The 288,358-nt window shown below is 42.3% G+C and overlaps 2 protein-coding genes across 6 annotated transcripts; one reads left to right on the forward strand and one right to left on the reverse strand.

Annotated features, from left to right (window-relative positions):
• Positions 1-49,947: 49,947 nt before the first annotated feature.
• KIF18A (kinesin family member 18A) lies at positions 49,948-90,448 on the reverse strand. Of its 2 annotated transcripts, XM_081164229.1 has the most exons (17): positions 90,338-90,448; positions 87,466-87,853; positions 86,321-86,478; positions 85,455-85,559; positions 82,830-82,940; positions 81,468-81,665; positions 79,456-79,632; positions 78,521-78,595; positions 78,167-78,264; positions 73,241-73,403; positions 70,896-71,060; positions 69,323-69,444; positions 67,641-67,879; positions 57,412-57,889; positions 55,790-55,894; positions 53,269-53,378; positions 49,948-50,096 (listed from the first exon to the last, which is right to left on the reverse strand). In XM_081164229.1, the coding sequence occupies exons 2-17, from the start codon at positions 87,791-87,793 to the stop codon at positions 49,981-49,983; spliced, it is 2,748 nt and encodes a 915-aa protein (XP_081020355.1). In that variant the 5' UTR covers positions 87,794-87,853; positions 90,338-90,448; the 3' UTR covers positions 49,948-49,980. The 2 variants fall into 2 exon arrangements, 1 of the variants encoding a protein (XP_081020355.1); XR_014000928.1 differs by lacking the exons at positions 49,948-50,096; positions 90,338-90,448 and having other exon boundaries at positions 57,444-57,889; positions 87,466-87,856.
• Positions 89,830-194,064, forward strand: METTL15 (methyltransferase 15, mitochondrial 12S rRNA N4-cytidine). Of its 4 annotated transcripts, none has more exons than XM_081165524.1 (7): positions 89,830-89,928; positions 99,390-99,709; positions 99,951-100,034; positions 140,132-140,268; positions 172,842-173,033; positions 175,193-175,371; positions 192,160-193,018. In XM_081165524.1, the coding sequence occupies exons 2-7, from the start codon at positions 99,449-99,451 to the stop codon at positions 192,603-192,605; spliced, it is 1,299 nt and encodes a 432-aa protein (XP_081021650.1). In that variant the 5' UTR covers positions 89,830-89,928; positions 99,390-99,448; the 3' UTR covers positions 192,606-193,018. The 4 variants fall into 4 exon arrangements, with proteins under 4 accessions (XP_081021650.1, XP_081021648.1, XP_081021651.1 ...); XM_081165522.1 differs by lacking the exon at positions 89,830-89,928 and adding an exon at positions 92,541-92,672 and having other exon boundaries at positions 192,160-194,064; XM_081165523.1 differs by lacking the exon at positions 89,830-89,928 and adding an exon at positions 92,687-92,881.
• Positions 194,065-288,358: the final 94,294 nt, after the last annotated feature.

Here is a 288,358-nt window from a genome sequence, read left to right on the forward strand (position 1 = left end):
CACCCTGGGGTGCCTTGAATGATGGTCAGGGGTGCTGCAGGCAACACTGGTCTCTGTCCCTCTTCCCCCCTCCCCTCCTCTGATGCCCTGTTGCATCTCTGCCTCCCAAAGGCTTGCACACCTGCTTGTTGCAGTAGCCCTGGCTACAAGCTCCCCAGGTGAATGGTGCCTCTTAGGCTGGCTAAGGAGTGCCAGTTCGCAGGAGCTGAGGCAGCCTCAGAGTAAGCAAGCAAGTGGGCGAGGAAGCCCAGCCAGCCATTCTGCCAGCCTTTTCTGTTGGGAATGAATGGACAAGTGGGAGGCTGGGCAGGTAGGCACTGTGCTGGCCTTTATTTTACTTGCTGTGTTGCAATGCCTGTCTGGGAGCTGAGTGTCTGGCACCAAAGCAGAGCTTTCTGAGGCTCGGAGCGCATTTCCCCACAGGGGAACCACAGAAAGAATGCAGTTGGTCAAGGGAGCCATGGACTCAAAAAGGTTTAACGGTATTTCAGAAATCTGTATTTTTTATTTTCAAAAAATGTTTTGTATCTCTCTCTAAGCCACTAGTAAAGACCAAGTTGATTAAGTGGTGACCTAAGCAATGAGTGAACTCCCTACATAGCATCTTACTTTTACGAAGCATTGCATTTTATGTGACATGATTCGTGCTTCTACAGGATAAATCCATCCTTGAGGCTCACCCCATAAAGCAATCACTTAGCAACTTATGAATGGCTCTATCTCAGGGGTCTGCAACCTTTAAGACAAAAAGAGCCACTTGGACCCGTTTCCGAAGAAAAAAAAACTGGGAGCCGCAAAACTCGTCATTATAAAAATAAATTTTTTGTCACTTTTTATTATTATTTCTTTGTTTGACCCCTCAGAATTACTCCTCCTCATAGAAATGTTAAATTAACAAGTTACCTTTTGTGTGTGTGTGTGTGTGTGTGTGTGTGTGTGTGTTCTTCACTCCCCTTCAAAACAGTGACCAGCGTACATGCCCCCTTTCAATGCAGTGACCAGCGTACATCCCCCTTACAATATAACGGGCGGGCGGGAAGGTGACGTCGGGACGGTGCGTGACTAACGCACGCACTGCCCCCATGCGACGTCACAGCCAGTACAGCGCCCGCCACAGTGGGGAGTGTCGGGGCGCACAATGCGCCTCCTCCCCTCACTAGTATCCGCCCCGGAGCCGTGGCAAAGGTGTAAAAGAGCCACATGCGGCTCCGGAGCCGCGGGTTGCAGACCCCTGCTCTATCTGATGGGAAACCAGACTAGTGGATTCTAGCGTAGCTGTTTCCCTACTGAAACGAAACCAATTTTAAGTGAAAACAGTTACAGTACCTGGCATTTCCACCTCTGAGCTAGATTAGTGGAACAGTTTTGACAGCTTTGGTACTCAGCGTGGCTAAGCACACCAGCTTTATCAATTGACACAAGGGTTACAAGTGAATTAGTTCCCCACTCCTTCCAAAGATAAATCACCAGAAACACGGAGTGTGAAACCTCACCTTCCTACAAGCCTTGAGATTATGTGCCGTCCATGTTCTTATTTGGTGGTGAATTGACATTCCACTGGAGTCAAGTGATGAAAACTTAAGCAAGGCCAAAGGAAAAAGAGCAGGAAAGCCGACTGATTTCCCCACAGGCTCCCACTGGAGAAGTGAGAAAGTGGCCTGCTCCTTTTTTCAGCAGGCGGCAGAGATGACAATTACCGCAAGAGAGTCACAAGGATCAGGAAGCTGGTCAGTTGCGTTGGTGTGTTTATTTGATTCACCTAATCAATTTTGAATTATCTAGGTGTAAAAAAGCTCTGAAGATGTCCTCAAGCAAATTTTGTGCCTGGTTAGTGAATACAATCGGAGAAGGAGAGTGAACCTATGCAAGCTTGTGGCAAAATCAACTAGTTTGCCTTTGTGGTGATGCCAGAGGACTATTTTTGTGGTTATTAACTTATGTAACATAAATCTAACAAGAGTTGTGTGGAACTCAACAATCTCAATCCTTATTTTTTTTTACCTACAGGGGGCCCATTAAAAAGGAGGACAGATCCACACCATACGTTTAAAGCACATTCAGCACACATTCAAAGCATATTTACCCCTAAATAATCATGGGAACTTTAGTTTGTTAAGAGTGATGGGAAATGTAGCTCTGTGAAGGGCAGACTGCAGCTCCCAGGCTTCTTTAAATATACTTTACATGTACATTGGATATACTTTAAGCATGTGGTGTGGATCTACATAGATAAACCGTATCATAAATTCAGATTCACACATACCTCCTTACACAACATCCTATTCCCACAGTGGTACCTAGGGGAGCCCACTAGCAGGGCATAAACACAACAGCCCTCTCCCACTCATGATCCCCAGCAACTTGTATTCAGAGGTGTACTAGAGATACATGCAGCTTTCATGACTATTAGCCATTGTTTCTATGGATGTTCCTAATTGCCTTTGGAAGCCGACTGGGCTGGTGGTCATCATTACACCTTGTTGGAGTGGATCTTATATCTTTATTTATGTAATAAAATGTATACGCTGTTTGATTGTATTAAAGAAGAGGAAACCCTCAAAGTCAGGCATACCCAAACTCGCCCCCCCAGATGTTTTTGGACTACAGTTCCCATCATCCCTGACCACTGGTCCTGTTAGCTAGGGACGATGGGAGTTGTAGTCCCAAAACATCTGGAGGGCCGAGTTTGGGGATGCCTGCTCAAAGTGGTCTATAAAAAAGATAAAACAAGAAATCAAGAAACATTTAACATTTATCATGTGTAGGGGTTTTGTGTCAGCATCATGTGGATGAGTCCTCTATTTATACATTTATTTATTTTCGCTGGCATTTGTGAGAGAATGGAAAGTCCAGAACTTGGTTGGCTGTGTGAGCAGGGGTGGGGTGGGGTGGGGCAAATTAGCCATTTGCAATAGAACAAAATAGCAATGGAACTGTGAAAAAGATTCTATGAATTGAAAGTGGAGGTGCTATATGTACTTTTCTTGTTTCTTTCTTTCTTTCTTTGTTTATTACACCAGAAAATCTTTAATAAAAACTAATTTATAAAACCTATATCCTGTGTGAAAAAGTGCTTCTTTTTGTCTGCCCTGAACCTCCCAACATCCAGCTTCATTGGATGACCTCTGCTTCGAGTATTATGTAAAAATGTCTTCAAGAATTCAAATTATTATTATTTTTTTAAAAAAGAAAAGGAGCTGAGTGAAGGGATTTTGAGCAAAGCGGTGGTGAAGGACAACACACTTCATCTTTCCCCTGCCTATAGCTTCTCTACTTCAGATCACACTTTAGCATCTTTCTCTTATGTGAAGTGTCCCGCAATGAGGTTCCATCTTTAATGCTACTGAGGAGAAACCATATATGGACTGTATGTGTCTGTGTATGAGATGGAGCAAGAAATGGCAAGTGGTGATAGGACTAACCCTCCCCACCGGTTTTGCTTCCCCACTCAAAATCCCCTCCTTAATGCTTCTTTCCTTGTACAAAAATCAGCATCACCATCCAATTACACAGTTTTAGACACAGTTGCTCCCTGAAACAATGGTGGTACTGATTCGTCAGATAATTTTACTTCCCTAGTGGCCTCTACTGCAGTGTGGATGCTAAGTTCCCAACACCTGTAGCACAACTTGATAAGAAGTGCCTCTGACAATAACAACCTCTCAAAATATGAACATCTGTACAAGTTGTAACCCACCTGGACTCTCAGGAACCAATGCTACAGAAGGAATAGCAAGGTGAACCTGTATGCAGTTTCTCAGACCCTCCAAATTTCCCTATTTTCTAAGCACTGTCCTGGATTTACAGAAACTGTACAACTTTTCCTTAGGAGGTCCTTATTTTCATTGGAGAAATGTTAGAGGGCATGGTTTCTGCATATATATTATCAACTGGAGATTGTACATAAAGTATACAAGGAGTCACGATCGTGAATGTTTCAAAACGTTCCGCCTATATATTATCCGACAGTTATATAAACCATTTTGTGTGACTAAAGCTCCTAAGTGCACTTCACTCTGCATGTTTTAGTTTAGAAAAAAATATCGTTTCAATATATTGTTGAATCTGTCAAGCCAGGAATAGATTTCTATATGGCTTTTTTTTCATGCAATGAAGAGTTAACATCCAGAATGCAAACAGCCAGAAAGAAACATAATATAGAATACAGTGAAGGAAGCGACACTGGAGATTGTATCAAATGCACTTAAGAGAAGGTTAGATCAGAGGACCCATCATGTTCCACAGTGCTGAATGTTTAATAACGTGAGCCTGAAACTTTGAAAGCATGAAGCAATCACAGCAAGCATCTTCCGGAGGTCAAGTAGTCAATGTTTATGTCTTAGCTAGCTCTGGAGGGCTTTGGTCATCACTCTGCTCTTCAGGCCAAGGACCTGGTTTCTTGAGTCAATGACGTCTTTGAATTGTCCATTTTCTACAAACTAATGAGAAAACAGCGTTACAGATTCTCATTCTTTTTCTTTGGAAAATGGCTGGCACCTGTAGCTCTCATTAGCTATAGAAAGCCAACTTTGAATGTGACTCTCTGAAGCAAAGATTCTGTTGCACTTGTGAAGACACACACACATACCCATTTTAGAACCCTGGAAGAACCCCACTTCATACTTGCCAACCAAGTCACATCAATGACAGAGGGTGCAGCTAGCATACTCATCCCCATGCCTCTTTCCCAGGTAATTACTCTAACTGGCATCGGAACACCTATTATAATGCTGACAAGTGGGATCTGCAATAAAATATATTCCTGTTTAGAGTTCTAGCCACCCATGCCCTCTCCCAAGACACTCCATTCCATTACTCTCCAGCCAGGTTTGCATTCTGCCCCCCCCCACTGACCACAATAGTAATCATTCAGTGTCCACTGAACATGCTCACTTCTCACTGAGCTGTTTTTGGAGTTTTTCCAGCATTTAAGGTTTTTTACTAAAAAATTATTGTAGTTCTGCAAGCCTTGGAGCTCCCAATGGACTGTTATGTCTAGATGGTGCCATTTTGTTCACGGGCTCAGCCAAACCTACCTTTGCTGTGCATTTCTAGACCCAGGTTCTAGACCTATTGTTCATGTTTTCCAGGTCTGTGCCTGAGTGGTTCCCCTCCACCTTTTGGCCATTTCCCATGGATTGCCATATGCTTCAATTCAACAGTAAAATGCGGGTTTTCCTGGGGAAAGTGCCAGGCCAATAAACCCACATTCTCAGACCTGGAAAGCCCAGACCTGGGTCTAGAAAAAGGCAATGGACTTCGATGTGCAAATACCAAATGAGAAATGGATGTCTTTTTGGTCTGGGAGACCATTGAAATCAGTTTCTGCAAAAATAAGGGAAGCCTCATTAAACCTTCTGCATAGGTGGCATTATACACCAGTGAGGCTATCCTGAATATGTAAGGAAGTCAATCCCAATTGTTGGAGGGGATGCACAGTCAAAGGTACATATTTCCATATGTGGTGGTGGTGTGACATCATCAAACCCTTCTGGAATGCTGTCTTCAAATGAATAGATTTGATATACAGTCATGCATTGGAAGTCAAACGGAATTCATTCCGAAAGTCTGTTCGACTTCCAAAACATTCAGGAACTGAGGCGCGGCTTCCAATTGGCTGCAGCCAATCGGAAGCCGAGGAAGCTGTGACAGATGTTTGGGTTCCAAAGAACGTTTGCAAACCAGAACAATCAGGGAACCAAAACGTTCATCTCACAAGGCATTAGACTTCCGAGGTACAACTGTACAACAAAACAATTGAAACTTTCCCTGCACTAGCGCTACTTGGGCTTAGGATCTCATTTGCTCATGATTATCCTAAAAATGACCTCCTAGGCTTTCTATTGACTTCTGCCTGTATGGAGATAGCCAGATGTTGGAAAACCAGTGTTTGGCTGAACATTGATTCGTGGTATAACAGAGTATGGTCAACAGCATTGGCTGAGAAACTAACATGCCAGGTGAGAGTGGCAAAGGGCACACACAATCCATATTCCTTTTATAATGAATGGCAAATGTTTATTGAATACATAAATTGTTCAGACTGTGGCAGAAATCCACCCAGCACTCATAGGAAAATGTGGTGTGATCTTTTAGAATAATAAAATTAAACTTTAAGATGTGACATGATAAATGATTGTGGTAAAAGTCTGTAATTTTATCAGGAAAAGTTATTTGTTGTTTACTTGTGTAATAATTGTTTTCTCAAAATTTATCTTCTTTACCCTGAAAATAAATAAAAACTTTATTTAATTAATTTTTCAAAAGGAAATGTGGATGATCCCAAAATGTTTTTTCAAAAGGAATATTTGAAGATATGATGTGGTGATTAACAGTATGATCTGTGATCCAAGAAGTCCCTGGTTCAATTATTTCAGTAAGAATGGAGTTGGGCAAATTTGGTTCATTTTGTATTCCCTAATTTGAACTTCCTGAAACAATGCACAAACTGAAACACATCTATCTCTTGAAATTCATACTTTCCCAGCAAAAGCAATTTGCACAAAAAGGTGTATATTGTGGGGAAATGTGCGTAGAAATGCCTGTATTCGTGAAAAGAGCATACAGAAATGCATTATAATTAGGGAAAACTGCATGCATAAATGTATCTGTGAGGCAAGCTTGCATACAAATGTGTGTATATTGGGATGAAAGTGCATTAAAACAGTGAAGATTTTCCCTGGGGAATTTCTTTTACAAATTGCAAAGTGATGCAGAAATGTGGCAAACTCATTTTCATACTGTAAAAATGAGAAACCAGGAACCCCTGGAATTTCACACTGCTCAAAGTTCGGGGTAGCCTGCAACAATATACACATACTGAATCGTGCATTTGTAGTTGAGTGCCACAACATTAAATCAGCAATATGGCCATCTCTAAGGGATGACAACTCCTGGCAGACTGAAAATCATTTATTAAAGAATTAAAATACTTTTATTTGTCATGGCACTACCACATGTGCATTTTTGTTTATACAGTGAACCATTTACGTATCTGCAGACCGTTTTGGCAGGTAGCCTAAAGAGGGCCATACAAAATGTTGTTGGAGCGCCCTCTTTTTTGCATCCTTGTCATTTATCACTATCTGTGCACATGCTACATTATAGCACAATATACAGCACAATATAGCACAGCTTGCAGAACAAGGCCCCTATAGGTACCCTTGCAGGTGCTGGAAAAAAACTGGCATAAAAAATCAATGGCACCCCTTTTCTTCCTTCTACCCACACATGGGGCTCCTGTGCATACAGGTTACGCACAAGTCAATGCTTTCAGTGCGAAGCCTGGCAGAAGAGAGACGTGTGTATATTGGAGGCAGATGTGGACTTTCCATTGAAAGGAATGGCTGATATGTTACAACATTCAGAGCTCTGGGCTCTGGGTGACTCTAAAACTACAACGAATCCAGAATGCGGCAGCAAGACTGGTGACTGGGAGTGGCCGCTGGGGCCATATAACACCAGTCCTAAAGGATCTTCACTGGCTCCCAATATGTTTCCAAGCACAATTCAAAGTGTTGGTGTTAACCTTGAAAGCCCTACACAGCCTCGGCCCAGTATACCTGAAAGAGCATCTCCACTCCCATCGTTCAGCCCGGACACTGAGGTCCTCCTCTGAGGGTCTTCTGGTGGTTCCCTCACTGCGAGAAGCAAATTTACAGGGAACCAGGCAGAAGGCCTTCTTGGTAGTGGCACCTTCCCTTCAGGGGTCAAGGAGATAAAGAACTATATAACTTTTAGAAGACATCTGAAGGCAGCCCTGTATCGGGAAGTTTTTAATGTTAGATGTTTTCCTACATTTTATATATGCTGTAAGCCGACCAGAGTGGCTGCGGAAACCCAGTCACATGTGCAGGGTATAAATAATAACATTATTATTATTAAATTATTATTAGTCATGGAAAGAAGAAAGATGTGTCCACTCATCCCTATGCTGATCACTTCCCTGTGCCCAAGAAGAAGTTCGGGCATTATAGGGAGGAGAAAGGCAATGCAAAAAGAGCTGACCGGTAGCTAATGCAGTAGCATTTTCACAATGGTATTGCTTAATGTAACATGGGAGGGGTCGGGTGTGGAAGGATAAAAGAGTATTGACAAAGGCCATTTACTCCTGGTACCTGCAGTGTGGTTAAAGTGGCTACCCTGTGTGGCCTACATGGGACATATAGCTTTCATAAAGTTAAACAAAAACGAACATTTAAAGAAGTGTTGGGCACCCAGTTGCTGCCCAGAAACGGTGTCCATTCCTGCCCAGACACACACACACAGGAGTATCAAGCGGTGATAACGTAACCAGATCCATTGCCCTGGCATTGTCCCACTCTGCTTGTGGCACTGCAGGGAGGCGCTGAGCCAAAAGCTAAAATCAAGAGCGGGGACAAGAGCAGCTTTTGAGAAAAAGGAAACAAACAAAAAGGCTGTAAGGTAAAACTGATCATACAGGCAATGCTAGGCGAGTTGGGAACAGAAACACCCAAGAAAGAAAGCCAGAGGGAGGGAGGGAGGCAGAAAAGGCAACGGCGAAGCAGCTGCCATGAAGAAGGGGGGAAAGGAAGTTAAGGAAACAAGTAACTGGAGAGGTGCTGAATGCACAATGCCGGTGTGATGACAGGCAAAGTGGTATTGCTTACTGTCACCCTGGTGCAGATTGCAGACCTAACAAGCAACTGTATACAGGGAGTACATACGGCTTTGTTCAGTAATCTTTGCCTTTTGAGGGCCTTGAAGGGAAGGTGCTAAAATACCTCAACCTATCTGGCAATTGCTACTCAAAGGGACGAGCTCCAGATTATAAGAGTCACATTTTATTCGTTTTCCTCCCTCCCTTCCTGACATGAAATTGCTTGGGGATGTTCTCTCAGGAAACAAGGGAGTCTCAAAGGCTTCTGGTGTGGCCCAGTGAATGGAACATCATAGGTCCATCTGAGAGTCCTGGGTTCAAATCTCTGCCTCTTTGAATCTATCCCTCTGAGCTTCAGTCCCCAATTTGTAAAAGAGGAATTAATGCTGGGTGATGGGATTTTGCTGAGACTTTTGCAAATGGAAAGCAGTAATTAACTAGTGGTTGGTTGGCCTAGTTCTTACAGAGAAGAACCTGTATCTGAACTATACCACTTCTGATTGCAGGTGGGGTTCATGTGTATGAATATTACTCCATACAAAATATTACCACCAATAAGTTACATGTCAGGGATAAGGCTAACCTGAAACCCATCTCTTTGACATGCTGGGTTTTGTTTTTTGATATGGAGGAAACAGCAAGAGTTAGATCTCCTATTTGTTGGTTATTGGAGGGGTTCTCTGCTTGCTGGGCATGCAACAGATGCACATTCATCCAGCATCTCCAGTTGTAGTATGGGAGACAGAAGTAACAGAAAGCTCATCTCCCACCAGGCTTTCAATGTGTTTCCCCCTTTCTGCAGATTCCCTTAGTGATTTCCATCACCATGTTCCAGGAGTGTACTCCACTATAGAAAGCAAGCAGGAGGGATTGTGCAGAACCAATGGAATACCAAAGGAGTTAAAACTAATATTCAGCCAGTATAGTGCCCATTAAAGTAAGGAAGCTGATAGTCTCAATGGAAGTGGCTTAATAATAACAACACATATTTTTAGTAATTGAATGGTGCAGTGAAAAATATTTTGACAAAAAGATATATACATAACAAACAATAAACAATCAGTGTAGGGTGGTTTTTTTCCTTTCATTTCCCCCCTTCTATTTGATCAATTTATTGCATAATATTTATATCCTATAAGCAGTGTTTGTGTTCTGGACACTGGGTTGCAACAATCCAAAATAAAACCAAATAAAAATGTGATAGACATTTACTAAGAATCTGGAAGTAGTAGAAAGAAAGAAAGAAAGAAAGAAAGAAAGAAAGAAAGAAAGAAAGAAAGAAAGAAAGAAAGAAAGAAAGAAAACCCATACACATAGCTTGGTTTTCATCGTCTAAAAATCAGCTACACAATAAAATCGAATTCTAGCCTACATTGTATGTTCTTAGGGTCATAAAAACCTCACTGAGGCATCATAGGATTGTTCAACAAAGAGAAAATATGTTGGAAATGAGGATGGACACAAAGCACCAAATTCAAAGCTGAAGAAAGGAATCTGAGTTACATTATGATTGACTTGCTGTCTGGAAAATTTAATGTGGAAAACTGCTCCAGTGTTAAAAGATACTGTGATGTGGGAAATTTTCTGAAATTTCTACAAGTTATAACATTAAATTTCAGCACAAAATGTTAGGGGGCAAATTTCATTTTGGTCCAACAAGATCAATTGACAGCGTGTGATGTTCTTTCACTTGCAATCATGTGGAGTATAATAAGGTACCTACAGGTTCAGAGTTTGGGTCTCTGTCTCATTAGGACAGTTTACAGGTGGAGAGAACAGCTGGCCTGAGCCTTGGTGCTCCACCATTGACACCCTTGACAGTGACAGAGATACTGCAGCTGGCCAGCCCAGATTATCAGGGGACTTGGAGAGCCAATAGAGATCCTGCTGACCTTCTATAGCAACTGTCCTAAGCTTGCCTTCTTATCTGAGTAACTCAGATAAGCAGCCACCTTATAGAATCTAATATTCTGCCCATATTAGTCCGTGGACCTTATCTCTCTGGTTCATCTGCTCTTTGCCTGCTTGCCCTCATCTCCACCACTATCTATAGTTTCCAGCATGTCTTGTTCTTGTGCCTAATCTCTTCTTTTGTGTCAAGCCCACTCCCCATGTTACTTGTCAGTTGCCTCTTCATGCCTTGCCATCCTTTCCTCACACATTGGTTCCTTAGCTCTCTCAGCCTTAGCCTGGCCCTTCCTTGTTTCTGTGATCCTGCCTGCTAACGTTGACATTGGACTAGCCCTTTTCAGACACCCTGTGAATTCCCTAACAATCCACCTGAAAAACTTGCAGCCAAAGTGTTCTTAAGACACCTCTACACTACAGTTCTGAACCCGCTCAAAACCTTTCTCAATACTGTGGATTTGATCCAGACCCATTATGGGTAGAACTCTTCATTAAGGAGTGGCCGCAGGTATTTTTCCTCCCCCCTGAAAAGCTGCTCCAGATAGTCAGCAGAGTGTGCAGTGGTGCTAGTCACTGTAGGGGGAAGGAGAAATTGGCAAGTCACCTCTTGCCTTCCTGCAGCAAGAAACTCCATTGTCCTTTTCAACTTGTGGGCTTCCCTTATACACCTGGCTGTAAGAACAGGATGCTGGCTGAAATTGGCCTTTGGCAATCTTCTTACCCCCAGTTATCTTCTCAAAATGACAATGTTCTCCAATCCTTGACTGGGGTCATGACAGTTTGCAACTGATGTGTAGACAGCCTATTTAAAAAGTACCCACCCCTATGCTTTCAGGGTCTATTTTCTACTATTTTTCATCATGAAAAATGCAAGTCATTTGGGAATAAAGGCCTATGTTTGCTCTGACCAAAGGAATATACTTCACCTCCTGGTTATTGACTGGGGAAATGACACTAAGCAAAAATCCCTTTCCCTAACAGACAAAGATGAGGAAAGAAGGGGAAAATACTGAATATAAAAAAATGAACTTTCCTGCTCTTGCGCTTGTTTCAAATATTCACACCAGAGAGCTTTAAGAACACCTTTGGAGGACCAACATTTAAAGAGAAGATCTCTTAATACCTTACCAAAGGCAACAAAAGGGTTAAACTTACTGTGTTGTTTGCAATATGCAAGAAAATAAATTTGCTTTGGAGTGCTAACTGCAAAAGAAATGAGATAGTGCCTATTTAGCTATCTGGATGGTATCAAATGGTAAGGTGTAGTAACTGGCAATCAATACCTGTAATTTGATGAGTGTGTAACTGTATCTTCCAGTCTGAATCTGATCAATTTTTTTCAATGTAGTTTAGTGGATTTTTTTCAACCCAAAGCAAAGTTTTCATGTCTGTACGAGTACAATGGATTAACCAGCTAATCAATAGAAAAGCATGCCACAGTTAATGAGTTTAGGCAGTGCAATTTGGAAAGAAATGAAGACTTTGAAAACATTTAAGTAACAGCTGAACAGCTCCAGATTGTTCCTTGTTTGCTGGTTTTTTACACACTAGTTCCTGTCACCAAAAGGCAACTGAAAGCAATATGGAGACAGGGAAACTGTGGCCCTGCAGATGTTGGTGGACTGCAACTCCCATCATGCCTAGCCATTGGTCAACTGGCTGGGCTGATAGGAATTTGAGTCCAACAGTCTCCAGAGGACCACAGGTGGCCCATCCATGGGAGAGACAGCTGGAGAACACAGAATTGCTATGAAATAGTAACACTACTTGCAACTTCATATATCCACCCAGCAGAGGACCACCTCTGCATGACAGAATATCAGGTTTCTTGTGCAGTTAATGCAGGGCCAGCCACCTATGAGGCAGATTGAGGCAGCTGCCTCGGGTGGTGGAATCCCAAGGGACAGTACCCGCACAGGCACCCCTGCCACCGCCACCAGAGAAGCAAAGAGAAGCAGCTGTGGCTTCCAGGTTCCAGTGAGATCTCACAGAGTTCAGCATGGTTCTTTCTTTCTTTCTTTCTTTCTCTCTCTCTCTCTCTCTCTCTCTCTCTCTCTCTCTCTCTGTCTGTCTTTCTTGATACAACACTCACATTTGTATAGCAGGCTACATCCCAACCAAGCAAGTGGTTTCTACATAAACACCCTTCTCCATCCTCTAACTAAGCAAGCCAGAGGCATTACCACTGTTCAAGCATCCAGTACAGCCAGGCATAAGCATTCAAGAAGGGCTAGTAGTACTAAAAAGATAAAGGTAAATGACCCCTAGATGGTTAAGTCCAGTCAAAGGCGACTATGGGGTTGCGGCGCTCATCTCGCTTTCAGGCCGTGGGAGCCGGTGTTTGTCCACAGACAGCTTTCTGGGTCATGTGAGGAGCATGACTAAACCGCTTCTGGTGCAATGGAACACCGTGACGGAAACCAGAGCGCACAGAAATGCCATTTGCCTTCCTGCCACAGTGGTACCTATTTATCTACTTGCACTGACATGCTTTCAAACTGTTAGGTTGACAGGAGCTGGGACCAAGCAATGGGAGCTCACCCCGTTGTGGGGATTCGAACTGCCCACCTTCTGATCAGCAAGCCCAAGAAGCTCAGTGGTTTAGACCACAGCACCACCTGCGTCCCTGCCATGTATGACTTCATGAAGGAAAAGGGCACTATTGCTTACCAGTCAGTATTATTATTATTAAAATAAATTTCTACACTGCCCTTCTTTCTAAGATCACAGGGTGGTTTACAATACAAAACCACAAAAGTACATACCATAATAACAAACAATAGTTATCTACACCCAGTATCATGTGCAGCATCCCTGTGATCCAGTTGCTGTGGAACACAAATGAGGGCGTGTTATTCTGCTCTGGTCAGACCTCACCTGGAGTATTGTGTCCAGTTCTGGGCACCACAATTCAAGAAGGACACTGACAAACTGGAACGTGTCCAGAGGAGGGCAACCAAAATGGTCAAAGGCCTGGAAACGATGCCTTATGAGGAACGGCTGAGGGAGCTGGGCATGTTTAGCCTGGAGAAGAGGAGGTTAAGGGGTGATATGATAGCCATGTTCAAATATATAAAAGGATGTCACATAGAGGAGGGAGAAAGGTTGTTTTCTGCTGCTCCAGAGAAGCGGACACGGAGCAATGGATCCAAACTACAAGAAAGAAGATTCCACCTAAACATTAGGAAGAACTTCCTGACAGTAAGAGTTGTTTGACAGTGGAATTTGCTGCCAAGGAGTGTGGTGGAGTCTCCTTCTTTGGAGGTCTTTAAGCAGAGGCTTGACAACCATATGTCAGGAGTGCTCTGATGGTGTTTCCTGCTTGGCAGGGGGTTGGACTCGATGGCCCTTGTGGTCTCTTCCAACTCTATGATTCTATTCTATGATTCTATTGCATTCATATCTGGCTTGTGGGCTTTCCATAGACATCTGGTTGGCCACTCTTCAGTCTGATCAAAGAGGCTCATGTTCATATGCTTTTTTTACCATGAACAGAGGAATCTGACAGCCTCCATATGTTTCAGCTGCCAAATACAATTATTTGCAGCAGATTTTTTTTTCTTTTTAAAAATCATGCATTACGGTATGCACACATTCTAAAATTCTAATGTGTTTCGTACAATAAAATTGCTGTCTAACATGTAGCAATTGGCTTTGTTTTAATGTTGAATGCTGATGAATATTGGTATTTAAATAAATCTAGAATATAGCCATAATTTATGGCATGACCCTTAAATTGCAAATGAAAGCATTTGCAACAATTACCTTTATATTGCATTATAGAAAAAGGAAAAAAAGGAAAACCCAAGGTGATGGCATGATGCCTAGTAGACTAAAAACCACATTCCTTTCAATTACCATATATGTCCTTTCCAGAACAAAATCAATACAAATAATTCACCTCAGGCTAATAAGTTGCTTAATTTAGATGATCATTTATGCTATAATGAGAAAACCATTCGCAGTAAAATCTTTTACATTTCTCAACATTTACTTGCTCTGGGCCAGGCAGTCTTGACCTCTGAATCTTGACATTGCATGCATTATACCTCCCTTGCTAAATCCCTTATTAGCACTGAAATACATGGTGGTTTCCCCTCTCTCTCGAGAACTGTTCTGATGTTACATTTGATGGTTGTAGAACAGAGGAAACTACCTCGTACCGAGTCAGATCATAGGCCTATCTAACTCAGCATTATCTATTGGGGTAGCCAATGGGATGTGCTTCAGACGGATGCTGATAAATTACAACTTCCATCATCCCTCTTCATTTGCCATGTTGGTTAGGGCTGATTTGAAGGTCACCATATTGGATACCTTTCATCTACAGACTGGAAGCGGATCTCCACCTTTTCAGGCAGGAGTGTTTCCCCACCCTATCTCAAGACACTGGCGACCTTCTGCATGAAAAACAGGTGCTCTGCCATTCATCAATGGCCTTTCCACATGTTCTAAACATCATGGGTACAATACCTAGATATGAGAATTGATGCACCAATGGTCCAGAGCACGATATCCTCAGCTATCCCACAATCCTCAAGCAAGCCACATCTTCAGTCTCCAGCACTTTGTATTTCATATGGAAATAACCACCCTGGCTTACGCTAAAGGATAGCTGTAAGGCTTACCAGGGCAATGTAAGACATGCTTTGAGGACTCAAGAGGCTTCTATTACTACTAAGCATTAATTTTGTTAATTAATACATTTCTGAATAGTTGAAAGTGAATAAAGTACTTCTCTGCTCGCAGATCTTATGCTTTCACATGAACATTCTGACATGACATGAGTAGCAGGGTTTTGTTTTGGTTTCGCTTTTTACTAGAAGAGGGCTCGTCCACACTTGCTTGCCGCTGGTCTCAGGGGATTTCCCCTTTCCCTAAATTGTTGTTTGCTGTGACTGTGCACTAAAGAGATGTTTTCTTGGGGTGGGGTGGGGGCATGAGACAATAAGTGTGGGCGAGCCCAGATTTAAGGTTTCTGCCTTTTGTCTTCAGCAATTACAACTACCATCAACTCAGATGATCGGCATTAGTTCAGGTACCAGCCACGATGGCTACGTTCTGTCTCCACAGTCAGAGGCAGTAACGCTTCTGAATACTAGTTGTAGGAAATCACAGGAGGAAAGAGTGATAGCAGCATAGCTAGCCGCTCAGGTGCCTGGTGCGGCATGCATGTCCTGCAGTTGGGGGCGGGGGGAGTCGCTCATGGGGGTGGGGTGCACTGCGTGGAGCCTCTCTGGCGCCTCCCCCTCAGCTGTAGGGCAGCAGAGGGAGAGGCGGTGAGCAGACGCAAGCCCCATGCTGCCATTTCACGCAACGCAGAGCCTGCAGGCACCCAAGCCACCATGTCACTCCCAGGAGAGACGCATGGCTCAGGCACGCTGCAGGCCCCACAGTAAGTGCCGGCCCCTGCAGTGTGGCGCCCAGTGCCAGCCGCATTCCATTGTGTTTGTTGACTGAACTAAACAGTTTCGTGAGCCCATTTGAAAACACACACACGCACCCTCATTTGTTTGTCATTTTGTCACACACACACCCTCAGTGATGACACCCAGGACGGCCTACACCCCCGCACCCCCTTCCTCCATGCTTGAGAGTTTCTGTAGGCATCTGGGTGGTCACTGTGAGAACAGAATGCTGGACTAAATGGGCCATTGGCTTGATCCAGCAGGCTTGTCTTATGTTCTTAGGAATCATATATATATATATATATATATATATATATATATATATATATATACACACACACACACACACACACACACACACACACACACAGTGGGTGGTATTCAACTAAGTTTTACCCAGAGTAGACCCATTAAAATAAATTGGTCTAACTTAGAGCCATGTTCACTCTGAGAAAAAAAACTTAGTTGAATATCACCCAATGTAGATCTTTGAAAAGCACGTCTGCCTTAACTGTATAATTTGTTTGGAAGTATGCCAGGCTCAGTTATATTTTTTTGAGGTTCCCCCCCCAACTGTACTTTTTCACAGTATTTTTTAGAATAAGAATGTTTCTGAGAACTCAGGTGCTGTGAATGTGAAAATACATAATTGGTGATTAAAATGTGGTTAAGGATTTCTGGGAAAAGCTACTTATTGGTCAGCAAGTGCAGATCCACACTGCAACTTTTATTTTATTTATGCTTTCTTTATACTACCTACCTAGGGCCTTACTTCTAAGTAGATATTAACTTGCTTCCTGGCAATGCTGCAGGTGTTTTCCCTCATCCCAATTCCAAACGTTCAGTACAGCTGACTTTATGAGCCTTCCTCTTGTGTCACCTCGAACTAGGACATTTAGATGCTTGTAATTCAGTCGCTGCACTGTGGGTCCCAAAGACTGTGAAAAAGAGTCACAAGAACATCTGCTCTGTGGGTTAGGTGAGCTTTCAGATTCACAGGGGGCTCTTCTTCCGTTCTAGAAAAGCTGAGGCAAATTTCAAAGCAGTATCATGTTTAATGCATTTGTTATGGCGCTGAAGACTTAAACATGGTGGAACCTCAGTGCTTCTATAGTAAGAACTGATTTACAGAAGATGCAGGAATAAGGTACAAAGGACGTGGATGTGGTACAAGGCAACAGGAAAAAGTCTTGTGAGTCTTGTGCCACCTTTTTAGAGCCACTGATTTAGAGAGCAGTCATAATGCTGGCATCTGGTCAGTTGAAGAGTCAGAGTTTCCTGTGAGAGCAGATTGATTGTTAAACCACACTGGGAACTGTCACTCTGTGAGGGCACTAGGGGTCTCCTAACAACTTTCAGCACCCATAACAGTTCCCAGTACTCTTTGGAAGAAATCATGACTGAACAAAGATGGTGCCTCTCTCTCTCCCCCATTCTGTTGTCTTGTCCATTATTAAAATTTAGGTTGCAAAACCCTTGAGATGGGGATATATCTTTGTTAAGTATATTGTTAAGGACCTTGATGGCTCTTTGGGTGGAAACCATTGTTGCCCTAGTGGATTTCCATCCATACAATAGGACTTCTGCTTCCTCTACTGCTCCCTACTGCACTCCCCTGCCTTGCATATCCCCAATATCTTCTTCAGAGGGTGACTGCCGTGGGAAAGAGAGAGAGAAAAAGCCCAATTGCATGAGCAGAAGTCTGTTTTGCTTGTGCATGGGTAGCATTGGATACAACCCTATAACACTGTCATCATTATAATTTCAGTAAATAAATTTCATCAGTAAATAGGTGTTAAGCAACGAGCATAGCTGTGACGATTCCTTTTGATTTGTTTCATTGTCTTTCAAGGCATTGAACTATTAGAATTAAAGCAGCCCTCTTCAAACCGCTTTGAATAACCTTACTTAGGTCAAATGCACTACTTGGAAGTAAATTGTTTCATTCCTCTGTTTTCTTCCCCTCTGACAAGTATAATAGCAGAGTCATGCAAAACATTCCATGTACAAGATAAGCAGCAATTTATATTTAAATAAATAATACAAACCACTACAGTAGTTCTTAGTGCCCTGATATTTAATTAAATTGAACAACCTGGGACTTCTACAGCATTAACAAGCCATTAATCACAAACACAGCATACATGCTGATTAGTATACGTATTATTTATGCAAATGCATTCAGCAGGAGAGAAGCCCTCGAAACAACGAGGTAATCTTAATTACTAGCATATTTGTAACTGGATGAATGTATTTAAGAAGAATGCTCCCTTTAAAACACACACACACACACACACACAAAAATACCACATACATAAAAGATGCCAGGCAAGGAGATTCCAGGTTGGCTTAATTCCATGATGCAGTCAGTCGGGTCCTTCTACTTTTCACCCTGAAATGGAAAACAGCAAGCCGTCAGGATTTGTAGATGAATATGATAATAAGAACTGTCTTCTGATTAAATAAATTTTACGTCATCAATCACTTGCCTTTTACCCAATTAATCATTTCAATTTGAATACATCTGCATCTCACCAAAATCTAACTAGAAGTGCAATTTTGGTTATAATTCAATAAATAAAGGTAACTTAATTTTAGGCCCCTTTTAACCTTTTTCTAGTCCCCCAATAGAACCAAAATTGTCTTATAAATAAGCACTAGCTCTCAGCTTCACCAATTAATCAACTCAAGCTTTGTGTTGATAAATCTATCATCTAAACTGATTAAAATGTGAAGCCCTAACAAATAAGACAATTATGAATTATGAACCTGCTGTTATGGAAAAGCCATTACTGAGTGATGATTATCTCTAATTCTATATCACACCCCCCATCTGTTGATGGGGGAGAGATTTTGCTCCCCATATTGGACTTTATGATGGTCAGTTACTGCATCTTTTCCACTTCATGCCTTCCTTCCGGATGGTCTTAAACTGGAAACCTTGTCGGATGCATTTGCTATAGCACACTTTCCAACATTTCACAGATGGAAACAAGCAATACCCAAATCAAGAATTACTGATTGGGCCAACCTGAGCACCCTGAAATTACACATTGCTATTCATTTGGTTACATATACTGTATGCTTGTCATCTGTAATACATTAATTGTAAAGCTAAGAGGGTGTAGAATCATTTGTTGAAAGATATACCAGGAAAAGAAAATTGTCCTCCAATATTAACTGTTCAAAACCTACCTCTGCAGCTGCAGTAAATAAAACAACAGGCTTTGCACTGTGTAATGCCTTTGTGTTGTAGCATGAAGCCGCATGGTTCAGAATATAGGGAGCTGCTTTATGCCGAATCAGGCTATTGATCCATTTAAGTCAATATTGTCCACACTGGCTGGCAGCAGCTCTCCAAGATTTCAGATATGAGTCTATCTAGAGATGCCAGCAATTGAATCTGGGACCTTCTGTATGCAAAGTCCATGCCGTATGATCAAGCATCGACCCTTCAGTGCTGAGTGCTGATGCCACAGAAAAACCATGCATCCATTCCCCAACCATTATGACTGAACACTCTAGCAGCTCATGACAAGAAAGGACCCCAAAAGGGACAAAATAGGGATCAGGCAGAAGTATGAGCAAATAAGGACTGTACCCATATCCTGCAGTATGCTTTCTCCTGTCAGCAGTGCTGTGGTCTTAGAGAAGCAAATGCAAGCAAGCTGTACCAATGTACACACAAACATTCCCATACAAAATCAGGGGCTTCAGTTCCTTTGCATCAATTATTGCTGGAAGTTATACATTTATCACATTTTTTAAAAAAATCTCGCAAGACCCTAAAACCCAGAAAAGTTGTAAGCTTTTTGTTGTTCCAAGGGAAGAAAAATAAAGTGGGGAAGTTTTGGATAAAAGCATTACTGTTTTTCTATAATCATTCACAAAAGCTAGTCATTCAGTAATGCATTATTCCAAATGTCCAACATCAGCGATAGCAATCTTTCAGGACTTAGGAATTGAGATAGAAGAAAACCTAATTACCATACTGTTTAGCAGGAAATGGTAGGGCTAAGAAGTTCAGACTGCAGTCCTAAACATATGTACCTTGGAGCAAATCTCATAATATTCAATGAAACTTATTCCTAAGTAGACACACTAAGAATTGTGCTTTAAGCATCTGCTACATTTCTGCTATCTTTAAAAAAAATTATAATAAAACTTTCCGTTATAGCTGCTTTTTTTTACAGGTAGAAAGGAATAATCCAAACTAGTAGTTTATTTATAATTTTAATGTGATTTACTATATAACTTCAGTGCAATCTTATTCCAAATAATTAAAATCAGCTGGATATTGTGACTTAATTTCATCTATATGTGTGTTTGTGTATAAATTTTTTGATCATTGCAGGATAATGTCAAGATGACTCACTTTGAAAGTACACAGAAAGTAAGAGGAATCACACAACCCTAATGCCATTGTAAGTGTGAAATGAAAAATACACCGAAAAGTCATTGAGAAGGTGAGGAAGTGAAGGAAGTGAATCATTTGATTTTTTTTTGGGGGGGGGAGTTATATTTGGTTCCTCTTAGCCTGATTTTATGACATCTTTCTATCTATATATCAATGAAGACTTCAGCCCAATTTATTTCTTCTGTTGTTCAAGGAACTGTGACTAAGGCCTAATGAGCTATTGTGAAGCAGCATGAATCTTCATCTTGCCCTCAGGTCACAATTAAACAAATGTTATGAAAACACCATTAATTGGAAGCAAATCAAGCACATCTCATTGCACATGTATGAAGGGAGGCTTTTTAAAACTCTCTGACGACAATTGGTAACGGATGTCGGTTTCCAAAACTGATGGAAGAAAACACCCCTTCACTCTCCTGGGTCAACTACCAAGGCTACTTGAAGTTGTGTTGAAGGTCCAGTGAGGATGTCTTACTAGCTTCTGCAGACCATAGTTTGGAAACTCAGATCCAGCTTCACATGGACTTCCTTTCCCTCCCTCTTCTCCCATCCAGAGCAATTTCCCCATCCCCTTCCCAACGCTAACCATAATTTCTTGCTGCATGTCCATTATCATTATTTCAAAAACTAGAGCTTGTAATCATGGTTTGAAGTTGGTTTGCAAATTATGGCTATAAGAGAACCACTTGGAATAATGCACATGTAAGAACAAACCATGGTCTATCAAAGCCAGTCGTAAGACATTTGCTTCCCTGAGGCAGGAGAGCAAATGCCAACCACCCACTCTCCTCAGTCAAGGTGCTTAGTACCAAAGGCTTATCAAGTTATTTTGGCATCTGAGACAGAAAATCTCACAGACGTCTTTCCTTGGGTTATAATAAATTAAACAATTGGCAATTTCCTTTCTTTTCCATGAGGCCCCCAAATCAGTTGCCCAAAGTAACTGACTTACGCTGCCTAGTGGTCCGGCAGACCCTGCCAGTTATTGCCAAGATGGGAAGAGAAATTTGTTATTTGTTTCATGCCCTGGGACCTTATGATGAAGGGTGGGTAAGAAATCAAATACATAGCAAGAACATTGCTTCAGAGAGGCAGCAGTGTGTTCCTATAGCCGACTCCAAATTTGGAAATGATGGTTTTCTAGAAGCCAGTGTCATAACTGCACTGGGCCGTTCAATTATTTGGGTTAGAGAACTGCAGGTTGTTGAGACTCCTGCACGATGATTTTTGCCATGTCCTACACTTACTCTTAAGTCTGATCCAGAATGGTGATGCTTATGTACATGATTTTATGTGCTGTCCCTTATTACAACTGTGGGGCCCATATGGCTGTGAAGAAAAACTTGTAAAATGAAAGGACAGTCTTGGGGAGAAATCAGAACTGCTGGGTATTCAGTAGCCAGTGCTTCTGTGTGCTCAGTAGGTCCTTGACCTTCTTGGTGGCTAGTAGAAGTAGATGTATGAATGGGACGGCCACCTCCCAGTCACCCAGGGTCCTGTGCTGTACGAGGGAGGGGAGTTCCTGTTGCACACAGAGTGCGCCCTTCCCCCTGGAGGGACTTACTGCCCCCAGACAAGAGGTTAATTATTTGCACAAAGCTGCCCCTTATCAGCCAGTCTCCAAATTCCCCTGAGGTCTCCCTGCAGCCTCTTAAGGTAGTGTGATGCCATATTTTAACTTCTAGCGTGAGGTCAGAAAAAATAATGTTTTGAAGAAAAGGATATGCAATGCCAAAGTTACAGAAAACCAGTATATTCCCTTTGGAGCAAGCTGAAGCATATTAAAATGCCATCCACTTTCTCTGGACTAAACAGTCCCTCAACTTGCCTGCCTCTCAGAAGACTCTTACTCTCAAGTAGCAGCATTTTGCTTGCCTATTTTCCTAGGGTTGCCATATTTCAAAACGCCAAAAAAGGGAATTTTTTGATTGACTTGTCTTAGATCCAGGGCAAAGCAGCACCTTTGGGAAATTCCCCCCAGACATCAATCCCGCCTTTGAAATCCCGGTAATGTCCGGGAAAATCCAAACGCATGGCAGCCCTAATTTTCCAGGTTTGTAAAGCTGGAAATTGACTTTGAAATGAAATTCACTTTGAATTTCCTGCCTCATTGCTGTCTACTCGTTCACATAGATTCCCCTATTCTAGCGCATGTGTCAGGGGTTCAGGAGCAGAGGCACAGGAAAGGGAGGAAACAGAGAGCAAGGGGGAGGAATCCGAAGGAAATATGAGCGATGACAGCGGCCCGAGATCTCCGAGTCTTTCCAGTGAATCGGAAGATTCACAGAAAGGGGCGCCAGTGGTCAGAACAAGGGGGGCGCCTAGGGGGACACACCAGGAAGAAGGGACCAGAGGAGACTCAGAGAGCAGCAGTTGGAAATCGGGACCAGCTTCCCCACCAGAGCACAGTAGGGGGGAGGGGTCACAGGCATCGGGAGCTGGCGGCTCGCCGCAAGCGGGAAGGCAGGAGTTAGGATTGGCCACACCTCCATCGGGGAGCGAGGAAACGGTCAAGAGGAAGGTCGAAGGCTGCGCGCGCACGCCAAGTTCAAATGCACAGGAAGGCGGCACAGTAAGCAGTCCGGATAGGGAGCCAGGTCCTAAAGCCCGCCGCAAAGAGGGAGCAGAGTCCGGGGGGTCGGCGTCAGAAGAGTCCAGGAAGGAAGAGATCACGGGGGGTAGAGGGACCCAGAGGAGGAGGGAAAGACGGAAGAGGCGGAGTAAGGCTAGAGTATTAAGTTGGTGTACAGGAGGCGGAGACTCAGACGGAGCTTCGCCGGTCTAGCTTCTAAGACATAGAGCTGCACGCTGCGGCTTGAAAATGGAACTTGTAACTCAATAAAGACTTTTGTACAGTAATACCGGCTAGCGTGGTCCTCTGTGAGCTGGGACCTGGAAGCAGCTCTGACAGTAAGCTCCGTCTCCAGTTGCACCAAAAGCCTCACAGCGTGAGTGGACGCAGCGAGGGGTGAAGATTGGTGCTTTGCGAGCTCACGAAAGTCGGACGAGATGAATACTGAACAGCAGATAGCAGCCCTGCAAAATGCAGTGTCACATCTAAACACTGAGATACTCGCATCCAGGAAGAGGGAAGAAGAAGCGGCCGCCGCCTACAAGGATCTCCAAGTCAGGTTGGAAGTGCTTACAAAGCAGGGGCAACCGGGACCCAAATCGGAGGGAATTGGGCTGGGGAGAAGAGGAGGCAGCCTGGTATCTCATTTCGATGGGAATTTACAGCAGTACCCCAACTTCCGAGCAGATGTGCAGTTTGCGCTGCAACTGCTGGACAAAGACTTTAGAGATGAGCAAGAGAAGGTGGGGTTTATTCTATCCCATTTGCATGGGGACGCTAAAGCATGGCTGCGCAATCTGTGGAGAGACAAGATCCGGCACTCCGAAGTGCGGATGCCTTCATTAAAGCGATGGATTCGTGTTTTGTATCAAATATAGACGTTGATATCGCCAGAAAAGAGATACATGGGCTGAAACAAGGGAGGGCCAGTGTAAGGCAGTATCATTCCCGCTTTTTTGCACTGGTCAGTGCACTGGAATGGGACAAAGATTCAGCTCCAGTCAGAGACCTTTTCTGGGAAGGTTTGAACAGTGCAGTAAAGGACGAAATTGCGAGGGGGGAGAGACCCCGGAGCACTCAGGAGATCGTTCAGAGGGCGCTGACGATTGGGGTGCGGCTAGAAGACCGTCCGTGGAGCAGGGACGAAGGGCGTGGAGGACGCGAGGCGGCAAGAGCACCTTCCTTCTTTCCCAGGGATGCAGCGCGTGCGCACTCCACGCCTCCGCCAGGAGGAGGAGGGGAACCTATGGAGGTTGGAGGTGCCAGGGCTCAATCAGCAACCAGAGCCCTAGCACCGGGAGCAGTCAAAGCGAAGCCTCCTAGAGGGAACAGGAAGTGCTACCTCTGTGACAGTCCTCAGCACATGGCGAAAGAGTGTCCCCAGAGGCTCTACAAGCACACTGCAGCCTCAGCGACGGTAACAGAAGCAACTCAGCAGAGAGAACCACAGCAGGGAAATGACGGAGTCTGGCTGGAAACAGAGGCACTGGGGCCCAGCCAGACGAGTCAGTGAAGCAGTCCCCAGAGCTTTTGCAGCCCACAGACCCCCTCCCGCCCAAACCAGAATTCCAGCTCACCGCATCGCTCCAGCTACCCAATGGACTTACAATGGAAGTGCCAATTACCATTGACTCTGGTAGCAACGCGGACTTTATAGGACAGGATTTCATCGAGCAGCACAATATAACGCTACTGCCAGCCACGCTGCCCCTGAAGGTTGTCACGGTGGATGGCAGGGAATTGCTAGGGGGGCAGGTGGTGCAGCAAACGCCACCGATGGTGATGCAAATTGGCAATCACAGAGAAGTCATCAGCTTTAATGTCACCCAGCTGTCGGACACGCCTATAGTATTGGGCATGAGTTGGCTGGACAGGCACAGTCCAACGTTGGCTTGGTACCAGCGGCAACTAACCTTCGGCTCCTCTTACTGTGCAGAACACTGCATCCTGTCCAGACCGGAGGGGGAAGAAGAGGGCGCACAGCTGCAATTGGGCACGCTGCAAGCAGTCCCCCGCAAGTACGCAGAATTTTTGGAAGTTTTCTGAGAGAAGGAGGCGGACAAGCTGCCTCCCCACAGGCCCTATGACTGCAAGATTGACCTCCTGCCAGGGGCGACGCTGCCGACAGGGAAACTGTATTCCATGTCTGAAGATGAGATGCAGGAACTCAGGGAGTTCATAGATCATAATTTGGAGCGCGGATTCATCCGGGAGTCCAAGGCAGTGGGGGGCAGTCCCGTATTCTTTGTGAGGAAGAAGGACACGCCCCAGAAAAGACTTGTGGTGGACTATCGGATTTTGAACTCAAAAACCAAGCCCACGGCTTTCCCCATGCCCAAAATCGACGACCTCCTCGCGACGGTGCGCAAGGGACGCGTGTTCACCAAGTTGGATCTGCGAGGGGCGTACAACCTTATTCGCATACGGGAGGGCGACGAGTGGAAGACGGCCATGTTCACGCCCCTGGGCACCTACGAATACAGAGTTATGCCATTTGGATTACAAAATGGTTCCCACTGTTTTCAAGCTTTCATGCATCATGTGTTAGCGGGGCTCCTCTACAAGAAGTGTGTCTGCTTTCTGGACGACATCCTGATATTTTCAGAATCTCAGGAGGTTCACGACAGTGACGTCAAGGAAGTTCTGCAAAGGCTACGGGAGCATAGACTGTACGCCAAGCTGGAGAAGTGCCAGTTCGACGTGACGGAGGTGGATTTCCTGGGCTACAAATTGTCGGACAAGGGGCTCGCCATGGACAGCGCCAAGGTTCGCGCAGTGTTGGACTGGAAGAGCCCGCGCAGCCGGAAGGAGGTCCAGCGGTTTATCGGTTTTGCCAACTTCTATCGCAAGTTCATCAAAGGGTTCGCGATGCAGACGGCGGCCATTACCGACACGCTCAGCTCCAAGAAGAAGAAATTCATCTGGACGGAGCAGGCGGAGCAGTCCTTTCGGAAACTCAAGCGTCTCTTCGCGTCCGAAGAGCAGCTACTGCATGCAAACCGATGAGGGTTGAAACAGACGCCTCAGACAGAGCCGTGGGAGCAGTCCTGTTGCAGCAAGACCCGCATGGGGATTGGAGGCCGTGCGCCTTCTACTCCAGGAAGCTCAGCAAGTCGGAGCAGAACTACGCCATCTGGGACAGGGAGTTGCTTGCCATTCATGCAGCATTCAAGGCGTGGAGGCACTTCCTGATCGGAGCCAAACACCCAGTGCAGGTCCGCACGGACCATAAGAATCTGGAGTACTGGCGCACGGCGAAGTTCCTGAACCAGAGGCACATACGTTGGGCGGAGTTCTTTGCGGATTTCGACTTCAGGATAGAGTACGTCCCGGGTGACAACAACGTCATGGCGGATGCGCTGTCCAGGAAGCTGCAATACCTCGAGGAGGCGACACCAGCGGCGGCCAAGCACATTTTCGCACCAGAAGCGTGGGCATGTGCTTCGGCAACCGTAGACCTGGATGCTGTACGTAGCGCGCTGCAGGAAGACTCCTTCGCACGAGCGAAGATGGAGGAGTTGCACAGAGGCACGGCGAAGGGCGACGAGTTCCAGATACGAGAGGGGTTGCTCATCCGCAAAGGGGCCCTCTACGTGCCGGGAGACGACCTCCGCGCCAAGGTACTGCAGCAGTTGCACGACGCACCCACAGCCGGGCACTTTGGCACAGAAAAGACGATAGAATTAGTCGCCAGAGACTTCTGGTGGCCCAAGATCCGGGGGGAGGTAGCGGATTACGTCGCGAGGTGCGACACCTGCCAGAGGGCTAAGCCAGTGCATAAACCGCCGGCGGGACTGCTGGAACCGCTACAAACTCCGCTCGAACCGTGGGAGAGGGTGGCCCTGGACTTTGTCACGGATCTGCCCAGCTCGAGGGGCAAGACAGCAGTGCTAGTGGTGGTGGACTTGTTAACCAAAATGGCACATTTCATTCCGTGTGCGAAGGTGGCCATGGCGGAACAGACCGCCAAACTGTTCATAGATCACGTGTTCAAGGTTCACGGGCTGCCTCGGTCTATACTGTCCGACCGGGGGCGACAGTTCATCTCGAACTTCTGGCAGAAGCTGATGGGCATCCTGAACGTCAAGATCAACCTAGCGTCGGCGAGACACCCGCAGACCAACGGACAAGCGGAGCGGGTCAATGCCATCATGCAGCAGTACCTGAGATGTTACGCAAATCAACAGCCTGCAACGTGGGTGGACTACCTGCCACTCGCCGAGTTCGCTTACAACAACACGAAGCACGTGTCCACCGGGGTGACGCCGTTCTTCGCCAACAATGGGAGGCATCCCAGAACCTTCCCGGGACTAGAGAGAGTGGGGGAGGGGGAGCCACAGGCAGCGGACGCTTTCGCGTCAGAGTTGCAGGAGGTCCACGACCAGCTTCGAAGGCAGTTGGAGCTAGCTAAGCACGCATACAAACTGCAGGCTGACAGACACAGGAGGGTTGGGGAAGAAATACAGGTGGGGGACTGGGTTTGGTTGGCAGCCCAGGCAGTGCCGGCCAGATCGTTAGCGAAAAAGAAGCTCGGACATAAGCAGCTGGGGCCCTACCAAGTCGAGGCACAGGTCAATCCGGTGGCTTTCCGGCTGACGCTTCCGGAGGGATCCAGGATGCATCCGGTATTCCATAGATCAGTGCTCACTCCCTACAAGGCACCTCACAGGTTTCAAGAGCAGGGGACGGCACCGAGCCCGCTCAGGGAAAGGACCACGCAGGGGGGGTCGCCAGAGGGGGAGCCCATCAACGAGGTCACAGAGATTTTAGACTCTAGATGGGGGGAAGAGGGAGTAGAATACCTTCTCGCCAGAGAGGGCACCCCAGCCAGTGCCAACAGCTGGGTGCCGGGCTACGCTTTGGAAGAACCTCTGCTCAAAGACGAGTTTCATGCCCCTTTCCCACACAGACCCATGCCAGCCGAGTTTTTCGGCGACTGGCTTTTCACACCCACGCTTTCCGCCAGCACGTTCCGGGGGTTTGACTCGGACGAGGAGCCGACACTGGGCACACGCTCCCCGGAGGGGTCACCCTCGGGATCTGCCTCAGAACCCTCGTATTGGTGGGATGATCGACCAGAGGAGCAGTGGCGCAGGAAGTGGCTGGAGGGTCCCGGGCGAGGAACGCCTCCAGGAGGGACCGATGACGAGACGGACATGGACGTGTTCGGGGAGGACCTTGGGTTCGAGCACGGCGGCACGGAGATGGAAGCAGAGGAGATCGACGTCGGCGAGTGCAGGGAAGAAGAGCTGGACTTGTCCAGTTGGATGGACGCCACGGGAAACGAACTGTATCCGGCACTTACCCCCGTAACAACGGAGCACCCAACACCCACGCCTGGAGGAGGGGAGGGGGGAAGGGGGGGCTTCGAGGGGGGGATGGATGTCAGGGGTTCAGGAGCAGAGGCACAGGAAAGGGAGGAAACAGAGAGCGAGGGGGAGGAATCCGAAGGAAATATGAGCGATGACAGCGGCCCGAGATCTCCGAGTCTTTCCAGTGAATCGGAAGATTCACAGAAAGGGGCGCCAGTGGTCAGAACAAGGGGGGCGCCTAGGGGGACACACCAGGAAGAAGGGACCAGAGGAGACTCAGAGAGCAGCAGTTGGAAATCGGGACCAGCTTCCCCACCAGAGCACAGTAGGGGGGAGGGGTCGCAGGCATCGGGAGCTGGCGGCTCGCCGCAAGCGGGAAGGCAGGAGTTAGGATTGGCCACACCTCCATCGGGGAGCGAGGAAACGGTCAAGAGGAAGGTCGAAGGCTGCGCGCGCGCGCCAAGTTCAAATGCACAGGAAGGCGGCACAGTAAGCAGTCCGGATAGGGAGCCAGGTCCTAAAGCCCACCGCAAAGAGGGAGCAGAGTCCGGGGGGTCGGCGTCAGAAGAGTCCAGGAAGGAAGAGACCACGGGGGGTAGAGGGACCCAGAGGAGGAGGGAAAGACGGAAGAGGTGGAGTAAGGCTAGAGTATTAAGTTGGTGTACAGGAGGCGGAGACTCAGACGGAGCTTCGCCGGTCTAGCTTCTAAGACGTAGAGCTGCACGCTGCGGCTTGAAAATGGAACTTGTAACTCAATAAAGACTTTTGTACAGTAATACCGGCTAGCGTGGTCCTCTGTGAGCTGGGACCTGGAAGCAGCTCTGACAGCATGCTCCTCCCATTGGGTTACAAGGAAGTTTGGCGCTTTCTAACTTTCCTGCCCTCCAACAGAAATGTGCCACGTGGGTTAATGGAGTTTTACTACCTTGATATTTGAGCCTCCGGGAATTTGCTAGGTCTCCAAGTGAAGGCTGTAATGGACAAACAATGGACAAACAAGATAGACATGTGAAAGACAGGAAAAGATATGGATGCCTCTAAGATATGCAACAGTCCACACAAGCAGCACAGGACAACAAGGTCCAATTCCTTCACAATAAGAAATATATAAACACAAAAATACACAATGTTGTTAAAAGGATATGGAACTTTGCTTATACTGCTATGGAGTATGCACTCATGCATAGGATTTGGAGTTCGCTTCCAAATTATGGACTGAAATAATAAGTGTACTTTCATAGTAAACTTAATAGCCTCCTTTAGTTTGCTTTGGTCTCTTATACCACACAGCTGAATCTGGGCAGGGGAGAGTCTACTATAAAAGCAGTGATGTAATTTTGCAGGGTTGTTTTCTAAAGAAATCTAATTGCATATAATTAAACTGATTGCATGAAATAGCTCGTGATTTTATGGAACAGTTAAACAAACCTGTGAAAACAGCAGTTATAAAGTGAACTCACAAAACCTAACACAATATGTAGTGAAAGACAAAAGTGTATAAACATATCAGGTAGAATTCAACAGTGCACTATCACAAAGGTTCTGTCTGCACAATAATTACAGCTTGCCAGATGGAACGCCGGTCTGGGAGTTCATCCCTCAGCCAATTTCAAGGCAAGAGGAGAGCCTGAGGGAGGGGGAGGGGAGGGGAGGGGAGAAAACCCCATTGCACAAGCAGAAACCTATGTGCAAGGCTTCTCGTGATGGAGTCTGTTAGGTGAATTGTGCCCATCATCTCAAATTTTCCACCACCCTCCAACAAACTGTAGATGCTGTTTGGCGGCACCTAGGGTTGTAGAGGGGTAAATGTAAGTCATTAGTAGTAGTAGTAGTAGTAGTAGTAGTAGTAGTAGTAGTAGTAGTAGCAGCAGCAGTATATATTTGTATGGTGACCTTCATCCAAAGATCATTAAATGAGAACACATGATACATACTAAAACAAACAAACCAATAACCCTACTTCCACAAACACATTTAAAAGGCCATAGAATGTTAATCAGCCCAAGGTCTCTCTGGTTGAAGAGAAATGTTTTCACCTGGCACCTAAAGATATATAATGAAGGTTCCAGGCAAGCCTCTCTGGGCAGCATATTCCACAAACCGAGAGCCACTGCAGAAAAGGCCCATTCTTGTGTTGCCACCCTCTGGACTTCTCATGGAGGAGACACAGGAATAAGGGCCTCAGAGGATGATTGCAGGTTCCAGGTCAGTTCATATGGGGAGAGGCAGTCTTTGAAGTATTGAAGTCCTGAGCCATTTAAGGCTTTATAGGTCAAAACCAGTGCTTTGAATTGGGCCCAAAACTATTAGCACCCAATGCAGCCGGAATCGGTGCAATATGCACAAACTGTCTTGCCCTAGTGAGCAACCTGGCTACTGAATTCTACACCAGCTGAAGTCAAATTGTCTTCAGAGGCAGCCCAACATATAACACTTTGCAGGTTCCAGAGCCTCCCATTACATTCTGGCCCAAAGGAAGTGGTAGAACCAACAGCATCCCACTGTGACATGTTTTGAAGCATTTTGAGGATAAAATTACTTCCACTGGGATCCTGACTCCACTGTTACAGCAGATGTCTCTCAAGGGGTGTCCAAAGCACAGTCTAGTCCTCTTGTGTTGGATGAATTTAAAATACTTTAAATGATGAATAGAAAATCTTGAAATAAATGTAAATGATCAAAAAGCAGCACCAACTTGAATGATGGCAACCAGGGAAAGCTTTTGTATATTAAAGCTCTTCATCAGCAGAAAGAAAACAAGGAAGTTACTAGACTGATTTTCTTGAGTTAGATGTTCCAAAGGTGAGAGCAAGGCGAAAAGCGGTTTTATCTTGCATTTCAATCAGTTTCATAAGATGGTAACATGAACATTAAGTACAGGTTGTTTCAAATCAGGCTGAGAAGAAATGGTCATCCTACTCCCAAAGCAAGGTAGTGTGAATTGGCTTTTTGATATTGTGAAACTGTCCTAGAAATCCATCAACTTTGCAACCTGGACCTGCAATCCTGTATACACTTATCTAGGGAGTAACCCTTACTGAACTCAATAGGACTAAATTTCTGAATACACATGCTGTGAATTGTAATGGATAAGTATTCCTAGCATGAAAAAGGATGGAAAATAGTCATAACAAACTATTCCTATAATTTAAACATTTGGAGTTTATATCAGAAAGGAAATCTTGTATTCTCCCACCACTTTTTCTTTAAACAACAGCACAGGAGGCATCAAGGAACATCAGTCCAGATAGTTCATCTATGGAAGGGTGTCTGCGTAAAATAGACCTGGGATACAAGTGCAGGGAAGGTGCAGAGATGCTGGGATGCTTTATTCCCCAGAAGCCTGGGTAACACAGAGCTGCCATAAGCCTAGGTCTGCCTGTGTTACCAGGGAAACTAGCATACAGTCAATGGAAGTCAAGCAAGAGGAATGTTGAGCCCCAGAAGGTGAGAGTGGTCCACAAACAAGAGAGAATCCTGCTGCCTTCATACAGCCAATGGAGATGGACCAATTGCCCCACACCTTCTTCCAGGGGAACCTTCATCTAATTCTAGCAGTCAACCCCTGGCATATGATGAGTCAAGCAATATGCAGGCTGTGTTACATTCTCTAGACATGAAAAACCAATCAAACTACATGGATGGTATTCAGGAAACTGAGAGTGGAACCAGACATCAAGTAGGGCTTCTCTTCTTTCCTGCCCTGAAAATAGGATTCTCAGGATTGAGGGACACAGAGTCTATAATGACATGGAACTGGGTGTAGGGGAGTTGGAGCCAGGGAGGGAGGTAATCAGGAGCTCCCTTGCATGAATGGAGATGCCTTCGATTCATAAAGGAGGTTCACTTGTTCACTGTCAACGAGAATGGAAGGCTAGTGGAAATTACCATTTTGCTCTCAGTGCTGACATTTCCCCACCGTCACTGTCTTTGTGCCTATCTATGGCAACTGCTCCCTTTCTGATGAAAGGGTTGGTCAATTTCTTTGTCACATGAAGAACCTACAGTTTTGAATACCACTAAGAGCCTCAACATCAGGTGAGTGGCTGAGTGTTTTAGGTTCAGGTTCTTCATGAACATGCCCAGCATTCACTGCAAGGTTGAGGTAGCCACCATGGACACAAGGGACCCATTTGTGTGCACTAGGTGTCACAAAAAAGGTTCATGTTAGCTACACCTTGGCACCACTGCAAAAGCTTCTGAACCCACTTCACCTCCTCTGAAAGTGCCTGACAATTGGTTGCGAGCATTTGCTCCCACTTATTTTTCTAAAGTGAATGTCCAAAGCCAATCAGCTTGCGACTGTTGATATTTAGTGATTTTGAATCAATTTTTTGGCATATAAAAGTGGCCTTAGTGGCCTTCAAGGATAAGATAGAAATCACTCTTGTTCTGAATAAACCTGAATCCCCATGGACTTTGGAAGTCTGCTTCATTATTCGGACAATTTTTTCATTATGAATATCTGTCTAGACATAGGAGAACAGTGCAGAACATTACTCATGGTCCAACAAATACTCTCTATGAAAGAAAAGGAAGTAAATAATAGAGACTTCACCTAACCTTTAAAAATGTGTGTGTGTGTGTGTGTGTGTGTGTGTGTGAGAGAGAGAGAGAGAGAGAGAGAGAGAGAAAGAGAGATTACAAAAATGGGGGAAATTCATAATGATTTCCAAGCAGGATAATCATCATTAAATACACACGCATCCCTTTCTGTACAGTAAGCTTTGCTTGTGTGTCTTTTTAATGAAGAAGGTAGATTTTAATTCTTCTAATTAGTTCATCATTACAACAATTGATTTTCAAAGCAGGAAGAATCAGAACTAGGTGCCTTATTAGAGCAGTCAGCCAATCTCTGTTCTCAATCTGCTGGTGAACAATAAGTAATAAATTAGAGATAATGGTATATCATAAGTGGGAAATCATTATTACCTTCTTCAAGTGGTAACATCAGTCACGTTCATGCTTTTAGCATTCATCCTGTGCATTCTACAGGAATTGCAGTGTTGTTTGCCAGTAAGCCCTGCTCATGCAAACATTACAGAAATATTTTATAGAAACTGTTGTCAATATTTCTCATGATTCCCACTTCCATTATGCATGATAACATGTCAGAATGTACACCATAGTTGCATGTCTCTTTCTGCATACAAAAACCCAGCAAACTGTGTGTGTGTGAGTGAGTGAGTGAGAGATTGGCTATGTATCTAAAAAATATTAGGGGAACATAGTTGTAGATCAAGCCTATCAAACTTGGGACCCTCTAAATTGGCCAGCTGCACCTGCTGAAATTCCCTCTTCTTCACAACCGTTAAGGGTGCAGGAGAACTTTGTGTACTTTTTGAGTTTTACTTGGCCACCCACCAGGTTAGTCAGGCATGTCATGCAATTAACAACCCTTCGACTTTTGCAGTTCAGAACAGGCAGTAGGAATGGGAAGCTAAATCAGCCTCTGGGAGCCTCCAGGAGGCTTAATGTGTGTAACATTAAGACTGAGTAGGCCCATCGTGGAGAATTTTTCTTAAGTTAAACCCCACCTGCTGTTCAGAGGAATGGATTATATCCTCATGACTAGTTTTCATGTCACTTGGGCTCACCCATTGTAAAAAGTTGACAGATTGGGCAAGCACGTCCAACACTTTAATCTACCATAATATGAAAACACTTTTTCCATAGTAGTATTTTAGCAACCTCACAGGAAAGGAGGGATAGAGAGTATATGGCCTTCCAGATGTTTTTGGACTCCAACTCCCATCAGCCCCAGCCAGCATGGCCAATGATGATGGGAGCAACACCTGGATGGTCACTGCTTCCCCCTCCCTGTAGTAAAGGGTCTCTGGATTAATTTTATTTGGCTTTGCTAGCCGGTTTAGCATGTTGCTTTCGGCTGTTCCTCTTCTGCACTTACAGTCCCTTGTCAGTGCTTTTCCAGATCTGAAGGAAAGTAATTCTTAAATGGTTTTCAGAGGAAATGAAAAAAGAATACACCATAAGTTTCTTATTGCTTTATGAATAAAAACACACACGGATATGCCCAAGGCAAAAACATCTGCTTAACTAGAGGGAAATATTTGGCAACGTTTCCCGTAATCACCCCTGATAATAATAGCTGGTAATATAGATACCTCCAGAGAACACAAGGATAAATCGGCAAGATCAAAGGGATACTTTAGTCATTAACTCTCCATTTCAATGACAGTGGCAATGAGAGAATAGCTTATCAGTGTAAAACAAAACATGGCTCCACCACAAAGTTATAGCAGCCAAGACTGCTGTTGGGGTGTGTGTTAATCATTTGCAGAAAGTATATGCTTTAGATGCACAGTTGTGAGTGCACAATGTGCATCAAGCATTAACAGGCCAACATAGTAAAAACCCATCCAACAGCAGAACCCTCTGTATGTTTACTCAAAATCAGTCTCACTGAATTGAATGGGGGTTATTCCCAGGTCATAGGGTATAGGACTGCAGCCTAAATGTTTCCTTAGGCATGATTTTTTTTTCTTTAGCAGAGGAGTGGTCAGTATGGCACCCATGGGCCCCATGTACTCATAGAGGCCTTCCCTGATGCTCAACAGTCTCCCTCTTCCTGCTGAAGCTAGGCTTGAAAGTAGCCACTAGAATAGGTTGTGGTGTATAATATCTAGGATATTACAGAAGTGCCATGAATGGAGAACACATGGAGCCAAGCAGCATAGCATACCCACTGCCCTACAAGATCTCCAGAGAGAAGGTGCATTCGGACATGGAGATTATTCTGCTAGTTTTCCTGGTTATAATGCTAGTGCTCCTGCCCTGAATTCCAATGTTCCTTTTACAATGTGTTACCTGTTGCATTGTGGAATGGTGGCTTTTGATCAATAGACCACCATGCCATGCTAACTTTCATTCACAACAGACAATTATGCCAGAATTTATGCCAGAATACTACCCCAAATTTCCTCATGTGAGCAGCAGTGGTGTGATCCATGAAAAGTGCCATGATTTGTTTTCTGTGTTAGTGGGGCAGCCGGGGGCAGTCTCAAATGATCCTAGCCTTCCACAGCTGACTTCAGCTTAGAATTTAGTTTTCTCTCAAAACTGCCATTTTTCTTTTGTTCCTTTCTAAACACACACACATGTCCAGCTAATTTGTATCCAGTCTGGATCATTTGACTGCAATTTCCTTAAAATGTGAAACTGACTGCTGACTCTTATGGAACTTTATGAAAATGTTGCCTCTTTCTTTGCTCCCCTGTCCAAGTTGGGCCTGGGGTTGGCATATCCATCACCTCACCCTAATATACCATTACTGCCAGTAACACCTGAAACAGGAAAGCAATGGAAGAAGGCTGGACAATTTGGCAAATTTTGCCAACAGCAGCCTCCAAACTGTGCTCGCACGAGAAGTGACCACAACATCTGGTCTTCTGATATGCTGCTCTTGTCAGTCTTTAGGACCTGCTTCCTGCTGAATGTCCATACAAGCAGTAAACATTTCACACATCTAACAGCTGATAAAGTGTGGGCTGGACAGCAGTAAACATGTCATTAATATAACAGCTGGTCACATGTGGACTGGGTGAGATAAGTGTTAGGTGGATTTGTAGCTGGTTGACTGACCCAACCCAAAGAGTGCTCACTAATGGTTCCTCGTCATCCTGGGGAAAAGTGACAAGGTGGGTGCCACAGGGTTCTGTCCTGGGACCATTGCTGTTCAATGCCTTTATAAATGACTTGGATGAAAGCATTGAGGGGATGCTCATCAAATTTGCAGATGACACCAAATTGGAGGGATAGCCAATGCCACAGAAGACAGAATTGGGATTCAATCCCTTAACAGATTGGAGAACTGGACAAAAACAAACAAAAATGAATTTCAATAGGGACATATGCAAAGTTCTACACTTAGGTAGGAAGAACTAGCTGCACAAATATAAGATGGAGGACACTTGGCTTGCCAGTCAAAAGGATCTGAGGTTCTTCATAGACCACAAGCTTAATATGAGTCAACAGTGTGACACAGCAGCAAAAAAAAGGGGGGGAAGGCTATGTGTGGCTGCATCAACAAAAGCATAGTGTCATGATCAAGGGAAGTCATAGTACCACCCTATTCTGTCAGACCACACCTGGAATACTGTGTCCAGTTCCGGGCACCACAATTTAAGGATATTTACAAGCTGGAATGTGCAGAGGAGGACAATCAAGATGAACAAAGATCTGGACACCAAGCCTTATGAGGAACAATTGAGGGAGATGGGTATGCTTAACCTGGAAAAGAGAAGACTGAGAGGAGATATGATAACCATCTTCAAATATCTAAAGGGTGTCACATGGAGGATGGAACGAGCTTGTTTTCTCCTGCTCAGAGGATAGAACCTGAACCAATGGCTTCAAGTTACAAGGAACAAGATTCTGACTAAACATCAGGAGGAACATTCTAATGCTAAGAGTTGTTTGACAGTGGAACAGAATCCCTTGGAAGGTTGTGGACTTTGCTTCCTGGGAGGTTTTTAAGCAGAGATTGGATGCCCATTTGTCATGGATGATCTACGTGAGATTTCTGCATTTGCTCAGGGTTCCTTCCATCTCTACAATTCTATGATGCCTTGATTCTAGGGCAGACATAGGCGAACTCCAGCCCTCCAGATGTTTGGGACTACAATTTCCATCATCCCTGACCACTGGTCCTGTTAGCTAGGGATTATGGGAGTTGCAGTCCCAAACATCTGGAGGACCGGAGTTTGCCTATGCCTGTTCTAGGGCCATAGTTACATTACTCAGAACAGGGCTTTACATGTCTAGTGTGTTTGTGCCTTATGAACAATGGATACTCCTGCTGTCACCATGGTTTCAGTAAGCAAGATTTTCCTGCTTATTCAAAGAATGATGATTGAAAAGTCCAGCACTGGATGTTTAGGCTGGAACTGTTAATTTCCCCTGGGCTGATTCATGCTACCAAACTGCCTTGTTGAGATCCCGTAACTGCTTCATCACTGCACACACTTAGCACACACTCATCAGCCAGGTGTTGGCCCCATCCCTAAGCAAAGTCAGGTGCCCGTCTCAGGTGATAGATTGGGAGTGCTATCACAGCAGCAAATTGTCAGCTTTGTGCCAGGTATGAACCTACATGAAGGTGAGGTTTCAAATACAAAGGGACAGAGAACATTCTGAGTGGACCCAAGAAGTTTGTATAGTAATGCATGTACAGTGGAACCTCGGGTTACATATACTTCAGGTTACAGACTCTGCTAACCCAGAAATAGTACCTCGGGTTAAGAGCTTTGCTTCAGGATGAGAACAGAAATCATGCAGCGGTGGCGCGGCGGCAGCAGGAGGCCCCATTAGCTAAAGTGGTGCTTCAGGTTAAGAACAGTTTCAGGTTAAGAACAGACCTCCAGAACAAATTAAGTTCTTAATCCAAGGTACCACTGTACAATATAATAAAATATAACCAAGCTTTCCTTTGCACAATGAAACAAGAGATTCAGTTTTCTTTCCTGTTTTGACATCCTTTCCCTTAAATACATATTATGCTTCTCACCTAAGTAAGGATTTATGTTTGGATTAAAAGAGTGGTTTATATTCCAGAAGGGTGCTTGTGCTTTCCCAGCCCAGGGGCATTTTTGGCTGTTCCTCCTTGGTAAACTGACTCCCCTGACATATTCCAAAGTGCTTTTGAAATTCTCCCAAAATTCCTCACAATTTGCAGCGCACCAAAGGAAGAAGGCTGTTTGCGGGTCACTGGGGGGAAAACACCCAAGTATTTAAACTGTCTCCCAGTTTCATGGACTAGTTTTCTTGGATCCTAGCCTTAAATTTCGGGTCATAGGATGGGAGCAGGATATGGATACTTTGTAACCTATTGTTAGTTTAGCCACCAGCTGTAGTTGACCATAAATGCAGGTGTTGTTTGTTTGTGTTAGGTTGATTACGGTACATTTCATTTGGTATGCCAAAAATAAAATAAAATCAAAATAGTTAAGGATAATACAATTTAAAATATATTGAACATGGGTGGTTAGTACCTTGATTTTATTTTTTTTTAATCACTTTGATCACTCAAGAGAAGTCATATTGATTTAGCTGCCTGGATAAAGAGGATGCTGTTGAAAAGCAATGAGTCAGAGGAAAAGCACAGAGGCTCTGTGTAAAGAACAGGTCTCAAGCTGGTTTGCCACAAGATGCAGAAGAGTTAAAAGGAGCAAAAAGGATTACCCTGCATTTTAAAGCAAAATAAGCACACTCCTCTCAAAGCCTGGGTTCGGCTGGAGTGAAGCAGGAGACAGAGATAAAAAGCTCTTCACTTGCAACAACAAGAAAATCGTGACATATTGACGAACACCCACCCTTGTCTCACCCAGGTTTGGCTGCAGCAGAGCGCTTTGCTCCTTGCATAATTGGCAGCAGAGTTGAGCTGAAAAACCATAGCGTGTTTGACATTTATTTGGTCGCCTTTGCCATTCTAAACAGTGGTGTAGCGTGGGTTGTCAGCACCCGGGGCAAGGCAAGTAATTTGCGCCCCCTAACCCGTGGATTTGCGCCCCCTAACCCGTGGATTTGCCCTAACCCCAGATGTTGCGCCCGGTGCGGCCGGCCCCCCCTGAACCCCCCACGCTACGCCACTGATTCTAAATCAAACATTGGAGGGAACATTACAAAAATTGGTGGAAAAACTGACTTTGGGAATAGCAACAGTCGGAAGAAGAATTGCAAGATGGTGCCTTAGTGGGAAAACCAGCATAGTTTGTAAAGGGTGCAGAGTGTTGTCAGGAAGCTGCTAATTCCCCTTACAGGACTACAATTCCAAGTGTTTCCTCTAAAGAGAGATTGGTCGTTAATCCACTCTGAGAATTGTAGCTCTGTGAGAATAGGGGTCTCCTAACAACTCTCTGCACCCATTCACAAACTACAGTTCCCAGAATTCTTTGGGGGAAGTCATGAGTGTTTAAAGGGGTATCAAATTGCTTTAAATGTATGGTGTGAATGTGGCCTTAATCACATACCACCAAATGATCACATGCAATTAATGATCAGAGAACCAGTGGATTGGATTTAGAGGCGTCTTTCCAGCAGTAGAAGTCACCATCCACAAGCATAAGGGCTTTCTATGGCTTAGCATAAGATAACTTTGTTTGCTGATGATACAAGTTGTTCAGGGTCATTAAAACAAAAGGTGCTTGTGAAGAGCTCCATAAGGACCTCTTCAAACTAAGTGAATGAGTGGTAAGATGGCAAAGGCAAGTCAGTGTAAACAAGTGTAAAGTCATACATGTCAGGGTATAAAACCACAACTTCACATATACTCTTATGGGGTCTAAACTGGCAGTGACCAACCAGGACCTTGGGGCTATAGTAGGTAGATCGATGAAGATGTATGGCAGCTGTGAAAAGAGCATATGATCTCATAACACTGTTATACAAGCTGATGGTGCAACCACATTCGGACTATTGTGTTCAGTTCTGGTTGATCATACATTTATCAGTATCAATAAAAACAGAACAGTACAGAAAAATGTTTTAATCCAGGATTCAATCCTGGATTATACCTGATATCGACCAAGTGTTTGGCAATTTTAATTCACCAAATGTGTGAAACAGATTGGATCTTTCCAGCAGGGTTCCCAATAGGCTAATACACAATAAATTTTATTTAACAAAAATTTGCTGCATGTTTTTCAATAACTGCTGTTTCCACCTCCTGAAATGCACATGGAAGGGTGTTCCAGAGAGTGGGTGCCACCACGAAGAAGGCTTATTTCCTAGATGTCAGAAGATGGCATTCCACACATAAACAATGGTGTAGTTTAATGCCCCATGTGCTCCGTACATCTAAAGCACTACTATACCACCTTAAATAGGCACAAGTTCCCCCAAAGAATTCTGGGAACTGTAGTTTGTAAAGGTGCTGAGGGTTGTTAGGAGACCCCCTATTCCCTTAGCAGAGCTACCATTCCCAGAGTGGGTATGGTGACTCTGTGAGTAGAATAGAGATGTTGTGACAAACCTCAGCACCCTCAACAAACTACAGTCCCCAGGATTCTTTGGGGAAACCATGGCTGTTTAAAGTGGTAGAATACTGCTTTTAATGTATTGTGCAGATGGGGCCTAGCTCTTAGCTGGCATCTATTAAAACCGAAAAAGCAAGTGGTAAAGAGAGGAAGAAGCCACTGAAAATATCCATCGAGAGAAGCAGGCTCATCAATAACATCAGTAGATATTAATGTTCAGCTAAATTACCTAGCAATATAGTTTAGTTGATTGATACCATAGCTGGAGACGAACATAACCAAAGCAGTGACAGAACCTCCCAAACAACCAATGGCTTATTTATTGATTGTAGCACAATGAAGTTTGTTGGTTTTTTTAAAGAACTATTTGTCTTTGCAACTTTTGGTTTTGCCACCCACCAAGGGCTCCCACACAGCTCGTTACATAACACCTAGACAGTATAAAGTAGGTACTGCTTATTTCTAAAGCGCATGAATCAAAATGCCAGCTCGAATCCCCACCTACAAACCCTGAGGGACAGTCACATCAGATGCTATGCTTCCTTAGGAAATGTAATCAGCAGGGAAGCACAGGGGCTGAGGAGAATGTTCATTTCCCTCTGTGAAAAGAACAAAGAGCTCCCACCACAAATGTTAGAAGTCCAGCAGAGGAAGGGGGGAAAAACTTTTTTTTAGTTTAATAGAAAAACAAGAGAACCACTTTACACCTCCTTCTCTACACAGCTATAGAAAACAGTACATTTTTGGAATGCATGGGAGAAGCTAGCCATCCTTTTGGCTGGAGGCTTCAGACTGAAGCACCTTAAGATTCAAGTTTCATGGAAGCAGGAAGGCAGAGATTCAAGGCAAGAGGTCTGTAGGCATAGATTCAGCAGAAAAGACTTTATTAAGTGAGATTCTCAAGGAGGAGTAAGGAATGCCAAATGTCTTGGGGGCTGCATCCCAAGGCTCAGCGGCGGGTGGAGCTGAAGGAATAAGTGTGCTGGGCCATCTATTTTCTCCCCCTCATCTCTCTCCCTCTCCCTTTCCACCAATCTCCCCCTGACTTGCAACAGTTGCACAAGTGGAAGCTTCTTTTGTAAGCCTAATTGCTCTCCCCCCCCCCTCTCTCTCTCTCTCTCTGTGTGTGTGTGTGTGTGTGTAAAGTGGGGCTGAGGAGGGGAGGGTGCAAGCTGAATGTTGGATGTGGTCCATTGGCTGGCACTTCTCCACCTCAGTTATAACAGCCTGGCATGTTTCCATTCTCCTGTTCTGGGTGTCCTGTGTCAGGCAGGAATGCTGAACAGCGGTAAGTACGGCAGCCACCATAAATCTGCTCCAACAAAGCTGGCTAATACTACCATGATAGATAACAGGCAGTCAATTTAACTTAAATAGACAATATTCATGCTACATTAACCTTAAAGTCTTCATAATTGTGGGGAAATTAAAGTCGAAGCAACCAATGTAATGGATATTTTCTCACGAAGCAGCATACTGCTGTGAAATAAAATGGATCATTTACCATTACAACCACATACATTCCCCATTAGATAGCCTACTGGGATATCCCGAAGGAGAGAGCCAATCTGTTTCGTACATTTGGTGAATTAAAATTGCCAGACACGGGGTAGTTATCAGACCGGGATTGTAAGCAGTTCCTTGCGTGACGGTGAGTGCGGCAAGCACTGCTGTCAATCCTCAGCCAGACAAATTAATCAGAGGCAGAGGAAGGGCTGGAGCAGAGAGGGCTGCATTTGATTTGAGTCCTCCTGGGCTTGTGCTTATGTAACCAAAACTGCATCACCCATGCATAAGCCATCTTGGTGTAACCCTGAGGTTTGCAGGTGTGGTCTGACCAAGACAGAATAGAGTGGTGCTATCACTTGCTGGATACTATACTATACTGGATACTTGCTGGATACTATACTGGATACTATGTTTTTGTTGGTGCAGCCTAGAATAGCATTCTCTCCTTTTTTGGTGCTGCCTCAGACGGTTGACTCATGCTAAGCTTGCGGTCTACTAAGACCCCTAGATTCTCTTTACGTGTACTACTGGCGAGCCAGGCGTCCCCCATCTTACGTTTGTTCAGCTGGTTATTCCTACCTAAGTGTTGAACCCGACATTTGTGTCTGTTGAAATTCATTTTGTTAGGTTTGGCCCAGTTCTCCAATATGTTAAAGTCAGTGCTTTTTTCCTAAAACAATGTTTAGGGATACTCTCATTTTGACTCAAGAAAACCACCATTTTATAGTTCAAATCAGGAAAATAAATACAGTAAATGGACAAAAGTACAAAGATTCACAAAATGTTAAGGGGTATGCGTACCCCTGCGTCCCCCCAGAAGAAAACCACTAATGAAGGTCATCTTGAATCCCAATTCTGTCTTCTGTGGCATTAGATGCCCCTCCCAGTTTCTTCCTCCTCTAGGGTGTGCCAGGAGTCGTTCTATACATTGTAGCTTCCACAGGCACCTTGGTGTGTTCTGAGGTTTGCAACTGCTGTCCTTGCTCCTCTGACCCAAAATTGGTGTCCAAAGTGAGGGAATCAATTTTGCAGTTCCATTGATACAGCATGGCTCCTGATGGTACCGTCTGTCATGTTTCTTCAGGAGTTCATCTCCTGCAATCCTCCCTAGGGACACCCCACCTGCATTGCTGTTCCAGGAAAGGCCACTCTGCTCCAACAAGAAATTCCTCATCTTGCCTAGTAGCTCCAAGTGTGGATAAGTGGGCTGCAAATTGCTGCACCTGCTCTTCCAGAAAGGCAACCAGCTTGCACTTCCTCCAGGTGTATTTTTGCACATTCTCATGCACCAAGACAAATGCGGCAAAGGTGTTGCAGCTCACTGCAGCAGCTCACTCACTGTCCATGTCTCTTGGTTCTACATATACCATGAGACGCTTTTCAGACTTCACTCTCAAAATGCCCTCACAAATGCCCCTGTCTACAAGCCCTGGTCACAAGCTCCCAAAGGCTGCATTCAGCTAAACAGAACTGCTGCTTACTGCTAACTCCTCCATCAACTTATAAAGGGTGCTGAAGGTTGTTATTATTATTATTTATTTAATTTATATACCACCCTATACCTGGAGGTCTCAGGGCGGTTCACAGAAAAGATCACAATATATAAAATAAAAACAATAACCCAATAGGTAAAGGTAAAGGGACCCCTGACCATTAAGTCCAGTCGCGGACAACACTGGGGTTTCAGCGCTCATCTCGCTTTACTGGCCGAGGGAGCTGGTGTTTGTCCGCTGACAGCTTCCGGGTCATGTGGCCAGCATGACTAAGCCACTTCTGGCGAACCAGAGCAGCGCACAGAAACACCATTTACCTTCCCACCGGAGCGGTACCTATTTATCTACTTGCACTTTGGCTTGCTTTCGAACTGCTAGGTGGGCAGGAGCTGGGACCGAGCAACGGGAGTTCATCCCATCACGGGGATTTGAACCGCTGACATTCCGATCAGCAAGCCCTAGGCTCAGTGGTTTAGACCACAGCACCACCCGCGTCCCTCATAACCCAATAACACCCCCCCCCAAAAGAGAGACATTTTAAAAGGGTATAGGTATAGGATGTCAGTCAGGTCAACCAAAGGCCTGGTTAAAAAGGAACATTTTTGCCTGGCACCTAAAGGTGTATAATGAAGGCACCAGGCGAACTTCCCTGGGGAGAGCATTCCATAGATGGGGAGCTACTGTAGAGAAGGTTCCTATTCTTCTCACAGAGCTACAAATCCAAGAGTGGTTAACAAACTAGTGACTTTTCTCATGAAAGTCATTGAGCCTTCATCTCACAAATGGCTTGAACTTAGTAAGAATTCTGTGTGAGAGATGCTAAGCAAGCTCCAGTCTGGAATTCCAGGAATTCTAATCTAGGACTTGCAGCTGAAGTTCAGAAGTCAAATATCTTTCAATAGTCAATGCAAATGCCAGATCTGCAAAGATCAGATTGGCTAACACACCAGCAACCCACACATTAGAACACTTTGCTGTACTTTCTTCTCACACAGCTAAGAAAGATGAGTCACTCATTACCTATGAATGTTCAGGTAGGTACGGCATTATAATCAAAACTACCTGAGACCAGCATAGGGCTATTTATTCTACCATCTCCAAAAGAAAAGAAGATTCCAAAAGAACATTAGAAGATTCCAGGTAATTGTCATACACTTCACATTTTGTCCCATGTAACCTTGGTACCTGCTGCTAAAAGTGATTAAGTGTATATGTGTCACAGTTGTTCACCTATGCAAATACATCTAACAAAAGACAGAAGCAAAGAGTCTATCTTTAGAATAAACTGAGCAAATATGCATAACTTCTGTAAACTAGGTATTTTGCAAAAGAGTGGTTTATGGTCAAGGGCAGTGAAATAGGAATGTGTTGGCTGCAAAGCCACTGAAAATAATCCTTTAGCTTGGAGAAAACCAAATGCTGCAGAGCATGGAAAGTATGTCCATAGATATATGCTGTGGACCTCAATACTCTTGCTTGCCAGTTGGTTGGAAGCCTTCTCCAGTCCCTGGCTGAGCTGCTGCCGACATCATGGAGTGTTCACAGCTATGAGGGGTATGTGAAGTGGTGCGATGTTTAAGGGTTTCTTCCTCCCAGGAGACCTTGACTACCCTGACGCCTGCATAACACCCACAGAGCCTCATTTGAATTTCTCCTTTTCGTCTTATTACCAGATGCAGACGCTTTAACACCAGCCAATTTCTTTAACATCAGCCAATTTCTCTCTCCATCCCGCTGTTTATTTTCTTTACCATGTGTCCTGATAAAGTGTCGAGATAACATTTTGGCCGACCTGATAAAGTTATTGTCCTAATATGATTTTGTGCACTGACCACTGTGCTCAGTAGACAATCATGACGCTTCCAGGTAGCATACCTCATGCAAAGAACTCAGCATCCTTCATTCCCGGTGGAAAAATTCCCCCCCAAATGGTTGCTGCTTCCAAATTTCCTTTTACATCCATGAACCATGGCCCTTCTTGGTAAACAAGCCTTTTGCACTAGTCAAACCTTTTCCTGATATTCTGAGGTCTGAAAAGTACTATTTATTAATTTAAAAACACATTTCTTCATAATTCAGTGCCAAGTTGCATTGCACACCTCACATCCATCCTTGCTCACACAGCCAAAAGTGTGTATTCTTTGTTTCCGCTATGCAGTTGCCTAATGAACTCAGAGATGACCTGTTAACATGCACAAATGTAAATCTGTGTACTATATTTTTTCCTCCTCCAAATGCTACTTTCTCTCTCTCTCTCTTTGTGAAGAGGAAGAAAAAGGACACTGGCATTAAAGTAAAGAATTCATTACATTTTTAACATTTCTGTATCAGCTAGTTCTTGGAACGTGCTGTAAAGCAGGCTGCCTTGTAAAGGTCCGTGAAATATATCAACAGCAAAAATGTGTTTACACTTTGTAAAAGCTTTTAAATCTTGCCATTGAAAGTGTGCAGCTTTAAATACAGATGTCAAACATTAAATAAGAGTCCATTTTTGTTTATTGCAGCAGTTATTGAGAACAGTCTTAATAGATCATACTTTCCCGGCTTACTTATGGTAGCTGGCTGTAAGGGGGCTTAGGAAGCACGTCTCTTAAATACATCAAAGTTTGTCATGTTTCCTTCAATAATGCTTCCTCTGTATCTAAGAGATCCTCCAGAACTTAAAATGCTTAATAAATTCCATTTAACTAATTGGTCACAAATGCCTTCTCTTGGTTATGAGCAGGGCTGCGGACATTCTGTGATTCTGAAACAATTCCGTGCTAGCATGGAACCAGCTGCAGAATAATCCTCAGAGAAGCTGAACTTTCATTTCGTTTTTAAAAGCAAGGCTCCAACCTTTATGGCTGCAAAGAGAGACCTGAAAATATTGAGGCAATGACTGCTGAAATCTGAGAAACTGGCCAGGATCACACACAGCTGCTTGCCCTTCGGAATCACCAATAAAAAACCCCGCAATCAATATATACAAATCTGTATAGTTTATTCAGGTTGTATAATTGAGTTTTCCTGTGGTTTGTCTTTGCAGGGGGTGAGGGGAGGGAACAGAGCTTCCAGATTAATGTTATTAAACAAAACTCAATATTTATATTAAAATAATGAAATGATTGTCACTTCTGAGAAATCTTATTCATATTCCGTTTTCAAGGATATTTTTCAATGAATAGTTTTCTAAAGCACCTGCTACTCCCTTTCCACAAAAGCATCTTGGTTTTTTGTCAATGGCATTCTTGCAACATTTGCTTTGAATTCTAACCCTCCTACTCCACCTTCGCAATGTTACTTCCCTTTACAATATTTCATTGAAGCTCTCTGAATGAAGTTAGTCACAAAGGAATAAGTTGTCTCTAATGACCTTGTGGCAAAAATAAAGTTGTTATTGTTGATGGGGGGAAATGCTTGCATAAGATTTGTGCTACATTGCCGAAACTGAGTCATCCTGCCTCCATGTCCATGTGGCATGCTCATCATGTACAATGACGAGAGCGCATAGGGGCTGAGATGTAGATGGAAACCACTTAAGTGTCCCCATTTTTGTATGCAATCAAAATGTCTCATCCTGTCAAATAACTATGCAAACACCTTTCCAACTAGTACTGTGCTCCCTTTTGCATATTAACTTTCAAGGCTGAACTTTTTCATTCTCATGCATGTCACAAGAACTGAATAATCTCTTTTGTATATAGAGATGTTTTCCACTAGTGAGAGTGACTTCGTTTTGCATGTGTACCATCATTCTCACAGATGTACTTTAAGCAGCTAGTTTTACAGCAATCAGGTGCATGGTTTGATTTGGGAATCTCCTACCATATTGGACTAAGCATTTTGCCCTGAAAAATGCTTAAACTAGTGCAATGTTTAAGAGATGAAATTTTATTTATAAGTGTAAATTGACATCATGTTTTCTGGTGAGCTTTGCTTTGAGGAGTCAGAAACTGCAGCCTAGTTGACATAAGTGTCAAGCCACTTGGTTCTGTGCTGCTTTGCTCTTCATTAGGACAGTTACAGTGTAATTGGGTATCTCCATGGATGCACTGATATGCCCATTTAACTTCTTCGTTTGTTAATAAGGTATCATTACCTACTGAGATATAAATAAGTGGGAAAATGGTGGCACTCTCCTTGATGTCAGGGTAAAGGCTGGAGCAAGATGTCAATCCACTTTGCTTCCTGAGTAGTGCATGCTACAACTGTGTTGAGAATTGTTTTCATTATTGAGCAATTCTTTGTAATGAAATAATATGCAGTTCTTTAACAGTTTGTGTATCCATCTTGTGCTCTCCAAGTGCCATATTCATACACGGCGAGGCTCCCCATCATATCCTCCACTCAGAAAAAGTGGGAACAGATTTGTCCTACCACTCACATACCAGGAGTATCACATATTTGTTTAACCCATGAAAAATGTAAAACATTTGAGTACCAAGATCAATCCTTTACTTTAGCAAAAACCATTCCACTTGGATCTGCAAGCAATTCCCCAGATTTTGCTCATGACTCTTAAGAAACTTATTAAGTTTTCTAAAGCCATCTTCAGGCATTATGAAAACAGAGTGAACACACAAGGAGGGAAGTGTTGGGATAAGCAATTTAGTCCCGTTCTTATTTTTGTCATCTTCTCATGGAAGGCAACCATTTAGCAGTGAGCCTCTTGAATCCACAAAGGCTCCATACCCATTTTGGAACCAGATTACTGCAATGCAAATATGTGGGGCTGTCCTTTCAGGCTGTCAGAATACTGCCACAAGGCTGCCAACAGGGACTAGGTGTTGCCATCACATCTCACCAGTGTTTTAAAAGCTGTGCTGTCTCCTGGTCTGTCACCAGGCTCAAATCAAAGTAGCAGTGTTTTCCTCGAAAGTCCTGCATGGCCTAGAACTAATGTATCTGAAGGGCTGCCCGAGTCCATATCAGCCTCCTTGTTAGTTAGGATAATCATCAAAGGTCATTCTGTCCCTCAAGCTCCGCGTATCTGAGGTGCAGTTGGAAGCAATGGCACGGCCTTCTGGTGGTACCCTGAACATGCTCTGTAGCTGCCTTGCCCAACACTCTTCTCTTTTTGATATCAGGCCCTTTAAAATAATCAGTCTTAATCTTATGCATATTTACAGCAGTGATGGGGAACGTGTGGTTTTTGCAGGGCCAAGGTGACACGGGCTGAGGGGAGATACAGCCCAACAACAACTGGAGGGCCGATTTCCCTACCCCTGATCTAGTCTGTCTTAATTTTTCTTTACTTATAGTTTTTATTTAAAGGAGTGGAAATGTATTAACCATGTTGGAACTTTGGGAAAAGAGGCAGACTTCAGCATAGTTGAAAGTTCTGTGCAGTACTCAGTACGAATTTTAGGAGTGGTTCTGTATAAATTTTGTTATTGTTGTTCACAAAGTTCTTGGCTGGAGGGCAATGTTACCCTTGCCACTGCCACCCCAAAAAAATACAGAAATAGATGATGGTGGAAAGGGGACAGATTCTGGAAAGTTTCTGGATCCTTTCTGCGGAGCTGGGCATTAACATGCTTCCATTAAAATCAAGGACTTTTTAATCCTCAGGAGCAGTATGCCACATATGTCATATCAACCTATGAGTAAAGCAAACTAATTGTAAGAGCCAGAGAGTTTCAAAGGGGGAACAGGTGTGTGACAAAGACTTTGGTTTTACAAAAAAAAATTTAATTCACAAGCAACACAAGAGTTAATCTAAGACACACAGATACAGACTAAAAATACAAGGACATTTTTACATTCAAGTTGTTAGAAGGTTTAGTTTCAAACACCAGTTTGAAAAAGGAAATGTTGCCATGTGCAGGAATTTCACTAAAAGAGCACCTAAAAAGCCAATGGTGGGAAACCTTTGTTCCTCCAGAAGCTGCTAAACTACAGCTTCCATCATCCCTAGGCCACTGACTATGCTGGCTGGGGCTGATGGGAGTTGGAGCCCAACAGGACTTGGAGGACCACAGGTATATTGGCTTATTAGGTAAATTTTTAAAAACTAAAGTACTTACATTCATTCCCTACGAGTCCCAATGAGTCATGAAATCCATGGATACATTCCACCCCTACTCCAAATTCAGCACAGGGAAGGTCATACAATATTCCTGAGTCCACTGCCTCCATACCAGGCACAAGCAAGCATTATATGCACTGTAATTAGCCAGCAATGCGAGGCAAAAGACATTAAGGCGCATCGCTTAAGATCCATTTTGAACCTTCCTTGCTGGAATACAGTAGAGCTGTTTCTTCAAAGGTCCACAGTATGTAAGGTGTTTGCACCCTGCATTGGGCAGGCATGCAGGGATGAGCGCTCAATGCCACCTGTCATTTATGAAGAGCTGCATTAGCAGGAAGAGGGGAATCTTGTAACATTTCTTTCTTAAACTTTATGCTGCTTCATGTACCAACTATGTACCAGCTAAACAGGCTATAGAGGAGCCCCACTCATCTTTCTGACTGTATTCTCACTGCAAGAGATTATTTCACTGAAATATGGCGAAGGGCAGAGATGTCAAAAGCAGCTATTTGTGAAGTACAATGCAGCTTCCAATAACATGTTAAGAGCGAGAGAAGGATGCACCAAAGCACAGATGTGAGCATTCGAAAAATACATGTTTGTAAAGTATAATGAATAACTACTACCACAGGTAAGTGAGAAACAGTGCAGAGAGCAGATGGAAAGTTCACCTTTCCTGTCTTGCTAATAAATTAAAATCTGTATAAAGCAAGGATTTATTTCAACGTAGGTAATTTAAAATGCTTTTTTGGATGTCTTGAGTTTCGTGTCTAAGGTTGCATTTTCCTTGCCGTTGCTTCTGACACGTTTTCTTAGCACTTCGTTTTGCTTCCAGCTTCTTGTTCTAGTTTCTATGGAACAAAAAATTAGCCACGTTAAAGAGAGACAGAGATACTACTGCTTTGATTATGTTTATTATCTCCCTAAATGTTAAGGTTAACATAACAGGGCAGACGTAGGACTACTATTGCTATATCATCATCGTTGCTATTGTTATTATTATTATTTAAATGACATTAACTATATGCTTGAACTGTTAGCATTTTTTAATACTGCTATAAATGCTGGCTGCATCTGATAAGTGTCTGAAAAATGCTGCTAACATAGCGTTTATTGTTTTACTTACTGTATTTTTGTTTTACTCCATAAGCCACTCAGAGAGCCGTGAATGGCTAATCAGTGTCTTAGACAAGCAATAACTTGTAGTACACTGTGGCTCAGAAAGTTTTCAAAACTTACCACACAGAACTAATATGAGGCTCAGCTCCACCTAATGAATTGTTCGGGTCACACCTTTCTCAGACTGAAGCATTAAGTTCGGATAAGGGATTTCTTATATCTGACATCAGCATCAAGCACCATAGTACTAAGGTTCAAAGAGAAGCGTTTGCTCAACAGTAAAAGGCAACAGAAGAGGCTGATTCCTGATCCTGGCACTGTGCTACTTTGCCTGTTCCCTTTGAAACCTGACATTTTAATCACTTGATGTCACATGACAGTCAAGTGGGAGACCCTGCCCACTTTTCAAAAACGGCTCCTGGCAAGTGGGCCAGTTCTGGATCTGTGCTCCCAGGCTGAAAGAGGTTCCCCACCCCTGCGCACAGAACAAGCCCAAGCATGTGCCTTGGAATATTGATAGGGTGGGTTTTTTTTTGTTTTTTTTAGATTCTAAGCATGTCTAATGCGCTCCCAGCTTCTAAATTAGGAATTCAATTGCATGATTCTTTAACAATACAATTACAGTAATTGATGCTGGTATCCTTTATTACCTAACATTTGGTACAAATAATTAACACGAAGATAGCATTGTGCAAAGTACTGATAACACTGTATTCGGCTTCTATTAGCTCCGGGGAACGCTACGTGCAGCACTTCAACAGCTGCATAACAGAAAGAGAACATTAATTTTGCCTGGAGGAAGGGTGGTTAAAAGGACAAGAGGTAGCAAAAAGGCAATTGTTTGGGGACCTCTAGAGTATGTGAGCCAGAGAGCTGAGATTGTCCAAATCAAGCTTTCATTGTAAATGCACAGATGCAATTGGAACCAGGATGGAGGCGCAAACGCAACCTGTTCTTCAGCAGTGGAGCCTGGGCAGTGGCATGCATAGCCCCACATCAGCAAAACTCATGATATCCTTGGCTAATTTAAAACTGGCTTCCCTGCCATAACCATGCTGTCCAGGGAAATGTCCTGCCTCTGCATTCCCCACCACACAAAAAGGTGTCTAAAGAAGTCACTCTTACTACTGGCAGGAGTGGCTGGGGCCGTGCACCGAAGCAATGATTCTCCAACATCAACTTGTTGGACATGTTGTGCAGATGCCTGCTTATCGTCTTCCAAAGCAACTACTCTAGTCCAAACTTAAAAATGGAAAGCGTAATGCTGGTGGTCAACAAAAGAAGTTGAAAGGCAAATTTTAAAAAATGTAGTATAAACACCAGCAATTGGGAAACACTGGCCTGTGAGCGTTCCAGTTGGAAAACAGCCTTTACCAAAGGTGTCACGGGCTTTGAAGACACTCAAACTCAGGACACAAGGGAGAAACGTGCTAAGAGGAAGGCACGCTTGGCAAATCTACACCATGATCAACTCCCACCCAGAAACCATTGTCTCCACTGTGGAAGGACGGGTGGATCCAGAATTGGCCTCCACACTCACTTACGGACTCATTGTCATGGAAGACAATCTTACTTAGCTACGAGTGATCTCTAAAGAAGAAGGTGCGTCCACCCACTCTTGACCTCACCAGCGCCCTACCCCGTGCCGGTAAGCTAGTGTGCCACCACTCAAAATAAAAAAAATCCTTCCAGTAGCACCTTAAAGACCAACTAAGTTAGTTCTTGGTATGAGCTTTCGTGTGCATGCACACTTCTTCAGATACACTGAAACAGAAGTTGCCAGATCCTTCTATATAGTGAGAAGGTGGGGAGGGGTATTACTCAGAAGGGTGGTGGGAATGGGAGATTGGCAGATAGCTGAGATGAGCCTGCTGACGACTCTTAACGACTGTAATAGGTCTTACAGGAAAAAGGTAATAGGTCTTACAGGAAAAAGGTCTTGCCTTTTCCTGTAAGACCTATTAAAGGTCTTGCCTTTTCCTGGAAGGAATTTTTTTATTTTGACTATGGAAGACCAACACGGCTACCTATCTGCAACTGTGCCACCACTGTCAGAGAGTGGCAGCATGGCACTGCCCCTCTGGCTCCTGCCTATCACTGCTCTGGATTCAAAAATATATGGGGCATGGCTATAATGGTTAGCACCAAAGAGGCGGAGACATCACAGAAAAGAGGTGGCGGAAGCTAGGAAAGAACCTGCCAGAAGGATCTTATGAGACACTGAAAAATTGTGGAAGGGTGTGGTGAAGAATTTGGCAGCTCCACCTTTTGCCACAACTATGATGGGAACTGCCCACAAGCCACTGCACGGTGAGGAAGACAACAAACAGCTCCAGGGTTTATGCTCTTCCAAACAGATGGATGAACTGCTAGAAAACATCCAGGCTGTTTAGTGTCACAGGCAGGGGTAGGTTAAAGTGGGAAGATGTACATACAGTCCTGAAGTAAGGGAGAATATGTAATTTTGAGAATACTGTCAATCCCCTTTGGGCTATTTGGCTCCTCTTTCCCTATACAGTTGACCCTCCGGATACAAACTTAATTGGTTCTGGGGGTCCCTACGTACCCTGAAAAGTCTGCATCTAGAGGCACCGCTTCTGCGCACAGAAGTACACACTTCCGGGTTTGCTGTGTTCGCAACCCAAAAGTTACGTTACCCGAAGGTAATGTAACCCAAGGGTCCACTGTATTAAAACATGGAATTGACTAAGTTTCTTAAGGAGTAACTTTTTCACTCAATTTAACTGAGTAGCTAAAATATATCGACCCAGCTGTACATCTAAATTACCACAGCAAAAGACTAAGAAAAATGGTAATTGTCGGCCCACAATCTTGGCCCTCCTCCATAGATACCTACAACTCAAGCTTGGATATAATCACCGAAAATTGTAATTTGATACTTACCTGTTGATTTAGGGATTCTTAGAGCTTTATAACTTAACATGCTGTCTTGTTTAATACGCTTTGCAGTTGTATGACCGTGCTGATTTGTAATGTCGCTGTTCGATACTGAACTGTAAGAAAAAGTTATAACAAGTTTGCTTTTAGCAGTGACCTTAAGCTGGTATGCTTAGTTTTCGGTTTTTGGAACACAACATCTAAAAGTATATTAGATCGAGGAACACGTGTGTGACTAATTTACTACAAGAAAGATTCACCACAGATACAGTTGTATGGATTTTGGTTATTTCTTCTCTTGGTCCTAAGAAAAACTGAACAAGTATGATTCAAATTATATTTCTGGTTTGTGTCTGTGCATTTGTTTCCCAGTGTGATGGAATAGGACTTTCAGCTATTCTGTGCTGGGCTTTTGGTTGTAAAACCTGAGTTGTAATAATGGTTGTGCTTTGCTTTAAAGCTCCTGTATAGGAAGGTCAATAGTTCGCAGGTAGGCTCAAAGAAAATAGGAAATGTTGCAAAAGATTAAGTAAAGGAAAAGAATAAGGGAAAATTTGATAAAATCAAGGAGTAGGATTTGCTGAAACGAATTTGGAAATTGGGATGCAGAAAGGGGAGGTATGGGGAAGTTGGTGAAATAAGGTTTAAGAAATAAGGATTCGAAATTATACATGTTTGTTTATGTGTTTGTTTGTTTTTATTGTGTAATGTTTGTGTTTATAAAAATTGTGAAAAACCACTAAAAATTTTATATTAAAAAAAACCCCAAAGAAAATAGGAAATGTTCCGCTCAGGAAGTTCTGCACAGGAGCATTGAAAATTCAGCGTAGGAACCTGGCAATTAAAGGGTAGTCAAAAACTAATCAGGAGTTTACTCCTGGGAGTCTATTCTCCTGATTCATTAAAGGTTTAGGAGAGGGGAAAGGATCAAGAAATGATGCTTAACCTTATAACTGCTGTTAAGATTGTTGCTGTTGTTGTTTAGTCGTGTCCGACTCTTCGTGACCCCATGGACCACGTAGTTTAAATGTGGGCATTGTACCTCCTGCAAATATGCTCTGCAGGTAAAAGAGTTTAACAACCAAGAAGGCTTTAAGTTCATTTTACAGGCATTTGCCACATGTGTTACTCCACGTGTAATTTACGTGATTTGATATCCCTGTGGGTTGTTCTATGTAGGTCATACTCTCAGACCTATCAAAGTAAGAATATCAGAACACCGATCTAGGATCAGGAACAATGTAATAGATGCTCCTTTATTGAAGCATTTCATTTCGATGAGAACTTGACATTTTTTGTAATTTGGACGTATTAAGGTCCTGTAGAACGAGCTAAAAAAAAATCCTTATGCAGAAAGAAACTAGGTTTAATTTCATATTCAATTCCTTACATCCCTCAGGTCTGAATACTGAAAGTGATTATAGGGTTTTTTTTGGTGAATTTGTGCTGTTTACATGTAGAACACCTGAGAATGGACTCAGTTTGTTTCACTTCTGTGGGCCAAGTGGTTTATTTTGAGTACTTAATTGTGCATCTGTGGATTGCCATTACTTTAGATCCAAATTGTTTACATTTATGTATGAGTTTGTATTAATGTTTACATGTATATCATCTGAACATGGATTAAGTTTAGTTTTACTTTTGCTGTGCCATATGGGTCACTTTAAGAAAGATATTTTGTATCTGGATTGCCAACACTTGTAACTCAATCAATTTTGTGCTTGTCCATATCTAATGACTATCTAATGCTTATTGGATGGATTTCCCCCAAATTGATTTTTGAACTTTGAATTTTATTGTTATTCATGTTTTTATACTGTATCATATGCTGCTTTTATGTTGTATTACAATTAAGTGTTTTAAATTTGTTGTTAGCCGCCCTGAGCCTGGTTTTCTGAACCGGGAAGGGTGGGGTATAAATAAAAAAATATTTATTTATTTATTTATTTATTTTTTATTATTATTATTATTATTATTATTATTATTATTATTATTATTATTATTATATTAGACAAATTTGAGACAAGGATCTTTAGACAAGAATGCAGTTAGGCCTGTGCAGCATTCCTTTCTAGCCATTGCTTCTTTCTTCCCATCCAATAAACACACAGATTTGGGGTGACTGCTGAGAAGGCCTGCAGAGGCCAGGTAGGGTCAGATTTGGCCCATGGCTTTCTGCCCCTGCATTAGATACATTAGTGGAAGAGAGACTGAAATGTCTACATTTTGGCCACGCGGTAATCTAAGAATATGTTCAATACAGCAGCTTCTCATGCTCAGCTGGCCCTTGGCTTGAGGAAACACTCTTTCTCCCATGTATGATCCTTTGCGTATCTAATGCTCCTCCTATAAATCATCACCATCTGCAGGCAGGGATATATGGGGTGGGGAGTCCAACAGAAGATCAAGTCATGAGGACTACTGGATTGGGGTAATGTTCCTGCCTCCTACTAAACCACAGCACTGACACACCAGCAACCCATTTCACAGATGGGGAAAAGAGCACTGAACCTGAAGCATGACTTACCTTAATAACTTCCTTTTCCTCTCAGCAGCAGATGTCATTGCCATATAAGATGGCTTATTATGTATGGGGTCTGGCTGCCTATTTAATGATGGAGCGACAGCAAGTCTGAAATAACAGCAAAGGGGGGAAAAGTAGTCGTGAGTATTTCTTTAAAACAAAAGCCACAAATTCTAAAAATAATCTTGCATTCCAAAAAAGTGTTGGTATTAAAACAAAATATGCAATGGAAGGATATTTTATTTGCACAGCTTTTAAAAATCCAGAAATTGCCAGTACGGACACTTGAATGTCTGTTTTCACTGGAGGATCTGTTCTGCAATACCTTCAATGGAAATACCCTGGTTTCACCTGGAATTGGGCCAGGATGAGAAATTTGCACAGGAATCAACAGTTCCGCACTGCTGGGTACCTGCAAAGGCCGATGCTCCAACAGGTGCCCTACTGCCAACTTCTGGAACCCTATGGCCTTGCTGCTCCTTGCTAATGCTGAACATTTTCTTACTGCAGTGCCCAGAAACACTGTGGGATCCACCCAGGGTCCACTCTAGTACAGTAACCTGATTAGCCAGCCAGGTGCTTCCAGGAAGCGCGCAAGCAGCACCTGAAGGCAACAGAACTCTTCTGTTAACATCCTTGCGTACAAGAAATGAAGATTTAGAGGCCTACTGCTGCTGAACCTACAGGCTCCATTTTGTCATCATGGTTTCTTTTTTTTTGAGACACATCTGTCATGGGTTTATCTCATCCCCTTTCAAAGCCATCAGTGCTAGTGGTGACCACCACATCTTATGAAAGTGAATTTCATCTTGTGCATTGGTCTGCACTTTTTACAGCTCTTCAAGGTCATTTTCAAAAAGAGGCTGCCAGTTGTACCTTTGATTTATTTAAAGGCATCCTAATACAGGCAGATGTATTTCAATCCTTAGCAACATTTCCCATTCCCACCACCATAAACAAGCCAACATTTTCAGAGCTGTTTAGAACAACCCCAAGATCTCTTTCCTGAGTACTTACCAGTTCAGAGAGACCACATCAATGAATACGTTGCCATGATTATTTTGTTTTGATTTTTTGCCCCAATATGATTTTGAAAATGAGCCTCACTTGCCATTTTGTTGCCCACCCACTTTGAAGAGATGCTTTTGGAGCAATCACAGCCTGCTTCGACTTTCACCAACCTGAATAATTTGGTGCTACCTGCAAGTCTGCCTACAATCCCTGACTCCAGTAGCACAGATCCCAAAATAGATCACTGGAGGAACCCAATGCTTCCTTCACTCCATTGTGAAAACTGCTCGGTATTCTACCCTTGCTTCTTCACTTGCCTTATTGTCGTGTTTCGCCAGACTTTGTGTTCATGGACTGCAGTCCATGAAAGAAAGGAAAAAGGGATCAGCAGGAGGAAACAGCAACACGATCTTTTGGACAAGGCCATACATAGTTTAACAATTCAGGCACGTCTTTCAGAGGCTTTAAATGCCACAGTTATCTGACATTAGAATGTGAAACAACTGAGGTCACACTAATTGTGCAAAAAGGAAAGAAAGCAGATAAACCAATATTAGGATTAAAGTGGCGAGGAAGGAGAGAGGATATTACACTTCCTCTTCCACAGAAAATACCTTTGTAAACTATTGTTGCTGCTGTCGGTCACCTGCAATTTGCTTTCAGATTCATTGGGAGGGAAGTCTGTACTGTCCATGTTGCTTTCATATAGAGTAACTGTCGAGTTCATGAGGCGCTCTGGAGTCACGACGCATATGTTATCCACATGGCTCTCCTGCTTTAATGGCTCCTGAGCCTGTGCAGTGCGACTGTTCATTTCTTGAAGGCCTGCTGCTGTATTTAACACTTGCTTTACCACAGTCTCAGTACGCAGGTTCTCCACAGGCTTCTGGCAGCCCTTGGGTGTATACAGAATGGGGTGGAATTCTTTGCTGATGGAATCCACCAGGTGATTAGGGCTTGGCCGACTGGATTGCTGAGGACTTTGCAGTGCCATGGGAGACTCCATCAATTTCCGCCTTATTCTTTTATTAGGAGGTACTCCGTATTCTGCCTCAAGTTCCACATGGGTCTTAACTTTCTCTGATGGCATACCTAGGTTGAAAACAGGCAAGAAGAATCACTTAGGCGTGTGTTCTAGGCTTTGCAGAGAAGAGTAAGAACAGTTCTGTAGAGCTGGATCTAAACCAAGGTAGCTGAGCTTAGGTTTCACTGAAATCAATGGGACAAGTTTGTAGTGACTTAACTTTTTTTTAATGTTTTAATGTAATTGTATTACTTTAAGTCACCTTGATCTTCCTTTGGATTCAAGTACAGTGGTACCTCGAGTTACAGACACTTCAGGTTACAGACTCCGGTAACCCAGAAATATTACCTCGGGTCAAGAACTTTGCTTCAGGATGAGAACAGAAATCGCGAGGCAGCAGCGGGAGGCCCCATTAGCTAAAGTGGTACCTCAGGTTAAGAACAGTTTCAGGTTAAGAACGGACCTCCAGATTGAATGAAGTTCTTAACCCAAGTTACCACTGTACCTTAGTCTGGATCATTTTAAGCCCTCTCCAAGCTTTCATTATTATTTTTTTGAAATTTGCATTTTATTTATTTGTTAACATTCTTATATTAGATCGGTAAACGTTGTCATATTACATTACAGGACTTACTATAATATAATTTCCTACATGTATACAAAAATTATATACAAATACCTATAAGTGCACCAGCAGCAGTGTGGGAGAGAAGGAAACAGGGAACTAATATAATAATTTATCAACACATAACTGTACAGTTGCTGAGGATAGCAGCTTATATGCCATAATTAAAAGCAGCTGAGCCAGTACAGAACCATTGTAATAATAGCTGATTGACAGAAAGTATCACACAGTGAAGGAGGCAAGGGCAGTGAGGAACAAGTAAGAAAACTTAAGAAGGAAGCATAAGAGACCACGGAAAATGGAAAGCGGATTATAGCCCTGGTGGTCTTAATTTCTTGCAGCTCATACACAATAGGCAATGGAAAGCAATACTCGTTTCTGTCAGATTGGTCTCCATGGATATCAGGCTATGTCTGATACAACATGAAAAAAACATCCTTAGAGTGCACTGGAACCCACAATGCATTTTCCAAAAAATATATGTAAAACACAGAATAGTGCTGGCATTGTACTCCCCCCTCCAATAACATAGTGCCATATGATATGATCCTGCCCCAAAGTAATGACATTTTGGTCAGAGGTAACCATAAATATGAGTTTGACCAAACTGCGGGAGGCAGTGGAAGACAGAAGTGCCTGGCGTGCTCTGGTCCATGGGGTCACGAAGAGTCGGACACGACTAAACAACAACAACAACAACAACAACCATAAATATGGTCTTAAACAGATTCCTGAGATGTAAAGATGTTAGCGTTTTGCTATATTATTTACTAGTCCTTTGGAACCAGAGAGAGGGAAAACATAACTGGCTAATGAAGGTACTCATGGTGGCCAAACACTTGACACTTCAGTATTGGAAGGAGAGATCTTCTTCCCGTATAGTACAAGGGATGGAAGACATGAGCCAACTAGCCACTTATGAGAAAGCGACTTTACCTAAGCAGAGGAAGGGTGGAAAATTATTAGATAGATGGACTCCCTACATGGATATATTTGCATAAATAACAAACATCTGGCAAGTTGGGATCTCCAACTGAAGCCCTTACCTCTCTACTGATACACAATTGTTTTATTATTATTCACTAGTACTGTATTTTCTTTGTACTTTGCTTCTTCCTTCTGTATGCAATATTTTAAACCTGCTTTCCCTTCCACACATAGGCTAAGCAGATGGAGGAAAAACTATGAAAGGGGCTTAAGAAATTTTATTACAGCATGTGACTTGACTTCCCCCCTCTGTTCTGCCTGCTAAAATAGTTAGAAACCAAAACACAGAGGTTTAGTACTGCCTTTAGAATGTAGTAGTAGTGCATTTAGCTTGCTTATCTGCATTAAACAAACACTTTGGATTTATTTCCAGGCAATGAGCTTAGCCTTTGTAAGACATTTATTCAAAATCTACCACTGCTTGATTTTGATAGAATAAATTCGGAAACCACATGTCATCAAGCCACTTCAAAAAAGGCATGTCACCCTAACTGACATGTTAAGTCCAAAACCAATGAAAGATGAACTACTGGGGTGGTGGTAGGGAGATCTTCAGCAATTTAGAAAGCATTGCACCACCATTTTAGATCATTCGCCAAAACAAGGTGCAACTAGACATAGCCATGATTCTAACCACAAGCTAAAGGTGTCTGGAAGGAAATATTTAGGGTTGGCTTACAAGTAGCAGATCATTAAGCTGAAAAATAGTACACAGGTCAGGAAAAAGGGTATCGGAACATCCTAGGTTTTGATGTAGAACATAAAAGGATAGCTATGTTTTACACTTATGATGGTGAAGGGTTGACATGCTCTGCATAGCAGTTGGACTAAGTGAGACCATCCCTGTGAATATGTAGTAGTTAACTGTTCAATCTCTGTTCTTGGTCCTACCCTCACAGGAAAATAACAAGACAATCCTACCTACACACTTGCTTCAAATTCAATGGCTCAGAGGCATTCTCTCTCTCCCCCGCCCTCTGGTTAAAAATTCAGATTGGTGTTTGGCTAGATACAATTCCAGTACTTCCTGGTTCATAAATTTTAGTCTGAAGTATTCCACATTGCATTTCTAGACAATAAACAAACTCTGTGTGCTCAAAATATTTATCTTCCAACATCCTATGGCCGAGAAACCCGATTATATGAATAGTGATGCAAGGCTCCAATCATAACATTTTGAATAGCCACTTTGCTGAATATCAACAATATGCTTTGCCCAGAGAATCCAATTATAATCTTTCAAACAGCTATCCATTAAACATTTTAGGCAACATTTTAAAATATTAATTTATGAGGCGTTGCTTTAGCTTATGCATCTGAAAGTATGTGTTTCGGGGAAAAGTAGTGGTTGGCGGACCGTTGGTCTGTGTTTATACATTACAGCACTGACGTTCCTCTTTCCAAAGAAGAAGAAGAAAAGTTTTGTTTACTGTAAGGCACTGGGTTTTTTCAAAATGTCCTAAGAGAAACTGGGAACGAAGTCTTGGGGGAGAGAAACATTTTGGTGAGAGTGCCAAGTTTTAGAAGCTTCTCCCAGTACTGAAACCACTTTTAAATTACCCGTAAATGTAAGCATTTAAACTGCAAACCAGATAGGCAGAGAACACAAAAAGTATTGCCAACATTAATAATTTGTTGAACTTCAACACAATGAGCCATATTTCATACTGCACTGCGAGCTCATTAATAAAAAGCTGGTTGCTGGGGTTCCATGAAGCACAAATGCGAGCCATTAGGAAAAAGGAAACCCCATATAGCTACTTAATGTCATCAGGAAAGAAATCCTTAGGAAAACAATCGTATCAAACAACTTGGGGCCAAAGTACCTCCTGATTCCTTATGCTCCACCTCAGTCACTGAGATCTTCCTGCCCCTGATGTGCCCCCTGGAACTCCTTGCCTGTAAAGATCAGGCAAGAGTCACCCCTGCCATATTTTAGAGGTCTTTTGAAAACAGTATTGTTCAGACGGGCCTTGAATGGAACATGAATGGATATTATTATGGATATTATAATGCTGTACACCAACTTGCTATTATTAGTTAATGAAAGTACTGTATATTTAAAAGAGTGATTGTCCTTGTTTATCCTGCCCTTAAAAGTGGCCAGCATGGGCAATGGTCACGGATAATGGGATATGTAGTTGAGCAACATTTGGAGTGCCACAGGCTGCCCAACCCTGGTTTACTGATATGAGGACAAGCTTAGGTGTGCCTCGAACCCTTCTCTTCCAGTGAAGTCGTGAAGAGGAGATGATCAGAGGTCGATGATCCTGGCTTCTTTGGACAAACCATAGTTAAAGCTCACTACTGCAAACCCCCTCCCCTACTTTCAACAAACTATGGTGTGCTGAAAATGGAGGCAAATGCTTGCAGCCATGCTGGAAAAACAAGCCCTCATATCCAGTCCCATAAATTAAGATAAATTGGATACAATACTTAAGGATTAATTTAGGATGTAAAATCGACCACATCCCCCCAACTTATTACCATGTGTGTTATGGGGAAAGCAAATACACCTTATATTAAAGCTGTGTTCCTTTGCACAGTTACCTAGAAGTAAGCCCTATGGCAAGCAGTGCAACTTACTTCTGAGTAAACTTTCACAGGTTTGAGCTGCACCTGCCAAAACATATTTTTGCCATGCTTTAGAATCGACATGAAAAACGGGAGTTGAACATGAAGGTATTCAAATGAATGATTTCTCTCCCTTTCAATTAAGAATTTTTGGACAGCCTTGGCTATGCCATGTCATGCCTCCAGAAATCTCTGCCGATAAAGGAACTCATTTATCAAGAAGCGAGTATACAAAGACAAGACTTAGCATGGTATCAAGTAATGTGAAAAGCGTGAGGGAAGTATTTAGCAAACATGAGTCACAGTCCACAAAAGTCGAGTTCATGTCAAAAAGACATTGATGAATGGGACAAGTTCTAATTGGGTTTGGGACAAAATAACAGGTTGGGATTTTTTTTATTCTTCCAGAACTCATGTTAAATACATGCATGAGAAGGTATTTCTGGAATCTGTGCTAAATTAAGTCTGCTCGGTTGTTCGGCTAAAGTGAAATCAAATATTAATGTATTCATTTCAATAAACATTTCTGGGCTTCCAGTGATTGATCCAATTACTCTACTAATCATAAATTTTGATTCTTTTAACAGCTTTCTGACTCATGGAATTCCGAGTTGCAAATGTTGCCTAGTGAATGAATTTTAGCTATTTAATATTCATGTGACCCCAACACGTTATTATGCCAAGCAATTTAAAGATATTCTGGAAGCAATAAATGCAATGTGGGTGTGTGGGAGCTACCAAAATCCCAGCTTGCATCCAAAAGAATGGCAACATTAGCGTGATGCTATTACTTAAGATGGAGAAAGGAAGGCAGTTGTAACAGGGCAGCTTGAATGGGAAGCAGCTCTCCAGTATGTATTGAAGTTTACAGGTGAGAGGATGAATGAGGATGCAATCCTGCATCTCAAGTCAATGTTTTGACTAACATGGGAATTCACAGCAATTAGCTCTTCCCAGTAATAAATTGGCTTTGCTTCTGGTCACTGGAGGAAGTAATGGGCACTTCCCCCTGCATTTAAACATGGACCCCACCCCCCTCTCTACTAATGCGCAGCTACGCTTAAAAGAAATGGGATATCTGAAACAAAGCCAGAAATACTGGCAAGTGCCTGGCTGTGAATGGAGCTCGCGTTCGCATCTCACACACAGAGAGAACACGGATCACGCCATCAATCAAAATCCTACTGCGCAAGCCTTAAGAATGCCACTCTTAACTTAGAGCTTGTGTTTTTACTTGACTGGTATAATAATTTATGTTGCACTTCAATGGCAGGAGTTAAAATATCACAGCTGCCTATGATTTTGCAGCCTGCTATAAACTGCAGCTAAAAGGTAAGCCCCTCACTCTTTTTTTGAGGCAACAGTCTATTTGAAATTAAAGTTGTTTCAAGAGCAAAGGGTGATGTTGTTATTCTGCTGCCAAGTCTCATTTCTTACTCTCATCCAAGTGCTACTGAAAGCATATAATAACAAGGCTTTGAAGTTGCCAAGTGAGGTAGAAAAGCCAAGAGTGATGGGTTCAATCAAACAGCAACCCCACCTTACTCTACCGGGAGAGAGAAATCTCTAACCAACCTTACAAGTTTTTGGAAGCGTGCTACCAAGTTAAGTTCTGGAACTGAAAACTGCTCAGAGATCTTTGTCATTAGTTTGCTATAAGTAGCCTATCACCAAAGCACATCTGTCTGTCTGTCTGTCTATCTATCTATCTATCTATCTACCTATCTATCTACCTATCTATCTATCTATCTATCTATCTATCTGTCTATAGCAAACACAGGGGCACTATAATTTGGGCATACACATCCCAAGAACTGAGTTTTGCAAAATATGGAGATTATTTTTTTTACCAGAAGAACCCTTAAACTGATTCCTTCACCAATACAGTGAGAAAACAGTTAGAACTATAGAGGGAAATGAATGGGATTTACTGCTAAAGCTCATCACCCTCAGCTTACTCTCATGTAAAATTTTTGAAATCTTGCTGACTTCCATTCTAGCAGCTTCTTTGTCTTTGGTCAATGATGATTAAGATTGCCTTGTCCCTTGATTGCTTTCTGTGCCAACTTTACATTGCTAGTTCTCACAATGCCCCACTCCTTTAAAGCACAACCGCTGCCTTTGCTCTTTTTCTGCTCCCGTCTTTAACTACCTTGACTAGAATATCAGAGAATCAACTTTCCTCTAACTTCTGATACCAGCCGACTCTTCTTTGTGTTTCTCACAGTCCATTTATAAAGCCCTGCCTACTCTTTCCCCAAGTTAAAATACTGTACTATACTATATTTCCATCATATGCAAACCAGAAATGTGGAGGTGTGACCTGAAACAAAGGACTGCTTTAGACTGGACAAATGTCTAAGCCTATTCATTATCTTTTTATGCATTGCTAGTGTGCTGAACAGATGCAAAACACCAATACAGTGGTACCTCAGGTTACAGATGCCTCAGGTTACAGACTCCGCTAACCCAGAAATAGTACCTCGGGTTAAGAACTTTGCTTCAGGATGAGAACAGAAATCACGCGGTGGTGGCACGGCGGCAGCAGGAGGCCTCATTAGCTAAAGTGGTACCTCAGTTTAAGAACAGACCTCCAGAATAAATTAAGTTCTTAAGCCGAGGTACCACTGTAAATATTACAAATATGCTGAGACGTAAGCTATCATCCACTGATAATTCATAGTAGACGGCATTATTGGTACTAGACAACACAGCTGGCATTGCTACACTTAATATCTAAAGGAAGATATTTAGGGAAAAAGCATTTCCAAACTACACTTTCCTAGTAATCAATCCACATTTAAGAGCGAAACAGTAAACTACATATGCTAGCAAGCTGGGCTCACACACACCCTTCCTGTTTAATTCCCAAGATGCCCATTATTTTATTAAAATTATACTGCATACATACTTCATCGTAAATGAAACATTATGATGACCAATTTATCCAAATATAGAGAATTTTGGAAAACCCTCTGAAATATTCCCACGGGAACATATATGTCTCTTAATTCAAAAATGGATTGGAAACCAAGAGTCTGGTGCCCCCAAAATGGAACAGCTTTACTGTTATGTTGACAAGTAAAGCCCATGCAATTATGCTGCAAGTAAAATATGGATTTTTAAATAAGGAATAATGACCACTGTGTAACAGGTGGCCAATGTTTTTTCAGCCTCTGTGCAAAACCCCATTTCCTGCCTAACATCTTGAATAGATTGCGTACCAAAATAAATAAATAAATAAAATCAATGAACCAAAAATGGCGCAATGGGATCTGTATGAATTGTCGTTTAAAAATTTCCTAGCTAAACATAAGTCAGGGCTTCCTAACAACATGGGAACTCCCTGCTCCCCATGACTTTTCTAAGGAATAATTTTCTGCTGCTGGTGATTTTTATGTGTTGGTTCTTTAAACAAAACATACAAATGTTCCATCCTAACTTAAAAGCACCATTTTGTTTATCCAAGTTTAGATGGTAAGAGCTCCAGAAGGCTTATAAAATATCCAGTGTTTCATGAAGTCTTGTTCTTAAGCATAGCTCTCCATAGCATATTTTGTTTCTGAAAATATTAGTATTTTGTTTAGGAGGGTTGGTTTCCAAATTTTCTGCCTCGAAGGAACCTTTCCCACCTCAATCTAACTGTTGAAGAGCACGTGTATTGTAGGTTGGAGGATCCAGAATGCACTACAGGCTCACATGGTGTAGTGACAAGATCTATTGGGCCTCGTCATTTCCTATGGAAGCTGAGGGTGCATTCAGACTAGGGAAGATCAGGAATGGAAGTCTTTCAGGGAAGTTTGCCAATACTGATCTTAAACCATAGGCTTGGGAAGACCAACAGCAATTCTCCCCCTTGTGTTTGCGCATAAATCAAATTATTTTCACTAGCGAGCTTGCAACTTTTCCCACAATTCCTATCTGCATCGCTGCTTGCTCTGAACTGTCTCTAGGGAAGGGAGCACCCAGGATGGAGAAGTTGTAGGGGTACAGTATATGCAGAAAATTACCGCATTAAGGAGGAGTCAGTACAAACATTAGTGCTCCCATTTCCAACAGAAAGCCACAGACAGGAAACAACGTTTGCTAAACCGATTGAAAGGTGCCTCACTTCATTTTATGACCAATAATACTGTTCATGGCATAAATTGGCCGGATCGTGCAAACGCCCAGACTATCTACCGATAAGGATACCTGCAAAAGATGAATGCACTGCAATAGGAAAAGTAGCACAAAGCTAACAAATGGCTTTAATCAGTTGATTATATTATTTCAATATTATTATATTATATCATTTGTCAGGTGTACAGTGGGCATTTTCCTTATCTTAACAAAACAGCCTGCCTCCCAAATGAAACATCACAAGCACTGTGGAAGAATTCAGAAAGGTTACAAAACAGGAAGGAAAAGGTCTTACTGTACACAGGTATCTCTAAACAATTATCTGGATCAAGGCTTATATCAACATTTTCTACTTTCTTCGGTGATCTGGAGAAAAGGTACATGCAGACTCATTTCAATGCCCACCCTAGAACTGATATTTTTGCAAGGCTGTAACTGCTACATTAGGAAGAGTTGAGTGATATAGGCAGATATTCCTGAGGGGATGACGCACACCATTTCCAAGAAAGGGCTTCTTTTGCTATCTTACACTTTAGCTGCTACACTAAAGTTAGGTTTAGTCACATTTGGCTGGATTCAGAATTCAGACGAGCAGAACTTGTAATAATTATTGGCAGGTCTTTTATCTGTAAGCTGTCTTGAGTCTCAACAGAGAAAAAGGTTGGGTATAAATAAATATATAATCTTCATAATAACCTTGTCCTATATTGAAAGATTTTTGGCAGAAGGTAACTGAAACCATCAACAGAACTGTATAGAACAACTTTACATTTACAGAGCAAAATATCCTCTTGAATTATTATATAACCAGCACATAGAACCTTACAAAAAGACAATGTGAGTGGACTCTCTGTGCCCTTACCACAAAAAGACTGATACTGATGAACTGGAAAAATAAAAATGCGGCACCCTTCTACGATTGGATTGAAGACTTATACAAGCTCGCAACATATGAACAACTTGCATATAAACACAGACTTGCCATGGACAAATTCAATGATATTTGGAATCCATTCTTACAAATACCGTAAACTGTAATAGGTTAAGATTTGGTGAAGTACAATAACAACCTTGTAAAATATAGTTTTGGGTCCCCCCCCCCCTTGTTTTCCCTCCTGCGCAGGCTCTGTTTCTCTTTTTGGTTTGCGTTCACCATGTCTGGTGCACATATAGTTAGGTACTTTTTGAACTTTCAATAAAAAGATCACCATCACCATCATTCTGTCTGCAAGGCACTCCTGCTAGAGAAAGTGTGTGGAGAGGCTGCTCTCCAGACCCCTTAAAAGCTGTTCTGGACAGTTCAGTGACCCTCCAAGGAATGGGAGTTGCAGGGGGTGAAGCTCTCCTTTCCCAGTCCCTTTCTCTAGCAGCTGGAGATTCCAGTATTTCAGTTCAAGTAAGGGGCATTCTGGATCCAACTCACTGTAAATCTACCATCAAATTTGACCTTTTTTTTCCTAAGGGAAGGTGCAACACCTTAAAAACAGAAAAAGAGACAATTGTCTACTTACGGCAAGGAGTATTCTGGTAACTCACAAGTTGTGGAAAGGCCATGATAGCAGACATCACTGGTGAATCATTTTGTTTTGTTTCTTTTTCAGTCATCTGGTCAGCCCAGACAACGGCTTTCTCTCTGTGAATCAGCTGCTCAAAAGCCTTGAAGTCATCCTCAACAGCACTGTTTGCTAACCCTGCTGTTTTCAAAGCTACGTACTGCTTTCTTATAACAGAAAGCAAAGCACTTAGTATTCTGTTAAAAAAGGAAAGTTTCACGGTAAATAAGCAACAAACATCTCAGAGATAGCACTGCATGCTGCTTTCATGTAAATTGTATTTAAGGAACATCATTTATATGCAGACATCCTACTTAGAAAGTATACACAAGCTTTTAAACGCCAGTTGCGCAGCAAGAGAAGACTATTGTCAGCAAGTCCTGTTTGAATTTTAACACTCTGACCATATTCCCAATAACCTAGTGTTTATATTTGTAGAGTTTCTTTCTGGGGTTAAATGTTGCAGAGTGCCTTCACAATTCTAGATTTGATTTTATGGTCATTAATCTTTAGGTGCCAACCTACATTTTCAGCAGGATTCCTATACCCTAAAATATTTGAGTTGATCCTTCTGCATTCTGGATTAATTGCGGTTTCAGAATGCGTCTGCCGAGACCATGTAACACCGGTCCTGAAAGACCTATATTGGCTCCCAATTGGCTTTCCAAGCACAATTTAAAGTGTTGGTGCTAACCCTTAAAGCAAATGAGAGATCTTGGTATAAGTCATCAACCAGGTCCTTCAAACCAGGTAGATAGTCAGACTAGAAATTTATCATCTCACTGTTAGGCACCACTAAGCAGCTGCCTACAAAGAACTCATTCATTGGTATCTATTCTTTAGGTTTCTCTAAGGGGAAAATTCCCAGGAAGGGAAACGCTATTAAGATCAGCTGTTTTAAAAGAGGGGTTAAAGGAGTTCCAAAGGGAGCCAGTAATCTGGCTTCTGTATTTTGGACCTGTTGAAGTACCAGTTGTCTTCAAGGACAGTCCCAAGCCCTTGGGCCAAGTCATTGTTTTGTGAGGGGGTGGAGGTGAAAACCCCCCATTTATAGTCAGCTGAAGAGAATGGCTGGGTTGGGTACCTGTGGTGCATGAGATATCCACCACTGGCATGTACCCCTGAATCACTGGCCAAGAGTGAATTTGGCCTTCAGGCCAGAAAAAAAGGTTAGCTACCCGCAGAATGAAACCAGGTACATTCTCCTGCCTACATCTTCCACACTGCAGGGCTGCCTTATTCCTGGTTCCAGAGGCAAGACAAGAGGCAAAGCTATGAAGTCACAGCAGTCTGCCTACAGACTACAATGGATGCCAAAATGGCACCCTCATGCTCTGGATTTGATTTGCTGCACACCTTCCAAAGAGATTGGCCACCACTGAGCTTAAAAGGTCAAAGTGTTCCTACTAAGATATTCTGAAAGAACTAGAGAGCAATCTGTTCAGCTTTTTGGAATAGGGCAGAAAAAGAAACATTGTCGTTGTCACTTTCAGACCTCTTGTTCAAAAGCAGTCCAACGAAAGTTTAATCAAATGTACCACAATTTTCGTGTAAAATTAGCCTATTTGTAGCCTTCACATACGTCAAAAGCTTTAAATAGGGAAGCTGTTCAAAATATGGCATTTCAAACGTCGACTTACTTTTCTGTCTGTTTATATTGCTGTTCTTGGAGGGATGCAAGAGTCCTCATGTATTCAGCCTGAGTTCGCAAATCCTTCACTTCCAACTTCAAATGGAAGTACTGCAGATCTCGGTTGAGCTCCTGGAAAAGGGAGCCATGTTGAAGCCAAGCTCATAGGCAGCCAACCCAGTAATGACAGGAATGCTACTACTTTGGAAAACAACAGTCCTACTTCTAGAGCGGAAGTCTTGCCAAGTGATGGGGAATACGTCAAGAGGGTGGCATACAATTGTGGCAACAGCCATTCCATTAACTAACTGTTGGCTTGGGCCAAGGGAAATCTTGTGCAATTTTTGCCTATCACACACTGATTTGTACTATCATGCTACTTCCCCTTGCGTTAACAATAGCTAACAATGCTTCTTGAATTAACGTTATACCTGTATATATTGAATCTCACTCAGAGCTGATAGCCGTCAATACAAATCAACCAAGGCACTTCAAGTTAAAACCAAACCGGAATGACCTAGGAGACCTCTTATTGAAGCCCCTTAAAGTCTGGGGCTGCTTGGGAAGCAAAGTATCAAACCCTGCCTGCATGCTGGTGCTTTGAAAGCTTCCAGGCTAGAGGAGGAGGGTGCAGGAACACCCCCCAAACCCCCCCCCCCCACAACTGAGGTAAAGTCCTTAAAAATGACCAGTGCCATATCTGGCACTAAACCTCAGTGACAGCGGGGGCATACTAGCATTCATCAAGCATGGCTCTCATCCTTGCGACTCCCAGTTATTATCACATTTTTACATGCTAATAACTTCCATTTTCAGCAGTGGCTAAGATGGATAAGGTATTATTTCAGCGGCAAAGGTTGCGGGAAGAATGCAGCAGACACCAGGTCAATTTTGTTTATAGGCTTGTTTGAAAAATGGAAGGCAGGTGCTTTGTTCGCTTCCTGGTTTTCTTCTTTTCTTTCATATGAAGACAGTATCTACTCTTACGCTACGTGAACAACAAGAAACGACAATAGTCTATTGTAGATACACTACTATTCCGGGAAGTACAGCAATTTGTTTGAGACTTTTTTTTAAAAAAAGGGGGGGTGGAATCAATCTATTTTCATTGAAAGCAGTGAAAAAACATGCACATTTAAAAGAGAAAATTGCAACAGAAAACATCTGTCTTCTACCACATTACAAAGCAGCTATCTGCAAATGGGAAAGCCTTACAGTTACAGTTAGCAAGAACTATTTTTAAGTAACTGAGGAAGGACACATGAAGCAAGAGGGTAAGTGACTTGGCCTGAAGGGGCAGCTCAAAACCAATTCCCTGCTCACCCTCACTGACCCATCATCTTCCTTCCTGGGTTTTGGTTTGGAGGGTGGAAAGTCCTCTCTCTATTTCACTTTTTTATACACGCACACAAATTTGCTTACTGCTACAGGGGAATAAAGAACAATCTCTCTCACTTGAACATCCAAAATATTTCCCAGGAGCCAAAGGGAACACGAGAACAGTACTACTGGATTAGGCCAGTGGCCCATCAAAGTCCAGCACCCTGTTCTCACAATGGCCAACCAGAGGCCAAGTAGCTCACCTGAGGAATCTGGCCATCTTGACCTAGGAGGCGCATTTCGTTTTCCACCCGGTGCAACCAATTAGTGTTGTCCTCTAAGCGTTTAGTCTCTTCCGCTTCCCTCTGCTCTATTTGCAAGCGCCGGGTTTTAAGTAATGCAAGCCGGTGGTCGTGCTTGTCAGTCGCCTGTAACAAAACAAACCTAAGTTTCAAACCAAAGGACAGAACCGGATACCATGGTGAACGACATACTACCAAAGCAACAGCGCAGCATCTCGCCCTTCCAGTAACACCTTGCAAAACAGAACACATGATGCAAGATTCTTCAGTTTCCTCAACTGTGCTGGAGTTCACAGGCTGTTGTCGTCAGCAAAGCCCAGTGTGATGCCATCTGTTTTAATTTTTGTGTGGTTTTAATTGTATTATAATTGTTGTAAACTACTTGTGAAACTGTGGCATGCAAATATTTTTATCAAAAAATAAACACACACATATTTTTTAAAAAACGTAAGGTTTTACCAGAGGGAAAGCTGACTGCTGTTGCAAGCCGTTCCCTCTCTGTATCAGCTAGTTCAGTCCATGCTCTCCCAAATCATAAGTAACAGAGTTGGTCCAAATAATTCATTTAGGGTTTTTTGCCTGAACCCAAAAGGAGTGGGGTGGGCGCTTGAATGTTCTGCATGTGAACCCAATATTTTTTCCAGTGTGATTTCTCAAGAATGCGGCCCCCAAATGCTCTTTGAACTCCCGAATTTAAGACATGGTTTTGACTATTAAGAGCAAGAAAGAAAAAGAAAAGAAAAAGCAGCCAGTATATGTACCCTGCATTTCAGCGTTTAAAATATTTCCTGCTTAGTTCAACAGAAGAAATTTATATTACCTTCCATTTCAGACAGCTATCACTATGCTCAATTGAAAGCAGATGTCTGAGAAAACCTAACACACAAAATTATTTTGCAACAGAACTTCAAAGATTGTCACTTACAGTTAACTGCTATGTGAGGGAAGTTTTATACATTTAAGTATTAGCCACTTGAGCCACATTATATGGGAGAGGCAATATATGAACAATGTATGATTAAAAAATCAGAAGTAAAAAGCCTATCTGTAAAATGCAGAGCCAGGAGTACAAAGTTCCTTCTTACACCACACAGAATAAAAACTGGCGGCTCAGGCGCAAGCCCTCTTTCCTGTCGTTCTTAAAGAAATGTCACAAAATGGAGTAACAGCTGAGGTGGTTTGGTATGTGTAGTGGCGGAAAGCAAAGTAAGAGTAGAGAAAAAACGCTATGAACAGCAAACCTCGAGGGGCAGAAAAAGTAATGCTGGGGAGACCCACTGAGAGGAAAGGGCACCCAAAAAGTAAACTGAAAGCCAGCAGATTTGAGCAGCAAGATTGCCAAAGGAATGGGGAAAAAGAGTTGACAAGAGAAGCAGAGACCAAGGAAAAAGTATGCAGACAAGTCAGAGGACATATCAAAGAGCTTTAACAACACAGTGTGAGGTAGAACTCCTATTACGCACTCAGGAGCGTAACCTAACTACAAAACTGGTAAGAACCAGTTAAGGAGGAACGTAACAGGTGAACGTTTAAAGTGAAAACTAACACCATACAAGGTGCAAGAAGAGTTCTAATAAATACAGTGAAGGTGGGTTGAACAAGTTGCATTTCAAGGACTGTGGTTGGATGAAGAGATGGTGAGGGGCTGGGGTGGCAGAAGGTGATTCAGTTAGAGGAGGGGCAGCTAAGATGATGTACACCTCGCCTATTTATAAAGCTCTGGTAGACTCTTTGAACTTGAGGATTTACTAAATTAAGTCAGAGCGATTGAGAATTTGGTATGAGCCTCTGCACTTGAATCCCCAAGGGAAATTTCCCGCACAGGTGGTGGGACGGGGCGGGGGGGGGAACCTGGACAGGAGGACAAGGTGAATTCTAATTAGAAACCATGTTAAGAGGATTCACACAAGCCCACATGCACCAAAAGCACATGAAAAGATGGTGTCAGCTAGTGCTGCTAATATGTGTGCTGGGGGCTGAATGCTTTATAGCTGTGTGAAGTAGCTCCACGTTCCTCTAAATGAATGTGCATAGTGCTGCTTCAAATGACTGCTGGCACTATGTATTGCCAGTGGAGAAGCTGGAGGTTAGCTTGTGCAACCTTGCAACACTCTTGTGCATGCTTTCAATAGGAGAGGGTTCAGGTGAACCCCCCAAAGATCTAACCCTTGTAATTCATTTCAAGAGGCTCTGAATAACTGCAGTAAGGAGACACACAGGATCAGAACCACGTTCTTTTCATTAGCCTAACAGCTTGGCATAAGCATGGCAGAAAGGACAGCAGAACCGTCATACTAATAGCTTACCCTCTCCATTCTCTCCGGAGCGCACATCATTTCAATTTGTTCATGGCAATTTTTTTGATAATGGGTTTTCAGGATGTTTTCTTTATGGCGCAGTTCCAGCTTCAGAAACTCTTGCCTGATTTCCTCTCGATTTGCGAACACGCACTTCAAAATTTCTCTAAACCTGCCCCAAACATTTATATAGAAAAAGGACCAAGTTACACAAAACACAGCTTCGTGGCAGCGTGTTACACTGTAGCAAATTGCAGCTTCAATTTAAAAACATTATGCTTAACAAAAGAGGTTAACATAGGAGTGGTACTTCAGATGTTTCTTTGTTTATAAAATGATTATGATGGTAATTATTTATTTATTAAATTTATACGGTGCTTTATCATAAAAATACCAAAGCGGTTTACAGAATAAAACCACAAAACATAAAACCATAGAATAAAAACATTAAAAAGTTAAAAAAAAATTAAATGTTGCTGGTCTACAGCTGCCATCATCCCTGACCATGGACTACGCTGGCTGAGGCTGATGGAAGTCCAGTAATATTTGCAGCAACCTACTGAGTATATAAGGGGCAAGGCAGTGTCTCAAATAACCTGTTCTTTCCTGCCATTTAAACATTTAGTGCAACATGGTGACATATTGATCAAAAAGCCACATTTCCATAACCCAACAGGTAAAAGGAAGGTTGGAATCCAGGACAGAAGTGCATTATAATCAGGGAAACTAATAAAATAATCCCCAGATCTGAATGAAACCCCCATGTTCCCATATTCTCTCATGTAAGTGTATCAAAAGGCTACGTGATTGGATTGACTAGCACAAACCCCTTTGTTTTGGTCTAGGCTTTGCACTGTGGGGGACCATGTCAGGTCCCATTAAGGTCCAGAACGCCACAATGGTACACCAGCAGTGAAAGTCTTCATGTAGCAGTGTGCTTTTCATTCAGACATTAATCTCAAGGACAGGAGCCATGAGATATCTGCTTAAACACTTGCCATGCCTTTACAATCTGAAGCAACAATCAGCTATTCATGCCATTCGACAGCTTAACCAAGGAGCTCAGATGGGACCACCTCTCTTTAATTGCTATCAAGTTTGATACAGTAAAAAAGGGATGCGGGTGGCGCTGTGGGTTAAACCACAGAACCTAGGGCTTGCTGATCAGAAGGTCAGCGGTTCAAATCCCCGCGATGGGGTGAGCTCCCGTTGCTCGGTCCCTGCTCCTGCCCACCTAGCAGTTCGAAAGCACGTCAAAGGGCAAGTAGATAAATAGGTACTGCTTCAGCAGGAAGGTAAACGGCATTTCCATGCGCTGCTCTGGTTCGCCAGGAGTGTCTTAGTCATGCTGGCCACATGACTCGGAAGCTGTACGCCGGCTCCCTCGGCCAGTAAAGCGAGATGAGCGCCACAACCCCAGAGTCGGCCACGACCGGACCTAATGGTCAGGGGTCCCTTTACCTTTAGATACAGTAAATTTTCAAATGGCTTACTAAGCGGCACCTGGTCAAAAAGGAGCGCCAGTGTGCAGAACACTGACTTTAGCGCATGTGAAAAAAAGGAATAGGCTAAAGGGGAAATGCTGTATTGACAAAGCAATGCTAGAGATTTTCTGGAAAGCTGTCTCCTGAAACATTGGTCATCAGCTGGTGGGCAGGTAGGTGGACAGAGCCTGCAGTAGCGCCATCTGCAAAGTTTTCTTGCAGGTTGCCCCTCCCCAAAAAGAATAATAGAATTGTAGAGTTGGAAGGGACCCCTGCGATAGCTGCTGCTCTAAAGGATCTAAAATGGCTCTGCCTCAAAGCATAAAAATGTTTTATCTTATAAATTCAGATTGTCAATACAGCTGTAAATTATTAGAACTTAGATTTCACGTGTTTCAACAGGCGTGCCTTTTTTGACAGCTTTTAGTAGCTTAAAAACCTCTTAACTGAGCATTAAAATGTGGGTTACCATGGGAAAGTTTGACTGTAAAAATCTGTAATGTAACAAACGGTGATTAGCACCTATGATTCTTCCCTGGGGATATCTGTCTATATATGGAGTTATAGCAGCTTTAGTTTATGTCAGAGATATAAAAGAGTAAAATTGCTTAATGTGTTTATTATACAGAAAAAGGTCATTAAAAAGTTGTCTCGCTATATACACAGTTCTGCAAAACATAATTTTCCAGATTATTTTTAACCAAGTAGGCAGCGATTCTCTCTTAACAGAAGATTCTTTGTTTAAACCCACCCCTGTAATAGTATTTTTGAATTCCTGTTTTTGAAATAAATGGTATTTCGAACCAAAACGGAGCTGCCGATAATCTGCTCTTAACACAAGATCTAGGGGCTCAAATTCTCGTGATTATCTTGATGTTACATGGAATATATCCCCACATTCTCAGTGGCTAGTGCTTGCTTCCCAGTTCCTGGAATCCTGATTTTGCCAGATTGGATAAGGACCCACTGTCCCAATCATGCACAAGTTACACAGCTGCACTTTTAACCCTTCCACTGCCTCTGTCGGTATTAGGTTATTTCACAGCAACAGGCAGCATTAGAACTTCAAAAGAGAGATTTTACTGGGCATAATTTTTCTCCTTATGCCTAACTGAATTTCTAGAGCTTAGACAGAAAATATAGCTGTAAACAGCAGTTATATTTATTTATTGAGAACATTAATATTGCCCATTTCGCTAAGAGAGCCCAAGATGGCTAAAACAACAGAAAAAAAGTTATAATACAAATGCTTAAAAAATACAAAAAGGGAAATGGTAAAAATAGAGTAAAAATGAAAGTATCCATTGAAAACCATTTCCAGCACAAAATTTAACAAATTTTGCCCCAGCATAAAAACACACTTGAAAAGCCTTTCTAAAAAAGGAAATTCAACAGCATGGCAAATAAAAGAAACCAGTAACAAGGAGGTAAGGTGAATGTTTCTTGAAAGGGGGTTCCAGAGCTTGGGTGCAGCAACTGAGAAGGTCCTATCCCTGGTTCTGACTAAACATAATTCTGGGGAGTACAGTCCTGACATGGGTTGTGGGTTCAAGTACCACGTTTGGCAAATTATTCCTGCATTGCAGAGGGTTGGACTAGTTGACCCTTGTGGTCATTTCCAACTCTACAATTCCCCGATTCTATGATGTAACTATGACACATGCTACCACGACCAGATCTTCAGTCTACAGGAACAAGTGCACCAACTTAAGCTGGGCAAAGGCATATCTGGCTACATCTAGCACCTGAGCATTCAAGGTTAAGGACAGGTACCCTTAAAACTAGGAACCTGCATTTTCAGGTGTTGAATCCTTATCCCAAGATAACATTAAAGGCAATACTATCAAGAACAATGGCTGTTTTATAGGCACAATAAGATAATCAAATGTTCCCTCCTTTGTTCATGGGAGTGGACCATATATGGGAGTTTGCTTATTGACCAGGTGTTAAACTCGACTTCCCTATAGATCCCCAGGAGCTTGTACATTAAATTTTGGCAAGGGAGGAGGCCACTGGATAACAATATGAAAGTGTGGACGAGCCTCTCTGTTGTAAGTAGTGACCAGGTGCATTATGGTACGTTGGCTGACAGGGTACCATTGACCAACTAAGGCTGACAAGAGAGAAGGTACAGTGGTGCCTCGCAAGACGAAATTAATTCGTTCCGCAAGTCTCTTCGTCTTGCGAGTTTTTCGTCTTGCGATGCACGGTTTCCCATAGGAATGCATTGAAAATCAATTAATGCGTTCCTAGGGAAACCGCCTTCAGACCAGTTCCTGGGACAGTCTGTCCCCGGACCTCTTCTGAAGGCTGGGGGGGGGGGGACCCAAGGGCTTTTCTTCCCACCCCCAGCATTTTAAAAAACCCCGGGACAGCGGAGGACTTCTCCGCTGTGCTGGCGATCTTAAAATGCTGGCGGGCGGCATTTTAAAATCGCCCGGGACAGCGGAGGACTTCTCCGCTGTCCGGGGCGATTTAAAAGCCCCTGGGAAGGCAGGCAGGGGGGACAAAGACTTTCGCCCCCCGCCCGTCTTCAGAAGGTGTTCCCGCCCCCCGCCCCGCTTCGGAGCAGCGTTCCGAAGCGGGGTGGCTGGGGCAGGTGTTCCCGCCCCCCCCCCGGCTTCGCAGCAGCGCTCCAGAGCCCGGCGGCTGGGGCAGGTGTTCCCGCCCCCCGTCCCGCTTCGGAGCAGCGTTCCGAAGCGGGGTGGCTGGGGCAGGTGTTCCCGCCCGGCTTCGCAGCAGCGCTCCGGAGCCCGGCTGCTGGGGCAGGTGTTCCCGCCCCCCCGCCCGGCTTCGCAGCAGCGCTCCGGAGCCCGGCTGCTGGGGCAGGTGTTCCCGCCCCCCCGCCCGGCTTCGCAGCAGCGCTCCGGACCCCGGCGACTGGGACAGGTGTTCCCGCCCCCCCGCCCGGCTTCGCAGCAGCGCTCTGGAGCCCGGCGACTGGGGCAGGTGTTCCCGCCCCCCCCGCCCCGCTTCGGAGCAGCGTTCCGAAGCGGTGCGGCTGGGGCAGGTGTTCCCCCGAGCGCTTCTAAAGGCAGGCGGCGGTGAGGGAATCCCTTGGACCCCCGCCGGACTTCAAAAGAGCTTCGGGAAGTCCGGCGGGGGTCCAAGGGATTCCCTCACCGCCGCCCGCATTTAAAAGCACTCTGGGCAAAGCAGCGAAGTGCGCTGCTTTCCCCGAGCGCTTCTAAATGCGCTGCGCTTCCCTGCTGTCCCAGAGATTTCCCTATGGGCTTTCGTCTTGCGAAGCAAGCCCATAGGGAAATTCGTTTTGTGAAGCGCCTCCAAAACGGAAAACCCTTTTGTCTAGCGGGTTTTCCGTCTTGCGAGGCGTTCGTCTTGCGGGGTACCACTGTATTAGAAGTATTTTGTCATCTTATACACACAAGTAGTTGTGGATCATGTCATAACTTTGTACAAGACAACACAGTAAGTAAGCATTTTTTTTTACCTTGAAATTTCCACCTGTTGTTGATCTGTGGCATGTCTGTCAGGAGAAGATGTTTTTTCCAACTCAAGGACTCGTAGTTTCTCTTTCAGCATTATGATCTAAAACAGGATGATAGTGTATTTGAAAGAAATGGGTGCATGTGCAGTTTGTATCTCATTCTTAGTATTCCATGAGTTTCTTTTTCAAAACTAATTTTTAAAGCCATACTAGTGATCTACATTACACCTAATATGACACAGAAACACCAGGTTTTCTGGAAATCTGGGTGCACAACAATTAATGCCTTCTTTTAATTATACTGTTATCCTTTATGTGTAACTAAAGCAACATTAACTATTCTAGTAATTGACATACCTCTTTCTTTTGTTCTTCACAAATCTTAACGTATTGGCTTATATGGCTATCCAAGCTTACTACATTGCTCTTCAGCTGTGAAGAGAAGACAAAGTTCAGTTTCATAAACATCAGAAGACAGTATATTCTTCCTTTGCTATGGAAAACATACCATACGATCATCATATCAAGCAACACAAACATCAGTCACAAAACCCCCTGATTAAATAAAGTTAACAAAAAGGTAATGGGATGGATACATCCTAAACATAATAAAAGTCATGGCTTGGATTCAGACTTCCACTCCACGATTATCACCAATCACTTTCCTCCTGCTGCTCCCACATTGTTCTGGAGTTTTCCCCAACCCTCCAGAACAGCTTTTCCCAGGGCCAGAGAGGAGAATGAATGGGTGACAATCACTACCTGCCGTTTTTCGCCAGTGCCAGATAAACTTTGCTTGGTTTAGCTGAGTTTCAACCCAATGGGCAGGATCCAAAGTTGTGGTCATCCCAGGGGGGAATTCCCCACTCCTTTCTGCAAATTACAACTCCCAGTATCCGCTCCCGCTCCCAGGATCTCCTTTATGTAAGGATACCCTTGAGAAAGGCCTAAGATATGCATTGAGAAGCTGCAGATGAAGAAGGAAAATACGGAAGGGAGAAGGGAAATTGGATGTAGGTCAAGTGTATCAAGGAATTGTTTTCCCCTTTGAAATAATGCCATGAAACAGAGGGAAGGGTAGATAAGAAAGTACAAGGAGCAAAGAAGGCAGTTGTGACACTGCTTGCACAAAAAGTGCTCAGTAAGATTGCCACAATATTTAAAAATATGAAGCAAAAAAAGAGAGAGGGCAATATCTTTTCCCTGTTGTCATTATCCACTCAATCAGAACAAACACCATTTTATAATTTGAAAGCAACAGCGCAGAACTTAAAAAGAAGAAGTTTACTTACAGAGGATTTGATGTCCTTGGCTCGATTGGCATATTTAAGAGTGTTATATGTGTCATCATAGAACAGAGAAGAAGGGCTAACAGCAGCTATAATTATCGTGCGACAATTTCCTCCTAGAGAATCCTTCAGTAAACGAGTAAGCTTGCTGTTCCGATAAGGAATGTGCTGGTTCTTCTTCTGGAAGAACAAAAAACACACACAACCCCACACAGAAGAGGGTGAGTGTTTAATGGAGTGCTGAGATGACTTACTATGAACAGCTGTTTCACAATGCACATAAATGACAGGAGATAAAAACCTTGAATTTCCTCCCCACTAGAAAGCCTCTTGCAACACCTAGCCAATCCCTTAACAAGTCCCTATGAGAGACAGGGTACCAGAGGTTAGCAACTTAGATTCTCCAATTCTTGCAAAGAAAGGAAGGATGGGTGCTACATTCTCTCCACCCGCAGATCCCTGTACATGCAAGGAGTCAGCAGTCTAGTGAAAACCCAGATTCCCTCCCAAATTCAGCAGCAGCAGCAGTTCTGTGTCCCCAGCACAATAAATCCTGAAGCTCAGCGTATGCCAAGCACTGTTTATAGATTTCTAGAGGAACCGCAAGAGGGGAACACAAAGGGAAACCTGCAGTAGATTCAACCCACATCCTATATTTAGTTACTTCTTTTAAGTGCTAGAAGTGATTTGATGGGCTTTGCTCAACCTGCTACTGCTATTCATCTCTACTTTAACCAGGGCAAATCCTGCATGGAAGTCCCTGCTGACCTAGGCTTCCTGCTCCAAACACCAAGAGAATCAGCTGGAACGCCTAGCAGCAGAGGAGTGGGTTGCTGCTGCTCACCTGGATAGAAAAAGCTTAAGGCATGGTTAATATGCAAACTAGGGATCAAATAGATTTTTATCTGTAGATCAGATTATTTATGTCACCTGAAAACAAAAGTTCATTTGAACCATCGCCAGTCCTGCTAGGCACCCTGACTTCGATCCCATTAACCCAAATTTCACCATATCGTAGTCTTTAGCAATAGGCTAGATTGTGAGGTGTTAAAATGCCTGACAGCAATGGCTGCCAAAGACCCAAGCTCCAAAATTCCCGTTACAATAAATGAATGGGTCACTGTAGTAAGTGAATTTTGATTTGTTGGGCCACCATACCAAAATGTTTGGGAACAACTACCGTATTGGCCTGAATATAAGATGCACCCAAATATAAGCCGCACCTTTAAAATTGGAAGGGGGGGGGGGAGAAAAAATATCTGAATATAAGCCGCTCCATTCCTTGCTGCTCCTGGCTGTATACTTGGGGGGGGGGGAGAGGGAGAGAGACTGCTGTGTTGCTGATGGCCTTTCCCCTTTCTTGCTCTCTCTCCCTTCCTGGCCTTGGAGAGGATGGGGGACTACGTGCAGGGCGGGGCGCTGCTTTGCCACACTCCTGGCTGCATACCATAAGGTTACAAATATAAGCTGTGCTTTAACTTTCACGGTTGGATTTGGGGGGAAAGTGCTGCTTATATTCAGGCCAATACGGCACTTCAGCACATTCCAAACTGCTTCACATACTCTATTTCATGGGTAGGTGAACTAAGGCCTGGGGACCGGATCCAGCCCAATTGCCTTCTCAATCTGGCCCACGGATAGTCCGGGAATCAGCATGTTTTTACATGAGCAGAATGTGTCCTTTTATTTAAAATGCATCTCTGGGTTATTTGTGGGGCATAGGAATTCATTCTTGCCCTCCCCCCAAATATAGTCCGGCCCCCCACAAGGTCTGAGGGACAGTGGACCGGCCCCCTGCTGAAAAAGTCTGCTGACCCCTGCTCTATTTTCTTGCATGCCTTACCATGCCACCATTCTTTTTGAGATTCATGAGTCACTTGTGACCTAAAAGGTATCCTAGCAACTTACATTTAAAGACATAAACATACTAGGCCATAGGGGGAAAAAATAATATAGAATATTAACCTTCTTATGCAACACAATCCCAGCTGGGGGAGAAGAAAATGGGTACCTACTTTTGGGTCTGCCAGAGCATTAATGATATTGCCAAGGGCTAGCAGTGAGCGATTAATATTTGCCCCTTCTCTAAAACGAGCTCCCTTGGTCTTGGTGGCACTGGCACGTTCTGAGCCTGCCAAGTCAATGAGGCACATTTTGGCAATACGGACATTTTGATTGATACATGCTGTCCTGTCTTGTTGTCTCAAATAGATCTGAAACAGAGGAGTACAGAACAAGGAAATGAGGAAAGAATCCAGAAAAAACAATCACCCTCCCATGCCTACAAGTTGGGCAATGAAGGGAAGGAAACATGCACAGACGTAAGCTTTTTGTAATGCAGACTTTCTGGCAGTCATGAAGAGAGTGCAAAATTGAATCGGACAAGGAAATTAAAAATGAAGATTAGATGCTCCTCCTTAGATGTGTTTCCCAAACTTGGGTCAACAGTTGTTTTTGGACTACAACTCCCATCACCCCTAGCTAGCGGGACAAGTGGTCAGGGATGATGGGAACTGTAGTCTAAAAAACAGCAGGAGACCCAGGTTTGGATTAACACACTTCAGAAAGGATTGTTTATTTTATATTCCCAACATTTTCATCCCACTTTCCACCCACAATTCTCAAAGTGCTGTATAAACAATGCAATAAAGGATACACAATCACAGCTGTCAACTTTTCCCTTTTCTTGTGAGGAATCCTATTTGGAATAAGGGAATTTCCCTTAAAAAAAGGGAAACCTTGACAGCTATGTACACAATGAAGCCACCAATCTGAAAGCTTGCTATTCCAACAACACTCTCTTTGGGATCTTAACACGTTTACTCAGAAATAAGTTTACCTGAACTCAGCAAGACTTAACTCTCCAGCAACTGTGCATAGGATTATACTTTTGGTTTGCAATCCCAGCCACATTTCCCTGGGACAAGCACCACTGAACTCAGCAGGACTTCTGTATAAACATGCATAGGCTCAGTCTGCTATATATACTAAGTCAGCTGCTTTAGTGGGAATCACTTTTTGATATATCTTTATGTATAAAAATAAATAACTGCACAGAAGCAGTTACGCATGAAAAAAAATATTGCCATTTATATGAGTGTGAAGCACATTTATTTCTCACAAGCAGCTATGACACCTCAATAGATTCCTCCTCTGAAGTTGAGTGACGGCAGAGACCATGAGAGCTTCCCTCCTGAATGCTATTTAGCACAAAGGATTTAATGCAGACAAGAGTGCGAGCTGGATCTCTCTTCCCAAGACCAAAGCTATTATAGCTGGTGTGCCATAGGCCGAGGATTCTTTCTCTCTCTCTTTTTAAACAAAGCTTCAAAGGTTATCTAAGATCCTCAGACACCTTATCTGCTGTATCATCTTACCTGAAAGACAGCATGGGACCGAGATGAGGAGGCATTCACATCAGTGGGATGCTGTGTTCTGTTTTTGTTTCCATAGTCCAATATTTGCAAGATCTCCATGGCAGACTTTGGCTACAAAAGGTGGAGGGGGGGGGAATAGTCAAATGAAACTAGTAAATCTTTTTGCTAGATTTTAATCTGGGAGTTTCATTGTCATGGGATTTCAGTCATAATGTTAACATCGTAGCTTTGGCTTTTGTTGCCATCTTGGTCCCAGAGGATGACACACACAAAGCAGGTAAGAAGATATCTTTTATCAAACCAGCTTCTGTAGGTGAGCATAAGCTTCAGCACCTGCCCAAAGAAGATTATGTTCAAGATTAACTTGTGCCTTAGTGTTGCCTCGAGAAGTTGGGTCAGCTAAAAGGCATCATTTTACTTATTCCAAAACCGCTAGCCGTCAGGTTGTGCTAGGCACATTCTTTGAGTAGGTGGTGATGCCACTGCAAAGTTCATCTTAAAGCCGATAGGAAGGGAAAGGCATTCACAATCACAGAATTAAATAAACCCAAATCAATTCATTGAGTAAGAGATCTCACAGTAAGACTTACATATTCATTAAAATTTAAAAAATAAGATACAATATCCAATAACTCTATTGGCAGATAGAAAAATGTGGTTATACCCTATTTGTTTCAGAAGGAACTGAATATTTATAAAGGAGCAGTCCTATGAAAATGGACTCGGACCATTAATAGCAATGTTTGTTATAGGGAATAGTCCTCACACAATCATTTCCAAGGGCTATCTTGGTTTGCTTTCTTGGCAGTCTGCTTCCATTTTCAGCCTTTCCAGAAAGCCTTCAAATATCTGATGTGAAGAGAAAATTATCCAGTAGGCTGAAGTACAAGCTGGGAAGGTGGAGGCAAACATGACTCCATTATCCTTGTTTGGGGCCAGCCACTTTGCGACCCTAACCCAAACAGATGAAAATAATCCTGGACTGGGTGAATGGAGGGGGGCGTGGGGAACCTGAGCTGGGGATGCGTTGAGGGTCACGAAGTGCACACATCCGTGGCCCCAATTCCCTCCAAAAGTCTCCCATACACCACAGGGAGGCAAAAATACAATTGCCCCTGCACCGTGGGATTCCAATTCAGAGCCACATGAGCAAGGCCATTGTAGACTGCCAAGCTTCAGGGCTTATCAAGAAGAGGACTACCCAGCTGGTCCCCAAGCTCAGCAGCTTCATGCTGATACACTTTTAGGGTTGGGGGATAGAATATTCTAATAGTCGCCCCCCCCCTTTTCTTTTTACAGGCTGTCAGCTAATTCTGCAGGGACCATATCGCTTCACTGTTTAGTTTGCTGCTGCTGACATTAAAGGCATTAAGCAGTAGTAGTACCACCCCCGTCAGCTTCTGATATTTTTGGCCCTTTGATAGCTGTACAAATGGAAACAATGGCATAGGTAGAAGATTGCCTGGAAGCAGGCTCTCCCCCCCCCCCCCCCGCTGCCAGCTTCCCTCCAAGCCTTGACCAAAGAAGCCAAGGTGCACTATGGGTGGCAACAGCAGAAACAGACATAACATAGAGGAGGAGGGGAAAGTGGGGAAATGATAAGGAAGAAATGAGATGACAGACTAGGAGAAATTAGGTGCATGTGTAGCAGATATAAAAAATTAAGAATATGAGTTAGGATACAACTGTGATGAAGAGGTTTTTGTGTTTGATCAAATGCTTCAGCCCCCAAGCCCCTTTACTCAAAAGAACTGTTTCAATTTTGACAGCGCAACTTTGAGATAAAGGGGTTGAAGATTGCTACCACGTTTGATTTAAACAGTTGTTTCATAGCAACTGCCTTCGCAAACAGGTCACTTAGAGAGGCCCGCTAGTATTTCAAGTGTCTTGATAAAGTAATGGTTTTGCACTGTGTTTTCTTCCCAGAAATAAAGCTTGTAAATCTTCACATCAAGATGGATAGGACTGAACAGATAGCATTCGTGTAAAGGACTTGATTTGTCCATAGTATATGAATCATGGCTTGGGAGGGCAGTCTGATCTGTTCTGCTTCTTTTGATAGAATAGTGCCTGTAGTGGGTTGAAATGACTCTGAAAACTTTTCAAGATATCCCAGTTAAAACCGATTTAGGGGAAAAAATTGGAATTTTGGAAACTAAGCTGCAGACAGGCACACTTATATATTGGGTCAAACTTCGTAACGCTGGCATGCATGTAATACTAAGCTATGGTTTAACATGATGTGGGCAAGACAAATTTGGTCAACAGGGAGAATCAATCAGAATATTGTGAAAGTAAAAACAAAACAAATAACCTTCTAACTCACACAAAGCCTTACAATATTGGGAGATTTAATGCAAATATTTCCCACGTTCCCCGTCTGCCAACTTTCTGGCAACTTAAAGAAAAACAACTTAGGTGACAAACTAGGTACCTCAAACTTACGATTTCCCTCTTAGGCGAAGCCTTAAAGACTCAAAAACTGCTTTGAGAATTTGTTATAGAATTTCAATTGCTTTGTGAGCTACTCTGAGAACTGTGTTATAGGATTGCCTGTAAACATTGCAAGCAGGCGAATAAATAAACAATTAATGAATAACATGGATAATATAAATATGTGCAAACCTGATGCATTGTTAACCCATGAACCAGCACTCCTTTTTGAGGGTCTTCTCGAACAGCCAGTGGTCCTGAACTTACAAGCAAATCATGTATCTTCTCATTGTAGACCTTGGGAGGGAAAGGCATTGGAAAAGGCAGATATTAAGATACACAAAGGTAAGCAGCTAATCATACAGAAGGTATCTGGATTTGGTAGGTGTAATCTCATTTTAGAAGATGAAAAATGCACCTATGCGAGATGGCATGCACTTCCAGATACGTTTTATCCCTAAGTTTTAAACTCAGTTAAGAGTCCTAATTTTCTGTCCAAATATCCAAATTGCCGTTTTAACTTTCCGGCACAAAGGAGGCAGAGTGACAATTTGACAGGAGGAAAGCACCAATACATTTGGAACTAGACAAGCAGAAAACTCTCAATTGTGCATGCTGTCATGAGACCTAATCCTAGGCTTGGCTACTGGGAAGTTATGTTGTATTCTGTTCTCTGGCAGCTGGGAGAAAAGCCCTTGGTTGGTTGGTTTGCTTGTTTGTTTCCTTTCTCGAATCCCAAGAAGCTCCCTGAGATCAGAGCGGGGGAGCAGTTTTAAATCCTCCAATATCAGGTCAGGGAGGAATTCAAAACACTTCCTTTCCAATTCTACTGGCTCCTCTGGTGCTGTAATGCCATGAGTCAGGAATACTGGTATGTACTCCTCAGAAACATGGGACTGCATCGTAGGAGAACATCTCTCATGCTGGCTGGAAGACAATGTTTGGCTGGAAGATAGACAATGTTTTCTCAGCCTCTGACTAAGCTGGTTTGGGTCCCTTTCACCCTATTCCTTATACAAAAGCAACTGTTATTGTGCAAAATTATTCCGCCTGCTTACCTCAAGGTAAGAAACGGCAATAGCGCAATGCTTCTCCTCTTTCATCCGCTCTATGGCATTGTACAGCTCCAACATGGTCCGGTACATCACTCCAGGGTCTTCCTGGGAGCCCAGCATCGTATGAGTCTTCCCAGCGCCAGTTGCGCCATAAGCAAGCACTAAATTGAAAGCAGGCGATCGCTTTTAGCAACTTTCAGCCATCTTCAGAAGGTTGTTTTACACAGTTTTTAGAAGTCTGATTGTGTTAGGGTTGATACCTTTGCTGCCAAGGGCTTCTTTGGAGGAAGGTGTGAGATACAAACAGCAAGATTGGGTGTAGGAAGGGGCACGTTTAATTAGTGAATCCATTAAGTAGCTCAACATTTGAAAACAGGAGAATCTGGCTTCACCTGATATATATATATTTGCTCATTTCGGGGGGGGGGGGAAGAATGAGGAAAGAGGAAGAAACATGGCAGCCCTTCAACCAAGGCGATCAACTTATCATTCGACTTGTGAGAAGGTGCAAGTGAAATATGGATGCAGAAAGCTGTACCACTGTGATAGCTAGCAACCACTCAGAAGCAGCAGTGTGACGAGGAGGATCAACAGAGCTGCCTTCTGATCACGGCTCTGCTGCTGATTATCTGAATGGGGCTGGGAGGACTGTATGCTTGCACTGAGAGGAGTGCCAGATTGGCAGCGGTGGTACCACCGGTGCAACCATGAACCCCTCCCCCAACATTGCGACTGTTCTGGTAAGCAGCAGCGCCACCAATGTTGGTCCGCTCCACCACACACACTGCTACTGCTCAGTACCAAAGCTAGAAGTAACCGTTAGAATCAGAACTAGCAGGAAGTAATGGCGAGGGAAACTATTCTTCATGCTCTTCACTACTGCAATATCTATATATTTTTATTTTTATTTTGCAAATGGGATGCAGGGGGTTTTGGCTATCATTTGTAGGGAGAGAGTTACTAGATGTGAAGCAAAGGACAAGAAACCAAACGTCCCCAACAGCTTGGAAAATAGCAACAGCAAAGTCTTAAAGCTTATAAATAGAATAGGGGGCAGAAGGACACCCCCGCCCCAGCTCAAATTAGAACTGACTGCTGATACAGGATTATTTCCATAACTAACAAAGGGAGAAATGCAGAAGAGTTACCTGTGCAATTATATCCATTTAAAAAACCATCCAGCATTGTCAGGGTAGTGTCTTCAAAGACCTCTAGCTGAGAAGAATGTTCGTCAAATACAGCATCAAACACAAATTTGAGGTCCTTGTTTTGCCTCTTGTTAAGATCACGGCATGGAACTTTTTTCCCATGAAAGAAACTGACTTCCTCCACTTTGGGATCAAAGACCAACATATGCTTATCGACAACTTGGAGCACTTTCCTGAAGTTGCCATCTCTCTCTTTCTGACTTTCTGGACGAACGCGGACCACTACCTTCACGTGATTGCAGACATCTTCTTGAACAGTAGTAGACATTACGAAAGGCAGTTATGGTGTCTGGGGAAGATTTGTCATATAAAGTAAATCCAGTTTCTTCTGCTGGTGGAAAAAATGAAAGCAGATTAAACAACAACACTTGCACTCCTATACTTGTTTACCTGGGAGTATACTTCTCTGAATGAGGTACGTTTCTCTTCTGACTTAATATGCATATAATTGTGCTGCTAAACCAAGGAAGCAAATGAATTTAGGTTAGGTTTAGGGTTGATAATTTGACTGGCCAAAAATGTAAACTGACCAGTTATATTTTTTAAGCAGTAATTTAAGAAAATGCAACAAGAAGTTTATGCAAATGACAAAAAAAAGCATGTGAGAAGACGCACTTCTCTATGGGTCCCACGTATATTGGGGTGTACAATTAAACCCACCAAAATGTAATTTTGTAAGTGCTATTTTTGGTTTTACAAGCAGCAGTTGATCTGCAAAGCTTATATGCAGTGTTTACACAAGCTTAGATGTAACTCAATATTCTCCTGCCATTTGTTTGCCTATGACTGGAGTCCAGTAAAATAGTCTGCTTTGTTTGTTCCAATTGTCCAGCTGACCACCACAGATCCCATGCAACTATTTTAGATATAGTAGAATTCTACCAAAATGGGTTTCCCAACTTAACGTGTGAAGAGTGCAAATACTCTTGTGTGGAGGGGGGGATGAGACTATGAAAGACTCACAAACTTAACAGAAATTAATATCTGCAAGTTTAACTCCTGAAGAAACAAAATGATTCAAAACACACTACAAACAATCATAGTCCAAAGAAACTCTCCTACCACATAGAGAAATTTCAATGTGCACACGTTCAGAATATGTATTTTCTAGACTGACATAAGATCTAGTTTAAGAACTTGGTTCTTTCTTTACTGTTAATAATGATCTATAAGACATGACTTGGTGCTTGCTCACACTGTCATTTTTCAGCTAGAATATTCATATGCATTAGGTTTCACTCATGCTATACAATAATTACTCTGTCAATGCCAACAGCAGTTAGTTAGAGGAATAAGGTCTGATAAACTCATTTGTCGAGAGGAAGTCCTTTGTATTCCACTTTGCTACTCCAAATGTTCCCATACAGCACAAGATAATAACCATGTTTGGTGTCATAAATACAGCCAATTGAATGTTAATGGATTCTAGAGTCTTGTAGCACCTTAGAAAATAATGAAGTGGATGCTAATCCACACAAAAAAACCCCATAATATATGTGGGAGGTTGCTTCTAGTCTGCCAGCGCTTTCTCTCACTATCATAAACCACTCTCAATAAAGTGAATACATTGGTACAAATAAGAACAGTGGTGCTCTATCTCTTCAAAACAAGACTTTACCCTGTAAGAAAAGTAATGGGAAATGGTCTGGTAAGTGTGGGGTAACTATCATGATAACCTAAGGGGCCTCACCTAGTTCTGTATCCTGTTCTCTGGGCGGCCAAGCAGATGCCTATGGGAAACCCAAAAGCAGGACATGAACCTAACAGCACTGTCCCACTTGTGATTCTCAGCAACTGGTACGCAGAGGCATACCACCTCCGATACTGGAGCTAGTGCATAGTCATCCTGGTTAGCAGACTTGCCTTCCATTAAATTTGTCTAAACCACTTTAAAAGTCATTCAGATTGCATATTACATTCGTGAATTCCACAACTTAACTATGGAGTTTTTCCTTTTGTCTCCTCTCTATATTCCTTCGTTAAGCTTCACCACATGGCCCTGGGTTCTAGAGTCATGACTCATTTCATGCAGTTTTCTACACCTCTCTCATATTTTTCCTAAACCTCAGACCCCATAGTTTCAAGCTTTCCTCATAGGAGAGTTGCTCCAGCCCCAGGGTCATTTTCAGTGCACCAAATTTGCAGAGATGATCTCAAGGGCTAAGACTCACAAAAGGGCAAACAAATCAGGACGCATGCTCAGCAACAGGTCATCTGGAGGCGACCGGTCTTGAAGGCGTTTACAAAACTCTTTACGCCGTTTCCATGGGATGCTATTGGTTCAATGTTGCCACCAGCCGCGCGGCATAGATATGCATTCACCAATGCTATCTTTCACAGCGTAGTCCTATAAATGTCAGCTTGGAAGCCGTGCCCACTGATTTCAACGGGACTTCATACCGAGTAAGTATGCAGAAGACCGTACCCCCACTCCCTAATAAATACGCCGGATCATAACCACATTCTAACTCGAAGCCAGCCAGAATTTCCATCCAACCGTGCGCAGGGGTGTAGACTTAAAAGGCAATTTGGGGCGGAGAACTTCCCGATCCATCTTAACTTTCTTTCGATACGGTACTATAAAGTCCCTGCAGGGACCTGGGCGAACGAATGGAATAAAGTCGCGCGGCTAATAAGCAGCGACCCTCTATGCGGTTCCGCTGCAAAAAGAAAGGCAAACACAAGAGCGCAAAACTCCGCCGGAAAGTGTAAGCAGCCATGGACCACCCTCGCCAATGCAGCGAGCTGATCGGGACCCTCTTTCAGCTGAACCGAGCTAGACACCCTAGTAGGCGTAAATGGAGATACTCACCCGGGCATTAGGGACCCTCCTTGCTGATCAGCAGCCCGCGCCGCTTCTTCGGGCGTCGCCACCGCCGCCGCCTCCACGCTCGCTCGCTAGCTTCAGCGAGCCACCAAATTCAAACCCAAGCAGCCTCTCGTTCCACGGCTTCTGATTGGTTGAGGGCCGCATAACGTCATAAGAGCCGCCACGCTTACGACGCGCCCTCGGATGTATTTTGGTCCAAAGGAGGATCCATCCCTCCGCCTTCAGCCGTCTCCTAAGCGAGGGCGTAATGCTGGGATTGTGGACGTTCTGCTCGGTTTGGTGGCGCGCATGGAAATAAGGGGGGCGGATATTGTCAGTGAGCGAATGAATGGAGGGCGGGACTCGCGCGAGCGGGTTGGAGGGGAGAGACGCGTATTCAAAGCAGGGGAAAGTCGGGGTTCGACTGTTTCTGTGCCGAACTGGGACGATAAGAAAGGGATAGTGTCTTTGCAGGAATTGATGAGCACAAACAAGCAGGGAGGTTGCATTTTGCAGGAATAAAGCAACAGCGAAAGTTCCGTGGAGCAGCATTTCGTCGTCCCAGTTCAAGTTTCGAATAGAAATAAGCTGTCGCGTAGTAGTCGGCGGTCATCTTAAGACATGAACTTGGCTTTAATTGGTTCAATCGCTGATTTTACAGCGCTATCCTAAACAGTTACGCAGTGACTCAAAAGTAAGCTCAATAGAAATGATTTCCCCCCACGCCGACGCGCGGTCAGGTTGTGCCTCTTCTAGCACAAGCGAGTGACTTGAATTTAAATTTTATTTCAGCCATGAGCTGAAATAGCTCTCAACGCCACAGAGCGTCTTTTTAGGTGCGCGAGCACTTGAGCCCAGCGCGCAAAGTTTCTGTGCAAGTCTTTAAAAGCGCACGTCCTTGAGGTTGTATGGCTGCAATTGCAGTGCGGAGTGAGGGGTAAATTGGACAGGAGACACCAACAGTTCGCTTGAAAGGTTTTTTTAACTAAAAAGCAAAACTAGGAGCCTGAGATTGGGAGTTAAGCTCAGGGAAGGGTTTAACTTTTTCCAGCTCAGCTGGCTGGAAACTGACACCACCCCCAGCTGCTTTTATGCGGGGCGGGCGATACTGTTTTAGACTAGAAAGACATACGCCAGCCTTTCTCAAACTGGTGCGCTGTGAGCTGGTTCGAGAAATGAGTTTTGCCACTGAAGCACTGAATGGGATCAAGAAAAGTGAACCTCGCGATTCCTTAGTTCGTTCCATAAATTGCAGTTACTCTGAGGAGTTGTGGGTGCTTGTTAAATGTGAAATGAGAAAACAGTAATTCACACGAGAGATTTGTTTGTAGCTGTGCTCGTGCGCGTAGCTGTACAAATACTGAATGAAAAACGAGCGCCCGTTCTGGGCGGGATGTTCTACTGGCAGATGTCAAGAGGAACCTGTGCGCCTTCGGGAAGATGCTTTTAAGATGTTCTTAAAATAGAGCATTTGATGAGAGTATCTGCTGGTGGCTTAAGGTTTGCGGATTGCAACAGATGTGTGTGGTAGAGAAGGACGTATGTTAATGCAAGCGGGTGAAGACGGAGCACCGCATATCCTATAGCAACTCCGTTGGGAAAACGGTCTCTGTTAGGATTATAGGGGCTGCGGGAGGTTATGTGGCGGCCAGCCTGATCGCAAACGGGTTACCTCTTACTACGTAACAAGACACGCATCGAAGTATTGTCGCACCGCAGCATCCCTTGGAACAAACCTGCCCCTTTATCCCTAATTGATGTCTCATAAAAAGATAGCCGCGGTTCTGCCGATGGCGTCTTAATTATTTTGCTTTGGGTCTGACAACCGTGTTGCAAAAAGCGGGGATGTCCACCGGGAGGAAAGGAAATACGGGACTTTGTGGAAAGAGGCAGGGAAAAGTCTGCGTAGAGATAATGGAGGGGGCGGTGGAAATCCCGCCAGTCTCGCTGGAGAACCTGCGCATCCCTGCAGTGCATTTGTTGAGTCAGCCCCGCCGCGTTCATCGAGGCCGATTCCGAATCCGTGCGCGCTGTGCACACGACCGCCGCCTTGCAACCGCCGAGCCCGCTTGAAATGAAGGCACTGCAGGCAGGCAATGATCGAGAGGGGGGCGGGTGCCCAGTCCCGTATTTGTGGGGGGTGGGGAGAAGGAAGTGGGTGGGATGGGAGAAGCCCTGCGTAGCCCTCTCACCGCGTTGCTGCAAAGGAGGAGCGGGCTCTGAGGGCGGAACTGAAACCCGCAGCGCCTTGTTGCAGGGAGGAAGCCTTTTGGCAGCGCTCCTGGCGCTGTAGGTTGTGCGAGGAGGAGCGTGGGGGGCAGCGGCCTCGTCGAGCGCTGTGAGTAGCACGGTTCCGCCGCAGAGCGAGTGTCCCCAGGCGCCGGGACGGGGGTGGAGAGGCGAGCTGCGAGGGAGGGGAAGGCTCGTGCTGTTCTCCGGATGCGCACACTTAGGAAGCCTTGTTTCCCCCCCCCCTTTCCTAGGTCCACAGTGGACCCCCACCTTCCGTGTCTCTCCCACCCACAAGGGAGCTCACCCGTTGCTAAGGTAATAGAGGTGGTGGTCAGACATTCCTCCTCGTCCCCACTCTCCCTCCACCTCTTGCAGTGAGTAACGTCGGACATGTACCCCCCTCCACGTGTAAGCGAATGACTCCTTGTCTGGAGCCTGCAAAGAGAGGTCGCGACATTAAACGCTCCTTTAAAAATAACGCGAGGTGTAGAAGAACGAATGATTGTGCCAACATGGCTCTTGAGGCGAGAATGAAGCACTCGCTCCCCCAGTTGCCCCCTGTTTGCGCTAGCTTTTTATGCATTGTGTGGCATTTCTTAAGTGTTAATACACACCGTTCTCAACTATGTGTGAGGTAAAGCAGGTTGTTGGTCCATCTTGAGTAGAATGAATATGAAAAAAAACATTTACACTGTGGGTTAAAAAAGGTTAACACAATCAACTCTTGTGACAAGTAGCGCAAACAACTAATAATTATTGAATAATTCCCATACACCCATACTTAAATATAACCCACTCCTAACCAGTTGAATACATGGTATGGTGCCAGTTAACATTTGCTAGTCAAATAGCAGATTGTGATAGTTCTCTCAGTCTGTCATTTCCTGTTGTTTTGAATTTATTTTTCCACTTATCTCTGATGTCTTGTCTGTCCACTTTCTTCTTTTTCTGTTCTGCCCCTTAAGTAAAACTCAGTTTTTCAAAACCCAAATTTTCCCACTTGCTGTTTTCAAACAATCTGTGTGCCCGACAAATCTCATTTCATTTTTTGATAGTTAGAAGCTTGGTGGATCAGAAGAATGCTGTAGACGTAGTGTATCTTGACTTCAGTAAGACTTTCGACAAAGTCTCCCATGGTATTGTGCAGAAGCTGGTAAAACGTAGGCTGTATGAGGTAACTGTTAGGTGGATTTGTAGTTGGTTGACCGAACCCAGAGAATGCTCATTAATGGTTCCTCGTCATCCTGCAAAAAAAGTGCTAAGTGGAGTTCTGCAGTGTTCTGTCCTGGGTCTGTTGTTGTTCAACATCTTTATAAATGACTTGGATGAAGGAATTGAGGACACGCTCATCAAATTTGCTGATGACACCAAACTGGTAGGGTTAGCCAATGCCACAGAAGACAAAATCAGGATTCAAGATGGCCATAATAGATTGGAGAACTGGGCCAAACCTAACAAAATGAATTTCACTAGGGACATATGTAAGGTTCTGCACTTAGGCAGGAAGAACCAGCTGTGCTAATAAAACATTGCCAGTAGTATATGTGAAAAGAATCTAGGAGTCTTAGTGGACCACGAGCTTAACAAGAGTCAACAGTGATGCAGCACCAAAAAACCCTAAGGCTATTCTAGGCTGCATCAACAGAAGTATCACAACCAGGGGTATTAATAGTACCACTTTATTATGCCTTGGTCAGACCACACCTAGAATTCTGTGTTCAATTCTGGGCGTCACAATTTAAGAAGGATATTGACAAGCTGGAACGTGTGCAGAGAGGGTGACCAAAATGATCAAGGGTCTGAAAACCAAGCCTTATAAGGAATTGTTGATGAAGTTGGATACGTTTACCCTGGTACAGAGGAGACTGCTTTCACTGTTTTCTCTGACAATAGGAGCTTGCATTACATACTACTACCCCCTTGTTGGATTCAGATCTGGTTCTGACTCAAGGTTAGCCACATTTCAGTGTTTATCCTCAAATAAAGTTCAGAACCATTGTTCAGTTAGAATTCAACCTGATGTCACTTTCATTTGGAGGGCTCTCACACTCCTTAATTGTTCATGCTCGCTATATTTGTCATCCTTGCTTCTGTGCTACTCTTTGATGCCAAGGACTTTTCCTCATTGGCTGCAGGTATAGACAAAGTGAACTAGTCCCCAAAGGATACTTTTATCAACCTGTGCTAGAGATTCTGTGCCAGGTCCTTCAAGTGTGTTATCTCTGCCTGCAGTGTTTTGTTAGCATCTCTTTTCTTCTGAGCTAAGTAGCCTACTGGTGATGAGCTTCCATTAGGGTATGCACACCTGATACTTCAGAGAGCAGGTTTGGAAAGCCTGGAAGCTGTTGATCAGGGGTCAGTAAGGTTTAGCTGGGCCTGACTGGTCTTGCGGAGATCCCTCTGTGGGCCGGATCACACGTGCATGGGAGCCTGCGATTTCCGTCGTCTGCGCAGACACAATTTCCGGTGCCACAGAAGCGAGTCCCTGCGCCGCGTCGGTTTAGGACAGCATGTGAGCGGGCAGCTCAGTTCAGGGGTGGCTCGTGGGCCGGTCAAACGACCTCCACAGGTCACTTCTGGCCCATGGGCCTTAGGTTGCTGACCCCTGCTGTAGATGATGCTTCCTGAGCATTTTCTGTATGCACCCTGGGCTCTCCAATGTTTGCATCCTGTTCTCAGACTCCTTGTCCAAAGGCATAATATAATTCTCCAATCTACATCTTCTTGCTATGTGCCCCACAATACTATATTTTCTCCAAATAGATGTGAGCTTGTGCTCTCCATCTCACTTCCTCCTTCAGCCTCTCACAGTACCCTGGTACATGACCAAACATACAAACACACAAGCAAGCTTCCAGACAGCTCAGAGAAACAACCAGCCTTAATCCTAAAGACATAAGCTGACTCTTCTAAATATTGGCAATCGGTGCAGTTGTTTGAGCAAAGGTGTAACATTCATATGGTTGGCTGCATCACTCAGCAACCCAACTTCTGCATTAACTACAGTTTCAAGACCTTTCTTAAGAGAAGCCTCACACAGAGTGCATAATAGCACAGCCCTATGATACGAATTTATCAACACAGATATTGTCCAATGAAGTAAAGCCAAGCTTTATGTGAGTTGATTTCGTCACTGCTGTTCTGTGGGATTCCAGCTTATTTGCATGTATTGTCAGAGTTATACTTCTGTAAGCCTCAAAACATTTTTTCAAGTGTAAAGACCTCTGTTCAAAAGGAAGGAACCTGCTGTATTCCAGTTATAATATACTGCCTGACCTCCAGCTTTTCCCAACTACAGTGGTCCCTCTGGTTACAAACTTAATTCGTTCTGGAGGTCCGTTCTTAAGCTGAAACCGTTCTTATCCTGAGGCGTGCTTTCACTAATGGGGCTTCCCGCTGTGCGCACACACCTCCTGTTTGCATCCTGGGGCAAAGTTCGCAACCAGGAGCAGCTACTTCCAGGTTAGCATAGCTCGTAACCTGAAGTGTTCGTAACCAGAAGCATTTGTAACCAGAGGTACCACTGCATATATTTTGATTCTAAGACTGCAGTCGTGTATACATACTTGAGAGTATGCTCTACTAAACTTAATGGAACTCATTTTGCCCTGCATTCTATGATCTCATAGCAGTCAGCATTGTATTGAATTGTGCTTCCAGATAGCAGGATAGCTGCTGAGGGGAAAATCCTTGCAGGCTGCAAAGAGGAAGGATACAAGAGATGCTATGAGGTCTGACACTGCTGTGACAAATGTATTGGAGAACTGGAAGGAAATTATTTCCTTGCACCTGCAGCAGAAATGTGGACAATCCACCCGTTTTCCCCAAGGCCTCTTCAGCAGTCACTGGGCTGTCATGCCATTCTCTTTTCAGCAGCCCTCTATTAGTGTGCCTGATCTCCATAGGTTCCTTGCTATTCCTGCACTTTTCTTGCTACCTCCTTATTTTAACATTTTCAACAGAGATTTGTTCTTTTTCCATTCAGCTTCTGTATTCTTGCACTCTCTTGTGTTCCCTTGAGGGTTTTACTGTTGGGGAAGCTGTAGACTGCAATCCAACAATTCAGTCAATTTAAGCCCATTATTTATTCTAATTGTTGATATACTGCCTTTAAAAATATTTCTCTCTAAGGTGGCTCACAGAATAAAAATAACAGAAACAGTAACAAAACCACCAAACAACATTGCAAAAGCAAAAAAAAGATACTCAGAAAAATCCTTGTACAATTAAAAAAAACCTTCCAAAGATTGCTTGTGATGAGAAAGAGTCGAAAGATGTAGCTGCCTAGGAAGGCAGTTGCACATTTGGAAGACCTTGCCAATGTAATCTTTACTAATTGGGGGGGGGGGAGCAGAAAGCAGAGGACTGCAGATGCTGATCTTAGGGCTCAGTTAGTTTAATATGGATGGACGTGGCCCTTCAGATAACCTGGTACTAGATCATTTAACGCTTTAGAGTTTGACACCAGCACTTTAAATTGAGTCTGGAAACAAATTGCAAACTGTTACTCATAATCCTCCTCCTACAAACATTTTGGCAGTCTCATTTTTCACCAGTTAGTTTCCAAACTGCGTTTAAAGGCAGCTTTGTGTAGACAGCATTATATAGTCCAGCCTAGATCTAATTAGTGCATGGATGACTGAGGCTAGCTGGGTTGTAGCTGGTGAACCATCTGAAGCTGGTAAAAGTGTTCATAGTTACTTATGTAACCTGGCCATTCAGTGATAATGTTGGATCCAGTAGGACTTTATACTTGATTCTTAAGAACATAAGAAGAGCCTGCTGGGTCTGGCCTACTCTATGAGAGTGTTAACTCCATCCAAAACAGATTGCATATCTATGTCCATATCCACAAAACTTCTAGTCACTGGATTTTCACCTGCATCTACACTAGAACTGTTCCTAGACACTGATTCAGGGTTTCCATAGTATCCCTGGGGTTGGCTGGTTGAAGCAAGAGATAAAGTTGAGTATTTTCAGTGTACTGAATGGATGATCTTTCCCAGTAGAATGATGTCAAAGTGAAATAACATGGATGACAATATAATCGGAAGGCATGGTATTGGACAGCAGTTGTCATGAGTCCCTTGGCGCTTTCAGTGTCAGACCTGGGGTGGCAGATTCTGGAGAAAGACATGGAGGGAGATGACGAATGGGAGGCTAATGTCGTGGCCCAGAAAAGTATCACAGCTGATTGTATTGAAAAACACAAGATAATCAATAGGATTGTGTTTCATCCTCCTGGTGCATGTCATTATCAGGGTGAACAAGGTGCTGAAATTAGGTTGAAACCAGTCTGGAATAATCAGCATCATCCTGAGTTGAGCTGCTACTACCCACTCTAAAACTTTTCCCCAAAGTGGCATGTTTTACAGTGGGCAGTATTGCTTAAATCCACCAGATTAGGATAGATTCCTCTGAGGCAAATATGCTTTAAAAAAACAAACAAAAACTGCAATTCAGAGGGCATTATTATTATTATTATTTATATACTGCCCTATACCTGGAGGTCTCAGGGCGGCATCTCATCATCTGAAGCATAGCCCCCTAATAAACCCATTTAAGATGTTGAATAGATCAGCAGGCCAGGTACAGTCATACCTTGGTTCTCGAACGCCTTGTGACTCAAACATTTTGGCTCCCAAATGCCACAAACCCAGAAGTGAGTGTTCTGGTTTGCGAATGTTCTTTGGAACCCAAAAGTCCGACACAGCTTCCACTTGAGTGCAGGAAGCTCCTGCAGCCAATCAGAAGCCATGGCTTTGTTTTCGAATGTCGAACGGACTTCCAGAATGGATTCCGTTCAAGAACGACTGTAGTAGGTTTCAAATGTTGAAGCAGACAGTTCATATTCTCAAGCTGCATAAAGACTCCCTTTTCTAAAAGAACATTCATGTATTGCTACCATGATGTACAGTGGTGCCCCGCAAGACGAATGCCTCGCAAGACGAAAAACTCGCTAGATGAAAGGGTTTTTCGGTTTTGCGTTGCTTCGCTAGACGAATTTCCCTATGGGCTTGCTTTTTTTTTAAAGCCACTTGAAGAGGCGCAGTTGTGACGGACCGTGCTTCGCAAGACGAAAAGCATCGCAAGACGAAAAGACTCGCGGAACGAATTCTTTTCGTCTTGCGAGGCACCACTGTAGATTGAGAACAAGAATGTACAATGAAATGTTCATGTAGTACACAGGCAATGCTATGAGATTGCAAACATAGGATATGCTCCATATTTTTCTCCATGATAATGTCTGCCTTCTAGTTATAAGCTTCATCCTGGAAAGGTATTAAATACTTAATAGTATTTTGCAGAGTAAATTCTTAGCTCATTTTTGCTAACACCAACTCTGAGATGGAATATAGACTAAGAGACAGTGATTTTCCCAGAGCAAGTCAATGAACTTCATGACTGAATCAGTCTGCGAAGCAGGGTTCTGTTATCCAAGCATCATGTTCTGGCTACTGCTCAATACTGACCCAATTATGCTTGAATCTTTTTGAACTAGGAGCAGTTTGGGTGTCCCCAATCTACACTGTGTTCAACGAGGCATATATGTCAATATGGTTTATATTTGAACAGTTGAATTTGTAACAGATGCTCAGGTTGTAAAGTTATGCTAGTGGAGTACTTGCAAGTACTAGAGTTGGCCAAATACAATAGCGTCATTAGTGGCATATGTTAAATAGCATCTTGCAACATTTACTGGCACTGAAATCTTTTTGTGCTGATTAGTAAAACAAATTACTATTGCTTTTATACAGTTCTTCTTTTAATACAAGCCATTTTAAAAATGTTAATTTTGATTTCTAATATGTTTCCCCCCCAGGTTGGGTTCTTTGTTTTATTATTTTTATACCCTGCCCTTCAATCAAACTTACCTGCAATATGCACCAGCTGCTGTATTTATGCAAGACCTGCAACCGATTTCCTTTTCACAGTTTAGTTAGATCAAGCCCAAATTGCTTAGGTACATGGGTAAAAACTATACACTCTTCATTAACCCGTAAATGTGAAACTGAAGAAAAATTGCATTTGCATGGTGATGAATACTTAAATGGCGGAGCAGACAATGAAGACTATCAACAACGGCATATACCAGTTATGGTTGAGGAAGTTGTTAATTTTTTAGCACCACGTAAAGGACAGGTAAGTTGAAATTTCTTTTCAAAGTAGATTGAATAATAATAAAGAATTGCAGGCTTTATTTTACAGCTAGAGTAAATTATAGATGAAATTGTTCTGTAATTTATGTCCTTGAAGATTCTCTATTGTACTGAACTGATTTGTGATTGACTTGAATGTATTTTGCTTACTACAACAATGTTGTTGTTGATAATGATGATGATCGTGATAAGATAATACAGTACTTCTCTACTTCTATATGAAGCTGACTGGAGGGAAGGCCACAGGATCTAGCGTGAGATGCAAGTTAAAAGTTGTCAGAAAGTCCAACATAGAAGTCATAGAAAGGGTGAGCAAGATCAATAGGAAAACATTTCCCATGTATATTTCAGAATAGAGATCTACCAGAGCTGTCAAAACTGTGTCCATCCCATATCCAGGTTGGAAACCAGATGGACAAAGATCAAGGAAGGATTTTTAAATCCAGGAATTCCTATAGCTGTTCAGCCACCACATGTTGCACAACTTTTTTTCCAAAAGAAATGTTGTATGTGAACTTAAACCTGGCCAGGCTATCTCCGTCTAAAGTTTTAAAAAGTGGGCAGATCATCACCTATTAGCACAGCAAGTTCTTTGGTGGATCTCACAGAACCCTATCTACATCCTTGAGGATGACCAGGGCATATTCCTTGAAGAACTTTTCAACAATTGATTCTGACACCTCCATATATAATGTCATCCAGTTTGGACTCCCCGCCCAGCATTCCAGGTTCTTATAAGATCCATAAGCCTTCAGCTGGCAAACGAGACAAAAAAGAAAAGTGTGAAAGGATTTCTGAAGAAAGAGGGAGCTTGCAGTGAAGCTGAACAAACTTTGTGTTGGTCTTTAATGAGGTAGATGTGGCATAGATGGGCTTCCAAAAGGCTTTTGAACATTAAACACACACACACACACACACACACACACACAGAAAAGTCCTGTGTTAATCTGTGTATTAACATACCATCTCTAACTATACACAGATAAGAAAATCTATTTCTTAAGACGTTCCCATATGAATTTTTTATTATTATTATTTTGTTTTATGTTGCATTTGATGCTGCAGGTTCCGTTGAGACTTCTGAGAGCTATGACAATTCAGAATTGTGCAGCTTGTTTATTGTTCTTAATAATTAAATCCTGAGCATGCCTGCTTATAAGAAAGTCTTGGGATGCGGGTGGCTGTGGTCTAAACCACTGAGCTTCTTGGGCTTGCCGATCAGAAGTTTGGTGGTTCGAATCCACACAGTGGTGGTGAGCTCTTGTTGCTCTGTCCCAGCTTCTGCCAACCTACCCATTCGAAATGATACTAGTGCAAATAGATAAGTAGGTACCGCTGCGGTGGAAAGTTAAATGGTATTTCCATGTGCCCTGGCATTCATCACAGTGTTCCGTTGCTCCAGAAGCAGTGTAATCGTGTTGGCCACATGACCCGCAAAGCTGTCTGTAGACAAACACCGCCTCCCTTGGCTTGAAAAGCGAGATGACTGCTGCACCCCGTTGTTGCCTCTGACTGGACTTAACCATCCAGGGGTCCTTTACCTTTACCTTTTTTTACCTATAAGAAAGTAATGTTCAGTGGTACTTACTCCCAGGTAAATGTGTATAGATTTCAGGCAAAGTCAACTGCAAGTTTCAGAGTGAAAACACGAATGATTAGAAATACTTGCACCATATGGCTTTTAAATAATAATAATAATAACAATACAGGATTTGGGTTAGAAAAAAATCATATTTGTTTTCACATTCACTGGTAAATGATACTGTAAGCCACAAAAGTGTGCTTCACAAAGATTTATGTGTTCCTGAAGCAAAATGTGAGGCTCCATTTGACATAGGATCATCAATGTTTTCTCCTTTAAACACCAAAACTGCAATTATTAAAAAATAGCCAATATTTTATACTTTGTGTTACTCTCTTGTCTGATACTGTCTGCAGAAATTGTGATTTTATTCATATATATATATATATATATATATGTGTGTGTGTGTGTGTATATATATATATATATATATAAATGTTAAGCTTAAAAGGATATGTGAATTTCTGGTCTGTCTAATCTGTAACTTCAAGCTTCAGCAGCCACTTTATCTACTCAGGATTCCCCTCTGGAAGAATTTTGTGGTCATTTTGTTCTATGGCTTCAGTCTCAGTGTTGGCTAGGGACGCTGCTACTTCAGAACTTTAAATGCTGTTTCATAACCATGAATGGCTGCCACTTATATGCTTCTGTAAATGATAGTATCTTCAAAGTACCTTTATTGCACACCAGTGGATTTTTGTTATGCCTCTTTAGAGTACAGCTATGCAGTTACGATGATGTAGAATGAAAGCAGGTACTACTTTTCTGTATTTTTGTTTATATCCTCTTATCTTAGGGGATGGCAAGTATTCTGATTCTGACATGGAGGGTAGTGTATGAGTGCCAGCCAAGTTTGTTGGGCAAAATATTGCACAAAGAGTTAATATTATTTGGCCAGTTTCTTCATTAAAGTTGAGGTCATAGGTCAGTAATCAAGGCCAAAACTTGCTTGCCTTATTATGGTTGCTTATAAAATGTAGGCCGCTTCTGTGATAGACAGAAACTACATTTTCCAATTCCTTCCATCTCTTGACCTACTCTAATGCAGTTTTAGCACATTGTTCCTTTTGCAGGCTTGACGGCACAAATTGTAACTATCTCATAGGTACTGAATATATTTGACAAAATATGTATCATAGCAGAAAATGAAGAAAGAGCATACTGGTTTGTTTGGGTGATGGGATCAGAGCTCTTTGAAATAGGTTTGAACTCTTTGCTCTTGCCTGTGGGAAAACTTTCACTTAATGTAAGGGATTGGATTTCCAGGCAAACTCTTAAGTATCTACCCATTGCTTTAGAACCCTTTCCTCCCAAATCCCTTTTGTGCAGTATTCTCTGAAGTACATTGTATGAATGAGTCACTCCCTTTTTAGTTCATTTTCTTCTCAATGGAACGCCTACTGCAGTAAGCCTGCTGAAACATACTTCCTGTAAAACTTGCTATATTAACTATTATTTTAGGGTATTTTTGTTCTAGTTCCCCAAAGGTTCTGTGCTAGTATGTACAGAGCTGTAGTGAATAATACAAAAGGTCAAATCAACACAACCTTTTTATAGGCATATCTGGTTGTGGAGCCAAAACCACCCATAATACTTCATACCTCGACTAGTGCCTGTCCCTCATCTTCTGTGATTTGGAGGGTCCTGTAGCTAAATGGCTGGAGGACATTTATTTTTCTTCTTGTTCTTTTTTCGTGTGCTTGCGATAACAGCCAGCAATGGGCAAAGCAAATAAGTGTGGGAGGGCTGCAAAATAATAGATGAAGTGTAGGCGTGCTGGAGCTGAGAAGGGACTGGCAGCATTGGTCTTAAAATGTACAGGCTGTACAATGAGATGCCCACATTGATGCCTCTTAACCATTGTTTATTTCAGCCTCCGTGTTGATGTTAAGTGTATCTAGTTTCTCTGGGAGCCGGGGGCCAAAATATTCATGGCACTAAATCACATGCAGCTTTTCCTGGACTTTTTTCCCCTCCTACAAAATGAAGCAGCAGTCCTCCATGGAAGAAGACCAGAGCTGGAGGCATCTTAAACCTTTCTCCTAATGGCTCTTTTTTTTGGCTAGAAATTGCTCCCGCTCCAGAACTGCTTTTCACTGTGCCAGAGAAAAAATGCAGGTAACTTCATACACCCCTTTGTGGGAAGGAAGGTAGATAGCTTACGAGAGAAGAATTCTTAGTATAAAAGGCTTCGGAGGAGAAAGGAAGCCTTTTCCCATAGGTCTTCCATGAACGTTGGTGCTGCATTTTGTAAAATAAAAAATGGTGAGGGGGAACTATGTGAAATCTGTTTTCGTAAAATTCTCTTGTGTCATAATTTTGAATTTAAGGTGCAATGGCTTGTGCAGAGTAGTGGGAGCAGCTGTCAATTTTAGGTCTTCTTGGCCATCTAAAACATTTATTTTGGTTGCTTTGCCATTGGTTGACCAACAGTTCACCATCATCAGGTTTCCTGAGAACTAAATCCCATTGAGTGTGATGGGGCTTGCTTCCAGATAAGCGTGCATAAATAAGATTGCAGCATGATATAATAAGCCATGCCATAATTGCTTTGTGATGTTACTGTTTCAGCTAAATATTAAAGACAACTTGGGTTGCAATCCTATACTCGCTTGGAGCTTGCTTTTGAGTAGACATGTATCAGATTGTGCTGTTGCTAACTCCTACAGGTTCTGCCTGAATTGAAGCGATTTGTATAGGTTATTTTAAAAAGTGCAAAGGCTGCCTCTGCTTAAACTACATATTGCAAGCCAGCAAATAAGGATGATTGGCCATAATTCAAAGATAAGCATTTTTAGTCCCATTGATTTCAGTGGGAGATAGTTGAGCAGATTTCTCTCTGAAATCTGGGACTTAAAGTGGGACTTTCTTGATACCACATTTAGGTATACATTCCATCCCTATGGTTCATGGCCTCACCATCCAGGCACATCATATTATCTGTTATGTATCTGTGAAGCTTGCATCTCAGCCTCCAAATAGGGGACAATATATGAGGATAAAATGTTAGATTATATTTCCTTACACCTTTTGGTCTCCTTAACTGAAGTATGAAGTTTTGATATGCTGTGCGGAAGTAGCTGCTTCTGCAAATAAAGCAGCAGGCTTAGGATATGCAGCCACATGAAGGAATTTTCAGGGATCATTTCAGTTTATCTTTTACTATAGCATATGTACACATGGTGATATGCTGGGATTTATTTGCTATACCTAGTGCTTCAGAAGCATAACTGCTCAATACAGTCCTTTTGTTATGAAGACATGAATGTAGTTGCAACATTTTATAGAATAAAATGTCTTGGCCCTGAACCTGTGATGTGCCTGCCAAGATTGGGTTGGTGGGCAGGCATCTACGGTAGCTTTAAGTGCGAAAACCAACGGTTGCATCTAGCAACTTAGCTTTCATGTGAATTGTTTCCTCCCTTGCTCTTGCCTACCAGGCAACGAGTTCAGCTTTTCTGATAGCACCAATAATCAGTGAGATAAAACAGGAGACTGGAAGGCTTCACAAATGCAATGGCCTGCACAGAGCCTTCTGCTGTTCTTGGTGTTCCTTGGAGTGTTGTGAATTTTTGCACAAATTAAAAGATAGCAGTACCATTGTTTTAGGGTGTTGGCTTTATTGCAAATGTGGTTCACCAAGTGTGTTCCCAAATACCAACAAGTGGCAAAAAAGCCTGATAAAATATTAAAATTATTCTTTGATGGATCTGTGCAGGTGTTCACTTACATTGCAGTGTGCAAAATGAGTTCAGAGTTTCAGCTTGATACACAGATGTTTTGAGCAGTTTGAGCTACGCAGATTCTGCTATAGCGTTTCATAACCTGTCTAGACTTTGTACTTGTACTTTGGTTCTCAGCAGTTAGACCTTCTTGGTACCATCGTCATTGCAGTTCCCACCAACTCTCTTCCTATGTACATTTCTACTGAAGGAGAACCTGTAGCGTCTACCAAGAAAGAAAACAGCAAGGCACTTGGTCTGCCCACTGAGAGCCGTGCTGTGTATGCACTTGATCTCATTTTCCTGTGATACTAAGTTAGCTTGCTGCTATCACTATATATCACGTAACAAATGATAGTATTTCAGGAGCCTATTTAAGGCACTATGTTATAATAAAAAAGATGCAGTGCTGTGGGATGACTCAGCTCGTAAATGACGCTGTGTACGCTTTCCCTCTGTGCTACAGCATTAGTCTTAGCACTTCTTTAGCAAAACTACTCACAAGAAAGTAATCTTAAGTCTTTTGAATGAGACACTGGTCCCAGAAATAGTGATAGGAATAAGTGGTTCTATACTCTTCCCAGGATTGGCTAGCTTTATAAATATTTGAGGACCAGTTTACACACCGTGATTTAGTTTTTCAGTTTTCTATCGCACCAGATAGTCCTAGGAGAACATTAACACTTTGTGCCATGAAAGTTAGTGACACAAATGCCACTGAAACCATCTGTATTATAAAAAAATGCTGGAATTAAAGTTGTCTCAGGGACAGGCAATTTTTTAACCATACATGACTTCACTGGAAGCTAATTCTGAGCTGGAAGAGTGGTAGTTATGCATATAGAATCAGGACAACGTTTCCCAATATTTGTTCAATCATGTTTTTACATGTTTCTTATTTCTCGGTATTCTTCTTCTGCATAGTTTTAAATCAATATATGAAATTTCAAGAGTCAAATAATGATTGGGCTTAAGAATTGTGACATGAAAAACCTGATAAAATTCTGGTATCTTCTTATGTAGCTTCTACTTTTGTGTAAATAGACTGTACCTGAAATAATTGATAAATAGAATGTGTTTACTTGACTTGTGAATTAATACAACCAAAACAGCAGTTTTAAAACATTATATCCTAAAGTGCTGTTTTGAGATAACAGTAGTTATTGTGGCATAACTATTATTTGGGCATAAGCCATTTCATATGAGAGACATAGTTATTAAATCCAACAAGTAATGTATAATTTAAGGTTCATAAGATGCATCTTTTTATAATTATTCCATTAATAAAATAATAATTTTTTAAAATCTGATTGATGCAGTGAATATTCATAATCAGTATTGTCAGGGGTTCAGAAGCAGAGACGCAGAGAAGGGAGGAGACAGAGAGCGAGGGGGAGGAATACGAAGGAAAGATGAGTGGGGATGACGAACCGAGATCGCCGAGCTTATCCAGTGAGTCCGAGGATTCCCAGAAGGGAGCGCCAGCAGTCAGAGCAAGGGGGGAAAGCAGGGGGACACCCCAGGAAGAAGGGTCCAGAGAGGAATCAGAGAGAAGCAGTTGGAGATCGGGACCCACGTACCCAGACGGGAACAGCGGGGAGAAAGGGGACCAGATATCGGGTTCCGGAGGCTTTCAGAAGGAGGGAGGGCATGAGTCAGGAGTAGTCACGCCCACCTCGGGGAGCGACGAAACGATCAAGAGGAAGGTTGAGAGTTGGGCGCGCGCGCCAGGTTCAAATGTAGCGGAAGCTGGCGCAGTAAGCAGCCCAGAGAGTGAACCAGGTCCCAAAGCCCGCCGCAAGGAGGCGGAAGGGTCAGGGGGGTCCGCGTCAGAAGAGAGTAGGAAAAAGGAGACCCCGGGGGGCAGAAGGACCCAGAGACGGAGGGAAAGGCGCAGGAGGTGGAGCAAGGCTAGGGTATTAAGCTGGTGTGCTAGAGGCGGAGACTCAGACGGGTCTTCGCCGGTCTGACCTAGAAGAAGTAGGGCTGCATATTGCAGTTTGGAAATGGAAGCTGTAATCCAATAAAGACTCTTTTAACCTGAACGCTGGCTAACGTGGTCCTATGTGAGCTGGGACTGAGTGGCAGCCCTGATAGTAAGACCCGTCTCTTTTAAGCTTCGGACACCTGATACCTCGCAGCGGAGGCAGAAGCAGCGAGAGGAGGAAATTGGTGTTTGGGAGCGAGCTCACAACGGTTGGCAGAGATGACGGAAGCAGAGAAAATTTCAGCGCTGCAACAGGCAGTGACCCAATTGAACGCGGAGGTACAGGCATCCAAGAAAAGGGAGGAGGATGCGGCAGCCGCCTACAGAGATCTCCACGCCAGGTTTGAAGCATTGGTTAAGCATGGGCAGCCAGGACCCAGACCGGAGGGGGTTGGGTTGGCACGGAGAGCAGGAGGGCTTGTGGCTCACTTCGATGGGAATTTACAACAGTACCCCAATTTTCGAGCAGACGTAATGTGCGCACTGCAACTGCTGGCGAAAGACTTTAGGGATGAGGAAGAGAAAGTGGGGTTTATACTATCCCATTTGCATGGGGATGCTAAAGCGTGGCTACGCAATTTGTGGAGGGATAAAGATCCGGCGCTTCAGAATGCAGATGCCTTTATCAAAGCGATGGATGCGTGCTTTTTATCTACCATTGACGTGGATCTTGCCCGACGGGAGATTCATGGACTGAAACAAGGGAGGGCGAGCGTACGCCAGTATCACGCCTGCTTTTTTGCGCTGGTCAGTGCCTTGGAATGGGACCGGGATTCGCCCCCAGTCAGAGACCTCTTCTGGGAGGGATTAAGCAGTGCTGTTAAAGACGAAATTGCGAGGGGGGAGAGGCCCCGGAGCACGCAGGAGGTGGTCCAAAGGGCGCTAACTGTGGGGGTGAGGCTGGAAGAACGTCCGTGGTGCAGAGACGAAGGACGTGGAGGGCGCGAAGCAGCGAGAAGTTTCTCTTTCGTTCCCAGGGACGCTACGCGTGCGCAATCTACACCTCCGCCAGGAGGGGGAGTGGAACCTATGGAGGTGGGAGGAGCCAGGGCTCAGTCAGCTACCAGAGCCCCTGCACCGGCGGCAGTCAAGACTAAACCTCCTAGAGGGACCAGGAAGTGTTATATATGCGACAGCTCTCAACACTTGGCGAAAGAGTGTCCCCAGAGGAGCTCCAAGCACACTGCAGCCTCCGCAACGGTGAAAGCGGCCACGCAACACAGCGAACACCAGCAGGGAAACGACGATGTCTGGCTGGAGACAGAGGCACTGGGGCCCAGCCAGACGCATCACTGAAGCAGTCCCCAGCGATCTTGCAACCCACAGACCCCCTCCCACCCAAACCAGTAGTGCAACTCACAGCATCTCTCCAGCTGCCCGATGGCGTCACTATCGAAGTCCCGCTTTCTGTGGATTCTGGAAGCAACGCAGACTTTATAGCACAGGATTTTGTGGAGCAGCACGCTATACAGCTATTGCCGGCCACTCTGCCCCTGCAAGTCGTCACAGTGGATGGCAGAGAGTTGCTGGGGGGGCAGGTGGTGAAGCAAACGCCGCCAATGGTGATGCGCCTTGGCAACCACAGGGAAGTCATCAGTTTTAACGTCACACGACTGTCGGACACACCCATTGTGTTGGGCATGAGTTGGCTGGACAGGCACAGTCCGACACTGGCTTGGTACCAGCGACAGCTGATCTTCGGCTCCTCTTACTGCGCAGAACACTGCATCCTGCCCGGACAGGAGGGAGAGGAGGAGGAATCACAACTGCAGTTGGGAACGTTGCAAGCAGTCCCCCACAAATACGCAGACTTTCTGGAGGTCTTCTGCGAGAAGGAGGCAGACAAGTTACCACCGCACAGGCAATATGACTGCAAGATTGACCTCCTACCAGGGGCGACGCTACCGAAGGGGAGGCTGTATTCCATGTCTGAGGATGAACTACAGGAACTCAAACAGTTCATAGATCACAATTTGGAGCGCGGTTTCATCCGGGAGTCCAGGGCAGTAGGGGGCAGTCCTGTTTTCTTTGTGAAGAAGAAGGACACGCCCCAAAAGAGGCTGGTGGTGGATTTTCGCCTCTTGAACAAGATGACCAAGCCCTCTGATTTCCCCATGCCCAGGATTGACGACCTACTGGCGACGGTGCGCAAGGGACGCGTGTTTACCAAGTTGGACCTGCGAGGGGCGTACAATCTCATCCGCATGGGGGAGGGCGATGAGTGGAAGACAGCCATGTTCACGCCTCTGGGCACCTACGAGTACAGAGTGATGCCGTTTGGATTGCAAAACGGTTCTCACTGTTTTCAAGCTTTCATGCATCATGTGTTGGCGGGACTCCTCTATAAGAAGTGCGTCTGCTTTCTGGATGACATCCTGATATTCTCCGAGTCGCAGCAAGCGCATGACCAAGACGTTCGGGAGGTGCTGGAGAGGTCGCAGCAGCATAGACTGTACGCCAAACTGGAGAAGTGCCAGTTCGACACGACGGAGGTGGATTTCTTGGGTTACAAGTTGTCAGACAAGGGGCTAGCCATGGACAGCGCCAAGGTGCGAGCGGTGTTGGATTGGAAGAGCCCGCGCAACCGGAAGGAGGTCCAGCGGTTTGTCGGCTTCGCCAACTTCTATCGCAAGTTTATCAAAGGGTTCGCGATGCAGACGGCGGCTATTACGGACACGCTAAGCTCCAAGAAAAAGAAATTCATCTGGACGGAGCAGGCAGAGCAGTCCTTTCAGGCACTCAAGCGTCTCTTCGCGTCGGAAGAGCAACTGCTGCATATCGACCCCAGCAGACCGATGCGGGTAGAGACAGACGCGTCCGATAGAGCAGTGGGAGCTGTCCTGCTGCAGAGGGACCCACAGGGGGTCTGGAGACCGGGAGCGTTCTACTCCAGAAAGCTCAGCAAGTCGGAGCAGAACTACACCATCTGGGACAGGGAGTTGCTTGCCATTCATGCAGCATTCAAAGCATGGAGGCACTTCCTGATCGGCGCCAAGCACACGGTGCAGGTCTGCACGGACCACAAGAATCTGGAGCACTGGCGCACGGCGAAGTTCCTGAACCAGAGGCAGATACGTTGGGCGGAGTTCTTTGCTGACTTCGATTTCCGAATAGAGTACGTCCCAGGCGACACCAACATCGTGGCGGATGCACTGTCCCGAAAACCGCAATACCTCGAAGAGGCGACGCCAGCGGCAGCCATGCACATCTTCGCGCCAACAGCGTGGGCGTGCGCTTCAGCCACAGTAGACCTGAAGGCGGTGCGGCGGGCGTTGCAGGACGACTCATTCGCGCAGGCGAAGATGGCCGAGGTGCACAAGGGCACGGCGAAGAGCGACGAGTTCCAGATACGGGACGGCTTGCTCTTACGTAAAGGGGCCATCTACGTGCCTGGAGATGAACTTCGCGCCAAGGTACTGCAGCAGTTGCACGACGCACCCACGGCCGGGCACTTTGGCACGGAAAAAACGGTGGAATTAGTCGCAAGGGACTTTTGGTGGCCCAGACTGAGAGGGGAAGTCGCGGACTACGTCGCGAGGTGCGACACCTGCCAGAGGGCCAAGCCGGTGCACAAACCACCGGCGGGACTGCTCGAACCGCTGCAAACGCCGTTTGAACCGTGGGAGAGGGTGGCCCTGGACTTTGTCACGGATCTACCCAGCTCGAGAGGCAAGACGGCTGTACTAGTGGTGGTGGACTTGTTCACCAAGATGGCACACTTCATACCGTGTGCGAAGGTGGCCACGGCAGAACAAACAGCCAAACTGTTCATAGATCACGTGTTCAAAGTGCACGGGCTGCCGCGGTCTATACTGTCCGACCGCGGTCGCCAGTTCATCTCGAATTTCTGGCAGAAGCTGATGGGCTTCCTGAACGTCAAAATCAACCTGACATCAGCGAGACACCCGCAGACCAACGGGCAAGCGGAGAGGGTCAATGCCATCATGCAGCAGTACCTGAGATGCTATGCCAATCAACAGCCTGCGACGTGGGTGGATTACCTGCCGCTCGCCGAGTTCGCCTACAACAACACGAAGCACGTGTCCACAGGGGTGACACCGTTCTTCGCCAACAATGGGAGGAATCCCAGAACCTTCCCGGGACTGGACAGAGTGGGGGAAGGGGAACCGCAGACGGCGGACGCTTTCGCGTCTGAGTTGCAGGAGGTCCACGATCAACTCCGACGGCAGCTGGAGCTAGCGAAGCACGCATACAAGGTGCAAGCGGACAAGCACAGGCGGGTTGGCGAAGAGATCCGAGTGGGAGACTGGGTCTGGTTGGCAGCCCACGCAGTGCCGACCAGATCGTTAGCCAAAAAGAAGTTGGGGCACAAGCAACTCGGTCCATACCAAGTCGAAGCGCAGATCAACCCAGTAGCTTTCAGGCTGGTGCTCCCGGAGGGTTCCAGGATGCATCCGGTGTTCCACAGGTCGGTGCTCACTCCCTACAGGACACCTCACAGGTTCCAGGAACCAGGAACAGCACCGAGTCCATCTCAGGAGCGGTCGGAGGCGGGAAGATTGCCACAGCAGGACCCCATCAACGAAGTCACGGAGATTTTGGACTCCAGATGGGGGGAAGACGGAGTGGAATACCTCCTAGCCAGGGAGGGCACCCGGGCTAGTGCTAATAGCTGGGTGCCAGACTACGCTTTGGAGGAACCCCTGCTCAAGGACGAGTTTCATGCCCTTTTCCCACACAGACCCATGCCAGCAGGCTTCTTCGACGACTGGTTGTTCACGCCCACACTTTCCTCCAGCACGTTCCATGGCTTCGACTCGGACGGGGAGCCCGCACAGCGCACACATTCCCCAGAGGGGTCACCGGAGGGTTCGGCGTCCGACACCTCGTATTGGTGGGACGATCGGCCAGAGGAGCAGTGGCGCCGGAGGTGGCTGGAGATGCCAGGTCAAGCGACCGACGCAGAGACTGACATGGACGTGTGCGGGGAGGATCTCGGTTTCGAGCACGGCGGCACTGAAATGGAGGCGGAGCAGCTCACCGTTGACGAACGCGAGGAGGAAGACTCGGAGGTCTTCAGTTGGCGGCCAGCAACCAGGAGCGAACTGTATCCGGCATTCACTCCTGTGATGATGGAGCACCCTGCAACCACCCTTGAAAGTGGGGAGGGGGGATGGGGGGGCTTCGAGGGGGGGATGGATGTCAGGGGTTCAGAAGCAGAGACGCAGAGAAGGGAGGAGACAGAGAGCGAGGGGGAGGAATACGAAGGAAAGATGAGTGGGGATGACGAACCGAGATCGCCGAGCTTATCCAGTGAGTCCGAGGATTCCCAGAAGGGAGCGCCAGCAGTCAGAGCAAGGGGGGAAAGCAGGGGGACACCCCAGGAAGAAGGGTCCAGAGAGGAATCAGAGAGAAGCAGTTGGAGATCGGGACCCACGTACCCAGACGGGAACAGCGGGGAGAAAGGGGACCAGATATCGGGTTCCGGAGGCTTTCAGAAGGAGGGAGGGCATGAGTCAGGAGTAGTCACGCCCACCTCGGGGAGCGACGAAACGATCAAGAGGAAGGTTGAGAGTTGGGCGCGCGCGCCAGGTTCAAATGTAGCGGAAGCTGGCGCAGTAAGCAGCCCAGAGAGTGAACCAGGTCCCAAAGCCCGCCGCAAGGAGGCGGAAGGGTCAGGGGGGTCCGCGTCAGAAGAGAGTAGGAAAAAGGAGACCCCGGGGGGCAGAAGGACCCAGAGACGGAGGGAAAGGCGCAGGAGGTGGAGCAAGGCTAGGGTATTAAGCTGGTGTGCTAGAGGCGGAGACTCAGACGGGTCTTCGCCGGTCTGACCTAGAAGAAGTAGGGCTGCATATTGCAGTTTGGAAATGGAAGCTGTAATCCAATAAAGACTCTTTTAACCTGAACGCTGGCTAACGTGGTCCTATGTGAGCTGGGACTGAGTGGCAGCCCTGACAAGTATATATCTGTACCTTTCAAAGTTGGTTAATAATATGACACCTCCCCACCATGCGCCACATTTTTATATCTGGAGGGAGTAGCAAATTCAAAAGAAAAAGGCAATCTTGTTATGAAAATCATCTTAGCACAATCAAGTTTATGTAGAATATTATGGTACAGTGCCTCATATTTATCATGCAACAAAACAGTTAGATTTAGGCTGCAGACCTATAAACGCTTAACTGAAAGTAAATTTTATTAAACTATGGGATGTTTACATTTGAGTAAGCCTGCTTAGGAAAGTGCTATCGGTCACATGAACAATTTAGGCTGCAATCTAACACTGCTTAACTGAGAGAGAGCCCCACTGAATTCAATATGACTTACAATCATAGAAACATAGAATCATTGCTTCTGAATAGACCTGGTTTGGACAGTTGAAGTTTAAGGATAGGAATGTAATTATAGTTCTGTATGAAGGAAGGAAATCTATTTCTCAATTGGCATATGCGCTTGACTCATGTATGTAACAGAAAAGTTACCCTTTAATTAGCACTTGGTAAAAATACATATTTTTAAAAAGTCAAACATTTACCAACTGCTTAAAATTTTCAGGGTCTAGAAAGCATCTTGACAATTTCACAGGGGAATTACTTTGAGGAAATAATATCAGTAGGTACATGGACGGTTGATTGTGGTCCTTTCTGTTGAACCTGAAATGTCATGTGTTAGTATCTTCAACAATTTAATTCTCACATTTGAGCATATGAGGAACAATGAGCATTTGCCTCTGCAGAAGATTCATTTAACTTCTATTTCTATTAATATGATTGCACCAATCATCTAGCATGATTCATAGCAGCTCTTTATTGCTATTAGTACTCTTACTGTAAAATTTAAACAGTGTAAATGTATTTCTCATCTCCTAAACGCCTCTGATACAGGAAATGATGTAAATATGTAATGTAGAAAAAGACAAAAGACTATTACCAGATTGTTCTAATTTTTCCAAGTTTACTTTTATTTACTTTCTTCTAAGTAACCCTTAAAATCTGAAATCTACTGCCTGAAATGTCACCTGTGAAAATGAGCAGATGCCAACATAACATTTAGGAGTTTGTGGCATTTTTGTTTAGTAAAAAGGAGCAAGGGGGCATTGCGTAGAGAAAAAAGTGAAGAGAGACATTTCCCCTCTACTCTCAATGCTAGAATTCAAGGTTATCCAGTGAAATTGATTGGTGGTAGATGCATGATGGACACATGGAAGTACTTCTTCACTCCGTTCATAGTCAAACTATGGAATTTGCTACCTTAAGATGGGATGGCCAATAGCTTTGATGCCTTCCAATGGAAATTAGACAAATCCACAGAAAGTAAGTCTATCAAAAACTGCTTTTCATGATGTGCATATGTAACCTTCCAGTTCCGAGAATGTGTGCCACAATACAAGTTGTTGAGAGCAAGAAAAGGAAGGAGGGGTATTGCTTTCAAGTCCTGATTGTGAGCTTCTTGGTGGCATCCATTTGGCAACCAGACGGGCTGTTGCTCTGATGCAGGAGGGCTCGTCTTATGTAACAGTTTAGGCAAGACATGATACATGTTTTTCTTCAGATTGAAGCTATGAAAATAATATAATAAGACTTTGGCTAAATTGTTTAGGATGGGGCAAGGTCAGGGATAGAGAATGTTGCTCAATGAATGTGGTTAAAGGGGCATGCAAGCCATTTGCTGTAATACAGTACTTGGCAGCTCTAGAAAATGTTAGAAAATAAATGAAGATACAGAAAAGTAGAAGGACAACTCCTTTTCCTATTAAATGGGGTTTGGAACTGAAAACAAAATACCTTTAATATAAAAGAACAATTAAAACAAGTTTCCTAAAAAACAAAATACTTCTGTAGGATTGTCAGTCAGTAATCTGAGCTGACAACTGTGCTTTAATTAAATTTGAGACTGTTACCAATTAGTCTATAGCACTACAGGCTTCAAGCTGCCTATGACTCAGTGCACTGACTCATCCAGCAAAACTTTTCTTACTAAAGAAATATCCAAGCACCCGCAAGGATGAAAGATCAAAAGGAAAGCAGGTTCACTGACCTCCTTTGCAAAACCTTTCTATTAAATTTCAATTATCAGAACTGTACAATGTGCCCCATACCCAGTATAGTTTAGTGGTCAAAGCAATTTCAGAAGCACGACATTATTATTACTAAAAAGTAAATAATTCATCTTGAGTATATGTTATCCTAAGAATTCCAATTATGGTTAATATTTGAATTAGTACAAAATGAAGCTCAGTGGCTCATAAATGTGGCATATATAGCTTGCTAATATTTTCAATTACTTAACCATAACTTTTTACTCATTTGGTAATTTTTATTTTATTATTATCCTTGAGGAAGGTTTAAGAGATTCCAAATGGCATTAATATATTTCTCTTTCACACTGAAACCATCTCACTGCCTCTTTTGTGTGATTCAGCCACCCCCTCACCACAAAATATATAGAAAAGGGTGAGACAAAAGGTTGAGAACAAAGAATATTAAGCTGAACCTGTGTTGCATTAGACCAGGCATAGGCAAACTTGGCCCTTCAGATGTTTTGGAACTACAACTCCCATCATCCCTAGCTAACAGGACCAGTCGTCAGGGATGATGGGAGTTGTAGTCCCAAAACATCTGGAGGGCCGAGTTTGCTTATGCCTGTATTAGACTATAACTATTTTTATTCATTACAATATCGGTAAAGATCAGGTGCCATTTTGCCTAAACAGTGGCACCCCATTAATGGAACCCCCTGTTACTGGAGGTATAATTGGCCCCTCAAAATTGTCTTTAGGTGCCTTTGTAAACACACCTTTTAAACTTGGGCTACATATATTTGAATCTTTGAGATTGCTTCCGCTGTTACTTTATCTTAATGTTAAATTTTATAGTATTTTAATATTCCTCCTTTTTATGGTATGGGTTTGTATTATCTTGTATGCCACCCTGCAGTCTTTAGATGAAGGGTGGGCCAGAAATAAATTAATAAAAATAAATGAGTAGAGGAATATTCATTGGTCAGCGTTGCTCTGTTGGAAGTGCTTACTTCCTGGAAAGCACATGGCCAAAGTATTCAAACAGCTGTATTGAACTACTACTCTAGCCCTGTACAGATAATAGACTTAACCCTGGTTTGTATTCCTTAAAGCTGGCTTACATCATGTCTAAATGCCTAAACCAGGATGTGAAGCTGATGGCTAACCATGTGTGGGCTTGCATTGCCATGGAATCCATGTTTGGATGAAGGTGTGGTTTAGAAATTTTCTAAATAAATAGATAAAATAGGCTGTTTCCCCACCTCTCCAGCCTCTTTCTTTGCAGGGGTTTTTCCAGTATATAGTCTCTGGGACCAGAGATCAGAAATTTCTAGTGTTCAGGCAGTAACTTTAGGTTAGTGCTAAGGTTGGTTATATATTACATCTCCAATGGATCTAAGTGCTTATCGCTAACCACTGTTTTAAATGATCACTCGGGGGCAGTTTTGCTGTATGTCAGGCATAGGCAAACTCAGCCCTCAAGATGTTTTGGGACTACAGGTCCCATCATCCCTGACCACTGATCCTGTTAGCTAGGGATGATGGGAGTTGTAGTCCCAAAGCATCTGGAGGGCCGAGTTTGCCTATGCCTACTGTATGTGTTTCTGTGAAGTTAATTTTGGTATTTCTTCATAGCATCTAAGAGTTCATTTATTGAAATACCTATGCTGAATTTCATAGATTTCTGCCTTAAAAGGTCCTTTTACGCTGCTACATTTATTACCATGGAACGACACAGAAATGCCTTTAGTCTCAATTGTTCCATGTTGAATGATGGTGAAATGATCAACCAGGATTTGCTTACTTGGAACATTATCCAGCTCTGTTAAAATCATTAGACGTTTCACCAATGACATGTAGACTACGTGCAGTAAGGTTGCTTGTGTTAAATTTTGATGAGAGACAACTTGAAATTGCATGAAATTGGTCATAGTCTTCCCCACTATGATGAGGTATATTTCTTCTTAACCATAGTCATTATTTCTTAAATTTACATCCAAATCTGCATCATGTTTTTTGGCACTATGTAAATGGTGAATCTAATTCCATTACATCACAGCAGCTGAGCCAATTGCTGTCAAAGGATTCCCCATAAATAAGTGACATGTTTGTGTTATGCACCATATTAGATTTCAAGGAGAGTTGAACTTTCATGTACAGTGAAATATGTAATTGATCTAGAAGTCTCTTTTTTTTTGCCAGGGGGCAGAGTTTGCAGTAGGTCCCAAACGCTAAAAGCAGGACCTAGTCAACGTTACACAACATAAAGAGGTTTCAGCTGTAGTCACCAGGATTCTGCCTCTCCCATTATTGGTGCTGTACCTTTCTTGAACTCAGGACAACCCCATGTTCGCCTGTCCAGCTCCAACTGTGGAGCATAAAGAATGGCAGGGACTTGCTGGTTTGGTCCTGTGCAACTGAGTCATTCTAGGTTCCTTGGCAATACGCTTGTAAAAAACCCACCCCTATATTGCCCCCAACTTTGAGCTAGAGCATTGGAGTGTGTGTTGGAGATCACTACCTATTTAAACTGAAAAGGTAAAAAGTTTAATGTGTGTTTGTTTTATCACCAGACATAAACAGAATTATAAACGAAAGATAAGGTTTTCAGATAACAGAAGGACCACAAAATCTTCTGCCAAGGTGCTTTTGAGAAAGCTTTCCTGTTATCCTAAGTACACAAATACCAAATTATCCTTTGTTTGCACAAGTTCTTATCCGTTGAAGGTGTGCACAAATCTACAGATTCACTCCTGGCTACAGTGTGATGGAAAAGAATTTGCCGTACATTGTTAGTTTCAACTGAAAGGAAGAGACATCTTTATTGCCACGGTGTAGTTTTCGAATTTGTGGTTGAAAATGTTTCCTGTGTTATTTGTATAATTATATTCCGGAATATCACTTTCACAAAGCAGTTTATCCCACAAGGTGGGACTCTTTCAGGAAATCAGGCTGGTGTTTTCAATTGATAGGAGTGGTTTGTTTGTTTGTTTTAATTGACAACATCAAGTACCATTTAAAAACATCCATCAAAATGAGTATTGCAGTCTTCAGTATTCCAAATATTCAGCAGCCAAAAACGTATACCAGGGTGGGTGGGTGGGTGGTCGATTTCTCTGTCTCTTGCTCTGAACAATCAATGCAGAAATGGGAAAATGGCGGCCCTCCATAGAATACCTGCACAAATATTGCCACTGAAGCAATGGGACATATCTCCCTTCATTCCCGGTACCCCGCCTCCAATTTGACTCTGGGGGATCAAGAGAAATCCTCAGAACAGTGCATGGGACAGGGAAGGGAGAACCTCTGTCTGGCAAGCTGATATTCTAGTGCAGATGGAACACTTGGAAGAGTGTGGTGTTGAATTCTACCCATAGCTTTTAATTAATTGATTTCATGCTGCCCCCCCCACAAGTTTCTTACAAATATTATCAGAATTAAATTGAGTTTGAATAATTGTTGGGGAAATTTGCTCAAATCATTGGCTTATCGTTTATTAACTGATAGTTTCTTAACTAATTATTAAGCTCTTAATAATTGGAATGATTCTAAATAATCAGACAAACCACTTAAAATACAGTTTAACATAAGCCTAAAGTGCGCGGCAGAGTGTGTCAAATCAATTTTATATAATTTAGATATGTTTTTAATCAATAGATTTGTGAATTATATAAAGATATACAGTATTTCTTTCTGTCTTCAAGGTGACTAAGTCTAGTGATGACTAACATGCCCCTCAAGGTGGTTTTGCTCATTAGTTTGTAATGCCAAGCTCAGTTTGCAGACTTTTGCCTGCTAATTTGAAGTTTATGAAACTGCATTTGAAAGACTAATTGGAAGCATGCAATTTACCTTTTAAATTTTGTGTGAGGAGCAAGCAGAGTTGTAAAACTGTCTTGCAAATGGACTGTAATTGCTGTGCATTTTTAATTACGTTAGGTGTGAAGTTGATTATCTGCAATATTAAAACTAGCTAAACACCTGTACACAGTAGGGTGATATAGCTCTTTCTATGTATATTCACAATTTTTAACTTATAATCACCTGAAGTGGTAGAATATATATACATAAGTCCTACTGTTTTATTGAGTATAACTTAAATTTAACGGTAGTCCACTTTCCAAGTAATTTTTATGTAAGGAATCCTAGTTGTAGTAAGATGCCAAATTGCTTACAATTTTCTACAGGTTTAGTTTGATCTTACACTAAATGTGCTTTGAAAGCACAGAATCCAGCTTAACTAAATAGTGAGCCAGTGTGGTGTAGTAGTTAAGAGCGGTAGTCTTGTAATCTGGGGAACCGGGTTCGCGTCTCCGCTCCTCCACATGCAGCTGCTCGGTGACATTGGGCCAGTCACACGTCTTTGAGGTCTCTCAGCCCCACTCACTGGGTGTCTGTTGTGGGGGAGGAAGGGAAAGGAGAATGTTAGCCGCTTTGAGACTCCTTTGGGTAGTGATAAAGCGGGATATCAAATCCAAACTCTTCTTCTTATTGTTATTATTATCACGACATTTTAAAAACTGCAAATGACACATGACTTTGTGCAAATGAGAGGGTTTCTGGAGAGGAGATTTCACCTCCTGTGCTCTTCCCAAGATCCTCCTTGGCTACTGTAAGCCATGCCATTATTTAGCTCACAGTATGCAAAGCACCTGAGCTCATGGTTTTCCTGGTTACAATCTGTGGTTTGTCTGGAGACCAAGCATGACAGTGTCTGCAGATGACACGTTAACCATGGTTTAGTTTACAAGCAGGAATAAAACGCCTGCAATCTGTCTGGAAGCCTATTTACTAGCCTGTTCTTGCTAAACTATTTTTTGGCTTTGTGTTATATGAAAACCAGCTCATTGTGTGCCTAACACATAATGTAGATTGCTGGGATCATCTGGGTATTTCCCATTGCAGCCTTAAAGGATAAATGACACTCGTTTGGGAAACACCATATACTGTCGAAGTAACTTGTATGATACAGAAATCCAGATACTACTTCTATGACATGGAAGTGGACCGTGGGAAACAGTGTTGTCACTTAATCAGAATTCACATTTCTCTTTAGAGGCAAACAGGATTTTCATTCATGCAGAGAAATGGAAGAAAGTTCAGTTATTTCAGCAAGTCTACAACCCAGCAGTCCTCAACCATTATGTTGATCTCTTCCTATTCAACGTGGAACACTACATTGTAAGAGGTTTTTTTAAAAATTCTCTCTGTGTATATTATTTATTGATTTATTTTATGGCTGTGTTACTGTCATACTTGGCCTTGGAAATGGATGAAAGCGGTGAAGAACATGTTGAACTTCAGATGGTTGCATGCTCTTGTTTGAGTAGGCCTAGAAACATATATTGCCATCCTGGCTTAATTGAACTTTTGGATCACATTTCATTTTACTTGGCTGCATTGGGGGACTTTAAGTGGATAAAAAAGCATGCTGTTTGCATAAATAAACTTTATTACATGTCTGTAATATGGTTGGCAGTTTCACATTTAATCTTTTGAAATCTTTGCAGGAAATTATGGCGTTCCCACAATGGGAAAGTATAGCTGGCTAATTCCGAAATGGATATTTTAAACCTTTTTCTCCACGGAAGCGTGAAATGATTTCCAAACTCAACAAAACACAATAATAGTTGATATGTTTGGAACAGCAGACCTCTCCAACACTTTCTAGTCACCACTTACTATTCAAATTTTAGTTTTGTAGTTTTTCTGCTTCACTGTTTCCATTGCTGTAACCCACTTTGCACATTTTAATTCAGAAAAATGGAATAAAGGTCAGTTATTGCAGCAATTCTGTAGCACAATTCTGAAACACAACCGTCTCCACTGTGTGTGCTTGTTCACACACAGAAATAGACGTGCATATTAAACGCAGTCGACTTGAATTTTCGATTTCCCATATTTTAAATTTCTCAAAATAGAACTCATTTGCTAAAGCTACTCCTTCTGAAGAAGAAACTGAGATCCTGCAGAGGTTCTCATTGGAGGCAGGCAATTCTTGTCTATTCCCCACATCTTCCCCCACCCCGCTCTGTTCCGAGTCCTCTGGATCAGCTTTTTAGGCAAGCACAGAAGGAAGGAGGAGATTAAATACCTCCCCACTCCACTTCTTCCAACAGGAGTACCCCATGAACCAAATCCCACTCATGGGAATTCTGGACTGTATTTTCATGGTTCAGTTTTACTGCTGTTTGCTTTATTATATTGTTTTTAGTTTTGGCTGTTGCATATATTTTATCTTTGTAAGCCACCTTGAATCTGATTGTATCATAGAATGCGGTAAATTCCAAAATTCTGTACTATGAAATAACTGGATTACTATGCATTCTGAATTCATCTTGCACTTCATAAAATTAATAAAGGAACAGCTGCAATAAGTAAAAACAATTGCTGCCATATATGGATGAGGAACTGTAGGCCTTATGCATTTACCACTGTCTTAAGAAGATAATACAAGTCAATGGCATCTTTGTTCAGACGCATAACTATGAATCTTCCAAAACAACATTTCATCTGCCTTGGGAAAGGTGGCTTATAAATCTATACAAATAAAAAAAAGCATTGTTGGAATGCAAAGCAATAAAGGTTTCAGGTTGAATCTGACAGCATTTGTGTGCTTGTGCACAAGCAGTTTACTTTTTCCTTTCAGCCTCTTGCACACTCCTTAAATCTAATTAAGCAAATTTGAGGGATGCACGGAGGGCTGTTGGGAGGGTGGGGGGGAGAGGAAGAGGAAGAAGTCCCGTTTGGTTGTACAACATTGACTTCCACTTTACATTCTGAGAATTCATTCCTCCTTTTATATAAGGAATCTATAGAGTTCAAGTTTATACTGGCTCAATTAGAGTCCATAGCTGTAAGCTGATAAAAGTGTTTGTCTGGGCATAAGTAATTGTTCATGGACCAAATGATTACTTAGGCTGTAAAACACCAGAGTGGCTGCTTGTATCAGCAGGCGATAAACATTCTCTTGTGATGTCATGAGACAAAATTATAACTTTGTTTTTTCTTTTTACTTCTAAGCCTTACAATCTGGTTATTTTCCAAACACAGTGAAATTCTGTTCTGCTGTTCGGACTGTACTTAAGCAAAACCAACAAAGAGTCTTGTGACTGTTTGAAAAAATGTTGCAGCTTGTTGTTGTTGGCATCTGCCTCCATATATATCCTTGCCTACACGCACTGTATCATAGGACATTGTGGAGGGGTTACCTGGATATGAATTAACCTGTGGATTGCGTTGCTTGGTCATCATGGTATTAAAACAGGAAAACATACTTTGCGTTTGTGTGTTCATGTGCATGTTCATTGTTTAAAAGCTTTAATAATTACCTTTGAGGAGGAGGGACAACTGCCCTTTAAGGGAGTTTAGGCCAAGTGATTGTGTGTGGAGGTTGTAAATTGCTTGGAGTGCAGTTCGATTTTATATTTACCTGGGATTAAGCCCAAGTAAGCTTGGTGGAGCTTGCTTTTGAACAGACATCTATAGAATTGTGCTGATCTTTGTGGTAGAACACCGATTTGAATCTAGCAGGCATACCAGGTCGAAGTGTGACACTTCAAAAGCTTCACCAAACTGACTATTGGATATAAAGTTCAGATTTTATGAACACAAAATTAAATAATTGATTGATTATGCAAGAAAACGAACAACTTTTATTACTTGAGAACTGGGAAGTTGTATAATTTAAGAAGATTTGATTTTAAGTTAAATAAAGTCTGTTGCTGGTGGGAGGTTGGGGAGCCTGAAAATCCTATATTAAGAAAAGCTCAGGCAGAACCTGGCGATCCTTAAAGATGAGTAATATGGCATCTCCATAGACCTCAGCCATACTAAAAAGATTCCCATTAAATAAGGAGGCCTAATAAATATCTCAGGATTACTTCTTGAGTGTGAGTGATGTCATGTTTGGAGTTCTGTTGCTGGGAAAATGCTGATAAAAGAGGGACTTTATTTTTCTACACAAGGGCTGACAAATTAGATGGTGTAAAATTAGCATCAAATGTTCCTGTGTGTTGCTCTGAAGTGCTGTCACAGAAACCCTGGAGTACCAGGCCTTTGCACTGAGAAGATTCTGATATGGAAAGTGAAACAGGACTCATCCCATTTGCCTTTCTTAAAATAGCTCAGTTTATTTGTTTTAAATGAAGGGTCGGCACAAAGTAACTTCTAAGCATGTATTGTAAGGAGAATAAGGACGTGCACAATATTACCTTTGGAGATCTTTTAGAACTCTTTCAGGGTTTGGTTCTGTGTCTAAGATTGCATCCTATTCTTTCCAAATACGGAACTACAAATGAGTGAGAATTTTCTTCTGTGATGATTTTGTTGTTGTTGTTTAGTCGTTTAGTCGTGTCCGACTCTTCATGACCCCATGGACCAGAGCACGCCAGGCACTCCTGTCTTCCACTGCCTCCCGCAGTTTGGTCAAACTCATGTTCGTAGCTTTGAGAACACTGTCCAACCATCTCGTCCTCTGTTGTCCCCCTCTCCTTGTGCCCTCCATCTTTCCCAACATCAGGGTCTTTTCCAGGGAGTCTTCTCTTCTCATGAGGTGGCCAAACCTTATTCTTACCCTTACCTTATTCTTGCAGGTAATGAGGGAGGACTGAAAGAATTAGATGTGTTTATACTACTGGAAATATTGATAAAAATAGAACAATACAGGTAGTAAACTTACACCTAACTGTGCCGTTTTGTTCATCTCTCTCACTCGCTTACATTCTTCGTTTTTAAAACTGGTACTCCCAAAACAATGAGTGGACAGTATCCAACAAAGTAGTTACGTTACTTTAAGGACTTCAGGCTGCTCGATGGAACTTCCCTCCCTTCCCTCTTCCTTAATAAATAGAGTCGAAAATGTAAATTGTGGCTGAAGCATACCTGAAGTTAAAAAAAATCCACATAATTCAAAATAGTGTGTTGATATGCACTTAATTTCAAACATGTTTGATAAATGACTGTTAGAAACTGCTGACTACTGCCTCAAATGGCAAGCTCAGGGAAGTTTGGGGAGCTGCTAAGCAGTGTCACATGTGGTCACTTACGGTTCTCAGTCCTAACTTCACCCAGGCTAGCTGCTGGTTCTGGCATATCTTGTGTTTCTAGTTTCTATTCTCCTTGGTCATGACTCCTGATGTTTTTCTCCAATTCTGTCTTTTGGTTTATGCTCTGTTCCTAATTGCTCTTCATTTCTGACTCCTGGCTTGTTCTCTAGCTCTGCCTTCTTCATTAGCTTCTGATTCATTGTTCTTCAATCCTGACTGTAGTTTCTGGTTTATTCAGACTATTGCTGACAGTTCATAATTTGATGTGATTTTCCTCAGAGACTATTTCAAAACAAGTCACCAAAATTATATTGAGAACAACACTTTTTTTGTTTCATGTATTTTAATTTTTTGAAAACCACTGCTCAATTGTGAACATTTTTTATAAGTTATTCCCATTACTGTATATTAGTTTGGAAAAACATGTGGCATGCCATCATTATTTAATATACATTGTATACATGCTATATTGTAGGATTTTACACAGATTAATTTTTCATCGGACAGTTAGTTTGTGGATTTAATTTTTTCCAGTAGGTAGTATGCTGGTAGTTGTGTTATAATCATATACTGGTGAGAAATTTGAGCTTCAATAGTAAGAAATTAATCTGGGGTAAGAAATTAAAATAAGATTAATTTCCCTATGAGCTTGAAATACTCTCCATTTTGTAAAACCGACCTCACATAAATATAAATCACAATAACTTCATGTTCTTTAATTATGTATTGGTGTATTGTACCTGCATCCTAAATGAGAATATGAGCATCTCGAATTTCAGTGTATCAGAGGTCATTAAATCCTCTCTTCCTCAGAAGCATTGTATTTCTAATTACTGAAAAATGTAGTATATATGTAGTGTTCACTTCATAGTAGCTTTTCTCCTCTCAAGAGACATGGTTGCCTCACTTTAAATCTGCACACACATTTCTGAAATGTACAATAACAAAAACATGTATTGGGAAAACTAGAAGAAAAAACAAGGTAGTGGTTATGTTTCGATGGCCTAATCTGATGGTCCTGCCAAGTTAGGTTTTCTGTGGTAGTCTTGTTTTGTGGATATAAAATGTTAACTGATTTTTGCAGGTGTTCCTTTTTAATTGTTATTTGTAGCATGGTATGTAGTTGTTTTGAGTTAAACATATTTTTTGTGCATTTTATTTTCCCAGTGCAACATCTTATGTTTGACAAGGTGCTGAGTAATCTGAGCAATTTGCTTTTGCCTCCAACGCACCCACTAAATGTATTGTACTGCTATAAAGCAGGGTAGCTGCGCAGATGCTAATACAGCAATCAACCACATTGCATGTTAGCGCAGGCAGATTTATATGTGATCTTCTCCCCTTCGTGCTATTGTAGGGTTAATCGTGCTGGGCTTCTGAACCAGCCAACTGTGTTTAGCGACCCCAGTGCAGGGCTTCCCCAGACAGAAGTGGAAGACAGGCTCTGCTTTCACCAGATATAAGAGGGAGCCTCTTGTCTGCTTCAAGAGACTGTTGGTCTCTTTGATCAGCATCTGGGCCTATTCGTTTGCCTGTTTTTATATATTCTGCACCTTATCAGTGTCTAGGCACCCTGTCAGAGAAGCAGGAAGGGAGGCAGAAAGAATTCTGTGTGGGAGCGGCTTGTTGCTTCATGGGACAAGATGAAGTGCTTCTGCGTGTAAGACGCTGAAATTCAGTGCGAGTTGTTTGAACTAAGAAAGCTGTTGATGACTTCTTTGGTGGTGGCGTAGAACTGCCTCTAACAGGCCATTGTTCCGACCCATCTCAACTATTTCAAAAACCCATTAGGGCAATACTTTTATAAGGCCAATCAAAATGTCACTAAATAGCTTTTGAGATACCCAGAGCTCTTCATGAGGCTAGATGGTTAAACACATGCACACCAGGATGGAGAGAGAGAGAGAGAGAGAGAGAGAGAGAGAGAAGTTTGCAGATAATGAAGCTCTTGTACAGGCTGAAGATGGACTGTGTAACAGACATTCAAATCAGGCTCTGTTAGGAGCTGTGCTGGTCGTGCCTATGGCTGCTGAGAACAGGGAACCAAATGATGGTTGATATCCCATATGTGAAAATAAAAAACCCAGTTGTTATCCAAGTTTGTCTGCATCCTAAGGAAAAACATGCAGTTTGGAGTGAGCCCAACTTTTACTGTTAGATTTGAGCTTGCCTGTACATTTTCACTGTATTGGGTACATTTTCACTGTATTGATGCAACAAACCTCTTCTTGTGCAATGGAACTTTCCCCTTCAGAGCAGATTTGGGGGAGGAGAAGAAGAGGACGTCTTGCTGGAAGACTCCCCAATTCCCGAAAAACATGGCTAAAAATAAAAACGATATTTTCATGCTAAAATCTTCCATTCTATCCATATTTAAAGTTATTCAAGTTTACCCGATTAATTAACCAAATGTCTGGTGGCTAATAAGATAAAATGCCCTACTGTAGACCTGGGGTACAACCCTAACCTCTCTTGCCATGCAGTAAATCCCATTGAATTCAACAGGTCTTACTTCTGCATAGACATAGAATTGCATTACGAGTACACTTTATTCAACTGTGTGCATGTGCAGAATAGGTAGTAGGGGTGAGAGGGAACCATGTGGCTAAGAGGCAGAGGAGTAAACCATAATTGTCAAGTCCCGCCCACTGCTATGATTGCTGTAAAATGTGTTTTTTTGAGGTCATCGCAATGGAAGATCACACACGGTGTGAATACAGTGTTGAAACCAACTAACTAAAAAATCTGGGAAACTCTTGCAACAAGGTTGTGTCTGAATACACCACTATTCTGCAGTGAGCTATGTATTTTACTGATGTATAATGCTTAGAATTTGTTGTTGTTGTTGTTGTTGTTGTTGTTGTTGTTGTTGTTGTTATTATTATTATTATTATTATTATTATTATTATTATTATTATTATTAAATTAATTAATTATACCCCACCCATCTAGCTGCGTTTCCCCAGCCACTCTGGGTGGCTTCCAACAGGAGATTAAAAATACATTAAAACATCAGTCATTAAAAGAAACAACTTCCCTACATTTATTAGTATTGTTCAGCCTGAGATCAGTGCTATTTATTTAAGAGTCTTCATTTCTACCAAGTGCTTTTTGCTTTTACGAAAGCAAAATCCTTGAATCTGGGTAGCTTGCCTGATTATTTCCACAATCTTGCTCAATGTAAATCACTTGAGTCTTAGCTTGAAGTTATTGTTAATTTAGCATCTTCCTGCCTTGTGTCCTCCTATGCCCTCTTCACTGTGAATTACCATGATGATATGATGTGGGGTAGAAAGCAGAGGCTATTTGTGTTGCTCTGCAGCAGAGCTATCTGCATTTCTGAAGTGGTACCATTGGAATTTGGGAATAGACAACCAATCTTCGTTGTCAGATTAAATTTGTTTACATTAATGGGGTCAAATTACCCAAGCCAGAGGAGTGGGGATATCTGTGTGCACCACAGGCTGTCTTAGAATTTTCTGAAGCACCTATTCCCACTTTTTATAATATTAGTTAATGTGTTATTAAAGTAGTTTTTAAAAGTGGAGTGCATAAAGACATGACAGCAGTGATGAAACTGCTGTGGAAGTGTTCTCCTTCCCTTGCTGTAACAGTTTTCAAAACCTAAAAAACAAAGAGGACACCCCCCTTTAGAAAGAATAGCAATGATAAAACATGTCTAAATATATAAATAACAGCTCTAAATATAGGGCACAAGGGGAAGGGGACGACAGAGGATAAGATGGTTGGACAGTGTTCTCGAAGCTACCAACATGAGTTTGACCGAACTGCGGGAGGCAGTGGAAGGCAGGAGTGCCTGGCATGCTCTGGTCCATGGGGTCACAAAGAGTCTGACACGACTAAACAACAAAATATATGTTTAAGCAGATAACTATTCCAAGCAGTGGATAAACAGAAGCAAAGTGCACAACTCACTTGAAGCCCAATGTCTGGGGCACAAGGTTTGCTCTAGAGCAGAGGTAGTCAACCTTTTTATTGCTGCCACCCACTAATGCATCTTTCTTGAAGGTAAAATTTCCCTACGGCCCACCAATGCTCGATGGAAGGAGGATTCAGCTTGTGCTGTAGAACCCCCTACTGCCCACCGATAATCCTGAAACGCCCAGTAGTGGGTGGTAGGGACCAGGTTGACAACCCCTGCATGCAGGTTAGTATAGCAGCAAAGGTGTAGAGAAGCAGAACACATCCTGGTGCTTCTGGTACATCTGCACGCAACCTCAAAATGCTGCTTGAGAAGCAGCATATAGAAATGAGAACCCGATCCTTGCTGATGCTGCAATCCTATGCCCACTTATCTGGAGGAAGCTGTATTGAACTCCATGTAATATATAGTCATATATAGAACTCCACTGTGAAAAGGTTTAAAACATGCTAATCATCTGTGTGTCCCTTGTCCTTGTAGAAATGTATTATTTTGTAGTCATTAAGTGTTGCTGTGTTTGATGCAATCAACCCATCAACAATTTTTTCCTAGATTTATTATTTATGGAAAGAAAGAGAACTGTTGTGTTTAATAATCTCTGAGAATAAGCATAGCATTCCGAGTTTGCTTATTCCTGGGACAGTGACAGCACTAGATTTTCCCATGCTATTGTTTGGTTTTCTCATAGATAGATGGTGGCAATCTGTTGCAGGTATAAAGGTATAATGCCTGAGATTGTATATTTGTAGCAGTGTTTCCTTTGTGGTAGTCAAATTCTTCTACAAATACTGTTTATACAAAATTACTACTGTGCAATGACTTAAACTGGGTCTCTTTTAAATTTCCCCCATATATTCAAGCTTGTTCACTTTGCATTACATGTCACAACTACTAACATAATAATCTAATCTGCTCCCCTGCTACTTTAATTTGGATCATAACATACAGTGGTACCTCAGGTTACATACGCTTCAGATTACATATGCTTCAGGTTACAGACTCCGCTAACCCAAAAATAGTACTTCAGGTTAAGAACTTTGCTTCAGGATGAGAACAGAAATCGGGTGGCAGCAGCGCCGCAGCAGCAGGAGGCCCCATTAGCTAAAGTGGTGCTTCAGGTTAAGAACAGATCTCCGGAACGAATTAAGTATGTAACCAGAGATACCACTGTAGTTGAATCAATAGCCTGACTGTAATCTGATGATTTCATTCAGTTTGGGCCAAAAAACTTTTGTAAATATTTTGAAAAGATAATTCATGCTTTGAACAATGTGTATTAAATTATCATCCTAATTACTGTGCTTGTAGCTGACTATAACAATATTGCTTTAAAGTGCAGATTAAAGAAGAACATATATTGGTTCTAGTCTGTTTTCCTTAATGTTGTATTTATCGTTCAACAGAGAGCCTACTATTTACAATCACGATTTGAGTGTTCCAAAGCAATACATTATCATAGGCTGATGAGATTTATGCCATGATAGCTTTGTGTATGTTGTACTCGGCTGAGTTGTAAATTGAGTCCAAGCTTGAACTTGAGTTGACAGGAAAAAGACTCCATGTGTGTGTCAGACGAAAAGTGATACTGCTTCCATTAGTCGCCTTTAAATAGATTGATTGTTGCCATAATAAGCCATTCTGCAGTTGACACTGATATTTTGGATTGCTCCCTGAAATTAAACTGGTGTAAGCAATTTTGTTAATTTTTGGGTGCAGAATAGCAAAACAACCTGCAGAGAACAGCAGGAACAAATCAATTAAGGTTTTCGTCAAAAAGAGATAATTATAGAATAGTTCTTTTTAAATAAAACTGCGCATCATGACATGTTAATTTAAGGGTATGTTTGTTGATTATTTCTGTTGCATTCTCTTTGCAATATGCTGAAGTCAACTATAAAAGTGGCTAATGATGGATAGAAAATGAGGGGAAATCATTAATAGGACGGGGATGTGAGATGACTTTTTGACTATTGCGTTGTATAATTCTGTAGCACCTTTTCAATTATTTAGACTTAAATTTTATCTTACAGGTTTTGTTACCGTATTCTGGGGTATGTTGTTGCTCAGGACCACTATTAGTGTAAGGATGTCTTCTCATCTGACTTGGGCTTCTTCTACCTTTTCAGAATGTTAGGTCAGATTTTAATGCCCTCTCACATGTTTTCCATGAGGTATTGGGATTATGAAGCTCCTGTTAGAACAAAGTAATTAGTTACAAAGAGAAGGTGGTAGATTGTTGTCTGTGATGGTGGGCTTTTGGGGGTGTTTGGTTTTTTTTGCCTGTATCTCAGGTAACAAAATATGATGAGCTTCTTTAAGATGGAGAAGTGTTTGTGAATAGGGCCAGATCTAGGTATTTGTGAGCCCTTCCTGCCCACCCCTCCCTTGAACTTGCTCCTCACATTACACTCCTCCCTCTTCGGATCTTACTTTAGAACTACTCCACTTACCAGATGAAACGACAGACTTCAGACTTGTGGGATCTACTTTGGGTTTGTTTGTTTGTTTGTTTGTTTGTTTGTTTGTTTGTTTGTTTTACTAGGGTCTTGAAACCCACCAAGCAGAATCTGTTGAAAAGATCATATTCTTACAATTAATGAAATTTAATCCCAAGATTTATTTATTTTTCGTATCAGCACTTGATATGGGTTCATAATCCTCCCACACACAATTTCCCCTCTGGTTACCCCAACCTTTCTTCATTCAGCAATGTAATTTGGGATCTGGGAGGAAAAGGAGTTGTAGGTTCATTGCTACTCTTGTTAAGCAGCTGGGAGTCAGAAATCTTTGGTGATGTTCTGAAAGGCACCCAGAGATCTACCAGTTGTCCAGAGCTACCTTATGCTCAGCTCTGACTTAACATGTAAAGTGTGTGTGTGTGTGTGTGTGTGTGTGTGTGTGTGTGTGTGTTTCTTTTTGAAATCTAACTTTAACTAAGATGTGCATTCTGTTTTCCTGGGTGAGAGGAGCACATTGCAAGCAAGCATTCAAAGAAATACATAGAAATTACATTGCAAATTACTGATAAGAATCATAAAATTGAAGAGTTGTAGTAAGAGTTAAAGAATAAATAGAGTCCAGAGACCTTGTAATCCTGGTTTATCTTCATGTGCCTGTGTGGTGCTGCTTCGTCTGTGGAGCTACACCCACTCCCACCCCCCTTCAAGTTAGTGATGTTTTCTGTACATTTTTACAGCATGGAAGTCCCTTGTATTTGGCAGGTACCTTTCTTGCTTCAGCCTTCTGCTTGCAGTGGTTGATGTTTGGAGATGTGGGTCCAAGCATAGAAGGCTCTGTCTTAGAGACAGATGATTGAACAAATCTCTCATACTAGTATTTCAAAATTGTGGGAGTTTGCAGTCAATACAGCTAGCAAACATGAGGCTGGTTAGTTAGTGCATGAAGCATTAAGGACCACAGTGCTGAATTGCTAGAAGGACTCAGTTAAGTCATGCCCCCTCTTCTTCTGGAGAGTAAGTGAATCTTCTCTCACCCCCCCTTGCATCATGTAACCATCATGTTCCTGAGCTTACAGCACATGTTTGGAACTATATTCTGTATTTTCTACCCAACAATATTCTCCCTGTGTTTCTCCTTGCAGCTGCATGGAATAATGCATGTATCAGACCTGTGAATCTGTAAGTAAAGCGTTCTAACTTTATTAGCAGTATGTGGTCTGTTCCTTAAAAGGGGGGTAGAAAGAAGTGGGATAAGAAAAGTCTAACAACCTATATTCCTAACACTGTACTGCTGCACAAGTTGTGACTTGATTTTTGAGAGTTTAATATCAGCTACTGGAAATCTCCCCCTGCAGGAGAGTGTGCAAAGCCCCGCTTTTTGAATCCAGGCCATTTCTTTTTGTTGTTCACCCACACGTGGGTCCACGGGGATTCGTATATTTAATTCCCCACAAAAATGCATTGTAACCGCTTCATAATTAGTTTCACTTCCATGATCATATTTTTGTACAGCAAGTTTCCCGCACTTTCTGGATCTGATGAGGTCGACTTTATAAATGTGATGGTCTTTTAGAGAATGAGTGTAGTAGAAATATATTTTACTCACAATTGGGCTGTGGGGATGGAGCAGAACTTACAGGTTCTTTAGAATTTTGTTCCCTTTTATTTCTAATGTAACAGATGTTGTGCGGGAGAATAGAGACCTTCTTTTAAAAAAGAAAAAAAGCTCAAGCTGGATTTAACCAAAAGCCATAAATATGAAGCCAATTTGATGTGTGTATGTGGAGATTCCCATGGCAGACAGATTTGTTGGGCACATCAAACAATGTCGTTTCTAGCTTTTTATATTTCACTTGTCAATCTGTCTAGATCACATAAACTGATAACTAAGTAAGTGTGTGTGTGTGTGTGTGTGTGTGTGTGTGTGTATTGGCCATATAAAATGATATATGAGTTGTGACTACATAGAATGAGAAAGCCACAAGAAGTCATGGCTCTCAGTGCACCGTCAGTCATGAAAAACGTAGACTACTTCAATCTTTTAATTTTCATGTACTTAGAGTTTATGGTCTAAAGCTGACTAAAAACAAGTTCGTTGCAGCAAGAGGCGATTTCTGCTGTGAAGAAGTAGGATTTTGAACAGTAAGACTAAATAGTAAGACCAAACATTTGCAGAGTTTAGATAGGATGACTCATCCTAGTAACACCAATGATCTTTGTAAAATGGAGGGAAAATGAAATATATAGCATTGCATTGATTTGTTTGGTTTGTCTTTATAGCTTTTCCCTTCCTGCGGATTTTCTCCTTACATAAGTATATAGCATAGATATATGCAAGAAGAATGAGTTCTTTGTAGGCAGCTGCCCAACAGTGTCTGACAATGAGATGGAAAATGTTTGGTCTGACTTCTGACCTGATTTGAGAACCAGGCTGATTACCTATACCAGGAAATGGACCCTGATGCCTGGCTTTTGACCATCATAGCTTCCTGCACTGCTTGGAGGAGCTGTTTTGTGCTACTCAACATCTGCATAAAACTGCTATAAGTGGTTGCTCAGAGATTTGGAATATGGACACTATGGTGGCATTGAGATGTAGTGGGAGATTTTCTGAAAGGGGGCTTTAGATCATTAATGGTGGGTTAGGGTAAACATCCCAAAGCACATAAGGTCATGAGAACTTGGAGTGGGTAATATTCTTATTCCTTGTGGAGGATAATAGGATCGTGCCTGCAGTTTACTCCTAGTGTTGCCTGTGCTCCTGTAGACTCAGGTGGCCCATAACCAGAAGGGCCTTTACAAGTTTGGGTTGATATGACAGCGGCACCATATTCTGAGAAATGCTGTTCTGACCACGGGCATATGTATGCTGGTATTACTATAATGAGCTGAACGTGGGGCTGTATTTGAAGACTATTCAAAATCTGCTGGTACAGCTACTAAATGTGAGATACATTATGCCTCTTGAAAGAACTGCATTGGATCACAGCTTTAAAGATACCAAACCGGAACTCCTGCTGTTCTTAATTCTGACAGATCCTCTAAACAAACTTTCCATCAGTACTTCAGACCCTTGGGATCCTTTGCTGGGTTCTCAAAAGTATTGTGCTTGTAGTGGGGGAGCCCCTGACACTGATTGGCTGCTATGGAGCGGCAGCAAAGAATGTTCATTTGCAATTGTCTGGGATTCAGACCAAACGCATGTACAGCCCAAGGACTTGGAAGATAGCCAGAGATGGACAGAAACTTAAGAAACAGGAAGACCAGGGATAAAGGCTCACAAGGATGGTGCATAATAATCAGTAGAGTAAGAGAAGAATTTGAAGAAATGGTAGGTGGTAAAGGAGGCTTGAGAAAATTGAAACAAGGGAAGTAAATCAATACAGGTGGCCCAATGAAAGGTGGAAGGGAACAGGTGGTGTAAGGGAACAGGTGGTGACATGGAGCTGAAGAAAGGAGGAGTCAAGTAGGAATGGGGCGAACCTTCCAAGTTGTACACATCAAGGATAGGGAGGGCAAATTGCTAATCACTCTGGAATCCGGGGGTGGGGGTGGGGGTGGTTATATATAGTTAAAAATGGATTACATTGTTTACTAATAACAATGCATAAACGATAAGAAAATATGAATGACTCATCCCCATCCACCACTGATTATGTATCATGGTGCCAATTAACTGTTGCTAGTGAAATAGCAATTTCTGTCACAGTTCATTCATTATGTTACTTTTGCTCACTCTTTGTCTCTTTTTCCTTCTCTTGGCTTCTCTCCTCAGTTGCTTCTCCCCTCTTCAATCTTCAGCCCTTCCTCACTGCATGTACTTCTTCAGCTACTCTGTTGCATTAACTCCCCACCATTTCCCTCCTCTTTCTTACTATATCCATATATTATATTTCTCTCTTCACAAATCTAGCACTATTACACCTTGCTGGGGTAGGCATTACACTGGGACTGTGCATTATTGACAGGAGGGAACTGAGCAGGCAAGGGAGGTTTGATGAGCTGGAAACCCATGTTATGTGGGTGTGAGATGCCAGAAGGGATAGGCTTACCCTGAGAGAGCTTTTGTTGTCACTGCAGTATTGTGAGCTGTAATCCTAATGGGGCAGTGAATGTCAAGAACTTGTGTATATATGTAGGTGAGTTTCCTATTGATTGGAACCAGCCAACCATTTATTGGACTGCAGATGTCTAGGCTATGAAATATTATACCATTAATATATAAGGTGATCAATAGGTTTGTAAACATTTGCACCCACACACATTTTGTTGGATCCAGAGTTGTGTGGACTAGTTGAAAATGGAAGAGGAGCAAACACGTTTCACTGGTTTCCCCTATGCTCCCCATTCACCTGTTCTAGAGGATTGGGAGACCCCTTGAAACAGTGAGAGGGTGTAGTAGGAACTTTGGGTGAGCTGATGATGATTGGTCAAGATAGTCTCCCCTCTCCCTGTCTGCCTGCAGGAAGCCAGTGGAGCAGGAAATTCTGCTGGATCCAGTTCTCTTCCATGAATGGAGAAGACTTTCCATTCAAAGAACAGCAGGTCTGGATCACACCCTTTGCATTTTGCGAGGTGGAAAAGCAAAGGCCCCAAAGCGATGACTGAGAAATATAAGCTTCTCAGGCGGCATCTTGTAATGTGTGATCAATGAAAGGAAGTGGGCAAAGCAATCCTAATGAGAGGGCTGGAGAGACATGGAGCGGTATCAGAAGTCCTACTGGTTCTTGCTAGCAAGGCAGAAGGTCTGTGAGGTTTTATTTCACTATTCCATCTCCAGGTTGGCATAGGTGAAAGGCTGAAACATTGTGGGGCTTTAGGATCCAGTGCATTCAAGACCTCTGGCACCTTGTGGCCCACCTAGCTACATTCATTCTGGGGGCCTTTCTGCTGGTTACTACCAGCAATAACTTAGAACAAGCTGGGACCTCCACTGCAGTGGTGCCCTCCCAAGCCCAGTGGCTCTCCTTTCCACCAGCAGTGAGTGTGGCACACAAGAGCCTAACCCCACTCCCCATCCATCCATCCACATCCAGGGTGTGTGTTGGACTGTAGCCTAAGCCATCATTGCAGACCTCACCGAAAAGGAAAATTAAAAAATCCTACTACACTGCAGGAACAAAAGTCATTAATAAGAATGATTATCTAAAGATCAGTTTTAATACTCTTGCATTGTGCGATTTATGCTTTTATTCAGTACAGCCAGAGATCTAATGGAACAAAATATTTTTTCGTATTTTTTTCTATCTAATCTTGTTAAAAGGTGGAAAAAATAGTGACAAGAATACATTAATTCTAGAAAAGTAAATATTGAGACATACTGTTGAAAAACATGACAAAGTGATTTAAACCAGTAATATAATTTCAAAGTGAAGATCATTATCTCTTCTTTAAATGCAAACTTAAGGTGATGGACTTCCATAGATGTATCACTAAATTTGGGGTGGGGGGAAGGAGCATTGGAGTGCTTTGTTTTTCTGTGGCTATCATGGGAAACTTGAATACTTTCAAAAATGTACAGTCACAAACTGATTTTAAAATTCCTATGAGAAACTGTAGCAGGGCATCATAACTTAACTATAGAAGTGTGACTCATTGCAGGAAGTGGTATAATCATCTTTTCTGGTATTTACAGGACCATGGGGATAAAATGTCATCTAGTTGTACAGAATTATCCCCCCCCTCCAAAAAAGGGGGGGAACGGGGGGGGGGACAGGCAAGGTGTGTGAAGTATGCCCAAACTAATGATCTGTTTTCTGTGCTCTTGAACGTTGAATGAATTCTGTAATTAATGTATTACGAAGTGTTGGGAATATGCTTAAGCTATTAGTACAGTGCAGTCCTGTATGTCTGCTCAGAAGTAAATCCAATTGAATTCTGTCGGGCTTACTCCTAGGAAACTGGGTATAGGATTGCAGCCTTAATCTTCCAAAAGGAAGATTAGTTATATATGACACAATATTTTTTTTAAAAAATGTGTTGAAGTCAGCCTTTCAAATACTGTCTCTGGGTTGGCCAGGGAAGCGCAGAATAAAGCATACATGTTCTTCCTATTTGTATGTACTTCTGTCAAGTTCTAGTGCAAACCAGGAACTTTAATTATGGCATTTTATTTGGAAGTTCCATCTTACCTACTCTTAAATTTTAAATTGACTAAAAATGATCTGTGTGTGAGCAGTCCTGCTGTTCTGTCCATCTTACTTGGAACATAGCGTAAACACCCTACAAGTCTGGGATGCTTGTCCGAACTTTTGCTTTGTTACCTGCCATCGCTTCCATTTTCTATGCATGACATGACCTTTTGGGTTTTTCGCTTTTGTGCAGCCATGTTGGCCTATTCAGAGCGCTCTGATTTTTATTTTGTTGGAATTGTTTATAGTTGCCACTTAGGCACTCATACATAGAAACTCCCACCCATCTTGGGCTCCTTTTCCCATTACTGTAGCTAGCTATAGAATACTGTTCCTCTGGGCTTTCCTGAAATCCAAGGTTCATATTTAACTTTAGATACCCTCTATTAAGAACAGACAAAATTATCTTTCTTTTCCAATCTTAGTGCTAAGCAGCGGAGAGATAATGCCTGCCTGTTTAAGAGTAAAAGGCAGCATTGCCACTTGCCCCTGCTCTGAAGCAGGGGTGTGGAGAAACGCTGACTTTGCTTTTCACAGATCATAATGTTCAAAGTAAAAGGGCAGTGTTCCCACCCACCTTCACCTCCGGGCTCGAGTGGGAAGGGCTGGTTGTATGTATGCATGTGCACCTGTGTTTACGTATGTTTGTGTGTGACAGTGTATGCATGTGTGTGTGATTGAGTGCTGTGGGCCTGGTTGTCTCGTGTGTGTGTCCTGTATGTGTGAGGTCACTATGTGTAATGTATACATAGCATATGTGTACATGCACACATAGGTCCACCACATCTACCACTGACCTGTAGCCTCAAAGGTATACCTGACCATCTTTAGGGTCAAAAGAGTTTAGCCACCCTTGGTCTGGGGAGATGTGCCTGTTCTTAAGCTTCAAGTACTACGGGCTCCTGCCCCTCCTCTCATGCCACCCCCACCTCTTTGCCACCCCCTCCCTTAAAGGTAAAGGGACCCCTGACTGTTAGGTCCAGTCGCGGATGACTCTGGGGTTGTGGCGCTCATCTCGCTTTACTGGCCGAGGGAGCCGGCGTACAGCTTCCGGGTCATGTGGCCAGCATGAGTAAGCCGCTTCTGGCAAACCAAAGCAGCACATGGAAACGCCGTTTACCTTCCCGCCGGAGCGGTACCTATTTATCTACTTGCATTTCATGCTTTCGAACTGCTAGGTTGGCAGGAGCAGGGACAGAGCAACAGGAGCTCACCCCATGGCGGGGATTTGAACTGCCGATCTTCCAAACGGTAAGCCCTAGGCTCTGTGGTTTAACCCACAGCACCACCCACGTTTCTACCCCCTCCCTTAATCTCACCCAACTCCCCTCCATCCCTTCACAGATCCTTAAACCCTGCCCTGGTGGACAAAGGAGAGATGGGGGGAGGGACATGGGAAGATCTGCACAGGCCTCCCACTTGCCCACTCACTGCCAGCCGGCTCACAAGTTGTCTCCCATAAGCAATCAGCAATGGTAGCAACAGGGAGAGTGCTTGCCCATCATGGCATCTCCCCACTGTCCTGCCTTGTTGTCACTTTCTTCATCCTTGGCCTCTGATGCTGCTGTGGCCAAAGCGGCAGCGACACAATGACAACAGATCAGGATGGTTGATGGGGAACTACCCTGCCCTGTCCTGGCTGTTCTTCTGCAGTTCATCTGGGTCACCCACGCCGCTTGCTTGCTTACCTACCTGTCTCTGCCTCCTGCCTGCTGTTCCGTCATCACACTGAAGTTGGCATGGCCACCTATCAGCGGCCCTGCAAACTGCAACATGATGACATATTTTGTTACAAAAACATAGTAAGAAAATGGGAAAACAGGTTTGATAAGATTGAATAGCAGAGCATAAAAGCCATACAAATATGTGATCCACATGAGAACAACTCTGTTTTTCACTATAGTGAATCTATTTTCTGTATCTATATTCTGCTGGGGTTTTCTTTTAGCAAATTACCTTTCAGCTGTTTCTTCAATTATGCTATATTAAAACAAAGCATCAGGCCAGTAGAACAGAGCTGTTGATAAATGGCAGAGCATGTGAAATTACCAAAGCAGAACATCTCCATATGCAATATTGGTATCACTTAGTGAAGTAATAGCTGGAAAAAAGAAGTGCAAAACCTGATATTATTCAGCAATTGCAACTTGAGGATTGCTTCTCTTGAGTTGTTTTTAGCACAAGTTGACTTTTTAAAGTCAGTCTTTTCAGAAATACATGCGCATTATGGCATTGTGAACAACTCAATTTCATGTCTCCAGGTCAGTTCATGTTCTTTAATTGCCTAGTTTGTGAAATACATTTTAAAAATACAGTTAATATGCATGTACTATTGGATTGGCAGTCCTAGGAAAACGCTTAAATTAATATGTGTAATCTGGACACAGGAACTTGTTAATAATTAACTTTTCATAGTAGCATCTAGGAGTGTCCTAGAAAGTTATCTACTTACACTTTTATACAATATATATCAAGTTCTTTATAAGTATCCCTCACAAGGCAATGCACAAGTAGAACTATAGAACTGCAGGAAATGTATGACACATTATCTTAAGGAAGCTCAATATTACAAAGCTAAGTTTATAAGGCCATCTTGAATCCTAGTACTGTAGAGACCAAATGAATGTTAATTAGAAGAGAATTCCTCAGCTGCAGTGTTACCAATGAGAAGACCCTGTCTTGGAGGCTCAGCATCTTAACCTATTACTTGGATGGACCCCTGAGCAGGATATCTGGTGCAGATCTTGGAATACAGTACAGGTGATTCTAAAACTCAAGAAAAGGGAACTTCTGGTTTGTGGACCAAACTATACCTGCCAGCAGTCCTAATTTGACATGTGAGACTGGTTTTCCCCAGTCACACCCACTTACCCCACACCAGATGTCATAATGATATCAAGCAGCTGACAGGTAGGCAGCCCCACTTACCTGTCAAAAGTGGACCACAGAGGGTGGACCAGTTCTGCATCTCGCTTGGCAGCCAAATCCAGTTGCCCACCCTTTCTTAAGGTAATTGTGTTCCACACTGTTTAATGCCTTGAAGGTTAATACCAGTGCTTTGTGTAACCACCATAGTTGTCAGTGCAAAAATATTATCGTGCTCAAACCTTCTGGTCTCATTAGCATCATGACAGCTGCATTTTGCATTAGTCAAAGTTTCCAAGCCTCATTCAGATGACACTCCACATAGAGCAGATTGCAGTGGTCCTGTTGGGACTATTGTGGCCAAGTTGTACCACTGCAGGTAGCTTGACCTACCACAGCTATCAAACGTGACCTCTGAATGGTGAAGTTTCTTTTCCACTTCTTTTGGAAGTTAAGACATCTTCAAGGGTGTGGACTGATGGCAAATGGTTTTTCTGTGAGTTATGTTTTCCATTTAGGAACCTAAGGACTGCTGATGCTGATCTCAAAATGCAAATATACGCATAATGATTGGGTAAATAATACGATCAACAATTTAAAGGTTAATAAGCAGAGATGGATGCTAAACTTTAATTCCCCCCTGCACTATTAAGTAAAATAACAAGGTTATTATTTTTCTACCTCTCAGTGTATTCTTGATATGACATTTGGAGCAGGAGGCCATACCAAGGCGCTTATGCAAGAGGCAGCAGATATTAAAATATATGCTCTTGACAGAGATCCCACAGCCTATCAACTGGCTCAGCGGCTTTCTGAATCTCACCCGTGAGTACAATTCATTCCAGGTCTAATATGTTAATAGCATAAGAGTGTGCACACATGCATGTGTTTGCATGACCCCTGGGGGCCTTTCCAACTCTGAAACTCTTTGGTTCTATGATAATAAAATAAAATTAATGATACAAATTTACACCAGATAGTTTGCTCTGGTAGAATATATATACATTACAGGTAGAATTTTGAAAGCAGAATTACATGCCCCAACTTGCATGTGTGTGTGTGTGTGTGCGCACGAGTATATACAGTATAATTTGAATTTAATGCCTTGAGCTACTGTTGTTACAGCCATGTATACTTCAGCTAATCACCACCGTGGGAGTCTTTAGGTTGAAGGTCAATTTTTAAAATGCAATAAATAATTTATAAGTTTTGTAAAATAAGTATATTACTTTTATTATTTATTGATTTATTAATCACCTCTACAACTGTCTCAAGGCCGTGTACACTGGAAACAACATAAACAAAACAAAAAACTAGCAAATGCAATTAAAGCAAAAAGGAAACCAAGCAAAATAGATGCTCATGGCAAAGTTCCATGTATCCAGTTGGGAAAGCCTGTAAATATGTATTTGGTTGTTTTTGGAATGTGCAGACAGTGGCCCCCTGTTGTGTCTCAACAGGAATGATATTCCACAAAACAAGGGCAGCCACGCTAGAAGCCCTGCTCCAAGTTACTGCAGTGTGAGCTTCTGAGGTCTTTGGAAGCTACAGGAGGAGCTCTCTTGCAAAGTGAAGAGCAACTCCACAAAAGTTCTTTCTTCCCCTTCTGTTGTACTGGAAATATAAGGGATAACTTGTTGTCTTAAGTAACCTGGTCCTGATCTCTAGAGGGCCTCATGTGTTATTACCAACACTTTGAATTTGGCCTGGCAGCAGTTTGTTAGCCAGTTCAAATCCTGCAAGTAGGGTATTATATACTGGCAGTGTCAGAAGCTGAGATATGAAAGCTAGGAGCTAAATGACACTTTAAACCTAGGGTTATGGGCACAACAATGGAATGTCTAGGCTCACTTTTTTATAACAAAAATACAAAGCTGAAAATGAATGAACTGCAGCTAAAATATTACGTTAATTTTTTCACATGGTCTAGTCCTTCCCCTGCCCACCCCACTAATATTCTTAAGAGGGTCTCTTCTTCAGTCTTCAGAGAATAGCTGGAAGTGAGGAGGCAGGAAAAGGTCCTCCTTTCCTTCTACTCCACAGTTTTAATCTGAAGTGTTAGGCACAGTACTGTGCCCAGAGCTCAGAAACTGCTCGCGCTAATGAAATTCCCGGTCGCAAAATGCCCCTAGAACAATGGGAACACTGTATACTGGCAGTAGTTTGTCCCCAGAGGCAACCTAGCCACCGCATTCTACACTAGCTGCAGCCTCTGGACCAGATCCAAAGATAATCGCTAACCTGATCCAGGAATGGCCATAAAAGGCACTTCTAACCATTAAGGATACCTGAGCCTCCAGTGACAGCTGGAGCCAAGAGCAACCTCAAACGATGCACTTGCACCTTCAGAGAGAGTATAACCCCATCCAGGGAAGGCAACTTACTGACTTCCTAGACCTAGGAATCACTCACCCGCAGAGCCACCCCACCACTGATTCCAGGCACTGGTTCAGGGCCTTCTAAGTCAGTCCCAGTTCCGATGTTTCAGAAAAAAGAGAGTTGGATATCATCAGCATACCTTGGAGAGGGTGCTTAAGGATCATATGTATGGCCCTCCACATCTCACTGTTCCCCAAAGTATCACATAATACATACATAATGTTATTTGTATGCTGCCTTTCCATAGTTAAACCATGCTTAAGGTGGCTTACAACATGAAAAAAATGAAAAATTGCAACATAAACAAAAAATAAAAACATCAAAAAGTACACAACCAAACCAAACAATTTCCACATAATCCATAATAAGATCTAAAATAAAGATACAAACAAGTAGTATCAAAAACTGCAACAACCCTGCCCCCAACGAAAACCCCTAAACAATTCCCCAACCCAAGTCTTTCTTCAGTAGCCTCAGCTTTATATGGAGTCAGTCAGGGCCTGCAAGGTAGAAAGCAGGTCTTCCAGGTCTCACAGCCAAAATCAGTTAGAGACCATAAGTCTCCAGGGAAGGAGCACCCTAATGAGTTCCCACCCCACCCCTAAAGGGGAAGCTCACACTATCAGAGGCAAGTCATTAATCTAGTACAGGGGTCAGCAACCTTTTTCAGCCGTGGGCCAGTCCACTGTCCCTCAGACCATGTGGTGGGCCGGACTATATTGGGGGGGGGGGGGGGAGAAATGAATGAATTCCTATGCCCCACAAATAACCCAGAGATGCATTTTAAATAAAAGGACACATTCTACTCATGTAAAAACACAAGGCAGGCCCCACAAATAACCCAGAGGTGCATTTTAAATAAAAGGACACATTCTACTCATGTAAAAACATGCTGATTCCCGGACCATCCATGAGCTGGATTGAGAAGGCGATTGGGCCTCATCTGGCCCACAGGCCTTAGGTTGCCTACCCCTGATCTAGTACAGCCGTACCTTGGTTGATGAACACCTTAGCAGTCAAACCCAGAAGTGAGCGTTCCGGTTTGCAAACGTTCTTTTGGAAGCCAAACGTCTGGCTTGGCTTCTTCAGCTTCCAATTGGCTGTATAGGTCAGGACCCACCTGTACCCAGACTCTGAACACAAGATTTCCCTCGAAGAGAAGTAGTAGGACCTTACTCCCACAACTCCACCCCAGATGGCCCCTGCCCAAGCTTCAGGCCAGCTGATCCAGGCCTCTAGTCAGTGTCTGCTCTCACTGCTCAGATTCTGTCTAGTCTCGGACTTCTTGCTCAAAAACCTGTGTTAGCTGTTTTTCCCATCTTCTGAGAGTGGCAGAGTCATATAGCATACTGTTTACAACCAAATTGGTTATTAATGCTGTATGTGGATTTGTTACAGCATGGAATGCTTTGGGTTTTTCCTGGAGTTTAAAGACTCATAATTTTTGAGCAAGCTTAGCCCTTCTTTTTTTTTTCTAGCTGTGGTCTTCATTAAAGATGCAGTGCTGTTTTAATAAGAAAAGGAAATGGGTCAGGCCCTATTAGGTATTCAGTGTGTGGGTAGGAATCCTTTGACGTGCATTCGGGGGAAGCCTACAAGTTCGGAATTGCTGCAAAGATTCCAGAGCAAAATAGAATTCTGTCAGTTGCAATATATATTACAAATAAACCCTCTTACAGCCACTGAAAGTGAAAGGTTACAAAAGGTGCCTGCAATCTAGCACTTATGTTAGTATCATTGCAAACTTGAAAGGATGAGAAACCTACGCAGATCCTACACAGTGGAGTCAAGTTGTTATAATATACTCAGTTGGAAATGAAATCATACCTTAGATGAAGGAGGAAATAAATTCATCATATATATTGACTGCCTAAAATGTGTGTGCTTTGGTTCAAGGTGAAATTAAGTTTACTGCAACAAAATGAATTCTGATTTGTGTGTGTGTGTAAAATTTAGAATACAAACCCAGACACGCAAGAGGGAACACCTACAATTCAACTTTGTGCCTCTCTATGTGCCTGTTCAGTACATTGGCTTTTGTAATCTTTATGTGGCCTCAGTTTGGAAGAAATAATTGCAGGCCAGATGTCTGCATTGTGCAGAACTGTCTCTTCAGCTTGTCGCCTAGTAATACTTGTCTTTCAAAACTGGTTTGTGTAGTTGACCTTACAAATCATTATGTGAATAACCAGGAAGAAAGCCTTGAGGGGTGCATCGCAATTTTAATCATTTCTAAAAGAAAGGGCCATAGGTCAGTGGTGGTGTAAAATGTGTGTGGAACCTTTTCCAGTCCACGTTTCGCGTGCCTTTCTGAGTAACCTTGTGGCAACCACTAGTAGTGATCAGGACCAGAGGCAAAAGTGTCTTTCAACCAAGCAGACAAGAAACTTTATCTGAGTTCAAGGACATATTCCAACCAGGCAGAAACATGCAAGGGGGCACAAAGCAGGGCCAGTAAGGGCCATAGCCTGGGGTGAGTCCAAACAGCAAGATAGGGAAGTCTGGAAGGTTGCATTTGGCCTTGCATCTGTTCCTCATCCATGGTGTACATCACGTCTCTAGTTCAGGTCTGGACTACAACTCCCATCATCCCTAGTTAGCAGGACCAGTGGTCACGGATTTTGTGGTCCAAAAACAGCTGGAGACCCAAGTTTGGGAAACCCTGAACTAGTTCAATAAATAATATATGCAACCTTTTCCCCACCTCCATGCAATCCAAATTAGGAGGTACTAGGATGCATGCACTTTTTGCTGGGCACCTATCCCCTGCCCCCCAAATAGTGGCTGTGCCAGAGTTTAGAACTTGTTTATATTATGGAAGTAACTGGATATAATGTTAGTTTAGTTGCAGAGCTGTTCAAGGTTTTTTCCTCATCATCTTGAAATTGCCTTTTTCTTTCCTTCTTTGAGTAACTCTTGGAGAAACACTGCAAAATGACTATATAGTACTGCGTTGTGAATCATGCAAGCCTCTTTAAAAAATCCAATTTATATCAAATTTTCCTGTTGGTTGTAGTAGTGGAATTTGACAGCGATTTATGCTGCCATCAGCCAGAACTTACAAGACTGAGGTTTAATGTAATCAGGTCTGCCTCTCTCTTGCTAGAGCTCTCCTATAGAACCCTGAGAATGCTGAATTACTTTGTAACAGGTCCTATAGCTCTGTATCAGAACATGGTTTCCCAGTTTCTGAAGAGGCGGAATTACCTCAACTAGTATAGATACTCGTGACCAAACATATATATTGCACTTTGTGATACTTTGTTTCTTAGTGCTAGTTTTCAAATTATTTATTTGTTTGGAGCTCTTTGCAAGTCAGAGAATTATAACATATCAGCTTTAAAAATAATTGGCTCACTAGATTCTAGTCCTGCTAAACAATTATATCTCAGCTTAATAAACTGAGATACGAACACACCTTTTTTCCATGCACACATCCCCTTTGTTCTTCCCTTCAAACCAGGAAGTCTTTAATTAACCATAAGTTTCTGTTTTGTCTCAACTGGGAAACTATGGTTATCAGCTTCTGAACAAGCTAGAGTATTAATCACAGTTTGAAGCTCTTTTAATATCTTTCCTTGTTCCAAAGCTGGTAACTGCCTTTGCAGTGGTGGCTTATTGACAGTGTTGTTGTTGTTGTTGTTGTTGTTGTTGTTGTTGTTGTTGTTGTTGTTGTTGTTGTTGTTGTTGTTGTTGTATTTATTAATACCTTGCCTTTTCCCCTGACAGGACTGAAGGCACCTTACAAATAAAAATGAGAATTGCTAAAAACATAGACAAAACAATAATTTAAAAAACAATTGAACTGTGATAAAATTAAAACTATATACACATATAAAATCTGTTTTAAAGGTACAAATGATTCCATTAAAAACAGCATGATACTAACCCTTCCATTAAAAGCAGTCGGTTCCCAAAAGCCTGTTGGAACAAAGAAGTTTCACTTGCAAATGGACATTACATAGCATGGATGTTCAACAGTCCATAATAGGGAATGTCTTAAAGAAGGGGTGCTCATAATAAAAATGGGGCTCCTTTTCTGATCCAGAATATATGAAAACCCATTTTGAGCTTATTTCCAGTGTCAGGCTTCATACCTGGAATGTGTGTATGAAGTAGTGTTAGGGAATGTTTCTGTGCATATGTAGAGTGGGCATATTTCCCTCATCTCTGGACAACTGTTTCACACGTCTGCCCATAAGAGGTATGTCTTTTGCACTAGACTTCCTTGTAGGTACAAAGCCTTGCACTTCAGAAAGACAGAGAGAAAGAAAGAGAAAAGGTCTTTAACTTCTTAACATATGCTCCCTTTGCCATTCCCTCCTGCCTAATGACTCTAATACTGTTTTTGTTTAAAAACTTCCTCAACCATATGTGGGGAAGACTCCTGAGTTAGTACTATGAAAAATCTCCTAAGTGAGAAGCCAAATATATGATGACTTTCTCCTTAAGCACTATGCAAGTAGTTAAGCAATTTCCGACCATTCATTTAATGTGAAGTTTGGCCATTATTCCCCTTTTCCTTTTTGTCAGGTATTATATGTTATGTGCTTCACACTGAATCAGTCCTGAACTTGTTCTTCCTTCATTTCCATTCATAACATCGAATGAACCAGTTCTGGCCTTAGTATTGTCTTCAGCTGATGAGTCACCAAGCCCTCGACTGTGTTGGATTTCAGAATGTGCTAGTTAGTACCCTCTTGAAATCAGAAAAATACTGAAGAAATATTCTTGCACTTTCCTTCAGATAGGGAGATCTCAAAAGCTTCTTAAACTTTGCCAAGATTTCAAGTATGGCTATTTAATTCTGCCTGGAAGAAAATAATTTCACTGTAGCTTCCTCAGTGCTTCGTGTTGTGTTGTCTTAAATTTTCAGTCTAATTATCCAAGGTTCTTACCACTGTATATGTAATTAGAATTATGCCTGTTTCCATATATTTTCCAATTGGAGAATGTGTTTCACACATGATCATAAATGGGAGCAGATAGGTGGTTTATAAAAGTCTAGATGTGTGGGAAATGGCCCTGGAATTAGAACTCTGTTTACATTGATTTGGCATTTTGGTATGTTTTCGCTTCAGCGAGGCTACTTTGTCCTAGCCATCATTTCTTGAATGCAACTCTCTTTGCTGCCTGGGACTAGTTGTACCTGCCGAGGTTACTGCAGTATCAATTAGAGAGTAGACATAAATAAAACTAGAACTGTTGATACTGTAATGCTGCTATATAAATCTATGGTGCAACTGTGTTTGAAATTCTATGTACTTTTCTGGCTACTTTACCTCAAAAAGGATATTGTAGAGCTTGAAAGGGTTCAGAAAAGGGCAGCCAAAATGATCAAGGGGATGTAGCGATGCTCCATGAGGAATGTTTAGAGAAAAGGCACATAAGAGGTTACATGACATGGCATGGAGAATATTGACAGAGAAAGGTTGTTCTCCCTCTCAAAACTGGAAGTCCAATGAAGTTTAATGTTGGAAGATTCAGGACAGATCAAAGAAAGTACTTCTTCCTACGTTGCATCAACTGTGGCACTTGCTCCCATAGGAGGCAGTGATGCCCATCAACTTAGATAGCAATAAAAGAGGATTGCACACTTTAAAACCCTTGCCTGATGATGTTTTTTGTGTTGTTGTTTTTTTTAAAATGTACGTTGCAATCGTATACCTCATAGACTTGGAATGTCCTACTGGCTTCAACCAGATTCGTATCGGACTATAAGATGCAATGAATTGGGCTGGAATGCAGATGATTATGTACACCCAAGTAACTGTTACTTTAAATTCACCCATTGCATTTTTCATGCCCATTTTTATAATAAGAGTTCTGGGGGGTATATACATGGCCACATACTTTCACTTAAGGCTTTCTTTGCCCTGTACAATAAAAGGTACAGTACATATAAATTAGTTTGGATTCCAAGGTTCTTAAAGCTTTTAGTCATTGCAGGCAATGTTGCTGTTCTCTGGCCCTAATGCTATATACACAGTATAAACAAATGACAGCAAACAGAGAAACAGGTAACTTCACAAGTAAGAATAAGTAATACTGTTTCTCATATAAATGTGTGTTTCAGTGTGATCTTGACTTCGGTGAATCAGAAATGTCAATTGTCAAGTGATTATTCAAAAGACTGACTAGATTCTGTCTATAGGAAGCTAACTGAATTTAGAGTATGGGATATAACAAACCATTGATAGAATGCTTTATATACAACCACTTCCATCCATCCTTATGCTTTCCCCTCCCAATATGATCTGGGAAACACCCACCCTGGAGCCAGCCCTGAATCAAATTGGGGGCAGGACTAATGTTTAAATAGGGTTTAAAGGTAAAGGTAAAGGTACCCCTGCCCGTACGGGCCAGTCGTGTCCGACTCTAGGGTTGTGCGCCCATCTCACTTAAGAGGCCGGGGGCCAGCGCTGTCCGGAGACACTTCCGGGTCACGTGGCCAGCGTGACGAAGCTGCTCTGGCGAGCCAGCACCAGTGCAGCACACGGAAACGCCGTTTACCTTCCCGCTAGAAAGCGGTACCTATTTATCTACTTGCACTTAAGGGTGCTTTCGAACTGCTAGGTGGGCAGGAGCTGGGACCGAAAGATGGGAGCTCACCCCGCTGCGGGGATTCGAACCGCCGACCATGCGACCGGCAAGCCCTAGGCACTGAGGTTTTACCCACAGCGCCACCCGCGTCCCTAAATAGGGTTTATAAACCCTTAATTAAAGATACCATCAGGAGGTGGTGGGCGATACTGTGTCTGCTGACCTCAGAGAGTGGGAGATTCAATCCTGCTAGGGCTGCCTTCACAACAATTTCCATGTGAAGCAGACCCCTGTAGCCAGCAGAATTGCACTCTCCGCTCATCTATTGGTGAGGGAGGGTTTAGCCCTGCTCAGTGTGTGTGTGTGTGTGTGTGTGTGTGTGTGTGTGTGTGTCCCTCCTAGGAACAGGCACCTGCATTCAAAGAAAGTGCTCTTAGTCCTAGGCTATTTGAAAGCCCTCTTGCAAACTGACCTGCCCCTTTGTACAGCTTCAGTTTTCCCTAGGCAGGCCAATCTTGGGTTGGCTCTGCCCAACTTGGCTGAAGCCTGTAGCCTATAAAATAATGATGAGACTTGAATGTTACCTTAGCTATGAGTTCCTGATGATTCCTGCTGTTACAAGTCATTTATCAACAGGAGAGGTTTTCAGCAAACCATGGCTAGCTGTAAGCTAGTAATCCCATTTATAGACTGATAGTAAGTGAGGGCTTGTTTCATGCAAACACATAAATTGAAAGCACAGGAGGGGCGGGATACCCATTCCGTTTAATCTTTGGGGAATCAACCATACAGTGGTACCTCTGGTTACATACTTAATTCGTTCCGGAGGTCCGTTCTTAACCTGAAACTGTTCTTAACCTGAAGCACCACTTTAGCTAATGGGGCCTCCCACTGCTGCCGCACGATTTCTGTTCTCATCGTGAAGCAAAGTTCTTAACCCGAGGTGTTATTTCTGGGTTAGCAGAGTCTGTAACCTGAAGCGTATGTAACCCGAGGTACCACTGTATACCGAATCTGAATGAATAGGTTCTAGAGAATTATATAAAGTAGAAGTTATTTAACAAAACTCAAGCCTGGGTATATCCAGTGGGAGCTCTGCACCCAACACTCCGAAATTCCCTGCCACCTTCTAACATAATTTCTACATACTGTATTGTAAAACTTCGAAAGGAACAAGTTGTAAAACATTGTAACAAGTTGTATACCGCAATTGTTTTGAATTTGTTTTAAATGGCTGCTACAAATTTAAACTAATATGTGGAGAAGAATTTGAGGAAAATATAGTTAGTGGAGTAAACACAATAGCATCAATAACCAAAGGCAGCTCAGTGTTTCAGAAACATTGTTGCATTTTTCTGTTCTTTAGTGAGGAATCACTAAAGGTTGGTCTGCCCAGCTGCCTGCAGTTGCGTCGACACTCATTCTGTGGCTTCCCCACTTTCCATGCACATAGTGGAACTTCCTTTCAAGTAGACAAAACGCTTGATTGAATTAATTCATTTTTGAGAAGCGCAGATTCCCCAGGAAAAAACACCCACCTGGCTTATGATTTTTGGTACAAATCTACTTCGGAGCACTGCATTTTATTTTACATATGTGGATATTATTATTTTACAAATAAAAGCATAAGCTGATCCTGGCTTTGGTTTCATATTTTTATGTGGGTGGACTTTGTTTTGGTTTTGTAAAAAAAAAGTTTAGTAATTTAAAAAATAATAATTTGATAACCATGAGTGTTGTGTTTTTCTTTGCTTTAACTTAAAACAAAAAAACAACCCTGCAAAATAAAGTTGGTTATTCAAGCTCTTTTTAACAACCAAACCACTGGCATTTAAAAATAAGACACAATATATTTTTGAGTTTCTTCTCTTTGCTATAAATGATCAACTAATTGCCAGGGTTTTGTTTTGTTTTTTTGCAGAACTGACGCACTTCTTAAATTCTAAGGTCAGATCCTGTGAACATTTGAAGCTTGAATGACAATTCAGATAGTATCTTGGGGTGAAATGCTTGATGCAGCCAGTACTAAAACAAACCTTCTTGAGCTTTCTGACGTCTTTTTGCCCCATAATCAACTTAGTAGCTACAGCAGGTGGCTTGGAGGTAGAAGTAAGTTAACGATTAATAAGGCGTTTGCACATCTTTTGCGTCACTTTTTATTTCCAAAGCATCTTGCTAACAAGTCACCCAAGGGCTTGAGATCGATCAGGAAAATAACCAAAGGGATCCTGTGGTGCAGCTGATACTGATGATTAGAAAACAGAAAAACCCAGAACAACAAATAAGAGTAGTTCATTATTTACCTAGCTACAGTTTTTTGCTGATTGATCAGGGTTTTCTTAAGTAGAAGGAATATGACTGCTGGCATTTGAAATACAACTGCTGCATATTTTATATGTATGTCACTGTTATCAGTGCTTTGTAGAATATTGCTGCTTGCAATTTAATAATTTCAAAGGTAATAATATGAAACTTAAAAAGAAAGAAAGCTTTACAAGAAACATACCCTGCAAAATGTCCCAAGTAGGACATTATTATTTGGGAGTAGAATTGCTGGGCCATGAGAGTTCAACCCACTCTGAGCTCGCAATCCTTAATTAAAAAATATGCCATGCTGTTTAAAGATGAGTTGCATGAATAGTTAATAGGGTGCATGGTGGCTAATGAATATACTAAATAAATTAGGCAACGTGTATTAGTATTTGCATATTGCTTTTAAAAATTGCTGTGAAGCCTCTGTAAGCTGTCGCTGAATTTTCTTGATCAAAATAATTCTGGTCGTGTCTCAGGATGAATGAAAATGGATGCGTGGGTCCTTTCGGACTTGGAAGAGGGCAGAGCAGGGGTGAAGCTGAACAGGCTGGGTGCGCTTATGCATGCTCAGCTGACACGCATAGGGGTGGGAACAGAACCCCTGCACAAAGCCGCGTGTACATTAAAAAAAAAACTTAGTTGGTCACTTGGAATCTCATACAGTGCACTTAACTATCTAAGGTAGCACCCGAGTGTGCAAGCAAGAGAACAGCTGATGAAGCACCTCAGCCTCACTGACAAAGCTTCAAGGTAACAAAAGTTCTGAAAGAACTCAAAGATGAAATTCCTGGTCTTCCAACTTCTAACCGAAAAACAGTGGTATCTCGGGTTAAGAACTTAATTCGTTCTGGAGGTCTGTTCTTAACCTGAAGCACCACTTTAGCTAATGGGGCCTCCTGGTGCCACTGCGCTGCCTCTGCACGATTTCTGTTCTCATCCTGAAACAAAGTTCTTAACCTGAGGTAATATTTCTGGGTTAACGGAGTCTGTAACCTGAAGCGTATGTAACCTGAGGTACCACTGTATGTAACTTGCCCTCAGGAGCAGATGCTGTTCCAAGAGACAGAAAAGTGGCCAATGTAACACCAGTTTTTAAAAGGGGATGCAGACAATTACTGTGTCTTAATGTCTATTTCAGGGAAATTGGTGGAAAGCATTCCAGAGAGAATTGCCAAACATATAGAACAACAAGCCCTGCTGAAGCAGAATCAGCAAGGCTTCTGCAAGAGTAAATACTGTCCCACTAACCTTTTATAGTGCCTCATTGCCAAATCCAAAGCTATCTTTACAGTTCTTATCTACAGGTGTCCAGTCAATATTTCTACTTGGATTCTTTATAATCATCTCAAGCTCAATATTCTCAAGACTGAACTTCCCATCTTTCTTCCCATTGTCACCTATCCACCCTGTTGATCAGACACAACGTATTAGTTTTCTCTGACTCTTCTCTTCTTCCCGCCTCAATTAGTATGTCATCAAATGATGATGCTTCTTCCTTTACAACATTACAGAAAACAGCTTTTCCTCTCTGTTGTCGAAGAGAAATCTTTGAAGCATCCGCGGTCCTCTCCCACCTTGACTACTGCAGTCTTCTTCTTTGTGCTCTTCCACTGACTTACCTCGGTCTGCTCATGTCCCCTCAACAATCTGTCCCAAATAGTCTTACAAAAAGTTCCATTAATGTCTTTACAATTGCGCCGGAGCAAGCCATCACTGCATTGTCACCTAAGAGTAGGCTTGCAAAACTCTCTTCCTAACTAGGAGAAGAGTCTGCTGTTATCTCATGGTAAATATGCATGTGTGTGATGTCTTGTGAATAGGTTAGCGTATGTCCCAACTTCAGAGCCAACCGGTTTTAGAGACTGTACATAGGTCATTCCACAAATGGAACAAGCATTGAATCATTCATGCACATATGCGATATCAGGTGACAGAATATTCCTTTTGATCTATGTGCCTGAATATGCAAATCAATGCTCTCATTGGAGATCACTGTATTTCAGTGTACTGCTGCAGTATTTTATACACTTATGACTTAAAGCTATAATATTGGTGTTGTTGCATAATAGCTTATTATGTCTCCTAATTTAGTGTGCTTATAAGAGTAATGCATTCATGCCAATGGAACTGGCTGGACATATACTGCTGATTCAATATACTTTGGAAGCACTTTCAGAAACTGCTTAGTACGGTTGTGCTCTGGAAGAAGTAGTGACTAGCGGTGTGGTTCTTCTCCCCTGGCTTCCCATTGCTGCTGATTACTGAAAGAGGGGAAGGCAGTGGGGGTACAGGGTAGGCGCAGCAGTGGAGTCAATCCATTGTTCCTGCCACTGCACTTGTGTCAAGCTCCCCAATTTTGCTTCTCCCTCTTGGTAACTGGCAGTAGTGCAAAGCATCAGGATGCCTGGTGAGCAATGCTTGTGCTGCCCTGCCAGCCATTACTGGTTGGAAGGATCCTGTTTCCCCTTGTCTAGAAAACCTGTCTCTTCCCCTGTTGACTTTGTGTTTGCTTAATGCAGTGTAGCTGGCCAGTTTTGTGGGGCCAGCTGGGTGAGAAACTGGGTGAGGAAGTTTTTTTGTAACTCTCTACTCCATACATTGCAGATTATTGTGGGTCCACATTTACACTTACTCCCTCATACGTGCACATACACAATCACACATGCAAAACCGTTAGTTAGAGGCATGATGTGGTTTTCAGTTTGGGTAGGAAACCAGCTCAAAACTATTCTTGTTCCATTTTTCATGTTCCAATGCTTGTTCCATTTTTGCTGAGACCCTTAAATGTAAAATGCAACAGTATAACCTTTGAGGGAGTGGAGTAATCTAAAAGCTCAAAACTCAACATGAGGAGAGGGGCTTCATGAGCCTGAAAATACTATTTTTATGTTATCTGCCTCCTTTCCAAACCATTTATTGGCCACAAATTGTATAGTGTCAGGTGGCATAATGACAGTGTGGTTTGCCATGCATTCTATTTTTATATCTTTATTTAAAACTGACATGTAACTCGCTGTACCTGAAACCCCAAGTGAGACAGTTATTGGAGTGTAACAAAGTTTTGACGTCAGAACTGCTATTTATTCCACTGGAAACCATTAGTGATGCATTACCCCTTGGCACTTGTGTTTTCAGAAACAGAGTTAAATTTTTATGACTGGTTTTGGCCAATTAGAGTTCTTTCTCAATATAGAAAGAAGGAGAGGGGCCTTCTATAGAGTTTTAAAGATGTGGCATCTCAGCAATAGAATCACTGTAAATTCTCAATCATGATAGAATTAATTCAGTTGCTTTTACCTTGCCTTTACATACTTCTATTTCTATATTTAAACTGATCATGTGTATGCTTTGAAGTAGAGACTCGGGGGCGGGAGGGGACAACTTAAAATAGTGCAGTAGGGTGAAATAGAATATGGAATTCCACACTCAGTTTTGTTTATCAGTGAGGACTATATGCACCATTAGCCTGCATGAAAAGATATATACCGTATTTTTCGCTCTATAACACGCACCCGACCATAACACGCATGTAGTTTTTAGAGGAGGAAAATCCGTAGGCATGCCACCCGTAGGCATTCCCTCCATAACACGCACAGACATTTCCTCTTACTTTTTAGGAGGAAAAAAGTGAGTGTTATGGTGCAAAAAATACGGTAGTTCTGTATTTTTATTTTAAAATAAATAATAGGGCATGATGCAATCGTAAATTTTAAACTCTTTAAAATCCACAAATCTAAGTGAGATACTTGTGTGCACCTATTACTTCCACTAAACCTATGTGACTTCAAAACAGATGTGACTAACCTGTGGCCCTCCAGATATTGCTGAACTACTGCTGCCATAATGCCATCATATTCACCAAGGAGACCCTCATGTCGGCACCACCACGACCTCCTTGACCACTCTGCCCTACCAAGTACAGGGTCCACTAGTCACCACTGGCGACTAGGCTGCCACTATCCAAAAACGGCCCACCTCTGCTATAGGGTTTTTAAAACCTGGCTCACAGGAAAGGGAAATAAGTCTTCTTTGTTTTGCCTCATTGCATAATAGGTGAATAGTGTTAAAAAATAAAGTATGATGCTTATGCCTCGCTAGTTTAAACGCACACACTAGGAAACAGATAATTTGGGGCTTTAGACGGTGTGTGAATTCCATTCAGTGTGAGGTTGGAGGTGCCATCTGCTTATCAAGGTGTGAAGGAAAGAGAGATTGCTCTTAAGTGTTTGTTTACCACTGTCAGTCTGTTTGTATTTTGAAAATGAAGGATAATGCCATTGTTTCCAAATGTAACATCAGCTGCAACAGACAGATTTTCCTGCTGCCTGGTTTTCAGTATCTCATGGGGATTTTGAAATATGCACATTGCATATATGCATGATGCTCAAATCCCGTCTCTCAGGCCTATGTAGCACCGTCTTTCATATAATGCTCTGCCAGCACAGCTGATATGATCTGAAGGCGTCGGTCTTGGTTACAAAAATGAGTTATTTCAGTTTCTCTCTTTAAGGTATAAAATGCTATGTTTAGTTCCAAGTTGTATCATTGATGAATTTACCATGACGCACCAATCTTACCATGATATAATACGTTTATCTACTTTAAAGGGCCACAATCTAAATTTGTTCTGCTGTTTGCCTGTTTGAAAGGGATAATCAAGGAAAATTGGGACTCCTTGGTTTCCTTAGCCAGTCTCAGCACATCATGTTCTCATCTGTTGTCTTTCAGCCCCACATTCACAGCCCTTATGTTTCCCACTTCCCTTTTTGGAGAACCACTGATGTAAATAAGTGCTTGCATTCAACATCCCGCTGCACCACTGGTTCCACCAGTGCAATGTTTTCTCCCTGTGCAAGAGAACATTCTCCCCCTCCCCCTGTGCACCCTCTAAAATCTGTCCCTGGGGTTCTCCTAACCCTCCAGCAAAGTACTGGAAAGAGAAGAGGCAAAGTCCTGTTGTGCTAGTGCTAAACTTTGTGCTAGCCACAATTATTTCATTGAATGCTGCCCATTGATAATACATAAAAGAAAATATTCAGAAGAAAGATGTTTTGTCCACTGGAGAAATTAATGCTACTTTTGGTTCCATCAAACTCTTGGAAGGAAGAGTTGTGTCCATTTAATGTTGAATGTCAAGGATTTCAGACACAGCTTTAAAGATCCCTCTTACAAAAGCAAAAGTGCTTGACAACCATCTTACATGAGCACAACTCTTCCTTCCTCTTCCTTAAAATTTAGCTTCTGGAATTGTGTTTGATGCTTCTGATTTTATTTTTAAAACCGCACACCCTTTATCTTTCATATGGTCATCACAGAGTTCATAATGTTTCACGATTAAAATATCCCCGTGGCTTTTGTTGACCTGCTGTAATGGGATGATTAGCTGCTTGTGCGTAAAATCGTGCTCCCTCAGAGTTTGTGCGGCTCCACAAACCTCTGTGTGTGACAGAGCTCCTCAAACATGTCTGCTCTAGTCACTCGTAGAGTCTGACAGTGGCTGTCTGCGGAAGCGCTTCCAGCAAAGAAGCTCCTTAACGGAAACGCATCTCCTGGACTCACGGCGTGACAGTTTCCGGCGAGGTGTGGGTCTCCCTATGGGAGACTCAGATACCTCCCCACTGTTCTCGCTGGAAGCGTCTCTGAGCCCTCCCTCCTGCTCGCATTCCCTCAGAGATCCACTCCTCCCCCTGCTGGTTCCTGCTTCAGCTGTTGAGTCTCTTTCTTCCTCCCTGAGCCCCTCCACCACCTGATGCTCCGATGGCAGTTCCCTGACATCCACCTCCCCTCCAGGGCCCCCCTCACCCCCTCCCATTTCCTCTCCTCTGGGAGGTGAAGGGTTAAAACCCCGAAAAGAATCTTCTTCATCTTCAGACGTCTCGAACAATTCCCTCCATCGATCGCCGTCCTGGCTCGCTGAATCCTCCTCCTCTTCGGAATCTGTGAACCCCTCCAACTCCTCTTCTTCGTCGGTGGTGGCAAAGTATTCCCTCCGGAACCTCGCTACAGGCTGAGGTTTACGTGGGAACCTCTGATGAAAAGTTTCTATTAAAACTTCGTCATTGACATCCTCTGCCCTAACCCAGGTGTTTTCCGACTCCGGTTCCCCTTCCCACATTACCAAATACTCTACTTGATCTCCCTTCCACCTGGAATCGAGGATCTCCGCTACATGGTAGCTGTGTTCCTTCTCCTCCATTGCTGGCCCCCTAGTGACCCTCCCTTCTCTGTCCCCTTTATACGGTGACAGCAACGACCTGTGGAAAACTGGGTGCAGCTTCATGTGGTTCGGTAACCGGAGTCTGAAAGCCACTGGGTTGACCTGCTGCATGACTTCAAATGGGCCCAGCCTTTTGGGTCTTAACTTCTTACAACCCCCTTTGAATGGCAACCCTTGGGTTGACAGCCACACCTGGTCCCCCACCCTAATGCTTTCACCTTCCCTTCTGTTTTTGTCTGCCTGCCTCTTATATTCCTCCTTAGCCCTGTTTAAGTTGAGTTGGAGCTGGCGATGGATCGCTTCCATTTCTTCAACGAACTGTTCTGCAGCTGGAACGCTCCAGTTCTCCCCTTCCCCCCCTGGGAAGGCTCTGGGATGGCACCCGTGATTAGCCAAAAAGGGGCTCATTCCCGTGGACACGTTCTCTGCATTGTTGTAGGCAAATTCTGCCAACGCCAGCTTCTCCACCCAATCATTCTCTCTGTCATTCACATAACACCTCAAATATTGCTGGAGAACACCATTAGCTCTTTCCGCCTGCCCGTTGGTTTCTGGATGACGGGCCGTTGAGAAATTAACCTCTACATGCAGTAAGCTCATGAGCTTCCTCCAGAACCTGGAAGTAAATTGCTTCCCTCGGTCTGAAACCACCCTCAAGGGGGCGCCATGCAACCTAAACACATTTTCTACAAACAATTTAGCTGTTTCTTCTGCTGTGACCGCATGTGAGCAGGCTATAAAGTGGGCCATTTTAGTTAACAGGTCTACCACAACCATGATGGCTGTTTTCCCTCTAGACCTTGGCAGATCAGTCATGAAATCTATTGCCACTGCTTCCCATGGTCTTTCAGGTGTGGGTAGTGGTTCTAATAAACCTGCCGGTGCCCGCCTCTCCCCCTTGGCTCGTTGGCATTGGTCACACCCTCTCACATACTCCCGCACATCTTCCCTGACCTTGGGCCACCAAAATTCCCTGGTAACCAGCCACATGGTTTTGTGTTGCCCAAAATGCCCTGCTGTGGGGCTATCGTGCAGTTGCTTGAGTACCTTCTCCCTCAATTCCCCTTCGGGTATATATAACGCTCCCTTGTAGTACAATGCCCCGTTTCTCTCCTCAAAACCCCCGGGTTTGTCTCCCTCCCTCCTGAGACCCCTGAGTTTGTCCTGGGCGTATTCATCATGCACCGTTCCCTCTACCAATTCCCTTTGCCCCACCAATGCCGCCCCACACACCCAGCGGTCCTCTGGAATGACATGGGTCTCTTCGGGTGCTCCCTCCCCCTCCAAATATTCAGGTTTGCGTGAGAGAGCGTCCGCCCTAACGTTCTCTGGGCCTGGCACGTAATAAATCTCAAAGTTAAATTTGGAGAACTCCTGGGCCCATCTCAACTGCCGTTGGTTGAGCACTCGCGCAGTTCTCCAATACTCTAGATTCTTATGGTCCGTGCACACTTGCACCTTATGTTGTGCACCAATTAGCAGGTGCCTCCATTTCCGGAAAGCCTCATGAATAGCAAGAAGTTCCCGGTCGTACACCGTGTAGTTCCTCTCGGATTTGTTCAGCTTTCGCGAAAAGAAGGCACACGGTCGCCACTCTGACTCCTCCTTCCCCGGCTGCAGAAGAAGCACCGCCCCTATGGCTCTGTCAGATGCGTCTGTTTCGACCCTCAGCTTCTTTTGTAAATCCACATGCAGAAGTTGTTCTTCTGAGGCGAAGGCCCTTTTCAGTTCCTCAAACGCTCGCTCCGCCTCCGCCGTCCATACAAACTTCTTTTTACTGCTGAGACAGTCCGTAATGGGCGCCGTCAGGTGGGCGAAGTTTCGGATGAACTTACGATAAAAGTTTCCAAACCCTAGGAACCTCTGCACATCCTTCTTGGTTTTGGGTGTTTTCCATTCCAGCACTGCCTGCACCTTGCCGGGATCCATGGCCAATCCCTTGTCTGACAGGCGGTACCCCAGGAATTCCACCTCCTTGGTATGAAACTGACACTTCTCCAGTTTCACCCACAGCCTGTTGGCTTGCAGCCTGCTCAACACTTCTCTGACGTCTCTCACATGTTGCTCCTCATTCTCCGAATACACCAACACATCATCTAGGAAGGCCACGCAATTCTTGTAGAGCAAAGGACCCAGTACGTGGTTCATAAAAGATTGAAAGCACGCTGAGCCTGCTTGTAATCCAAAAGGCATAACGAGATATTCAAATGCCCCCAAAGGGGTAAACATGGTGGTTTTCCATTCATCCCCTTTCCTTATACGTATCAGGTTGTACGCCCCCCCCCTTAGATCCAGCTTTGTAAAAATCTTTCCCTTCCGCACCCTGGTCAAAATATCATCAATCCTGGGCATAGGGAAAGCCACTGGTTCTGTCACTGCATTTAACCGCCTGAAATCACATACAAGTCTCGGCTTGTCCGTGTGCTTTTTATCCACAAAAAACACTGGGCTACCCCCCGCTGCTTTGGACTCTCTGATGAAGCCTCTCTTCAGGTTCTTGTCAATGAACTCTCGCAACTCCTGCATTTCTCTGTCTGACATGGCATACAACTTGCCTACAGGAAGCTGTGCTCCAGGGAGTAAATTGATCTGGCAATCAAAGGGCCTATGCGGGGGTAGTTGGTCAGCTTCCTTCTCGCTGAACACGTCGCTGAGATCTGCATACTGTGGTGGTACCTTCACCTTCTCCATTACTTCCGTCCCTGCTAGGGTGGCTTGGGCCCCTGCTGAACCCTTTTCCCCTTTGCAGTGTTCTAAGCAATGTGCTGAACCAAAGGAAACCACTCTTTGATGCCAGCCCACCAGCGGATCATGTAGCGCTAGCCAGCTCATTCCCAAAATAATGGGAGCGCCTCCCAAGGTGGCCACATTAAACGCTATCAGTTCTGTGTGCCTTGCCACCCTCATTATCATTGGGACGGTCTGCAAGCTGACTCCTCCTCCCAACAACTCCCTGCCATCGATCGTGGTCACCTGCAGGGGGTTGCTTAAAGGGATCGTCTGTATCTGGTGTTCAGCAGCAAACTCCTTGCTCATAAAATTGCAGGAGCTGCCTGAGTCCAACAGCGCCTTTATTTTTAGGGGGTGTCCATTTTGCAGCTCTAGCGACACTTCAATCACTAGAGCAGGTTGAGGAGCTTCTGGCACGGGCACTTTCACTGCTCTTTGGCCTGGCTGCAGTGCCCCGACTGTGGCAACCAGGCGTTGGCTTTTACCTGCTCTGTTTCTCCCTGCTCTCCTCCCTCAACAGCTCCCACCATCCCTTGCCATTCCTTCCTCTGGGGGCAGACTCTGGCAAAGTGGCCTGGCTGTTGGCAGAGATAGCATTTCCGGGCGCCCTTTCCCTCCTTCTTAGCCCCCTCACTGGGTTTTGAAAATGCGCGCGCGCGCGCTGTTCCGATTTCCATCGGCTCTGCCGGCGGGAAAGCTGGCTCAGGAATGTCTGGAATGCGGAACTCCTTCCAACGTTCCCCTCTCCCTTCCCGCCTCTCCAAGGCTCTTGCCTCCTGACGCGCTCCTATGGTCAGCGCAGATTTGGTCAGCTGATCCATAGACACCGCCCTGGGGCTCCGGGACAGCTCGTCTTTCACAGCCGAAGAAAGACCTTCTTCAAATAGCATCTGAATGGGTGCCGCCGATAAATCCCAACCCAATCTGTGAACCAGCATGGTAAACTCAGTCCAGTACTCACGGACAGATCGGCTTCCCTGCTTGCAAGCCATTAGCTGTCTGCGCACCACCCCTTCCTCAATATCGCTGGAAAACATGATATCCATTGCACGAAAGAACTTCATCGTGTCCTTTAGGACGTCATTGTGCGTTGCCATTAGGGGTCGAACCCAGTCCCGCGCCCCTTTCTCAAGATGCCCAATTACGAAAGCAACTCGCGATTCCTCATCAGGGAACTCATCAAACTGCACATTAATGGCATATTGCATCTCTGTCCTAAAGGCATGGTAATCCTTGGGGTCCCCCCCCAAACTTCTGCACCAATCCTGGTACCTTTCTGGGGAATTGAGTGGCTCTCCCCTTCTTGTCTGCATCCTGAGCCCTTCTCTCCTCAAGCCTCACCGTCTGCAGCGCAAGTTGGACTTCCAACGCTCGGTATCTTTCTTCCAAGCTTGGACCAGCTCCAACCCCTGCTCCTCCGGTTCCGGCTGGGTCGCTCATGATGCTTTCTCCTGCACAGGCAGCGTACAGAGACTGTCAGACTGCTGTAATGGGATGATTAGCTGCTTGTGCGTAAAATCGTGCTCCCTCAGAGTTTGTGCGGCTCCACAAACCTCTGTGTGTGACAGAGCTCCTCAAACATGTCTGCTCTAGTCACTCGTAGAGTCTGACAGTGGCTGTCTGCGGAAGCGCTTCCAGCAAAGAAGCTCCTTAACGGAAACGCGTCTCCTGGACTCACGGCGTGACAGTTTCCGGCGAGGTGTGGGTCTCCCTATGGGAGACTCAGATACCTCCCCACTGTTCTCGCTGGAAGCGTCTCTGAGCCCTCCCTCCTGCTCGCATTCCCTCAGAGATCCACTCCTCCCCCTGCTGGTTCCTGCTTCAGCTGTTGAGTCTCTTTCTTCCTCCCTGAGCCCCTCCACCACCTGATGCTCCGATGGCAGTTCCCTGACACCTGACTAATAAAGATACATTATGGTAGATCAGCAGTCATTTTTCCTGTGCAGTAGGATTCCTGCCCTGCCTCTTTTGGAATCCAGGAGGCAAAAAGACTTTGCTGTGCGGTTTCAAAAACCTTCCTCTGCATATAAAAGAAAGGAGGGGAGCATATTAGAACACAGAGTTCCATATGCACTTTAGAACTGCTGGTTCCAAATCCAGCTCAGAATAATGGACAATGCCTTTTCTGGCAGATAATAGTACCACCCCTTTTGTATCAGTTACATTCTGCCAGAGAAGCAGGTTTGCCATGTTTGCGAAAGCGAATATGCAAGGGATTGTCAGGAAAAAAATTCTCCTGGACACCAGCTTGGAGAGATGTTGTATAATAACTACATTAGCCATGTTTTGCCATTGGAAAATTTGGGATTGTTTTATGCCAAAGCAGAGAACCTACCTGTTGCCAGATGAAAATGGAAAGACAGGGCAGTTTTCCTTGCACTTGGAGGCTACTGAATTGTTAAGGACCTCATGAGAAAGGCTATATCCTGCTCAGTCACAATGTTTTATGTCGACATATAAAATAAATAATGTTGTGTATCAGGTTTTAAAATGTCTTGAACAGTGGGCAAGGCAGTGACCTTTTCCCTCTTCCTGTTGCACCTGTATGCCTGGCAGCCTTACAGAGAATGACATCCTTAACACAGTGACATGCTTATTCCAAGAGAGATGGCAGAAGTGACTGTTCACTGTAATTCCCTAGGTAGTTGATTTCTCTGTAAGTTTTTCCAGTTCACGCATCACTTCCTAATGAACTCATCTGACTACAGCTTTTTATTTATTTAAAATCTTGTTGGAAAGTCATCAAAACAAAAAGGTTTTTTGTAAGGGACAAAATGGGAAGCCCGCAATAATATGTGGAATTCTCATCAAATTTAATCACCTACCCTATTTGCATTTCAGAGACTTTAGATTTTAAAAAGTTAGGTTATTACTCCTTTTCACACATGTGGTTTTATTTTCTGGAAAAAAATGGCTTAAATTTCTATTTAAAAAGGGAGCCTTACTCTCAGTGCCCCCATCTCCAGCTGTTATGGACTACACTTCCCATCATCCCTGACCACTGGTCCTGCTAGTTAGGGGTGATGGGAGCTGTGGTCCAACAACAGCTGGAGACCCAAGCCTGGGAAACCCTGCTGTAGAAGCATTTTATATTTTTACAGAGTTTGTAAAGAAGAGATTGAAAAGTAGTATTTTGTATATATTTCACCTTCGTTTTAAGTGTGTGTGTGGTGCATTTGGTTTGCCAGAAATGACTTTGTTGTGGATACAACTAAAACCTTGCTAACACATCTATTGATAAAGGGGAAGAGAGAGATACTGTAACTGCTTTCTAGATGTTCCTATGTAGGTACACAAATAATAATGCCTGTTCTCAGTAGTCAGTCTACCCTACCACAAACTTCCAATTGAAATGACAAGATTTCTATTGAAAACCTTGCACATTCATATCATTAACTTGTCTCATTTAAAGAGAATCGGATTTTACTTTTACTGAAAATGAATTGCACCATGTTTTTATGCACTAGTTAAAGGTGAACTGGGGAACTTGGTTTTTTTGATCAAACTTAGGTTGAAAGGAGTAGACTGGAAGATCTGAGAGTGCACTGTCTATGATTGTGTTTCACTGTAGATTCCCATAGCCAGAAATATTCACCATCTTGTCTTGTAAGGATTTAATTTAACCTAGGGTTTGCTGTGGCAGCTTAGGCACCTCTTGCAATTACTAAAGACCTTGTAAGAGGCATAGTCCTTTTATCATTCATTGATTCACCACTAACTATGCTAAGGGTATACATATGTAGCAACAGAACTGTTGAGGCAAAAACTATGAAGAAGTTTACAAAAGACCTCTGTGAAAAGACCTTGAAGAGTTAACATTTTATGATGTGGGGCAGGGGGCGGGATGTGTAAATGCGTTTTGCTAGTTGAAGAAAAACTTGGTAATATTTGTTGTCCAATTTTAGAGAAGATAATAAAAGTTCTATACTAGTCTGAGTGTTTATAACAGTCTTACAAAATGTAAATCAAGCTCAAGTGTGAGTCATATGTTCAAACAATTGAATATGTAGGTGTGGAAAGAAAGATCCTGTTTTGACAGTCCATTTTCATCTACTTTCTGAACCCTTAATATTTCTGTCTGTTTTAAAAATCAGAATTAGTTTTTACACCCTGATGAATGCACAGATGCATTTTAAATTAGCACAAATGTAAGGAACATTTAGCAATATTAATATGAATTGATGTGATTAAATAAAAATGGGACTTAACTATGCAGGAGACTTGTAGTTCATGGCCAGAATGTTTCCAGAATGATGTGTAAATTTATGGAGATTGAATAATACTGCATTACTGCTTGGTAATAAATCCCATATATTTGAAAAAGTGAAGGCTACAATCCTAAAAACACTTACTAGTGAGTAACCTCCACTGAATATATTGAACCTGTCTCAAAAGAAACATTCTTAGGATTGCACTCGTGAGTTGGGAGAAATGAGTAAGAATGTATTCATCAATTGGAGATCTGAAGTTTTGGAATTGCTTCATTCTATGTAATGACCAATACTTAGCTGCATTTTGCAAAGAAGAGTTGGTTGGTTGATTGGTTGAAGTTATTGTGCAGTTGATACTATAGCATTTTGCTGGGTCAAAGCAGATGGTTCAGAGTGTTCAAGTGAAACTGAATAGTAGAAAACACGTTCATGCTTCTTCAAAATATGGCTGCATTTGCAGTCAGAAGTACTGGTTTATGTCATCACACAAGTGGTATTATATCACATGTAAAATTATATTACGGTACAAACATTGAAATTGACCACATTGCATCTCTCTTCTGAACCAGTGCTAGTCATTTTCCTAACTTTTCCCTGGCAATATACTACTCCAGATTTTTGTCTTCTTAAATGCACATTGATATACTTATTTAATATCACAATTTGTGATATTTAATCACACAATTTGTGATGTTCTATGAATAGTTAAAGTTCCTACTGGGACTCTCGCTCAAGCAGGAGGCTCTCCCTCTCAGTCAAGGAGACTAGAACCTTTCCATTGTTTGTGTGATGGTATCATGCCCAAGGCTGGTTTTATTGATCACTCAGCTGCTTCAAACCTATGGTCACTAAATTAAGCCAGTGGTAGTGGTCAGTAAATTTCTCCACACCAGTATGTTATCTTTTGTTCTATTATTTATTACTATTTTAAATTTTGCAACCATAAACAGAACAACTTACACATAAGCAGAAGTATTAACCCGTTCTTTTTTTCATGTTTAATTGGGTGTCTTTTATTAGAAGCTAGTAATCAGGTCTTAATTTATAATTTGCCAATTGCTTTAAATAACCCTCTGATACTTTCTTATGATAAATGAACACCAAAACTGAGGTTTGTGTTAACATGATTTTTTTTATAAAAAAGTAAGGTGTCAAAAAGGTAAAGGATTCCCAATCTTGTAGGTATTATAAATTTGAGACTAATTTTGCTAATAGTGCAACCCCATACATCTCAACAACCTGCTTCTAGAATAAAAGTGTGCTTTTCATTATGTCCTTCTGGTGTACATCTGTTGGGGGGAAATTTGGTGATGAAAAAAACCAATAGATCATTTTCTTCATCAGGCACTAGTGGGATTGTCCTTTCTTCCAGTGGCTCTACACAATATGTTTTGTACCCTAAATATGACTGTTTAGCTAAAGAGCCCTTTAACCCATTGTGGGTTTTTGACCATAAATTCCAAATATCTGGACTCTTGAATATGTCATTTGGAGTTTGTAGTGTAATTAAATTGTACAGTACAGTCTATAGGTGCTTGAAATTAACATTTCTGTGGTTTTTCATTTGCAGTAGGAAGCCATGAATGACAGTTGTTAAATTTGAGAATATGAGGTTTGCTTGCAGTGTATATTAAAAGAAATTGGATTTTTTTTTTCATCCTGCCATTTTTCATTTTCTTTACGTTCGGAGATTGATGGCTGCTGACAGAACCTGGAACAACAAAAAGCTTAACCTGGCCATAGTTGAAGCATGTGATTCTTTCCTAAAATTGCTAAGTGTCCAGAGCTCTCAATATAAATTTGAGCTTCCTGTGATTTGTGGATAGATGTAGCATATTCTGCCTACTGAGACACAATATTTTCCTATTCAGATAATTTTACGTTATTTTTCATTTGAGAACTTGTGCCAGACACAGGCTTTGTTTTTGTGTGTGTATGCATTCGTTTATTTAACACCTGGCCTTTCCCAGTACAGAATCCAAAATGGCTCACAGCATAGATTAAAACAGATGCAGTTAAATACACACAATCATTAGAATTTTTTTTAAAAACAAATCAACTAAGTAACTCTATTAAAACAGCACTAGAAACACTCAAAACCATTTAAAAGCACATACAAAAAGAAGAAAAACAGAGTGGTGCTGGCAGGGAATAAAATATACAATACCTGGTGGCCAAAGGGCTGTAAACTGAAAAGTCTTAGCTTGCCAGCAAAAGAATGGAAAGCACAAGGGGTCCAGCTCTGGTGTGCCGTGGAAGAGAGTTCCACTTGTTGTTTCATTCTTTGTTGCTTTTGTATGTCATCTTGGGAATTTAGGCATAACGTGATTAGCATTTAAACATCATTTGCAGAGAGCTGGTTCACAATATACAATCTTGGTGGTTAGAGTTTAGCTGTTGGGCTCATCTCAACCTCCCAACAAATACTGAAAATGTTGTTAACGTTTCATACCTGCACTTTCCATGAAACCCCATATCTTCAAGATCCAAATTGACAGAAATAGGAACTGCACTGTCTGAAGTTTGAAAGTCTGAAAACAACAATCTTTAACAGAAGGTCCGTCACATTCAGATTTAAAATTCTATTATTTTGGATTTGATTTGCATCACTACCTATAGACGAACAATGAATATTTGGTGGCTAAATACATTGTGGGCTAAGTTGTGTGAGAAGTTGTGCTGTCTTGCTTGGAATTGAGAGGCCTTTGGATTACACATAAGAAAGCTGCCACTACGCACAAATAATGGTAAACACTGTAATATTTTTTCATGTTTCTGCATCATTTAACTTCTTAAAAAAATATTGGGGTATGTGTGTGTTAGAAACTGCCATAAAAAAGAAATCTTCATATTTTTGACCTGTTTTTTGGTTACACTCCCACTGTTTGCCTTGGGGCAGAGAACTATAATGTGAATTTAAAGATGTAGATAAAAGTTATCATTAAAGCAATATCTGCAGTTATCTCTAACCACTAAATGTGGGTTTTAAAAAACAATTAAACCTTCATAGGCTTCGACAGAGGAAGAATTCCAAATATTACTGTTTTGTAATCTTTCGTTTTGTTTGCTTGCTTGCTGTTACTGTCCTGTATATTTGCTGTCCTACAGTCTTTGCATTATCTCCATACAGACATACTTATTCCTCCTGAGACATCAAATGAGTTTAAAGATAAAATAAAACTCTCCTGTGGGGGTGGGGAATTCTAAATCCTTTGGGAGAAGCCATGCCCTTGAGACAGGAGGCAGAGACAAAACTAAATTGACTCCGGCAAAGGGAGGAACCTCCCTTATCACCTAGTGGCTTTGAAGCACATAGTATGCAGAGATCAGTCAGAGTTGCTCTTTAGTTATGTATCTTCTCCTCACACCCTGGTCTATTATCTCTTTCCTTATCCTAACGTAGCTAGTAGTTGTGGGTATTGGATTTGGTGAAGGTGAAGTGGAATTGCCTCCAGGGTATTTGGGGCTTGTCAAAAGGTGAAGCATGAGCAGGGATCCCTGAAGCACTTCACAATGACATGGTGATCCAGACATCTAAATAATGCTGCAGGCAAGCAATAGGGCCCAAACAGAAGGGTTCCAATTGCAAGATAAAGGATTATTATTAGAAAGATAAATATTAGAAAGAATTTCCTAGTGGTATGGGTTATTCAACCATCGAACAGGCTATCCTGGTAGGTGGTGGCCTCATCTTTATTATATGTTTTTAAGCACAAAATAGATGCCCAGCAATGGATTTCCTGCTTTGGAAAGTGGTTGAACTTTTAAGATCTTTGTGATCCTTCCCAACTCTGTTCTGTGACCTGTGGAGGTCTATCTACACATTCAGATCAGACACAGCTGTTGTTTGTTTGTTGTGAAGAAGATAGTTAATTGTCCACGTAGTTGTCAGGAAGAGAAAGAACTGTTTCCTCATCCTCCATTTCTTGGAGAGTGGTCCTCAACACATACCTGTACAAGCTTCTGTCTGTCAGAGGAGTATCAGCAGAAGATCTTAAGTAGGTTGCAACAGTTTAGAAACTAGACTGAGTATATCTCATTCAAGTATCCTGCCAGGACCTGAGTCTGTTCTTGGGTACTCTAGGTGGTGCTGTATGTAGAGTGACCAGGGAACGCAGGCAGTCTCTGAACTATAGCTGCTGGCTTCAGAACAACTGTCCTAGGGAACGAGACTGTTTATTCTGGACAGGATTCTGATTACAATGCCAGCCTATTGAGTTACAACGCTCACCTGGAGGACCTGCTGACACAAGAGACATTGACTCCTCATTGTCAGACTGATATTCTTAGCATTCTTGAACTGGGTGTTATTTATTTATAGGATTTATATTCTGCCTTTCATTCCAGGTGGTTTCAAGGTAGCTTCAAACAAAGTAAAAAGAATCCCTTCCCATAAAATTCACAAAACAGCAATAAAAACACAAAATAAAGGTGGCAGAGCCAACAGATAAAACAGCCAAAGGGGATTTGAAGGATCTAAAATATTTTTACAAGGATGAACATCGTCTTAGCAAAACGTTTACATCAACAGGCAGAGTGAATCACCTTCCATCTATTCATTGGGAAACAAGTGCCATATTGGTCAGAGTGAAGTTTCATTTCTCCTCCCTTAAGGCAGAGCATCTTGTGTATGATTCCAACATGGCAGTAATTATTGTACACACATCCTGCTGAGGTAATTGGAACAGTGTGTTCATCAGCAAGACCTCTGAATGACCATTAGTTGCTTTGGGTTGCTGGCATCAGGTCTATATGTTGTAACCAGAAATCTGTCAGCTGGCGTTTATGGCATAACACCAGTGCAAAAATCCCCTTTATAAAAACAAACACTTTCGATGCTGGGTAGCAAGGTGGGGCAGGGGAGGTACTGATGTGTGTCTTTCTGTCCAAATCTCTCTCTCTCTCTCTCTCTCTCTCTCTCTCTCTCTCTCTCTCTCTCACACACACACACACACACACACACACAGAGAGAGAGAGAGAGACAGAGACAGAGAGACAGAGAGAGCTCTTGAGATTTAAAAAAAAAATGGCCAAGAAAGCTGTAGTTTTGTTAAAGAAGTCAATGCAGCTTTCCTGAAAGTTTCCCAGACAAATGGGAAACTTAACGTCTGCAACCAGATCTGTTCCAGCTGACAGCTTAAAAGCTCAGCTGTAGTGACTGAAACAAATGGATTACTTGGTACCTTGAATAGTATCCCAGGGTGTCCTAAATACAGTTCTCTTTCTGGTCATCCCCATATCCATAGTATCAAGCAATGTTTTGGTTAAGTCTCTTTTCTATTGGCTACTTGAACTGAGTTCTGACAAGCCTGGATGAGAATTCTCTTGAACCTTCTTTCAATGTTCCCTTAACAATGCTGAATCTAAAGACCATGTTTTCTGGTGCCTGTTAATACCTTCTTCTGTTAACATCGGTAACAATGGAAAACCAATTGAACTGAATGCACCTAGAAGAACATTCCACTTGATTGCTTCTCTGGTGATGGAACTACAAGTTATGAGGGCCGCATTATAACATTAAACTGGAATGGCTGCTGCTTTGGGGTGAAGAAGGGGCATTTGCAGTTGGGAAGTGGTGGGCCTGTCCCTCCCTAACCCTTTTTTTTTTTTTGCTTTGCAACATAGCCTTCCCAAATAATTTTGCACAATTTAGATTCTAGCCCCATTACAGACATGGATGTAAAACTGACTGAGGAGAAAACATTGGACAGGGAAGAAAGGGTTAACTCCCCCTCAGTTCTCTGCAAATCATCCCCTACTGACACCATTTATCCGGAAATAAGTGGCTGGTTGCTTGTGCACTATCACTAGAAGACAAACTCCCTACACACACACACACACACACACACACACACACACACACACATCACTGAAAATCAGCCCAGTTGCTTTCCCCCCATTTGTTGTTGTTTAGTCGTTTAGTCATGTCCGACTCTTCGTGACCCCATGGACCAGAGCACGCCAGGCACTTCTGTCTTCCACTGCCTCCCACAGTTTCATCAGACTCATGCTGGTAGCTTTGAGAACACTGTTCAACCATCTCGTCCTCTGTCGTCTCCTTCTCCTTGTGCCCTCCATCTTCCCAACATCAGGGTCTTTTCCAGGGAGTCTTCTCTTCTCATGAGGTGGCCAAAGTATTGGAGCCTCAGCTTCAGGATCTATCCTTCCAGTGAGCACTCAGGGCTGATTTCCTTAAGAATGGAGAGGTTTGATCTTCTTGCAGTCGATGGGACTCTCCCCCCCCCAAAGAAAACCCCCAAACTCTTAGCTTTCTTTCTATGCCAGTTTCTCCTCCCAATTTTTGAAAACATTCCCCGCCCTGCCCCCAAGGGCTTGGTCTTTATTCAATAAAAATAATAATTGGAGCTGCTCTGTCAGAAAGTCAATGGCTGTAGAAGTTTTATCCCTGTTCAAACCCATAGGCGCCGACTCCATGGGGCCTGAGGGGGCCCGAGCCCCCTCAAAAATTCATTTGGGGGGGCTCTGCCGCCCAATAATTTAAGAAAATTATTAGGCACCTTGCCAAAAACCGCGCAGGGGACTCCGGCGCGCGCCTCCCAAAGTGACCGGGAGCTCCTGAGAAGGGGCGGGCAGGTCGGTCAGTCAGAGGAAGACCCCCAGCGGCGGGACTTTAGAAAGGAATGGAGCCGCGGGGCCAAGGAACGGAGTATTCGTCGCCGGCGAGGGACCGGGGTGAGGGGAGAATGGAGGGGACGGGAGTTCCCGCCGCCGGAGCGGGGCTTTTTTTCTGGGTTCGGCTAAGGTGACGTTGGTAGGAGGGGGTGGCCGCCTCCCGGCGCGAAGCCTGGGGAGGGCAGGCCGGTTCTTGCATGCAAAAGCACCACTGCCATCCTGCCGCCAGTATGGACCCCGGTATGGCCCCCCCCAATATTTTTTATAAGTCGGCGCCCCTGTTCAAACCCATCCTGAATTGCTAGCTTTTGAGAGTAATCGCTGTATAACAGTTGACTGAGCCCCTTTCCAAGCGAGTGTCCATGCAAATTGTCACTTGTAGGCATACATGTTAACTATCTCACGGAAAAAAGCTGAATCTGTAAATAGACCTTTCTGTTTGAAGTTTGGAAATAAGCTTCTTTTCGAAAGCATTGACTTTTGGCATGTTCCTTACATTAAGCGAAACAATTTGGGTTGCTAGTGTTGGCAGGCTGCAGTTAACTGCTAAGATTAAGCAGCAAGTGACATGAATAGAATGCTGTGATTTGGGAATTACCTACCCTTGCTATGAACTGCCGAACAATAGCTGTGAAAGTGATCGTAGGTGCAAAGACCTGTCCCCGTCCCCATTTTATTTCTATGGCTTTTACACAACAGGCAGTATTATTATTAAAGCGGGAGCAACCGACATTTTAACAGCAATTGGTTTAAAATATTTCTTTAAAATGAAGAAGCCCTAATGCAAAGGAATTAGGAACGAAGGCAAAGGAAAGGAATGCAAAAGAATCAGTTGAATATTTCAGATAGTAGTTAGAAGGCCATTCAAGTGTGGATGCTATGCAAAATGGAGGGAAAAAGTGGTGAGGGCCAAAAAAATTTTGTGTGGGGGGGGGGATATCGAAGATGGTTATGATAAAGTCAATGTTTGAAGTTATAAACCCTTGGGTTGTGAATTTCCTAAATGCCAGTCCAATTTTATCATCATTACTATTCATCCTTGGACAGCTCACTTGAAATTGTGTCCTTTGTCTCATACAGTTTCCCAATTGAAAAGTAGAAATACTACTACTCAAGGATTTTATGAGTCTTCTGGGGGAAAGGGTGAATTATGGAAAAATAATAATGTGCTAAGGACCTTGAATTGCTGCACATCCATTTTACTTTCTTCAGAGCTTAGATGTCATCAGATTTTCTTAACCAGACACAGATCAGCCTAGTTTTCCTCTGTGTGGGGTGGAACATAGTCTTTTTAAACTAAATAAATGGGAAATGATAACAAGACACCTTGAGAATGAAAAGTTGTGCTCTATTTCTGTTGGACATACCTTTCACTTGCTTGTCCATCCCTAATTGACACTTGTACCCCCTGACACATTCTGAAAGGCCCCTGAACACCACATCATTCAATCCAATTTCCTTCCCACACACCCAACTTCTCAATTAACTGGTTGAAAAATGCCTCCACGTAGTCTCATTCAGGTATTGATCTGGCAGCAGTAGCAAGGCTGTTAATTTATGAGTAGACCTTTGGTGGTTAGGTTCATTGTGTACCTCTGGGAGTTATTTCATTCACCTTGGTGATCTTGACAAAATGTGTGCACCAGTTGAGGAAGCGATGTGATCGCTTGGGACAATCACTGTTTCTCTTGATGTTGCAAGAGCTATGCTTTGAATAAAGCAACAGTGTGGATTTAAGAGATCAAACAGCAACTCTGAGTTTAATTTCCTTCTTTAGAACTAAAAAAGTTACACACCCATGTATTTTGACACACAAAGCAGCCATCTGTGGTCTTATTTTATATCAGGAGTCAGCAAACTTTTTCAGCAGGGGGCCAGTCCACTGTCCCTCAGACCTTGGGGGGGCGGGGGCAGGCGGACTATATTTTGAAGAGAGAGAAAAATGAACGAATTCCTATGCCCCACAAATAACCCAGAGATGCATTTTAAATAAAAGGATACATTCTACTCATGTAAAAACATGCTGATTCCCAGACCATCCGTGGGCCGGATTTAGAAGGCGATTGGGCCGGATCCGGCCCCCAGGCCTTAGTTTGCATACCCATGTTTTATATCATAGGGCACTAGTGTTGCATTTTAATTTTTTCATTGGAAGAACAAAGACTTAAACGGTTTTTGAATTTCTGTTAGGTTCTTATGCAAGTAAGCATACCAGATTGAAATGAGAATAGACATTCCAGTCACAATGCTGCTGACTTCGGATGAAGGAGTTGCTGATTATATGCATAGGGATCCAGGAGGAAATTTAGTTAAACATTGCTATCCTTCTGCTAACTATATATATATTATTTTCTCTTCTTTTTTTCTTGTAGGCAACAAATCCAAGCTCTTCTTGGACAGTTTAGTCAAGCAGAAGCCTTGTTAACCTTGGCTGGAGTGCAGCCAGGGAGTCTGGATGGAGTTCTTTTGGATGTTGGTTGCTCTTCAATGCAACTTGATACTCCAAAAAGAGGTTTTTCCCTAAGAAAAGATGGTCCTTTGGACATGAGGATGGATGGTGGCAGGTACATATTGATAAAACATTTCTTTCTTCAACAAGAAATCAATTTTTCACTAGCATGCTGAATTTAATTTCCTTTTCATGTTACAGAGCTGTGATCAAATCCCCATATTTACCTCTGCATATACACCCTAAATCATCTCCCTGCCCCCCATGGCAGAATACTTTTCCTAATGTTCAGTGTGTAGGCCTTAGTGCCAGTGTTTGTTTTGCTTATTGGCTTGTTACAAATGTTTGCAAACGCGTGGATTTTAAGTCTGGCATTTAAAATAGAAACTATGGTTGATGACAGCAACAGCAAACCATATGGAACACAGAACTGAAATGTATGTAAAAGATTCGCTGGAGTATGACCAATGAGGCAATTCCTATATAAGCATCTTTCCTCTCCTTTTGATTAGATCAATTATGCTTTTCTTCCAGGTGGTTTCTTGGAATTGTAAACAATAAAAACAAAAACTCCTTAAGCTTCTGAATTAAAACTGACTTCAAGGCATTGCCCATTATGAAATGGCCCCACATAGATAACTGTTGCCTACTAGTGTCAGTGTGGAAGACTGGAGTATTACATTGTGTGGCTGTACATTTTACTGAATGTATAGCAGCTGTGTATAACCTGCCAGGTGTCTTCAACAATAAATACACTTCATTAAAAAGTATTCGAGAATCAGTATTGCATTGAGCCTACTGTTAGATGAGCCAAGTGGAACATCTATAGTTTACAATGGCAATGAGCTAGTACAATTCCGATGGCTTCAGTACTGGCAGAACTTTGGTGTCTGATGCACAGATTGATAGAGCAGATAGAATGAATGAATACATTAGAGACCACTTTTAAAGATTTTAGTCAAAAAATATTTCCAGAAGCTCTGTATATAAAAATCAGCAGAGTGTTTGTGGTATTACAAATGCAAATTAATATAGCCAGGAAAAGCATAACCTAAGCCAAGATCCGTATAAATTATACTTGAAATCAGTCATGTATATTTCTCTTAAGAATGATTAGCCATTAAATGAGATTGCTAAGGGGCTTGACAGATTTCCTGTCACTCAAAGCACAATCAACCCCTGACCTCCAAAAGAAAGAAAGAAATATGCTTTAGTCCTGTTGAAATTTGATAACACAGTGTGTGTGTGGTTGGTTGTTTTTTTAATGAGGTAAAATAAAATAATCCAAATAAAGAAGCAATACAAATAATATTTTTTGATTCAATGGTCTCCTACTTTGCAGTTTCTGGGAGATCTATAATTCTGAAGATCCTCCCTGCCCCCTGCACTTTGGAACAGTGCTGGGGGGAAATCTTAAAGCACACAAACTTCTTTGCCTCACAACTTTTATCTGGTGTCTAAATTGTCACATTGGTTCAGCTCAATAAATCTCGCTTAAGTTTGTACTATTGTACAACCTGATTGTACTGTTTCTTGTGGATTTGGGTGGTCTAATGTTTATAACAAAATCCCTTGCCTGTGATGAGCACACAGGACTCTGAACAGTCTCTGCTGCTGCTGATACATAAAATCCCTCACATCATTCCAAAAAGGCAAATGAAAGAAATGCTGGTTTCTCCCTTATGTTCTGGGAGTGTTATCCAGGCTGATCGTTTCTACTACCTTTCTTCTAAAAGAGAGACCATTTCTGAATTGAGAGACCTTTAAGTGATCGTTAAATACCTCACAGAAGATCATTTTTCATAACACCAGATGTGAGGGAAAAGGTCACAGAGATTAAGGTTCTCTTTTTTTATCAGGAAATAGATCAAGCAATGTGATGTCTTGGAAAAATATCTGCTTATAAAATGAGTTCATCTCCTGGCATTATACAAGCCAAGGCAGCCTTAGCAGTGTTTTGTCTTTCGAATTTTATTTGAGCTACTGCTATAATGTTAAAGTTTATGATAAAAGGCATCTCAACTACTCTTTATAGCTAATTAATGTTAGGAGGTAGGGTTGGAGGGAGAAAGCCTCCATGTGAATTAATAAGAGGTGATTTACAAGATAGGAGCTATTTCTGCTTTAAAATGATCTCTGCCTCTTATTGAGAAATCTCAGAAGCACTTGCATGCAGTGAATGTGTGTTTGACTTTATGTCTCAATGCTGTGAAGCTTCACCCCTTGTCAATGAAAGCTGACGTCAGTGAACTAATTGGCTGTTCTTGTGCGTAGGTATCCTGACATGCCCACCGCTGCTGATGTTGTGAATGCTTTAGATCAACAGGCACTTGCGTCCATCCTGAGAACATACGGGGAGGAGAAGCACGCCAAGAAAATAGCTTCAGCAGTTGTTCAGGCACGCAGCATCTACCCCATCACCAGGACTCAGCAGCTTGCCAGCATTGTTGCAGGTACCCTCATTAATTCCGAGCAGTGTCTGAGAGAGAAAAAATATTAATCCACTAAGTCCCAGAGGGATCTATTTGTACTTGAAATCATGCAAGATCTAATCCTGTCTATCCTGCTCTGATGTCAGCTATTTTTCCATATGCTCTATCTTTTTTATATTGTAGGATGCTGATTAGTTTAATAATAGACTTTACACGAAGACATTTTTAATTTTGCCTACCAAGGTGAAACCCTGGATGACAAAAACAAAGGATCTGTTTTATCGCTATTGTTGAGAAGCGTTCAGTTGCCCGAAACAACAAAGCTTCTGTCTTAATTTCACACAATTGGATGTAGTTGCGAAGGAAGAAGAAGCAATTGCCCACCTAGTAAAATAACGGTCTACTAGCTGATTTCTCTATTCGGTAGAAATAGGGTGCGGTCCAACATGGCATAATCACTGAGTCTTCCCCATTCTCTGCTCCCCACTGCAGCCATCTGCACATGCAAAAATATACCCTGAAGGATTGGATGACCCAGCAGAGCAGATTTTTTTGGGGGGGGGATATGAGAGGCTGGAGAGGGGGGGAAACAGAAATCCTGTTGCCCAAGTGGATTTCCATTGCACACACTGATTTTTAAAAGTAAAGGATCCCTGGACAATTAAGTCCAGTCAAAAGTGACTATGGGGTTTCGACACTCATCTTGTTTTTCAGACTGAGGGAGCCGGCATTTGTGCACAGACAGCTTTCCAGGTCATGTTACCAGCATGACTGAACCGCTTCTGGCACAACAGAACACCGTGATGGAAACCAGAGTTCATGGAAATGCCGTTTACCTTCCCGCCACAGCGATGCCTATTTATCTACTTGCACTAGTGTGCTTTCACACTGCTAGGTTGGCAGGTACTGCTCAGAGTAATGAAATATTTCACTGATGCTAACAAGGTGAATTTGGGAGGGCTTATTGAGGCATACAATCTTGACAGCTGTTTCCAGAAACCTTCCAGATTCCTAAAGGACCATCTGCTCCTCCTTAAATCTGCCTGGACTTTTAAGGTGGGTCTCAGAGTACTTATTCAAAGTCCCTCCACTATCTTAAGTAAAGTGGCTGTTGATCAAAGACAAGTCCTTTTCAGTTCTGGTACCTTGCCTTGGAATTACTTTCCCAGAGAGGCTTGCCTGGTGCCATCTTTGTTTTTCATGGTGCCACATGAAAAACCTTTTACCAAGACTTTCTGTTTTTTAACTTCTTGCTGCTTTTTTAAAAAAATAACTTCTCATTAATGCTGATTTTTAAATTAAATTTATAAGCCTTTCTGAGAACTTCAGCTGAAAAACAGCTTCTAAATAAGTTGTGGTCCATATCTTATGGATTGTTGAGCAAACAGTGATGCCTGCCTCTATCTGGGTGCATGGAGAACTTGCAGTGCACAACAATGCCATCTTTCAGCTATTTCACTGTGCAAGATTTTAATGAGTTGAGTGAGTGAACACCCTCATTTTTGTATCATTTGGCCAAAGAAGGCATCACATGAACATGTGATAGTTTGCTAAATTAAGCCATCATCATGTTCCTAGGAGTGTTGTGAATGAATATAGGAAGCTGCTTTTTACTGAACCAGACCATTGATCCATCAAGCCCAGTCTACACTGGCTGGCAACAGCTTTCTAGGGTTTCTGGCAGTAACTTTCTCACCTGTGCTAGTTCAGGTTCTTGTAAGTGAAGGTGCCAATGGTAGATTTTTTGCACACAGCACATGTATGCCACTGCACTTTGGCTCCTAGAGAAAGCTGTTTTGTCTTTGTATCCCAGGATAGATGTTCTTCGCTGTAGTTTCTCTCAGGTGGTCAATACAGTTTTATCTGGAAGGTTACACATTGCAGTGAGCAAACCAAAGTGAGTAATTAGAATTGTTGAATTTTGAGGATGCTTAGTATAGATGATCTGTCAGACGGTATAGATTGCCTTTAAGCCTTTTCCTAAGTCCACAGTTACATGACTGTGACAACTCTGATACAGCAAGAACAATGATTCACAAGATTCAGTAAAAGACCTCTTAAATTTTACAGGGGCCATGTTTGCAGTGCTACCCTTACTATAACTCATCCACCGTTTAAGGAATGGCCATAGAGACTTCATAAATTTCAATTGTAATGTGTTCAAACCATCCTGGTAAACTGTAAAGTTTACCTCTCCCCTTTGATATGTTATTCTGCCTGGTCATTAAGGTCTTTGGAGGAGTCATTGTTAGTGGTCTCTGATGGCTCAAAGGCACAACTGGTACCCATTAGGAGCTGTGCATTCAGGTATTATGGGCCCCATCCTGTTGAACTTCAAGTGCCTACTTTTTTATTCCAGTAGGCATTTTAACTGTATTGTGATTTTATAGTTTTAATTTATTTTTTGTCTGTACTGAGTACACCGCTTAGTGACAACTGTAGTTAAGCAGTATATAAATTGCCAATATAAATAATTTCTCTGCAAAGAAGCAGGAAAAAGTTCCACCAGCATAAGATCAAACTTCTTGGCCAGATAGCTAAACATTTTCTGAACCTTTTCATCATCCCTGGGGCAGGACAATACAGAGCAAGGGCCATTTGCAGAATACTTTGGATATATGCCACTTTACACTGAGGCCATTCTAAAGGTTTTGCATTGAAATATAAATGTAATACATAAAATACACTTCCCCTTCCCAGTCAGCAACCCTGCATTCTCAGAGCACAAAGTACCTGTCCAGACAAATACCTTTACAATTACCCTTGATGGGTTATGTTTGCCCCAACAATGGTCTGAGGAGCTAGCTGTGATGAAATGGCAGGGATGATGCCTAGAGTAAACCTTTTATTGGCTGTCAAGGTGCAGAGACTATAGGAACTTGGGTATTCCAAAGCTACTGGAGAATGGACATTGCCATCTGCTGGTTGATCATTTATCGCAGAATAGGAGGTGACTTATCCCTTAAACTTTTAATACTTGATTCTGTGCTTATACATGAAGCAAACTCTCTTGTAAAACTTTAACTCAACTTTACATTCAAAGGGCTAATGGAAAGACCTGTGCTGTTGCTGTGTATTATTATTAAATAAAATTTTTTTATTGCGTTTCTTTCCATAGGTGAACACATTTGTTTGAACAGCAATATACAAGAAACATTTTCTATATATATAAAGAAAAATAGAGAAAAAAGAAAAAATCATTGTAAAATTTTTTCGACATCTTTTTGGACCTCCTCACATTCTCTCAGCATTGCATTCATCATTCTAGCCAATTCAGCAATTTATTATCTTATTTCCCAACTTATTATACCTTTGTATTTATTATGTTACCAATTTCAAAAATTTGTAATTTAGTTTTAACACTCTTAATAAACATAATATTTTGTTTCTAATTTGTCTCATTTTTTTTTTCCCGTCAATACTTACTTTATCATTTACTTAAAATAAATTGCAGAAGCATAACGTATCTTAATCGTGCGCAATCTTAACATTCAAACAACTTATAATGTTTTTGCAAATAGTCCTTAAATTTTTTCCAGTCCTCCTCCATTGTTTCTTCGCTCAGATCTCGAATTCTGCCAGTCATTTCTGCCAACTCCATGTAGTCCATCAGCTGCGTCTGCCAGTCCTCCAGTGTGGGTAAATCTGGTGTCTTCCAGAACTTTGCGATAAGAATCCTAGCTGCTGTGGTTGCATACATAAACAAGGTTCTGTCCTTCTTTGGCACCTTCCGGTCCACCATGCCCAGAAGAAAGGCCTCTGGTTTCTTAGAAAAGGTATATCTGAATACCTTTTTCAGCTCATTATGTATCATTTCCCAAAAGGCCTTTACTTTCGGGCAGGTCCACCAGAGGTGAAAGAATGTCCCTTCTGCCTCCTTACATTTCCAACACTTATTATCAGAAAGATGGTATATTTTAGCCAACTTGACTGGGGTCATGTACCACCGGTATACCATTTTCATAATGTTCTCTTTCAAGGCACTACATGCCGTGAATTTCATACCGGTGTTCCATAACCTTTCCCAGTCCTCAGACATAATGTTGTGTCCTACATCCTGTGCCCATTTTATCATAGCAGATTTAACTGTCTCATCCTGTGTGTTCCATTTAAGCAGCAAGTCATACATCCTCGAAAGTACCTTAGTCTTTGGTTCTAGTAACTCCGTCTCCAGTTTCGATTTCTCCAACTGGAAACCCACTTTTTTGTCCATTTTGAATACCTCTTGAATTTGAGCATAATGTAACCAATCTCGCACCTTACCTTTTAATTTGTCCTGGCTTTGGAGCTTCCAGTTATCTCCAACTCTTTCAATCAGTTCCCAATATTTTGGCCAGTAGGCCTCCATATTGGGCTTTTTTTTAGAAATCTTGGCTTCCACAGGTGATAACCACCTCGGGGTCTTGCTTTCTAATAAGTCCTTATACTTCATCCAGACGGCAAAAATTGATTTTCTGACAATATGGTTTTTGAACAATTTATGAACCTTCGCCTTGTCATACCACAAGTATGCATGCCAACCATACACATTATCAAACCCTTCCAGATCTAGGACATCGGTGTTTTCCAACAGGAACCAATCCTTCAACCAGCAGAAGGCTGCAGCTTCATAGTACAACCTTAGGTCCGGCAGGGCAAACCCCCCTCCTTCTTTTGAGTCGGTTAGTATTTTAAATTTTATTCGGGGCTTTTTGCCCTGCCAGACAAACTTAGAAATATCCTTCTGCCATTTTCCAAAACATTCCATTCTGTCCACGACCTGAAGGGTCTGAAATAAGAATAGCATTTTAGGCAAAACACACATCTTTATAGCTGCGATTCGGCCTGACAAGGTAAGTTTCAATCTTGACCAAATATCCAAGTCTTTTTTGATTTCCAACCAACATTTTTCATAGTTATCTTTGAAAAGGTTTAAATTTTTGGTGGACAAGTATACCCCCAGGTATTTCACTTTTTTAACCACACTTAGCTCTGTCTCTTTCTGATACCCCTCTATCTCTGTAGGTGTCAGATTTTTGACCAAAACCTTAGTTTTTTGTTTGTTTAACTTAAATCCCGCCACCCGACCAAACTCCAAAATAAGTTCCAAAACTCTTTTTGTGCTAGATACTGGCTCCTGTACTGTCAAGACTAGGTCATCTGCAAAGGCTTTCAGTTTGTATTGTTTCGCTCCGACCTCTATACCTTGCACCAGCTGGTCCTCCCTAATCATATTCAGCAAAACCTCCAGAACAGAAATAAATAGCAGAGGGGATAAAGGGCACCCCTGTCGTGTCCCTTTTTCAATTAGAAGTTCATCCGACACCACATTGTTCACTATCAACTTGGCTTTTTGCTCTGAATAAATTGCTTCTAGTCCATTTTCAAACCCCCGTCCCACTCCCATCCCCTTCAAGTTTTTCTTCATAAACATCCAAGAAATGTTGTCAAATGCTTTCTCCGCATCAATAAAGATTAAAGCAGCCCTTGTGTTTCTAATTCGCAACAGCTCCAATATATCAATAATATTCCTGGTATTATCAGACATGTGTCTACCAGGGAGAAAGCCTGCTTGGTCCTTGTGAATTACTTCATTTAATACGTTTTTAAGTCTACTTGCTAAAATGTCTGCAAATATTTTGTAATCCACATTCAGGAGTGAGATGGGACGGTAGTTCTTAAGCTGAGTCTTTTCCTTCTCTAACTTGGGAATCAATGTGATGAATGCTTCTTTCCACGTTTCCGGTGCCTTTCTCCCCTCCATAATCTGGTTGCAAACCTCCAACAACGGTTGTATCAAACAATCCTTCAGAGTCTTATAATATTTGGAGGTGAGACCATCTGGGCCTGGAGATTTGCCAAGTTGCATATTTTGGATGGCACCTTCAATTTCCTGTTGAGTTATTTTACTGTTGAGCATTGATCTTTTATCTTGACTTATTTTGGATATTCCATTTGTCCTTAAGAATTGGTCTATTTCCGATTCTTTCTGAGGCCCCTGTGCATAAAGTTCTTTGAAATATCTGTGGAAGCACTTTCTTATTTCTTCTGGTTTCTGAACTATTTTTCCTTGAATCTCCAAGTTTGTAACCGTGTTTAGCTTTTGTCTTTTTTTCAATTGCCAAGCTAACAACTTTCCACATTTATTTGCTGATTCAAACGATCTCTGCTTCATTTGTTTGATTTTCCACTCAATCTCTTGATTAATCAATTTCGAATATTGTGCTTGATGGAATTTGATCTCTCTTAGCACCTCTTTTGACTTCGGATTAGTTCTCAGCTTTTTCTCTCCTTCACTTATTTTCTCTAGAATTTTTTCCTTTTTTCCATTCCAAAATTTTCTCTTTATTGTATTCTGTTGTATCAGAAACCCTCTCATTACAGCTTTGCTTGCATCCCAGATTATTCTTTTCTCCACCGTAGTATTCAAATTTATTTCAAAGTAGTCCTTTAGCGTTTTTTGGGCCTTCTTAACGATCTCTTGATCTCTTAGCAAGGTGTCATTCATTCTCCATCTGAAGGATCCAGTTGGGAAAAGTCTCAATTCCATTTTTAAGGCATTATGGTCGGAGCAGGTTTTTGGGCAGATTTCCACTTTTCTCGTTTTCGGGGCCAGCCCTCTAGATATCCAAATTTGGTCGATTCGTGTCCATGACAAGTGGGCCTCAGAAAAGAAGGTTCCTTCTTTACCCAAGGGGTTCCTTGTCCTCCAAATGTCAATCAAGTCCATATTGTCTGTCATTTCAAAAAAGGTTTTAGGGAGTCTGCCGTCTGTTGTTAAATTTTGATTTTGGGATTTGTCCATATTTGTAGACACCACCCCATTCATATCTCCCATCACGATAATATTAGAATAGTCCAAATAGTCCATCATTGTCTCATGCAGCTTCTTATAAAATTCTGATTTTCCATCATTTGGCGCATAAACTCCTAATATCAAAATCTTTTCCCCTTGTGTTTGGATTTCAATTGCGAGAATTCTTCCATGATCATCTTTAAATAAGAATTTTGGTGACAGGTTCTCCTTTGCATAAATTACAACACCTCTTTTTTTGACTTTGTCTGATGAGATAAATTCTTGGCCAAGTCTTTTATTAATTAATACTTTCCTGTGGAGCCTAGTCACATGTGTTTCTTGAAGGCATATTACATCCAATTGTTCTTTTTTCAAAATATGGAATATCCTCCTTCTTTTTTCCGGAGAATTCCCGCCATTTATGTTCCAGCTAAGTAGCTGCAGAGACATCCTGTTCTATTTTAAACGTTCTTAAGATGGGGTGCCTTCCTTTTGCTCAGATCCCGAGGGTGCAGGCGTTGGCCCGCTTTCAGGCAATATTGGTGCTGGTACAGCTGGAAGCCAATCCACTCCTTTTTGGAGATCTTCTCCGTGGTCGTGAAGGAACTTTTGGTTATCTTCAGGTGTTCTAATTTTAACCTTCCTTTCTTTGTAGGTGAAAGATAATCCTTGTGGAAACTCCCACCTGTAGGGAATTGCGTTGTATCTCAGCAATTTTGCTAGTTCTGAATAGGTGGCTCTAAGATCCAACAGCTGTCTCGGGATATCTCTATAGATTTCCACCCTTTTATCTTGTATTTCAATTGCTTTTTTGAAATGGAGACCTAGGATCTTATCCCTCTCTTCCTTTGATCTTAAAATTATCAGACAGTCTCTGGATCTATCTTTCTTTACCACTCTTCCCAGTCTATATGCCGAGACAATCTTAAAATCTGTGTCTTCCTTTAAACCCCAGAACTTCGAAAATTCCTGTGTTAAGTATCCAATCAAATCTCCTTGCTCTAGTTCCGGGATGCCTCTCAATTTGATGTTATTCTCGCGATTTTTCAGTTCCACCATTGACAGATAAACTTGTTGTTCACCCACCTGTTTGTGCAGGGGCTTAACTTCTCCTTTTATTTCTTCCACTTCTTTTTGTAGAGCTCCCACTTTCTGGATTGCTTCTCCAGCCAATTCCCGATTTTCCGCTGTTGCTCCTTGCAAATTCTCTATGGCTTGCGTGTGCTGGGAAACTTGATCAGTCAATTTTTGAATCGAGGAGGTTGCTTTATCTATCTTCAAAGACTGGTCGTCCACCTTCTGGTTTAAACTTGATAATTGCTCCAATATTTGTTTAAATAGTGTATCTGACCCACCTGCTGCCATATCTTCCTCAGTGGACTTCTCAGTTGTTTCCCCTTGTTCCCTTTGGGTCACCAGTACAGCTGGAACCGACGATCGGCGTCCTTGGATCAGTGTTGTTTGTACAAGTTGTGCTGGTTTTCTTTCCTTTTCTTTCTCCTTGGCCTCTTTAGATTCCTTAGCTTTAGATGCTCTTGTTCTCCCTGCACCACTCATTACACATCTGTCAGTGTTCAAGGTCAAATTGTCTATTGTTCCATGAGAAAGACAAATTCAATTATAAACAACCGGTAAAGTGGAATTCAAAACAAAAGTCAGTTCCCAGGATTTTATAATCCGAAAGCCCTGTAGGGGGAGTGCCACCAAGTTTCAAAGACAAAGAAGGAAGTAGTCCGCCATTAAAGTTCCAAATTTTTTCGACTCAGTAAGTTCAATATCCAACAGTCCCTTCAAAGATTCAAAATTCCCCAGAGCACCTTTTAAAGTTCAACAAAGCTTCACAAGGGGTGCTTGCAACAATATCACATCCAAACTTTCCTGCTCAAATGTATCAGTTATGCTCCAACAAAGTTTTTACAAAGTTTGCAACTGTTTCCGCAGTTTAGCACAGTCTCTCTCTTCGGCAGCCCGACGATCTGGCTCTTTAAAAATCACCCCAAAGTGAGGGGAAGGTAGGAGGAGAACCCCCGTTACTCGTTCTTTTAATCAAAGTCCCTTTCCACCTTCAGTTCAGCAGGAAAAAGAGCAGGTTTAATAGCACGAAAAAGTTAAAGCTTCCCAAAGTCCCGTTTCAAGCGCTTCCGCTTTTTAAGGCTTTGCTTTGATCTTGTCAGCAATGTCGGAAGACGGACTTCCCTTTTCTCGTCTCCCGCTTTCAGCCAAATTTACGAAATTCTTTGCCAAATTTTTGTCCCCTTTACTCACGGGTATGTTACTTGCAGTTTGGTGTTGATTTTAGGAAGAAGGATCAGCGCTCATCTGTAACAGCCGCGCGGCTTCACTTCCGCGGAAAGAGCGATGAACTCACAGCACCGCTACCCCTCCTTCACTCCGGGTCTCCTTACGGGGTCCCTTCTGTGTTTTCGGAGCAGCTTCTGGTGCCCGCCGAGTCCCACGGCCACGGGCTCACTCTACCCGTGGTTTATCTTGATGGGTCGTCGCTATGCCGCAGCGAACGACCCTTTTCCGCGGAGCCCCTCTTCAGAGCTCGAAGAGGACCGCCATTACAGTTTCGCGCCGCCCCCGGAAGTCGTCTGTATTATTATTAAATAGATTTGTACGCCACCTTTTCAGAATTGTTTGAAGTGGCTTTGAAAAAACGACAGTAGAAACCGTACTCCCCACGCACACATATATAACTGCAAAAGCTAAAGACTGCACAGAGAAGGTAAAACAGTTGCAGTAAAGTTCCAGTACTGAAAACAGCAATACAGTCATACCTTGGAAGTCAAACAGAATCTGTTCCGGAAGTCCGTTCGACTTCCAAAATGTTTGAAAACTAAATCGCAGCTTCTGATTGGCCCTGCCGGACGTTCGGGTTCCAAAAGAACATTTGCAAACCAGAACAATCACTTCTGGGTTTGCAGTGTTTGGGAGCCAAAATGTCTGAGTTCCAGGGCGTTCGACAACAAAGATACAACTGTATACAGAATTATAAAATGCCTGGTTGGATAAAAAGTTTTTACCTGTCCCTGAGAGTTAAGGGCCGTAGGCATCAGGCATTGTGAAGGAAGGGAGGGAGCATTCCAGTTACTCCCCAAGCAGGAACACTCAGTGAAGAATCCTACCATGTACTGTGGTACCTTTATTCGTTTCGGAGGTCTGTTCTTAACCTGAAGCACCACTTTAGCTAATGGGACCTCCTGCTGCTGCCGCGCCGCCGGAGCACAATTTCTGTTCTCATCCTGAAGCAAAGTTCTTAACCCGAGGTAATATTTCTGGGTTAGGGGAGTCTGTAACCTGAAGCGTATGTAACCCGAGGTACCACTGTACATTCAAAGCACAAACAGGGCTTGAGAAATCTCTCTCCCAAATGTAGGGCTCTCTAGGTAAACGCCAGCACTCTGAATTGCACTCAAAACACACAGGAATTCATTGACGCCTCCAGGATTTTTTTTATCTTTATTGCTATTGCTCAGTTGTTTTGCATTTTGTTTTTCTTTGTTCCTGTGGAAGGGAAGGTCGTCCCTTTGTAAGCATTAGTCAGATTATATAAGATGGGTAGTAGTCACTACTAAACTACTGTGCTGGACTAGTGACACAGTACTATCTTTTATCCTACTCATTCGCAAGTCGTAGTCATGAGCCCTGATACATCTGCTAACATCTAGGTGTTGTCTAATGATACAAAAAGATTGGACATCTCAGTGTACCTATTGTGTTCTTCCCCAGGGCCAAACCAAGCCATTTTACTGCCTAAGGCAAAGGGCAAAATAGTCTCCTCATTCCATGTACAGAAGCTGGCTGGACTAGCGGTTGAATCTTACTTCACTTCTGACAATGAAATATGTCTGCCAGTATATCTGAGTGCAGCAGGCTAGTTTAGGGGTGTATGATGCCACAGTGACACAGAGGGAAATGGCCAGGGGGCTCAGGTAACTGCCCCCTAGTAACTGCTGCCTGAGGCAAGTTCTCACTCCGACTAATGGTAGGAATGGCCCTGTTCTTCACCCAACTCCTTCTGATCTTTCCTTTTGGTGGCTGGTGTTCTTTGCTACCTGGTAGCTTTCGTGACTTTTTTCCACTTGCTTTCATTTAGATTTGTGACTTGTTCACAGACAAGTAAGATTATGTAAGCCTTTAAGATTCTCTTGATGAGAACATAAGTTTATGGGCCAAAAAGGCAATTAAAAAGAATCTTGGTAGGTAAATCTAGTTTATCCAGATCTATCTAAGTTCACAGACACTTAACTAATGTCTTGAAATATGTAATATTGCTTGAGTTTCAGATGGATATATGATATACATCCACATTTATTAAGAAAGCCTAGACAAAAGGACATAAGCTGCGTCATTGAAACTTATTAAATGTGATTCAGATCCAACAGGAAATTCCTGTAAACAGGTGCCCGCTCAGAATTAATTTTTGAAGTCTGCCACACACTCTGTCTCACAGGGGACTTGAATGCTGCCCATTGGCAGGCACTGCACGTTGCTAATTTCATTCTGAAGCTTAAAGTTTCAATGCATTTTAACATGTGAATCTATTAGATTTTCAATAGTGTAAGCAACATCAGGGTATCCCAAAACTAAAAAAGGATAATTTCTCTCCTTGGGATTTTAAATCATTCATCTTGCCAGAAGCATGTTTTTTTTTTATGAATGAAATCTATTTTGCATGCTTCCCATACAAATTTTGTTCTATTATTATCCGTAGTAAAGCCTGTTACCAAGCAAGATTTTTCTACCATTGGCAGTTCTTTTTTGTGGAAAGGTCAGAACATGATGGATTCCCCCCACCCCCCGGATCCACAAATGTTCCTCCGTTTAAATGATTAAGAATGAAATAACATACATCTCTTCCTGGCTGGGCTAGTCCAATTAAAACAGGATAGAAGGAATACACTGCTAAATTCTTTCTGTTGTTTTTTCTCCTGGCAGACCCCAGCAGAGATAAGCATATTTATGTAAAATTTTTGTACCTACTTTTCCTCAGAATAGTCAAGACAGCTTACAACATCATTATTAAAACAATGAAACATTAAACAAACATTACAAAACTTAAGGGGCATAAAACAGTGAGCTAAAGCATAATCTATAAAAACGTCCTTGTAAAAGCAGCAGAAGATGATGATTACAACCGACACTACATCTTTGTAGCATAAAAAGCACCTTAGCCAGAGGCTTTTCTAAGAAGGATGATCTTTGCCAGCCACCAAAATGCCAAGACAAGGTTTCCTAGGAAGGGAATTCTGGAACCTTGGCATGACTACAATGAGGTCTCCCTGGTCACAGTCAGAAGGATAATATGTATAGGATATGAGAACCTATGATGATGATCTTAATAAAGCAAGTAGGTTCATACAAGAAAAAGTAGTTCTTCGGATATGCTGGCCCAAATCATGCATGGCTTTACAGGTCATTAATAGAATTTTGAATTGGGGACCGAAACAAACTAGAAGCCAGTGCAGATGCTTGTGATAGGTAGCTCCCATTAACAAATGTGGCTGTCATATTCTGGACCAGTTGTAAGTTTATGGATATTTTTTCAAAGGCAACCTAGATAGGCTGCATTCCAGTATTCCAGATATGATGTAACAAAGAAAGATATTCCCATAGCCAGTCTACAATCTCCAGGAATGGGAATATTTGGTGCAGCAACCTAAGGTGAGCAAAATAATTCCACTGAGGACATTTTGTGTTCTTAAGGGAAGTAAAAACCCAACGAACACTAATTAAATCACAATTCATGGATCAACAGTCTTATGGACCCATGAGACCTGTCCTGTCTAGACAAGGCTTCAGTTTGGTAGTCAGTCCATTACTGTCTCGGGCACTCATTTACAATGGCAATAGTATCTATAGATGGAAAGAAGAGAGAACTGTGCATCATCTGCAAATTGGTGACACTTCTCTAAATCTCTTAATGGTTTCATGTAAGATGGAACCCTGAGGGGAAGCCAGAGGCCAATGGGTAATGTGTTGAGAAGAGTTCTCCCACCACCACCTTTTGCAGTCAGCTGTCCGGGACCTGAATAACATTTTAAAGCAAAGTCCCACTTTTGCTAAGCAATTCAGATGGATATCATGGTATTTAAAACTGCTGACAGATCTAGTACAACTGATAGGTATGTACTTCTTGGCAAAGGTCATCAGTCATTGAGACTGGGGCTGTTTCCATTCCAATATTAGGCCTAAATATAGAAAATCCACATCTAGAACTGAAAGGCCTAAATACAGAAAATATAGAAAGGCCTCCTAAAACCTGAGCACCTTTCTCAGGGATGGAATGTTTGAGTCCAGCTGGAATTTATCCTACATGGTAGAACCAAGAGGGAGCTGCTTCAGAAGTGTTTGAAGAAGCCTGTTTTAAGTTTACAGGAACCACATCATTAACCACCCTTCCACTCACTCAGCTAGTCTGCCTCTAGCTGTTCATGAAAACTTGGAAGGACAAGGGTTGAGTGTGCACATGATCAGCTTCTTTTGTATACCTCCCCAGGCTACATAAATATTGAGAAATATCCAACAAAACTAAACATGAAAATGTGAAAGGTACATCTATGGACTCTTCCCAAGCTCTGGTGTTTAAGTTGAAACAAGCATGAGCAGTTCAATCCACTAAGCGCCTGGTAGATTGGTAACAGCAAGCCACCGAGTGGTCATCATCTCATCCTTGATAGTCCAGATGACTACCTGAGAAAGATCTAAGCTATCATGAGCTTTCTGCCACAGTCACTCTGTTCATTCATAAGAATAAATTGTACCTTGACTTTTCATTTGCTTTCTCAGGGTGGCTAATCTAGATGTCATCCCCATCAGCTCTGCAGACCACCATAGGGCATGCATTGCTCAGTTAGCTGCGAGAAAGCTTCAGTGACAACCATTTGTAGAAAAGCTATTCTGGATCCAAGATATAGAGCATGTTCTTTCCTTGTAGATGTTTTATCTGTTGTTGGACCTGCCAGTTCAGTAATTCAAATTTAAAGTTGTGACAGGCAGATCAAATCCAATACTGATTATGTTCTTGATGAGAGGTGATGTTAATTTCGTTGTTATTGTTTAGTCATGTCCAACTCTTCGTGACTCCATGGACCAGAGCACGCCAGGCACTCCTGTATTCCACTGCCTCCCGCAGTTTGGTCAAACTCATGCTGGTAGCTTCGAGAACACCATCCAACCATCTCGTCCTCTGTCGTCCCCTTCTCCTTGTGCCCTCAATCTTTCCTAGCATCAGGGTCTTTTCCAGGGAGTCTTCTCTTCTCATGATGTGGCCAAAGTATTGGAGTCTCAGCTTCAGGATCTGTCCTTTCAGTGAGCACTCAGGGCTGATTTCCTTCAGAATGGATAGGTTTGATGTTAACTAGGCTGCCCCAAAGGAGGTGAGAGGAAGCAATTCCTTCCCTATGGGAATTGCCAAGCCAGGCAAAATGCATAAGAACCCTGGTGGATCAAACCAAGGATCCATCTAGTTTAGTATTCTGTTTACATGAGTAGTTTACATGAGTAGTCAGCTGGATGTTTCTTGGAAGGCCACAAGTAGAGAGAGACCCAGGAGTGGTTCCTTGCTTGTGAGGGCATGACTACACAATTTTCTTCTTAAGGAACAAGGGACGTGCACAAAGGAGAGATTTCCCTTCGTATTCAGGTTTTAAGCACATTGTTTCATCTTTATCAAAGAATACCATAAGAGCATTGACCACACTGATACTGTTTATAGTTACTCATTTAAGTGCTTACCACAGTGAGCTTTACAGTATATGGAAGAATTGCTTTTTTCATTAAGATGAAGGATTTAACCTATAAATGAAGGTATATTTTTAGATTTATTCGACATAGGGAGACATATGTCTTGCCATATATCTTTTTCCCCAGATCTCTTTGCTTGGCTCAGGTGTCGGCCTTCTATACACAGTGTGCTGAATTTTCCTTTTGTCTGTTTCTTTATTCTATCCAAGTACATAAAACAAGAGACTGGATGCCATAAATACATCCAAGATCATAAATAACGTGTGTTAACCCAAAAAAAAGTTCCTAGCTGATTCTTCCATTTGCTTTTAACTTGTAGGCAAGTGGAAGATGACAATACATGCTTTCATGTAAATGCCTAGGATCCGTTTTGTGGAGCCAAAGGGGCAGAGAGGATAGTCTGGAAGGCAGAGTGACTGAAGATCCATCATTCCCTTGATTTCAAAGTGGTGTGTGATGTGGTGGGTGGGATGGGCTGCTTTGCCAAAAAAATAAGAAGAAAGCAATCCCTCTGTTTGTGCAGATGTGGTTCATTTGCTCTGCTGGATTACAGCCACCACCTTTGGTGAATACGTAACCCGTGGATCAGGGGACATCATTTTATAGCTCCTTTAACCAATTTAAACATTATTTCAGATTCATGGCTGCCATTGGAAATGGTTTTTGCGGGATTGTGACTTTACAGCTGCAGTGATGTTCAAGTCTGCTTCCATTATGGGTTGGTTAGACTGCATTACAAGCAGCCATGCTGCAGCCCTGCTGGTTCCAAAGATGTGAGGCGCCAGTGTGGATGCTTAACAGGCAATGTGGCAGAACAATGTAGGAAGCAGATTCAAATGTTGCAGCAACTGGAATTACATGAGTAGCAGTGAAAAGAGCAGGGAGTGCTAGCAGGGAGTGCTTGCTATGTTTTCTCTTACATACAAACATGGCATTATTATATAAATTAATACACTATTGCAGTGCAAAAACTTGGATTGCCACAGCCTGAAACAATATGGGTCTTAAATATTTTGCCTCAAAGATATTGAAAATTAAAAAATTGTCCAGTAGCACCTTAGATACCAACTTAAGTTTGTTCTGGGTATAAGCTTTTGTGTGCATGCACACCTGTTGACGAATGACCTGGTCTGAATAGAGATATTGGATTCTTGTCTCACTACACATGCTAAAGCAGTGTTTGGTCATCTGCATACTATCCCTTGCTTTTTCCTGTAGGACTAATTGCAGTCGTTAACAGTCGTCCACAGGTTTACCATACCCATTGAGTCAATCACCCATCTCCTACTACCCTTCTGAGAAAAACCCCACCCCACCAACCCACTATATATAAGGGTCTGGTGACTTCTGTTTCAGTGTATCTGAAGAAGTGTGCATGCACACGAAAGCTTATACCCAGAACAAACTTACTTGGTCTCCAAGGTGCTACTGGACAATTTTATTATTATTATTATTTATTTCGACTGTGTCAGACCAACCTTCTGACTACCTGAATCTAGATTTTGAAAACGATACCATACTTGTCAGTTTAGACAAATCAAAATACCTGATTTTTTGTCAATTGAACCATGATGATGGGAAGCAAGTGATAGTTTAAAGATGAACAAAGATAAATGTGGCAGTATTTAGGGGGGAATATTTGTATGCAAACAGTACATCTGTTTATATTTCACTTACGAATAGATTGTGATATCAATTCTCAATATTGATGCATAAGAAAACCTGAACATCAGCTGACACTGAATGGACTCTGTAAGATGCCAGATAGGACAGAGGAGGCTGCCTAACAGCCTGATGAGTTCAATCTTCCAGTAGGGCAAAAAATATTGAATGAGGTCCTTCTAATTCATGTATGTGTAGAAATATGAGAAAAACATTTTGATGTCAGTGATTATTTATTGACAGTGCTATGTGGGAATAAGTAAAGTTATTAGTATATTTCCTAATTCTATATACTAAGAAAATTCCCCCCCCCCAAAAAAAAAAAATCTTCACAGTTCTGACCACTTCTCAGTTTGCCCCAGTAACACTAACATTGATTGGAAATAAGGATTGCATTTTCATATTGGCCAAAGACATTTTATTAACCTGCGGGATTCAGAGGCCGCTAACTTCTGGCCACGAGACTTCTAAAATGTTGAAAAGTACCATTAAATATCAGCATTTACAAATTCTAGCACTAATATAGTTAAGGGTAAAAATAAAGGGGAGTAGAGAAGGATCATTTGGGAGTTCATTGCTACCGAAGAGTTATAATTTAATTCATTCTCTTTTATTCATAACAGGTGCTTTCCCAGACGCAGCTTTGTATGCTCGAAAAGACTTGCTTCACAGACCAACGCATGTTGCTACCAAAACGTTCCAAGCCTTGCGCATATTTGTCAACAATGAGCTGCACGAACTATTTGCAGGTCTAAAGGCAGCCGAGAAGTTTCTAAAACCAGGGGGGCGACTTGTAGCAATTTCTTTCCATTCGTTAGAAGATCGTATCATCAAGCGGTTTCTTCATGGAATAGATATATCAGAAAAATTCAATCTCAGTGTCAGGCAGAAGATCAGGCAAGTGGAGAAGAATTCTTCAGAGAATGAGGAGGAGGATGAATTGTCCAGTGGAACTTCTAACTCAAGATGGACCTCAATACAGAAGAAAGTGGTCACTCCCCAAGCTAAGGATATTAAAGACAATCCAAGAGGACGCTCAGCAAAGCTAAGAGCAGCTATTAAGATGTAAACATTTTTTAAAGCAGCAAATCTGTAGCATTTAAAAAAAGTTAGCCACACATTGTTCCTGCTTCACTAATTAAATCTGAATGCCAAAGAAGGGAACGCCACATGACTAAACAACCTTTTTTCTGCATTGCTACAGAAAAATATCTTTCTCATATACAGATTAAAGGACAAGAATTATGTTAGTTTCTATATAGCTCACCATGATAGTATTCAATAATATCTAAAATACAGGTACATATATTTTAAATATGCCTACTTTCCCCTGTAACAGCAAATGCACAGCCATGTGCTATGTAGCTGTATTCGTTTATATATATATATTTATTGTAAATTGCATTTATAATCTATGAGAAGGGGTTAATAAACAAACAAATTAGGGTTAATGAGTCGGCTCAGATTCAGAGTGTTAAACAAGTCAAGCTGTGGTTTTTTGATGCATCCAAATGGACCAATAGACAATGGCATGGGCTGAACCAGAAACCTAGCAATATGATTCTAAAAGAATCCACTGCAAATCCTAAAATGATGTATTGTGGCTCAGAGCTGCATGCAAATATTGATTCCATACCTAACAAAAGCAAGTCCCATTGTGCAATGAAAATCAGGTCAAATTGCCTTCCTCTTTTACTAGAGTAAAACTTCAGTGGATTGCTGTTGAGCTGCATGCACTCTCTATAAGATCTGCCAGTTGGAATTTCTAAGCAACCTCAGGGAACCATATAGTGTATCCCATTACTTTAATTGGCTTACCATGGTATTCCATGCAATTTGCAGTTATGATCTGTAAGTCTGAATATCACATGCTCTGAAGAATATATGTTTAGTTGTGTTTCCCGTTCTCCATTGTGCTGTTAAAGATCAGTCACAAGCACCCCTTTAATCATGGTACATCAAATGCACGTTGTTGTTTTTTAAAAGCACTCTTAATTGTTACTTCCCCCATCTATGCAACTTCCCTGTAAGTTAGTGAAAATCTCAAATGTGCCATCTTCCAGCATCTTGGTATTAGTATGCAATTCCAAAGGATGACAAGTGTGGGCACTCTTGGCTGGGTTCCAAGTCAGTAGAGAGCTTACTGCCCTAAACAGTGCTTTCGTTTCCACTTTGCATGGAGTATCCAGGAAAATCAGATGCCACCTAAGAGAATTATCAGCTTGCATGTCCTGTTTTTTTCCAGGTTAGGGGGCCTACAGGTTAGCAGGTCCATGCCTGAGTCGCTGAAGGCACACACTGCCATACATTTTTCAGGGATGGTTTTCCCAAAGTGACATGCTTTTAGTAAGCAGCATAGCTTTCCCACCTAAAATGATTAGTGGTGTGTTCCAAAACACAGCAGATGTTTCTGATTGATTTTGCCTGATGATCTGATGTCTTCCCTCTGCCCCTGGACAAATACAATAAATATGAAAAATCATTATTTTTACTTCACCCTTTTGTAATAAAGAGTCAAGTTATTCCCATTTTTCCTAATAAGGAGTGTGTAGGATCTGTTGTGAACTTAGTCTAAATTAATAACGTTTTTCACCGAAAATGAATAGATAGGCAATTTCTAGGATGGAGTTTTCAGGAGGATCTAAGAATCTGCAGTAGGACTGGTGTTGTTTAACTTATTAATGGTCGAGGAAAGGAGCTCCGCTTCTTCCTCGTGTAGCGATAATTTCATCAGAATGACAATACACCTTATGAGAGCTAATTTGAAGAATTGCATTGATCAGTCTTTCTCTGACTGGGAGTGTAAGCATCTTTCATGAAGGAAGGGAACATGGAGTGCACTCGAGAGATTTAAGCAATTTATCATGTTGTGTCTATAAGCAGACAAGATTCATGGTTTTCTAAAGGATGGGTAGTGATCCTATTGCAGCTTCCAAGAGGAAGCAGAGCAAATCCTTGACCATTTGTATAGATAATATGATAGTAGGAATGCAGGTGTGCCAGAACCTCAGGGGGAAAAGTGAAAAGCAGACAAGGATTGTAGGAACTGGGTGAGTAGGGTAGGCTTCTGGAACAAAGAATATAGGAAAAGGGGTGATTCAGTGATTGGGAGATGATGGAATATCCTAGATAATTACCTCCCTTTTTTGACGTTTGAGCACAGTATAGCATAGCACGTTTACAAGAAGAAAATAAAATATGTCACTATCTAGCACAGTAAGGCTAGTGGGATGCATACTGATCAGAAACAGGCATCTCTCTCTCAGCACTTGACATGCCAGGGTTGAACTTGTGATGGACTCCCAATCCTATAAATCTCTTGCAGCGTGCTTTGTTATTGGACTCAGAGGGCCCTTATATCCTGATGGCTCACTCCATGTTGTCTTCTTCCTTTCCATATCTAGCTTGATCAAATGATCCCCCTGGATTCTTGGCCCTTTTTCTTCTATGACTCAGAGAGTGAGACAGAAAGTGACTCTTTTGACCTGTTTCCCAGCTACTACTTGATAGAGCTCCAAGCCATTCAAATGCTATTCTTTGTCTTCGAGAGGAGAGTCTAGCATTCTTTTACATTTCTTCCAGAAAAGCCCTAATCTTTTAAGTTTTTACTTTATTCCACAGATATATTTGGTGTAAAAAGGTCAATCGTAGACATAATACATAGGCAATATGATCAACATTGTGGGGGATTTTAGATCATACTGCTCTTTTGTGCTGTAAAAGTGTACTGTGGAAACTGAGCCAGAAGGCCGGGGTATAAATAAAATGGTGATGGTAATGCTTTGTTGGAAGCCGCCCAGAGTGGCTGGGGCAACCCAGTTAGATGGTTGGGATACAAGAAATTTATTATTATTATTATTATTATTATTATTATTATTATTATTATGGCAAAGTAGGCGTCTTCCTAGGATTCCTTCCTCATGCTAGAAGAAGGGAGGAATAATTTCTGCTCCATTGTGTATGTCCTGTCTCCAGGTAGCCATAGATGCACTGGACAAAGGGGAAGAACTAGGAAGGTGGGGTGATCTTCTTGCCTCCAGAAGATCAAAAGAGACTACGAGGCTCTCGGCAGGAAATTGAAGCAACTAAATGCACAAATTGTCATCTCGTCTGTCCTCCCAGTTGAACGACGTGGCCCAGGGAGAGAGGGGAAAATAGTGGAAGTGAACAGCTGGCTTCGCAAATGATGTAAACAGGAACGGTTTGGATTCTTAGATCACGGACTGCAGTTTCTTGAAGATGGACTTCTGGCAAGTGATGGGCTGCACCTCACAACGGTTGGGAGGAATGTTTTTGCCAAAAATCTCAGAAACCTCATCAGGAGGGCTTTAAACTGACTAATGTGGGGGAGGGAGACAGTGCTCCTGAAGGTAGGAGTCTATCAATTAATGAAGATGATCATCCAAATGTCATAGACCAAATGGAGCAAACAGCACGCGGACCTAGTGGTGGGAGGAAAAAATCCTTAAATAAGAGACACGGGGGAATGATTAATGGACTTCAATGTCTGTACACTAATGCGCAAAGCATGGGAAATAAACAAGATGAGCTTGAGCTCTTGGTACAGCAAACTAAATATGACATAATAGGCATCACTGAAACCTGGTGGGATAAGTCCCACGATTGGAATGTAATAATGGGGGGATACAATCTATTTCAGAGAAACAGACCAGACAAGAAAGGAGGAGGAGTGGCGTTATATGTCAGGGATGTGTATACCTGTGAAGAGATCCAAGATTTAGAACCTCAAAGCCAATGTGAGAGCATTTGGGTCAAAATTAAGGGAGAGAAGAATAACAGAGACCTCATTGTGGGAGTTTACTATAGATCCCCAAGCCAAACGGAGGACATAGATGATGCCTTCCTGGAACAGATGGCCAAGCATGCAAAAGGAAGGGAGATAGTAGTAATGGGGGACTTCAATTACCCGGATATTTGTTGGACGTCAAACTCAGCCAAGAGCATAAGGTCAAACAGATTCCTCACTGGCCTTGCAGACAACTTCATTGTCCAGAAAGTGGGAGAAGCAACAAGAGCAACAGCCATTTTAGATCTGGTCCTAACCAATGTTGATGACCTGGTTAGTGGGGTAGAAGTGGAAGGATCATTAGGCGCGAGTGATCATGCTCTTCTGAAGTTTACTATACAGCGGAAAGGAGCAGCCAAGCATACTAGGACTCAATTTCTTGACTTTAAGAAAGCCGACTTCATAAAACTTAGGGAAGTGCTGGGTGAGATCCCATGGACAGCAATACTAAAAGGAAAGGGAGTTCATGATGGCTGGGAGTTTGTTAAGAGGGAGATAGTAAAAGCACAACGTCAGGCAATACCAATGAGACGGAAACATGGAAGGTGCCTAAAGAAGCCAGGGTGGCTATCTAAAGAACTTTTAACTGAATTAAGATTAAAAAAGGATGTGTACAAAAAATGGAAAAGGGGGGAAACCACCAAAGAGGAATTCAAACAAATAGCCAGCACGTGTAGACACAAAGTCAGAAAAGCTAAAGCACAGAATGAACTCAGGCTTGCTAGAGAGGTTAAAAGCAACAAAAAAGGCTTTTATGGGTATGTTCGTAGCAAAAGGAAGAACAAAGAAACAGTGGGGTCACTCAGAGGAGAAGATGGTGAAATGCAAACAGGGGACACAGAAAGGGCTGAACTCCTCAATGCCTTCTTTGCCTCAGTCTTCTCCGATAAAGAAAACAATGCCCGACCTGAAGAATTTGGAGCAAATGATTCAGCAAAGGAAACACAGCCCAGAATAACTAAGGAGACAGTACAAGAATATTTGGCTAGTTTAGATGTATTCAAGTCTCCAGGGCCAGATGAACTGCATCCAAGAGTATTAAAAGAACTGGCAGATGTGATCTCAGAACCACTGGCAGTCATCTTCGAGAAATCCTGGAGAACAGGCGAAGTCCCGGCAGACTGGAGGAGGGCAAATGTTGTCCCTATTTTCAAAAAGGGGAAAAGAGAGGACCCAAATAATTACCGCCCAGTCAGTCTGACATCAATAGCAGGGAAGATTCTGGAGCAGATCATTAAGCAAACAGTCTGTGAGCACCTAGAAAGGAATGCTGTGATCACCAATAGTCAGCATGGATTTCTGAAAAATAAGTCATGTCAGACTAACCTGATCTCATTTTTTGACAGAATTACAAGCCTGGTAGATGAAGGGAACTCAGTGGATATAGCCTACCTTGATTTCAGTAAGGCATTTGACAAGGTGCCCCATGATATTCTTGTAAAGAAGCTGGTAAAATGCGGTCTTGACTCTGCTACCACTCAGTGGATTTGTAACTGGCTGACTGACCGAACCCAAAGGGTGCTCATCAATGGTTCCTCTTCATCCTGGAGAAGAGTGACTAGTGGGGTGCCACAGGGTTCTGTCTTGGGCCCGGTCTTATTTAACATCTTTATCAACGACTTGGATGATGGACTCAAGGGCATCCTGATCAAATTTGCAGATGACACCAAACTGGGAGGGGTGGCTAACACCCCAGAGGACAGGATCACACTTCAAAACGACCTTGACAGATTAGAGAACTGGGCAAAAACAAACAAAATGAATTTTAACAGGGAGAAATGTAAAGTATTGCACTTGGGCAAAAAAAATGAGAGGCACAAATACAAGATGGGTGACACCTGGCTTGAGAGCAGTACATGTGAAAAGGATCTAGGAGTCTTGGTTGACCACAAACTTGACATGAGCCAACAGTGTGACGCGGCAGCTAAAAAAGCCAATGCAATTCTGGGCTGCATCAATAGGAGTATAGCATCTAGATCAAGGGAAGTAATAGTGCCACTGTATTCTGCTCTGGTCAGACCACACCTGGAGTACTGTGTCCAGTTCTGGGCACCACAATTCAAGAAGGACACTGACAAACTGGAACGTGTCCAGAGGAGGGCAACCAAAATGGTCAAAGGCCTGGAAACGATGCCTTATGAGGAACGGCTAAGGGAGCTGGGCATGTTTAGCCTGGAGAAGAGGAGGTTAAGGGGTGATATGATAGCCATGTTCAAATATATAAAAGGATGTCACATAGAGGAGGGAGAAAGGTTGTTTTCTGCTGCTCCAGAGAAGCGGACACGGAGCAATGGATCCAAACTACAAGAAAGAAGATTCCACCTAAACATTAGGAAGAACTTCCTGACAGTAAGAGCTGTTCGACAGTGGAATTTGCTGCCAAGGAGTGTGGTGGAGTCTCCTACTTTGGAGGTCTTTAAGCAGAGGCTTGACAACCATATGTCAGGAGTGCTCTGATGGTGTTTCCTGCTTGGCAGGGGGTTGGACTCGATGGCCCTTGTGGTCTCTTCCAACTCTATGATTCTATGATTCTATGACTTACTGTGCTATTCCTGGCAAAGGTCTGGTCCATAGCTGTCAACATTTCCCTTTTTTAAAGGGAAATTCCCTTATTCCGAATAGGATTCCTTGCAAGAAAAGGAAAAAGTTGACAGCTATGGTCTGGTTTTCCCATCCTCAGTAAAGTGGAATATGGCTTATATACACAAGGGAACAAGATATGAGTACCAATCCCAAATATACGCTCTCATTGTAATGGCTGTTGGTTATCCCCCTCTACTAGGAGTATTGTTATCATAGGCAGTTACTATTACATTAGCAGAGTTATTTGTGTTCATAATATTTAGTTGTTTATTTAGTTATTTAAACCATACTACTTCGTTATTTTTTTAAAAAAACCACCAAAACCTCAGCTACATTGTGACTTTGTAAAACTCAAACTTTTCCTGTGGATTATCTAGAAGATCACAGTGACATTGTTGTTTCTATTATTATTTAAATGACTTTAGGAGAACCCGGAAGACAAAGCAAATAATGTTGTTTCATTGAATTATGAGAGAAGGCAGTAATTGACTGTCATGGCACACTAAGTTATCTACTCTTGAAGAAAATTGGTAATAATCTGCTTTATCTTGACAGACCTTTTGGTTATGGCTATCACTCGCTCATTTAAGCAAGTTAACATTTGCACTATTAATACATAATAAAAATTTCTGTCAAATAGGTTATTAAAATATCACAACCCTTTAAAATTTATTAATTTGGCTGTCGTAAATCCATTTCTTCAAAGTGCAAGAACTAATATGACTCACAGTATCTTTGCTTGAACCTGCTCAATGAATGTCAATTAATTCTGCCTATGACAGTAATTTTGAAATATTCTGGGGGCTGCATGTCTCAATTCTAGATCTGTACTGTGACTCAGAGCTGACTCAAACATGCAGAACATACAGTAGAGCTCTAGACTATACCACTTCAGATATCAGAGTGACTTCATTACAGTAATAATATTTTGGCTTAATAAGCCAAGATATAAGCTGCTTCACAGCACAAGCAAGCAAAACAGAAAGTCTTCCATTAGCCACAGTTTACTATTTTGTATGAGCTGGGAAACTGTGGTTAACAACTTCAGAACAAGGCAGGCCATTAAACCATAGTTTGAAACCAATTTAAGATTCTGGCTTGTTCTGAACATTGTAGCCATAGTTTCTTGATTTGGACCAAATGGGAAACTGGTTTATTATAGGCTTCCTTCTTCGTGCACAGGGCCTTAATGTGCAGGGTGAGGAATTCATTCACATCTTGTTTTATAAAGTCAAGATCTTGCAAACTACCCCATTGTCTTCCCAAGTAAAAGACTTTGCCAAACAGTGAAAGCTATATCTAGAGAAAGAGATTTCCCAGTTGGTCACTCACTCTTCTTGCTCTACCCACTCTCACATCCTCTGTTTCACTTGCAACCTCTACTGTGTGCTTTTTCTGCACTGGATGTGTCAAGGAGTCCCTGTGTTTCCTGTTCTCGATGCTTCTCCAAATACCTTGAACTAAAATTTGCACATCTTCCCACCCAAGTGAGGTGCACTGAAGCCTGGAAACAACTTGTACATTTCACTGGTAAGTTAGCATCACCAAAAAGAGATTTACATGCAGCTTTCATATGTTAATTTTATACGAACTGATGCAAATTTAGAAGTTATTATTGTAATTTAAATAGACACACATCTCAGCATGACCTGCTGTCCAGGTGTTAAAAGTATCTGGGCAAATTGAAGGTCTCCGCTCTCCCTTTTTTTGCTTCTTTATCTTGGGCCAGATAGTCTTTCACATACAGGACACTTTCAAATACAGGATTATCCTAATGGCCACCCTGCTCATTGGAGGGATGAGGTTTGAAAGCTCTTATTTCAGTAATGATGGCTAAGAGCTAGGAAACACAATTGAAGGTCCCTGCGTTCCAAAATATCCAGGTATGGTCCCAGGCACAGTATGCCCTAGGTACATATGAGAAGTTTCAATGTTGAACAAACTGACACTTGGGATTGAAATTTGCCACAACTTTATGGATTACAGCTTTGACTTGGCATTGGGTTTGCTTCCTGATTAATACTACTGTTGGCTGGATCATGTCTGGGAAGGGCCACCTCAAGATATGGGTCAATTAAGCCACTTGGGCCACCATCTGTAAGTTCTGTGGCCCAACTGTTCCCTTCCAGGCTTCAAGAAAGAACTACCCAGGCCCCTTTACCGGGGTACCCAGAGATATTGCACCTACTGGAGGGAAATGGGGTGCTGCGCCACTTCCAGAAAATGGACTACAAAATTCAACCCAATGCCTTATCTGCCACACAAGCCAGCCGTCACTTACCTGGCTCACCATCAAATCCGCCCACGGCTGCAACCAGCTCTGCAGGCCACAATATATGTCTAGCAACAATTTTTCATTGCAGGCAGGTGATAAGTGCAAACCATCTGGGCTATACGAGTCCTTTTTGTCAAAAAGAACAACGCTGCTGCTCAAGCACACAGGTTGTTTTTTAAGCTGCAGCAGTGGACCAGAGTGAGGACTTGCTCCCTCTAGTTCACCGGTGAATCCCTTCCACCCAAAAGGCTGTGATTGACCAATTCAAACTGGAGATTTTGGCAGGCAATCCCAGGTTTCTTCATGGCCAGCGTCAAAGGAGGGAGGGATTGCCCTCCCCACGTCCTGCTGGGCTGCAACAATCACCCGACAAGGTAGTAAATGATCGTCTCTGCTCTTTGTGGGCACACCTCCCAACCGACCTATTTATATATTTGTGTACATGGTTCTTCACAGAGTCACATATACAAAATAGACGCCTCTTTCCTGATGAATCTAAACTTCACCTGTGAGGGAAACAGACAGGAGAAGGGGTGAAAGGGGTGATGCCTCTGCAAAGAGACTTGAATTTCCCAAAGTGACGTCTTCATGCAGAAAATCATGAGTATTCCCATGTTCATCAATTTCTTTTTTTTACTATCTAAATATAACATGCTATTCCAGGTTATTAGAGCACATGCAACATACGAGAATAGTTTTCAGAGTGCTATTTCATTGCATCCCAGCATATCAAATAGACTCTCAGACGGTTTTTTAAAAAGTGTTTTCACAATTAATAAGTTTACTTGTTGCTGTGTCACTTACTAAAGGACACGTGCTAATTAATTACCTTTTAAGTGGAATTGCTAATGACTGCTCATCACAATTAGGAAAATTTCTGGACTGAATCTACATGTGATTTACCTGTGGTGGAAATAGTTTTACACTTAACCAAGGTTACTGGCTGCAGACCATCACCCTTAGTTGCTTTTTTTGTATTTGGCCAATAAATTTGCATAGATGCAAAAAGACTGATAAAAATAGTAATGCTTGCAAAAGTGTTTGCCTACTTTGCTGTACATAGAACTACTGCTGAGGCACTCTTTTTCTTCTTGTTTTTCTTCCTACCTATTCAGTAGACTCTCTGAAGGTATTCTTTGTGGTAGTCATTCTGGTTGCTGTTTCCTATTCCAGACAATGCAACTTGCTTGCATATGTAACTTGCAAAGCAAAAAAAAAAAAAAAAAAATTATTGCAAAGCATAACATTGCACCATAAGCAACTATCCGTGTTTACTGAGGTAAGCCCTATATACATATTGAGAGAGAGAGAGATCACTAAGACCTATTAAATATAGTTGAACCTACCTCCAGATAAGTTTATATAGGACTAGAGTCTAAGGCTGCATTCCTACACATGCTTACATGGGAGTAAGTCCCACTCAACCTAATGGGGCTTACATCGGAGTTGACATGCCTAAGATTGGGCTGTAAGGCAGCAATCCTATGCACACTATAAAAAAAGTTCCATTGAATTCAGTAGGATTTCCAAGTAACATGCATAGGGTTGAGACTTAAAGGTAAAGGGGCCCGTGACCATTAGGTCCAGTCGTGACTGACTCGGGTTGCAGCGCTCATCTCGCTTTATTGGCCGAGGGAGCCGGTGTACAGTTTCCAGGTCATGTGGCCAGCATGACTAAGCCGCTTCTGGCGAACCAGAGCAGCGCACGGAAACGCTGTTTACCTTCCCACCGGAGCAGTACCTATTTATCTACTTGCACTTTGTGCTTTCAAACTGCTAGGTTGGCAAGAGCAGGGACCGAGCAACGGGAGCTCACCCTGTCATGGGGATTCGAACCGCCGACCTGATCGGCAAGTCCTAGGCTCTGTGGTTTAATCCACAGTGCCACCCGCGTCCCTTAGGGTTGAGACTTAAAGGTAAAGGTACCCCTGCCCGTACAGGCCAGTCTTGACAGACTCTAGGGTTGTGCGCTCATCTCACTCTAGAGGCCGGGAGCCAGCGCTGTCTGCAGACACTTCCGGGTCACGTGGCCAGCGTGACGAAGCTGCATCTGGTGAGCCAGCGCAGCACACGGAACGCCCTTTACCTTCCCCCTGGTAAGCGGTCCCTATTTATCTACTTGCACCCGGGGGTGCTTTCGAACTGCTAGGTTGGCAGGCAGGGTTGAGACTTACTTATTAGTAAATATGTATAGCACTATGCTACCCCTGTCACTGTGAATTTGTTCCATGCAGCAGCTTATGCTGCCAGACTGTAATAGCAAAAAGACAAAGATCTGAGGAGCACCCTCGAGACCAAGGTCACCCCACTTCAAAAGGGATATTGTAGAGTTGGAAAAGGTACAGAGAAGGGCAATGAAAATGATCGAAGGGATGGACAAACTCCCCTATGAGGTAAGGTTGCAACGCTGGGGTCCTTTTTAGTTTAAAGGAAAGGCAAGGAAGAGGCGACGTGATAGAAGTTTATGAAATTATGCATGGCATGAAGAAAGTTGGATAGAGAAGAGTTTTTCTCCCTCATAACACTAGAACTTGTGAGCACCCAATGAATGCTGTAAGGTTCAGGACAGATAAAGTACTTCTTTGCATAGCACATCGCTAAGCTATAGAATTTGCTCCCACAGGAGGCAGTGAGAGTCACCAGCTTGGGTGACTTTAAAAGAGGATTAGGCCAATTCATGGAGGAGAAGGCTATCAATGGCTACTAGCGACGATAGCTCTCTTCTGCCTCTACTGTCAGAGGCATTATGCCTCTGAACACCAGATGGGCAAAGTGCTATTGTCCTCATGTCCAGCCTGTAGGCTTCCCACAGGCATCTAGTTGGCTGCTGTGAGCAAAGGATGCTGGACTAGAGAAGCCATTGGCCTGATCCAGCAGGCTGTTCATACGTCTTATGTTCTTAACTGGCATGTTGTGGCACAATTATTATTCTTTTCTTTTTTAGGTAACAGCTTGGCTGTGAAATACCCGTACCTGAGAAAGCCATAAAGTTCCAGCCATTCAGATTAAACCTCAACATATTTGTCAGGCATTTTGTTATACTGCACCTGGAGTCCCCGTGACCCCTCACCAGGTCATCAGTGGCAGCTGCAAATTTAATTCTGCCACCACATTCCAGTGCATATTTTGTCCTTGTATTTTCCATTATTAGGAGCAGCTGCCGAAGTGGGAGGTTGTTCCTAAGATGCTCACCCCTTTTCTTTTGTGAATGACAAGTGTGGCCATTTATATTTGTTTGTTTGCTCGCTCGCTCGCTCGCTTGCTTGCTTCTCTGAAATATGTGGAGTTGAAGCCACAGTTGCCTGCCAAGCTTTTATTAACGTCCAAGCTTGTGAGGAAGAAAGCCGGTTATGCTACACAGAGTATCGCAAACAGGTCAAACAAAGGTGTTCTTCATCAGCTAGCTAGACTTTGTGACCTTCACTTGGGTGTATTTCGCTGCTTGCTAACCACAAAAATCTGAAAAGGCATGAGATCCATGCCTCCCTAAACAAGCCTCACTCACCCAACAACTAAAAATACTTGAGTGGTGTAATTTATGTGAAAGGTTTTCAAATTGTATACTTTCACTGGAGCACGGTAGATTTAAGTCTGGGCACTGAATAAAAAAATGAATCCATTGAGCAGCTGTCAGGGAGACACTATGAACTTTTATTTTTTCCCAAAAAGCTAAAATATTTTCATTGTGGCCGAACTCAATTTTTTGTTCGTATATTAATGATTTCCCTTTTACGCAGAAGCTTCCATCTCCCTGATATGCAAGTGTCTGTGTGTTCTTTCTCCATTTTAGTATTAACAGCGGCCTTGTGGTTTATTCTTTAAACAATGAGGCAGCACCATAATTCCCTTTCATCCCTGTTAGGAGCAGAGATTCCTTGTTTGACATTTGGCTGGTTTTACCATGCTTCCATACACAACCATTGTTCCCTTTTGTCATCTTGACAGAGAACAAAATCCAGCCATGTTTTTACTCATTATAACATTCCAACACTTTGCCTCGGGCCCCACGAATGATCTGCTACCACCTGGATCAGCAGAATAATGCTTAAAGTCTTCATTCAAAATGCACTTTTGTCATCCCTCTAGATGCACAAATAATCCCGAGCTAATCTGTCTCCTGTATACTTCTAAGAACCTCATTCATTTCAGGATCTGTTTGCTGTGTGTTAACAAAAAGCACGAGAGCACTCCCATTCAACCAAGTCTAGTTCTGCTGCAATAATGTACGAAAAAGGAACATTACCCCCCCCCCCCCGCTGTCTCTTATTTTCAAGGTTAGCATTATCAGGGACATTATCTACTGTGGATTATTCTGTTAGGGTTTTTTTGGTTGGGGGGAGGCAGAGACTCAGCCCGTTAAAGTGAGCCAGTTAGAACATTGTAAATACAATGCCAACCACTATGAAAATAAACATAGGTTAATGAGGTAAACAAACTAGAGGAACTTTACATTTCTCAAATCAGACTCTTAAGGGTTGAGTGCTGGATTCTGTTTGTACTGTAGTTTAGTATCTACAAGGATGGCCACAGGCTATTATTTTGAAAGCTTTGTGACCTAAACCAATATTAAAACTTTATTTAGCAGCCTTGTGAAACAGATCTCTCACTCGCTTAATCTCTTTAATCTATTGTGTCTGAGATAATATAGATTCATTCTGGGCTTTTAACATACACCCCGCATCTCAAGTTGTCCTTAGAGCATCCACAGAATTTTGTATATTTATTACATTTTATACTCCACCTTTCACCTCAAGGTGGTATACATGCATTTCCCCTTCCTAATTTTGTCCTCAAAAGAACCCTGTGAGGTAGATTAGGCTGAGTGACAAGGTCATCCAATGAGCTTCATAAATGAGTGGTGATTCCAACACTACTCTCCCAGGTAGACAGCCCAATGCTCTAACCATTGCACCATACTGTTTGCAACCCCCTTACCTAATAACCCTGTATTAAGGATCCAAAACACTTTACACTGGCATGGTATACAAAAGGCACCTGACCAATCAAGAAAAGAAAACGTGAGCCTTGAGAACATATGAAATTGTCTTAAATCATTCAAAGTGTTCTTCAAGCCCAGTATAGTCTAAGTTCTGTGGCAGAGGTCTCGTTTAACCTTACTATCTGGATATATTGGGAGTTTGAACCAAAACTATTACTACTACTACTACTAATAATAATAATAATATACCCTGCCCATCTGGCTGGGTCTCCCCAGCCACTCTGGGTGGCTCCCAACAGAATATTAAAAACACGAAAAAACATCAAACATTAAAAATTTCCCTAAACAGGGTTGCCTTTGGATGTCTTCTAAAAATCAGATTTCTTTGACATCTGATGGGAGGGGATTTCACAGGGTGGGTGCCACTACCGAGAAGGCCATCTGCCTGGTTCCCCGTAGATTCATTTCTTGCAGTGAAGGAACCACTAGAAGGCCCTCAGAGCTGGACCTCAACTGAATGATGGGGGTGGAGACGCTCTTTCAGGTATACTGAGCCAAGACCGTTTAGGGCTTTAAAGGTTAGCACCAACACTGAATTGTGCTCGGAGTCACCAGTTTAGCTGCCACATTCTGGATTCATTGTAGTTTCCTGGTCACCTTCAAAGGTAGCCCCATGCAGAGCGCATTGCAGTAGTCCAAGTGGGAGATAACTAGAGCATGTACCACTCTGGTGAGACAGTCTGCGGGCAGGTAGGATCTCAGCCTGCATATCAGATGGAGCTGGTAGACAGCTGCCTGCCCTGGACACTGCTGACCTGCGCCTCCATGGACAGAAGTGAGTCCAAAATGACTCCCAGGCTGTACACCTGGTCCTTCAGGGGCACAGTTACCCCATTCAGGACCAGGGAGTCCTTCACACCCGCCCACCCCCTGTCCTCCAAAGCAAGCACTCTACAGTGAAGGCTACCCTCAGACTGGTCAAGGTGAGTTGTCCAACCTTCCAATCCATAATTGAGCTGAGTAATATGGTCCTGTCTGTCCCTTCTATCATGCAACACTCAATGCTGCCTCTGGGACATGTGAGTAATACTGAAGTTACCCCTTTCTCAACCACCTCACTATGTCCCTGTCATACATACAGTGTGCATTGTGTTGTGATAGAACATAACAAAAATACTTGGAAATGTTTCCTTGGTTTCCTCTTGGCGCATCATTTTCTCAGTGAGCAGGAAACAAGTTATTACAAACAACATAATGGCTGCCCCATCCACCTTCCATCCATTCAGTTTTCCACTCAGTCTGGGAAACAGAGAAAGCTCTTATCCGTTACCGCAACTAGGACCACCACTTACATAAAACCTAACACGGTTTTCTCCCTAGCTCTGCTATTTTGCTTAAATAATAATAGTGAAGTGATAGTAATAAATCGTTTAACGTATTTTTTTCCTTTCACTGTTGTGTCATGCACCTCTGCTGTAGGAACTTCTGTGTGTGCCAAGGGCTTTGTGAAGAGCGAAAGAGGGAAAAACTGTTCAAGATTAATGGACTAAGGTTAGCATCAGGAACATGCCAGCAGGAAATGTGTCTTGTTTTGTACTGCTTGTTTGTGGGAGCATGAAAGAGTACCCTATCAGTTCTTTTAGAAACTGTTCCTCTCCTCTCAAAGCTTTTCAGCTCAACTGCTGGAGGGTTGGGGAGGACCTCCAAAGATAAGTGTGTGTGTGTGAGAGAGAGAGAGAGAGAGGGAGGGAGAGGGAGAGAGAGAGAGAGAGAGAGAGAGAGAGAGCACTTCAGTTGTTTGGCAAAATTTCTAAAAATAAAGAATAACAAGAATGGGGAAAGGGAGGATTGCAGATACAAGATAGTATTGGAATCTGTGGTCATCCTAGATGTTGTTATTTATTTTTATTTCTTTATTAAATTTCTATACTGCCCTTCATCTGAAGATCACTGGACAGTTTACAATTTTAAAATACAAAAGTACATACCGTAGTCACACAAAAATGTAATAACCCACCAACCCACAAATGTTGCTGGACAACAATACTCATCATCCCTGAACGTTGGTCATGTAGGCTGACACTGAGGGGCGATGGAGTCCAACAACACCTGGAGGCCCACAAGTTCCCCATTCCTAGTTTTTAAAAAAACTTTGTGTGGCTTTTCAAGCAGCAGAGGGCCCCTAATGAAAAGAAAAATTGCAATTAAGGAAGTCTAATTATAACCCTCCACCTCCTAGTGTTTTACCAGGTAAGCCTTCCTCCATTTTGCAGAAGGCTTAAAATGTGTGAAAGAAAGTGGGTATTTTATGCTTTTGGCCGACGCATCTGCAAATTCTGCTTTGCAGCTTGCCTCGAGAAGCTGCTGGGGTGGGGCAAATAGGCTTCACTTTGAAGTGGACAGGAAAGCCCTTGTCTGTGCACAGCCTTTTGGCTCTTGGCTACACTCCAGAATATTTTCCAGGTGTATCTATACAAGGACTATTTATTGCCCTTGTATCTTGTAGTAGTTTATAGCACAATAATCCTGACTGTACCTACTTTGAAGAAAGTCCTATATGATTCAGTGGGACTCACTCCTAGGTATGTGAGGTTAGGATAGCAGCTTTATTGTAGGTGTGTTTTTCCTTTAATTAAGCCGCAGAGTCGAGAACTGTAAGAGTATTTTATAAGAGTCTTTCTAAGCCAATGACTCAGAAACAAAAAGAAACCTCAAACTACGATAAAATCATTAAAACTTCACAACGTTACAAAATCATAAAATACAGAACAAATAGCTAACACTGAATCAGATGAAATTCTTAAAAACACTTGACAAAACAAGGAATGTTTTCAGCAGAGTCGCTGAAGGGCGAGAGTGTTTGCAATCAAACCAGCACCTCCCGCATCTGATTTGCAATCCATGTGGTTGAAAATGGCCCCTCGCTCCACTTTTCACCTTTCAAGATCCCCTCGTGTGGTTGCTTCTTGACTCCTGTGGTTGCTGATCTGTGCAAACTGAGCAACCAGATAGATTTCTACCTCCCTACCACAGAGAATAAATTAAGAGCTGGCTCTTTTCCAAGTTGAATATCCCTGAATATTATGCGAGAGCTAATACCGTAGCTGTGCAAACACCATTACAAAATAACTGAGCAGCGATTTAGAAGTATCGTAGACATTACCACTCCCCACAAAAGCAAAACCATTCCTGAAGGAAAGTGGTGAAAAGGTGTGCTTAGAAATGAAGCTTCACTATGACCTTAGTAATCAACCAGAAAAAGACAAATTGGTTGGATAAATTCAGTTTTATTGAAGTCAGTGGGGGAGATGTTGGCTTAAATCCAAATATTCTGTCTTAATTGATTTGTGGACAGAGTTAAAAAGATTTACCTGAAGTTTAAGGGACATGGATGAAGAATCTAGGTTCCCTGCCCCACAGGATTTATTTATCGAATACAATATGTGTAAAAATAGTGCCCCCGAGAATGAGGGATGGAAGTTTTTATCATGTCAATATTCAGTTCAAGTTTTTCAATTTGATAATGCATAATTCCATCACTAAAGTGAGATGAGGGCCGCAACCCCAGAGTTGTTCGCAAATGGACTTAACTGTCAGGGGTCCTTTACCTTTTTTCATATATGCTGTGGAGTTGATCTCCAAACATCTCTTATGTACTTCATCTGTAATATCGCATAAACTATAAGCTCAACCAGAATAAATATGCCATGGATACTTTTTTACCATTCAGTTTCCCCTTGTGTAGAATTTGCCTCCCAGCATTTGGCAAAAGTTAATCTTATTTAGGGACGCGGGTGGCGCTGTGGGTAAAACCTCAGTGCCTAGGACTTGCCGATCGTATGGTCGGCAGTTCGAATCCCCGCGGCGGGGTGAGCTCCCGTCTTTCGGTCCCAGCTCCTGCCCACCTAGCAGTTCGAAAGCACCCCTAAATGCAAGTAGATAAATAGGTACCGCTTTATAGCGGGAAGGTAAACGGTGTTTCTGTGTGCTGCGCTGGTGCTGGCTCGCCAGAGCAGCTTCGTCATGCTGGCCACGTGACCCGGAAGTGTCTCCGGACAGCGCTGGCCCCTGGCCTCTTAAGTGAGATGGGTGCACAACCCTAGAGTCGGACACGACTGGCCCGTACGGGCAGGGGTACCTTTACCTTTACTTTACTTAATCTTATTTATTTACCTTTTTTAAAAACAAAGACAGCACTTCCATATAACATATCACATGACGGAATGCAACCTTAAAGCGATAAAAATGTCAAACACAGTAGTAGAAGCTGGTTAGCAAAGAATATCAGATTCAAAAGCCCTGTCTGAAAAATGCAGTTTATAAAAGATGTCTGAAAGTGACCATGGAGGAGAGCCTACATTGGTAAAATGTTCTTTTACCAGTAGGGTATATAATACAGCTTCTTGAAAACTTTCTTCACCTAATTCAGCAAGGAAATAAAAGGATGTAAAGATAGATACATATTTATCATTTCCATCATTGTTTCCTTTCCCCTTTTCCAGAAAAGGATGAGGGATGCTGGAGCATAATATGAGTGAAATAACTTGTAGTGCAGGCACAAAAATCAGCATTTACCATTATCAATTTTATATGTTTTGGACAATTTCAATGGCGTTCAGTGTCATTTCATTATAATCTTTAAAAAGCTTTTCTCTGTTATTCATGTGATTTTAAGAAGACCCCCCCCCCCCCAAAAAAAACCCCCAGTGGCAGCCATCTCCTTCCCCTATGTCACAATGCTCAAGAATTACTCTGGGGCATTTGAGGCAAATCTAAGATGGCAGATCTAAGAAGCCACCTTGGAACTAGGAAAATATTCAATGGAATCCAGGACTAGCATTAGTGGTGAGCCCTTGCAGCAGCTTGAGTATGTTTTGTGGTGGCATGGAGCAGGGGTAAGCTGTAGAAGGAACTGGTTTTGCAGGTTGGCAGCTTCCAAGTGAGGGAAGGGCAGTGTAGAACTGGAGACTTGCATTTTGTGGTGCTTGCAGGAGATAGGCAGGGAGAGTGATCCTAAGTCAAGGAGTGGGTGTTAACTGCCTGTCGAGCTGTGGTGCCATAAAGTCACCATTTGCAACACTGAGGCTAAAATAGATTAATAAGATTACATTCGCCAGCAATTCTTGACTTTCTGAATGTCACACAGGAGACTGGGAGAAGTTTATGAAGAGTCTTATTTGAAGAAATTATACTACAAGGTACTTTCATATTAGCTTCCATCTTTAGTCTTGCTATTTAATTAAGAGTGTGGGGGGAAAGGGGAGAGACATCTTTAGACTGTGCATTTTAAAATCATTCATGAAATGAAAAGCTCCAAAATAATCAAATTTTAGCATAGAAAGGCAGCCCAAAGTGCTCCAAAGATTTGGGGGTGTAACTGAATTGAAGCCAGGGCTGCTGCAAATCCATTGGTTCAGATTTGCTATGAACTAGGGGTAGATGGAGCTGTCAGATTCATTTCTCCACACTTCTGCATCAGGTTGTGATTTTTTTAAAAAAAATACTCCTGAAAATTCATTAGCATTTCAGTGCAAAATGCTCTTAATATACACATTTTTGGTATGCAATCTTGCCTAATATACAAGTTTTTGAAAGCATTTCCCCCCAGTATAACACACTGTTAGGTTATTTTCACAAATATATGCATTTTCATGCACACTTTAGTCTAGCATGTGCATTTCTGTACACATAACATGTGCCATGTGTACAGAACTGCCTTGCAAAATCCAGCCAAGTGCAAATTTCAAAGGATGGCTGTGTTTTTGCTCCTGCATTCTTTCAGGAAGTGTGAACTGAATCCAGTAACTTCCCCCACCCCAGCCATGAACCTAGAAGTATTTATAGAGGTTTCCATAAGGGCTGCTCAGCTTTGAGGGTCTTCTGCCAATTCTTATATTAAGGTGTGTGGTATGTGAGCTTCCTGTTTGGGCAAGTGACCCTCCTTCAACCTCAGCTCTTCATGTGACACTAAAAACCAGAGGAACATGAGAACAGCCCTGCTGGATCAAGCCAGTGACCTATCTAGTCCAGCATCCTGTCACGGTGGCCAGTCAGATGCCTATGGGAAGTCCACAAGCAATGAAATTTTGAAGTTCCTCAGATCATCTCCTCTCATGTGGTTTCCAGCAACTGGTATTCAGAAGTGTACTGCTTCCAACAGTATAAGGCTTGTTGTAAGGACCACACAATGGTGATGATCTGAGGAACTTCAAAATTTTGTTTCTCCACACAACAAGGCCTTTAGTGTGTGTTTCTCAAAGCAGTAGTTCCCCAGCCTAAGCTGTAGTGCAAGCTCCTTTCCAACCGAGTAGATGGAGCAAGCAAAAAACATTTTGCCACGAGATCTGTTCAAATTTGTGTGTATAACCCCACTCACCAAACTAATAAGCAAAAGCCCTTGAGCTTTGGATCCTAGTCAAGAGACTATAGATAATAGGAATATAGAAACCAAGGGTAATATAAATAACTACTAGAAAGCTACAGTGAATGTTACAGTGTAGGATGCTTCAGCTCAGGGTTCAGCCACCCTATTCCATTCACTACCCCCCTGTTTTTATCCCCCCCCCATTCAGCATTCCATGTCCACTGAGCGTAATTAGGGCTTTCTTGGGGGGTGGTACCCTCCATTTTTGTTGTTGTTTAGTTGTTTAGTCATGCCCGACTCTTTGTGACCCCGTGGACCAGAGCACACCAGGCACTCCTGTCTTCCACCGCCTCCCGCAGTTTGGTCAGACTCATGTTTGTAGCTTCGAGAACACTGTCCAACCATCTCGTCCTCTGTCGTCCCCTTCTCCTTGTGCCCTCCATCTTTCCCAACATCAGGGTCTTTTCCAGGGAGTCTTCTCTTCTCATGAGATGGCCAAAGTATTGGAGTCTCAGCTTCAGGATCTGTCCTTCCAGTGAGCACTTTGGGCTGATCTTCTTAAGAATGGATAGGTTTGATCTTCTTGCAGTCCATGGGACTCTCAAGAGTCTCCTCCAGCACCATAATTCAAAAGCATCAATTCTTCGGCGATTACCGTAGCCTTCTTTATGGTCCAGCTCTCACTTCCATACATCACTACTGGGAAAACCATAGCTTTGACTATACGGACCTTTGTCGGCAAGGTGATGTCTCTGCTTTTTAAGATGCTGTCTAGGTTTGTCATTGCTTTTCTCCCAAGAAGCAGGCCCCAATTCGGTATTTTTAAAAACACTTTAATTTCTCCACTGATGTCTGTGAGCAGCTCTCTCTTCTGTCCCTGGGTGCAGCTAAAAATGGCTTCTCAGAATGAACCAGAAAGCATCCAATCCTGGCAAGGAGATGGTTTTTTTCTATATACAATCTGATGTGTCCTCCTGTTCCAACTGCTCCTGTCTAGTAATAAGTACTACCATAATAGAGTTTAAACAGAAAATGTGATTCTCCCTAATATTATGACAGTTAATTGAAATTAGTTGTATACTTTATACCAGCCATAGGCAAACTCCGGCCCTCCAGATGTTTGGGACTACATTTCCCATCATCCCTAGCTAACAGGACCAGTGGTAAGGGATGATGGGAATTGTAGTCCCAAACATCTGGAGGGCCAGAGTTTGCCTATGCCTGCTATATACCATCCTCTCCGAGGAAGTCCACTGTTAACAGAGACCACTTTCAGTAACACTACGACAAGTTCCAAAGAACTGTACACTCAAAGGTCTCCTGCCCAAAACGGGGAAGGGGAAAATCAAATTGGGCATACCCAAACTTTTGAGCCTAACTTCTAAAATATATGTTTGATTCTGGCAAGTGGTTAAAATAGCACAGCTACTTCATAACTTGATGGCACTCTATAGGTTGTGTGAGAATAATGCTGAAGATAAAATTGGTGAGCCAAAATCCAACAATACAATATATATATAATTAAAAACTTCACTGCAACAGTCTGAGAAAGTATTGCAGTAATTCTGTGTTACTTATACTTACTTTCTATGTAGATATTTGGCTCATGACGCTATTGTTGGCTCTGATTCCATAATGTTTCCTACTGGGATGTTAAAATATCCACAAGGTAGTGTTGTTTTCTCTCTGCATGCCACAGAAGTTGATGATGCCAGCTTGATTTGTACTGCTCATTTTCTGCAGACAATATGTATACTTAATAAGACTATTAAGTTGCTGGCTCCCTTTGGATTTGGGGTGCCTTAGGTTACTCTGAGATACTCTGGAAACCTACTCAATACAAGAGCAAATAAGGAATTACATATATGAAGTCTAATCTGTATTCATTTCTGGACTGTAATGTAGAGTTTGGTATTCTCCCCCCTGCTGGAATAGGAATATTGTGATCCACCCTGAATTTGTTTCTATGATGAAGGGTGGCATTTAAACTATATACATAAATAAATATTCAGTGAAGTTTTATTTCTACTGCCTGATGTGCAAATATAGTCTGATTTGTAAGTATGTTTGGAATAGAACATGTTTGTGACTACAAAAATACTAAGTGGTGATCCAAAAACTGGGGGTGGGATGGGAAATCTGTGTTTACAGATGATGGACACATTGTCAGCGCGTATCACTGCATGCTGAAAGTGGTGTAGCATTTTATGTCATACAAAATTTACAAATGATCAGGCATCCAATTAGGAAGCATGATGAAACCCTGTCCAGCAAGGGAGATCTGCATGTGGAAGCAAACTTTTATGTGCACAGAAAAGAAAACCTTACCTGAGAAGCTGCCCTATGGTTCGCTACTAAACTAATTATGTACGACGCACACACACTCAATAGCACATTTGCCAAGAACAAAGATTGCAACTTGCAAACATTTCCCATGTAATGGAACATGTGGGACTTCCTTCAAAATAAATTCATCACATCCAAATCCCAATGCAGGTTTGTTTTTTGTTTTTTAAAAACTTCCTTTTCAACAGTAATTACTGACCTGAGGTGTGTGATTGCCTTTGCAAGTGGTTATTCAACCCTGCATGATGTTTACTCTAATGACACTTTGGCAAGCAGCCCATCCCATTTTGATGGAATTTAGTAAATAGTATCACATTAGTTTACAGGTTTACTCCATATGATATTTATTGGCTGTCAGTCAGAGAATGACACTCAGCCAACACTCTGTTCAGTGGAGTTTTCCATCCATCTGTTTATCCATCTGTAACTGGGAAGATATATTAATCCCATCCCCCTAAAATAATCCTATCTCCCAAAATGATTGTTAGAGGAACATACTTAATTCTTACACTCTGTGCAAGTATATCAGTGAAACCACAGTTAGTTTATCGATCTTGGGATATCACTATAAATTCATGCAGCATGGGCACTAGTAGGAGCAAAGTAGCAATAGCAGCCAAGGCCACTGTTCGCATAGCCAACTATTAGTCTCTCTGTGTGTGTGTGTTTGTGTGTTACTTTGTCCCCTCTGAACTTTGATCCTAGAGCCTACAATCAACTTTAAAGTACATAGAATGTCATGCAATTGCCTTTCTGCTCCTGCCTCCAAAGAGGAGAAGTTGTGCGTTCTGGGGTCTGAGCCCCACAGAAATGTAGAGTACAAATTGAGGGTAACACTATAACTGTGTTGTTTATACCTGGGTCTGATCATCTGCAAGGTTCTATAATCATAGCAGATCATTGCTGTTTCTTTCTTTCTTTCAGGTAGTTACCTAACAAGCAGCAACCCAGAGGGAAGGTGATAAACCTTTCACAGGATGCTTACAATTTGCATCAAGTGTGTAAACGTGCATGTGCTCCCGTATGAAGAGCCGCGAAGACTCTGTGTAAGAGCATTTTTTTTTTAAAAAAAAGGTCTGTGGGAGCTGAGTATAGTCAGTTCACACAGTGGCAAGCCACATGGAGCAGCTTTGTCACAGTTCTGTTCCCAAAGGCCACCCACCAGGCTGGTTCTGTAGGTGGCTCAGGCCGGAGACCCTGGGAAGCAGATGATGGAACACAGGCAATACATCTGGCATCCTGGTCCTGACTACATTTCCTTGGAAGCCTCTGCTAGAACATCCTGTACACTCTGATGATCATTTACGACAAACCAGTTAACTCTTAACTTGGTTTGGCATGGCCTCTGTTTTGTTTATATCGTAGATAAATTCCGGTCTTGATAGTTTGTTGCATCCTTCATTTGTGTGCAGAATACGGCAATTGGCACAGTGTCCCATGAATCCCAGTATTTGCTTTGAAAAAAGACACACGTCACTCCTATGGTGGTTAATATTGTAGAGGACAGCACAAAAACAAAATGTCTGCAAAGGCAGGAGTGTTGGGGTAGGGGAGGGTGCTTTTGTTGCCTTTTGGGTGAACTCCTCCTTCCTTATGGCCCCCCACTCGCTTTCCATCGCTCAGCCATTTTTTAAATGTTGGGAAAATAAATTGGAAAGAGCTGCATAAATCACGCAAATTGAAATAAGGAAAATGTTGATTTGTAGTTACACAAAACTCTTTGGTTTTGGTACTAACACCTGTACTCCTGTACTTGGTATGTGAGGTTTTTGTTTGCTTTAGTATAATATGCAGCCCATTATTTGGTTTATAGTTATTATTTAGGGGTACTTCATGTGATAGCCCCTACTGTGCTTGTTTTTAGTTTTTGTTATTTATTAATTAACCTTTATACCACTTTAGAGTCCATAAGAAAGCTCTAAAAAGTTCACATACCCCCCCCCATATCAACACCATGTTCAATACTAAACAATATGATTGCTGCTCCTACTACAACGGTGGCCCCCCATTTGTGGTGTGCTCTCACCATTGAGTTCTGTGTGGTGCCTTCATTGCAATCTTTCTGGCACCAAGTAAAGACTGAGGGCTTATCCACACTTCCTCCTGTCGTTTGAGTTTTCTTCAGGTTGATGTTTGTTCTGATTTAGAGCTAAAGAGTGGGGTTTTCTTGGGAAAGCAGCGGGTCAAGGGGGAAACCACTCCGACCTGTTCTTTCTATGCATGGAACAAGCAGAATTTTAGACAAGCCCTTACTCTTTTTTTTCAAGCCTTTGACGGACTGAGCTGATTCCGATCTACTGTTTGTGCGCTGTCTAAGCTTTCTATGACTGTTATGGTGGTGGGTTGTTGTAGGATGGAAATATTAATGTTTTATGTTAATGTTTTATATGAATTTCTCTCCCCCTGGTAATATCTTCATGTTTATTTATGCATTTCTGTTCTTGTTTTTTATGTGTAAGTTGCTTTGCAACCTTTTAGGTAACACACAACTGAGTAAGTAATCACCCACATTTTCAGTAACATAATTGAACAACAATAAATATCTCAGAATAAATACCACAGAAGCAAATCATATACCAAACATCAAAATGCAATATAATTACCCTATATAGTTAGAAAATCTCATGACCAATACAAAAAAGCCCTCGTGTAATAACAAAGTCATCAATAGCACATGCACATTCGCACAACAGGAGGTTGGAGGAGATGGGTCATTGACCCAACCCGGCAGAGATATTCTTAGGCCTCATAACCTGCTGAAAAATGAGTATAAGGTTTATGGCAACTATTCTGTATTCCTACCAAGTCTTCTCCAAGAAGGTGGAAAAGCAACTGTTATTTAACTGAAAGTGTCCCTTCGCCAATAATTGCTTTAGAATGATGTTTCATAATCTGTATGTGGCTTTTACTGGTAATTTTACAAAATCTGTGAAGAGAGTGTCCACAGATTTACTTGTTCATAATGCCTTAAATGCTTACGAACAATTGCAAATTTAAAAATGTGTGTCAGGCTGTCATATCCTCCATTTATGTTGATGCTATGATACGTTGATTGGTTAAGCTGGAAAAGATGGCAATTGCCAGAAGAGGAATGAAGAGCTGCAACTTTACTCTTTGTGTGGGAGAGAGAATGATTCTTCAGTTCAGGACTGAGAGGCAAAGCAATTACAAAATGGAGATGACAGGAAAGCTTTCCCATTCAGATAGACGACACCATCAGAAATGTTTTATAATTTAATTTTTGAATGCATTAGTAATCACTCAGTATTAAATTTAATCCAGTCCCTTAGGGAGCATATTTATAGACCTGACCAATATAAATAACTTGGTTGGGGGACTGAAAGATACAGTACACATCGGGATCTGTTTTTTATTATTATTCCTCTATTTATTTATTCCTCTATTTTATTATTCCTCTATTATTCCTGAGACAGAAGAAGTCTTGCTTTAATGTATTGTGTGGCGTATTCTACAAGGATGCACTCAGAATCTGTGGTGTGTTGCTTAATTAATATGAAAAATGTGTCAGATCATCTGGAAGCACTCTAGATGGAATGGAGTTGGCTCCTTTGGGTCCAGACTTGCTCTCACTGCTGGTGAGACCAGAGGAGCAGACTTCAACTTTGTGTTGGTTTAGTCTGCTTGGAAAACTGAAAGATCATGTGGTTCCTGCATATACCTGTAAGTAGCCAAAGTAGGCCAGGAAGCAGCAGATCCACGCAGGTTTTCCCACCGCACCCTCTGGTACAACTGCTCTCTGCCTAGTCTGGACTGCCTTGCTAGACTATTTTGAGTGCACCTGGACTAATTTAAACATCTTGTGTGACATATGTTTATGATTTATATACTTACATGTTTGTGGGGCTGTGGGGGAGGGTTTTAGATCACTGGTGTACTATCTGCTATGTATGCCCACGATCCAGCCTCTCCAGGAGGACCTGAGGAAGACTCCCTGTCTAAAAATCCTGGACAGCTGTTGCCAGTCAGTGTAGAATATACTGAGTTAGATAGACCAATGGCTGGACTCTGTATAAGGCACTTTCTCGGGATGCCATGTTTGTATGTAATATATTATTTGTGTGAGAGAGGATGGGGAAGGTAATTGGGTGATAGAGGAAAAGGAAGAAGAGTGGGGAAATGGAAATTTATTATCTTTTTTAAAGAATGTATACCCCACTTTCAACTCTATGGCTGCTAGCTCACAGTAAGTTATTGAATTTCTAACCCACTCTTCATCGAAGAGTGATCCCTGGGAAGACCACATAATGAATTATTTGTTCACGTAGAAAATCAATACAAAGTAAATCTTATTTGATACTGCTATTGGTATATATACAGAATTTTCAATATGACGATAATAGGGTTTTCCCTGATAAATGAAAGTAAATATTAATTTTAATTGGTTCTGAGATGCAATTTAAAGATTGGGATAATTTGAGGAATGAATAGTCTTTTAGGCCTGCCTCTACTTATATGAGCGAAAATTCATTAAAATGGACTCATCACTGGTATCAATGGTATATTTTCCTCTTGGTCGCCTTTTTTAAAAACAAAACAAAACATAGGATTTTCAGTATTTATTGTCATTTATAGTGGAAATGCATTTATATGAAAAAATCTGAACTTTGGTTTCATGAGGAAAGGCTTCTTGTTACTAACAAGAAAATATAGTGTAGGCCAAAAATTGCTGTTACTGAATATTTTTGTCTGTGATAAGAAGGCTATATTCCCAAAATAACATTTACGTGACTGGCAGCAAAATTGGTAATAGTTTCATAGTGGAAAGTGTCTCCAGATCTGTGGAATATAGTCATTATGGAAAAGGTGACTGATCAGAGAAGGTAAAGGAAAACCATACTCTTTCCACTTGGTTTCACCTTGAAACCTGGATTATTATAGAAACCGTCCATTCAGGCTTGGGAAATAGGGCAGCATATATAAATAACTCCTTAGCCTTGCATATTTTTTTATTACCACTTTACTGTTTTTGTTGTCTTTGCTACAGAGTGAAATTAGGTGATGTGCTATCTAGAACTCCTCTGCATGTGATGTACACCTAAAGGTTCCTTTGTTCTGTCTTTTTGTTGTGGTTTCTGTATTGTATCCCAGTGCTGCCTCGGATTCCCCCCCAAATATATATATATATATATATATATATATATATATATATATATATATATATATATATATATATATAATAATTAAAAAAAATTACACTCCTTGTGTTTGAGAGACTCTGCAAAAAAGGAAAATGGTAATGAGAATATATATATATATATATATATATAGGCTCTGTTCCAGTAACAAGAAGCCGAAAGCACCAGCCTGAAGATGACGAGTGAGACCTCGTCGAAACGTCGCCTAGACACCCCAACTCTTACACGGGAAGACACCCGAAGACACCAAAACCTGCATTCCTGTACCCGTGAAAATCTACGAAAGCATATATATATATATATATATATATATAATTACATTCCAGTAGATAACTACCAACAAAAGCACTTGAAGTACAATGTAGGCTGAGCAACTTTTTATAAAGTAGTTGTGATTACCATTCAGCCAGGTGAAAGATGAAATGAAGGAGGGGAAAAGGGGGAAAGCTACTTTTCTCTGCCCATCTAAGCTTTTCCCCCTTGAACCACTGATGGGCCGTAGTTTTTAAAGGCCTCACCCATGCCTGGTACCATTTCTTTCCTAGGAATTTACTAACCAGGAAAGCTCAGGCCTGAGTTTCAGGGCCCATCGTGCTTAATTCCCTCAAGCCGCATCCTACGAGGCCCTTCGTTGTGGTTTGTTGTAAGTAGCAAAGTACCGAGCAGGCATCAATAGCCATATTTTAGGACATCATTCCTGGCAGTGTGTAAGAACAGTTACTGGGAATGCTGCTGCGGCAGAACCACAAGTGCTCTACTTCCTGGAAGGACATCTCGGTTTACAGATGATAAGTAATAATAAGGCAGCTGCAAACATGTTTCCTTCCAGGGGGGATAAAAATTGAGATTGGCAATGAAGCATTCCAATAAAATATCAAAAGCTCTGCTTTGGGGTGATTACCCTGATGACCACTGTATCATGGTTGCCTTGTGAAGCAACACTGCCAATGTATTATTTAGAATCCAGATTATAGAGTTTGTCTTCCTAATATATTGGATACATATACAAAGGCAAATAACTTGTATTATTTTTTAAAAAAACTGTTTATAAGGAACATAGGAAGCTGCATGATACTTGAGTGGGTCTGTTCCTTCATGTAGCTCAGTATTAGCTGTACACACTAGCAGGGACTCGCTGTGTTTTCAGACAGAGGCTTTTCCCGACCCTGCCCGGAGATGTTGGGGATTGAACCTTTTGTGATCAAAACATTTCCATCTTTTTGTGTGGGCAAAACAGCTGATGCTGCAAACCAAACAATCTCAAACAACTAACTGGCCGGCCTGCCAGACAACCAAAAGACTTTCTATTTCGCCTTCCCTGCGCTAATGTCACATGTTTCAACTGTAGATGACGATAAAGGGAAAAAGAGAAGTGCAGCAGAATTGAAAGGAGGAAGGGAATAAAGGAGGGGTTTAGGGCAGTGGTTCTCAAAGTGGGGGGGACACCACCCCCTGGAGGGAGTGGAATTACCTAGGGCAGTGGTTTTCAGCCAGTGTGCCATGGCACCTTGGGGTGCCTTGAATGATGGTAAGGGGTGGCGCGGGCAATAATAATATTATGATAATAATTTATTATTTATATCCCGCCCATCTGGCTGGGTTTCACCAGCCACTCTGGGTGGCTTCTAACAGAATATTAAAATACAATAGTCTATTAAACATTAAAAGCTTCCCTAAATAGGGCTGCTTCAGATGTCTTCTAAAAGTCTGGTAGTTGTTTTTCTCTTTGACATCTGGCGGGAGGGCATTCCACAGGGAAGGTGCCACTACCGAGAAGGCCCTCTGCCTGGTTCCCTGTAACTTAGCTTCTCGCATGGAGGGAACTGCCAGAAGGCCCTCAGCACTGGACCTCAGTGTCTGGGCAGAACGATGGGGGTGGAGACGCTCCTTCAGGTATACTGGATCGAGGCCATTTAGGCAACACTGGCCTCTGTCCCTCTTTCCTTCCCTCCCTTCCTCTGATGCCCTCTCACGTCTCTGCCATCCAAAGGCTTGTGCAGCTGTTTGTTGCAGCAGCCAAGGCTACAAGCTTCCCTGGTGAATGGTGCCTCTGGAGCTGGCCAGTTAGTGCTTCCCAGGCCCTGTGGCTGTTTACATATGATTATATTAAATGTTATACAAGATTTATAAAGAGTATAATTTATGGCTATTACAGTCTTAATTGTAAGAATCTGCAGTTTGGGATTATTGATTTTTGGATAGGATGATTTCCCCTCATTTGTTGTTTATGTGTGCTGTTGTTCAAGAGATCTGGATTCTACAACAATGACCATTCCCAGAGGAACAAACAGGGCGGGATGGGGAAAATCTGTAAGGATCTTTTCCAGTAAGAGCATCTGTGGTAACATTATGCCACTTACAGAAGCGAGATGTTCTCAAGAAATACAAAAATTCAATCAGTCAGCATTTGGGCTATTTAAAACTTGTCAATCTGACTAATTTAGCAACTTTCCCATTATTGTTCGTCATAATGGAAGCTTTATTGAGTCAGGTTTAGTGAGTACACCAAACTGGAACATTAATAAACCTGTGAAGAATTCTATTTATATGCAAAATATAGACACCCAATATAATACATACATGCAAGGTTTTATCAAAATCAGCACACCGAGCCTTATTCTCCTTGGGATGAGAACAATTTGCTAGAGGACAGTGCAAGGAAGAATACTTCTCAACTGCAGAATCTAAATCTTGACATGTCAAAATCTAAGGCTCTCCCTACTGTTGATAGGCATGTAATTGTACAGGACAACCTAATGGTTTGTTGTGCCATTTGGTGATATGGGAGAATAATACAATTCCGTGAACTAATTCACACTAAAAGCAAATGAGCTGCTCCATAAGAGTCATGCTGGATCACATGAAGGATCCCTGTAGGTTAGCCTGTTGCATTCACAGGGCATTAAGCAGAAATGGGGTCCTTTTTTCCAGCCCAAGGTCCACTAAAGGCCAGTGTAGTGTAATGGTTAGAGAATTGGAATCCCCATTCACCCATGAACCTCATTGGGTGATCTTGGGCCAGTCATTAACTCTAAGACTAACCTACTTCACAAAGTGGTTGTGAGGATAAAATGGAGGAAAGAACTATGTACACCAAAGCTGTCCATAGAACCCCTTGGAAGAAAAGGGGGATATGATCTCAATAAATAAATAAAGATATAATAATAATAATGTAATATCATACACAAAGGAGCACTATGTGGAGGTATAAACCAAAGCTGTGACTTGGGGATCCAAATCTTATTTTACCTTCCTGGGTAGTTTAAAAAAGGAGAAAAGATTGGGCTTCCTTTTTGTAAAAAAAAAAAAGAGATTAAAATGATGAGTAAATTAGTATATGAAAAGGAAATGAGAGTGCTGATTGGTCACAGACTGTCTAAAAGAGATGCGGAGGAAATGCAGTCCCATAGAGGTAAGACTTGCTAATTCAGCTGTGTGAGTCAGAGCTGCAATGTTCTTTTAGAGCGGCCACACTATCCCCTGGCAAAGATAGAATTGTTTTGGGGTTTTTTTTTGCTTCCCAGCATTTTGTTTAGCCTAGCTTCAAGTGTCCCAGGTGGTGAAAATTCTTCAGAAGTCTTTGAAACTGACCTCACTGTCAGAAAAGTTGCTGCTGCTATTAGCTGAATTGACCCTAGCCTCACCGTATCTTGTGTATCTGTCCTCCTTTATTTCATTTCATTTCATTCCTTATGTGCCCTTTGCTTCTGAAATATTTCCAAGGAAGATGTTTAAAATTCACAAGTGCATGTGGTCTTCACCTGATGGCTGTGACATCAAGTTCATAAAACATCCACTGGGCCTCTTTCAAAAAGGGATGCTGGTATGGCAACATTGCTATGGTTGTTGTGAGGGCTTTTTAAAAGCAACAACAACGAGTCTCTCTTTGAGTTAACTTTGAATGGCACCAAGCAGGCCTTTGGATTTTGCAGATTGTTTCACATTTTATGCACAAAAAGTGCAGAAGTCTCAAACAGAGCCCAAGTCCCAAGCTTGTCGGTGGTGTTGAATTTCCCAGATGATGTTGATCACTTTAGGTGTGCTTAGCAAATCTGCAAACACTGGGAAGTGTGACTGATGACCAAGGACATTCCAACATTTTCTCCCTCCCTTTCAATGTCTTCGTGAACTGCAAGGAGCTTGTAGCGTGTTCAAGCAGGCATGTTTGAAATATCTGCATTTCACATTATTACCTTTTATGACGACGATACATTTTGCATCATAATATCTTTATGCCAGTTATAATGCCCATCTTTGGGTTGCGGCATTACTCTTCCTGTGATTCTCTCCCCACCCTTCCTCCACTTCAACCCTGTTTATTTATTTATTTTATATTTGGAGCCAGAATGCAATCCTGGAAAACAAGAAGCCACAAATAGAAGAAAATAGTTTGATCAATTTTATCAGCTGCCTGCTTGGCGGAAGCTGTGAAGCTGTGACTCCAATTTTAAAGTGGATTCAGCTTTCCACAGTGAAGTTATGATGATTCATTGTTTCTAAAGGGCCTATTTTTAGTTGGCCTGAATTATTGGGAGATTAGAGAGGCTCATTAGCATAATTGTCACCTTGATAAAAGTCCCAAGAACATAGTATACAATAAGCTCTCAGAAATAGATACAATCCCTCCATCCTGGGTACATTTCCAAGCAATTCCAGAGTGAATGCAAAAGACAAATCTTTGACCATGGAAACATATTAGTTTAGTGATACTTTCTGCTGAATGCAATGCATTGCAATGCTATTCTTTTTTGAAGGGCTGTTTTCCTAGGGTTATTCACAACACCAGAGAACCAGAGCACCCTCTGTAGGGCCAGCTCAAGGTTTGTATATGTCCCAGTGCAAGCGACTTACATTAGATTCCCCCTAATGTAAAATGGTGCGTGCTAATTTTGAGAGCTCTTTATTGGGTCTTACTCTTTTCTGACTTCTGTTTATGTATACCAAGCCAGAGAGTGCAGAAAGGATAGCTAGAACATATTGTAGTTGGTGGGTCACTCTACTGCCACACCAACATCATGAAGCGGACTCTACAGTTATCATAAGGGAGGCTTCTGCTAGTTTGGGAAGAAGCTGAGGCAATAGTGGCAATGCTCATCTCAACATCGCCTGGCTGTGAGTCATGAAGGCCACTTCCTGCAAGGCCCTTTCCACCTGGCTTAGGGGGCAGAGCCCAGACTCACCAGCTCTAAGAACGAGGCTCCTGGTGAGACCAGAGGGATATCAAACCCTAACTATTGGATTCTTTTGCCCCATCTTTTTGTACCTGTCAAACAGCCATTTCATGCTTATGATAATATTTTATTCTTTTGTTAATTATGCTGTTTAAAATGTGTATTTTATATTTGACTTCATATAGTATTTTTTTTCCTTTTTGAAATGTTTAAGTTTTTTTTGTTAACTTTGTTTTAAATATGTATTCTGTAGTTGACCCCCGTGGTAATGTTTTATTTTGAAATCTTTAACTCAAACTCAAAATAATGTTTGAGTTTTCTCTCAGTTATGTTGCTTTGACTGTATACTCTACATTTGACTTTCTTCAGAAATGTTTGATTTTGGATTGTTTTATTGGTGTTTTAATGTGCTGTAAACCACTTTGAGATTTTTCTTTAAAATATAAAGCGGTATTGAAATGAAATGAAATAAATAATACAGTTCTGGAGGTGAAGAGTACTGATGCAGCAAACCCCTCAAGTCTCGATTTGGCAATTCTGGAACATTCTGGTTGTGCAGATTGGTTGTAGAATAGTATTGTGTGGATAAAGCTCCACCTCTTTTCTGACTGAACTCTCCGGTTCCTAGACCCATGGCTTCTTTGAGGAGGGGGGGTCCTTTAGATCTCCATGGAGAGAGGGCACCTGTCCATTTCATCTTTACATTTAGTTTCTCCCATCATTATAGCAGTGAACATTTCTGGCAGAATAGCTCATACATCAACAAGAATAGGAAACAGGTTATGGCATGTGAGTGGGGCTGAAGCATGAACCAAATCAGAGAAAACAAGCAACTCTTTAGATCCTGCCTTCAGGGTCCTCTAGAAGCACAGCACCAGCATTCTGATCAGTTTCTGCTAGGCTTACTCATTAAAACGTGTCTCCTCAATCAATCACACTTCACCTTGTTTCCTGTTCTGTTCCACTTGGGTGGTACCTTCTGTTTTAAGATGTAGGGAAGGATATTCAAAGGAAGTGAGACTCTCAAATGGAAGATAAAGGGTTAGGCAAAGAGGACCAGAGACCCATTTCCTCAGACTTTTCTCAGAGAAAGACTGAAGTATTAACAATCAACAGTTTCAGTTCCTCAAAGAGGAAGCATTGAAGGTCAAGCTAACCTCGAGCTTAATCTACTCTCTGCCCTGAAATTCCTTCATCTGTTATCAGATGCATGTGGAGAATTGTGCTTCACCAGCCTTGAGTGAAAAGCACACCTCTACATGCTCAGGTGAGCATATTTAATTATGAGTCTTGTCATGAGTTCACAGCTAAGCTTTTATGAACTGATGTTCAAATAGCCACCTGCAATGAATTCCATCATATTAGGAATCATTTTTTTCTGTTGTTATTACATTATTATCTGCTCTATTATCTTTAGACCTCAAAGAAAAGCAGTTGCCCAGCCCTAGTTTAGCTGATGGTCAAGGGTTATTTCTCTGTGTCATTTAGTAATGCTGTAATCTTATACAAATTTACCTGGGAGTACTTTTCATTGAACTCAATGGAACTTGCTTCAAAGTACATTGCACTCCATATGCCTTTCTTTACTGAAACAATATGCCTTAGAATATGAAATTCAATGACTTGACAATAATGTTTCCTTTTATATTACCATGTCATTGAAGCTGAAGTTATGCAACCTTATCCTTTTGAATTGGATCTCTGGATTTTTATGCAGCCTCTGTATTTTGGATCAAGGTTTATTTTCTTTTTCTTAAAAAAAGTTCCTATTTATTTTTGGTGTCAAATACCTCCTTGCTGTTGCCTTTTAGAAAAAAAGGTTTACAGCTGCAATGTTTGAAAGCTTGCTGTTACAGGTAAAACATGTCCTTGATTTTTTTTTAATGAAGAGCTGTCTGGATACTATGCTAATTGAACAACAGAGTTCATTCTGTGTGCAGAAGAAAAAGATTTCTCAATGAACCACTTTGAGATGGAAGTTATTTGAATTATTTTTCTGAATGACGCAAGGCTGAGCTCAAGAGAGGCAGATCAAAACCAGTTGAAGAAAAGAAGATGTTGAGAGGGAATGAGAGTCCAGCTGGGATTCCTGCTATTCACAGACTCACAATAAAAACTTTGATAAAACATGATCCTTCTGAAGTCCAGGCTCCCTAGGGGAGGTAAAGCAATTTAAACTGAGACAATGAATATGTGAAACATTTCCCTCTATTAAAGCTTGCTGGTTATAACCAAAGTCTTGTAATAGTTTTATGATTTCAGAGTTGATTATTTACATAATAAATTCATACAATGTCACTGATTGGTTTTTACAGTTCAGCATTGCTGTGATACATAAGATTGTGGTATGATTGCTTATTAATCTTATTACAGAATACCTTCCCGTTGTACTTGGGTACGCTGTTGTTAACAGCTGGCTCTAAACTAGCTTATGAATAATAGCACATCAATCTTAGTAGTGGAATGGATTTCATCAGTCTTTCTTCTGTGCAAAGGTCAGAGGGGGCAGGGTTTCTGTTGAGTCAGGTGATTAGCTGTTGGAGGAGCTTATCAGAGCTTGCAGGGCAGCAGCTGAAGGAGGAGCAAAAGGGTTTTCTTGTGTGTGTGTTTGTGGCTGATTAGCTGCTCTCCCTGTGCAAAGGTCAGAGGGGGCAGGGTTTCTGTTGAGTCAGGTGATTAGCTGTGGGAGGAGCTTATCAGAGCTTGCAGGGCGGCGCGCGCAGTTTGATCCATCTTTTAGATTTAGGGGAGCTAGTCTCAAACGTTTGTTGGGGGAGACCTAGGTTTTTTTGGGGGGGGGTTATTGTCCTGTCTTCACGCTTTTTAAGATGGAGGACCACTGTAGCCACCCCCAACGACACGTTTTCAAAATGGAGGGTGAGGGAACAGCTGCAGTCGCCTGTGGTTCCTGCGCAATGTTTGCCATCTTGCCAAAGGTTGCAGGCAGCTTTACCTGCAGCAATTGTATGTTGATTGCCCTCTTAGAAGACAAAGTCCAGCAACTGGAGGAACATGTAGCTACGCTCCAAAGAATTAGAGAGCTGGAGCTCTTCTTGGAAGCAACAGCGAACACCGTCTCCACCAAGGAGGAGACCAAGGAGGGACACCCCTGAGAAGGAGGCTAGTTCACCAACACAGGTGCCAGATATATGGAGAAATGTGACTCAAAGAAGTAGGAGGCCCAGGGTTCGCTCTGATTGTTTAGAAATACACAATCACTTTGAAGTCCTCTCCCCTAGCATGGAAGACGAAGAGCAGACTCCATTTGAGGATCTCTCCCTCATTACAGTCGATCAGGTATATGAAGACGATCAGCAAAGTCAGTCCTCAGGGAATGTGCAGGTGACCTTGGAACGGACAGCTCACGGAAGAACCCCGACCAAACCTAAGAGGAGGTGTGTAGTGGTGATAGGGGATTCCCTACTGAGGGGAACAGAAGCAGTGATCTGTGGGCCTGACAAGATGTCTCGGGAGGTGTGCTGTCTCCCCGGGGCTAAGATCCAAGATGTAACTGAACGACTGCAAGGAATCATAAAACCCACTGACAAATACCCCTTCCTCTTGGTTCATGCGGGAACCAATGACACTGCAAGCAATAGCCTCCAGAAGATCAAAAGAGACTACGAGGTTCTGGGCAGGAAATTGAAGCAATTAAATGCACAAATTGTCATCTCATCTGTCCTCCCAGTTGAACGACGTGGCCCAGGGAGAGAGGAAAAAATAGTGGAAGTGAACAGCTGGCTTCGCAAATGGTGTAAACAGGAACGGTTTGGATTCTTAGATCACGGACTGCAGTTTCTTGAAGATGGACTTCTGGCAAGCGATGGGCTGCACCTCACAACGGTTGGGAGGAATGTTTTTGCCAAAAATCTCAGAAACCTCATCAGGAGGGCTTTAAACTGACTAATATGGGGGAGGGAGACAGTGCTCCTGAAGGCAGGAGTCTATCAATTGATGATGATCATCCAAATGTCATAGACCAAATGGAGCAAACAGCACGCAGACCTAGTGGTGGGAGGAAAAAATCCTTAAATAAGAGACACGGGGGAATTATTAATGGACTTCAATGTCTGTACACTAATGCACAAAGCATGGGAAATAAACAAGATGAGCTTGAGCTCTTGGTACAGCAAACTAAAAATGACATAATAGGCATCACTGAAACCTGGTAGGATAAGTCCCATGATTGGAATGTAATAATGGAGGGATACAATCTATTTCAGAGAAACAGACCAGACAAGAAAGGAGGAGGAGTGGCGTTATATGTCAGGGATGTGTATACCTGTGAAGAGATCCAAGATTTAGAACCTCAAAGCCAAAGTGAGAGCATTTGGGTCAAAATTAAGGGAGACAAGAATAACAGAGACCTCATTGTGGGAGTTTACTATAGATCCCCAAGCCAAACGGAGGACATAGATGATGCCTTCCTGGAACAGATGGCCAAGCATGCAAAAGGAAGGGAGATAGTAGTAATGGGGGACTTCAATTACCCGGATATTTGTCGGATGTCAAACTCAGCCAAGAGCATAAGGTCAAACAGATTCCTCACTGGCCTTGCAGACAACTTCATTGTCCAGAAAGTGGGAGAAGCAACAAGAGGAACATCCATTTTAGATCTGGTCCTAACCAATGTTGATGACCTGGTTAGTGGGGTAGAAGTGGAAGGATCATTAGGCGCGAGTGATCATGCTCTTCTGAAGTTTACTATGTCAGGAGAAAGCACCAAGGCAAAACCCAGCTCCATATGGCTGGAATGCAAAACAGGATGTTATGTTTTGCAGATGTACTGTTGGAGAAAAGGTGGAGCCTATTCTCTGTACTGAGCACCGGATGTTAGCTCTGAGTGTCATGTGACCTGTGCTGGAAGTACAGAGGAGGAGTTTGTGTCTCTTCTGATGGAGTCTGAAGGGAGCAGTCGCATTTCTATGTACTGCTGAGTGACAGGAATAAAATATGTAAAATGACTCCTGTCTGTCTCATTTCCCCTCCCTGGGGGAATGCAGGGAGGGAGAGAAGATCAGAGAAGCAGAGGGTGTGTTCTTTCTCACGACTAATGAGAAGAATCACCGGGTTTGTTTACCTAGCCTGCCGGGGTCGCAGACGAAAGGTAAACACAGTATCTCGCTCAATTGCCTCGGGGGAGGCCAGGTACCTCTGCCTGTGAGCCAAGATACCAACATACTATACAGCGGAGAGGAGCAGCCAAGCATACTAGGACTCAATTTCTTGACTTTAAGAAAACCGACTTCATAAAATTTAGGGAAGTGCTGGGTGAGATCCCATGGACAGTAATACTAAAAGGAAAGGGAGTTCATGATGGCTGGGAGTTTGTTAAGAGGGAGATAGTAAAAGCACAACTTCAGGCAATACCAATGAGACGGAAACATGGAAGGTGCCTAAAGAAGCCAGGATGGCTATCTAAAGAACTTTTAACTGAGTTAAGATTAAAAAAGGATGTGTACAAAAAATGGAAAAGGGGGGAAACCACCAAAGAGGAATTCAAACAAATAGCCAGCACATGTAGACACAAAGTCAGAAAAGCTAAAGCACAGAATGAACTCAGGCTTGCTAGAGAGGTTAAAAGCAACAAAAAAGGCTTTTATGGGTATGTCCGTAGCAAAAGGAAGAACAAAAAAACAGTGGGGTCACTCAGAGGAGAAGATGGTGAAATGCAAACAGGGGACACAGAAAGGGCTGAACTCCTCAATGCCTTCTTTGCCTCAGTCTTCTCCGATAAAGAAAACAATGCCCGACCTGAAGAATTTGGAGCAAATGATTCAGCAGAGGAAACACAGCCCATAATAACTAAGGAGATAGTACAAGAATACTTGGCTAGTTTAGATGTATTCAAGTCTCCAGGGCCAGATGAACTGCATCCAAGAGTATTAAAAGAACTGGCAGAGGTGATCTCAGAACCACTGGCAGTCATCTTTGAGAATTCCTGGAGAACAGGCAAAGTCCCGGCAGACTGGAGGAGGGCAAATGTTGTCCCTATTTTCAAAAAGGGGAAAAGAGAGGACCCAAATAATTATCGCCCAGTCAGTCTGACATCAATACCAGGGAAGATTCTGGAGCAGATCATTAAGCAAACAGTCTGTGAGCACCTAGAAAGGAATGCTGTGATCACCAATAGTCAGCATGGATTTCTGAAAAATAAGTCATGTCAGACTAACCTGATCTCGTTTTTTGACAGAATTACAAGCCTGGTAGATGAAGGGAACGCAGTGGATGTAGCCTACCTTGATTTCAGCAAGGCATTTGACAAGGTGCCCCATGATATTCTTGTAAAGAAGCTGGTAAAATGCGGTCTTGACTATGCTACCACTCAGTGGATTTGTAACTGGCTGACTGACCGAACCCAAAGGGTGCTCATCAATGGTTCCTCTTCATCCTGGAGAAGAGTGACTAGTGGGGTGCCACAGGGTTCTGTCTTGGGCCCGGTCTTATTCAACATCTTTATCAACGACTTGGATGATGGACTCAAGGGCATCCTGATCAAATTTGCAGATGACACCAAACTGGGAGGGGTGGCTAACATCCTAGAGGACAGGATCACACTTCAAAACGACCTTGACAGATTAGAGAACTGGGCCAAAACAAACAAGATGAACTTTAACAGGGAGAAATGTAAAGTATTGCACTTGGGCAAAAAAAATGAGAGGCACAAATACAAGATGGGGGACACCTGGCTTGAGAGCAGTACATGTGAAAAGGATCTAGGAGTCTTGGTTGACCACAAACTTGACATGAGCCAACAGTGTGACGTGGCAGCTAAAAAAGCCAATGCAATTCTGGGCTGCATCAATAGGAGTATAGCATCTAGATCAAGGGAAGTAATAGTGCCACTGTATTCTGCTCTGGTCAGACCTCACCTGGAGTACTGTGTCCAGTTCTGGGCACCACAGTTCAAGAAGGACACTGACAAACTGGAACGTGTCCAGAGGAGGGCAACCAAAATGGTCAAAGGCCTGGAAACGATGCCTTATGAGGAACGGCTAAGGGAGCTGGGCATGTTTAGGCTGGAGAAGAGGAGGTTAAGGGGTGATATGATAGCCATGTTCAAATATATAAAAGGATGTCATATAGAGGAGGGAGAAAGGTTGTTTTCTGCTGCTCCAGAGAAGCGGACACTACAAGAAAGAAGATTCCACCTAAACATTAGGAAGAACTTCCTGACAGTAAGAGCTGTTCGACAGTGGAATTTGCTGCCAAGGAGTGTGGTGGAGTCTCCTTCTTTGGAGGTCTTTAAGCAGAGGCTTGACAACCATATGTCAGGAGTGCTCTGATGGTGTTTCCTGCTTGGCAGGGGGTTGGACTCGATGGCCCTTGTGGTCTATTCCAACTCTATGATTCTATGATTCATGTCTTGGCCTTCAGATTTTTGGAAGTACTTCAGTAAATTTTGTTTATTTGCCAACTGTCATCATCAACCATTTATTACCAACACAAAAGGAGAATGAGAACAATACTGAGCTGAACTTTGTGGAGTTTTCTTTAAATGATGGTAGAATACCTTTGGTCACAAGAAGACCAATACAGTTTATTCTGGGGAAGCTTGAGGTGAAGTGGGAAATCTCTGTTCCAAGTGAAGTGCAAGCAGATAGCAGGGAAGAACAGGACCTTGGACAGCTCCAGGGGACCTGCAGGCTGAAGGGTTCTCCTCCTGAGACAGCTACAGTAGATACTGTCTCTGCAGGGAGCTAGAGCCATCTGAAGCTTTTTGTAAGGTGACCTTGCTTTTTTCCATAGTATTGAACTTCTGAGAGCCTGGGGAAAGAAAGGTATTGCAGGGGGCAGATCTGCTGAGTCTGAGGATGGTAGGGCCTTGAATACTGAAAGTTCATCTCTCAAGGGATCATCCTGGGCTTTGTCCTCATTAGAATCTTCTGCTATGTAGTGTCAGGTTCGAAAGTCACGACAAGTACAAGTGTTGAGATACTGAACTTGGACCAGGGAGTCCTGTGTTCAAATCCTTACTCTTCCATGAAACTCATTTGGTGCCATTGCATTGGTGACTTTCTCTCAGCCCATCCTACCTTACAGAGTGGTGTGACTGATAGGTAAGTCTAGGCAAAAAGAATAATAAAAAGTTGGTCGGTGATATGGTTTTATGTGTCTTCTAAAAGCCATAATAATAATAATAATAATAATAATAATAATAATAATAATAATAATAATAATAATAATAATAATAATATGTTAGTTGATTAAAATCTGTTACTCAGTTGGCATCATATCCAGATATAAGAAAAAGAAAATTCTTCATAATAAAAGAATTAAGTAGCAAGGGACATTCAGTATCAACATTTGTTTGACTTTCTTGTTTTGGTTTTAAAAATATATTTTGTGAGTTTTATGGTATACAGGCTTTGGTTAGAATTGGGTAGGAAAAAGTAGAATAAATACATAATTTGTTCCATTAAGATCTGTACCTACTGGGACAAAGCAAGTTATCTGTCAAACAATCCTGCAAGTACACTCTGGGAAATTGATTCTCTTGGCTGGTATGGCCTGCTATGACTGGGCACCATGTAATTGCCTAGATCTTGACTTTGTCAAACTCCTGGATTTGTAAACTCATCCTGGTTCAGCAACTTCCTCCCTTAGACAAAAAAAAACCCCTGGCACTAATTAACTGTGATATCCAATGTTAGTCATACTCAGAGTTGTTTTTTGACTAGTAAAATTGGCTCCATGCTGCAAGGGAGTTACCAGAAATATTGTACTGTGGGCACATGTAGTCAGGTGAGAATCTGCTCAGTCCTCTCAGAGAACTAGCGCCTCCCCATAATAATTTCAGGTTTCCACCTCAAAGAAATGGTGGCAGCCTACTCATAAATGACATGAAATCTGGTCTAGCTAGGTCCTGCAATGTAAGGCAGGGAGAAGGGTCCATTATAGGTACACTCTGAAACAAACCTGTGCTGTACAGCACCCAAGGCCAGGCAAACTCCAGGCAAAATCCTCACCACATCTTCTGATGGTGTGACTTAAGGAGTAAGTCACGCTTCTTGACCTGTGGTCTTTTCAGACTTCAGAATGAGTTCCTTCCATCTCTAAGATGAGCAAAGGTCTGGAAACCAAGACTTTTGAGGAATGCTTGAGGGAGTTGGGTATGTTTCACCTGGGAAAGAGGAGACTGAGAGGAGATATGATAGCCATCTTCAAATATCTAAAGAGCTAACACATGGAAGGTGGCACCAACTTGTTTTCTCCTGCTCTGGTTTTTTTTTTAATAATTTTTTTTTATTTGCTTTTTTTCCAAGGTCAGAATACATCGTCAATAACACAACAAAAGCGATTTTACAGAAAAAAGAAGAAATTATAAAAGAAAATTCACTTTTCCAGATCTATTTTCATAATCAACTGGACTTCCTCACATCTTCCATCCCCTGCTTTCTTTACAATAAAAATAAACAGCAAATTGATACCTTATTTTATGTGTTTTTGTGCTTTCATTAAATTATATAATCTGTAATTTATATTTTTCAAGGTCCTGACTTAGTTTCCATCATTTACAAATCTCAATACTGAAGCATGTTTTTCCCAAAAACTTAGCAAATTCTCAACATTCATATAACTTATAATGTTTTTGTAAATAGTCCTTAAATTTTTTCCAGTCCTCTTCCACTGCTTCTTCTCCCAGATCTCGGATTCTGCCGGTCATTTCAGCTAATTCCATGTAGTCCATCAGCTGTGAATGCCACTCTTCCAGCGTGGGTAGCTCCTGTGCCTTCCAATGTTTGGCTATAAGGATTCTTGCTGCTGTAGTTGCATATAAAAAGAAAGTTCTATCTTTCTTTAACACTCTCTGGCCCACAATGCCCAGGAGGAAGGCCTCTGGTTTCTTATGAAAGGTGTACTTAAACACCTTTTTCAACTCATTGTAAATCATTTCCCAGAAAGCCTTCACCCTCGGGCATGTCCACCAGAGGTGAAAAAATGTTCCTTCAGCCTCCTTACATTTCCAACATTTATTGTCAGACAAATGGTATATCTTTGCAAGTTTAACTGGGGTCATGTACCACCTGTATACCATTTTCATAATGTTTTCTTTTAAGGCACTACATGCCGTGAATTTCATACCGGTGGTCCATAACCTTTCCCAGTCTTCAGACATAATGTTGTACCCAATGTCCTGTGCCCATTTTATCATAGCTGATTTAACTGTCTCCTCTTGGGTATTCCATTTAAGCAGCAAGTTATACATTCTTGAAAGCACTTTCGTCTTAGGTTCAAGTAATTCTGTCTCTAGTTTTGATTTTTCCACCTGGAAACCAATTTTTTTATCCTTTTTAAAGACCTCTAGAATTTGGGCATAATGAAACCAGTCTCGCACCTTTCCCTTCAATTTTTCAAAACTCTGCAACCTCCAAGTATCACCAACTCTTTCTATTAACTCACAGTATTTTGCCCAGCCACTCTCCATGTTACGTAGTTTAATGGCCTTGGCCTCCGTCGGTGATAGCCACCTCGGGGTCTTATTTTCAAGTAAGTCCTTATATTTAGTCCAGACAATAAATAGAGCTTTCCTGACAATATGGTTTTTAAACAATTTATGAAGCTTTACCTTGTCGTACCACAAATAAGCATGCCACCCAAAAGCATTGCTGTGCCCTTCCAGGTCTAGGACATCAGTGTTTTCTAACAGAAACCAATCCTTCATCCAGCAGAAGGATGCAGCCTCATAGTACAATCTTAAGTCCGGCAGGGCAAATCCCCCTCTTTCCTTTGCATCTGTTAATATCTTAAATTTTATTCGGGGCTTTTTGCCCTGCCAGACAAACTTCGTGATGTCCTTCTGCCACTTTCCAAAACATTCCACTCTGTCCACGATCTGGAGGGTTTGAAACAAAAATAACATTCTTGGCAATACATTCATTTTAACTGCTGCAATCCTTCCCGACAAGGAAAGTTTCAATCTTGACCAAGTTTCTTTTTTTTTTTAATAATAATTTTTATTGCATTTTTTCCAGGTTACAAATAGAAGAGAAAAAACATAAACAGTAAAAAGAAAAGAAAAGACAGAAAATCTCAACCATTTCGTCAACTTATTTCAGAATTCTATCGGACTTCCCCACATCTCCCGCATAATGCATTCTTAACAATAAAATTTATCAGCAAATTATAACCTTGTTTCATGTGTTTCTTTTTTACTTTCAATTGCAGTTTAAGTTTAAATCTCTTGTTTTCCATTTACTCTTAAAATATAGCATATTGTCATTTTTACCCATTTAAACCTTAATTCTTTCATAAAAATTATCCAATTTCTTATATAAACCACTTTTGTTGCTGGGGCTAACGTTCCAAATCATACAGCGTCTTAAAGTTCATATAACTTATAATACTTTTGCAAATAGTCCTTAAATTTTTTCCAATCCTCCTCCATAGCTTCTTCTCCCAGATCTCGGATCCTTGCAGTCATCTCGGCTAGTTCCATGTAGTTCATCAATTGCGTCTGCCAGTCCTCCAGTGTGGGCAAATCTTGAGTCTTCCAATGCTTAGCGATAAGGATCCTTGCTGCAGTAGTAGCGTACATAAAAAGAGTTCTATCCTTCTTTGACACCTTCTGGCCGACAATGCCCAGGAGGAATGCCTCCGGTTTCTTAGGGAAGGTGTATTTAAACACCTTTTTTAACTCGTTGTATATCATTTCCCAGAAGGCCTTCACTCTTGGGCAGGTCCACCAGAGGTGAAAGAATGTCCCTTCAGCCTCCTTACATTTCCAGCATTTATTATCGGACAAATGGTAAATCTTAGCAAGCTTGACTGGGGTCATGTACCACCTGTATACCATTTTCATAATGTTTTCTTTCAAGGCATTACATGCCGTAAACTTCATACCGGTGGTCCATAACCTTTCCCAGTCCTCAGACATGATGTTATAACCAATGTCCTGAGCCCATTTTATCATGGCTGATTTAACTGTCTCGTCCTGTGTGTTCCATTTAAGCAGCAAGTTATACATTCTCGATAATAGCTTGGTCTTTGGTTCTAACAATTCTGTCTCAAGTTTCGATTTTTCCACCTGGAATCCTGTTTTTTTATCTAACTTGAAAATCTTGACCAAGTTTCTAAGTCCCTTTTAATTTCAGACCAACATTTTTCATAATTGTCTTTAAACAAATTCAAGTTTCTTCCAGTCAAGTTAACCCCCAGGTATTTCACTTTTGTTACCACGTTTAATTCTGTTTCCTTCTGAAACCCATCTATTTCTGAAGAGGTCATATTTTTTGCCAAAACCTTAGTTTTTTGTTTGTTCAACTTAAATCCCGCTACCCGACCAAATTCAGAAATTAGCTCTAAAGCTCTTTTTGTGCTAGTTTCTGGCTCCTGTACTGTCAAAACCAAATCGTCTGCAAAGGCCTTCAATTTATATTGTTTTTCTCCGACCTGTATTCCTTCCACCTGTTGGTCCTTCCTAATCAAGTTCAGCAGCACCTCCAGGACAGAAATAAATAACAAGGGTGATAGGGGGCATCCCTGTCGTGTCCCTTTTTCAATTTTAAACTCCTCTGTCACCACATTGTTTACTATCAATTTAGCTTTTTGTTCTGAATAAATTGCTTCAATACCATTTTGGAACGCCCTTCCCACACCCATCCCTTCCAAATTTTTCTTCATAAATTTCCAAGATATATTATCAAAGGCCTTCTCTGCATCTATAAAAATCAAAACTGCTTTTGTGTTCAAATTTGTCTGTAATAACTCCAAAACGTCGACAATATTCCTGGTGTTGTCGGACAAATGCCTGCCAGGGAGAAAGCCTGCTTGGTCTTTATGTATTACTTCGTTTAAAACTTTCTTCAGTCTATTTGCCAAAATATCAGCAAAAATTTTGTAATCCACGTTTAGGAGTGAGATGGGACGGTAGTTCTTAAGTTGAGTCTTTTCAGATTCCAATTTTGGTATCAAAGTGATGAATGCCTCTTTCCACGATTCTGGTGCCCCCTTCCCTTCCATAATTTGATTACATACCTCCATTAGTGGCTGAACCAAATATTCCTTCAGTGTCTTATAATATTTGGAGGTAAGTCCATCTGGACCTGGGGATTTGCCTAATTGCATATTCTGAATGGCGCTTTCAATTTCCTGTTGTGTTATTTTATAGTTCAGGGCTGTTTGTTTATCTTGTGTTAGTTTTTGCAGGCCATGACTTTTTAAGAATTGGTTTATCTCAGTCTCTACTTGGTGTCCTTGGGTAAACAATTTTTTGAAATATCTCTGGAAACACTTTCTGATTTCTTCTGGTTTCTGAATACATTCTCCTTCAACCTCGAGATTGGTAACAAAGTTCAATTTTTGTCTCTTTTTCAGCTGCCATGCCAGCAGCTTCCCACATTTATTTGCCGATTCAAATGATCTTTGCTTCATCTGTTTAATTTTCCATTCAACTTCTTGGTTTATTAGTTTCGCATATTGTACTTGATGGAATTTTATTTCTCTTAAAACCTCTTTTGATTTTGGGTTTAATCTCAACTTTTTCTCTCCGTCTCTTATCTTCTTCAGGATCTTGTCCTTTTTACCATTCCGGAGTTTTTTCTTAATAGAGTTCTGTTGTATCAGAAACCCTCTCATAACAGCTTTACTCGCGTCCCAGATTATTCTCTTTTCCACCGAGGTGTTCAAATTTATTTCAAAGTAATCTTTCAGCGTTTTTTGGGCCTGCTTCACAATCTCCTGATCTCTAAATAAATAGTCATTCATTCTCCATCTGAAGGATCCAGCTGGTGTAAGTCTCAAGTCCATTTTCAAAGCATTATGGTCGGAGCAGGTTTTAGGGCAGATCTCAATTTTTTTAGTCTTAGGTGCCAGTCCTCTAGATATCCAGATTTGGTCGATTCTTGTCCAAGATAGGTGGGCTTCAGAAAAGAATGTTCCCTCTTTACCTAAAGGGTTCTTTGTTCTCCAAATATCAATCAAGTCCATATTGTCTGTGAGTTCAAAAAAAGTCTTTGGGAGTCTGCCATCTTTGGTCAAGTTTTGGTTTTGTGACTTATCCATGTAAGTGGAGACAACCCCGTTCATGTCTCCCATCAAAATGATGTTAGAATAGTCAATATGGTCCAGCATTATCTCGTGCAGCTTCTTATAAAATTCCGATTTCCCATCATTTGGTGCATAGATTCCTACTATCAAAAATTTTTCTCCTTGTGCTTGTATTTCAATTGCCAAAATTCTTCCAAATTCATCTTTAAACACCAACTTTGGAGCTAGACTCTCTTTTGCATATATCACTACTCCTCTTTTTTTAACCTTGTCTGATGAAGTAAATTCTTGGCCTAGTCTCTTATTAATTAACACTCTCCTGTGGAGCCTAGTCACATGTGTTTCTTGAAGGCAAATGACATCCAATTGTTCTTTTCTCAATATATGAAAAATCTTTTTCCTTTTTTCGGGAGAATTTGCGCCATTAATATTCCAACTGAGAAGCTGTAGAGACATCCTGGATCGATTTATTAACCAGTGGGGGTATCTCCTTTGTCGTCTTTGACTGGAGGTGGAACCGGGTTAAAACCAAACGAAGGAGGTGGCCAGGCTCCTGCTACTCCTTTCCGGAGGTCCTCCCCGTGGTCGTTTAGGAACTTTTCTTGCTCTTCTGCTGTTCTGATTCTTACCTTCTTCCCTTTCCAGGTAAAAGATAGTCCTTGAGGGAATTCCCACCTGTAGGGTATTGTGTTATTCCTCAATAAGCTTGCCAGGTCTTTGTATATGACTCTTAAATCCAGTAGCTGTTTTGGTATGTCTCTGAAGATTTCTGCTGTCTTTCCCTGAATTACCAATGAGTTTTTAAAATGTAGGCCGAGTATATTATCTTTTTCTTGCTTAGATCTCAAAATGATCAAGCAGTCTCTTGGTTTGTCCTTCTTGGCCACTCTTCCCAATCTAAAAGCAGTAACAATTTTAAAGTCCTTCTCTTCTGCCAGACCCCAGAACTTGGATATTTCTGTTGTCAAAAAGCCGATCAGGTCTTCTTTTTCTGATTCTGGGATATTTCTCAGCCTAAGATTGCTTTCCCTGTTTTTCAATTCCGCCATGGACAGGTACGCTTGCTGTTCATTGACCTGTCTGCTCAGTGGTCTTACTTCTCCTCTTAATTCCTCAATCCTCTCTTTATTTTGATCTGCTTTAGTATTTGCTTCCTGAGCTAATTTTCGATTTTCTGTTGTACTCTTTTCAATATTGCCTACTGCCTGTGTATTTTGAGCAACTTGATCTGTCAGTTTATTAATTGTAGCTGTCACCTTATCAAATTTAGCCGCTTGTTCCTCAAATTTAGCTGCTTGTTCATCAGCCTTCTTATTTAACGCTGCCAGCTGGTCCAATATTTCTTTAGAAACAGGGTCTAGCCCTCCTGCGGCCATATCCCCAAAAGCTGGCTGCTGGGGTTGTCCTTCTTGCAGACCTGTCACAATAGGAACAGATGATCTGCGTGGCTGCACAGGCAAAGTTGATTGCAAAAGTTCGGTTTGTTTTGCTTTCTTGCCAGCCCTTGTTTTTGCTGCACCACTCATTCCACAGCTGTCCAAGCATCAAGGTCAAATTGTAAATCCCATGGGAAAGACAATCCATAAAAAAGTAAACATCCAGACATAAAAATTCCAAATCAAACAGCAGTTCTCAGAGACTGATAATTCCACAATCCAGAAGGGGGAGCTCCCCAGAAATTAGGGAGAAGGATAGAAAATTTCCACCATTAAGTTCCCACAGAAAGAAAAAAAAAATTAAGTAAAATCCAGAACAGGGGGGGACCTTCCAAATTCAGTTTTAACTGCAGAGAGTAAAAGTTCTTTACAAAGGTGCATGCAACAGTTCCTTTATTACAGCTTACAAAGTAGCCCAATGTGACTTTATATATATATATATATATATATATATTTATATATAGTTACCACAGTCCGATGTTTCTTTGTATCCAGACAGACCGAGAGCAGGGTTTCATAACTTTGTAATCCACAAAAAGATAGATAGAAAGAGGAATCACAGTCTTTGTCCACTTATAAAACTGTTATAACTTTTCTTTAACTTTTAAGCAATCAAATCCGAATTTGCAGAGTATATTCCAACTTCTTTTGAATTCCTTTCAACGCTTCCGCTTTAAAGAGTCTTTGCTCGATGCTTTAAACAGAGCCGGAAGACTGACTTCCTTTTTAGCGTCTCCCGCTTTCAGCCAAATTTCGCCAAATTAAGTTCAAATAAAGCCTCAAGTTTCTTACTCACGAGTATGTTGTTTCAATTCAATTGTTGAAAGAAGAAAGGTCAGCGCTGATCAGCAGCAGCCGCGCAGCTTCGCTTCCGCGGAAAGAGCGATGGATTCACAGCACCGCTACCCCCTCCACGTTCCGAAACCCCTTACGGGGTCTCTTCTGCGTTTCCGAGGTCGCTCCTGGTGCCCGCCGAACCCCACGGCCACGGGCTCACTCTACCCGTGGTTTTTCTGGATGGGTCGTCGCTGTGCCGCAGCGCACGACCCTTTTCCGCGGAGCCCCTCTTCAGCAGCTGAAGAGGACCGCCATTGCTGAACGCGCCGCCTCCGGAAACAAACCTGTTCTGAACAACACCCAAGGCCAGGCAAACTCCAGGCAAAATCCTCACCACATCTTCTGATGGTGTGACTTAAGGAGTAAGTCACGCTTCTTGACCTGTGGTCTTTTCAGACTTCATAATGAGTTCCTTCCATCTCTAAGATGAGCAAAGGTCTGGAAACCAAGACTTTTGAGGAATGCTTGAGGGAGTTGGGTATGTTTCACCTGGGAAAGAGGAGACTGAGAGGAGATATGATAGCCATCTTCAAATATCTAAAGAGCTAACACATGGAAGGTGGCACCAACTTGTTTTCTCCTGCTCTGGAGGGTAGAACCCAAACCAATGGCTTCAAGTTACAATGAGGTTGGATGGCCATCTGTCATGGATGCTTTAGCTGCGATTCCTACATTGCAGAGAGTTGGACTAGATGACCCTTAGGTTCCCTTCCAACTCTATAATTATAATAGTCTATAATTTTGTATCCCTCCACATCCCTTTTAATTAATTGCTGCTGGCTACTCTTGATGGAGAACAGCTCATTTGGGAGTTTCATGGGAAGGTCTGCTCTTTTGCGGCTTTGAATTTGATTTATTTATCCCAAATGCTCCCCTTGTAACACTCGAAGTGTGCCTTAAGCCCACATCTTGTGCCGATTGTCTTGTTATGCTACAAATGGATTTTCCCTGCTTGTAATAGCTGTGCACAGATCATGGCAACCACAAATGACAACATCCCCAAAACATTTCTTTCCCTTTTCTGCTCAGCCATTTTCCCCACAGCCACCTAGACAATATTATGTTTCGTGCACCACCACGAAAAGAAAATATTTTCCACCAGACATTATGCATAAGTGAGGTTTTAAAGCCTTTATTTACTACCACTTGGGCTCTTGAATGCACAGCACCAGAGTTTTGAAAACCATTATACTTATTAGACACAGTGCTTGAGCTTCATTCTCCTTGCAATTTGAAGGCAAATCTGTTTGAAGTTACTGCCTACTCACATTCTGGCTTTTCAAGCTCCCCTTCTCCATGCCAGAATCTAGCCTACAAACTAGAAGCAGCAAATGTCTATTGTATACAAATATACGATATTATTCCTGAGCCAAAATCTCCATATGCAGTCTCACTGCAACCTGCTCTTTTCTGTTACCGCATGAGCCTGAAATCTGAGTATCGCTAACAAGGGTGTGCTGAACTTTGCTCCCAATTGGGCAGAAGAAGAAAATGTTTTCAGTGTGGTGCTTTATAACCCATTTCATGGGAATATTAGAACAATTGCTTACATCTGCTTTGCATTAGCACTCTAAATGCAAAGAGGTGGGAGGTTATTTTGTAAGCAGCAATGTGCTTGTGAAATACCAGGCACATACAAAGTGTGGTAGAAGGCTACAGGATGAAGGCCGGGGAAAGCAAAATGCTGAAAGAAACCAATGAAAAGTTTTTGGACATGGTGGTCTATTTTATACATCTACTGATAATAAATCTGTAGTAACCTGAGGAGACTCTTGAGAGTCCCATGGACTGCAAGAAGATCAAACCTATCCATTCTGAAGGAAATCAGCCCTGAGTGCTCACTGGAAGGACAGGTCCTGAAACTGAGGCTCCAATACTTTGGCCACCTCATGAGAAGAGAAGACTATCTGGAAAAGACCCTGATGTTGGGAAAGATGGAGGGCACAAGGAGAAGGGGGACGACAGAGGACGAGATGGTTGGACAGTGTTCTCGAAGCTGCAAACATGAGTCTGACCAAACTGCGGGAGGCAGTGGAAGACAGGAGTGCCTGGCGTGCTCTGGTCCATGGGGTCACGAAGAGTCGGACATGACTAAACAACTAAACAACAACAAAACCTGAAGTCAAAGATTTGGCTGCTAATTTCAAATCAAAAGCAATATGCGAATTTCAGGTTCCTTCTTTTCCTTACCCTCTCAAACCAGCCTCTTTCCACCTCAGTCTTCTGGACCAGCCTGCTGCTTTCTTGGACCCTGAACTCCTCCTTCTGCATCCCTCTTCCCTGGTTGCTTCTCCTAAGGTCTCAATTCCATGCTTGCTCTAGTGGCATGTATCAAGTATCTTCTCACAAAGATGCAGGGTGGCGCTTTCATCTTGGATGATTCCACTCACGGCAATCCAAGAGGAGAATGCTCTGATTCATTGCCTCTTCTGCTGTTGCCAAGGGTTAATGGCTAATCTTTCTCTATGTACATGACAAGCTCCTCCTACTGGTACAATGGCCACGTCTGATTGGTTGACCCTCATTTCCCCTTGCTAAGCCTGTCTATTTGAAAAGATGAGGCTAATGCTGTTTTAATCATCTCTCAAGGAACTCTCCAAGAAAGAGCCTGACTCGTATGATATCAATTATGTAAGTCTATATGTTGGCATCCATCTGTCTCAGGAGACAATGGAAGAGTGCACCTTCAAGGGTGTAGTCAAATTGTTGGATGGTTACAGTGCCTGCTATGGCTGTAGAGACCAATATGGGAGAGACATGTTTTGTTGCATCTGGGGTAGATGAAGTCTCTATAAGGGTGGGGGATATTGTTTTTGCAATTGTTTTTAATCTCCTCTTGCTCTCTCCCATCATATTGTATCAGGACTTCCCCTTCCTCTCATCCCCAACATGTACCCCAAAAAGCTGCTCTGGAGAGTCTCCTAACTCTGGAGCAAATTTTGAGTGACAGGGGGCAGCAGGTGGTAGCAGTAGAAGGGGAACTTTTGTTGCACGTGGGCAAATGTGTTGTACGAACAGAAGTGCAGCACCGAATAGAACCCAATGCTTTGTTTTGCCAAACAAAGCACTGAGAATATTCGCTGAGAATAGAGGGTCACAAGAGAAGAACTTTTGGATAACCTCGGGTACCAATATGGCCAAGGCTGTATAATGAGCTATAATACCACCTCCCTTCTACCCATCCTTGGCCCAAATAGAAGAATGAGTGTAGAAGTTCATGGCCTTAATTGATTTGTCCCAGCATGGGCAGGAATTGTTTGTACTAGGAGTATCATGTGCTCCCATATTTCCCTGCAAGAAGGGGAAGTAATCACTGAATTTCCTGCTGGATGTAAGTGTCTTCCAATCAGCAGTTCATTCTTTCCTCGGGGCTGAAAACGACCCTTTCCCCCTTCCAAATATTTCAGTAATGACAGAGGTACTCTATGCCACGAGGCTGTAAATATTTATCGCCTTTGTCAGCGTGTGAAATGCAGGCACCATTTCTTGCCACCAAAACCCACCAAGTGAGGTGGCACGGGGTCTGGGGGACAATTGTGATCAAGCGGAGTCAATTTCATTGCTAAGAGATGAAAATTGGCTGGTGTAGTTTAGCAAATCAAAGCAAATTCTCTCAGCCCAGACGTAGTCAAAGAGCTGTGTCTATGTGACAGCTAAATTACAGGAGTGCTTTACACACACATTATCTTGTCACAACATAAGAGCTGCCTACTGTGCTAAAGTACCACTTTCAGGAATAACATGTAATTTTCTCTTATTGCCGAGGAGGAAGACAAGGCGGTCGGGTCTTTTCTGCTTATGGTTCCTTGCAGTGCTTTCCTTAAGGCAGGTAAAACACTGATGCTCTGTGTAGTTAAGGAAACTGGGTTTTGGAAGAAGCGTTGGTTTGTTGTTGGTTTTTAATCAGCTGTTTAATGATCTCTCTGTGGAGATCCAGTCGATGCGGAAATTGCTGTACAAATTTCATACGTGTTTTTTTTTAAATCGTAAACATATATGAGATCCTTAAGGATTTTCGCTGGTATTGAAATGTGCATAAGAGGTCGACATAGGACAATTCAGATGTCACATACCTGGGACTCAAACACTCCCCCCTCCCCTTTGCTTGTGAGGAGTAGAGTATTCCTATTTCTTCCTCTCAGTTCTCTTTCCCTGCCCCTATATAAGCAGGAATGTGTTGTGTGCCCCCCCATTTTTCTCATAGAATACCTAGTAAAATATGTGTTGAATAAATATTAAGATATTGAAAAAGAATCAGTTCCACCCCCAATAGGATGAAAAGGCTGTATATGTCAATTTCTCACAAACTTTCCACATATATCCTTTGATTTTCTACACTGGCATTGCCTTGAATTTCCTCTAGTTTGTTGATATTCTTTATTTAGTACTCTACAGTGGTACCTTGGTTCTCAAACTTAATCCATTCCAGAAGTCCGGTCCAAAACCAAAGTGTTCCAAAACCAAGGCGTGCTTTCCCATCGATAGTAATGCAAAACGGATTGATCCGTTTAAAAACAACCCCCAAAACAGCAATTTAACATGTATTGTACTATCTAACAAGACCATTGATCCATAAAATGAAAGCAATAATCTATGTACTGCACTATAAAATAAATAAGACCGTATTGTAAGTTAATAAAATTAAAATTATTTTTCTGCACCGATGATAGTCATTGTTTGGATGGGGGGCTTTTATCCATTTCTGCAGTCACACAATCAATCAATCAATCAATCAATCAATCAGTAACTGAACTGGGTTTCACACAGTCACAAAAACAAATTAACCAAAAAAGCCTGAAAAACAAAAATGCAAAATAAATAGCAAAAAGAAAAGCACCAAACTTAATCCAATCCGGAAGTCCGGTTGACTTTCGAAATGGGGGTTCTGCTGAGGATGGCAAAAGTACCATGTTGAGCTGCATTCAACAACACCCCACCGCACCCACTGGATTCTGGAAGGTCTTAGGGGCATAACTAGGATTCATTCAAAGTGTACAGCTGCATCGACAACACTGCACTGGACAATGATGAAATCAGTTTGCATCACCACATGATATATCTTATGCCGTCCATACATCACACAGTGACAATGATGCTTTGATTGGGTTGGTGATACTGCAGACTCACAGGATGTGCTAGATGTGTGTTCAGTGAAACAATCTTCATGGATTCCCTCGGGCTTCAGTAGGCCCTTGCCATACATACACCAGCCTCCATAACTGCATTGCCTGAAAAAGACAAAAAAAAACTTGTGTCTTATTTTTATTGATCTGATGCTTATCTATGTAAATATGAAATTGGTCCACATCCCTCCACATTTTCAGGCAGCAGGAATCAAAGCATTGATAATGTACCTCTTGAATTGTCTCTTAGTGTTATCTTCTGATGCCTAGCAAGAGTTCTCTTTCATATACTTTGGTCTTAACGTTATCAGTACTTTCATGTTTAGAAGATAACTGTTAGTGTTTCCATTCATTTGTGCATTGAATAAGTTAACAACTGGGGCACATGTGTTTCATTTTTTTTAGCTCTAGTGCAGGAGCTGCCAGTTACTCTATGTGTGCTACTGCCCTCTACTGCATGGAATTTGAACTAGGGGATGCTAATTGTGCTGAGCTGTGCTGAACTGGATTGTTACCACTTATCAAAGGCTGGAAAGGGCATTCATAAGAATTCCGTTTAATTGCAAGATAAATTCTCTATTTATTGCTGTTTTGGGGGTTTTAGTAGAACAGCAACTGAATTGGAAATATGTTATCAAGAGCAATTTGTTTTCCTTTAAAAAACAATTTCACAGCCACAGAATATCAGAGAGTTGTGCTCTTAAATGTTGCCATCCAAAAAGAGAAGTAATGTATTTGGAATAAAATTCACCAAGGCTATTCAGTCTTTACAGGCCTTTATTCTCAGGGACACAATAAGAAGATCTTTAGCCTAGACAAATAAGCAAATGGTCTTTATTTAGGGGCATAGAAAACATTTTTTACTATAAAGAAATAGTTTCTAGTTTTGCTGACATAAAGACTGTCCCCTCTCTCTACCATTCCCTGAGGTCAAAGGAGCCTCGTAAGTCATTTTTAAAGTCTCTTTGAGCTCTCTTTTCTGAAAAAAAAAACGAAGAAGAAGAAGAAGAAGAAGAAGGAGGAGGAGGAGGAGGAGGAGGAGGAGGAGGAGAAGAAGCTTTCAACAGGAAGACTGGGCATAAATTACTAATGATATTTTTATTTTTAAGGGTTTTTATTTTAATTTACTACTTTGTCCCTCAAAGACTCTTTGATAGCATGAAATCTGAGCAGGGGTCATGTCGCACACCTGATCTGCTCTAGCCCATTTCCTTCATCTTGCAGTATATAGTGCCAGGTAAGTTCAACGTCCATTCCCCTTTTTCCTTCTCTTGAACATAAGTCTGAAAAAGAATCCTGTAGCATTTCGAAGGTTATATTCTGGCATATTGGACATTATCCAAGAGCACAGTCCAAGCTCCCACCCAATGGCTGTGTGGGGTGGATGGCACATTGCTGGCAGAGGGGAGTGTCACAGGTGTAGGAAGGGGACCTGTAATGGCAGAGGTTTGACTTATGCTCTAGTAGGCAGAAAGCTAACAGTAGGAATTAGCTTGCTTTGGAATGGGACATTTTGGTGAGTGGATTCCCAAGACGCTTAATCCACAAAGCCTTCAAGTATGTCAGCCTGGAGCTGGTGTTGCAAAATGGAAGGCATACCCCCCCCCCCCACCACCACCACATAACTTGTAAGCCAGCAGAGCTTCGGTGGCAGTGCTGGTTCCTCCGCTCTTCCCAAGGCAGGACTGCTGCGTTAGTTCCAAAGAATGTGTCACTTGTTGTGTGAACATTGGTCAAGTGTTTAATCGGTATGGAAAATAGTCTGTACTTATACTCACTGGGGAGAGAGAGAGGGGGGGGGAGAGAGAGAGAGAGAGAGAGAGAGAGAGAGAGAGAATTGCTTCGCTTTGTTGCTGCTCCAAGTGATCTTCCATTCTGCCTACTAATGACATGTTTTAATGAACTTTAGCAGCAGAGCAGTCAGAACTGCATGTCTCCCAGCTGATGCTGTGAATTTCCAAGAGTTGATGGTGTTGAAGCTTTAATGACAACTGTGAGAACCGATGTAAATAAAGAGGGAATGAAATCAAACTGTTAAAGACAGGGTACGAGATGATATTTTTAAAGTGCAGAAAGGTGCGTATCAGCTTGGTGGAGTTGATATACTATATGTCCACAATTGGTAGTAACCATGTTTGTGTTATTATTTAATGAAGTAGCATTTTTTATATAAACACAGTAGTGAGACATTGGTTCACCTAAATGGGCCACCCTGATGGACATAGGCTTTAGGTCCACATAAAGATTGATTCCCCCCATCCCATTTCATAGTCATCTACACCGCCCACAAAGGTTTTGGACTGGATGTGAATTTTTTTTAAGTGAAAGATTTAAATATAACATTTGCATGTAAAGATAAATAAGTACCTGATCCTTCCCCTTTTCTTTTTATCATAACTACAACCCTCTAAGGTAGGTTAGGCGAAGAGCTGATGACTGGCCCAGGGTCACCCAGTGAGCTTCATGGCTCAGTGGGGATTTGAACCCTGGTCTCTCAGGTCCTGGTTCAATATAGCCATGAAAGGCACGGGTGACCTTTCCTTGCCTTTAGTCACCCTGAGAAGAAGAAGAAGAGTTTGGATTTGATATCCCGCCTTTCACTCCCTTTAAGGAGTCTCAAAGCGGCTAACATTCTCCTTTCCCTTCCTCCCCCACAACAAACACTCTGTGAGGTGAGTGGGGCTGAGAGACTTCAAAGAAGTGTGACTGGCCCAAGGTCACCCAGCAGCTGCATGTGGAGGAGCGGAGACGCGAACCCGGTTCCCCAGATTACGAGACTACCGCTCTTAACCACTACACCACAAGGATTGTGAACCTACCCTGGCTTGAAATTTGAACCTTACACACTTTGCAAGTTCCTAATTTTGGCAAAACAACTCTTCCCACTTCCAGTATGTTTCTTACCATTCCTTCATACCCCTTTGCAGATCACACATGGCAAGCAGATGGGAGGCAGGAATAATCTAGCTTTTACTATAAGAACCTACACAGACCTTCTAAATGAAATACTGATGAGAGAAGACTCTGAAATGTTGCAGTCCTGTGTGGACACTTGAGTTTATCACAGACACCATCTTTGATCCTTACAGGAATTAATTAAGTTGTCTCTTTTATTTCATACCAATAGTATTAATCTGAATTTTCTTTTTCTGACAGTAGGATTATTAGTAACTTGGAGATTTGGTTTTCTATTCAGGAAAGGTCTCTAGCTTATGCAAATCAAAACTCCTCTCTGGCTGAGAGTTTGTCCTTCAGGCTCTGTGGCATCTTTGTGACTTGAATAACTGAATGCACCCAGATTGCTGCAAGTGTTTGCCTAGCATTGTTGGAAGCCCTGCTAGAGAAGTGGGAGATCTAGTCATATTTTGGACCTAGCAGCATTTTGGTGGTTCAGCCGTGCCCTTATCTGGACAGGGACACCCTAGCTATACTTGTTTATGTTCTGGCAACCCCTAGGTTAGATTACTGCAACACATTATATGTAGGGCTGCCTAAGAAGATGGTTCAGAAAATTCAGTTAGTGCAGAATTCAGCGGCCAGGTTGCTCACTGGGGTAAGACGGTTTGAACATACTACACCAAAACTGGTCTGATGGCACTGGCTACTAAATAGTTTCTGGGCCCAATTGAAAGTGCTGATTTTGACCTACAGTCAGGACTGCAACACCTCAAGGACAGCCTCTCTCCATAGGAACTCACCCAGACCCTGCAATCATCATCTGAGGCCCTTTTCCATGTGCAAAGACATTCTTGTTTAACCAGGCCTTTAAAATGTGTTGTGGAAGGGGGAATTATTGGCTTCTCTTTGTTTTTACTTCTATTTTTTATATATTGTAATTTATATTGTAATTTTATGTTGTGAACCGCCCTGAGATCTACTGATATACAAATTTAATAAATCAATAATCAAAATATTATGCACCTCCTCAGCTAGGCTCCCTGTGGGGGGGGGGGACCTGACTGTCCGGCCCTAAATCCAGCACGGTTCTCTTAGCTCAACTAGGCCAGTGTAGAAGAAGAAGACAACAAAGGAGTCTCTCGCTAGTGCAATGGGGCTTCCCCCCAACTCCCCCAAATCTGCTCTGATTATGACAGAACCATAGTACTAGTACAATATTGAATTCCACCAGGGTCTGGGTTAAGTTTGACAAGCATTTTCTCACCCCTGTTCACCGCAGCCAATACTGGGAAGTAGGCATGTCAGCACTTGGGTTAAGTTGTACTAGAACTTATGGACAGGGAGGCGGGGGAAATTCTCATGATACCCCACAATGCAGGTACAAATTTTGCAATGTCAGGAAGTACCTGACAATTCTGTTTCTCTTTGTGTCATGTATTAACAAGTTAGGCATAAAAGGAGACAGCTTTATCATTCTGCAGCAAAAAAAAAAAAAATATTTTTGCTGCATCACATTTGTGTATCTCTTCCTCATTCCTAACAAAATAGATTGCTTTTGATTTTTTTATTAAGCCCCCCCCCCCCACTATACATTTTCGCCTCTGCTGCCCCCTTGCCATTGCTCTCACATGTATCCAGTGTGAATATCTGTTGCCATGGAAAGAATTGTGATGCTTTAAGGATGAGTGTGTTACCATGAGTGAAAACTGCAAGCATGAGAAAGACAGGCCAAATATGGGTTTGAAAGTGTTTCTCTCTCATACCGACACAATGAGACTCTGGTCCATCCGCTCATCTCATTTAAATCAATGTAACTAGCCAGCTGTCATGGCTATTCCATTTCCTCACTGCTTTATGTATTCTTTGCTAACACTGGATGTTGACAGTAGGACTGTGGGTGTGGCTTTGAATAAAATTTGAATCAGTGTAGTCTGCACTGCACTGATTCAGATGCTGGATCCAAAGCTAAAAATGCTAAAAGTTAAAATGTGCCAATGAGGTGGTTATGCTAAATCAGTTGACAGAGGGTGGTTCTTGATGTTACATTTCCCACAAATGATTGTCAGTGCTTGATTATAAGAAATGTCCAAAGACAAGTTGCACAAGCTATACAGTGGTACCTCGGGTTAAGAACTTAATTTGTTCTGGAGGTCCGTTCTTAACCTGAAACTGTTCTTAACCCAAGACACCACTTTAGCTAATGGGGCCTCCCGCTGCCGTTGCACCGCCGCCGCACGATTTCTGTTCTCATCCTGAAGCAAAGTTCTTAACCCGAGGTAATATTTCTGGGTTAGCAGAGTCTGTAACCTGAAGCGTCTGCAACCTGAAGCATCTGTAACAAACGCTTTGGGTTACAAACTCCACTAACCCGGAAGTAGTTGCTGTGGGTTGTGTTGGGATACTGCCAGGGAGACATCATCCATCAAGACTCCACGTCGCCTCCGGACGTCCATCGATCTCCCGTAGACACGCAGTATCAGCAATTAGCGACACGAGCTCCAGAAATAGCTTGCCACATTCCAGAGCTGATGCACGCTCTTATCAGCAGATAATGCACAGCGAAAGATGCACTAAGGAGAGCATTGTTTAAGTTTATTCAGCATTGGTCAGAACAAAGAAAAAACATGACTGCCTGCTTCAGTGTCCAGGCACAGAGAGAGAAAACTAAAGCAAAGACACAACAGAAACATCCTGTGAACAGGAAATACGCAGGCTGTGACACAAACATCCTGCTCCCTTTTAAGGTGGAACGGAAATATCCTAACATCTTGCAAACTTTGCCCCAGGATGAGAATGGAAATCACATGCCGGTGGCACGGCGGCAGCAGGACGCCCCATTAGCGAAAGCGTGCCTCAGGTTAAGAACGGTTTCGGGTTAAGAACGGACCTCCAGAATGAATTAAGTTCGTAACCTGAGGTACCACTGTATTTCCATCTATACAATTTTCCTCCCTACAGATACCATAAAGAAGCACTGAACCACCAGCCCTATGTATACTAGAGGTTACACAGATGCAGGGTCTCCAGCTCCTTTTGGGGACCCCCAAATATTTTTGGGGTAGGGGCCATGTCCAAAAAGCAAAGAAGTGAAATGCAGAGCAGAGTGCAGCCTGGCTCCAGTGGCTGGCTCCTTCTCCTTCTCCAGGGGTGTTTGGCTCTGCCCCCAGCTCCTCCTGATGTCCTGACATCATGTGCATCATGTGAGGACATCATGAGCATGATGTCAGGGCACCAGCATCACATGTGATGTCACATGTGCGACATTGGTCCCCTCAACTGCCCTCACAAGCTGGCACCTCTGAACAAGTGGTCGGTGAACCTTGTGTGTAATGGCAAGGGACATTCAGAGAGCCCGCAGGAACTTTGGAAAGCTCCCAGGATCCTGCTGTTCTCTTTGCAAGCCCCTAGCACTAACTGAAGCTAGGACCTGCAGTGTAGTAAGCCCTCCATCATGATGTCAAGGGTGGTTTTCATTGCCGGGGGGGGGGTCCCTTTGCTGCCAATGAGAACTTTTTTTCTAAGCCTCCTAGCTGCATCTGTGATGGTGGAGGAGATTCCCATCCTAATTGCAGCTTGGGGAAACCTCTCTCTGGACATAATAATTGTCTAATACATACATTATGAAATCTGAATGGGAATACCAAACCTGGAAATGTAGCTCCAGGCTAGTACCCATTTGGCCCTCAGCTGCATCTTGGTAGTTTCGCCTTTGAATTATCATCTTTCCACATGCTACTACATCTGTTCAAATGACAAGATTCCTTGTCCTTTTTTCTCCAACACACATTTACAGTCAGAGGTCCCAGCAAAGTTCTTTGATGGCAGAAACGGGAAATCGTGCCTTTTCCAATGTTTATAGCTTTGTAAGAGGCATACCAGGAAACACACAAGTGTTGCTTAATATTCATCTTTTTTTCTCTTTAAAAACCTTCTTGCTGGAATGCATCCCTTCTGTTTCCTGACACATTTTATTTTGGCCGAGAGATTTTGAAGACTAGAAAATATCCATCAATAATTAAATGTACAACCGCAGCTGAATCTTCAGGTAGTTCTTCCCCCACTCCCTCTTCCTTACTGACATTTGATGAATCACAAAGCCAATGACATCAATATGGGGGAGGTTTTCTTTTCTTTCTTTCTTTTTAGCACTTTCTCAAGCTCAGCACACTAGCTCTTAAGTTAAACAGTGACACGAAGTACGATATGTCTCTCAGATTGCAGTGGCGTGGATGGTCAGGAAAACATTATTTTCTTCATTATCCACAGTCGCCTTCATAAAGTTCCCCACAGATGTTCTTGCATAGAAGGTAGGAACATTAATTATTTTTTCATCTCAATTTCATGGCTATATATAGTTGGTTTTGTTATTTGTTTGTATCACAGGAACATGTTGAGCATCTCCAACAGAGCTGGGCCACCCATTGAGATATGGTTCATTGTTGCATCACAGACAGAGAACATAATCTGAAAACTTCGTATAAAAATAAATAAAAATCAACCCCAAACCATATTATTGAATGTGTGAGTGCAAATCTACATGGGGAGAATGGTATGGCACAGGATGTTGACTCACTGAAATCCCTTGGGCAACTGAAGGTCATTAATGAAAATATTGTATAAAATGCTCTTTTGCTAGGTTTTTAAGGAACGTGGTCTTTTGAGTTTTTACTATGTGGGGCCCCCTCCATAATATTACCTTATACTGGAGCAAAATGCATGAAAATACAGTGTGATGACTGTAGGAGAATTTATTTATTTGCTTTTTATTTGAATTATATTTCTATGCCACTTTTAATTCAAAAGAATCCCAAAGCGGCTTACAAACAGCAAATAGCAATAACATGATAGAACATTATAGAGCATCACAAATACAGCATAAATCGTGTAGAATAATTTACAGATCATCCGTGAAACAATTGCAATCTGTAAAACACAGCTAACATGGCAACAACTAAAAAACCAAGCTATTTCCCTTTGGGGGTTCAATTTGGAGGCTCAAACCAGCTTCCTAATAAGTCAGACTTTATTCAGGACAGAGCCCCAAAGAGTCTGTGAGAACATAGCCATTAGTACACCCCCTATGTAGGCACAATATGTGACCTTGGCTGTTTATTCTATAGCCAGATGCATTCTGCCCTCCCCTCACCTCACCATCTCTTCAACCAACCATAGTCCTCAACCTCACTTATTCAACCCAAGTTTCTTGCTGTATGCACAGAGCCCTCTCTGGGCGTCTTCCTGATGAAGCACTGCCCGGGACGTTCATAGATCTTCAGTCCTGGTGCACACCAGCGACACATATCTGGAGATATGTGCACACTCAATCAGCAGAGTATAGCAGAAACGATGTGGAGCTTAGGTGTGTAATTTATGCAGCAATATATACAGGACAAAGCAATCATGGCGTCCCCTCACATCTTCTCCAAGATGTGGAGATGTTTTCCATTCTAGCAGTCTGCGTTTGGCTGTTCCCAAACTTGTTCTTGCCAGTTTTGTGGTCAGTCCACAGTCTCACATAGTGACATTGGCCTTACGAATAATGGATTTTGCAGAATTTCTACCTGATGATTCTACTTCAATTAACCCCAAATAGTTGTGCATGGTTGTGCTGGCCGTTAGTGAAGAGAGAAGCTTCTGGGTGAATACATTGATAAGTATGGCTGCTTGTCCTTGAGCTCCACAGTCTGTTCAAGTTTTAATTTGTTTTTATCTTGAATAGTTTTAAAGTTTTAAAGTCAATTGGCTCAGCAGTTAATGTTAATTGCTTCACACAGGCAAGGAACATGTCTGTATTACTTCTGTGTGGCCTTAAAAGCTGTATATTTTAATTGGAGGACAGAAACTGGGAGAGCAACTGTTTTGGCTCAGTGTTTTTAACCGATAAAAAATGCTTAGAAGACCATCTCGACCAAAGGATACTCTGATGTTTTAACAGTTTTAACATGGATATTACACGAGCGCAGACCCACAGTGCTTCAGTTAAAGCATCCAGAACTCCACTGCCAAATTTAGTCCAGAAATCTATGCTGGACTACTGTGACTCAGCAAGGGAGGCAGAGGTAACTGCAAAACAATTGCTGCAATATGAAATTAATATGTCTTACCTGGACAGCCCTAGCCCTTTACATTGTGAGTGTGCAAGTAATGGGGCTAGAGAAGCCTTATCCCAAGTAAGAGATTTTGCTATATATATTTCCCCTAATGAAAGCTTAGCTAACTGGTCAATTGACCCAGACTTGTTAGGAGCAAATATATATGCTCCAGGCAACCTCTGCTTCCTCCATTTAACAAAACCTCAACCAGACATTATAACAATCTTGGCATAATAGACTGGGATGCAACAGAGATTGAAACTCACTCACTGTGGGAACTTTTCCACAACCAGTGCCTTCTGTCTAAACAAACAGCAGAGGAAATCTTTAGCAGAACTGACACATTGGAAAAGGAAGTTTTGGGTTTGAATGCCATAACTGATCCACTGGTTGGGTTAGTGGAGACAGGAATTCTGATTGCAGCCCTGCATATAAGACCTACCAGCAAAGAAGTTAGTGACAGTTTGAAGCTAGCTCAAGATGGGGGTTGATCTGAATTTGCTAAATCCCTATAAGATTTTTGTATTATGGATGCATGTTCTATATTATTTTATTAATACTATTGCCCAGTACAAGTTGGTCATGGCCTTTGGCTAGAACGATCAACTTATGAACTTGGTGAAGAGAGAGCTTAAAAGTAAGTGCAGGTTTGGACATCATGCTAAGCTAAATCATGGTCTAAAATCATGCTAAGCTAAACCCTAGTCTAAAAAAAAAAAGACTAGGGAGCTTTGAGATCCCGGTGAGCCATGGTTTGGATTGCCTTGTAATGCGAATGAGGAGTCATGCTTTCTTGCACTTCTCTTGCCTGTCCGCTCATGTTTTCTACTCTCTCAGTTCTCACATTCTCAGTTTGGAAGATTAGAAGTTAGGACTAGGAGGGCACACACTGGTCAGTGGAAGAAAGAATGTCCATTGACGGCTGTAATTCAAAAGATGGCTTCTGGTGTTCACTTCAAACTAGAGTGCACTTGCATAGTTTGAAAAGGCATACAACCAGCCTGTCGTATGAAGAATCCTACACATATGGGCTTTCAGCAATTGCCCATACAGTGAAATATGTGTGTAGAAGAGATGTCACATTGGAGTTTAGTCTTCATAAAAATGTACATGAATAAGATGCAGCAATCAAGAAAGCAGCTTAGTAAGAGTGTGACTATTGTATGAATGGTAGAAAGGCCTTCTGAAGCAGAGGTTGTGTGGTTTGAAAATGTCAGGGGTGAGGCCAAGGGATTCTGCACATAGGAGTGATTGCACATGCTGTATTGTTGGGGCCCGCAGTCTCTCTCCCCAGATGCCCATGTATTTGCCCACTGCTTAAATGAAACTCAGAGAAACTGAGAAAGGACCTGTTAAATAGGCAGTCCCAGATTCTTTTTGTTCTCTCTGCTCACCCTGATGTTCAACCCCTGTCTTGGAAACCTGTACGCTGAGTCACTTGAACTTTAATATAAAAGTTTGCTTTTAGTTGGGGTGGTGGTAGAGGAAGGAAAGCTATTATAATTGGTCTTGCATTTAGTTGAGGGCGGGAAATGGAAAGAAAAAGGATTCTGCGTGAGAGAATATACTGAGAGCCACAATGAAAACTTCTTAGACTCAAAAGCTGTTTCTAAAAAAGAGAGCTCAGCAAAAGGGCAGGGCAATGATAGGTTAGCTTAGTAGGTGTTCTCTGTGGGTTCTGACAACGTCCTCTAGTAAACCCTCCGACCTTGCCCCACTTCAAGCAACAGCAGTGTCGCACAAGCCAGAGTCTTCCACAGACTCTAAATTGGTTATAGCTTGAACTTCTAAGGTTGCATGAATCACAACAGGGCAAGGTTGTGAAAAGGTGCCTGATCTGCAATGCCCGGAAACAGGAAGAAAAGAAACAGCAAATGAGGTTTGGGCATAGCACACAGACCAAATGTCAGAGCAGCATTTGAAAGGTGCAAAATGTTAGCAGACTGCAGCTCAGACATCTGTTCTCATACAGTGCTGGGGGAAGCTCCCTTCCTCTGCCTGCCTCCAGTGTCTGCCCCAATTATTACTATTTATGAAAAATGTGGGTAGCTTTTTCCCAGGCTAGTGGTGCTACATGGACTTCACAGGTTCTAATTAGTATAGTATATTACTTGCTTATATGGTGAAATGGAAAGGTTGTTTATAAAGGTACATATAATGAGTTTGTTTTAGACAAGGTATTTTTCGGGGGGTGGGTGGGATCTAGGTGCCAAGTAGTCGTGGCCTGGCAACTAGGCTGCTGAGGAGGAAACAGGTGACTCCTGTTCTCCTCTGTGTTGCTGTTTGTAGGGCCTGGCCTCTGCCTCCTCTAAATCCCTCAGTCTAGGCATGGGAAACTTGTGCCCTGCCCCCAGCTGTTGTTGGACTCCGGCTTCTATCAACCCCAGCCAGCATAGCCAACAGTCATTACCAAGGATGATGGGAGTTGTAGCTCAGTCACATTTGGAGGGCTGCAGGTTCCCCATTCCTGCCTTTGATTGTTTTTGCAGCTCAACCAGTTCCCTCAGGTCTACTAGACTGGTGCAGAATGGATTGCAGTATACTCTCAGCTGAGGCTGAGGTAAGGTGCTCTATATCCTACCTTTTTACAGTGAAAAAATTCAAGGTGGTGTATGTGGGATTCCCGAGCCATCTCCCATCCAGACACTAACCAGATGCAGATCTGCCTATTGACAGCAATACTCCCACCTTGTGTGCTCAACCTATCCCTTGTTAAGTCCTGACAGGCAAGCACAGTTGTCTATCATTTGCCTTTGCAAGAGGGCTAACAATCATAGCTTAGGAAAAGAAGAGCCCATGTTCAGCTTCTGCCATCTCCAGTTAAAAGGAACAGATAGCAAGTAGTGTGAATAACCTCTGCCAGTGATCCAGTTGCTGGATCAGAATATCTGAGAGTTGCTGTCAGTCAGAGAGTTGCTGTCAGTCAGAATATACTGGATTAGATGGGGAGGGATAGTCTGATTTAGGTATCCATGTATTGCATCCCTCCTTCCCTCTCCCTTTCTTCTTTTCTAGAGATACAACAACAACAACAACAACAACAACAGTTTTGTTATTTATTCCTTGCCCATCTAGCTGGGTTTCCCCAACCGCTCTGGGTGACTTACAGTGAATATAAAAACATAATAAAGCATCAAACATTAAAAACATCCTAATTCAGGGGTGCCTTCAGATGTCTTCTAAAAGTTGTGCAGTTCTTTATCTCCTTGACATCTGAAGGGAGGGCTTTCCACAGGGAGGGTGCCACTACTGAGAAGGTCCTCTGCCTTTTTCCTAGGTGTGGATTTGGTATTACATAGAATCATATGACACCTGCCTAGGGAGTCTAGAGCTGTGTGTTGCAAAGACCACAATTAACTTACCGGTAAGTTTTTACAAGCTCATTGTGACACCACATTAACTGAATAAAAAAATTCAGATACACTGAAGAAGTGTGCATGCACACGAAAGCTTATACCAAGAACTAACTTAGTTGGTCTTTAAGGTGCTACAGGAAGGAATTTTTTTTATTTGGACTATGGCAGACCAACACGGCTACCCATCTGTAACTAAACACATTAACTGAAGCGTTTAAACTCTTTAATCATACAGTGGGAGCCATTCCACACCCCCACCCCGTATTTTTAGTTTTCAGTTGCGTCATCCTTGTTATATAATTAATACAGCAAAATGTTATTAATCATCCCTATGCTACAGCTTTTTCTCAGTATTTCTCAACTGGTACACAGGGTGATATAGGGAGACGTGGTTTCTCAGTAATGAGCACCATATATTGCCCCCGAAGCAAATTGTTGCAAGTGTAGTTACGCAATATTGGTTGGATATGTTGGCAACTTTCCCTACTTGTTAAATGACTGACAGCAGGATTGTGCAGCAGCTTCAGAGTCCTTTTTAGGAGTAGCCACACATAAGTGCATTGTGGTAGCCAAGCCTAGAATTGCCAAAGCATGGATTAACATAGCACTATCCCCCCCCTTCTAAACGGGCCAGAGCCTAAGCAGTAGATGTAAATCAGGGGTGGGTAACCTGCAAGACTCCAGGTATTGCTGGAATTCAGCTCCATATCCCTGACCATTGGCCATGTTGGCTGGGTCTGATGGGAATTGGAGTCCAACAACATCTGGGGGACCAGAGGTTCTTCACCCTGATGTAAATAACAAAATGTACTAGCCATGACTGTAACCTGCTTTTCACAGTTCAACCTCAGCCTGAGATCACCCCAAGGCTCTTAACTTGATCAGATGGAGGTATCTCCACTCTACATCAAGAAGGACATTTAGGTAACGTGTGTGTCTGGGGTATGGAATCTATGTCCATCTTTTTCTTTTTCAACAGAAGGCATTCCCACTGCCCTGAAACAAGGAATCAAGAGGTTAGAAGCTTATATATATCAGTGCTTTGGCTAAAGTTATTGCACGAAAGAGGTAAAAGGAGCATAAAACCAGAAATAGCACAATAGGCTTAGATACTGCCACAGCTTAAATGACATGGGCATGATTCTTAGCTACCAGTTCTCTAGCTAAGGTCATTGATACATTTCAGGCATGTGTTTCCCAGGAAGCAAAACAAGTTTGTCTGTGTCATAACATGGGCACACTGGATACCGACAATTATTCAGGATGGAAAGAGAAGAGAGAATACCAAGGTAGCCAGGGACACACTCTTTTTATGGCAAATGCACTCTCTGCAATAGAGAGTTTCATGTAGCTAGAACCAATCAAAAAGTGATTCAGTTATATTTTTATGATAGACAAAGGACTCAGAATGAATTATGAGAGAAACAAAAGGGATGGTTATCTAGCCAGAGTGTGTGGAGTCCTTTATGCATTTGTTAGGAAAAGCTTGTGGAAAATACTAAGGATGGTGCTGAATTCTGAAAGTCTTGAAATTCTCCCAAATTTCTGGCTTGGTTCATGAATTAAATTTGAGATGTAGCCGCCTGAGAAACAGTTTCTATTCAAATGCAATTTTGGTTTTAAACGTAGTGTAAGGTAGTCTCTGGGGACGCAGGTGGTGCTGTGGGTTAAACCACAGAGCCTAGGATTCGCCGATCAGAAGGTTACTGGTTAGAATCCCTGCGACGGGGTGAGCTCCCGTTGCTCAGTCCCTGCTCCTGCCAACCTAGCAGTTCAAAAGCACATCAAAGTACAAGTAGATAAATAGGGACCGCTCCGGCGGGAAGGTAAACGGTGTTTCCGTGTGCTGCTCTGGTTCATCAGAAGCGGCTTAATCATGCTGGCCACATGATTCGGAAGCTGTCTGCGGACAAACGCCGGCTCCCTCGGCCTATAGAGCGGGATGAGCGCGCAACCCCCAGAGTCGGTCACGACTGGACCTAATGGTCAGGGGTCCCTTTACCTTTACCTTTAAGGTAGTCTCTATGGGAGTATATTGTATTTAATTATGGGGTATTAGAGTTTTTAGGGGGCTTAACCAGGCTGGGATAGCAGACTTGTTGGTTTTTGAATGTCTGATGTAGATTTTTTCAATTTCGTTGTTCTGTATGGGACAATGATAATAAAGATTATTGTATCGTATCGTATGATATTGCACATGCCAGTTTTGTACCTGTGTGGTTGACGTTCATCAGAACAGACACCCAAAGTCTGTCACTGCTGAGCATGCTCATAGATGGATTATTTCCATCTCTCACTCTCCCATGAAACTGCCCTTGGTTACTGAAATCACTTGAAAAGTTAAAATGGGAGTGTATTTGCAGAACAAAAGTTTAGTCACTTGGCAATCATTTGGCTCATGTGCTGTTTGTGCATCACTGGGGTGGACCCATACTGGATCTCAGTCTGGCTTGAGCTGTGCTACTGGAAACTTTCCCTGGAGGAAGCAAGGAAGATTCCCATGTGTTTCATCACTGCTTGCTTGATGGGAAGAGCATGTGTGTGACAGCCTTCTAGGTCACTGGTGGCTTGAGGCTGGGTTTTTTTTTACCCCTGCAATACAATTCCCCCAGCTGGATTGTGAGAGTGAGCATGTGCAAAACACCTCAGGCTAAAAAGGAAAAGGAATCATATTTCTTCACGTGTTTAATAATGACACCATTTGCAATCCAATTATGATTCAAGCCAAAGGGAGTCCATTACACCAATCAGCCAAGACAGTGAATGTGAAATCTATCTAAATCACTTCTGAACAAACAAAAATGACCATTGGATCTAGCATGCTGAAAGCTGGCTTTGGGTGTAGGAAGTTGCACCTTGGGTCACGAAGGGCACAAAAATTAATATGCAGAATCTAGTGGCAAATTGGGCACGATGAATGTGTGCATGTATTATGATGTATACATATTTTTTATATCGTCTTACCTCAATGTCACCTGTGAGGTCACTCTAACTTAATTTGAAAGGTGTGGATACAGGCTAGAACACAATTTTCAGTCACCCTAGAGTAGCTAAATTAGATGACTCTCTGCAATGTTTGCATGCTTGCTTCCCATGAAGAGACAACTAATTTGCCCAGTAACTTCTTCACCTTTGCTGATGTTTTGAGCAAGTAATTATGGAGGGTCAATGTTCGGTCAAATGAAAAACCAAGATAAACAGGACTAACATCATGGCTCACCCTCAGGCGATTTTAAGATGGCATTTAATTCTTAACTAGCGCTAGCGTTGCAGGGATGGAACTCGCCTGAGACTGTTTTTGACAAACCAGTGTTGTCAATATTCAGTTATAATAACTATGTGCAAAATGTTTTCCCAGTCAGGAAAGGGTCAGAAATAGGAGGGAGAAGAGACCCAATCTTTTGTTTTGTACCATGATGTATGTGATAATGGCACCTTAAGGCTTTCTGCTCCAAATTAGTTGGTTGCACCTTTGATTGCATCCCTCTTAGTCATGAAACCTCTAGGTCTATTTTATAGAAATAAAACCAGCCAGTTTTGCTGAGTGTGATGATGCAATTTTAGATAAACTGTAGAAAGTAGCTGGAATGAGTGAAACAAATGTTTCCTACATCTGGATATTTTCTTCGTGTTTGGAGAGTTGGATGTAACAAGATGAAAAGTGCTATTAGTTATAGGCCAATACTGTCTGGTTTTCTGCAGGGGACAACTTAATGGCAACACACTTCCTCTGAACCTGTAAGAAAGTTCAGCATCTTGCAGTTAAGTGCTAAATCTTTTTCTTTGTGGGAAAATCTTGGTGGAGGAACTTTAGTTTCAGGAAGCTTTTCAAAAAAAAGTTGTTGGCATCCATCTGTCTTGAGAGACAATGGAAGAGTGCTCCATCAGGGGTAAAGGTAATCCATTGGAAAGTTATAGCACCTGCTGTGGATGAAACCAATATGGAAGATACAGGTTTCATTGCAGCTGGGGCAGATGAAGGTGTCCACTTTCACTGTTACAGATGCACCATGGCGTTTCTTTTCTCTGAACTCCTCCCAGTGGTAATTTCTTTTCTGGTCACTGCTGTGGATAACATGATCTAACTCAGTTTCAGAATTTTTTTAAAAATAGTGCTGACCTAGGATACGCACAGACGGATAGAAATAGACAACATTTGTCACTCACCCCCCATGCGACAAGGTAGCATGTGGTCTGTGAGTTCAGTATATAATAATAATAATAATAATAATAATAATAATAATAATAATAATTTATTTATACCCCACCCATTTGGCTGGGTTTCCCCAGCCACTCTGGGCGGCTCCCAACAGAATATTAAAAACATTAAACATCAAACATTAAAAACGTCCCTAAACAGGGTTGCCTTCAGATGTCTTCTAAAAGTCAGATAGTTGTTTATTTCCTTGACTTCTGATGGGAGGGTGTTCCACAGAGTGGGCGAGAAGGCCCTCTACCAAGAAGGCCCTCTGCCTGGTTCCCTGTAACCTCATTTCTCGCAGTGAGGGAACTCCCAGAAGGCCCTGGGTGCTGGACCTCAGTGTCTGGGCTGAATGATGGGGGCTGGAGATGCTCCTTCAGGTATACTGAGCTGAGGCTGAAGTACTCTTGCAGCCCACTTGGTATGAAAAGTTTGGCTGCCCTAATCCAAAGGACTGTCACATGGAAGATGGGGCAAGCTTTTTTTCTTGTGCTCTGGTGGCTAGGACCTGAACCAATGGCTTCAAGTTACAAGAAAGGAGATTCTAACTAAATATCAGGAGAAACCTTCTGACGGTAAAAGCTGTTTGACAGTGGAACAGACTCCCCTAGAAGGTGGTGGATTCTCCTTCCTTGGAAGTTTTTATGCAGAGCTTGGATGGCCTCCTGTCATGTATGATCAAGTTGAGATTTCTGAATAGGAGGGGGTTGGACTAGATGATCCTTGGATTCCCTTCCAACTCTACAGTTCTATGGTTCTATATGGTGACGCAATCTGTGAAAAAGCACACATTTCTGGATGAGATTCAAAGGCTAGCAACCCAGTCATATGCATATTAACTCAAAAGTATGTCCCAATGGAACTTACTGCCAGGTATGTATGCACAGTACTGTAGTCTTAATCAAACAGCTCTGACCTGATGTGGTCCTTACCTGCTGAAAAACCAGGGAACATTTCTTTTCTTTTTTAAACCATATGATATATTTTGGATGTATTTTTCTCTTTGTTTCCTCAAGTTAAACCAGCTCACTTCATTCAAACAGCATGCTCCAGATGTCCTCCAGTTCATCCCTTAAAATAGTTTCTAAGGTATTACACACAACTGACGTCAACTCAACTGTTTTGTGATTCCTGAGCATTTCCTGGGGCCCATTCTTGAATAACAGCGTTACATTCATTTCTTCTTGATTCTCAAGTGGTCCCTTCTGAGCTGAAGTGAACCTGTAAAAACCTTCATTTTAAACCTCTCCAATTTCTGTCTTAGCACACTTGTGAATACCGCATTTCAATAGCAAATGCTGTTTGTCAATGCTCTTAATAATTTCAAAGGTTATTTGTGATCCATCTAGCTCATGACTTTCTGTTCATGAAGAAGTGTTCCTGTAAAACAGACAAATTGAATTGTCCTGGAAGTACTAAAGCTTCCTTGTATCTGACAATGGTTTAGTCATACATTTTAGAAAGCCTTCAAAGTCTTAACATTTCGCAAACAGCACAACTTCAAGGTACCTGCAATGCACATATTGATGAAAATACAAATGCACTCACTATATGAGGCAAAATGACAGACAAAAATGTGTATATTCAGAGAAATACATACTAAAATGCTGATGATTTTTGTGATGACTTTTTCAAAAAGTGCTGATGTTTTTGGCATCACCGTTTGCTTGTAGCTAATATTTTCACAAAAGTCAAGAAGTTCCCCGTCGTTTCTTGTAGGTTGGCCTCATCCACATAATCTAACCACCTAGATCCATCGGTTCAGTACATTAATTTGACAAATTTTATTTTATCATAATACTGCAATATTTTATTCTTTCGTTGTCAGCCACTTTGAGGTCCCCTATGATTGAAAAGGTGGCCAAACAATAAAATACAAAAGTAAATGTAAAGTAAAAGATTTGGATAGTGATTTATCTTTGTCATCTATTTTCAAATGTAGCATCAAATGTTACCGCCATTCTGGAGCTACTACTAAAAAAACAACATCCATGCTATCCAAACTTGTGTCCTGGTCCTGTTTAATAGATGGAAGCTTCTCAGTGGGTCTACAGAAGTTTTCAATCAGTTTTGATTGTGGTTTTGTGCACTGATCTGCTAGAGGACACATGAGAACATCTATGAGCCACAAACACCCGCTCCTTCCTCAAGCTTTGGAAAATTGTGAGACCACAGCTCTGATGAATATAATTAAATTAGGGAAGGATGGTCTGGTTTCATAATTTTTGCCTCAGTGAAGTAGATTCTCCTTGCAAGAATAGTGTTCACCTGTTTCCACCAATCTGCAGCATGAAGGTCATGATTACGTCTGAATTAAATGCAGCAGATTGACACAAACAATATTATCCACGGGGCAAGGGTCCTTACTGTGTACAAACTGGACACAGATGTGAATGGCAAGAAGCTGGCCAGCTTTCCCCTCAATTTTGGCAGGCTATTTGTGGAAAGTCATACAGTAGCTGGCAAATTTGGGGGCTGCTTAAAAGGTCAGCTCTACTTTTATTGCAGAAACGTGTATAATGATATCCTCTAATAGGGTTGTACACCCTTCCAAGAATCATTTTTAACAAGAAGAACACTCATGTGCTTCTCCTCCTTTCCCTTTTCTTTCCATAAAATGTGTCCTTAAGTAACAGTTCTTGGGTATGCGAAATTAAGAAGGGGAAACATTATGCAGGCATATTGGATTTTGTTGTCATTGGTGTTGTTGGTTATACAACACAAATGAAAACCTCTGCAGGAAGTAAAAGACAGGAATCTGGGCAAGATTAATCTAGATGTAAAATAGACAAAGCAGAAAAGGAAGTCCAAAGGGACAGCAGAATTTGAGCCACAATGGAATTAGATGGCTATCGCAGATGTGCGATGCAGTAAAATGTTCCATAGAAATTAGATATGCACAGTCGTGACTGCTGACTATAATAAGTCAGCATCCCTTTGAATAATTCCTTGAATTTGCAAAGGGCAGCAATTGGCACTCGGAGGTGGCATTTTCTTTTCTTCCGAGGACTTATTAGGGGAAAGGGTAGACGGTGGGCTGATTGTGAGCAACATTATACACTGCAAGAGGCCCTGCCTTCAAAATCAATATATAGCACTTTCCCTTAAACCAGTAGCGATCTACATCCATGTTTTAGAAATTACATGTTGGCGGTGGTTTGGTCAGAGGCTGGAAAAACTTGCGGCTTGAAGTCTGTCAGCAGATCCACCGCTTTTGGATTGGTTGCTGATCTGCATGCTTTTTATATTTACAAATTTAAGCTGACAAGCTCTTGGAGGGGGGGGGGGAGAGAAGTAGTGGGCCATTTTTTGTGTGCTTTGCAGACGGAGAAACGTCCTTTGTGATAACTACTTTGCATGTTCATTACTCAGCGAGGCAGGGATGTCCCAAGACATTTTGCTGCCTGAGGAGAAAGACAAAATGTTGACACCCCCCCTCCCAAACACACATACAGATGATGACTGGACTGGCAGCTGAATCTTACTTCAAGACTGGCAACAGGATAGCATCCTCCACCCCACCTGAGGCAGCAGGCTGGGGTGTGAGTTTAGACAGACCACGTGGCCTACAAATAAGAGGAGGAGGTGAAATGGGGAGGCAGGAGGCATTGGTGATGCTACATGCAGAAAGTTTGTGTCTCTGCACATCACCTCAAACACACCACACCTGGAATTCCTATGAGGCACCCTCCCATGGGCCTTCCAGAAATTGTATACAGCCTGGGGAAATGGCAAAGAATATTACACAACGATCTGTGGTGTTTTTTTAAAAAAGGAAGTTAAAAGGAAAAACACTCCTTGGTAGCCTTATCATATTTCTTATTAGTAAGTATAACCCTGCTTAAATTTAAGCAAAAGGCTCCTGAATGTTGTGGTGGTTTGTTTCCACTCCGCAAACTGCCTCTAAAAGCTGGACCAGCTCTGCTTCCAAGAAGCATCCACCCCTACACACATATCGAAAGACCTGTGGGGTCCTTGGTTCTTTGTAAAAGGATGAGGCACCTTGATTTTGTTCTTCTGCAAAACTTGGATTTCCCCCAACATCATCTTGTTGTGGAGGTCTCATTCTGACTACATAAAGATCCCCAGGGAAGGGGGATGGCCAACTCCCAAGAGACTGTGAACTAACTGGCAGGATTTAGGTCAAAGTTGTTGGGGTGCAGGCCAACACTGTTGAACTTTTTTAGGGAGCCAAAGATCTACCAATGATCTACCACAGACATCAAATGATCTACCAGTAGATCACAATCTACCTGTTGGATGTGTCTGGTATATAAGATTATGTTCTTGGTGGTATCAAAATAAACGATTAGTCACCCCCCCTAATATTTTGCACTTCTCCAACCCTGTTTATTTCCTCCCTTATCCTTATGCTAAACTTCTCGTTGTAGCTGATTTGTATCTTCAAAGCTTTATTTTCTGTAGCCCTCGGGTCCTTAGCTTTTCAAGATCAAGGGTGTCAGTTGTAGGGGAGAGAAGACATGGTAATAACTTATAAATATTTCAGCAGTGTAGATGCTATTTATTAGACTATGTGAGGCTATAGCTAAAGAGTTCCGAGATAAATTAAGTCCATAACGTGGTCAGGAAAAATTCTTTGAGATTGTGATCTGTAAACTGTAAAACCAGTGTCGCGACTAAATACTCTTAAGTGTAATGGCTAAAGGTCTGGCTCTTCGTTTTCTGGAAGCCTTCCCCAACCTGATGCTTGAACCCCACCTGAGCCATTGGTCAGAGATGATGGAAGTTGTAGTCCCAAGCTTTTGAAGGATTTTAACTATGTTCTGTATAGGGAAAAATAAGGGCCTATGGAGGCGGTTTATTTTAGCTGAAATTATGGAACTTTGGTTCACAATGGAGCCATGTATTGCATATGAAACCAAGAGCAAAATATGTTGTCCTCATCTTTTGTTATGGCTGTAAGGTTGACTAGATTTATGGCGATGGTTAGACCTTACTATGTAAAGAAGACAAGCCAATAAGTGGCCAGAAAGAATTCTCAGCAGACGTGGCACAAGTGTGAAGTTTTTACAATTTCTATACATTGGCTCTGTCATGGATGCTTTAGCTGAGATCCCTGCATTGCAGGGGGTTGGACTAGATGACCCTTGGGGCCCCTTCTAACTCTACAGTTCTATGATTCTATGCTCCTATATATACACATACAAAATAGGAACTGAATGTAGCACTATGACAATCAATCCATCAGTGTAAACATTTCAGCTTGCAAGTCATCATGATCCCCCCTCTCCTCATCCTGCAGGCTGTACTGGGTGTTCTCCTGACTCTTGTGAGACTGTAGTAATTTTTCTTGTATGGTTTTATATACTGCATTTATTACTTCATGATAATAGTGAAATGTTTTCATTGTCATTGCTCTTCAGTTAGCTGTGCTGGAACTGGAAGGCAGATATATTGATAGTATTGCTGTATTCATAGATGTGCGTGCGCACGTGCACACACACACACACACACACACACACAGAGAGAGAGAGAGAGAGAGAGAGAGAATGATATCCATATTAGAATTGCTTCATTCCTTATGTTTTTATGCAATTTATTTATTTTATATCTCTGCTCTTAATAGATCTTTATGCTTCTTCTCCATTTCTCTGTTATTTTAATACATTTAATTTTTCCTTTTTGGTTTGGTTCTGGCCCTTTGGCCACTAGCCATTTACTTGCTGGAGCAAATTAATAGAGAGAGAATTCAGAATCTGATTTATCAAAGGGCCTCAGGCTGGAAGGCTAGCAGACAGCAGACTGCCTTATACTGGCCATTGGTCCATCTAGCTCAACGTTGAGCCCCCAGTGTGTAGACTTCTTTGGGAATGAGCAAGGAGGGCATGGCAGAGGGAGCAGAGCCACTCCCCCTCCCACCATTCTGAACAATTTAATATGTTCTAGTGTTCACCAAATGTTCTCCAATCTGGGTTTGGGAAGCGAAAATGGCCACAATGTCAGAATAATGCCCACTCTGGGAAAACTAGAGTAGAATATGTGATATTTTCATAATTGAGTCCTATGGAATTAAATGGGAGATATTTAAGGCCCAATGTTATAATCGGAGAGTTGATTCTCATTCCACTGTGCCCCACAATCAATAATAACTTAAATATGAACGTTAATTACATTTTCCTTGCATACTAAGCTCATGTTTTACAAAGGCAAAAAGGTACTCTCCCTCATGTATATCACATTTTTTCTCGTGTTACAGATAGATGTGTGTGCATGTGCACATGTACACAGGCTTTAGTAAGTCTCTACATATTTGTCATATATAAGAGAACATTATGAGCTCCCTCTTGTGGTTAAATTTTCATTTCTATGCCATGAAGTTCATCATACTGCACCATGCACCAAGTGGTAAATCAATGATTTTTATTTATTTATTGTAAACCCTCTAGTCTGAGTCTGGCATTCTTTCAATCATAACTTCCTGTCCCAGATATTTATGGCAAGAAGCACTGTCATTCATCATCAGCCTGTCATGAGTCCCATGAAGGTGACATGGATGGGATAGTTGGATCATGAAGAGGAATGGGATGATCTCAGAGAGTTGGAGCTGTGGAGGCCCCAGGGGAGGGTCTTAATAGGATGGGGGGAGGAATTGGGACCCCAAGAGTGTCTGTTCCTGGGAGTCTATTCAGAAGCCTGGGAGCTGGACATTAGGAGCCCTGGGGAGGGGTTGAGTGGGTTCTCAGAGGAGCATCCATTGCTATGCAAGTGAAATTCCTCTTGCCAATGGGACTTTGCCTTCGTCTTCTCTCCCTGTACAGCCTTCCCCCTCTAAGGACCCGTTAAATCTGTTCCAGAGAGTCCCCCAACCCTCTGGAACTGATTTTGTGCAGAGGACTGCAGGGGAGAGGAGAAGAAGGGGAAGTCCTGTTGCAGACAACTTCATCACCCTCTGCGTGATGTTATGCTAGTAGACAGCTACTAGCATAGTAGCATCAGTAGACAGACGTGCTTTTGCTCCTCTTGCACAAGCACCCTCTACCTCCGATGCATTCCGGGAGCTATAGGAAGACTAAGCTGGTGGCTATTTGTAGACAGAGATGGAGAAATTGAGCTTGGTTCACATTTCAGTGTGACTCTACCTAATTTGCACTTCTGGAAAGGACACAAACTGAAGCACACCCATGTTTCAACTTTTTCACTTCTCCAGATTTTGCAATTCAGTCCCCCAGTGTACTAAAATGCATATGTTAGTGAAAATAACATAAAAGTGCATTTTAGTAGAAGAAACTGCTTGCAAAAATGGTTGCATGAGACAAAAGGGCCCTTAAGCACTAGGGGAAATGCATGCTAAAACTTTCATGAGGGTTTTAAAAAAACCACAAACTGGTGCAGAAATGTGGCAACCAAACCTAAGACTGGGAAACGAGAACTTGAAATGGACAGATAACATCCATCTTTATTTGTGGGTAAGGCTGGAGAAAGCTGTGATTTGCTCCAACCAGCTGGCACACCAGGAAAGCGGAAAGTTAAAATACTTTCCTACACTTATTCTTGTCATATTTTCCCACCTGTATTTTGGGAAAATCCTAACACTTTCTTTTAGTCCCTTGACAAGCTTTCTAAAAGACTTTTGCGGGGCAATCCTATGCATTTTTACTGATATATCTACCCTGTGTTCAGTACAGCTTATCCCCTATGAAGTGTGTTTGGATGCAATCCTAAGAATACTTTCTAGGGCAGGCATCCCCAAACTTGGCCCTCCAGATGTTTTGGGACTACAATTCCCATCATCCCTGACCATTGGACCACTGTTAGGTAGGGATGATGGGAGTTGTAGGCCAAAAACATCTGGAGGGCCAAGTTTGGGGATGCCTGTTCTATGGGGTAAGTCCCACTGAACTTAGATTCTGAGTAATCATGCTTTGGGATTGTGTTATTCAATATGCCGAGGGGGGGGGGGAATCTACCTATTTACTCATCGTCACTCTGGAAATGATCAGCATTACTCTATGAGACTTAAAGGTGGCACAGAAACCCAGAACACCTTTTACTCTTGATTCTTCAAAAAGTATTCAACAGTGAACCGCTTGCTTCTTTCCCCCGCCTTTGCTAGTTGTTCTGCAAGGTAGCAGTCTCTTCTACGAGCTGTCCAGAAATCAATCACATCGCAAGCTGTCACAAAAAAAGGCAGCTACGCAAGTGTTACTCCTTGACTTGGCATCCTATTACTCGTGCTGACATAAAATAACTGCTAACTAGCCATATTGCCATATTGCCATACGGCACCATATGCCTCCTAGTTCTTATGGCACTTATGCTTACCTCAATTAAATTAGCACATTTCATGCATGGAATTATTGTCCATAACAAAGAGATGAAATGTATTCCCACAATGATGACTATAGTAAATGAGTAATTTGCTGGAGTCATGTTCCTTCTGTCAGCTGACAGAACTGTTCACTTCAGCCTAATTAATGTTCCAAAGATTCCCAACACATTAACTATGGTTGTTGGCATGGTTTTCGATGACCATTTTTGGACGCTGTACAGTTGCCTGCAGTAATCTTGAAGTGATGTCACCACAACATGGCTACATAAGTACCGGTATGTTATAAAGATGATTACCTTTAGAATAAAGGACACGGGTGGTGCTGTGGGTAAAACCTCAGTGCCTAGGACTTGCCAATCGTATGGTCGGCGGTTCGAATCCCCGCGGCGGGGTGAGCTCCCGTCTTTCGGTCCCAGCTCCTGCCCACCTAGCAGTTCGAAAGCACCCCTAAGTGCAAGTAGATAAATAGGTACCGCTTTATAGCAGGAAGGTAAACGGCATTTCCGTGTGCTGCGCTGGTGCTGGCTCGCCAGAGCAGCTTCGTCACGCTGGCCACGTGACCCGGAAGTGTCTTCAGATAGCGCTGGCTCCCGGCCTCTTAAGTGAGATGAGCACACAACCCTAGAGTCAGACACGACTGGCCCGTACGGGCAGGGGTACCTTTACCTTTACCTTTAGAATGATCATAACCCTAATTTTAGAAAAAGAGAAGCTACTCTTCTAGCCTTTCCAACAATTGCACATAAATCACAAATTTGCTTCTGCCCCCATGTTCTCCAAACTATTCATCAACCTGTTGCATTGTCTACCCTGTCAAGAGCTGATCCTGGTTTTCTTTGGCACACACTATTAGCCAATGTGGTGTGGTGGTTAGAGTGTCAGATTAGGACCTAAGAGTGACCTTGGACCAGTCACAGTTCTCAGTCTAACCTACTTCACAGGGTTGGTGTGATGATAAAATGAAGGGAGGGAAAACTTTTTATGCCACCTTGACCTCCCTGGAGTAAAAGTGAGGTAAAAGGGTAATAACAAACAATCAAACAAACAGCAGCATGAGTTTGTTAGAGTTGCACGCTGACATCACAATGGATTGTCTGAAAAATGCAGACATTTTATCAGGGTGGTATATGAATGAATGAATGAATGAATGAATGAATGAATAAATAAATAAATTGTGTACACAAGCAGAGCAATCCTATACTTACATTATTCCACAAGCAGAGATATGTTCAGTACACTGAAGGAGAAGTACGGTGGTACCTCGGGTTACATGCGCTTCAGGTTACATATGCTTCAGGTTACAGACTCCGCTAACTTGTTCCAGAGGTCCGTTCTTAACCTGAAACTGTTCTTAACCTGAAGCACCACTTTAGCTTATGGGGTCGCCGCCAGAGCATAATTTCTATTCTCATCCTGAAGCAAAGTTCTTTTTTTTTTTTCCAGGTAAGTGTTTATTAATTTTCCAAAAGTAAAAGAAAGAATGAAATACCAAAGCATAAGAATAAAGAAAAGAAGTAACAACACAAAACGAATATACCATATATACAATAAAAGGTTTTCACCTATCAAATTAACATAGTCGTCTCTTTCTGGACTTCCTTCAGCCCGCCCGTAAATCTTCCGCAATAAGATTCTAGGATACACATTGCCTAGTATGTATTGTCATTAACCATTCTTCTACTTCTATTTATCTTGGACAATACCTCTTCCTATTTCACAGTGCTTCTCTGAATCCCCTTAGCGTTATTTGACCTTCACTAAGATGTTCCAAGTAATCTACATATTTCCCCCAGTCCTTGACAAACTTTTGGTCTCTTAGATGTCTGATCTTTCCCGTTAATCTATCCAAGTCCGCGTAGTCCAGTAACTTAGATCTCCACTCCTCTATTGTTGGCATTTCCTTTTTTTTCCACTTCTGAGCAAGGACTATCCTTGCTGCTGTTACTGCATAGTACATAAATTTATGGTCTTTCTTTTTAATTTCATTCCCCAACATTCCTAACAGGAAAATTTCGGGTTTTTTATTGAACGTATACTTTAAAACCTTCTTTAATTCAATATACACTTCCTCCCAAAATTCTCTCACTCTCCTGCACTCCCACCACATGTGGTAAAAAACACCCTCCTTCACTTCACACTTCCAACATTTGCTGTCTACTTTGTACATTTTTGACAATTTCACAGGTGTTATATACCACCTGTAAAACATCTTCATGACATTCTCTTTCACTGTCATACACGCGGTGAAGTCCAGACCCTCTTTCCATAGATTCTCCCAATCCTCAAATTGTATAGCATGGCCCACATCATTAGCCCATCGAATCATTACTGTCTTAACTTCTTCGTCTGCCAAATTCCAGTCCAACAGCATCTTATACATTCTAGATATTGTTTTCACCTCGCTATTTATAATTTCCGTCTGGAATTTTGATTCTTTATCCGCATACCCTCTATCTTTTGCCTCCTTTCTAAACATCTCATTAACTTGGACATGGTGTAACCAGTCGTATACGTGCCCCTTAATCTGCTCGTACGGTTTTAATTTCCATTTCCCATTCTCTTTCATTAGCAGTTGTTCATATGTTGCCCAGTCTCCGCTCATGTTGACTTTCTTGAGGCTCATCACTTCAAGGGGTGAGAGCCAGTGTGGGATCTTAGGTTCTAATATATTCTTATATCTTTCCCATACTTCAATAAGTGGGCCTCTAAAAATATGATCTTCAAACCCCTTGTGTATTTTCCTCTTGCCACACCACAAATAGGCATGCCATCCGAACCTATTATTAAAGCCCTCTAAATCGAGTAACTCCTTATTCTTTAGCTTAGCCCAGTCTTTTATCCAGCAGAGACATACTGCCTCATAATAAAGTCCTAGGTCCGGTAAGGCAAAGCCTCCCCTTTCCCTTCTGTCTGTCAACAGTTTATATTTTATACGGGGCTTTTTGCCCTGCCATATAAATCTTGATAATGTTCTCTGCCATTCTTTAAACATTTTACTCCCCTTAATTATGGGAATGGTCTGAAATAGAAATAATACCCTCGGTAATACATTCATCTTAATAATATTAATCCTTCCCCAAAGGGACAGTTTCAGTCTTCCCCATGTTTCCAAGTCTTTTTTTATTTCTCTCCACACTGGCTCATAGTTGTTTTTAAATAAGTCTATGTTTTTGGGCGTAAGCCAAATCCCCAAATATTTTATTTTCTTAACCACCTGTATCTGTGACTGTTCTTGAATTATTTCTATTGTTCTTGGATCTACATTCTTTACCATCATCTTTGTTTTCCTCTTATTTAATTTAAAGCCTGCTATTTCTCCAAATTGATCTATTTCCTTTAGGATTTCTTCTGTTGTAGTTATTGGGTCTTCTGTCATTATAACTAAATCGTCAGCAAATGCTTTGGTCTTGTAAGCGTGGTGTCCAATTGTTACTCCTTTGATTTTCCCGTTTTGTCTGATTGAATTCAAAAGTACTTCCAGTACCATTATAAACAACAACAGGGAGAGTGGACAGCCCTGTCGTGTTCCCTTCTGTATCTTTATTTCCTCTGTCACTATATTATTTATGATCAGTTTAGCCTTTTGATCTCTGTATATTGCATTCACCCCATTAAAGAAATATCTACCCACTTCCAGGTGTTCTAGATTCTTCATCATAAAGTCCCACGCCACGTTATCAAACGCTTTTTCCGCGTCTACAAACATCATTATCGCCTGCTTGTCAATTCTAACCGATAGGAATTCTAGCATATTAATTATATTTCTTATATTATCCCTCATATTCCTGCCTGGAAGAAACCCGGCCTGGTCTTTATGAATAATTTCCACCAGTATGGACTTCAGTCTTCTTGCTAGAATACCTGCAAATATTTTGTAATCCGTGTTCAGCAACGAAATTGGCCTATAGTTTTTAACCTGGGTTAGGTCTGCCTCTTGCTTCGGAATTAGAGTAATAAACGCCTCCTTCCAGGTCTCCGGGATTTCACCTTTTCTTAAAGCATTATTCATGGTCTCCTTCAAAGGGTTCACAAGTACAGATTTCATCTCTTTATAGTAACTTGCTGTGAATCCATCAGGTCCCGGAGCCTTCCCTCTTTTTAGATCTTTAATTACCTCCTCTATCTCTTCTGTTTCAATTAATTTATTTAATCGTCGCTTCTTGTCGGTTGGGATTTTCTGCACCATTTTCTCTTTCAGAAATCTTTCTATCTTCCTTGAGTTGTTTCTGTCTTTCTTTTTATAGAGGTTTCTATAATAGTCTAGGAACTCTTTCCTGATTCCTTTTGGATCAGTAACCTCTTCTCCCTCTATTAAAATTCTATTTATTGTACTTTGTTCTTTTCTCTTCTTGATCTGCCACGCCAACCACTTTCCAGATTTATTTGAGAATTCGAAGCTCTTTTGTCTTAACTTTTTAATATTCCACTCTATCTCCCTGTTTATCATCGCAGCAAATTGGGCTTGAAGAATTTTTATATTTTCTTTTATTTTCTGAGAGTTGGGTTTTCGAATTAGTTTTTGTTCACAGTCCATAATCTGCCTTAAAATTTCCTCTTTTCCTTTCTCTCTGTTCCTATTTTTAATTGCATTCTGTTGGATAAAATATCCTCTTATCACAGCTTTGCTAGCGTCCCAGACCATATTAATATTTGTACCTTTGTCTCGATTGTCCATGAAGTATTCTGATAGCTTTTTATGCGCATTTTCTACAATTCTTTGATCATTTAAAAGATAATCTTTTAGTCTCCATCTGAAGGTTCTTCTATCATTACTCTCCAATTCCCATTCTATCGGACTATGATCAGAAATTACTCTCGGTTTTATTTCAACTTGTTTTACCCTAGGGCAAAGTTCATTTGATATCCAGACCTGATCGATCCGTGACATCGAGTGGTGAGGCTCGGAATAAAATGTAAATTGTTTATCCAATGGATGTCTGAGACGCCAAATATCCATCAGATTACAGTTTTTAACCATTGTGAAAAATGATTTTGGCAATTTCCCTTCTTTACTTGCGCCTTCCCTCAGTCTATCCGCTTCTAAGGAGACTACGCCATTCATATCCCCCATTAGAATGATTCTCTGATCCATATATTCCAAGATTTTCATTTCGAGGTGTTTATAAAAATCGGTCTTATTATTATTTGGTGCATAGATCCCAATCACAATCAAACTCTCACCTTGCCAACTGAAGCAAAGTTCTTAACCTGAAGCACTATTTCTGGGTTAGCGGAGTCTGTAACCTGAAGTGTATGTACCTGAGGTACCACTGTATTTTCAGTATAGTACTGGATACTAAGGAGAATACTGATGACTATTACTCTCTACAAGACAGAACTGCAAGTATTATACTCAGTGCTTGTTTTCTTTTTAAAAAATGTTTAGGGGGACTCGCATTTCCCTGCTCATATTAAAATACTGCCCCTCAGTGAGGCCAAACGTAGATTCACAAAATGTTTAGGGGTACCCCTGCATCCGTGCCCCCCCCCTAGAAAAAAGCACTGATTATACTATTATTGCTCCTGGCTACCCTGATTTCGACCGAGCAGTGCATGGGATTCCAAGGGGTCTTGGCACTCAACCAGGGCCTGTATTCCTTTTGGGAAAATAGGCATGACAGAGTCTGCAGGGTCCTTGAAATATGATGTATTTACACGTATTTACATTGGAAGCTTTCAGCGGAGAGAGTTTTCACAGCATTCATGTCTCAGGAGGAACCCATGGTTCCTAACAGCCCAGCACTAGATTTGCAGACATCTCCATGCCTCTCTCCCAGTCTGCCTTCAGCAGCCTGCCAAGATGGCTCTGGCCTTCATCAGGTTCTTCCCCTTCTTCCCCAATTTCTAAATTTCAAAAGGACACATCTTCCTGTGTGACATCTCAGCTCCCAACTCTATTAATCCAGAACTCAGGCAGAGGGTCAATGACTGTAATTACACCTTCATGAACCTACTCCTCAGGCAATTTCCTGGTTTAGCCTGCATTTTAAATCTAACAGTTAGCATCTTCAATACTTCAGATATTATCTAAATTCTACCATTTGCTGATTTCTAACAGGCCCAAAAAGCGTTAAAGGATTATTTTGAAATTAACTTGAATACCTCGGTGGAAAAAAGAACAATTTGGGACGCAAGCAAAGCTGTCATGAGAGGATTTCTGATACAACAAAACACGATTAAGAAAAAATTTTGGAATGGAAAAAAGGATAAGATATTAGAGAAAATAAGAGACGGAGAGAAAAAATTAAGACTGAATCCAAAATCAAAAGAGACTTTAAGAGAAATCAAATTCCACCAGTCACAATATACGAAGTTGATAAATCAAGAAGTGGAATGGAAAATCAAACAAATGAAGCAAAGATCTTTTGAATCTGCGAATAAATGTGGGAAACTGTTAGCTTGGCAGCTAAAAAAGAGACAAAAATTAAACTATGTTACCAATCTAGAAGTTGAAGGAAAAAATATCCAGAAACCGGGAGAAATTAGAAAGTGTTTCCAGAAATATTCTAACATTCCCTAACTGTAGCAGTTATGGGTGCCCTTGCACCCCCAAACTCTCTTACCTCAGATCTGTAACATTTTAATTAACAGGAATAATTGTGCTGTTTGTGCTCATATCCTTCTAGTGGACATCTAATTGCTCATTGTGGGTGCAGGGTACTGGTCCTTTAGTCTGATCCTAAGTTACCGTTACTAAAACTCATAAAAACACACTTCCTATGCAGGGTTTTGTTGTTGCTGCTGTTTGTTCCACAGCGAGTCCCAAGGATTTGTATTCCACAATAGGCTGGATTTCAGAATTAGAGAAGACAAGAGAGTTCTTTGCTTCAGTTTAAGGGATTCAGCTTAAGAAAACTTGCCCAAATTGATTCTCAAAAGAAATTGGATCTGTGCTGAGAAACTGAAAAGGTCATGACAGCGATTTAACTAATTTCTGCTCTGCAGCCAAAAAATTCTGCCTGTGATGAATGTGAAATGTTAAGCTGGACAAATCCGAGGAGTGCTAATTTTCAGTGAACTCATTAGGAACAGATTGAAAGGTATCTGTGCAGGGTAAAGGCACATGCTAGTGAGTCTCCATCTGGACTTTTAAATATTACTAATAAAATATATATGTCAGTGACTATCTGCTGGGAAGGGCTGTAGCTCAGTGTCAGAGCATCTGCCTCACACACATAAGACCCCAAGTCCAATCCCTGGCATCTTCAGAGAGGACCAGGGATTGTCCCCTGTGTGAAACCCTGGAGTGTTGCTGCCAGTCGGTTCCAGCGGTTCTCAACCTGTGGGTCCCCAGATGTTGTTGGACTACAACTCCCATCATCCCTGAGCTCTGGCCTTGCTAGCTAGGGGTGATGGGAGTTGTAGTTCAACAACATCTGGGGACCCACAGGTTGAGAAAGGCTGGTTTAGACAATATTGGGCTAGGTGGACCTGTCTTGATTCAGTATAAGGCACTTCTTGTGTGTTCTGATTATCTGGCTTTTTTCTATATCCTAGCAATTTCAGTTGGATAGGTGTTTGATTTTTAAGTTGTCCCTTTTGCCTTTATGTTTGCTCGTCTGTTCTGATATTACTTTTGTTTCTGATTTATTTATTTACTGGCCCATCTTCCCTTCGCTCTTTTGTTCTAACTATCATACCCTTCAGAGGCAGCAAGAAACCCCTTTAGAGATGCAGTGTTGCTTAGCAATGTCATGCATCCCTTTTTGTCACCGTTAGAGCTATGGTAACCTGGTTTGCATTGCTAAGATCACCCCTTTTTGCTACATGCTCATGATAAGGAATGATAAGGCTGGAGAGTGCACTAAGAATATGACTGAGTGATGCAATTTGATTAAATCTTTATCTCTGTACCAGAGCCCACCAATACCTTGCCTCTGAAAGTTCAACAGCTTTTATTTTATCTCTTGCTTTCCCAGATAAGCTCTTTACTTTGGGCTTCAAATGCAGCATGGCGACTCCTGATAGGAGTTTGGAAAGAAATCCTCTCCTGCTGTTATCTCATTCAACTTTTGACAGTGAGACATTTTAATTTCATGAATCATTCCTTTGTGCTTGCTTTGGTGTTTGAGTGCAAGGACAGTGATCTTCGTAAGAACTCAGTTTGTTAGACTACACAGTATTTTCATGTAGGGGAAGTGTCATAGCTCAGTGGCAGAGAGAGGATAATAACCTGCCATAAGAAGGTCCATACAGCCAGTGGTGGACTTTGTACTCTCAAATTTCAATGGTGCCCTGTGCAAGGCTAAAATTTGGCACACCGCCCTGCCACTCTCGCTCAGCTGAAGCAGTGATACAAAGTCCGTAAAAATACCCGTTATGGGTTGCTAATCAGTTTGTGTTATTATCAGGCTTTTTGATGATACACTGTAAGCCTGCCTGGAAAGATTGCAGAAGTTCATTCTCAGTTGTCCCTACCCGCTGACCCTGATCACTTGGCAATGTGAACAGCTCTTCCAGGGCTTCCCTTTCTAGCCCTTTATGCACTGCATTTTTCCCAGTAGATTGACATGTTTCTAAAACATGGCACCCTTCAGATAATTGCTAGACTACAACACCCATTTTCCCCATCATTGGCTAGGCTGCCTGGGGCTGATGGGAATTGGAATTCAACAACACCAGTGGGGGGTGAGGGGCCATGTTGACTGTCCATGTTGGGGACCTGCTGTTTAAAGTGTTTTGGAGGGTAGGAATTATCTTGGTGTGTCTGTACTTGGCTAGTAAAAGTCCCCATAGCATGTGACTGGCTGCAGTTGGAGAGAGTATGTGGGACTAAATGAACCATCTCTCTTAACCCCCTAGGCATGCCTAAAATAGCTATTTTGGATCCCACTCATCAGCATTATACCTCGTTAGAATGACAACATTCTGATCTCTTGTCTGAGGTCAACTTCAGCCTTCAAGGTGTAAATCTCTCCACTCAACAATGATGGAAGAGAAATATAAATAGAACAACAAAACTTGCACCGCTATCCTGCCCATTAAATGAGCCCAAGACCATATGCTATATTCTCTCTGCTTAACCCCCCCCCCCTTTTCTATCTTGCTTGTCTGGTGTTAATTACTCCCAGCAGCTTGTCTTTTCAGATTTCTGCCACGGACTGTGAAATGATCACTGCACAGTGCTTGGGGAAACCATCCTAATCCAAGGGCTTCCATCTATATTACAATGAAGAGAGCTCCATCTTCATGGGATAATACATCTGGCCTTCACTTGCCCAACCAACACAGTCGTTTTCTGATCTCCTACTGCAATAGTAAAAAGGTAAAGGTAAAGATACCCCTGCCCGTACGGGCTAGTCGTGTCCGACTCTAGGGTTGTGCTCTCATCTCACTTAAGAGGCCGGGAGCCAGCGCTGCAATAGTAGGAGAAAACAAATGCTGGTGAATTCTAATTGTTACCAGTAGTAGTGAAGTTGCTACGAATCCAACCCACAACTTGGGTGGACAGAAAGAGGCACACAGAGAGAGAGAGAATAAGCCAATATCTTTTATACGAAGACATCTGTTTTATGAGACATGCCAATAAATATTAGATCATGCGCTCTCAATGCTATTTGTGAAGATGACATAGAGCGACTCTTGAATAGGAACTCTCCAATTCTCACTGGCTGGGTTTTGTTGCTGCTGATAATCTTCTCAAATACACCAACATGCGTTTGTATTTCCTTCCCCTGAAATACTTGCTCAAGGCCTTTTAACTGATTTGCTTCAGCGCTTTCTTGTTACACTCAGCACCCCCCCCTCCAAAAAATCTTGTTGCAACCACACTGGGTGTTAATTTGCCTGTGTCAAACTGCTTTCGGTTAATTAGCACTGTCAGGCACACTTACCCATCTCAGATGCAGGCTTTTGTCCTTCCGTATTGTGCAGTCAGCCTCATCATAGAGTCCTTGCCCTCCAGCCAACAATGAATCAGTAACCTAACATAGCACAACTGTTGTTCCAACTGTGCAAGCTCAGTAAGGAAACAATTGGATTTTCTGATTTAAATTGCTCGCATTTGTTACCCTCTTTCTTTTCTACTGTTGCGAAGGTTGATTATTTTAATGTTCAAGTGATTGTAAGGGACTATGGACCACCCAGACTTTTTGGACCTCAGATGTACATTTTGGAGCACTGGAGGAACAGTACAGAGTTTTTAATTGTTAGCTAACCAGTGGGCTAACTAGCAATCTCCTGTTGGTGGCTTTTCTTCCCCTTTCGCTCCTCCCAAGTATGGCAGAATCCTTAGCTGTCCTGGTTATCAACAGCAGTGAAAGCAAACCTAAACACTTTGCATTAAGTATAGAATGCATCTAGTAAACAACAACAACAACAATGGCAACACAACTCAGTTATGGATATGATTTTATCTCTGATTCATCTCATCTAGCCTCAAGGAAGCTTACAAAAAAAGGGAGGAAAAACAGCAATGGTGGGTTGATTTCGAATTGTGCAAATGGAAGGCTGCTCAAGTAACGAAGTTTGATTGTGCCTTCCTTTCCGTCTGCAGCCCCCATACCTCCAAAAAGCTTATTGGGAAGGAGGTAGAATGCTCTTGGACTCATACAAAGTGCCAGTCCCTGACACATGCACTCTGTTGACTGGTGGCTGTCTGTACCATCTGACACCAGCATTCCCTGGGGCTGGGAGCTACAGGAACTTTATCCACAGGTTCTTCTGGGTCTTTTGCTCCAGATGGAGCTGAGGTTGATTCTCTGGAAATGCTGGAGGTATCCTAAAGGTGTATTTAGATTTTGTGTCAGCAGGATCTTCATGGCACTAGATAGCTGGTTTAGCAATTGATCAACACCTTTCATTCCATTAAGATTTTTGGTGAGATCCAGGGCTTTTTTTCAGCTGGAACTCAGCTCCAGCACCTCTCAGGTGGGTGCCATTGCCATTCTAAGAGAATAAGGGAGGCATTCATGGTGAGTTCCAGCACCTCCTTTTCTAGAAAAACAGCACTAACTTAGCTCTTATTAAAGGAGTTCATACCTAATTTATATTTTCAAATGATGGTATCTGAATTTTTAAAAATATTGCTATTTTAACCTTTAGATCTGTTTATCTTTTTAATGTATGCTTTTGTACTTTGTATCATAAAATGTTTTAGGTATTTTCTGTTGACAATGATTAGGAATAAATAAGTACTGGTAAATCCTTTTTGAAGCAAGACAGTAGCTTTTTTGAGGGGTGGGGGAATCAAGCATAATAAAATAATTTGCAAGCCAGAAATAGAAAGATGTTTAAATGAAAGAAGAAAAATATGTAGAATGCACTTCAACTTTAAGTTTCAGAAGGTAGGTCCTGTTCTTTATCTACTTTTGGATAGTCTGACAGTCTTTTTTCCATGAACTTTCTGAATGGCACAGAAGTGACTGTTTGAGCTCAGTACTGTGATGTCAGGAATACGGGGATTGGACATCTGGTTCAAAACAAGAAATCCTTCTGTAGTTTTTAAGGAGTGAATAGAGTTAGAAATCATGAAGTTAGCCTAGGATTTTCAGTACACACTATAGCTACAGTCCAAGTAAACATTTTTACTTGGAAGAATGTTCTATTAAGTGTGATTTATTTCCAAATAAGCATATTCTGGATCATGGAGAAATGACTAGTTAAATGAGGTTTTGGGGTCTCTTTGAACAATGAAAGGAACATTAGCTAAAAGGTTCCCGGTCAGATGCTGCTTCATACATAAGGTGTTATTCCTACAGATACATTTCAAATACTTAGTAAAGTTTTGGCTGCCTCACCCCTAGAAGGGTGTTGTAGAACTGGGACAACCAAAATGGACAACCGAAACGTTTAAAAGGATGGAGCAACTCCCCTATGAGGGAAAGATGCAGAATTGGGGGATTTTTAGCTCAGAGAAAATGTGACACAATAGGAGTTTATTAAATTGTACATGGCATGGAGAACATGGATAGAGAAAAGTTCCCCACTCTCTAATAGCACTGGAAATTGTGGACATCCAATGAAGCTGAATGTTGGAAGATTCAGGATAGACTAAAAAAAAGTACTGTGCTAGCTATGATGGCTAAGTTCTCCTTCTGTGGTCAGAGACATTTAAACTTCTGAACACCGGTTGCTGGAAACCACAGGAAGGCAGAGTGGTCTTGGGCCTCACTTGCAGATTTCACACAGGTGTCCGGTTGGCCATTGAGAATGTTGGACTAGATGGGCCATTGGCTTGATCCAGCACTCTCTTCTTATATTCTTATTATCATCCCTGCTACCACCACCATCTTAATCCATTTGCCTAAAGCTGGAGGGATCCAACGGGACTTCTCTAGGGAGAAAGTTCCACAGCAGCAATAGAAAAGATTCTGTCTTGCGTCCCAGTCAGCTGGACCGCCATAGATGGTGGACACAGAGCAAAGCTTCTAATGCTGAACAAAGCAGGTGGGCAGGATTGCATGGGAGGAAGTGACCCTTCAGAAATCCTGGGTTCAAATGACTTAGGTCAGGAGTCACCTTCAAATGAGTTCTGTAATTGCACTCATAAACAAATTAGTTATATAAAATAATATCTTTAAATGCAATATCTATATCATCTAAGTGAACCATTACTTGTGAAGTGCAACAGCAGTCTTTATTTTGCCACAAATATACAGGTCAGAAAGTGGTAGTGTTCCACACACCCATCAATGTTAATTTGTGTGTATCTGCTGTGTCTGGAGGAATCATGTGTGAAGCCGTGCTCACACAATGGTGTCAGATTTCTGATTAGCAGAGAATGTCAGAGGCTGGATGAATCATTTGTCTGTTATCTGACGAAAAGTGAAAGAGAATGTAAAGCATAGGACAAATATTTTTAGATGTGTTCCCCCTCCCCGCCCACTGAAGAATTGCACCTCTCTCCAAAATCTGTGATAAAAATATACTTGTGTAGTTTCAGAATCGACCCCCCCTCCTTTAATGTTTATAAAGGAGAAGTGTCACAAATGTTGAAAATGGGAAGGAGGGAAACAAAAATATATCAGAGAGATCATATGAAACATGGAGTGTGAAAACATACCAACTTGTCATTCCAAAGGCTTTAGTCATGACACCTGAAAGTGTGCTTTCTGTAAGATGCACACTATTTTAGGGCCATTGCTGCCACCAAGCACTAGTGTCAGGATCCAAAGAAGTAACACATGTACCCAGGGAAAAGTTGCAGCCTTCATTTGTTGTTTTCACTGCAGCAGATCCCACCCATCTCTTTGAGGGAACCAGTTCACTTTTTCTGTCTGTGCACACCCTCCTTGGATCCCTAAATACCCATGTGTACAAACTTAGCATTGAAGCTGAAATCTGGTACACAGTTACCAGGGAGTAAGCCTCCTAGAACTCAATGTATTATACTCAGACATGGATAGGATTTTACTGGAAGTCTCTCTGGATCAGTTTGTTTGCCTCAGCATCTGCCCAAAGACTGCAGGATTCCTGTTTGCTCCACATACAATGGACCAGTTCATGTGCTTATTGAACAAGAGAGCAACAGTGCATGCTAATTCCTTCCTTCTTCCATTCATATGGTGTAATGTGTGATACGGATAGTCATGTGGACATGCATGTGTCACATTTTCCTCTCTAAGAATGGAGAGACATGTAAACTCAGTTCTTAATGAGAAGAACTATATCTGTAGATTAACCTAGTGTGGCTGTTACACCTGTATGACTTAGCCTCATTTTGTATTGTCCTTCCTACAATTTATCAATAAGCATGACATGTCAATTCTTATGCTATGGGAGCTCTGAAGCACTTATTAAGGACTTCCAATCAAAGTCCAGGGGTTCATGAACCAAAATGGATTTTGGAGTCAAAAGGTAGAGCTAATATCTTTTAATAATAAAAAGTAAATATATTTTCAAATAAATTATTTGGTTTGTTATACGACGTCACAATGTTTAATTTATTTCTGATAGAATCCTAACCCTTCTTAATAATGCTCTCTCAAAGCCAATTATCCCTGCATTACATCTGCATATTTTGGAGTTGTCTTCATTCATCTTATGCTTGTCTCCTTTCCTGTGTTTTGTGATGCTTTATTAGCTTCCTTGAATTTTGTTGTAAGGTTCTTCTACCCTTCTCTCCCCTTTACTGAAATAATTTTTAGGGGTTTTGTGTGTGTGTGTGTGTGTAAAAATGGCTTTCAGAAGGTTTTCATTCAGTTTCACATATTGTGACTTCTCTCTTCCAGCGTTTGAAGTCTTCCCAGTGAACTGTCCACTCATAAAGTAGTTGGATTATGGTAGTTTTTCATAAGAAACATGGGTTTTAGTGTGAAATGGTTTTTTGTTTAGAAAAAGGTGGGCTTGTGCTAAAAGTTCTTTAAGAAGGACACTGACTAGCTGCAAAGTGTGCTGAGGTGGGCGACCAAGATAAAGGACCTGGAAACCAAACCTTATGAGGAAGGGTTGAGGGACTTGAAATTGTTTAGCTTGGCGAAGAGATGACTGGGAGGCAATATAATAGCCATCTTCAAACAACTAAAAGGCTGTCACATGGAAGCTTATTTTCTGTTGCTCCAGAGGGTAGGGTGCAAACCAAAGCATTCAAATTACAAGAAAGGAGATTTCAGCCAAACATTAGGATTAACTTCCTTACAGTAAGAGCTGCTTGGCACTGGAAAGAACTGCCTTGGAAGTTGGTGGAGTCTCCTTCATTGAAGGTTTTTAAACAGAGGTTGGGTGGCCATCTGTTGGATGATTTGCTGGAGATTCCTGCATTTAGTCTAAAAAACTCCCAAGACCAAGAATGGCACAATAACCAGTAAGTAGAAAGATTGCCTGTGGATAACTCTTCAGCATTCCCTCCTCCACTGTCAGTGATCTGATGAGGAAGACAGAAAAGTGGCATTTCAGAGGCATGTTGGAAGCAAATCCACAGACCTTCTGCTCCCCATTATGATCCAGAAGGGGAGGAAAGTACCCCATCTCTGCAGCAGATTTCCCTTCCCACTGAGTTCAAAGGACCCAAATATGCGCTGGAAGTTCTGTCAAGACTCTGGGGCAGATTTGGGGGGCAAGCTGGAGAGAAGAGAAGGTGAAGGTAAAGTTTCCTGGATGCAATTCCATGTCTCTGTGCTCCTTGTCCTTCCTTCAGTGGTGGGATTCAGCATAGAATTTTCCTTCTTAAAATAGAAGAAACCATTCCGTTCCATTCATGGAAATTCACTTAGGGCTGGAACCCAAAGTATTTGCAGCAGCCAAACCTAGTGCTTGTGATCTTCCAGTGCCTTTTGATTACTTGTGAGCGAAGGATGAAAAAGAAGGGGGGGGGGAGCAGGAGAATTCAACATGAAGAGTAGACAAAAGAGATACATTTCATTTAATCTGTTCTTCAATCCCTTGCAACAGCTAAAACAAAACATTCCTTTTCTCTCTGGTCTGAGATTTTTAACATTTTCAAAGAGTAGCCAAAGCCTCCTGGAAATTGTTTTATTATTTTAAGCACTGTCTAACATCTGGGGAGGGGGGAGGTTTCAAACAGCTGCCGCAAGAGGACAGATCTAATTTGTAAAAACAACTGGGCAGAATGCAGCCCAAAACACAAGAGGTAAGAGGAGATGACAGTTCAATTTCTTGCTTTCTTTCATTCTCTTCATTGGCTTGATTGATAAACAGCTCAAAGGCTTCTTGCGAGTGACCTCAGTCCTTTTTTCATATGACCAAGGGGAGGCAGGCAGGAAGCCAAAGCTTGCCTTTAGTCAGTGATCTGTGAATAACCCTCAATCCCTCAATGACGTGAGAGAAGCCTCCAAAGGGAGGCTGTGAGTCAGACCTAAGGAGGCACAGAGATTGCTTGAACAACCATTAGCACGTCATTGGTAATCCCAGGGACACCTTTCACATCCGTGGCATTTTGTCTCAGTGCATTCTCCTGAAGACTGATACTATGCTTATTGGAAGCCTTTTCACTGGCTCTCTCTCTCTCTCACTGAAGTCTGACTGCTTGTTTGTTATGGTGACTGTCATTGGATGTGCTAGGAGGGAGAGGAATGGTATGAAATCCCTGCTGTTATTGGATAGTGAAACATTATTTACACAGCACCTAATTTGATGCATAAAGTAGCTGACATGCAAGCAAACAAAAAATCCCCAAAGATGGATTCTGTTTACATCATCTCATGATCGAGCTTCATTTCATCTCGCATCAGTGTGTATAAATATACATATAATTGCTGATTCAGTGCATTTTGCAGTCTTTGCTGGCTTTCAGAAGGTAAGATCTAAAAGGGCTTTAGATTGGAAGCCTGAAGCTACTGAAATGCAAACTGGCATTGGCAGAAGCAGAAAACACGGCAGTCAGAAGGTATACATAACATGGTAGCATATTGATGCCTGTGTTGTCATATGGCCTTGAACATCATAAGCATTAAACAATGCACAAGACCACCAAGTATATTTAACTCACTAGAAATAAGTGCCTTGAAAGTCACCATGAGTGGACAGGGAGAAGAGACAGGAAAATACTCCATTCCCCAACGTATGCTGTGACAGCTCTTTCACATTCACATGCATTCTTCATTTGCTTCCCTCTTCCACAGCTCTTGGTTCACTGTTCTTTTCCTCAAGCCTCCCTCTCCGCCACCTATTCACTCCCCCAGGTGCATGTTTCCTTTTTCACTACAGACTCTGCTTGCCGCACCCCATAGTTGAAATTGACTGGACTTAACCGTCCAGGGGTCCTTTATCTTTTTTCCCTCTTTCAGCATTCCCACAGCATGGAACCTGCTTGACTCAGACTTCCAGTCTTCTCAGTGACTTACAAGTTTACAGGTAGAGCAGAGGCCCCAGCCTCTTTGGGGACATGTTTAATTTTGGGGAAATGCTGTAGGTATCACCACCAAATGACTGCTGCAGAGTGTGGCCAGTCACAGAAATGACTGCCATGACTGTGGTTCTGCCTCCTCCGCCTCCGCCTCCTCCTCCTTCTTCCTCTTCTTTTTCCTCCTCCTCCTCCTCTATTCTTCTGTACATCTACTA

Source organism: Podarcis bocagei (genome assembly GCF_964188305.1).
Source record: "Podarcis bocagei genome assembly, chromosome: 1".
Classification (NCBI taxonomy): domain Eukaryota; kingdom Metazoa; phylum Chordata; class Lepidosauria; order Squamata; family Lacertidae; genus Podarcis; species Podarcis bocagei.

Coding starts and splice junctions, on each gene's coding strand:
- KIF18A (XM_081164229.1), bottom strand. CDS start 87,793: ATGTCTACTACTGTTCAAGAAGATGTCTGCAATCACGTGAAGGTAGTG. Junction 86,479..87,465: donor AAATGGATATAATTGCACAG/GTAACTCTTCTG, acceptor CTTTCAATTTAG/TGCTTGCTTATGGCGCAACT. Junction 67,880..69,322: donor CAATATAAACAGACAGAAAA/GTAAGTCGACGT, acceptor CTTTTTTAACAG/AATACTAAGTGCTTTGCTTT.
- METTL15 (XM_081165524.1), top strand. CDS start 99,449: ATGCACCAGCTGCTGTATTTATGCAAGACCTGCAACCGATTTCCTTTT. Junction 99,710..99,950: donor TAGCACCACGTAAAGGACAG/GTAAGTTGAAAT, acceptor TTCTATATGAAG/CTGACTGGAGGGAAGGCCAC. Junction 173,034..175,192: donor ATGAGGATGGATGGTGGCAG/GTACATATTGAT, acceptor TCTTGTGCGTAG/GTATCCTGACATGCCCACCG.